This window comes from Brienomyrus brachyistius, chromosome 18 (genome assembly GCF_023856365.1).
Source record: "Brienomyrus brachyistius isolate T26 chromosome 18, BBRACH_0.4, whole genome shotgun sequence".
Lineage (NCBI taxonomy): Eukaryota > Metazoa > Chordata > Actinopteri > Osteoglossiformes > Mormyridae > Brienomyrus > Brienomyrus brachyistius.
Window position 1 is genome coordinate 2285410 of NC_064550.1, and position 277091 is coordinate 2562500.

Genomic DNA, 277091 nt, shown 5'->3' on the forward strand with positions numbered 1-277091 from the left:
GTTATAGAACAAGACAAAGCAAAAAAAAAACTGACACTTGTGAATGCTTTGCCAGTGATATATTTCCAGATTTTATGCTTGACCTAATTTTTAACATTTATATCTTTTCAAAAACAGAACTGAAGGTAAAAAGAGAATCATATGAAAGTAACTTGTGATTAACTATATATATATATATATATATATATATATATATATATATACACATATATATATATATATATATATACATATACATATATATATATATATATATATACATATATATATATATATATATATATATATATATATATATATATACACACACACACACACACACAATACAAACACACACACACACATTTTCTTGTATTTTTATTAGGAATTATTAGGTTTAAAAGTAATGGTAAGCCAGCCAATCTAGCCAAGTGCCAGATTTCAGCTATTATGTCTGGTTAAAAAGTCCAAAGTAACATTTTTTAAGCAAATAAGTCAGATACATTTAGCACACACATAAGCTGTTCTAGCATCACCATTTGTTTTTTGTAATGATTTTTTAACATCTGAAAGAATGGTGTGAGCAACTGTGTTAGTGGTTTTACTTGAGCGTTCAACATCCAATGAATTACAGTGAACGTTGCAGAAGGAATGTCCACAGGGAGGCACCATTGAGTTAACATACATTTCTCTTCGTAGCAGTCTTGCATGTATGAGTGAAAGAATTGTGTGTCCCTCCACACATTTATTCATCTTAAAACTGCTTCTGCTGGTCACGGATCCAAAAGTCTGAGACCGCTAGTGAAAATGGTTCAGTTTTGCTTCCATTTCTAATTTAATACGAATTTGTTTTTTTTACAAAATATATCATCAGCCTAACAATTTGAGGGAAGAGTTGATCATTAAAATTTTGTAGTACTTGGTATGTCCTCCTTTTGCTTTAATAGCAGTGCTCTCGAGCTTGCATATACTCCCCAAGTTTATGCAAAACCTGATGATCCTTCCTATTCCAGTATGATTTAAGAATGTTCCAAACGTCATCTTGTCATGTTACTGAATGCAAATATTCAATGAGTTTGTCAGGTGATTGTGGAGGAAAGCAGGATAGTATGTCTTGCTCTTCTTCGTTCTTGCTAAGCTTTCACTCCCATGTTCATCTCCATACATACGTGCAGCTGTTCAATTGCTCGTTGAAGCAAATATCTAATCGGCCAATCAAATGTCGACGGCACAATGAAAATCATGCAGATGCAGGTCAGGAGCTTAAGTGAATGTTAACATCACACGCCAGAATGGGGCTGAAAGGTAAAGTGACTGAATGTTGCACGGTTATTGGTGCCACGTCTACAGATCTACTGGGATATTAATGCACAAACATCTCTAGGGTTTACAGAGAATAGGCAAAAAAGAATAAGACATCTGAGTGGGCAGACTGATTAAAGGAAACCAAGGCTACAGTGGAAGTGGGCTTACCAACATTAGATAGTGGAACACTGGAAAAACATTGGGTGGTCATTTGAATGCTGCAGCATTCAGATAGTAGGGTCAGAATTTGGCATAAACAGCATGAAAGCATGGATCCATGCTGTCTTGTATCAACAGTTCAGGCTGGCGATGGTAGTGTAATGATGTGGGCGATATATTCTTGGCACTACAATCCTATGTCAATCCAGCTTCTAATGGCTACTTATTGCAGTGTAATGTGCCATGCCACAAATTTTACCATCTCAGACTGTTTTCTTAAACATGACAATGAGTTCACTGTACTCAAAGGGCCTCCACAATTACTAGATCTCAACCCAATAGAGCATTTATGGGATGTGGTGGAACGGGGGATTCCTATCATGAAGGTGTCAGTAAATCTACAGCAAACATGTAATGCTATTATATCAACATGGAGAAAATTTCTGAGGATTGTTTCAGGCTCCTTGGTGAATCTATGCCATGAATAATTCTGGCAGTTCTGAAAGCAAAAGGGGGTCCAACCCAGTACCAGCAAAATGTACCTAACAAAGTGGCCAATGAGTGTTTGTATGTATACTCAGTGACAAAAAACAATTAAGCATCCAGAAGTAAGGGTCCAATTTGAATGCTATTTGGTACACATGCAGTCCAGTGATGGGACCAGCAGTGTGTCCACACTGCATAAGGATACTGCTGTCTGTTTGATCTGATATTATAATCATTGTGATACAGTCACATGACCTTTCATCATGTGCGGATTCATTTCCACCACTCCATCTGGGTGCTTCACTTTTTTGTCACTGAGTGTATATAAACACACATACACACATATACACTGATGAGCCAACACATGATTACCCCCTTGTGAGGCGAATAATCATGACTCTCTTATAAAAACTGTGGGTGGCAAGGTATATATAAGACAGTAAGCTAGCATTTGGTACTCATAGTCAACATGTTCAATGCATAAATAATGGGCGGGGAGAAAGATCTGAGAGTCTTTGACAAGGGCCAAATTATCATGGCCAAACGGCTGAGTCGGAGCTTCTCCGAAATGGCAAGGCTTGTGGGGTACTCACGGTCACCTGTGGTGAGTAACTACTGAGAGTGGTGCGAGGAGGGAAAAGCCACGAACTGCAATTGGGTGTTGGGTGGCCAAGGCTCGTTGATGTGAGATGTGAATGAAGGCTATCCTGTGTGGTACAAACCAATAGCTGGGCTACTGTGGCACAAATGTCTTGGTGTAAAAAGTGTCGGAATGAATGTCTCACGACGACATCAGCAATGGAAACCAAGACCCTCCCCTGCTGCCAAGGTATTGAAATTGAAAAATAAAAACATTCCCTAAATTGTTCAACTAAATGTGGAATAATCAAAGCCATGCTTCAAACTGCTGTATTTCTTAAATGTATCACTTGAAAATTTCTCTATGAAAAACCCTCTGTATTAGTAGAAATAAAACATTCATAAAACTTTTGAAATATGATCTGAACCTGCTTCCTATCAATTTGCTTTTGGCTTGTTTTTAGAAGGTACAGAAAACAGGTACAGTAAGTACAGAAAATGGATGGATGCAGATCTAAATAATGTGGAATGTAAATGAATTGCTCTGGAATGGGGGCCCAATATGATATGATTCCCTGGGACCCTAAATCTCTAGGGGCCCTCTTACTGTACATCCCTAGCTCTACAAACTCCACAAACACGGGATCAGGATGGAGCAGGAGGGGCTGTACGTGGACTGGCTGGCTGAAACCAAGGAGGCACACTAGAGCCTGGGATATGAGTTAAGACGGTAAATTTAAGGCCGACAAAAATGCAGAGTTGGTAATTAATATAGGGATATGGAAATTGGGAGGTGGCACTCGCCCCCCTAACCTAGTATGTTTATATAGAGAGGAAACCTACATGTTAATATATCTGCGTGCACTTCGTACCTGTTCAGTTTCCTAAAGGGGTGTATGTGGTGGGCGGGGGGAGTGACAGACTGGAATTTTATCCAGGGTGAGACATAGAAGAGACCAGACAGGATTGACTGGATCTTCCATTTGAACACTTGAGCACCAGTGATGGGTTCCCCTTTATTTCAATTGGATAGGGCTGAACAGCCAGAAGCACCGATGCTGTTCTTGACAGATCATATAAAAAGGGAGTCAAAAACAAAGGAAACAGAGACCCACACCGCCTTCGCATTTAACAGGCACCGCAACACTTACTGCTACTTTTCAGTTTCCTCTGTAAACATAAGCTAACTATTTTGGGACTGATTTTATTTAATTCTCACTTTCCAAACTTAAACCTTCCTGCCTTGATCAATGCTCAGTCAGAGAAATTGATCTCGATTAATGTTACGTGTCCGAGTACTGGTAACAATTCACAGTGTTGACCCTTCCTTCTCCTACTCTCTGTTTTTGTGTTTGTTCACATTGTTACTATTGACTTAGAATTCTTTTTGGGAAACAGACTTGAATTTGTAATTTTTGTGCTTTTCCATGCATACCTTAATTTGCAACTAAGCCCCAGTGAGTGTTTTGCTATGGGTTAAACAACAAGAACTGCAGCAAATATCTCACCTACTGCTCTGACTTTTCTTGCAGTGTCTGCACGGCGATTTCAAAATGCTTCAGTTACTAGCCTGAAATGTATCTTATCACCTGATGTGCAGTCTAGTAAGCAGATAACTTACCATCTTAATGTTCTACATAAGCCACTGTTGAGTAGCTAACTATGCATCTATCTTAGGAACTGGAGTAATCTGGTCCTTATCACAGGTCATTGAATGGGGCTCACTGACTGTTTAGAAACAAAATTGCTTTCCGAGATGTGGTGAGAAATCAAGAAAACTTGAGTAAACTTTTTCAAATGTTAACACCCTTTCATCTGAATTTAGGAGAGAAATTGAGGGCTTGAGGTTGCTATATTTAAAGGAGTGATTGTCCCACCTACCACCAAATAGTCAGCCAAAAATCCTCCTTTCCCACAAGAGAGAATCAATACATTTAAGCTACACATAACTCCTACCTGAACTCCTAACACTTTTGGTTAAGAAACAAATGGGCTTATTAAGAAGAAGGGGAATGCTAATGGACTGTAATCCTATCTAAAGTGTATTCCAGCCTTGTGTCATATACAGCCTGGGACAATATCTAGGCTACACTGTCAACCTGACTTGGATAAGCAGTTGGAAGATAGATAAGTGTATGGATGGATGCATGCATGCACGAGTAGGTTATGGCATAGAAAACTGGCTTTATGTTTCTTTTTGGATTATATAGTAGCCTATTTCCAAATATGGTGTAGGTTGACATCCAAAGGCATAGAGGTCATTCTCTGTTTTTTTTTTAATCTTCAGCAGGATTTTGATCTTTGGTGGGTAGCACTCCGTCTGAAGAGGAGGACAGGTTCTTTGAGTTGGGCGACAAAAACACAAAGCACTCAGTGAAATCATCTGCTCTGAACCCTTGGTTAACCCAAAGGACTGGAAATGGAAACAACTGTCGATATTGAGATTGCCTAAAGAAGGAAACAAATAAACTAATTCTTACTTGGTAAATATGTGCTGTTACAGTTCATAATAATATAATTCTGGTATCTAAGTTTTCATAAAAAAGGAAAAGATATTAGGAAAAGTACCAACTGTTTTGGGATCTGGACGGCATAATGCTATTATTTATGTCTTATTTATATTTATATATTATTTATATATGGAACAAATGTGTCATTTAGTGTTTTCTTTCAGACATTCTAAGTAGTAGATGGTTTATGGAAATCATCTACTTTATTACAATTTTTTTTCTTGCAGAGCATGATATAAAATGTTCTGCTGAGACAGCTATTACGTATATAAGGCACTTATAATGCTAAAGATGAATTGCATCATTTACCAAAAGGAGGTGAAGCTGAAACTTGCGTGGAACTATAAGAAAAAAGATAAATAAAACACAGAATAACTTAAAATTCTACTTCCACCATACATCAGTATTCCAATCCAGAATGATATGCATTTATAACTAAGCATGGTGAAAAACGAAGGCATTTTGAAACTTAAGCAGCACTCACAGGAATGCAGAGTGAGACTAAAGATAGTCTTACTCCGCAGTCTTGTGTTTGTTTCTTAATTATTTTAATGTATTTCCCCGTAACTTTATGGTTGGCTCATTGTCTGCTGAATTCGCCAGGAAGTGGTTTGTACCAATAGCGCTTCTGCCTGTTTATCACACTGAGTCACACAGACGAGGCCAGAGAGTTTGAGCCAACTGAAGTAGCGGCAGTCCCACCCCAGTCCCCTCCACCCATGTCTCTCACACTGAGGGTCATGCAGAGCCATTCAGAATCGCCAGCTGGACGAGCAGGGCATCAACCTGCCACTCGCATGCACTGCTCATGACACTAGGCACTCTTAGAAGAGCACCTTGGACAATTAGGCTTCTACAGTAACAAAATTCATGAACTAGTGATGGTTCCTGAGCAGTTTTTTTATTTCACATTTTTTTTTTCAGATTCTCAGTTGCTTCATTTCTTATTAAGTAAATATACTATTAAGTATTGCTTATTAAAACACATCACCTTGTACATAAACTGTCATAAAATGGTACGTTTTTTATCCAATGGACTAAATTAGCACCTTCAATAAAGATATAGGGAGTAGTATATTTCCTGACCAGGTATGTGGAGACTCCAGTCTTCTCTGATTTTTCATCTTCCTCTCTTATGTTAGTTACACATAGATGTAACGACCAGTGACCCAGACCGGTGCATAGGTCATTAGCTGGAAGCCCCTGGGCTTTTCTCTCTGTCAGCCTGTTTCTGAAACCTCTGGAGAGTAGATAATTAGACCTGTGAAATTTCCTATCCTGTCTTTGGGACATGGTGACCTTGGATCTGCCCCTGGCTGCGAAGCTCAATGCTGACAATAATGAAGCTGCTGTTTCATGTCTCATCAGCACTGGCTGAGCGGGGGAGGGGCCCCAAACGATAACATTTGCTGAGCATATTGCTCACAGTAAAATTAAATTATCATTATTTTTTCCTACAAGGAGGATGGCATCCACATCACAGCTCTGGAAAAAATTAACCACTCTATATTAATTTTTTTTAAGCATTTTTAAATTCTGGTTTAGTCCTGGTTCTACTGGCAGACGTTACACTGCGATATAGGCAGCTTCCAGCCTCAAAGTTTCTAAGACAGCAGAACAGAAGAACAAGGTGAAGCAGGAGACACTGGCGATGACCAAAAATCCAGCCAGGTAGAGGGCAGAAGAGATATCAGAGATGACTGTCAATTTATCCAGCAGTGCCTCTGAATTACCTCAAGTGACCTTCAAAAGGAATTTGAAACATTAAGTGGTGTGAAGTGCACTGCTAGATCAGTTCAAAACAGGCTCCTTGAAGCAGGACTTTAATGTCATGTTGAGGGAATGGAGGATGCGAAAGAAGATGGGTATTTTGGAACTGAAATGACAATAACAGAAAATAAATAGCATGGGATCCATAAAGAGAAACAGAGGGAGACAGGAAACGTACAATGCAGGGTAACAAGATCAATGCCAGATCTGGGATACACAGGACTAACAAGGAAGTAAACAGGAGGCAACTAGGAGTGATCAACACAGGGCAGGAACAAGAGGTAAGACTGTTTATCCTCATTTCCTGCCACATTTTCTTTTTTTAATTTGACCTTCAAATCACCATCCTGATGTTTATAACATCCAGTTATTATTCATCTAATTATACATATGCTCAGATTTTTTTATTCTCAGAAATATCCACAGAGATTAAATATGTATTAGTATTGTTATTTTCATATCAGGCTAAAATTTAGTGTTTAATTGTCATTTGCTATATCTTGTAATCTATAGCTAAATTTTCTAGTGACATTATCTTGTTTACTCAATTCATGAAACTGAGATGACCAATCTCTTTGTATCCAATAAATGACATGTCTTGCTTACACATGCTTATACTTACATCAGGTTTTTACTACAATTCAAGGATACTAATTTTACATTAGAATTTTTATTATAGTACACATTCTCGAAAAAGCCGTACCAATGTGATTCTGAAATTCAGTTCAAACCATAACTTCTCCACATTACTAAGGATAGGCATTAAAAAAGTCAGTGAGTAATACTGCAGTCAAATAAAGCCATGCTAACCAAATCCCTTTGAAGCATTATTACTAAATTATTTCTCCCTGGCACACTCTTTGTTATGACCTAACCTTACTTATTGTGTACCATGGCTTATATCAGGCTTAGGAATTTAAACATGAAAAAAAATATTCATGCAGTACAAAAGGATCCCTCTTTATCCCAGCTGCATATGCACATGATAAACATCAAGTTCCACTCTTCCCACAAATAGAACCATATGATGCAAGAAATTTGAGAAGCTGCTAAATGCAGACCATATTCTCAAGGGGCAGTTCCCAAAAACCTAAAATTCACTGGCACATCCAATCAGATTTGTATGATAGACATTGATTGGCACAAATTGCAGAGTGCACTGCATGCTTGATCATAGCGTTAATTTAAACCTATACTTGATATAGGGTTGCAACTGAGCCGGCTTGGTAAAAATTGGGTCGTGGTGCAAATAAGGGTTAAGAACCACTGTTCTAGATAAATCAATATCCTATAACCATTTAAAATGAAGAAGAAAGATTTAAGCAGTTTAATTCATATTAAATAATCGACCAGACTCTTACAGCCACACCCCTTGAGGTCCCCCTGCAGATTCCACGCCCCACAACAAGCACCACTTGAAAAATTTCACACAGATTTTGTATTGTGTCAGGTTTACCTCTTGGGTTACCCTGGTTTGCTTTGTAAGTACCAATAATCCTGCCCTGATTGTCTTACGCTTTATATGTGAACCTGAGCTACACTCTTGAAAATCCTAATTCTTAGAGTCATAGTACCACATATTTAGCTGTTTTTTTTTTGAGAAAGTAATGACAGTAGAGACCTGAAATGTTGCGCTTTTTTCGTACTTTTCCTGCAGTTGTTTAACTGATGGCAGGGTAGAACCAAAGATTGTGGAGGTCTTGGTGGCAACTCACTGGAGTCTTTTCCTAGTGAAAGAATATGTTCCACCATAGCAGAAGGAGATAGATCTGCTGGAAGAAGTTGGTCTAGCAGATGTATAGTGCAACACCATCTAACCAGAGTCTGTCACAACGTAGCATGACATACAGTAGTCAGGTAGATCCATTGGTAGCGCCCTTGGGGGTGTCAGCTAAGCCATCATTTATTTCTAGGTTTGATTTCAGGGAACGGATGTTACACTCATATATTATATAAAAATATGATTTTTAGATCTGCACTGGACTAGCACACATCACAGATCCTGTGGCTGTACAGACATGAAATGGGGATTTTTGGACCGGAAATGGATGATGAACAGGATAGGCTGGACAAACAGCACTCTCTTATGCGTTACAATAATTAATGGGCACTAAATGAACAAAACTCTTCCAACAAGCGCATTAGAAAGTGTTTATGTCTGAGTAATAATGTACAAGTTATTTTTAACTTAAGGTGTTGAGGGATGTTAAAATACACCAGATTTAGTACCAGAAGCATCGAACTGGAAACACTGGGTCCAAGCTACTTTTAAGTCACTGCCTTACAGTTGCCTGGCATAAATGCCACAGAGCTTTAAATGTAAACTTTATTGGTGTACTTTAAGTCTACTGGCATTGTGGAACACAACACGGCAGCAGCTGTGCAAAGTCTACCAATGTATGTGTGTGAAGGTCCCAGTTTTCCTTTCAGGACATGTTGGGTGAGTATCTTTCATGAAGCTCTGTAGTCAAGGCATTGCAGGTTGGTATTTTTGCAAATGGATGATGGATGTTAGTTTATTACCGCGCCTCTGGGGTAATAAACCTCTTCAGTTACTTTAGAAATATAACGACGGATAACCATAATTTCAGAGATAGCAGACTTTATTGCAAACGGGCACTTTAATACAGTTACCAACTTAAGTGGGCCAAAAAACAATAAAGCACATAGGTTAAACACGGCACGCTGCACAGGCTACTCACACTTCTTGCTACCCAGTGCACACTTAACAAGTTACACTGACCCCAGACCAGCACAATCACATAATCCCATATCAGGTGCTCTGCTAAAAGGGGCATAGACCTGTAATCCCCAACCTTATCCCCACTCTGGACTGGTGGTTAAATCTAACTCCACTGTAGCAGTACAATAAAGGTTCATACATTTGTAAGGCTGCAGGCCTTGCAAGTCCCGTCGGTCTGAGCTCTGGCAAGCCTGCAATGTTCCGCCCAGTGTCCTAAGGCAAAGGTCCACTGGCTCCAACAAGATTGGACTCAAGTCACCCGATCACTATATCAAAAGGGATACCTTACTCCTACTGGCCAGAACCCTGCAGCCAAATTCCAGCGGCAAGGCCTGGCTGCCTCAAGACACAGATACATCCTACACTCGCTCACTCACACTAATACAGGAGGTATTACCCCAGACTAACATTAGGGACACATACACCCATGTTTGGTCTCATTTGAATGGTCACAGTACGACAGGCACAATACTCTCAACCTTAACGCAGTATGTTCTCACATAAGAGAAATATAGAAAGTAAGAATAAATCCACCAAAGTGGAGGATCTGATCACCTGGTAGGACAAAGAAATTCTCACATTCCTCCTAAAGCGATTCGATTGGCTGAGGGTATGAGAATTGATAAGATCAGCAGTTCTCCAGGACACACACACAAGATCAAAACAGTCCCTAAAATAATCAATCACAATATTTGGTCAGGAAATGTAGCCTGCAAAGACATTCCATCACTTGGTTTGGAATACTTACGGAAGAGTAGCAAGGGGAGACGCTCTGTAATCAGGGCTCCCACATAGTGCTGCGTCAATCTACATCTGTAATCAGATATTTTCTGCAGTTACTCTGTCTCCACTCAGCTGAGGTATGCAATTGTTGTATTGCTTTTTTTGTGGATGGTATAGTTTAAGACTTGTGGCGACATGTTAAAATTACAAAATTACAATGTTATATTTTGTTGATATCTTTTTAAATTGATATGTTTTGTATTAATTGTGAATAAACCGTGTTTTGATTACTTCTTGGCTGTATGACTTTGCTAACCTCTGCATGTTTCCCGTAGACTGGGTTTATTTCTAACACTCTCTTGCAGCGTCTGACTCGACCCCATTGCTCTGAGACCCGATGCGACTGCCCAAGTTGAGTTACGGTGAGAGACCGGCTACGCCTCTGAGGCGCGCACTGGCGGAGTTACGGCGAAAGACCGGCTACGCCTCTGAGGCGCGCACTGGCGGAGTTACGGCGAAAGACCGGTTACGCCTCTGAGGCGCGCACACGCTGAGTTACGGCGAAAGACCGGCTACGCCTCTGAGGCGCGCAATGGTAGAGTTACGGCGAAAGACCGGTTACGCCTCTGAGGCGCGCACACGCTGAGTTACGGCGAAAGACCGGCTACGCCTCTGAGGCGCGCAATGGTAGAGTTACGGCGAAAGACCGGCTACGCCTCTGAGGCGCGCACACGCTCACTTACGGCGAAAGACCGGTTACGCCTCTGAGGCGCGCACACGCTGAGTTACGGCGAAAGACCGGCTACGCCTCTGAGGCGCGCACACGCTGAGTTACGGCGAAAGACCGGCTACGCCTCTGAGGCGCGCACACGCTGAGTTACGGCAAGGACCGGCTTCGCCTCTGAGGCGCGCACACGCTGAGTTACGGCGAAAGACCGGCTACGCCTCTGAGGCGCGCACACGCTGAGTTACGGCAAGGACCGGCTTCGCCTCTGAGGCGCGCACACGCTGAGACCGGCTCAGCCTCACAGTCCTTAAAGTCCCCCATTACTGATCACTTCAATATAGCAGGAGCTTCTGAAGTAAGGCGTCAATAGCACATATCATACAAGACATTCAGAAAAGGGTGGGGCACCTGTAGATAGGGTTAGATAGCTCTAACACAATAGCTCTTAACATAATCAATTATATGAAGGAATGACAATATATTCAAATAATCAAAATATCACAGTCAGGATACTTCATTTTTTCTTTAACACCAGAACATTAGTCCAGTTAATGTTTCAGCTCACAGACACAACCATTCTCCAAATATAACTGCCGGTCTTTTGGTTCTCCCCATTTGTGTCTGACTCAAAGCAGAACCAGTAAGTTCTGCCCTGCTTGGGGCTGGCTTCTTTTGCACTGTACTACCCTCACTGGCCTGTGCCGTGCTTTCACTTCCAGCTCGGGTGTTTAGTTGGGAGAGACAGGGATGGAAACAGGCTCACTCTTCCACTCATGATCATTACTCTGATCCTCCAAAATCAAACTGTACAAACCCAGAGGCAGAAATCTCAGTGGGTTTCCACAGCTCCACGTAATGAAACACCTAGAGCTTGTCCAGAGGTGTGCGAGAGTTCTAAGGCTTGACTTTATTGTGATGGGTAACCTTCACTTTTGTCCAGGGGTTCTTTTGAATCCGGTACACAAGTTAAGATAAGATAAGAATCTTCATTGTCATTGTAACTTGACAACGAAATTGAGAAAATGCAGGCAACTCAATGTGAGGCATAAGAGTGATAAAAATATGTTACAAAATATACAGATCGCACTGACTATACAAATTGCACTTATGAATTGTAAAAATGAACAGTTCTGTTTTAGTTTGAAGTTTAAGGCCATGCTTTAGGATAAAAACATTTTTTTAGGCGGTTTGTCCTGATTTTCATTGTTCTGTATCTCTTGCCTGATGGCAAAAGCTGAAGGAGACAGTGACCGGGATGTGATGAATCTTGTAAAATGTCCATAGCTTTTTTCCTGCATCAGGAGGTGTAGATTTGCTCCAGGTTGGGGAGAGGGCAGCCAATTATTATCTCTGCTGCCTTGATGACCCTGTGTGTGTACCCTCCAGTACTTCATAATGACATTCTGACACCTGGACTTGCGCCACAGGAACAGCTTGGTCATTGAGAAGAGGATAAGTTTCCACCCACTTCATCAAATAATCTTACAGAAGTATGTAATGATTATAGAATTCAGTTTCATTCAGGGGACCCATGAGGTCAATGACAATTTTCTCCATAGGTGCTCCAACATGGACAGTGTCCATAGGTGCTCGGGGTGTCTAGAAAGTGCAGTTCCTTTTGAATGGTGAAGTAGTTCTGTTTGGTGGAGGACAATCGCCGGCTTGCTTACACCAGCACCTGCTCCTCACCCTCCTGTTGCTGGGATAAGATGGCTTCAATGCCAACACTGCTAGCATCAGTGTACAAGACAAGATCACCACTGTCACAGGGATAGCCTAAGATAGGTGCAGCAGTCAGCAAACTTTTCAGTTCACTGAAGGCCTACTGGCGCTCAGGAGTCCATTGGAACTGGGTATTCTTCTTTGTGAAGGAGAGGACCAGCCACAGTAGCAAAATCCCTGACAAACTGTAACATGAAGCACGGCTAACAAACTGGCAGACCTCTGAAATTAATGTAGATCGTGGCAACTCTAGGATCTTCTGAGGGTCAGTTACTATTCCACATGCTTTGAAACCATGTGGCTAAGTAACATCACCTCACGGTTGTAGAAAAATCACTTGGCTGGCTTCATCTTTAAGTTGGCCCACTGAAGCCTGTCAAACAACCATGCTAAGCCCTGAAGCATCTGGGTAACATCTCTCCACAAGACAATGAGGTCATACAGGTAAACCAGACAGGTTTCCCACTATGTTCTAGCCAGCACTCGAATCATCAACCTTTGGAATGTAGCCGAGGCATTGTAGAACCCAAACTGCATAACATTCCACTGGAAAAGTCCCTCCCATCTGCTGAAGGCTGTAGGTCCATTTCAACCTGTCAATAACCTGCAGCCAGGTCTAAGGTGCTGATCTATTTGGCATTTAAAGGGTGTCTAATGTGCCCTAAATGCATGGAAGAGAATATGTATTCTTAACGATCCGCTCATTCACTGCCCAGCGGTCCATACAAAGCAGTAGGTCGGGTCCTTTTTATGTACAGTACTAGGACAGTTGGCAAAGGAGGAGGCCCTGGTAGAGTCTGAATGTCATGCTGTACAATGCTAGTGCATCCAGGATCTGTGGACCCAGTGGAGAAAACGTCTCTGTACATACTGAGTAGAGCAGCTAAGACTCTACATTCACTTAGGCTCAAGACAGCAGAGCTCTCATTATACAAAGACAGTAAAAGGACAGGGACAAATGACGTAGCGGGCCTCATTGCTGCTGGCAGAGGTGGGCCCAGCGGGTGGCACTACATTGGCAGGCTGCAGGAATGGCTCTTTCTTACGTTCACCGGGACTGTGCCTGACTTGTAGAGTCAAATTGGAATTTGCTTGCTAAACATGGCCTTGACCTTGACCTATGCCACCAGCAGTTAGTGTTTCTCGACAAACCCCTTTGCTGGACTCAGAAGACAACCCCATAAACTGGATCCCAGAAATGTGCATTACCTGGGACTATGTATTCACATGCAGATTCAAGGACAGTGATGGGAGCTATTTGGACATCATGCACCCACAGGCCTTCTCTTTGAGTCAAAGTACGGTACTTGATCTTCTGGGTAATGAAGTCCAGATGTGCTCGAAACTACCCAAGAAAAGCATGACCCAGGATAGCTTCTGTATATTCCACCATGTTCGTGACAATGAAGTTGACACTAGCCTACTGTGCCTGCTCTCTATGTAAACTGGTGTTGGTACTGCTCTCCACACCATGTAACCATCCCTATCTTGTATTATGGTCACAAGAGTTCTCTGCACTGTGACCCACTCCCCAGATCGCATCAACATTACACTATTAGCTGCTTACTCTCTGTCTCAGCTGAATGCCAGAGGGGGCCACATGCTCAGATGAGGGGCCCTATATTGCACCCACCTCCTCCAGAACGTGTGAATAGTCCCAGCAAGACGACCTAGGATCTTTGTGGATCACAGCCCCTGAGGCACCAACCAAGCATAACCTCATCTGAATAGCCATTGTCTCCTTCATTCAATGATCTCCAAAACTCTCCAAGAGCCTGACCTGTCAAACTCGCCTGGGCACAACGTCGGAATTTTCTCTTGTGGTCCAATAACATCATCCTCGCTATCTGACGAGACATCATAATGAACAAGCTGGGACCATCTGTCCCATGCAGTGTCTGGACATAGCTTTGTTTCAGTCCCACTATCCAGCGTATTCTCTTTCAGCTCCGTATGAATAAATGTATTTGTATTTGCCATTACATATTTCTGTGCACCATTCAGCTTTTAATTTACTGGGAACGACAAGAAATTGGGACTCCTCCTTTCTCTTCATTTTAAGTCTGTTTCTCCATATTCAACAGGAAAACGAAGGCAATACCAACAAAGAACCTAATTTTGTCAAATCTGTTTCATGCCATTCTCCATGGTCATTTTTTAAACTGGATTTTCTAATTCAGTTTTATAAAGCTGTCTGTGCACAGTACTGTACCATCATTTGAGGTGGTCTGTTCAAAGGCAGTTATATGGTAACATTACTTGTCTGCACATCTAAGTAGAGGAGTCTACAATAAATGGAAAAATACACCATAATTTTATACAAACTACACTTATCTTGATATTTATTATTTGTTCAATTAGTTTGTCTCTAAACGAGGTAATTTGGAAGTGAGTGCAGCCTGGTGGAGTGCAGCTATTATCTCATGGTACTGATCTGGATTCCCACCATAAACACAAACATATGAGCATATAGCACTTATTATTATAATTTTCTTTTTTAGCCGAAAGAAAAATGTACAAGCATGAAAAAATTAAGGGCATCACCCACTAAATAGCTGATGTTGACCTTGCTGACTGGAGAGGTTGCTAATTAGTAGTGCCGATCATCATTTTTTGGATTCTGTTGGAAACAATCGATTGTTGAATGTCTAGGACTGTTTGTAAACATAATTCTGAAACGAACAAAAGTATTTCTATAAAGGCTACATACCAAACATGGCAAACTTGCATTGTTGTTATCTGTCATTTTTTTATTCAGAGAGAGCTTGTTTTCTGCAGATTTTATTTAGTGATTAGTTCTTTTGAAAAGGAAGAAATCCTTTCATTTGGTTTACTACACTAGCCTGTAGTCTTGAGTGATGCTACTGACTTTCTTTGCAATCTGATTTTGATTCAATCCAAGGTTGGTATGTTTTATACTGTACTATGTAGTGCCAGGTGAACACGAGTGCAGCGAAGGACAAGGAGACTTGCTTGCCGGAACAGAACACGCTCTTATGTTTGTGTGTCTCCTTAGACAATCTTAGTGTTTTGTGTGCCACTGTTATAACTGTGTTTTCACGGAGTATCACCTATTTTACCCAGCTCACTCAAACACTTATATAAATATGGATAAATAAATATGATTAGCTACACCTGCATACATGTTTTCATGGTTATCCAAGAAGAATCTTGAAAATTAAATAATCTAACCACTATTAGTGTGTCCTTACTATCAGTGGTTCTTTGTTTAACAAACCCCCCCCCCCTTTTTCCACATTCCTCTGTGGCCCTTATCTGATTTTTGTGGTCCATTAGCACTCCTTTGTCCTGTAATATTCTATCAATTCCCACCAACCAAGTCTCACCAACCAAAGTATGTCACTCCCAGATGTTCAATTTAAACGGCCACGGGTAAGATGTGCTGTTTAAATGTGAATATGCAATGTCGTGTCTGTAGAAATTATCCAAAGTAACAACCTCTGTTGATGTGCAGCGTAAAACGCCAATACTGTATACGGATGGGATTCATTAACTTGTACAGTATGCTCTGAAACCTCAAACCCGGCAGAAATATCACGAGACTCTCTCGTCGGCCGCGAGGGGAGCTTCGCTACCAATCATTTACATTACCTGGTGATGCAACTCACTGGACAAGCATTGTAACCAAGGTTAATAAGCGATACTTTTAATTAGTGAATCCCATTTAAGTCTCACATTAACAGACTCACAGGGATTCCGCAATTGAGTTTGGAGGAACCAACCACTCCGCACAACAATTAGTTAATAATCATCATTAAATAATAATTAATTAAAATGTAATTAATTCCCTACATATTGGTGGAGATATTACAAATTTATCTGAGCTAATTATTCCTACAGCAGCTAAACCATAACTACACCACACAACATGGGCTATTTACAATTACACATGGGGCAGCCTGGAGCATTCCAACCCCGCTGGCGGTACAATAATATTATATTTAGAAATGATTCTCAAAATGAAAACATTGCTGCTCATCCCTACTAGCACGTCTTATTATTTGATGTCAAGAGACATGTTAATGTCCAGTGCACGCTCGGGCACAGAGCCAGAAAGCAGCACAGGAGCCGGGGAAATGATGGGTGATTTGTGTGTGGGATTTGAGAACAGCAAGGAACACGATACACCACAAAAATGATGGACGTCAATGACCAGACAGGGGAAACAAACTTAATGCGGACTTACAGTAAATACACCAGACTCATTAGACACAACGAGAAATGGCTGGTAATATGGGGATTTCACACGGGGTAGATGAGGGGGCGTGGCACACTGGAGGATCAGACGATTGGGGCAGGACAGGACCCCCCCCCCGCCCCAAAAGGCGCGCACTCAGGGGGCGCCTAAGGGGAGTGAAGAGACGAGACCGGGGACACAACGGCACTTGGGGAAACAAAAGCAAGAAACAAGCCACGGGAAACAGCAACTGCACAAGAAACAAGCAAGAATGTCAATGGGGCAACAGGAACTGCACAGACACGCAGAACAAGCACAGCGACACAAACCACAACAACAGCTGACACACCACAGGGGCACCAGAAATGGGAACAATGGAACAACAGCAGGGGGCAAACCAACAAAAGGGGGAGTGAAGAGACCAGGAGGGAACAAAGGCAGAACAGAGGGACAGGGATCAAACATAAGATAACCACCCACAGGGGGAACCACACCAGGGGGCAAGGAGGTAAAGGGTAGGGTGCACCAGGGAGCCAGATGGAACCCCGGCATGCAGAAGGCGGAAGCCGCAGGGACCCTCGGACACCATAGGAGGTGTTACGATCCTTAGTCTAGGGGTAAGGATTGACAGAATGGAAATGGAAAGAGAGAAGGAGAGAGAGAAAACAAACAAGAAGACGAGACAACCAGGGAATGGGAAGAGGGACACGGGAAACACAGGGATCTTTTTTTTTTAGTTTTTTTTTTTGTTTATTCACAGACATTGTACAAACACCAGGTGCAACAGACTTCATTAGTGACCAAGGCCAAAGCAATAAACAAAAATCACTAACGAACACGTCCCAACCTGATCTAAACCTAAGTGCAAAGAAACGGGCAAAACGAAACAACAATACTAATCCCTGTCTCCCTAACCAAACAACAGATAAATCACACGCGTTCGCCGGAACAAAAAAGTGGTCAGTTGTCAGTCCGCACCGGTACCTACAAACAAACACAACGCAACACACAAAGTCCAAAATACAGTGTCTGAGAGGGGCGAGCAAAAGGATAGTCGGAAGTCAGGCAAGGGATCGAAAATACTAGAGAGCAGTTAGAACCAAAGCAAAAGTACAAAGGGGCAAAGCAAGAAATCAGAAACCAATCAATCAGAACCGTCATACATAAGAAGTCAAATAAAATACAGCAAGCCAACCAACCAAACACAATGAGCAACCCAGCAGTTTCTGCTTCAATCCCTGGCTGGGAAGTACTTTGCCCTTCAGGGACTATAATGGAGGATCTGGCAATGCGGGCCTCCCAAGAGGCTGCCCAGCTTTGTAAACAGCTTCAAAGGGAGATCACTACCTTCACCTCGACTTCCCCGCCACAAGAGTTGAACAAGATGGTAGACAGCTTGAGGTAGCTGCTCCGTTTGAGGATGGCTCCCTTGGTAGAAGACGCTGTGGTGCCCAAGGTCTCTGCTGCTCCTTTCCCCAAGGCCGCACCCACACGCAAAGTCCCAGCGGTTCCTGGTCTGCCCCCCGTGGTTCCTGTGTCAGTCCCCTTGGGTCCTGTCCTGGAGGTTCCTGCTCTGGCCCTTGTGGTTCCTATCCTGGCCCCTGTGGTTCCTGTTTCTGAGGAGGTCCCTGATGCTTCACTTCCTGCTCCTGATCCCCCAGCCCCCATGGCCCCAGTCCCTGTCCTAAAGGAGGTCCCGAACTATCAGACCACCACTCCTCCCCCCTTGGTGGAGGTGGAGCTTGAGTGTGACCCCTTGAGGATTTCCCTGATTGCCCAATGAACCCCTCCAGTGGGTCACCCAAACTGCCACCCTATCACGGCAGATCCCAGACAGGTCGCTATCTCCCAGAGAGTGAACACCTTCACTGGGGTCGGGTTCCACCCGCCCTGTCCCCTGGCTTGCCTTCAGTTCCCATTGCTTCAGCTCAGCGGACACCTGTGGTTCCTCCAGTTCCTCTTGGTGGTCACTCGTCGGTTACGTGCGCCTTTGCTGGCTGTGACTACTCCTTCACCTGCAGCAGCTTCTGTTCCCTTCTCGCCTTCTCCAGTGTCCCCTTTGCCTCCCTCCTCACCTCTGCTGGCAGTCCCTTCACGTTCCTCCTCGTCTCAGCCGCCGTAAGCTTTCTCGCACCTCCAACGCGAGATCCTGTCCAGGATATCCCTCGCCTAGGTAGCAAGGGTTTATGCTGCGGGATGTTCTCCGACCTCGGGCTGCCACAGTCAATAAAGTACCTCATCTGTTAAAAGAAAGTATTCCTTCTCAGTGAGGAGAGGCGTCGTCTTTTTGAGACTGGTCATTCTGTCTTGTGCACGCTCGGGCATGGAGCGGGGAAGCAGTACAGGAGCCGGGGAAATCAGGTAAACTATATATATATATTTTTCATAATCAATAAAAATTGATTTCTTAAAAAAACTTTCAGTTATTATGATTTATGTATTATTCTATGATTATACTATTGTTCTTATCATATATGAGTATTATATTATTATTATTTGAACAATGACAAACATAACGATCAAAACAGAAAATACACAAACTAATAATATAGTGAAAATTAGGAAAAGTAGAAAAAAAGTAGCAAACAGTGACAGAACCTATAGAATAACTATCATTTTGATCGCTATGCTTTGCACTTATCTGCACTCCATACAGTACATGGTCATTGCATTTCTGTGCGTGGTGCTCATAATGAGCACATTTTTAATTTTAATATACTACAGTTTTTAATATACCCATGTGTGCGAAGTTTGATGAGTATTGAGAACCACATTTTATTGCCAAAAGAACAGATGGAAGTTCCCCTTTATTTTTCTTATGGTGCTCAACATGGTAATTTTTCTGTTTAAGAACTCTTGCCAGAACTTGTATGAAGTGAAGAATTTGTCGCATATTATAGTGTGACCACTCAACCCCACCGTCAAGTCTAGTATGACCCTCACCTCCCTAGTATCTTTGGAAGGCTTGCCAACATAGACCTGAACATTGTAGGCATTAGATCTACTACCACAAGCCACTCAGAGCTTGCTCCCATGTTTCCCTGGCTTCTTCCACATGTAATGCTGGAATGAACATCAACCTGCAACAACACAGAGAGAATACTTATTTTTATTTTTCTTTGATTTAGAGACAGATCTGTATAAAATCAAAAATCCAATTAAAAATCAGTGAGCTTCCATTCCTGTAGTTAACGGACAAAATCCTGTATGATGTTTCCAATATTAATCTTGCATATCCTGAAGTACTGTCTAAAATGGTTATTGTAAAGTTTACGCTTTTTTAGAATTGGATGTATCAAGTACGGTATGTTTGCCTTTTTATTTTTATTTGTTTGCTCAAAAGAAACAAGAAAAACTCATCACTATTGCGAGCTTTTGGCATGCAAGCTTCTCTCAGTCGTGAAAATTTCGTATCATGCTTGGTTTGAAAGTTGGTTTCAAATACGCATCCAAATATTTCACAAATTCATGTGAAACGACCATTATTCACTGTCAGATACCGTCACCAGGTCTGATATGCCTGATTACTTATAATATGGTGATATCGCACAACCCTAATAACGCTCTGAAAATCGCTGATGAAGCCAGTATCTCTTATATAAATTAATAATAGTAATAGAAATAATAGTGGCCCTAAAACTGAACCCTGGGGTACCCCACTATGAATGCAGGTCCACTGAAACATTGTGTTTCTAATAACTACCCATCTGTTTCCTATCTGTTAACCAGTGTTCAATCCAAGCTGCTACAATTCCTAAAGGTCATGTTCCTTTGAGCTTAAGCAGGAGCCTTTTGTGGGGGACAACATCAAAGGCCTTGTGGAAATCTAAGTAGATTACATCATAGCCCTTTTTATGATTAATTTCCCAGCTTCATGAGGAACTCAAGTAGATTTGTCAAAAAGCATCTAACATGGGGGAATAAAAAAGACAAGTAAAACACAACCAAAGCACAAAGCAACAAACCAAAACAAACCACAGAATCACAGTAACTAGAAAATCTGATGAAACCAATGAAACACTAGGGAACAATACAAAAACAGAGGGGACAGGAAATGGCAGGAAGCCATTTGGTCAAGAAACACTCCGTTCTCAGTAATAATTTTGAAGTTATAAATTCCATATCATACACTTCCTTTACTCTTTGTTTTCATTGTACTATCGGGGGGGCTGCAATTTTAGCCAGGAGATCGTTATCATCTTCCTGGCAATTAAGAAGAACTCTCAGTAATAAAATATTATTTTCATCCTCTACATTATGTGGTATGATTCCTAGTATGAAATGAGATGGTTCAAGTGGTAATTCTGTGTTCAAACATTTTAACATCTTCCTGTATATTCTGCCAGTACTCTGTTTTGGGGAATCCCCAAAAATGTGGGTGTGGTATCCTATCAGGTCATAACCTGTCCAACATTGATTAGAGGTGTTATCAAACTTAGAGGTGAGAAGGGGAGTCTGAAAGTATCTCATCTTAACTTTCCAATCAAATCCCTCCTTGTAAGACTGTTTGTTATTCTGTGTCCTTCTTTACATGAATGAGTATTTAATGACTTCTTTAATGATAGTATTAATCTCTATTCCCCTTTTCTCTTTAATATCAATACAATTGTTCTCTGACTTTTTTTGTAATATTTTTTAAGTATATTGTCACGCCCAGTTTGTCCGATCCTCGTGTGTGCCACGCCCCCTCACCATCCACGTGTGCTTCCACAACAACAACAAATTTATTTTTATATAGCGCATTATCACAACATTACATTGTCTCAAAGCGCTTTACAGCATCCCCACCCAAAGCCCCCAGTGAGTAAGCCATAGGCGATAGTGGCAAGGAAAAACTCCCTAGTAAGAAGAAACCTTGGGAGGGACCAGACTCAAAGGGGAAGCCCAAACCTCCAGGGGCCGGCAGGGAGAGTCAAATAGAGAGATGATTGAGTGCCAGAGATGGGGAAATGCCAAGTTCCCCGATTGTGCCCAGCTGTTCCCTGTTATTTCGACTTGTCTCTTGTATATCAGTCCACGTCTTGCTCTGACTGATGTTGATCACTGATGTAATGTTTGTAGCTGTCTGCCCTGTCTCCCCAAATAAACCCCGTTATCCCGCAATTCCGCCTACCCGCTTCGTCCTTCCCTGCTGCCTGCCTGTCTGTCCTCCACGGATCCTGACATATATAAATATATGATATAATTTTCTTTTTAACCAATCCTTTAAGAATTTCATTTTCAATATGCTTCGTTGGGTATGTGTAATAAGTGCATTGGAATGTTTACTCAGTCATCCACACCAAGACAATGATGAAATAAAGTAAGAATATAAGATGAAATAACAGTATAAAAATGTATTAATAATAAAAACACTACAGATACGATGCAATAAAAATAAGTAACACGTTTTCCTTTAAAATTCACATAAAGTACAATCTTCCAGATTTAATTACTGATGATGCTTAGGGGGAAAAACTCTTTCAATGTTGTACTCAGCATTGTGATGCTAGGAAACCTGTTACTAGATTCCAGGGCTGAGAGCAGTTTGTGCCCAGTGTTGTTTGGGTCTCATGATATACTTTGTTGTGGCAGCACTCAGTGTAAATCTACATGATGGATGGAACTTCAGCCCTATGGTCTTTGGGACTGGCCTCAGAATCCTCTGCATGGCTTTCTTGTCTTTTCTTGTTTTTTAAAGGGATGAGCTGCTCCATAAGTTCATCGATATGTTTCCATAGCTTATGTCTCAGTGATGGACAGGTGATACACTCTGCCCCTAGAGAGCATTGCTCCTGACACTCAGTGTCTGATTTTATGTGTGAGAGTGTCCCCCTCTAGGGTGTGGCTGGCTGTGTGCTCCAAGGGGGCTGGATGTCAGCTGACCCCGCAATGTAACCTCCAAACTTGCTCTCACCTGTATATGTGCCTGTGGCACATGGGAAGTGGGATGGGTAAAAAGACAATTTCCACATGAGGATGAATAAAGTATTATTATTTTAGTCTATTTCCTATGACAGATTACAGGTTTAGTGTAATGCTGTACTGGATAAAAAGGTATAAGGTTTGGCATTACTTACATGTTCATTGTCTCAGTGGTACTTTGATCATTATTGTTAGTATGTGCACAGTAAAGTATGCTAAAGAGATTTTTTTTGCACAATCTAAAATAGGAAACATGTAATAGATTTACATTTTAAGTTTTTTTTAATCACATTTTTATTTTTTTTTGCATAAAATTTATGTCACAGTCAGATTTTTGCAATTGCATATCTACTGCAAGTAACATTTTTTTAATAAGATTTCCATAATCGGATGATTTCGTAAAAGAATCACTGAGGGTAAACTCCCACTGCATCGCCACACAATTAATAATTCTGGTACTATTTTAAAACTGTATTAGGCTTTTATCTATATCATTATATCAAACATCATTCTGTTCTATTTAAATATTCTATATTTAGGTTACTTCCCAATAAAGATTACTTATTATACAGTATCTACAATTACTGAGTAATTTGTACTCAAGCTAATATGAAGATTGAGCATTAAGATAGGTTTAGATGCAGTCGTAGGTGGAAAATATTTTGCACACGACAATGGGATGCATAAAGTGCATAAATTTAAAAACCCATCAATCCCCCATCAAATGCAAAAGTCGAAAATGCACTTAAAAGGTTACGTGTTTTTGAGATATCTATACAATGATACATTTGTAATATGTTATATAATTCTTATATGATTATATAATTGCATTTCCTGGAATACATATGGTTTTAGCATCAGTCTGCCGCCACAGACACTTTGCTTGTTAAGACAATAACTCAAAAAACGTTTGACGGATCTATTTCAAACTTTGCACAAGTATTATACAGGTGAGGCACAGGAAGAGATTAGATTTCGAGACAGGGTCTCCCAAAGTTGGAGCAATATTGAAACTGCAATGACAAAGGGCACAAAATTGGAACCGCAAAGACAGAAGTCAACTGAGAATGAAAAATGGAGGTTGTAGTCACCATCTTGTGAACACAATCATTTGCCATCAAAACTTGTTCAGAGGATCATGGTGTGATACCCGACTCGTCCGCTCCTCGTGTGTGCCACGCCCCCCTGATTACCCACGTGTATTTCCCTGATTGTTCCCAGCTGTCTCTGATTATTTCGATCTGTCTTGTCCTCTTAAGTCCTGGTCTTACCTGTTCCCTTTGTCCGTCATTGTGGATTCGGTGTGGTGAATGTTTCTTGATCCTGTCTTCCGTAATAAACCCCATAGTTTGCCCTGATCTTCGCCTGTCAGCCTGTTCTTACCCGCCTGCTCGCACAATCGCCGCTCAGCACGCAAGTGATCGTGACAGAATGACGGACCCAAAAGAGAAGAAAAGCAAGCAGAGGAGGAGGAGGAACCCAGACAAGCTGATCCGTCTGAGAGCCTGCTCGCTCTCCAGACAATGGCTCCCTCCGGAGGACGAGGAGGAGGTACCCGTCCTTGCCCCAGCCCTGGGGCTGATCCATCGGGGAGCCTGCCTGGTGTGCATGTTCTGGCCCTCGAGCGAGGACGAGGAGGAAGAACCCTTCCTCTTCCCGGACCCGGAGTCTGCCCTAGGGGAGCAGCGACCGCCCCTCGAGCGGTTCTTAATCCGGCCCGAGCGGCCGGATAACGGGAAAGGAGCAGGAGCGACGAGCGAAGCCACCCCACGTGTGCCCCGCATCCCAGAAGGGGCCACGCCTACCTCACCTGCGCCGGACGTACCAGTCCCGCCTAGTGCGGCAGTCACCCCGGAGGCGCACCCCTCGCCTCTCCCAGGGAGGATGGCTGCCCTAGCCAACCAATTCTTCGCCCTCCAAGGGCTCTATTGGAGGGTGTTGGAGGGTTTGGCAGCTCCTGTGAGCCGGGAGGTGGAAGAACTTACCACGCGTCTCAGGATGAACTTCGACGCGTTTACTCCCGCCTCCGATCGAGAAGACCTCGAGAGGTTGGCAGAGGACGTTCGGCAGCTCCTCCAGCTCCAGAGGGCTGCAGTCCCTGCTCCTGAGTAGCTGCCATTACCGGCGGACCCCGCTCCCGAGCAGCCGCCTCTGCCGGCGGACCCCGCTCCCGAGCAGCCGCTTCCAGTGCCACCAGCGCATCCTGCGCAGCCAGAGCAGCCACCTCCACTGCCGCCTGCGCAGCCGCCTCCGCTGCCGCCTGTGCAGCCGGAGCAGCCGCCTGCGCAGCCGCTGCTACCTGCGCAGCCACCTGCGCAACCTGAGCAGCTGCCTCCACTGCCACCTGCGCAGACAGCGTAGCCCCCATAGCCTGCAGACCCGGCTCCCGAGCAGGCGCTCCCTCAGCCTGCAGACCCGGCTCCCACGCCCATGCCAGAGGCACTCCTTCCGCTTGCAGCAGCTCCCACGCCCACGCCCGAGGCCCTACCTGCCTTCCCCGTGACTGTGGCCCCTGAGACTTTTGCTCCTGACCCCACTCCAGTCCCTTCTGCCCTAGTCCCCGAGGATGTCCCAGAGGACTCCATCTTAGCTCCTCCCTCTCCGGAGGTGGAGGAGCTTGAATGGGACCCCTCGGGGACCTTGCTTGTGACTCCTTCGACCTCACCCCGGCGAAATCGACCCCGACCAGGGGTCGGTATGTCTGTATCCCGCAAGGGGAGGGGGCACAGACGTAGGACTGGGGTCCCTCCCGCCCGACCGACCCCCTGGCTCGTCCTCACTCGCTGGCGCTACGGCTAGGTCGGCGCCTGTGGGTCCTGGTCTGCCTGGTCGGCAATCGCTTGCAGGTCCCCCATCACAACCTCGTCACCCTGCCTCACTCCCTCCCTCGCCTGTGGGTTCCTTGAGGGCGGCTCCTCAGTCGCCTGCAGATCCTCCCGCTCAAGCGTGGAGGAAGACGTCGCCACCTGCAGCGGCTCCCCCCCTCTCCTTGCCTTCACCAGGGTCCCTTCCTGCTCCCTCGTCCCCTTCCCTGGTCATCCCTCCGACTCCCTCCTCGACCCCTTCGTCGGTCCCTCGCCCTACCTCCTCGGCCTCTCCGAGGTCCCCTCCGGCCTCCCGGCTGCCTGCAGCCCCTCCGACTGCCACCCGTCGCCCGCTGGGGCTTCCTCGGACGCCCCTTTATTCCCCCTCCTTCTCTCCCTACTCTCCTGTCTTGGTCCCTCCTGTTACTCCTCGACCTTTTGTTCCGCTCTTCTTTGCTCCTCATCCCTCTGTTCTACCCTTCTCGGCTCCTGGTTCCCCGATGTTCCCTCCTGGCACTCCCGCTCCTTTTGCCCCACCCTTTCCTTCTGTGTCACCCTTCTTGATCTGTTTTTCCGCCTTCCTGATCCTCTGTCCCCGTCCTGTCCTACGTCTTGTCATTAGCTTTGTTTTGTGTTTCAGTCCTGTTCCCGGTCCTACGTTAATCATTTTGTTCTTGTTTTTCAGGTTCGGTTCTCCCTCGTCCCGTCCTTCGCCCCTTCCTAGGCGCGCCCGGTGAAGCGCACCTTTGGGGGGGGGTTCTGTGATACCCGACTCGTCCGCTCCTCGTGTGTGCCACGCCCCCCTGATCTCATCTGGACACACAGTTTGGGCTCTGGAACCTCCTTGAGGGGGGTTAGACCCTCTTCCACTCTGGAGTTGCTCACAGGGTGAGGCACCGAGCAGGGGTGGGCATACTTATTGCCCCCTGGCTGGCCGCCTATACATTGTTTACCACGGTGGACGAGAGGGTAGCCTCCCTTCGCCTTCAGGTGGGGAGACGGGTCCTGACTGTTGTTTGCTCTTATGTGCCAAACAGCAGTTCAGAATACCCACCCTTTTTGGAGTTCTTGGAAGGGGTATGGAGAGCGATTCTCCTTGGGATTCTGTTTTTCTGCTGGGGGACTTCAATGCTCATGTGGACAATGACAGTGAGACCTGGAGGGGCGTGATTGGGAGGAACTCCCCCCTGATCTAAACCCGAGTGGTGTTTTGTTATTGGACTTCTGTGCTCATTACGGATTGTCCATAATGAACACCATGTCAAGCATTGACATGGAATCCCCTGTCAGAAGGAGCTTCAACTCGAAGCTCCTACCTCCAGCAGAACTTCACCTATTTCCTGGGGCAGGCAGGGGACATTGAGTGTGAATGGGCTATGTTCCGCACCTCCATTGTGGAGGTAGTTGACCGGAGCTGTGGCCGTAAGGTGGTCGGGTACTGTCACGGTGGCAAACCCCAAACCCACTGGTGGACACTGGTGGTGAGCGATGCCATCAAGCTGAAGAAGGAGTCCTATCAGGCCTTTATAGCCTGTGGGACTCTGTTGTGGGTTGGTGGAAGGAATACTTCGAAGACCTCCTCAATCCCACCAACACGCCTTAAAATGATGAAGCAGAATCTGGGGACTTGGGGGTGGACTCACCTATCTCTGGGGCGGAGGTCGCTGAGGTGGTTAAAAAGCTTCTCGGTGGCTGGGTCCCGCGGGTGGATGAGATCCGCCTGGAGTTCCTCAAGGCTCTGGATGCTGTGGGGTTGTCCTGGTTGACATGCATCTGCGGCATTGCGTGGACATCAGGGGCGGTGCCACTGGACTGGCAGACCGGGGTGGTGGTCCCCCTCTTCAAGAAGGGGGACCGGAGGGTGTGTTCTAACTATAGGGGCATCACATTCCTCAGCCTCCCTGGTAAGGTCTATTCAGGGGTGCTGGAGAGGAGGGTTCTTGCCAAGTAATTCTACATACAGTGCAAATAGAATATAAGTATTTAAACATATAAAATTATAAATCATATAAATGACATTTTCAGTCATGGAAAATAAAACATATACAAAGGAATAAAATTGTTAATCTAATTAGTGTGGAAAGATTGTAAGTAGAATGTGCAATAAATGAATAGGTGTAGTTTCAGACCTTCATGTCAAAACAAGGACTCATTCAGGTTATTCAGGTTAAACACATTTATTAACTTTCACACTTCCAGGTAATCCATCCAGTAATTATAGAAATTGTACAAGTTGGTATGTGTGGGAGGAGTATAGATTGGATGGAGCAAGTGATGGGGCTGTCTGGGGAATACAGTGCTATTATTCCCACAAGTCCTCTTTGTAATTAAATACTGCAATTTTTAAAAATTATAAAACTAATACAATAGTCAAACATAGATCAGTTAACTACGAGTGAAAAAGTAGTTTAATGCCACAAATGTTTTTTGCTGAAGTCTGCTTTTTATTCTTTGGATTAAATCCTTAATTGCAGAATTTTTATTGGATTCATATCCCAGAACCACTCATCCCCTTCAAGGCTACAAGGATCCTGGAGCCTTTCCCAGTAAACGTAGATCACAAGGAAGGAAATAAACAGGACAGGCTGCCAGCTCATCTCAAAGCAGACCTTTACACACACACACACACACACACACACACACACACACACACACACACACACACACACACACACACACACACACACACACACACACACACACACACACATGTAGGATATAGGCTACCTATCCTTATGGGGCCCGCTCATTCACTTCTATGGGAAATGCCAACACTAGCTATGACAACCTTAACCGCCACCCAACCCTAACCATAACCATAGGTAACCAAGCAAAATACAAGTTTTTGCATTTTTAACTTTCTCATAGCAGTCACAGATTTTTATAAAATAGAGTTTTCCCTTAACTGGTCCCCATAAGGGAAAAAAACAGATATTTATCACGTTATGGGGACATCGTGTCCCCATAAAGATAGGTATACTCCCTCGCACACACACACACACACACACACACACACACACACACATTTTTATTAATATCTCTGTGGCGACCGTCCATTCATTTCAATGGAGCATAATCCTGCTCTTAACAATGAAAACCTTATGACAACCTTCACCCCTCCCACCCCTAACCTTAACCATAAGCAAACAAAAAACAAGACTGATTTTTATAAAACTGAATTTCCCCATTTTTTGGTCTCCACGTCTTCAAACAACAGGTTTTTAAATTGTATTTTGGGCTGGATTCAGACCAAAGTTTACCTATTAGGTATTTGTGATATAGAATTGGTATTTAATTTGATTCCAGTATTGTTTTCACAAAGCTTGCTGCTTCAGTGTTTGTAGATCATTTTGTCAGATGTTTCTATGGTATACTGAAGTATAATTACAAGCATTTCAGAAGTGTCAAAGGCAATTAACACTTTATTTATTCGCAGATTTATTGACAATTACATTAAGTTTATGCAAAGAGTCAATATTTGCAGTGTTGGCCCTTCTTTTTCAAGATCTCTGCCATTCTCCCTGACATTCTGTCAATCAACTTCTGGGCCAAATCCTGACTGATGGCAGCCCATTCTTGCATAATCAATGCTTAGAGTTTGTCAGAATTTGCGGGATTTTGTTTGTCCACCCGCCTGTTGAGAACTGACCTCAATGGGATTAAGATCTGGGCAGTTTCCTGGCCATGGACCCAAAATGATAATGTTTTGTTAACTAGGGGTTAACAGAAATGTCCATTGATAGTACAAAGGATATACTGTAAATCTATGGAATTATTTGTTTTGGGATTAACAGAAGTGTTTATGAATGGTACAGAAGATATACTGTGAATGCATGGAATTTTCCATTTTAGGGTTAAAGGAAATGTCTGTTTATTTAACAGAAAAGGTACCGGTAATTTTCTGCCAGGACATTATGCGTTTTTTATGGATTTTTTCTTAGAGTGAACTTTCAAAAAGGTTATGATATTTATGCAGGACAATTCCCCTTCCCAAGCAGTAAGGCATTCCGTAGATGGGCCAAGAATGGCTTGAAATATGATTGAATTATGACTTGGCTCCCTTCATCGCCTGATTTAACTACTGTGAAACTACTGTGAAAGACTAATGTAACATTTTATCTCTAAATAAATTTACTTGGAGCAAAATAAAAATTCTGAATTCACTTTCAGAGGTTTGCCTTAGTTTTTCCGGAAATTATCTCCAAGAAGAGTACATGCCTAGTAATTCTACATGCAGTGTAAATAGAATATAAGTATTTAAACATAGAAAAATATAAACCATATAAATGATATTTTCAGAAATGGAAATTAAAACATACACAAAAGAATATAAGTAATAACCTAATTTTCATGCAGTGCTGTGTACTGCTCCCTTCATAGAGCAGCGCGAACTGGATAGATGAATCTAAGTTTGGGGTGTTCAGATCACAAAGAAGAGCATTTGTTAGACGCAGATCAAATGAAAAGACTCCAGATGAGTGCTTTACAACATCTATCCAGCATGGTGGAGGTAATGTGATGGTTTGGGGCTGCTTTGGTGATGGTAAAGAGGGAGATCTGTGCAGGCTAAAAGGGATCTTGAAGAAAAAAGGCAATTACTCCATTTTGCAGTGATATGCCATACCCTGTGGACAGTGTTTAATTGGAGACTATTTCGTCCTACAACATGACAATGACCTAAACACAACTCCAGACTATGCAAGAACTATCTTGGGAAGTTGCAGTCAGTTAATATTCTGTGCATAATGCAAGCAGCTTGACCGAATGGTACAGTACATAAGAAGTGCCCATCAAGGCAATCCAACCTGTGGGAGATGCTTCAGGAAGCGTGGGGTGGAATCCCATCAGATTACCTCAGCAAACTGGCCAAGGTCTACAAGGATGTAATTGCTCTTGAAAGCAAAGTTTGAAGAAAACAATTCCATCCATCCATCCATTTTCCAAACCGCTTATCCTACTGGGTCGCGGGGGGTCCGGAGCCTATCTCGGAAGCAATGGGCACGAGGCAGGGAACAACCCAGGATGGGGGGCCAGCCCATCGCAGAGCACACTCACACACCATTCACGCACACATGCACTCCTAAGGGCTATTTAGCAACTCCAATTAGCCTCAGCATGTTTTTGGACTGTGGGGGGAAACCGGAGTACCCGGAGGAAACCCCAGGACGACATTGGGAGAACATGCACACTCCACACACATGTGACCCAGGCGGAGACTCGAACCCGGGTCGCAGTGTGTGAGGCAACAATGCTAACCACTGCACCACCATGCCGCCCCTATGACAATCATAAGTAAGCAAAATAATATAAGACTAGTGTTTTGATTGTATTCACAGATTTTTATAAAATTGAGTTCTCCTTGTGGGGACCTCATTTTTTTATGACAGTGACTACTGTTAAATAGTTGAAAAACAAATCCATTAACTGGGAAAAAGATAAGGAATTCATTGGTATAGCAGTTTATGTAAAGGCGTGTGCCCACGCAGCAGTTTATTCTTACTTCACAATATTAATTTTTTAAAGCAATAAATTATATTTGGTAATTTAAAGGTCATTAAAGGCTTTCATGCTTTCTTAGCGTCAAAGATTTTATTCATGAAATTATACTGTATATTTCTTTAGGAGAATAACAGTTTAGTAATCACACAAATATAACTTGGTGGAAAGACTTTTATATGAAATTTAATTCAGAAATATGAAAATAATATAACTGTAGATACAGTATATAGGGGATTAAAAAAGCAAATCACAGAGCAAAACAACCCAATTGTTACACTTTCTGATGTGTCTCAAATGGCAAAAATTGTTATACATCTGGATCATGTAGCATTATATATTTGATCACTCTCTCACTTCCAATAATTTTGTTTCTGGAAGCAAAACGAGATACAGCCAATATATTTTGAAAGTAATTTGCACACATAGATCTATAGATATCCTGAATCAATGGTCACTTGAATTTTCCTTGTTTTTGCGTTTGAATGCTTGGACTTAATATTCAAGGCAGCTTTTCAAAAACCACCTACTAGAAACAGTAATTAGCACCTACTGAAGTGCATCTAATTACAGTGTTTATTAATTATAAGGTTGAATGGACACAGAAAATATGCTAAATAAATACAAAAGGTCATATGGTTTGGTCTGAGTTACCATTTTATAAAACATAAAACACCTTATCCTGGATATTATCGAGAAGAGTCGCAGTGCATGACTTGATGGACTAGGAATTGAAAAGGATGGCTGCGGAGGGCTCTCAGGACAGACAAAGAAATGTTTATTAGAGGAACCTATGAGTAAGTGACACACTATCTATGGTCTAGCAATCTACGTCCTGCTTACAGAGGAATCGAAGCATTATGCACATCCAAATTTGATTCTTGGAAAGTTGCTGTCAGGGCGGGTGATGGAATGGTCCATACGGGTGACACTGCAGTTTTGACCTGCTGTTTAAAGCTGATCCAACAGCTAGGACATTGGGCTCTGGGTCCACAGTTCTTGAGGCTGATCCTTCAATCAGCTGTGAACCACTCAATCCCACTGATATTGCAGGGGTGGTGAACCAGCTGGGGGTAGGGAAGGCCGCAGGGATCTGTGGTACCAGAGGTGAACTTCTGCAGGCTGGTGGTAAGGCTGTCCTTCTGGTATTGCAGGCAATCTTGGCTTCCATTTGGGAGACTGTTGTCATCCCGACTTACTGGAAAATGGGACTTCTTGTCCCATCTGGAAAGGGAAGCGTGATTGCCTGGACTGCAGCACCTACATGGAGATAACCCTGCTCTCAGTGCTTGGTAAGGTCCTTGCTAGGGTCATCCTTAACAGGGCCCGGATCAAATGCTTTTGTAGCAGTCTGATTTTACTCTTCAGAAGTCTACCATCTATCGCATCCTGACCATGTGGGTTCTCATCAAGTGCAAACGTGAATATTGGCAGTCTCTTTGCAGCCTTTGTCGATCTTCATAAAGCGTTCAACTCAATTGATCAAGTTGCGCTGTGGGACATTCTGAGACCTTGCGGGATCCCCCTGAAGTTTCTGGGCATCATGGCCGGCCTGTACATTGGTACTGTGAGAGCTGTGCAGAGTACAGGCAGAGCATCTATTGCCCTTCTCAGTTGATTCTGGGAAGCAATATTGTACCCTAAACAGTGTCAGTCTTATCTTAAATGATGAAATCTTTAACGTTACTTTTAAATCTTTCTTATATCGCAGCCTTTCAGGATGTGACTAATGTATTTGTGCTGATTGCGATGTCATGATACTCCCCCGCCACGGCAAATTTGGTCCCCCCCCCTAAATGTGAAACTCCTTTCGATGCCACTGGAACGTGATACGATGAAAAGCCAAACTGAGGTTTCGGAAAACGGACTGAGACAGTCACTTAAAATCTAATCAATGAGGCGACAGCCACCGCACAACAGGCTCTGGCCACAACCACTACACCCTAATCCATTTTTCTTGACCACGCCCCTCGCTTGCAAGAAAGTTGTGATTGGACAGTGATTACATTTCCTGGTGGTACGATTTCAGCATGTACTTTTTGAAAATGGAACCGAGCCAATGCAGCCCAGCAAACATGCCCAGCATTTCGGTGTGATATGGCACAATTTCATTGTTAAATTGTACGTAATGTGATCCATTTTGATGGTTTTTCTGGATCGTAGTTGAACAAGATGCAGATCAATGAAGTGATGGTTTTGCTTTTCACTGTGTCACATCCTCCTCACGACACTCACTGAAAAGCAACGCCTCTTGTTCATTGCATTTCCACATGGCACAGTTTCTGCGTGCTGCACACTGCAAAATAATACATTGCATTGATTGCTTTCCCCCGCATGCCAAAGTTGTGTTTGCATTTCCAAGGTGGCGTGAAATATCCTCCATACGGCCGTGTCAAAAACAGCAGGCTAGCAATGAGCGAAACACAACTTCTCCCACACAAAATCCCCAGAGCTGGAAAGAAACAGCAAGAAAACATTTCATTGGAGGAAGTGTGATGCTACCAATCGGACCAATCACAATCCTTGTGGTGTTTGTCACCACTGCACGTACTGTAGTTACATTTCTGGGGAGAGCTGTGTCAGGCTATGGCCTAGGCTACAGCATACTTATGGCCTAGGCTGTATGGAGAAATACACAGCAAACAATATGTCACCATTTGAATTTTTAGTTTGACTGTCTTTAGCTTTATTATGGCACACATTCATCATGGCACTGTTTCCACAAGCTTATGCAACATCTCAACATTTGTTTTCATCCAGAATTACGTTCATTTCTCACCAAGATCTTGTATTGATGATAGGTGAGTTGAACCCTCCGAAAAGTCTTCAATTAAGTTCAATTAAGTTAAGTTAAGGTTAAGATCAAGTTAAGTTAAGTTAAGTTAAGTTAAGTTAAGTTAAGGTCAAGACTCTGTGGTGGCCAAATCACGTGTGAAAATGATTCCTCGTGCTCCTGAACCATTCTTTCACAGTTTAAACACGATGAACATAGGCATCATCATCCTGGAATATGTCCATGCCAGTAAGGAAGAGAAAAAAATCCATGGATGATGGATGAAGCCGTAACCTGGCCATCCAGTAGATTCAGGTACTCAGCTAACTGCACTTTATTGCCGTATAACGTTCCAGAGCTGTAATAATGATCCAGTCATTGGCTTTTAAGTGTTTGCTGATTTAAATTCAAATGGTGACTTTTTTTTTTTTGGCCGGGTTAGTGTATAAATCACCCTTTATGCACATGGGACAATAGACCCCTTCATTTTTTAAGTAGAAAGCAGTCCGATACATCCCAGATTTCACCTCAGGTGGCATAGCTCTTGGATTTGACATGTGGAGCACTCTCGGTATTAAAAAATGCATTTCATGACTCATGTCCTATGTCCTACATTTAACTTTACAAAAAAAGACATTTTGTTCAGATCCCTGCAGCTGCGTGATTTTATTCTTCTTCATTTGACATTGAAAAAATATTTTTAGGGAATCCAAAGCAATATTCTTCGCTTTTTCTGTGAGCACGAATGAGCTTCAATTTATTAAAAAAAAAAAATGCTTGCAAGTGATATAACAGAAGTTTGAAGGACATTGATGACTTTTACAAATGTAAAACTGCAGTTGGGATTATACTTGGTGTACATGGTTTCCTCGTATAGTACAGAACTGAATTGATGATTTATTCTAGGTATCCCCAATGGGAACTTTCCAAATAAAACCTATAAGAAACTGTATACTGATTTCATTGTCTTCGTAAGCGATGAAGGTCTTTCTGCTGGAAAATTGCATAAAGTGATGATAAAATGACAAACTACCCAATTTGTTGGGTAAAGATTTATATAAAGATTTGCAATTAGTTTACTACATTTTCTTCTTTTCTTAATTCCGACTTAAGCACAAATCTTTTTTGGACCCTGATTTGTGGTTTTCTCTCTTCAATCAATCAATCAATCAATCAATCAAATCTTTATCTAGCTACTATGTCATGAAAAGGTATCCTCTGTTGTTACATATTTGTGTCAGTGAACCTGAACCTGAGCAAACATATCGTTTTCATATTTTTTTTTCATTTATTTGAAATTAGTTTATATAAGTACGTGCCTGTGATGGACTGGAATCCATTTCAGTGTGTTCAGTGTTTATATTGTTATAGTGTTTACCCGACTAGTGTTTATATATTTATAATAATTGTATTATAAGTTTTGTCAGGTAATTATTTTTGGAGCTTTGCTGATTATATACCTCATAACTTTTACCTTATATTTCCATTTGTCACAGAAATAAAATGTTTCTCACAGGTTATGATCCAGGTGCGGGGGCTTAATTCCATTAATCTTAAGGGTCTAATGCCAGGGTCAGTTAGATCAGGTGCACACAGATCAAATTGAGTATCCAGAGTTGTCACAAATACTATAGCAGGGCTGCATGTAATAAGGAACCAGAATCGTTCATTAGTAACCAGGTGAAAAGGGTCATTGGCAGTTCGGTGCAGGAGAATCTTCTGTCTGAAAAGGCGACTCAGTAATGTATCTTCCAGCTGTTTTTCCTGGTTATTATCATAGGAATAGGAAGAGCTGAAACCGACAGGCAGCAAATGGCCGGCGCTCAGCCTTTATGGTCTGCCAGTCTATCACAAGGATATGCCAGTCTATCATCAGGTACATCAGGTACTTCACCTCCACTCCAAGTGGGCATCCAGGAGGGAGAAGTCCTCAGCTCAGAGGCAAGGTGGTTTCGGTGGGTCCCACGGCTCTGGTGCCTTTGCTAATGTATGGACCTGGGGAACACGGGGGGATCCAGTACGTGGGATGGAAGGAGGCCTGAAAGCCTGGACTGACTGTGAAGGGTTAAAACAAGAAGGCAAATACAGGGAAAGACATCAATGACTAGAGTGGGGCTGACTAGACAAAGAGGTACTTAAATACAGGCACTAATGAGGGGTAAGAGGCACCAGGTGTGGCTCATCAGGCCCCATGTTAGGGAAGAGACAGGAGGGTCAGGTGTGCAGGACGCAACAGCATGATCATTTGCCTCTGGCAGTGGGTGTTACTGGCTGGGATTCTGCAGCAGCATGCTCTCCAAAACAAAGATCCTGAATTTTGAGAGGTGGTTTCTGTCTACGTTGCGACAGTGGGCACACACCCACCTGTCCATCGGCTGGAGCGCCCTATATGTGTCAGTCCTAGAGGCATGATAATAGTACAGTATTCTAATGAGCCTGGAGCCCACTCCAGGACACACAAGGCAAGTGGGATGTATTTGTTTATTTGTTTTCTTAATGAACTAGAAGAAGATGATCAGCAGTGCAATGTTCTGGAAGGCAGTATTGACATAGAGCAGAAAGTTAAAGAGCTGGTTTAGTGATAATCCTTATTATGCTGATTATTGTTTTCCTCTGAGGATAATTCATACAGTATATGGACTCTCCAATTACTATTTCTTCATCAAATAAAAATAATGGGAGAGTAAGTGTTCTCAAGAGAATAGCTAAGGAAATCCAAAGATACAAAAATAGTCTTGCTTCAAGCAATACAAGATGCCAAAATGATGTAAAATCTGGTATACATACAATACAGGGTAAGTACTGTAAGCAAGACGTCTAACAGTTAACCTATGAATTCCTCAGAAATTACTGCTTCTGAAAGTATGGCAGATGTGTCCATATATTCCCTTCTGTAGTGGTCAGTCCCCAGCTTGCTGCTCATTGTCCAGTACGCCCTTCATAGCTCGTTGCCTGACTACTCTGCCATGATATCTGCATCGTCATTTAAAAACTCAAGAGCCGCCTTTGTGCTCTAGTGCACCAGCAGCGTAATGAAGCAATAAGTGCTTTTTTAAGCTGAGTTCCATTTAGACTCAACACTTTCAGTCCCTTCTTCATTTAACTGCTGTGTCACATTTTTGAGCATACATTAGTCCTGTTTGTGTGTGTGTGTTTGTTTTTACTTTGTCTATGTGTGTATATATATTTGAACTGGTTTAATGCCCCATATTTTCATAAATTGGATTGATGCAAGTTAGATAGAAACTGCTAAACTACTCAGAAAAATACAACCACTTAAACATGGTTCTCACATTTCTGCTTGAGCAGGGAGGCAGGACTTCAGCTAACTAGGGACTAGAAACCTAGACTCTAACAAGCTGAAAACTAGGATACTGGACTCCAGCAAAGTATTAATGAGGAGACAGTATTCCCACATGCTAAAATGGGAAACCAAAAATCCAAGTGAATTACTACAGAGATGAAAATGTCATTAGTTCAATTTTATCCAGCAAGTCCAGTACCAAAGCCCAGTGCACTCATTCTATAGAACATAGACCTATTGCATCTGGATCAGGCTGGGGTCACAGGGACAATCCTCAGCAAGATACTGGCATTAGTGGTGATTGAGTCACAGGTATGACACAGCTGTCTGTTTAGATGAAATATTTCCAAGCCACAGTGCACGTTGATAATCCCAGTGGTCCATTTGTACGTGAATTTCTGAGTGTTACAAGTTCATTTAATTTTATTCAACATGTGTCTGGCTCTACCTATATCAAAGATCACACGGTGGATTCAGTTTTGTTTTTGGTTTTTTTTGGGTTTGAGTTTTGAAAACCTCTGTCCAGAAAACCTTTTAAGATCATAAATGCATTTTATTTAACGGGCACTGCATAAATGTGAAATCCATTCACGTCTTCTTAATCATCGCTCTGCAGGCAAATTTCCCTTAGCTTTTCCAAATTCTCGTCTGTCCAACAGTCCAGCTGCTAATGCTAATTGTGATCTTTTAGTTCACAGTTTTAATGCCCTTTGCAAATCTATTTTGGACAAAATTGCCCCTTTTAAAGTGTGACTTCCTTCTGCAATAAATTGTATTCCTTCGTTATATGAAAACATTTGCTGTTTTAAATGGCGATGTACTGTAGAAAAGTAGAGAGAGATCATGGAAAACTACTGAACTGCATGATCTCCACTTAAAAGACCTGTTGCTCAGCTACATCCATCCATTTTCCAAACCGCTTATCCTGCTGGGTCGCGGGGGATCCGGAGCCTATCCTGGAAGCAATGGGCACGAGGCAGGGAACAACCCAGGATGGGAGGCCAGCCCATCGCAGGGCACACTCACACACCATTCACTCACACATGCACTCCTTTTAGCAACTCCAATTAGCCTCAGTATGTTTTTTTGGATGGTGGGGGGGGGAAACCAGAGTACCCGGAAAAAACCCAACGACATGGGGAGAACATGCAAATTCCACACACATGTAACCCAGGCGGAGACTCGAACCCGGGTCCCAGAGGTGTGAGGCAACAGTGCTAACCACTGCACCACCCCTGCTCAGCTACAATAAAATGATTAAGGATGTCAGAGCTGCTTACTTTTCTACTTCTCTCTAAAAGCAAATGGAACCCTAAGATTTTATTTAATTGAATTTAAAAATTGTCTCCTGTACCACCAGTTCTTTCAGCTGTCTCTTATTTTTTTATGAGCACAATTGTTATTAAGTCTGCTCCCCCCCCCCCCCCCCTGTCTTCTCCTGATGACTGTACCTACAGTCTGACTACTGTAAATGAATGGTCACCCATTTCCCTCAATGATCTTGTTTAGAAGATGCCTCCATCTTTGTCCTACCATTTGCTGACATTGCTACACCTCTTTTGAAAAATGGTTAGGAAGCCATTGGTTAATTTTTAATTAACACTATTAATTGTTTCCTTACTGTTGGTTTCTGGCTCATTTAATAAATGCTATCTTTCAACCGCTCCTTAAAAACTTTAACTTGATCCATCCCTGTAGAACAATTACAGACTTATCTCCAAACTTCCATATATATCCAAAGTTAGAGAAAAAGTTGTAGCAGGACAATTGTGAGAGGTCATGATGAAGGGTGAAGATATTTTTGATAAATTCCAATTTGGTTTATGTAAGAGACATAGTACCGCATCTTCTCTTTTAAAGGTTGTTACTGTACTGATATCCTTATGAGTGCTGATTCTGGTTAGCACAGTATTTTCATACTCCATTTTAGGGTGGCTTTTGTTACAGTGGATCGCAGCATTGTGATTGAAAGGCTGAAATGTTGGATATGTTTAGTTGGTGCAGTGTTACAGTGGTTTTCTTCCTACTATACTCAAAAAAATGACTCGTGGCCCTAGTAAACATTAAGGAATAGTTCTAAGTAAAGTGTAACAAATATTTGAAATCAAAAGTGTATTAATGGAAAGGAATGCTAAAAGATTAAATGAAAACATGAATCACAGTATAGATTCAAGAATGAGGGACAATGTTCCGTAACATGGAGATGTTTCTCAGTTGGAAAAAAGATGAGCTGCTTTTTATGCAGATGACACTTTGCTGTATCTTTCTTTCACTTCCAATTAGTTTCACAAAATGACTGTCTTGCATGGCTACTTAGTTGATGTGAAGAACAACTTCTTGCACTTAAATTATAAGGCTGGGATCCTCCTTCTTGGCCCAGGGACTGTAAGCTCTAAGGTGCAGCTAAATCTCTGCCCCTTTGCTAATTTTTATTAAATCCTCTTCTAAAAATCTGGGTGTTCTCTTTTGACAAACACTTAAATCTTGAGGAACAAATGACATTGCTTTCCCGCTCATCTTTTTTCCACCTGAGAAATATCTCCATGTTACAGAACTATGTCCCCCATTCTTGAGTCTATAATTCATGTTATCACTTCATCTCATTTCGTGTCATATTGTACGTAATTCTCTATTCACCTGCCTCTCAAACTCAACTATAAAGAAACTTCAGTTGGTTCAAAATGCTGCTGCCAGACTATTAAGCAAAACCTCAGATCACACACAGCTCTGGAAAAAATTGAGTTACTGTACCACAGCAAAATTTTCACTTTCACTCATTTCTCAGTTTATGAGTATGCGCCTGTGTGTAATATATACATTTGTTTTGCAAGGCCTAAATCTTCCCAGCTTCTCATTCATGAAGGGCTTCTTCCTTGCTTTATGTGTCTTCAGTTCTGCTTCTAGGAGCCTGCAATGAATAGTCATAACAGTGCACTTTACACTAATTAATGCTTCTTATTCATTTTGAAGGTCATTTGAAATCATCCTCTAACTTATGAGGCACTGTCGAATAAGTTAATGGTAATCTCTGGCATTAGAAAGTTGCTTCTGCCCTCTGCCTGACTGCTTTTTGGTGATTGCCAGTGTCTCCTGCTTCACCTTGTTCTTGTGTACAGCTGTCAAAGACATTTTGAGCCTGGAAGCAGCCTGCCTTGCAGTGTAGCTTCCTGCCAGCAGAACCATGATTAAACCAGGATTTTCTTTTCAACAATATACTGTAGAGTGGTCCCATTTTTTTACAGAGCTGTATTACTTCTGTTCTTGCTTCCAGTAACATACAGGATTGTCATGACCTGTTCGTCCGATCCTCCTGTGTGCCACGCCCCCTTGTTACCTCATGTGGAATCCCGGTGTTCTTGCTGTGTCTAATTATTGTTAATCAATTCTGGCATTTAGTGCTTCCGAGTCTGTCTTACCCCTGTGCGGTCATTAATGTTTGTTCATGCTTTCTGCTCTGTGTTTGGTGATTTCCCCGAATAAACCCCTTTTTCCCCGACTTCATGGCGTCTGTGCTATTTCCCCGGACGCATCCCTAACAAGGATAGATTTTAAGTTTCTATTATTTACTTATAATGCACTTAACAATCACTCACCCGCTTTTATCAGTGATCATTTGACCCCATACTCAGCAAACAGGATGCTCAGGTCTTCTAATCAGGATCTTCTTATTACCCCAGGTTCAAGATTAAGACCAGGGCAGACAGCGTGTTTGCAGTTGCTGCCCCAAGGCTGTGGATCAGTCTGCCCAATGACATCAGATCAGCCAGCAATGTGAACTCTATTAAATGGCATCTGAACACTTTATGTACAGACTGGCCTTCTGTTGATACATACAACTTACTTATTTACAAGAAAAACTCAGAAGGTCTCTCATTATAAATAATTATAATACATATGAAATTCACATTTACGTTAGTGGTCTAAAGTAGTTTACAGCTATTTCCTTATCCTGGCTACCCTACGACTCTGACCAAGAAAAGCGGTTGGAAGGTGGATGAGTAGACAGAGCAGCACAGTTGTAATGGATAAACTTAAAAGATCCAAATGCAGGGCAAATCGATGTTTAATTAGGAGATTCAAATCATCGTCGTCAACAAGCAGGGTGAAAACCAGGGAAGCAATGAAGCAACCAACGCCAAAGGGGAAATTCAAAGAGACTAACGCAGGTACTGGCAAAGGGTTGATGAAGAGGCAATCAGTGAGGCAGTCAAATCCAAAGAGACACAACAGCAAGAATCAGGAATCCAGGTAATCAAAAGCACAGGTCATGCACAGAGATCGCAAAAATATGGGAAATGTTCAGTACAGAACTGAGACTCAACACTATGCATACTGGGATTAAATTAGTTAACTAATCCCTGAAGTACAGCTGTTCAGTATTCTGTTGATGATGATCGTTGGAGGCGTGCAAATCAGCCGGTTGGGGTTGATCAGATATGGAGTTGACAACAATAGAATAGATACATGAAAACTGATATTCTTACAGTGAAAAATTACATCTGCTTTTAATAAAATGAATACTCAGTATTGTGTTTTGCGAATTTTTGTTTTTGACACGTTGTTGCCTGGAAGTAAAATTGTAACCAATATTGATTCTGTTCCCTGAAGCTAAGTAGAAGAAATTTGTGCATTACTGAGTTAGCTTTAAGCGATGGTGTACATGACACACTCCATATACTCTTACAAATGCTGCATATAAATATAGACTTTTGCAGACTTTGTTTTTGTAGCCTGTTCACACCTCCTCATGACCTTATTCCTGCAGTGAAGAAAAATAAATGGCATCTTTAGAAGAATAACGAAGCCCTTGAAGAATTAGGGGTAGACATATAGGTCGAGAAGCCTGGTGACCTTGTGACCACAAGATCAAACAGGGGATTCTCAGAAAAATCTAAGGCTGTGGCCAAGCTCTTCAATAGCTTGACCAATAGCTGAAGAGAAAATATAATCTTCACCTAGCAACCTATAAGGATGACTTCTTCCTGTTGAACCTTTGTGCCATGGTGGAGTTTTTCTTATAGAAATGAATGGAGAGTCCCCACAAAGATATAATTACAAACTTATGTGTGTGTGTGTGTGTCTGTGTATGTGGGTTTGCATAGATCACATTTGGGGATCACATATGGGTTTTTCCCATAGAAATGAATGGACGGTCCCCATTTAGATATGTAGACCAACGTGTGTATGTTTGTGTGTGTGTAATGCTGGCTATGACAGAAAGTTGTCAGAAGACAGAATGTACTGTATTATAACTCCCATGCTGACCCCTTTCCACCACCAAAAGTGCCAATAGTGGGTATATGACTGTCAGATCTAGACCATTGAGCCATGGAAGAAGAGGTGGCCTGGTCTGATTGTCACATATTCTGTTACATCATGTGGACGGCTAGGAGCATGGCACCAGAATGCACTATAGCAAGAAGGCAAGCCAATGGAAACTGTGTGCTGCAGGAAAACTTTGGGTCCTAGCATTTATGTCTAAGTTATTTTGACTTGACACATACCACCTACCTAAACATTTTTGCATACCAAGTACACCCCTCCATGGCAGTGACAGTGACATATTTCAGCAGAATAATGTGCCCTGGAATATATGTGTGTGTGTGTGTGTGTGTGTGTGGCCTCCCGTTTAACCTTAATGGCCTGTTTTTAAGACAGTAAAATTCTCCATTGTTTCGTATTGCAATAGCCATTTACTTATGAACAATGTAGTTACAGGTATATTTTGGAGTTTTACAGTTACAATTGTATTAAACTCTGTAAAAATTATATGATTAAATTTTAATAAAGACATTCATTTTGACATTTATAATCAACAACCTATTTACATAAATGTATCTAAATCTAATCACTTTCAATAAAAAGGCTTTACCATAACAGTGTAAATAAAATTATAAAAACTATAATACCACAAGGCTTATACCACAAGCCTGACATTTACAGCTTAACATTAAGTACATTTACTAACTCAAAGAAAAGTAACTCGCCAAAACACCAAGTAAAACAAAATAAATAACTATGTGACACCTCCAGTGTTTTGCTGCAAGTATTAACATGATATGCTTAAATTATAAATCAATGACATTTAATATTCCACTTTTCACATTAGCAAACTGCTGTTCAATTACAGTTTTTCTTTCCACTCTTCTTTCCAGTTTAAAATAAGGCGAGTACTGAGTGCTTTTTTCCTTCAATAAAGAAATTGTGCTAATCTGTCTGATCAGTGAAGAAAACCAATAAAGTTCCTTTGGATAAAACATAATTTCCATCCATCCATTTTCTGAAACCAATTGTCCTATTCAGGGTTGTGGTGGGCCTATCCCAGAGACTATGGGAACAACCCAGTATGGGGTGCCAACAAATAGCAGGGCACACTCACACATCGGTCACTCGCGCATGCACTAAAATATAACTTAATAAATGAATTTTTCGATTGGGCATATGAACTGAAACCTCTTCCCAATCATGCACAAATCAAGCAAAAAACTAGGCAACAAAGTTTTACCTGCAGGGTTAGGGGAGGAACATGGATCAATCCAGACGGCATGATGAATTTAATCCGGACCCTACTCAGCAAATTTTATCGTCGGGGACACCCCGCCCTTCCCTCCACTCGACAAATCTCATCATGGGCGACCCCCCCCCTGCAATGATCTGACCCTATCATCACCCATGGCCCCCGTGTTTACAGTATGTGGCCTTTGCGGGGGAGGTGCAAACTCTCCGCCTGGCGTCAGGATCAGATGAATCGCAGTGAGATCTGTCGCCCGGTGTGTCTGGCACAGTGCTGGCCACTGCAGGAGCCCCTCACTTCCCAGCAGGCTGTGGAAGATCAGAAGATGAGGCGATCTCCATGCCTGATAACGACACACTGACCTTTTCCTGCAGGTGCATTGCTCTGATTGGGAGAACAGTGTCATCATCCATGCCGGGAGCTGGGCTGAGCACTGCGTTCACCACAGTAGGGTGCAGCCCTCCATCTGGCAGGCAGGACTCACAGCTAATCCCCCTGAGTTGGCTGATCACAAGCCCCATACCTCCCTCTACCTGTGCTCATCTACCCCTTATCTGGTACTTCACTCTCAACTCATCTCTAAATAACCAGCACCAATCAAGGTTTTTACGTATGGCTCCGTCCCCATCGTCTCTTTGCCCATCATGAGAGGGAATGAAATTTCTACAACATCTATGTAACATTAACATAATAAATTACCCAGAAAGAAGAAAAAGGACAAGCAAAGGTTAAATAGTTAGCGGTATGAGAACTAGTGAAAGTATACATGTGTAGAGGTATTGTGTAACACAATGAAACCATTACTAACACCCATCCATCTATTTTCTATACTCGCTAATCTTATTCAGGGTTGTGGGGGACTGAACCTTATCCTGGAGGCCACAGGTACAATACAGAGAACAACCTAGGATGGGGCCACAACCCATCACTGGACACACTCACAGAGACACATCTATGGGCTATTTGGTAACTCCAATTATCCTCAGTATGTTTTTGGACTGCGGGGGCAAGCTGGAGTACCTGGAGGAAACCTGATGGCCCAGGGAGAACATGCATCTGTTTTCTACCCATTCGTTTTTGTAGTCTGTCCTGGGCACAGAAATTCCAGGACAGCTAAGATAATTAATACAAATTTACATTCACTTGCACAGTCACTCCTATTCAGAATTACAAATCTCTCTGCATTGGGCTAGAGCATAATCAGGAGCATAAACAGGAAAAATAGCATACTGCATATATAATATACGGTAAAATATTTTTCCTTGGGCACTCTGGTTGCTGCCCACATTCCACGGGTAAGCAGTTAAGCTAATTTGCATGTCTAAATTGCCCATAATGTACGATTGTAAAAAAAGAAAAAAAAAATAGAGGAAAAAAAACAAACGAAATGCATGTGTACAGTATGCAAAGAATGGCATCCCATCCAGGATGCAAACCTGGGTTGTGTCCTATGCATCTCCACAGCCCCATGATCGTCACCAGGGTAAGCAGTGTGAAAGTGGCCGCAGTGTTTGGCTCACGGGCTAAGCCTCTATTCCTGTGATTGGGAGGTCACTGGTTTGACTCCTGGCTTTTGCAAAATAGTTACATGCCCATGGGCCAGGCCGTTGCGTGCTGGCTGATCCTGTGCTGTGACCCCCAAGCTTACTCTCACCTGTACGTGTGTTTCATGGAGAGCAAGAAGGGGTTAGCAAAAGTGAAACCTTCACACAGGGATTAATAAAGTATCACTATTTTAAAATGTATAGATAAATGAGGCAAAGCCTTTTGCACCAACTTTCTTTTAATGTTTTTTTTTCTGGTGCTGTAAGAGATGCCCTGGTCCATAACCGACGCTATAGTGAAGATCAAAACGGCCTCTGGAAGCAAGATGAGCAGACGAACAGCACATCGGGGACTTTGTGAGAGTGAGTTTCTATGGCTGAGCACTGCACCATGTACTGTAATCATGTCCAATGCCAAGTGTTGGTTGGAATGGTGTAAAGAATTCTGCCATTCTAGAAACAGATAAAAATGCATTGTTTTGATGTAACACATTTCGCCATCTGGTAGTCTGACAAAATGAATTTGAATTTGGCAGATGCCAGGAGAAAGTTACCTGTCCAATGCACAGTGCCAACCTTAAAGGTTGTTGGAGGAGCATAATTGGTCTGTTTTTGTTGTTTTGGTCAGTTAGTTCTACAGGTTTTGCCAGGTACAGTATGGTGTAAAAAAACTTGACTGGCCTGGCCTGAGCCTAGGGCTCAACTCCATCAAACATCAAAGGGGTAAATTAGAATGTTCAACAAAGATATATGGCTGTGATGTGTGAGTGTTTATATTATTTTGACCATGTAGTATATGAGAGATGCACAAGCAAGCAGGTATACTTACTGCTTAAACCTTCTGATGTAAAATTTCCAAACTGGGGGGGGGAAGGGTTGTCTATGTGTTGTACCATTTCCATGGATATATTCAAAATTCAAAATATTATAGAATATATTCAAAATTTTATATACATGTAAAAACATATATATTGATGTACCTAATCATATTTGCACCATACCTAGGACAATGAGGCTTCCTTAAACTTTACTGCAAGCCAAAAGTCCTGTTCAGGTAATGAGTACTTACTTGTCATGGAAGTTTTACGGTTTAAAAAAAAATCACCTTCATTCTACTGAGAGTGAAGCAAGGTATAATTTGTTCCTTGACAAGAAGAAGAATAATGACCTGCTTCTTGGCACAAGGTGGTCTTATTCCCTATCTAAGCTTTTCTTTGCCAATAATGGAAAAAACACAAGGCTTATTATTACAAGAAGAAGTTCACAGAGGTCAAAACCACAAAGTTTGAATTTCAGAAAAAAAAGGGAGCCCACGCAGTATCAGACTGTAGTATAATGGGCATGATTAGTATTAAATTAATGTCATTGAATAGCTTTAGTGTAATTATTTTAAAACTCAGTATATTAGTCAAAGCCATAATATACCTGCACATATCATATGATAACATTTCCTTGGCATAATCAGAGACAAAACAAAAGGCTGGTCCATAGAAGTAAACAATTAGCTGGAAACAGGACTGACTGCCCTGTCATACTTCCAGCCAGTCTTAAGATGCTGCCAATAGTAGCTGGAGGACCACAGAATGCTTCTCGTGGCAGTTTAATTTTTTCCTCTACATGCTGACAAACACAGGGCATCGTTTTTCATTGCTTTGTTTTTCATTGAAGCTGTCACAGTGGTGACGAGAGCATTCACCTTCATGGATCTCCAGTGAATTTTCATTTGGCATTTCCAGAAATGCACTGCGGCTTATTGCACCTGCTCCTGCAGGCCTGTCTGCACTTGCACCACTGCCCAAACCTTCACATACTGTTCTTTCATCCTGGAAAGAGGACCACATTTAAATATTACAGGATTTACATGTATGAAGAAATGTTCTAGTAGTGAACGAATAGCTGATTTTTAAAATGGGCTTCCTGATTTTGCATTATTAAAAAAACAAACCAAAACTACAAATTCAGAAATTAGTGCCCATGTCTGAGCCAATTCTGAATGTTACCTCACACTAAGTGTCTGATTATCATGATTATTATTTTGTGTACGACTCCCACTGTCCCAGTTCCCTTGTTCTCTGTTTGGCATTTTGGGTTTGGTTACTTGCCCTGTACTCATGCTATTGACCCCTGCTTAAATTTTGACTAAGAAAAGAGATATATCACCATGACTTTCATTTTTCAACTGAATTAATTTGTGGGAGACAGCTGTGGTAAAATGTATATTTTTAAAGTACAAATATACCATCCATTTTCCCAACCACTTTTCCCACCGGGTTGCAAGAGGTCCAGAGCGTATCCCAAAAGCTACAGGCATGAGGCAGGGAACAACCAAGGATGGGGGGCCAGCCCATCACAGGGCACACTCACATACCATTGATGCACACCTACGGGCAATTTAGTAACTCCAATTAGCCTCAGCATGTCTTTGGACTGTGGGGGGAAACCAAAGTACCTGGAGGAAACCCCACGACGACATGGGGAGAACATGCAAACTACACACACATGTGACCCAGGCAGAGACTCAAACCCGGGTCCAAGAGGTGTGAAGCAACAGTGCTAACCACTGCACCACCATGCAAAGGGCATAATTTGTTATGCTGATTTATTTTAAAGTAGTAATAAATAAACACTTTACAAAAATCAAGCAAATCAATTATATTGTCATCGAAGGGTTATCTTTTGTACCATCTAAAAAGAAGAATCATTGGTCATTTGACAAAAACAGAATAATTGCTGTTAAATAATTTAAACATTGGCTAACAATTCCTATACCAATTCCCATTGATTAACCATTCCCATAACAATTGTTTATGCAAAACCATTTGTCTTGCAAGTTATCCACGGCAGTTGTGTCTAGTTAATGATGCCCTGCATCCATTCAGTAGACTACCATGCTGTAGCAATCAAATACCCTTATCTTTGCATTCATCCGTCTTCAAACCGCTTATGGTAAAGATTGTGGTCACGAGCTTGGAGCCTTTGACAGGCCTATCCTAGGGAGCATTGGGCAGCATATAATTAAACGTATTCCATCTATGTATTGGTTCAAAAAACGCAGTCTCTTTTGCTTTTTTGTGTTCTCCCATATTTAAATTCCTTTAATAATATACCCACTCCCCAACTTCTGGCAACCTCGCGATCCAACCTGCGAGAAGCCGGATTCCCCGGTGCCACACCCCCTTCTCCCCAGTCCCATATGGTATGTTCCAGTGATGCTGCGAAGGCAGCTGATAACTGTACCAGGAGAGCGTAGCAGGGCTTGCAATTCAATCGTCTTTCTACGGAAAGACTTGAATACCTGAACGCTTGCTCACCTCACCAAAACAGTAGGTTTAAGGAATACCCACTCCCTATTTACTGCATCCCAATTATCTTGCCATCTAACAGTCCAAGATTATACGAGCACTCACTCGGTTTGTAGGGAATCACTGGAGATGATGCCAAATGGGATTTAATTTTTTTTCTCGTGATTTATCTTCACTCGCGAGCCATGGAATGGAACGAGCCCTCTGGTAAAGTAGCGCTTCGTAAAAGGTAATATCATCTTTTCCATTGAACATTTACACATCTCAGCACTTCTGTTGTTTCGAAAGCTGTCGATTCATACGCAGAAGTAATAGACAGCTTGGTGTGTACGCAGCCTAGCTGTGGAAAATGCGGGGCTGTTCATACGGAACATGCGTTGCGTATCGAAGTAGCTGCTATATATTTATCTGGGAGTAGGTGGCTGTAATATTTCTCGGCTTTGGGCCATAATGCAAGTGCGTTTAGAAAGTCCTCACATGAGGTCCATAGTTATTTCTGAAAAGCTATGAATGCAGATATGCTGCGCGTAACGTAACCGGATTACCTACTTGAACATTGTTCTGTTCATCTAATTAATTACTAAGTTTTTAAAAGAAGATACTACCACCATATCGTCATATTACTTATCATTCCGCATTATTATTTTAACTCTTTAGTCCTACTCGGTACAAATAGTAATATGTAAATCGAATAATTTATAGTAATCAAAATAGTATTTTTATTTTTTTTCTGCCATTTCGCAACCTAATTGTGTCGAAAAAAAATTATAAATTTGTTATTTTCTTTAAATATTAATATTTGCTTTTTACCCTTAATGATAAGCATTTTTTTTGCGTATTTATTTCCTGTTATATATCACAGGAGTGAACAGGTGTTGGAAATAATATTTTATATTGATATTGTTACTAGCATGTTTCATTTTGTGTGTCTATATATCAGCACATTAATGGTGGCAATGTATTATTTTTCTCTTAATGGTAATCTGGCAGCGCTACGTACCATTTCACACCATCCTAAAATTAACCTTGTTTTTCTCCTTGGACAGTTAAATTTGGATTGCCTATTCTGACATTTTCTCTCGTTTAAACTTTTTGTGTATGCTTTGTGCTAAACAAATCTATCAATGAAGCCTATATTTTTCATTCAAATTACTATTCAGTACTTACACTTAAGTAATGTATGAACACCTTAATTGCAATATTATGAGAACATGTAGTAAAGCATCAGTGTTAATGTATGCTATTTTTGATGTCTGATAAAAAAAACTTATTTTTAAATAGTGATTTAGCCAAAACAGCAGATGAAACTATTATTATTAAAAGTTATAGTTCTTGTTTACTGATGCTGATATATACCTACCTATAAACATTTTGAAAGATGGCAAGAATCGTACATGTTTTCTCATTATAGTCAGAATTAACTTTATTTGAAGAAAAGATGCAAGAGTAGTACTGGCTTCCGTTAGTTGGGAAGTTGGGAAAACAGGTTGCAAAATTAACTTTGTGTTATCTTAATTTCAGGAGTTTAGCTTAAAATGTCAAATGTTATTTCCTGCTAAACTAATATTAAAAAAAAAATCAAAATTTCCATAAAGTAACTTGGTATTTTTAGCTGGTTAATAAGATCACTTGGCCTGAAGGGATACTTTATTTAAATCGATCTCTTAAAGTCAGGGGAAGCCGTCATGTTAAATGTAACGTCCCTTTTATGTGGAGTGGTTGGAACTTATCTGGTGATTGACAGAGATTTGTTTTGGGTCAGAATTTTATTGTCCAGAAGCTCAATGATCTATGAAATTGAGAAACAACTTGATCGGTTAGTAGGGTGGTATGGTAACTTGTTGGGCTACACTCTTAGCACAGACATATTGAGTGTTTCGGTTCCACCACCCTTTGCATGCAATAAGGCTGACTGGCATTTGTAAACCACCTGTAGGGTGTATGTGGATCCTGTGTGACCTGCAATGAACTGGCATCTTGGCAACCAGGATGAGCAATGGTTGGAGATTAGGTTTTTGCAGTTGAAAATAAAATGATCTGAAATAAAAGGAGTGGTTTTAATTTTAGTCCACCCGAGCTCTAAATATAGATTTTGTTTAACACTGAGAGTTCCATTTGTAGTCATTACTGTTAAATGAAATATTATTACACTAAATTTTATACTGTCTTTCTAGCGGAAATATTACACAAATACAGTTCTATCATTTAAGGTTTTCACTTCAGTGTTTTCTAATGAACATTTGTGATTTATTTGATAAAGTAATTCCAAATATTATGTAATTCCATAAAATATGATAGAGCGGTGTAGCTTGCGGAGTCCGGTCATTCTGTAATGTTGGCTAGTGAGGACAGCAAGAATGGTCCCAGTTCTTCGCAATTCACCCTGACTGGGGAACTTTATTTGGGGCACAGGCAAGTACAGGATGGGAAGCAACCAACATGAACAGGGGATAATGACTGGACTGGGGAACACAGGAGAGGGAGGCATTTATATACCTGACTAATGAGAAGGTAACGAAGGACAGGCATGACCTGTTAATACTATTAGCCAAGTAAGGAAGGAGGGTGCAGAAAAACCAGCAGCATCACTGCTGGCTCTCACAGGACAGGCCTGCGCAGTTCTTGATAGAAGCTCCCCCATCCCCTCCTTGAGGTGTACACTCCGGACATGCAGAGGCACTGCTACGGGTGGGACAGGAGGTGCAGCACTGGGGACAGGGGGAACAAAGACAGGCAGACCACAACAGGAGACCAAGGAAACATGGAACACGATACGGAACCAGACCCCCTGATGTTGGAAGTACAGGGCAAAGAGCAAGAGACCACCAGGATGTTGTCCAGCAGCCGCCAATGAGGAACCAGGAGGTTATGAGATGGCCACTGAAGGGGAGTCTTGAGGCGGCATGGAGGCTGCCAGGGAGGTGTTGAGAGACGAGCCTCAACAGATACGGAAGGTGGCAATTAGGTGTCGACAGGGAAGGAGGGTGCTGGCAAGGCATCAACAGGTGAGGAGTGCACCAGGGAGGCATCAGTAGGTGAGGAGGGTGTCAACACTGCCAGAGCAGATGAGGAAGACGAAGACAGGAAGCCAGCAGGCAGCGAGGAACCTGGGGACAAGACAGAGACCGGCGAGGAACCTGGGGAGGCAGGCAATGGAGGGATGGCAGGAGACGAGCAGGGTGAAGCCGGGACAGCAGGAGGCAAACAGGGCGGAGCCAGGACACCTGATGGTGACCAGGAAAAAGCCGGGGCACCTGGAGAAGTGCAGAGTGAAGCCGGGGTACCTGGTTCGACTACTGGGGTTCCCAGCCGGATGGCAGGCAAGACACAGCAGCTTGCACTGCCCAGAGTGGTGTCTTGGTTGGAGGCATGGCCTCATGTGGGACAGATGTGAGGCGTCTTGGAACAGGCTTGAGTGGCACAGCTTCTGTGGGCCCGGGCACAGGCAATGTGGCCTCTCATGGGCTGCACATTGGAGACACGGGCAGTGGTACCCTCACTAGGCTGAGAACGGGGGACACGGCAGAGAGGCTCTCTTTGGGACAAGATGTATTCCCATGATTTTTGGAGGCACAACTGAGGTGAGGATGTCCTCTCAAATCACAGCAGAAGCAAGGACGGCCTTGAGAGGTACAGCAGAGGTGAGGACAACCTCATTAAGGGAGCTGTAGCACAGGGCGGCAGATCAGCAGTGAGCGGCGGAGAGTCACCAGATCTGACTTTTGCGGTGAACAGTAAGAAGCCAGCAGGATCCACCTCAGATGCCAAGGTATCCACCGCATCTCTCTGAGATGGTTGGATGTTCGCTGATGCTGTAAACCAGCCGTTCTATCCTACAGTCACCCGGTGCTAGTGTGCTCAGAGGGAGGCATTGGACGGGGGAAGAGCTGGGAAGCTTGCGGAGTCTGGTCATTCTGTTTTGTCGGCAGGTGAGGACAGCAAGACAAGACCCAGGTCTATGCAATTCACCCTTGTTGGGGAACGTTATTTGGGGTAAAGATTGAGCGACCGGCAACACAAACAGGGGATAATGACCAGACTATGGAACACAGGATAGGAAGGCATTTAATTTCCTCGGGTGTACTGCCTGGAGACCAAATTTGCAAGATATCCTGCCTACTCTACTGCCTGTAACGTCTCCACTACCTGTGACCTCTTTCCGACCTGCTCGCCCTTCTGCCTGTGGTGTCTTCCCTGTAACACTGTTCACCCTGCCATTTGAAGCAGCTCCAGCACTTGCCTGTCATCACCTCCCTGCCCCCCGCTTTGTGACTCAAATGTTAAGACTGGGAAAATGTGAACTGGAACATTGCCATCTTGATCAACAGACTTTCCCTGCCAGCCCCTGGAGGATGGGCTCCCTCTCTGAGTCTGGTTCCTCCTAAGGTTGGTGCATGTCTTGCTGGTGTATCTGTGACTAGGACAGCAAAGCTTTTTGGTGTATCGAGAGCCACAGTATCCAGGGTAATGTCAGCATTCCACCATGGAGGACAGACCACATACTGTACAACAGCAATAACTGTGGACGCAAGCGGAAGTTGTCTGAAAGGGATGTCCAGTTACTAACTCGGATTGTAGCCAAAAAACCACAGCTGCATAACTCACTGCAGTATTAAAAGTGCACCTGTACTCCACTGTTTTCTCCAAAACTGTTTGTTGGGAACTCCACAGGGTCAATACTCATGGTTAACCTTTTACAACTATAGCTTTGGTCACCCATGTCAATGCCAAATGTTGATTTGAATCTTCATTCACAAATCTTGGGCTGTGGACAATGTGAAACACGTATTGGTCTCTGATGAGTCCATGTTCATTGTCTTTCCCATATCAGGGAAAGTTACAGTGTAGAGAAGCCCCAAAGAGGCTTGCCACCTGGACTGTTGCGTATCTAGAATGCAGCAATGGGGTGGATCAGTGACAGTTTGGACTGCAATATCATGGCATTCCTTAGGCCCACTACTTCTTCTAGATGAGTTCGTCATTGCCAAGGACTAATGAACCATTGAAGGACAGTGTTCACCCAATGTCATGGCAAGGTATGGCAGAGGGACGGAAAAAGTTGGATGATCCACAGAGCGGCTCCAGGAAAAAGAGGTTTATTAACAAAAAAAAAAGAGCATAAAAGGATAAACCACAAAAATAAAGAGGCTACTAGGGGTCAAGAACTGAACGGGAGAAATAAAAATTAAAAAGAACCACAGAATAAACATATCAGGGAACAAAAAAAAACTGAGAGCAGAGCTAGGGAACAACAAATGCTACAAATACTGTACGCAATAACAAGTACACACCTTAAGCATACACATTCTAACAAATTGACATAAAGAATGAAGGCAGACACTTAAATACATGCAGACAATAAGGCAAACAAGGTGCAGGTGTGGACCTTAACCCAATGAACCAATCAGAAAAGCCATGGGACAACAAGCAACAGATGGAGTAACTTAAAATTTAACAAGCACAGAAACTATGGAACCTTAAGAAACACTAAATATTAAAAACATTAGGGAAGAATATTAACACAATTCAAAGCAGAACAAAAAGGCACGAGCAGGGTAAACCCAGCTCAAGGACACAAGGCAAATACAAAAACAGACACAAAGGAAAAATAGCAAAGCAGTAAATATTAAATAACAGGCTGCTGAACTGCTCACTCAACTCATTGAGCTATGTGGTAGCTTGGGGAACAGGGAAACACACTAGGGGCTGAAGGGCTTCAAGACAGAGAGGGGGTTAGCAGGATGAGCAGCAACACTTTCTGGCTGAAAGGAGACAAGACATATACAGTAGGACAGGGATGGACGGGCACCGGCTCTGACACTGAATTGTTCCCTGAAGGTGGTGCCATGTATCAGGATGATAATGCACCAATACACACAGCAAGATTGATTGACAGAGTGGTTCAAAGAACATGAAACTGAAGTTGAACATCTCCCGCGGCCTGCACAGATCTGAATATTGAGCCACTTTCCCATTGCATTGCAGTCCTGTAATATTAAGGAGAGTTATAAGAAATGTTAAATTATTAATATTATTATTCATTAGGGGGGCGGCATGGTGGTGCAGTGGTTAGCACTGTCGCCTCACACCTCTGGGACCCAGGTTCGATTCTCCGCCTGGGTCACATGTGTGTGGAGTTTGCATGTTCTCCCCATGTTGTTGTGGGGTTTCCTCCGGGTACTCCGGTTTCCCCCCACAGTCCAAAAATATGCTGAGGCTAATTGGAGTTACTAAATTGCCCATAGGTGTGCATGTGTGAGTGAATGGTGCGTGAGTGTGCCCTGCGATGGGCTGGCCCCCTATCCAGGGTTGTTCCCTGCCTCGTGCCCATTGCTTCCGGGGTAGGCTCCGGACCCCCCGCGACCCAGTAGGATAAGCGGTTTGGAAAATGGATGGATGGATGGATTATTCATTAGTCATATAAGTTTATCATAAAGGTAAAAACAATATGCTGTATGTGTCAACCTACTGTCATTGGAGTGTGTTCAGACAAGCTAAGCTCTCTTTGTGCTTTAAGCAAGTTCCATTTCTTCTGCCAGCCATGTGAAAACATAATAGTACTGGACTGACAGATACCCAGAGCTCAACCTGTGTGATGCCTTTGACCCTTGACTGAATTCGTAACACCCAAATGCAAGTAATGTCTAAAACAAATGAGCAACTGCCATCCTAGGTGATCCTTGACCAGTGATTTAATATTCACCACGTTATCAGTAGCTATGAATGCCAGTATTGTATTCTGACAAGTCCCATTCTTTAAGCTTTGTACGGTGCGCATTGTACAACGGTTAAAGAATGGGACTTGCTAGAAGACAAATTGGCATGCATAATTACTGATACTTTAGTGAATTAATTGCCGTGTGATTCTCTGGAAAGAAGTTTGTTCTTTCAACCAGGCACTTTGTACTGGGGATTTAATGTATGAATGATGTCCTTAAAGCACACCTTTTGCGAGTGTTGGTATTAGCTACTTCACCTCGTTTGTTTAAATCCAAAAACAGGCGCAGTTGTGTTTTTGGGCACAACAAGGTCACCCATTGCTCTCTTCTCCGTAAAGCAACACGTCTACAGTGTTTTCTGACAACACTGACGTAATCTCATCTTTTGGGGGAGATGCTCTTATCACAGAACTCTAGGAAGAGAAAAAAATAAAAAATTTAACCTAATAATGCAGTTTTGATGTTATATATATATATATTTAATGTAATTATATATATATATATATATATATATATATATATATATATATATATATATATATATATATATATTAACAGATGTGCATCTCCATCACTGAGGCTGATGCTATACACATCTCATTGTATTGGCAGCAATCCAATAAATTAAAGATGTGATACAATGTGATTTACCCCTATTGAGGTGCATTGTGATGTGACATGATTTGATTCAACACAATGTTAATCAAAGCAATATGATGTGATGCAAAAGGTACAGATACAGAAACAGTTTAGAGATGGGGAGTCAATCTAAATATAATATTATCGGTCAAAAATTACTGGTCACCATTCTAAATAATTATGGCATAGGGCCTCTATTAATAATTATATTTTAATAAGTCATATTTTACCAATGCAAAGATGTTAGAAACAATGCATCCCAAGTTCATCTCAAGTTATATCCGGTGCACATAATCGGAGCAGTCGCACTGTGAACTTTTGTGCCGGAGCGCCAATGCAAATTGGTGAATCTTACCATCCATAATGTTCAAGCTATGCAAATGATTTTACATGGTGGGCTAAACTGAAAAAAGAAACCTCAAAATAATAGAGGGAGCCTACATCTGCCCTCCTGTTTTCACATTTTATATAAACAGAAATAATCATCTAGTCTTTACTACTGTTTTTACTTTCCACTTTCAAAAATGCCATACCTGGCTATGGGGTGTAATAAACAAAAAAGGAAAAACACTATAGCAACAACATGCATTGGAACTTCATTATAGTTTGTTATAGAAATGCATGTAATAGACTACTGCATTCCTACTGTGACAGATACTGACCAAAAATAAAACTTATTCTTCAGTTTCATGTCAACTTGCCAGAGGCAAGACCAAATCTCAATTACTTTTTATAGTCATATAAATGTTAGAACAGATTTCACGTTACATTCAAATGGTGACTAAATAGCATGCCGTAGTGCCCATAATACCCCATATTCTTGCGGCACTTCCTGCTGAGCATGTGATCGTATTTTATGGTGGTGACTTTCTAATTCAAAGATTTGTTTGAGCATGATATGAAAAATAATACATATATGTCCTGTGTTAGATTCCCCCCAAAATAAATCATTTAAAGACTGTGAAGGGTTAAGGTCTTTTGTGCTACTTTCAGGTCCTGGTCTCTGGGTTCCCTATTCTTTTTCTTTATTGGCTATTGATGTTCCTGTCCTTTGTGTCATTGGCTGAGGCCTAAACACCTGCAGCCAATGAGGGACGTAACACATGTAATGTGTGCTTTAAGCATTAAACCATGGGGGACAGTGTACACCATGTAAATTTTGTATTATGTGTTTTTATACGTACAGTGGTATCTTGGAACACAAGCTAGATTCTTTCCAGAAGACTGGCTGAGTTGCAATTTGGTCGAGTTCCAAGTCAAATTTTCCCATAAGCAATAATGTAAATGACTTTAATGTCACAAAAGTAAGAACGAAATAATGTTAACTTGAAGTATACCCAACATGTTATATAATGTGTAAAGTTGAAATATTAGATGTTCTAAAAAAATAATGATAATGCAATAAATAGATAATGCTGTGGTGCACTTTGCATGAAAAATGTAGGAAGGAAGCTCTTTGGGTCTGTGACAACTGGTAGCACCTGCGTGGAATTATAAGTTAGAAATGACTTTATTCCTTTTGTGAAAGTGTTTACTTTATTCATTAAACCACTTACTGAGATACTTTGTCTTACTGTCACACACACGTCTTTTTTACACTATCTGATACTTGAAGTTGAACTTTACATGTTCCTTATCTCATATCTTTCTTTTGTACCATCTGATATTTGGACTTCATATGGTCTTTACACATTCTATTCTATTATTAAAATATTTTCTCTTTTATTGTTTTCCACAAGACCACACAAAATGTATGATGTTGATACAACATACTGTTTTTTTTGTAGCATCTAATATTTCAAATTTACACATTATATAACAGGCACACTAAAAGACAACATTATTTCATTCTTTTGTGACATATTTCTAATGTCACGTGTGGGCAATTATAATGGCATGCATAAATAATTTGTCTTTTAGCACAAACTTTTACAACTTACTGACAAATTTATGCAAATTGTTACCTTTTACTTCACTTGTTCTAATTTAGACATTATTCTGCATACAGTACCAGACAAAACAATGCACCGATTCATTGAAACTTTCACAAATTTTGAATTTCAGTGGTTATGATTAAAGTTCAGATTGCTATCATATGGTAATAACACATGAGATACAATACAGCAACCAATAATAATGCATTACAGACTGAACTCTTTGCCCTCGAATGGAAAAATGTTAGAACTTAGTACTGAAAGACCTTTTTTTAACATGTAGACCTACATTTGTGCCATGTTGATGCGGTATAAAAAAATGTATGTCACCAGGGGTTTTTTAAATGCATATTTTAACGGTACCTAAAGATGCTCCATTGGAAAGTGCCATGTCCAGATGTATAGAGGATGAAAAATACCATGTCTAGAGGGGGAAAAATGCCGTGTCAGGTTCTCTCGTTTTCCCCCGCAATGGCCTTCGATTCTCACAACCTGCATGGACGCAGAAAGTATAATCACAGTATTTATTATACTGTATATACTTCCTTTTTAAGTTCTACAGTTACTCTACTTTCCTCTATGGTTTGCCTGCTATCACTACTCACTTAGGGGCCATGATTACTATATCACTAAATGTACTGTAGCACAAAAAAAATTTGCACAAAACACAGCTTTCGAACATCAAACTTGGTCGAAAGGTACCGTGAGACTAGGAGCGATTCATACTGTAGGCATAAGAATCCCAGTAGATCCGTTTGCCTTTGTTTCAACCTATCACTTTTGTCTCAGTCCATGCAAGTTTTAGCAGGTCTGTTTTGTTTTGTCATGTTTCGGTCGAGTTGTGGTGAGATTTTTCTCGCCCGACCCGTTCAAGATCTGAATTGGTAGGGTTGAACACGTCTTGACCCATTTTAGCTGGAACAGTTACGCAGTGCACAGTGCAGTTACACTGTTGTTATGCTGTTGAGCAAAGCACTGGATCCTGTAATCATTGTGTTTGTTTACCTCCAAAGACCGAGAAGGAACATGCGATCACTAAACAATAAAAAATATGTCCAGTGGTAGTCTGATGTCTGCATTTTTTTTGGTAGTACCACCCCCTCATCACATTGCCCCCATGCCAAACCTCTTGATTCACAGGAAACACTGAGGTTTCATAATAATTTCAAAATAAATTCTGTTTTCCCTTTGTTCCAAAATTACACTGAACTATGAAACCAAAATCGAGGTTTGTGTAGGGGCATGAAGTTCGTCTATTTTGCCTCCTTAAGAGATCAGAGATGAGGATTCAAGTTTGGACTTGGACTCGAGTCACAACAGAGTCATTCTTAAATTGACTTCTGACTCGACTTGCAACTCGATATTTTTTTAACTCAGGCTCGACTCCGGCTCATTGATAGCGATGTGAGTCTTTAAGGTTCCATAGAAATTTCTAAACATGGAAAGCATTGAGTGTACAACTCTCCCCAAACCATAATGGAATTAAACACATCACGATGTGTGGCTGTACACAGAACATAGGAACTGGAGCTGGAGATGCACGATGTCAGCCGATACCGACAAACAACAGGTAATTTCTGTTTTGCCACAAGTACAAATCTGATCTGACAGATCAGGGGATATTCTGAGTGCTATTTCTAATTTTATTTTACATTAGACGGCACCACTTAGAAATAGGCGTTGCTTAACCTGTACACACACATGCACACACACACACATATATATATATATATATATATATATAGTGTTGTTTCACAGTGACACAGATTGACATAGATTGCCCTAAATCTGGTAATTTCCATAGTCACCTTTTTGTTTTTGACATACCCTTTCAAGTCAAGATTTTCTTAAATCTTGTAAAGTCACAGAAGGTGCTCCAGGGGCATGTGTGTGTCTGAAAAGGAGAGTGATTAATCATGTTTAACCATTCTGGTTAATTCAGAGTTAGTCTATTAAGCAAGATAAAATCACTTGTTTACAATATTCAGAACCACTTGCTTGGCAATATTCCTTGTTGTTTTGTAAGCAAGGAATTGGTATACTGTAAGTGAAAGAGCCTAGAGTTAAAAATTCTTTGATTTGTAAATACTGTTCTTGTTGACTGTAACTATGTCAAGATTCAGGATTCAAGAGCTTTATTCGTCACGTACTGTACACATTGTACACATACAACATGTAGTGAAATGTATCCCTGGTCACTCCGAGCAGCTGTGCATGATAAGAGAATAATAAAATATATAAAAATGACAATATAAAATAAAAAATATATGAAATATGTTCACCTGTACATAATCTATGCATAAGTGATAAGGTAAAAGTGGCTGTGCAATATAAATGCAATGTGCAGGAGACCTGAGATATGTACCGACAAGTGTGATGTCAGTGTTACAGTGACTGAAGAGTCACTGTAGAGTCTGGTGGGAGACCTAGGGGCACTGAGACTTGTCCTGGTTTAGGAGCCTGATGATATGGGGAAAAAAAGCTTCTCTTTGACCTTTCAGTTCTGGTGATAAGGCTGTGGAAACGATTGCCTGAGTTAAGCAGGCAAAACAGAAAGTTATTGGGTCTTTGAAGATTTTTGTTGCTCTGGTGCTACAGCCTAATACCATGTATATACTGTAAATAAGGATTTTTTTTGTTGTGCCAAAGGAACATTTACATGCAGTCGTGAAATTAAGTCTTTTCAGGAAATGTGAGGATTAGAGTCTGCATCTATTCCATATATTGTGTGATCGTCTTGAAAAAATAAAATGTCGTTTCCCATTTTGAAACAATTTGGGATGCTTTTTATCTCATAATCCCTCCCCATCTGCAAATTTTATCATTGCGGACCCAGAGAGTTGAGGGTGGCTTTGTGGAGAATAAAGAAAGGCCATTTATCAGGCGTCCGTGGAGCCCTTCATGTAACTTGTCTCAATTGCCTCGTTTCCACCAATGCAGTGCTGGTGCCTTTTTCCCAGTCTGGCACTGGTTCCACGTGTTTCCACTGCAAAAAAAATGACCCTGGGACAGAAAAAAACGGCTCCAGCATGGCACTACAGGAAAACTGGGCTCAGAATTTGGCATCGTAACGTCAGCGAAACTGGGACAGGCTACGCGTCAAAGCCTTCTGCATACCTGAAAATTCAATCCATAACTGATATAATTTTGTCTAATATCGCCGGTGCCAACAGAGAAACATCTTGCCAGCTTATTAGCGGAATAATATTACCTCACTTTTTTATTCTGTAAAAAACGAAAGATCAACCTGCTGGCCAGATTTAATAATAAAGTATAAATTTGTCACAGGTTGAATAAAAAAAATATTGTGGCATTCATGTGGTGAAGAGATCAGGAGGTGGACTGCAAAGTTTAGTTTTAAAAGACCAGTTCCTTGTTGGTGAAAATGAAAAAAATGTAATCATGTTCGCCAGATTTATGGCTGTTTTTCCATGTGCCACCACGAACTAGGACTAGGGCTAAGTGACATAATTAAATTCTCCCATGATACATTTCTTAAACTGCATTCACACACCCTGAAATACAGGTTACAAATAGCCAAATTGTTCTTGATTCTCTTTTAAAAAATCTGCCATAATGCATACTTTAATCAAGCATGGATATATTTCTGCAATTAATTTTTGAAATCTTAAGAAAGTTTGTCACAGACAACGTTTACCTATTTATTCTATTCCATAATGTTTTAGATACTTTGTCTATACCTTGTGATCTTTTTATAATGTTAATGAAACATAATATATAACAATGTTAATATAACATTAATATAACTATAATATATTCATGTAACAATTTTAACAATTAACAATGTTAATGTAACAATCTGGATGCTGAAATTTCTAATAACACTGAGGAGTAGAATGTTCCTTTTTGCCATTTTTGATGACCATACACTGTACAAAAAAATTACTTTGAGTAAAACCTCTATACAATCAATATCTTGGATGCCAGTGAAGATGCTGCCACTGGATGCATGCTAATTTATTTTTTCAGCCAACTACTGCAATCTAAATGTTTTCCCTAAATCCAGGAAGAACTATGGAATTGTGAATGCACCATATTTGAGCCACAACACAGACAAGCTATATTTTCACAGGGGGTGGCACATCCCTTCTCATTTGCTTTCTGCACAAGCTACAATATTGTCCTCAATTGTTAGGATGCTCAACTGGAGTATTGCTATCTGCATGGCATGTAAATGGCTCTTTAAAAAACTCCAACTGCCAATTAGTCAGGCAAGGCATTTTCTGAGTGAGCAATTAATAGCCTTTTGCAATGACACGTTGGAGACATGGCTATTTAAATGTACATTGTCCTTGTCGTATTTGTCTTAAATGCCATTAAATGTTGCCACTAGCCAAACATGCTGTATCAGCCGAATAGTTTGAATAGTTTTGAAAAGGTCTCTGAACATAAGAAAATATCTTTTGTTTATTCAGGGACAGTGTCTGAAATGCCACTGCAAAATTTTAATACCTGCCAGTATGTTGATGCAAAGGTCAATAGAAGCAGCTAGATGACATGAACACATTAAGGGAGTTTTAGAAAAGTCACTTGGTTCTTTTTCAGCACTAGTAGTGCCATACAGAACCATCTGAAGGTACTGTACAGAATAATAGCATTATAAGTGGACTTAGGATAAGGACCATACAATCCCAGCAATTTAATTTTATTATGCATCTTAATTGATTCTGCAGAACAGTTAATAAGGCTTGCCGCTTTATATGTTTACTGGCTGCTTTTTAATCATACTCCAAAACAGATTTTGAGAATCCCACATCACTTGACACTGGAATAATTCAAGTCCATGTCCAATTATCATGCTATTCGCTATCCTCATTCATTTTCTTGAAAGTACTGTATAATAGTCATAAGGTTAAGACCTTGGCTAACATCTATCTATACGTGTGTATGTCTGTCTGTCTGTCTGTGTCTGTTGGAATTGTATCTATCTCCTCAACTACTATAGTACTTAACACAGCATCATAACTTCATTTATATGTTGTGTGTTTTTTTTAAACTGATATCTCTCTTTGTACTTTGTCTCCAGGTTGCTGTTCCCCAGTCTGTGGATGTATGATCTTTGATTTTTTATTTTTTTTGATTAAGGCAATATTTTGGTGCCATGGAGCACATGGATTGTAAACCATACCAACCACTATCTGCACCACGACATGAAATGGAACAAAGCTACACTAGTTCTTCTGATGAGAGTGAGGATGGACAAAATCTGCACAAGTCCTACACCTCGAGGGAAACCCTGCCTGATTATGAACCAGAGCTGAGACTCAGCTACCGCAGCCATAATAAGAAGCAGACAACTCCAACTGAGCCTACGCAAGGTACAGTACATTATAAAACTCTATATTAACTGAAATTAATATGTAAACCAACTCTATATAACATAAAATACACATAGACATTTTTTTCTGAATAATTATTGATTATTTGATTGATTATTCTTTTTTTCCCCAGTAAGTTTCTGAAGATCTGTTTTAAAATATTAATCTTTATCTTTCAAAATCTTTACATACATTCTGTGGCTACTGAAGTAGGTACACCTGCTTGTTAACACAAATAGCCGGGTTCTTCAAGTAGCACACCATATGTCTGAAACCGATACATACAGTAAAGATGAGACCCAGAGGAGCAGTTACTGTGCGGCTAAGAATTGAAATGGCTAAGATGCATGATCTAAGCAATTTTGAACATCGTGACATTATTGGAGCCAGACGGGATGGTTTCAGAATGTCAGAAACAGCCAGCTTCCAGGGATTTACACAGACCTGCAGTCTCTAGGCATTAAACATAACGGTACAAACAAAACACATCCAGTCAGTGGCAGTCCTGTGCTCAAAGAATAATGGCCTGACTCGTTAAAGCTAACAGGTAGGACAGAGGTGCAAAAATAGCAGCTCTGTACCCCAGTGGTGTTCCATAAGGCATCTCTGAGCTCATAAACCCTTGAAGCCATTCAGCATCTGTACCTGATAAAGTGGCCACTGAGTGTACAGTATATAAATATAGGGTGTAGAATGGCATCAAAGTTCATTTGATATATTTGGGAATGAGGCAAAGGTGAACAAATATGCTCGTCACCGTCTTTAAGGCCATGATGCCGACATAATTTTCCGACAATATGCAGTTTCCCAGTGTAATGTTCTAGTTACTATGCAAATGAAAATTGTTTCTTAGGATTTTGAAGGTTGCAGCCATTTTTAAATTTGATTAGGTGACAGGAACGGTGGGGGAAGCAGCAGTACATCTTTGATGTTTATTTAAAAACACTTCGCATCTTTCTCCAAATCCCAGTGTCACATGGTTCCGTCCTCACAGTAGCTTTTTCTCAAGTTGAATTGAAACAGCAACCACCTACAAGTGTTGTGGGCAGTTTACCACTGGGTTGAGTATTATAGCATCTCAAGGTGACACAAGAGGAGAATCAACAGACTCTTTTCCTGTCAGTAACAGCAGGAAACTTCATGGGGCCTTACAGAGTCATGTTTATAAGATATTTTTTCTAGGAGTTTTATGGTGGTATGCCAATGCATAGGCTGGGCTTTTTGGCTGCTGTTTTTCCAATATGGCCACGGCCCTCAGTATGCTATCTGACTTTGAAATTGACTATAAAGCTGTGAGGAGTGTGTTGTTGGAGTTACTAGACGTTTGGCAGTGGAATACAACTTTACACTTCCTCAGCAGCAACTGTTGCAGGCATTGAGTGTTACCCTTTAGGTCATGCAACACGAAGTCCAGAAAAGAGACTATTTTTTACATTGGAGCCTGGTTAGCTGTGGATTTACAATGGAAGAAGTGATGAACGTTTGCTTTAAAGAGAAGGTCACTATTCTAGCAAGCACAACTGTCCTACTCAGATTTTTCGCCCACTTATAATGTTCCAGGAAAGGATGCTATTTGTAAACTCGGTGATCAGGATTTGTCAGATCTGTGTTAGATCCGTGTTTTTCTGATAAAATAAATGAAGTTAAATAGATAAACTTTGTCCGTCTTCTGTAGCCTTGAGATTCTGCATTTATCTTTTCGTTGTGTGATGTGATTTCAGTATTTAATTTATTTAATGTCTTTAATTTCTCCAGTAAAAATGAGGGAATTAGCCCATGAGTAGCCTTATGCACAGTCCTAGTGATCAGTAATATTAGAATGTGGGGTATGTTGGAGTTTGGATTCTGGGCTAGTCACTCTTTCTCTCGCTTCAGCTTATAAGATCCCTCTCATTGGACAAATTCTTCATACAATAATCTACATTATTGTTAATTCTGAAGGTGTCAGTCAGCTCTGCCGGGAAGTTGGTCTGGCACTCTTGCAAAATGCATAACTTGCACTGCTATATGAGATGACACTTCACTGTTTAGATGAACAGTTGTTTTATGTTCTCAGAAGTAGTGCTCCAGATGACCATCAGACAACCACAGGAAGAACTGAATATTCACATCATCGTCTACTTAGAGCAGGGCCTTTAACAGGGTCCCGAGCTAATTCCTGTATTTTTTTAAACATTCACAGTCAAATATGAGACATTGTCTTGGAGAGGTGTTAGCACTGGTCTGGTTCGTGTCACCTGAGAAGTTGAGTTTAGGGAAATAGACAAGGGTTTGGTTTTATTCATAGTTTTGTGAATCTAACTTTTCTGCTGTCTTCTAAGCAATTATGTAAGTTGCTCTGGATAAGAGCATCTGCTAAATGCCATAAATGTAAATGTACATTTTACCAATGATTTAAAGGAGAAGATTTAGAAACATTTACGAAACAAATATTGCACTGGGAAAGATTTTACTCACAACAGTATATTTTAGGGTATTTTCTTCGTAATTGACACTTTGCAGTTCTGGAAAATTACGAATTAATATCAAAATTCCACTTTGTGGCCTTATTAACATGTTCTGAGCAATTTGATTAGATACAAACGTAAAACAAATTACATATTCAAACATAGGCCTAGTTCAGGATGCAGTCACTATGGAACTAATACACTTGTTGGGCAGCAAACTCACCATCAATGATTCTAGTGCTTTTATTGCATTTTCTGGGGATTTCAATCATATTTCACTCGCCTACCTCATCACCAGTTTTTACCAGTTTATGGACAGTACTACAAGAGGAAACAGGACACTGGGCTTGCTATGTGCCAGCAGCAGAACCCATAATTCAACAACTGCCAGTCAGCACCAGGGCTGTGAAGAAATGGATTAATCAGGCTGAGGAGACTCTGTGGGATGGCTAAGAGGAGACAAATTGGGGCATTCACTGTGAGTCATGCAGGGAGGATACTAAGGGCCTTAACCACTGTGTCATGCGCTATATCCTCTTTTGTGTGGATAACACAGTCCCCATGTAGACAGTGTGCTGTTTTCAGAATAAAAATGCATCAATGAATAACAATTAGTTAGTGTTAGTTAATTTGACTTACTTTTTAAAAGCATAATCTATCTAACTAATTGAACCATAGATATGATTGTTTCACATGAATTGCTTTCAACATTTATGTTAATTTTCCTTCGAAGCCAAGATAAATGGATCCCATAGTCGTCCATAGATGCCGTGCTTCACTGAAAGTCTATGAAAGATTCTTGTACGCTTTGTCTAAATGGAGAATAGACTAAAGGTCTATTGGTCTGTATGCCTCAACGATGCGTTTTTGGAGACCCCCTGGATGCAGTGCTTCACTGGGAGTCTCTGAGAGCTTCGTACATAGGTTTTGCGTCGGCAGCATTGATTAGATAGATAGACTTGCAGTCACATATTTTAAATCTGCCTGGAAGCCTGGTTTTTCCGCGTGTTTTTAAGACGTCTTGAAAACACAGGATAAATTCCGAATCACGTTAATGCTCACAATTGATTCATTCTGTGTCATGCAGGGGCACAGAAGCGTTTTGTTGCAAAACAGAGTGACAGATTCATCCGTCATCTTTCACTACTGGCATTTGTAAATATTTTAAGTATTGTCGTTATTGAGTTTCATTGTTTAATTTTCAGTGAAAGTTCAGTGATTTTTCGTAAGGTAGTTTTGTAGTTCACTAACTAAGCTATCTGTACAGTGTGTACGAAGTGGTCAAATTGCTGGCATGACAGAATAATAGATCATTACCTGCAAAAAGAAAGGAGAGAGAATTTATATTAGTAGCTGACTAACTAAAATAAGAAAATAAAGCCCTTTTTTGGTTATAATGCAAACTGTTGACACTGTGCTTCACTCATGTCATTCACCCATGTCAAAAGTCAACATTCACCATTGACGATGACAAACACAAAAGACACAAATATAACGCAACCGTTGTTATTGATAACAGTATTGTCAATGAGGTTTTGTAACTGTCACACCCTGAGGGGCGGGGAGCATGCAGCAGCAGGAAATTGGCTTACGCCCCTCCTGCACTATAACCCTAAGTTAAAAGCATGAACCGTATCATTTTCCATTCCAGAAACCGAGACTAGACTATCTCAGTGACAATGAATGTTAAGGATAGGGATGAAAAGCTTTCATAGTAAACCATGTAAAAATCCTAACGGTTAGTGTTACCTGTCATGCCCGGCTTGTCCGCTCCTCGTGTGTGCCATGCCCTCTTATTACCCACGTGTGCTTCCCTGATCGTCTCCTGCTGTGTCCGCTTTCTTTGGTTAGTCTTTGTGTATTTAAGTCCTGGTCTGACCTGTTCCCCTTGTCCGTCATTGTAGTTAGTTGTGGTAAATGTCTCCTGGTCCCTTTTCCCCAATAACACCCCGTAGTTTGCCCCGATTTCGCCTGTCTCGCCTGCTTTTTGCACGCCTGCCCGCACGATCACCGCTCTCCCCGCCGTGATCGTGACATCACCGTTACAAATTTTAATTATCATTAAAAACCATAGTTGATTACCACCCTTTGAAAAACTCATGTTAAATACTGTCCAGCAACAGTCTGCCAGACACATGCACAGCATGCACTGTAGGCTTATTTGTGACATTGAAAAAACATAGTGGAAAGCAGTGACATTGGCCAGGAGATTTTTCAGCCTTCTGAGAGAACTAAGTGAAGTCTGGTCGTATTTTGATTTTTATAAGAGTGCTGTGGGAGACTTGATTGAACGACACTTCAAATCTTATGAGTCATATTCATGGCCATTACCCACTACTTTACAGCGAGCATTAGATTTGTTTACATATGATTTTATTGTTACATATATATTGATTTGTTTATAATGATTGTGTTGTTTTTATATGCATATGATTTGCTACTTTTCAGGAAAAAAGCTTCTTTAAGAAGTTAAAGCCTTCTGCTCAGTCACGACCAGTGCTGTGAAATCTTGCAAGTTTAAAAATTAATTCATGGAATTTTTTCAAGTACAAATGCCTACATCTTTATTTAATATTGCATTTGTAACAGTGGACAGAACAATGCATTGTAACACAGGCTTTATATGTGTCTTTAGGTCTTTTCTTCTTGCACCAGTACAACCACTCCTTGTTTAGCAAATGAGTTATTTTCCAACTAGCAGGTCGTTAAGTGAAATGATCACTAAGTACAGTAGGGGTGTAAATCATTGGCTCCAGGGCAATTCAATTAGATTATCATTAAAAACAATCAGTCCATCCATCCATCCATGCTCTAAACCACTTATCCTCCTGGGTTACAGCTATGGGCATGAGGCAGGGAACAACCCAGGACAGGGAACCAGCCCATCACAGGGCACACTCACACACCATTCACTCACACATGCACACCTACGGGCAATTTAGTAACTCCAATTAGCCTCAGCATGTCTTTGGACTGTGGGGGGAAACCGGAGTACCCGGAGGAAACCCCACGACGACTTGGGGAGAACATGCAAACTCCACACACATGTAACACGGCGTTGGTGTACATGTAACACTCCACACACGGGTCCCAGAGGTGTGAGGCAACAATGATAACCACTGTACCACCATGCTACCCCCTAAAAACTCTTTCATTTCAATCAAAGTCTGATTGGATGATTATTTTGATAACCTAAATTCAGACCTCTTTTAACTTTGTTGTAAAGGAATCACAATAATACAATGGGAACTTAATTACACATATTTATATGTATATATGTATGTATGTATGCATGTGTGTGTGTGTGTGTGTGTGCGTGTATGTTTGTGTGTTTGTGTGTATATATATATATATATATATATATATATGTGTATATATGTTTGTGTGTATGTTTGTGTGTATATATATATATACAGTATGTGTATATATGTTTGTGTGTGTGTGTATGTTTGTGTGTATATATATATATACAGTATGTGTATATATGTGTGTGTGTGTATATGCGTGTGTGTGTGTGATGTTCACGAGTCAAAAAATTTGAGTCCAAGTCAAGTCTGAAGTCTCTGACTTAGAATCCGAAGTCTCAAGTCTCCTTCGTGGTTCCAATATGACATTACTGCTTATCAACAATGTAATTGCCTATTTGGTTTTTTTTCTATTGGTAACCCATGTGACTAATGAGAATCACCACTTGAACAGTTCAGAAACTGCATGTCTCATAGTTCCTTAGGCTTATACACATTTTCAAAGTAATCGCTATTTGAAATGCCTTTGAAGCAATAACATTTTGTAATATCATAAACATTTTCCTAATGTAGATTTTAAAACTAATTCTTTCTCAAAAATAACATTATGATGAAGACATCCCTTGAGCAGAACAGGTAAACTTTAGTTTGAACAGTTACAAACATAGCCCAAAGAGGGTCCAAGATTGGTAACAGCAGTCAACTATGTACACACATACTGTACACATGCACTCACGCACACACACACACACACACACACACACACGCACCCACACACACACACATCTGAAACCTTTAACAATGTGACTAACAAAAAAGAAGCTTAACCCTTAAGGGGTTAAGGTCGTCATGTTGGGATTAGAGTCCCCACAAAAACATAATTACAAACCTGTGTGTGTGTGTTTTGCGTGGAAGTGTTCCTGGGTGATATTTGCTTATCTTCAAACATCGGAGTGAAGTTACATTGTTATGTATTTTGTAGAACACTAAAGATCTACAGTATCTATGGGCCAGATTTACTGTTGAGTTATATACATGTTGTGGCAAAGTACTTTGAGATGGTAATTGAGATCAGCCAGCAATGTAACTCCATCTGAAAACTTTTTAGACACATACAGACAGGCCTTCTGTTAATGGGTGATCAACCAATGGAGTCATCTCCATTATTTTAGAAGTTGTATCTTTAGCCCTGGTGCTACTAACTTTGAATATTGATTAAATATCAGCCAGCAACACTGGCCAAGACTGACACATCTGCCCGATGAATTGAACAAATATCAACCAATACCAGTATGTTAACTGATAAGTCGTGCTTCTCTAAGGCTAACATTACTTTTTACTTAGCTAGCTATTTAGCTACCTCACAGTTTTGATTGTTGCAGTAAAAAAGTTTTTTTGTGCTACAGAATAGGGGTGTTTCCCAAAAACACTGTAGTGCAAATATCAGCAAGTAACAATTTATTTATGAATATTAATGAGCCTTCCCCTGTAAATCTTCATTTCAGAAATCCGCAACCCATTGCTTTATATGTCTACTTGCAGCACATGAAATCGAGAGTGCCCAGCATAGTAGGAGTATCTTTATTTTGCCCCCAAAAAACTGACGCTGGAAGATGCTGATGTCAGCAGATAAATGTATTGAATCGGCACCTTAATTTTTGATTTATCGTGATGCATCTTTCCATCCCTATCGCTGAATGAAAATCACAGTACATGTGGTGTGACTGCAACTGTCTTCATGTGTTTCACAACATTTTGTACATTTCACTTCAAAGATCTCTCTCACTCCGGCATGTATTGGTGTCAGGCATATGGAATTTGGTCATAAATGTGTGCATTGGTTGGAAAATTATATTCTCATACTTGAGAAAGGTCACTAACTGAGGTAGTTGATAAACGAGGAGTAATTGCATCATGTTGTACTGGTGGATAAACTAGATGTGGGACAAAACGCTAGATGTGGAACAGACGAAACAATTCCTTCGGGGTCCTGTCTGCTCCGGACTGTCACAAACACTACTTCCAGTGTCATCATATAGCAGATGACCTGTTCCGCTAGGAAAAGAATTGACACATTGTGGTTTAACTAGAGATAAGATCCGTTCAGTATCTGACATATGATTCACATAAAAAATAAGAACTGTGTGACAGCTGAGACTGCATCTCAAAATGCAAAACTCATTATGAACAAGCTACACCAAATATGCCGTCATACTTAAACAATTCACTTCGTTCTAGCACTTGTCTTGAGGCATATTTACTTTCTTCTTTATTCCACATACTGTAGGATTCCACATTGTTACTTTTTTGTTTATTCCGCACTGGAAATTAACAAATGGGACTATGGGGTTTTTTGTTGTTCTTTGTGTCCTTGTCTTTCCTTCTTCTGTCTCAGGCTCGCATGCATTTTTCAGGTATAACCTGTCGAAAACGTCTGGTTTTCTTCCAAAATCTTGCACAGAATAGAAAGAAAGTAGTCCTAGGAGAAGTAAGGATGGGCACTCTTTGTAACATAATTAGGCACAACAGAATCACCAAATAATTGATTTTTCATCTGTTCTTCCTCTGTAATCTTAAGTACAGGGTTATACAAGTGACATATATTAGACATTGGGTACAAGCACTGCACGTATTTCTTACTAATAAAAAAACGTGGGATTTGTGTAAGAGAGAAAGATGCACATTTCTTCAGAATGCAAAAATGAAAATCATGTTCTCGTCAGAATGGGAATGGGGGGACACTTCAGGTATAGCCCTCCAGGCCTCAAAGGGCTTATTTGTTAAATCAAAACAGATAATTGTAATCTGTAATTGTGATAACAGCTAATAAAAATAAAATGACCAAAAGGGGTCAAACAGAAGGCAGTGAGGAACAACTAGGCAGGACCGGGACAAATCTACACATGGCAAGAGTCAGAACTACCAAAACCACTAAGCATGTTAAACATCCACAATGACTATAATGACACAATGACTATAATTCACACCCCACCCCACCCCCGCACTTGTGTACATATCTCTGTACATTTTGTACATATCTCTGTACATCTTTATTTATTTCCAAAACTTTTGTACATTTGTATTTATATCTTTGTGTATCTACCTGCTCCTATTGTTCTATATTACGTTTTTGTGCAAGAGCTCTGTAACACCTAAATTTCTCATTCGTGGGATAATAAAGGTTTATTCTATTCTATTCTAAACTGGGGAATATGACAAGGGTAGGCACATAAATACAGAGATAATGAGGAACCAACAAGAGGTAGGTCTGAGTAATTGACACATGAGGGCTGGAAACAATGAAGGAAATTGGGAAGATATGGGATGGCCAGTGACATCTGCTGGCCAAACAGGAACATGATGGGGCTGACGGGGATAGATCCTGACAGTATTGCTTTCTCTTTTTAACCTATAGGACTAGGATTCTGTGTATCACCCCAGCTGATGCACCTCAACTTTGACATAGGACTCCAGCTGGCCTCCCAGCAAGACTACCCCTTGGGAATTGGCTCTGACGTTGATACTGAAACAGAAGCCGGTCCTTCACCTGACCATGCCTTACACCTCTGGATGCGGGAGATCAAATCAGAACACAGCTCCTGTCTGTCAAGCCGGGCCAACTCAGTACTGTCTCTCACTGACACAGAACAGGAGAGGAAGTCCGATGGAGAGAACGGTATGGCAATGTCAAAGGCAGGGAATTTTGTGTTAATGCTTTTATTTGGTTTACATATATTATCAAGCATTTCTTTGCATAAAGAGTGGTATACAGTCTTGTGTCACATTACCCAACAAATCACCATAGAACATCTCTTTTTTTGTATAGAGATAGCATACAAAACATACTAAAGCCCAGTATGACTGAAATTTACATTGTGTTTTTATAATAGGATTAAATTAAATTGAATTGAATATGGTTCCCAGTTACTGGAAGATTGCCAACGCAGGAGCGGGGGGGCTCTATATGGCACAGAGGAATGTGCATCAAGTGCAGCTTTTCTGCCGCAGTTCTGTCTAATAATGATTGGATGTGTTGTGTCTGCCCATGTGAAGCTTGGTGCAGAATTAGTGCATGTTATTCCTAATGACAGCCATACAAGGTTTTGAATACAAATACACTGCAAGGCAGAAGTTTGGGCCCACGCTCTGATATATATATATATATATATATATATATATATATATATATATATATATATTTTTTTTTTTTTTTTTAATAAATGATATACCGGCTTTTGAAATTTTTATTACAGGAAAATATTAGAAATATTTCAAACAAATGCAACTGACTGGTTTTTAGTATTTTATAGCTTGTAGTAACACATTATTTAGCCACAAAGGCTGAAACTGGTTTTGAGTGCAAAGGTGGGCCCAAACGTCTATCCTATAATGTATATTGGTGTATATTCATTTCAGAAGATTACTAAACGTTGGTAGGGGTAGCACGGTTGGGTAGTGCTTATTGCTCTTGCCTCACGCCTCTGGGACAAATCTCCATCAAGGCTCAGTGTATGTGGAGTTTGCGTGTATTCCCATGTCATTGTGGGGTTCCCTCTGGTTCTTTGGTTTTCTCCCACAGTCCAAATACTTGGTGAGGTGAATCAGTTTATATGCGTGTGTGAGTAAATAGCGTGAGAGTGTGCCCCGCAATGCGTTGGCGCCCCATCCTGTGTTACTCCGTGCCTTGTGCCCATAGGCTTCAGACCCCCTGTAAAGGACAAGCAGGTACAGAATTTGGATGTATGGGTGGACTAAATATTGGTACAATGGAGGAAAATTATTTCTTTTTACTTGTTTGTTGTATAATAACTAAGTACTTTAGAGCACCTTTCTAGAACAAATGTCACAGAGTGTTTCACAAGAAATAACACGATGATATTCAAACATCAACAGAAGGCCAGTCTGTACATAAAAATTTTCAGACGCCATTTAAACAAGTGCATGTTATTGGCTTATCTGATGACCATGGGCAGGCTGGTCCACGGCCAAGGGCCAGCAACCGCGAAAGTGCTGTCAGCCCTGGTCTTAAACTGGAACCTGGGAGTAATAAGAAGGTTCTGCTTAGAAGACCCAAGTGTCCTGTTTGCTGAGTATGGGGTCAAAAGATCACTGATAAAAGTGGATGATTGATTGATAAGTGCATTATAAGTAAGAAAAAGAATATTAAAATCGTTTCTATATTTTACTGGGAGCCAGTGAAGAAAAAAGCCCGAAGAGGAGAAATACACAGATCAGCCATAACATTACTACCCCTGACAAGTGAAGTGAATATCATTAATTATCTCATTACAATGGCACCTGTCAAAGGGGCCATTATATAGTAGGCAAGTGAACAGTCTGTTCTTGAAGCTGATGCAATTTCAGTAAAGAAAATCAGAAAAATGGGCAAGAGTAAAGATCTTAGTGACTTTGACAAGGGCCAAATTGTGATGCCTAGACAACCAGGTCAGACCATCTCTAAAACAGCAGTTCTTGTAAGGTGTTCTCTGAGTGGATTGGTCAGTACCTAACAAAACCAGTGCAAGAATGCCAACCAGTAAACCAGCGATAGGGTCATTGGCACCCTAGGCTCAGGGGTGCCCAAGGGTAATGATGGCTAGCTGGTATTGTCTGATCCGGTCCTACAGTACAGCTACAAATTGCTGAAGAAAGTTACAGTAATGGTGCCTATCATGCGAAGGTGTCAGAACACACAGTGCATTGCAGCTTGCTGCTTATGCGGCCGCAGAAAGGTCAAAGTGCCAGTGCTGATCCCTGTCCACTGCCGAAAGCACTGACAATGGACATGTAAGCATCAGAACTGGACCATGGAGCAATGGAAGAAGGTGGCCTGGTCTGATGAATCGCATGTGAAACTCATCACATACAGTCAGGTCCATAAATATTGGGACATCGACACAATTCTAATCTTTTTGGCTCTATACACCACCACAATGGATTTGAAGTGAAACGAACAAGATGTGCTTTAACTGCAGACTTTCAGCTTTAATTTGAGGGTACTTACATACAAATCAGGTGAACGGTGTAGGAATTACAGCAGTTTGTATATCTGCCACCCACTTTTTACGGGACCAAAAGTAATGGGACAATTGGTTGCTCAGCTGTTCCATGGCCAAGTGTGTGTCATTCCCTCATTATCTAATTTACAAGGAGCAGATAAAAGGTCTAGAGTTCATTTCAAGTGTGCTATTTGCATTTGGAATCCGTTGCTGTCAACTCTCAATATGAGATGCAAAGACCTATCACTATCAGTGAAGCAAGCCGTCATTAGGCTGAAAAATAAAAACAAACCCATCAGAGAGATAGCAAATACATTAGGTGTAGCCAAATCAACTGTTTGGAACATTCTTAAAAAGAAAGATCGCACCGGTGAGCTCAGCAACACCAAAAGAGTTGCAAGACCATGGAAAACAACTGTGGTGGATGACCGAAGAAATCTTTCCCTGGTGAAGAAAAACCCCTTCAGAACAGTTGGCCAGATCAAGAACACTCTCCAGGAAGTAGGTGTGTGTGTGTCAAGGTCAACAATCAAGAGAAGACTTCACCAGAGTGAATACAGAGGGTTCAACTAAAGATGTAAACCATTGGTGAGCCTAAAAAGCAGGAAGGCCAGATTAGAGTTTGCCAAACAACATCTAAAAAAGCCTTTACAGTTCTGCAACAACATCCTATGGACAGATGAGACATAGATCAACTTGTACCAGAGTGATGGGAAGAGAAGAGTATGGAGAAGGAAAGGAACTGCTCATGATCCAAAACATACCACATCATCAGTGAAGTATGGTGGTGGTAGTGTCATGGCGTAGGCATATATGGCTGCCACTGGAACTGGTTCCCTTGTATTTATTGATGATGTGCCTGCTGACAAAAGCAGCAGGATGAATTCTGAAGTGTTTCGGGAAATATCATCTGCTCATATTCAGCCAAATGCTTCAGAACTCATTGGACGGTGCTTCATAGTGCAGATGGACAATGACCTGAAGCATACTGCGAAAGCAACCAAAGAGTTTTTTAAGGCAAAGAAGTAGAATGTTATGCAATGGCCAAGTCAATCACCTGACCTGAATCCGATTGAGCGTGCATTTCACTTGCCAAAGACAAAACTGAAGGGGAAATGCCCCAAGAACAAGCAGGAACAGAAGACAGTTGCAGTAGAGGCCTGGCAGAGCATCACTAGGGAGGTAAAGCAGCGTTTGATGATGCCTGTGCATTCCGGACTTCAGGCTGTAATTGACTGCAAAGGATTTGCAACCATGTATTAAAAAGTGAAAGTTTGATTTATGATTGTTAATTTGTCCCATTACTTTTGGTCCCTTAAAAAGTGGGTGGCAGATATACAAACTGCTGTAATTCCTACACCGTTCACCTGATTTGTATGTAAATACCCTCAAATTAAACTTGAAAGTCTGCAGTTAAAGCACATCTTGTTCATTCCATTTCAAATCCATTGAGGTGGTGTATAGAGCCAAAAAGATTAGAATTGTATCGATGTCCCAATATTTATGGACCTGACTGTATCTGTTACATCATTTGGACAACCAGGTGCATGTGTGCTGTTAACCTGGGGAAGTGGGATTTGACGCTCCCTGCCGGCCCCCCTTTGGAGGAGGATGGGCTCCCCCTTTGAATCTGGTCCCTCCCAAGGTTTCTTCCTTCTTGGGAGTTTTTCCTTGCCACTGTCGCCTTTGGCTTACTCACTGGGGGCTTTGAGTGCGGATGCTGTAAAGTGCGTTGAGAGGATGTAATGTTCTGATAATGCGCTATACAAAAATAAATTTGTTGTTGTTGTTGTTGGATTATAAGTAAACTGGTGGAGGCAATGTAATGCTCAAGGGATTACTCTACCAGGAAACCTTTGGTCCTGGCATTGGTGTGGATGTTACTTTGACATGTTCCACCAACCTAAATATTGTTGCAAAGCAAGTACACCTCCTCATGACAGAATTCTCCAATTGTGGTGACCTCTTTCAGCAGGACAGTGTGCCCTGCCACACTGTAAAAATTGTTCAGCAGTGGTTTGAGGAACATGAAAAAGACTTCTAGGTGTTGACTTGGCCTCCAAGTTCCCCAGATCTGAACAAGCATCTGTGGGATGTGTTGGACAAACAAATCCAATCCACGGAGGCCCTGCCTCACAATTTACAGGACTTAAAAGATCTGCTGCTAGCATCTTGGTGCCAGACACCATAGGACATCTTCAGAGGTCTTGTGGAGTCCATGCCTTGATGGATCAGAGCTGTTTTGGCAGCATGGGGGGGGGGGGTGTTACACAATATTAGGCAGGTGGTTTTAATGTTATGGCTGACTGGTGTATGTTGCTTGCTATCAAGTCTTGACTAATCAGTATTTTTTTTGTCATACACAGAGTTAAATATGTTCAAGTAAAAAAGAAATTACATTGTAATTTTGGCAGGATTTGTAAGGCTTAAGCAGATTCTTTAAATAATTTCTTTTTCTCTGTAGATAGGCATCAGTGCAAAAAGTAATGGAGGCGGTATATAGTGTGGCAGTGCTGAGGGTGGAAATATTGAAAATAGTTTCATTGTAACCAATAATAATAATAATAATAATAATAATTATTATTATTATTATTATTGCATGTGTTACATTTATCACTATATATTATAAGTATAATGGGGTTATCATATATTACATATAATGACAATTCAGTAAATTTATATATATGTATTTTTTTACCTTATGTTGAGGCGACTCATACAGCAAGGACTGTAATTGGTCTGCTTGGTAGCATTTGTATTTTTATAGGACTGAAGAAGGTGCACACTCAGTTGGTGATTGGACCAGCAGCGTTCGTTATATCTCACATTTAATAACTTATTACGTTTATTACACTCCATTGTTTATGCTTCGGTTTCGTTTTCTCTCACATCTCCAGAATTTGCGATAAGGCATGTTGTTGTGGTCTTTATCTGCCCTTGAGACTGTGCTGGGAGACACAGCAAACCTTCTGTCAATGGCATATATTTAAACACCATCCTGGAGGAGTTGGACTACCTGTGCAACCTCTGTAGGGTCCAGGTATCGCCTCATGCTGCCAGCAGTGACACTGACCGTCGCCAAATACAAAACTAGTGAAAAAACTGTCAGAAAAGATGAGGAGGGAAAAATGCCAGTGGCCTCCACCTGTTAAGCCATTCCTGTTTTGGGGGTCGTCTCATTGTTGCCCCTCTAGTGCACCTGTTGTTAATTTCATTAACACCAAAGTACCTGAAACTGATTAACAACCCCCTCTGCTACTTAACTGACCAGGTCAATATCCCAGAAGATTAGTTGACTTGATGCTATACTCTGATTAAAAAGTGTTCCCTTAATTATTCTGAGCAGTGTATAAAGTTGATCATCATCAATTGTAAATGAAGTGTTTATCAGTTGTATTGCATATGCTTTGCATTTGAACAGTTACTATGATTATTGTCCATATAATAAATACATGTAAGCAAGTTTGCTCAGTGATGGACTAACATCCCATCCAGTCTGATGCCCTGTGCTCTTCAGGACATGCTGCATGCCCCTTGTAGTCCTGTATTAGATAAGTTCTTGGAAGATTGATGGAAATTTAGCTGTGATTTAATCTAAACACACTTGACATTTCAGATCTATTCATGTTAATCCAGATTTTTTTCTCCAAAATCCTACTCATTAAATAGGTAGATTTACGACAAAATGAAACTCAGTGAATATGTGTAAGCAGTAGTTTAAAATTGCTTGTATTTTTGTATTTATATACATTTTCTTGTATGAGGCTGAAATGCCTCTAAATTCCATTATGATTTCAGTAATAGAATGCCAGAGATAGGCTTTTATCTGTGTTAAATACTAAGAGTGATAATGGACTGACCTCAGCCACAATGTTTAATGTTAGAAACCACTCTCTGTTTTTCCAGTCAGATCTTAGTTATTTACTCAACTTTCAGGTTATTCTTTCAGTGTTTATTCTGCTCATTTTCCAGTAGAATTCAGGGATGTCGTATGCTGATCAGAACAGCATCGTTTTGTTCATGCTTAATTAGTTATTAAAAGTGAACTTTTAAGTATTTTTATTTCTTGTTTATTGTTTTCAAATGAAAAGTTAGCTCCCTCCAACCAAATTCTCTATCCATACCAATCATTAGAGCAATTCTCAATCAGAAACCGTGGGTTGATAAAACCATCAGTCAGTCACTGAAGTCACACACCCCTCTGCCTTTAATATAAGAATCAAGAATGGAGACATGACTCTGCTAATTGCATTAGTTCCTCAACATTGGCTTCAATCCTGCTTTACTCCCTGAACACATATGACTTTACAGCCACACATATTACTGTATTATTACTGTATGTTTTAGGGAACAAAATACTGCATGCATTGATTCAATCAAAGAAGTAGCAACATGGTATGACTTTAAAATCAATGCAACGTGATAAATTTCCCACCTCTAATATATATTAGTGGTGTAACAGTTCTGAAACTGAGACCGAAACGGTGGTGTAAACATTTACAATCTCATGTTGCAGGTCTGTAAGACAAAACCGCAATATCCACCACCCCCTGTCCTCAACCTGCTGCTGCAGGTGCGGCTTGTTCAGCTCTCAATTGTTACTCATGTTACAAAACTAATTTTTCGTTACACAGCATAATACAAACAAATCACAAAATTATTATTCAGTTTAAAGTTAGGGCAAGCTGTATATTTTGTAAATTTTACATATTACACCTGTCTTCCAACTGCAATCATTATGTGGCAGTTCAATCGTAAGTGAGCGATCACGTCTGTGGTGCTGTAAAAGCTAGGCTAGTTTCATTAGCTCAAGGTGGATAAAAACCCTGAAACTGCAGAGCTCCTGGTCACATTCAGTTCAATAGTGTGGTCAAAGTTTGGTTATCCAGTAGAATATAATATTTTATTTTTTTATTTATTTTGGTCCACATAGTTTTTATGTGAAGTTAAGTTAACCAACACATTCTTTAGCGTTATTCTGTTTAATGTTCTAAACTGTTACGAGGTTACCTAAAACAAGAAGAAAAGGAACCACGAGGTTACCTAAAACAAGAACTAAAGGAACCACGAGGTTACCTAAAACAAGAACTAAAGGAACCACGAGGTTACCTAAAACAAGAACAAAAGGAACCATGAGGTTACCTAAAACAAGAACTAAAGGAACCACGAGGTTACCTAAAACAAGAACTAAAGGAACCATGAGGTTACATAAAACAAGAACAAAAGGAACCACGAGGTTACCTAAAACAAGAACAAAAGGAACCACAAGGTTACCTAAAACAACAACTAAAGGGTCTAAATACTGTAAGCACAAGGAAAAACACCAGGAGGGAGAGACAGAGCCATGCAGGGACAAACACAATGACAGACAGAGGAACAGAGCAAGGACAGGCACATAAATGCACAGATAACAACAGCATGACAAGGGACAGGTGTGGGCCATTACTAATTACACACTAGGAGTTACAGGAACAGGTGAGAGTAATTAACAAACACTAGGGACTTCAGACGCTAGGAAAAACTATGAACACAAAACAGAACATAACTATAAAAGTAAATATGAGCAATACAAATCAAGCAGGGATAACTTGGCGGGGTATTCTGGAAAATGAGTTTGGGATTTAACATGAACTCCAAATTGAATGAGCTTGAAATGATACACACATGCTAATCAGTTTCCAAAAATGCTGATTACGATTTTAGGGATTGAGTTTACTCGAGTCTGAATATGTTACAGTTTATTGATCACCTACACACTAAACACTAAACTTAACCAAACATCCCAAACCATAACACCACCTACCAAAAGACAAACTCGTTTCCCCAAATTATTAACACTATTACCCTGTTTTCACATATGATTTAAAACTGTTGAACTCTTCCTGTAAAACTCTACACACAAATCCTTTCGTATATCATTGGCTGCACCATGTGCTCATTCAGAAAGCACTGGCATTCAATACTATTAAGTTAAGTTAACAAAGCTTAAACCCAAGTAGCACACAGTTCCCCAGGTAGAAACTCTAAAAGTCAAAGTTGTTCACACAGCAATCAGAAAAACGCAGAAAGCCATGCAGAAAGGCATGCAGAAAGGCATGCAGAAAGGCATGCAGAAAGAGGACGAGCACTCACAGGAGGGGAGGTGGAAGATAGCGAGGAAGAGCAAAGGCAAGTTGATCTTTTCCTTGTCCATGGGATGTCAATGAGGGAAGCTGGGCAAAGAGTGCAACCAAAAGCCTCTGTAATATGAACCTTCAAAGAGGAAAATAGGTACAGTAGGAAATGTACATGCTGCTCTCTACTGTAACTTTGGAGTATTGTACTCTGTGATGTTACACATACATGTACATACATATATAGCTGTTTTGCTACATTGTACTGTATGTTATCAGAAATGCATTAAAGTACCGTACCATCTCACGATACCTGTTTTGTAAAATGGATGGTTTAGTCAGTACTGCATTTTCTTCAGAACTGAGAGACGACCACCTGGTGGAAGCAGAAGACCTCTCTGTTCAATGCAGAGCAAAAGGGCAATGATCAATATGGTCATAGCCAACAACACAATTCGGTTGCGTGAGATACAGTAGATGGTTATGGAGGACCATTGAGTATTCCAAGGGATTACATATATAATATAGCATTTACAGTACTACATGTTACCTGTTTTACATAGTGTATAGCAAAACAATAAGAAGCCCTACAAAGAAAGTGCACAGATACAAAAATGTAACAAAATAAATATGTATTTGTTACTGTAAGACAATGTGTTCAGCTGAACTGACAACTGAGTTTGCACAGGCACAACATGAGTGAGACTAATTGGCAATCAGGGTGTTGCATTCTGAAGGCCAGTGTTTCTAGGTGAACAAACTGTGCTTAAAAATGCAATTTCTTTTCAGAGATTTGCAAAACAAATTTAGAATGATATTTGAGTGAGACTAATGGAATTGTGCTTAGAGTTTAGCAGTTTTGAGTCATGTTGTTGATAGATGAGCTTCATATTTTCAGAATTGTGTGTATAATTCTATTTTTTCTATTTTTTTGTGTGTATAAAAAGGGGGGGGGGGAAACTGTAACTGAGGATGAAACAAGCCTACAGTCAAAGACTAATGCTTGGACTATTGACCAAGCAGGCTTCGATCTGACTAAAAGGAAGAGGTGGAGGAGTGCAATTGGCCAAAAGGCCATTGTGAATATCCCTGGGCAGAAAGGGAGGAATGTAATTGGCCAAAAGGCCATTGTGAATATCCCTGGGCAGAAAGGGAGGAATGTAATTGGCCAAAAGGCCATTGTGAATATCCCTGGGCAGAAAGGAAGGAATGTAATTGGCCAAAAGGCCATTGTGAATATCCCTGGGCAGAAAGGGAGGAATGTAATTGGCCAAAAGGCCATTGTGAATATCCCTGGGCAGAAAGAGAGGAATGTAATTGGCCAAAAGGCCATTGTGAATATCCCTGGGCAGAAAGGGAGGAATGTAATTGGCCAAAAGGCCATTGTGAATATCCCTGGGCAGAAAGGGAGGAATGCAATTGGCCAAAAGGCCATTGTGAATATCCCTGGGCAGAAAGGGAGGAATGCAATTGGCCAAAAGGCCATTGTGAATATCCCTGGGCAGAAAGGGAGGAATGTAATTGGCCAAAAGGCCATTGTGAATATCCCTGGGCAGAAAGGGAGGAATGTAATTGGCCAAAAGGCCATTGTGAATATCCCTGGGCAGAAAGGGAGGAATGTAATTGGCCAAAAGGCCATTGTGAATATCCCTGGGCAAAATGGGAGGAATGCAATTGGCCAAAAGGCCATTGTGAATATCCCTGGGCAGAAAGGGAGGAATGTAATTGGCCAAAAGGCCATTGTGAATATCCCTGGGCAGAAAGGGAGGAATGTAATTGGCCAAAAGGCCATTGTGAATATCCCTGGGCAGAAAGGGAGGAATGTAATTGGCCAAAAGGCCATTGTGAATATCCCTGGGCAGAAAGGGAGGAATGTAATTGGCCAAAAGGCCATTGTGAATATCCCTGGGCAGAAAGGGAGGAATGTAATTGGCCAAAAGGCCATTGTGAATATCCCTGGGCAAAATGGGAGGAATGTAATTGGCCAAAAGGCCATTGTGAATATCCCTGGGCAGAAAGGGAGGAATGTAATTGGCCAAAAGGCCATTGTGAATATCCCTGGGCAGAAAGGGAGGAATGTAATTGGCCAAAAGGCCATTGTGAATATCCCTGGGCAGAAAGGGAGGAATGTAATTGGCCAAAAGGCCATTGTGAATATCCCTGGGCAGAAAGGGAGGAATGCAATTGGCCAAAAGGCCATTGTGAATATCCCTGGGCAAAATGGGAGGAATGCAATTGGCCAAAAGGCCATTGTGAATATCCCTGGGCAGAAAGGGAGGAATGTAATTGGCCAAAAGGCCATTGTGAATATCCCTGGGCAAAATGGGAGGAATGCAATTGGCCAAAAGGCCATTGTGAATATCCCTGGGCAGAAAGGGAGGAATGCAATTGGCCAAAAGGCCATTGTGAATATCCCTGGGCAGAAAGAGAGGAATGTAACCATATGTGCTGCCATCAGCCACCGATGGGTCCTCCACCACCATGCCATCCTTCGTCCATGCAACACTATGTCCCTACCGGCTTTCCTGGATAGTCTCCAAGATCATTTATACCCACTTGACGAGAGAGAGCCAGCACAACCAGAGCAGCCATGCCACGTTTCATTTAGGAAAATGTCACTTTCTACAAGGTTGCTTTAGTTAGTGATTGGTTCACCAACAACCAGAGATTCAGTAGCATTGTGCTGTCTGCATATTCTCCCTTCAATGAACCCATAGAGGAGTTTTTTGGCAGTGGAAGTTGACCAAAAGCCCTACGTCCGTGGTCACCTCCTCTAGGCTATGGAGCTGGCTGGCGTGGACATTAAAGCTGAGGTTTGCCAGGGATTGATAAGGCATGCAAAGTGTTTTTTCCCCACTGCCTAGCCAGGGCTCATGTTGCATGGGATGTCAAAGAGTCTCTGGCCAGACCAAGACCAGAGACAGGATTCTGAGTGCTTATGTACTGTACAAGCAGCTTTTGATTGGCTTACATTTCATTGGTTGGAAAATTGTGCTGTTTTTTTAGAGTACATTAAGGATAAAATGTATTGTGAAATGTATACATTCATTGGATTTATATTGTGTTCATTTTGTGAAGAGGTTGTTGTGGGGGGGGGGGGGGGGTCCACAAGCAACATTGCTCATTGTGGTGACTGGTTCTTACAGTAATCTTTTCAATTTATCTCACCACTCTGTAAGACTATGTTCTAGTGTTTTCATAAGTGATTACTGTATATGGTTTTGAGTAGAGTTTGCTTTTAACATGGTAGGTTGAAGTTGAGTGCAGCTTTGCATTTGTGTTTAGAGTTTTGGAAAATGGAGCATAATTTCAAGAAATGTGTTTTGGCAATCAAGGAAAACGTTCATGCTCGTGCCCTTGCAGTACAACAAAATACCATCACTGGATCGCTGAAAAAAGGATTCACCGTGGAAACAGATGCCAAAGAGAGCATTTGTCCGTGCTTTCCACAGTTTCATGGAAATATATCTCCAAATGCCAAGTATGAATTTATTGTAAAGGCAAAAGTAACACCACAGCAGAGGAACGAGAGAGAGGTGCCATGGCAAAAATGCACGTAATTGAAAATGTTAGGAATATTACTGCATATTTGTCTCCCAGTTCTAATAATCAACACATATGTTTTCATGAAGTTACTATACTGGTCTTTTTCCATTGAGCAATGGCATTATTGGTCAGATGAATCCTCCTCCCACAATTGAACCTCATGCTTTTATTTGTGATCTAACATTTCTCAGATTTTGCCTGAGTGCTGAATATATTACATAAATTAAATCACTTATTAAAGGAAGAAGATGAGGAGCCATATCAACCTATTCAGTTACATAAAGGGAGGAGATAGAAGTATGTATAGGACCTCGCATATCAGTAGCCCTGTCTGATTATATGCACTTGCTTATTATCCTGTAACAGAGTTTGATTGACCCATCTGAAGATGATGAGGGTCCATTGACCTCAACAACACAACTGAGTCCAATATGAACATATTCCTAATGTCCTGTGTATAAGTGAAAGGCTGATATTTAAAGATTCAGGATTAACAAAATGTTAAACCGTACATGGTGCATCTGGAGAAGCTAATAAAGCGTTATCTCCAGATGGAACGTATTAACCTTTAAAAGAATAGTTTAGAAATTAAAGTTCTGTAATACCAGTTAAAAGTAAATTTTGTCGTTGTCAAAATATGGATAGATTCTAAATTCCTGTGAAATGACGAAGAATGTGCATGTCATTTTTATGTGCAGGTGATAAAGACCACATGAATGAGTCCGTAGTGAATTTATTTGTTTTATTTGTCGTGGTTGTGAGCGAGTACAAAAAAAATGGCTATTTGCGCTGATATCCGTGTGAACTCTGCTATCTCTGAGGTCTTGCGGGTGGCGGGGTTGCTCTTACTCTGACTCTACAGCATGATGGGGCTCTCAGTTTATGCTACAAATAGAACAGTTACGCACTCTGTGCAAATTTGTCACATAATATACATTCCCTATAAATTCATGGGTCATGCACAGAGCCTGGCCATTTTGCTTGGACATTGAACATCATTCACACTGGACAGAGGTAGGCCCTAAGAAGTTATAGTACTTGGGAAATGAAACTTTGTAATGGAATAAAATGTTCTGATAGTACCTTCACATTAATGCTGTTTAAAGGTTGTCTGTTCACATAATCTCCTTCCTTAACTACATCATTACAATGATGGGAACATGAGATCCATCTTGACATTCAATGGTATTGGGGAATCCTGCATTACTTACTGTAAACAAATATATTTATTCATTCTGATAAATCATTCAGTGCCATCACCAGTAAACATTTTTGTAATAAATTACAAATTGCAACTATTCTCCAAGATTTACATCTGGGAAAAACAAGAAAAATATGCAGCAGCATTTTGAGTGCTAAGCATATACATACAGTACTCTGTGGATAGCCCGACATGCCGTTGGTTTGCCAACGTGTTTGGCATTTTCTATTACGTATAAGAGGCTTCCAGTAGTAAAAAAATCAGAGGGCAACACGTAAAGTTTGTAAAGATATGCAACTCAACGGTGTTTGATGTTTCAAATGAGAGGCTGAACACGGCTGCTTAAATAAACAAGATAAACTGTAATCAAATCAAATTTAACTTTACTGATCCCAGGGGAACATTGAGCTATTGAATAAATCATGGACTGGGATGAGAAATGATACCATTCTAGAAGATAATTGCCAAGGAATGACAGAATGCCTAACCAGAGAAGCATTTCCTCTTCTGTGTTGACCATCGCTTAAAAAAATGGGCGTATCAAATCAAAATCGAATTACCCATAGGCACTGCAGCGGAAGATGAAGACCAATACAGAATAAATACACACAGGATAATTAAAAAGGGGGAAAACAAAACTCAAAATCTGCAACATGTCATGCCAAAAGTTGAATAAATAGGAATCCGAAAATAAATAGGAAGGAAGTCATAAATGTAACGTAATCCACATATAGATAGGACATGATCCACAAATGCACAAAACACATACTAATGACTATTATTGTGGATATGATTTTACATAACACAAATTAAAAAATACCCATAAAAATTTGTGGATAGTTACATATTTGTGGATCATGGTACATATTTGTGGATTGTCTTCTGCGGGTTACTAAAACTTCCATATAATATTTTCACGATTCAAACAGTGATATGATGCAAGTGGAACATTTTTACTGTATCCAAAGACAGAAATTTTTTGGAAATGAAGTGAGTCCATGTTTTAATACATTGTTCTACTATGACGGCATAAGAGAAGAGATTAATTTATATAGGACTGCCTGTATAAATGGGGTAACAGTAATATTGAATTCCCATGAATATCCCATGAATTTTTTACTGCAACACAAACAAATTCAGTGCTACATGTAGATAGCTACTCTGCTAGGTGACACCATATTCAAATATGTGTGTTGATGATCGATTAAAAAAAGGGATGTGTCACTCAGAATTCCTTCCTGGTCACCGAGACTTCATATTTCTGATGTGATTTCTGGAGAAGTTTCTGGAGGGAGTGCTCTCTATAAATTGGAAATTTAGTGGATTAATACGATTACAAATAATGACTACATCACACACGACTGGCATGAAATAATACATGCCAGACTCAAGTGACAGTGAGGAAGAGCACACTGATTTGTTTCATTAAAGAAAAAGACTTATAATTACGATGCCAATTAAAAGGCAAATTGATTTCTTCTTTGAACACTTTTTTCCTAATTAAAGCTTGCTTTCATATTTGCAGGGTTTTCATTGTTTCACTGTTGTTTGTTAAAGTATTGTTTAATATCGATAACGGCTACTCATGCGATTGCCATTCAAAATCCTATGAAAGGTGGTTATTACCAGTGGCTTCTAGCAGAGGTGTTCAGGTTCAGAAGGTAAGAATCCAGACCAAGATTTTCTTTCTATCCAGCTGAGTATAAAGAGTCACAATCACAGAGTACATAACTGGTTGGGTGAAACAAAGTCTTGGCCTGGATTATTACTTTCCGGACTGGAAACAACAACCTCTGGCTTCTAGTAATGGATCGCTCACATAACTGTTCACCACAATTTCTAATACTGTATTTCTTTGCTCTTTTTTTGTGCAATGAAGACCTCAGTTTGAATGGCAAAATGGAGGACAACTAGAAAAAGGCACTGAGAAGTGCTACTGTCATTAACATGTATTTTCAGGCGTGGAGAATATGAAAATTGCAAATGATTATACTTGAAATACTTATTTAGAATTCCATTGATGCATTTAATTAAAATTAACAAACAACTGTGAACTCTTAGCGTATAGTCAGTGCCCAGTTTATTAGGTACAATTGTGTGGTAATCTAAAGTCACAACACACAACAACACCTGTGGCTACTGTACAACTTAATACATACAGTATAGTACACAGATAGGCTCAAGAAGCTTGGTTACTGTTTTTGTTAGCTTTAGACTACCTGAGATGCCTCATATATTCAATTTTGAATGTGCTGGTTTCAATATCAGAGAAAGAGGAAGCCTCCTGGGACTATCACAAGCTGCTTCAGTGTCTGGAGCATCAAAAAAACATTCAGTGAGTGGCATTTCCTTGGCTGAAAACACCTTGAGAGAGGTTAGAGGGGAATGACCAGACTCATTAAAGTTAACAGGAAGATGGCGAGTTAAAATATGACAGCTAAGTACAGCAATGGTCTGCAAAATGGCATCTCTGAATGCACAAATCATCTGCCCTTGAAGCAATTCTGCAGGCAAAAGCGGGTCCTACCCGATTCTAGCTAGGTGTACTGAATAAACAAGCCCCTTCGAGAATATACTTTTCTTTACTACAAACCTGTACATTCCATGTTGTAATAATAATAAAAAACAATCTTATTTGGACCTTGAATTTAACACTAAAGAAAGTCAAAACAGGGTTAATTGTGGGATTTTCAGTAATTATGCTATTTCCACTTCTCAATTCATTTCAATTCAATTCAAGTCATTTTGTGTACATATGTACAGTATATGTCTCTTTCTTTCTCTTTGTCTGTACAGATCTGCCCGATAGCCCACCTGGCCAGTTCTCATTCCGGCCCCTACCGCCACCGCCCCCACCTCCAAATGCTTGTACATGTGCCCTCCCGACCCCCCATGCCCTCACCGAGTCCTTGCAGAGGAATGCACGTGGACAGAATGCAGATTCAGCCAGTGCACAGGTGGATGGCAACAGCTGGGCACTCAACAGCAACATCCCCTTGGAGACCAGGTCAGTGAACAACAGTCCTTTCTCCTCAATCATGTCACTGTTCACAATGATCATTACAAACAACTTCACTCTAACTCATTTAACCCCGGTCATTCACTGTGGATAAATTAAAAAAAGAAAAAATGCATATACTGTAACCAGCTTGTCCCTCCATGCAAGTCAGTCTCAATTGTGTAATTTTCAAAAAAGGGAGAGGACAAGAGATTTTCCTGTTTGTGATTCACACGTATTTTCAGCCTCAAACCCTGGTACTGTAGATGGGTGGGTGGATGCATTTCAGTCTTGAACTTGACATTTAATGGATGTAGAGATATAAATAACTCACTGACAAGTTAGTTACTGCTAGAGTACTGTATGAAAATTGCAGGCCGCCATAGAAAATTTAATATTTTACATTTCAGTATGTCACTTTAGTCAGTCACTCTGCCTGTCACAGTATCATTTATAATCAAGCAACTTTTGAATATTTTTGCAAGATATGAATACTTTTTGCAATGGATTGTATTGTATATACGGCACTCATCTTACAGTATGTCAAATGTAGAAGTCTTACTGTACAGTATGTCATGTTTTTCATACATATTTATATTTATATTTTATTTATTATGTTTTTGCACTATGGCCACCAAGATTTAAACTCATTGTATAACCCATGCTATGCATCAAGGTACTTGACTGAGTAAAAACCAAAGCGAAGGAAATGATGTTTAAGCTATGTTTACGTTAGCATAAAACTATGATTTTCTGTTTGCCAAAATGTGTCTGCTCAGCCATATCTTTTGTATTTGCATAAAAAAATGCCTATGTTTTGGATGAACCCAACCGATAACATATTTTGTTCCGCTAATAGATTTGAAGTTAATTAACTAAGTAATTAGTTAAATACCTAAGCGAACTGCTGGAAAAATTTTTAACAAATACGTGGAACATCTGGGGTTCTGCCAAGAAGAGGTTTGGGACCTAAAGCTGCGTGTTCCTAACCATGCAATTCAAACGAATAGCTTTAAATCTCATTTTCTCTGGCAGGCTACGGCTTGTTCACAATACTGTATATAACTCTGTTTAATATGAGCTGGGATTATCATTAAGCCAATCATGAGGATCAGAATTATCCATCCATCCATCCATTTTCCAAACCGCTTATCCTACTGACGCACGGGGGGTCCGGAGCCTATCCCCCAATGGGCACGAGGCAAGGAACAACCCAGGATAGGGGGCCAGCCCATCACAGGGCACACTCACACACCATTCACTCACACATGCACTTCTACGGGCAATTTAGCAAGTCCAATTAGCCTCAGCATGCTTTTGGACTGTGGGGGGAAACCGGAGTACCCGGAGGAAACCCCACGATGACATGAGGAGAACATGCAAACTCCGCACACATGTGACCCAAGCGGAAAACCTGGGACCCAGAGGTGTGAGGCAACAGTGCTAACCACTGCACCACCATGCCGCCCAGATAAAATTAAATATAATTTTTTAATTTTTCAGCAGATATGGGGATGCTAATGCAAAGAAAAGGAATTTTAATTATTAAAATCTAAAGTTCTAAATACAGCATTTAATTTTATTAGCATCGTTTAAACTAGTGTCATAGTAATAGAGTCTAGTCTTAGTCTCAAGACCACTTTTTGTCTCACATGCAACATCTTCAGTCTTGAATTAGTCTCCATGGTTCGGATTAATGGCACTTAAATCAGTCATACTGTAATAATGCATTCAATTCAGAATTATAAACATGGCTATAATTATTAACCATCTTTGACCATTCAACCCGGATGGAAAAGTTTTTCTTTGAAATAACATATGGCCTTTTACCAAAGTCATACAAGCTTTTTATACAGTATGACATTCAAAATAAATATACAATGTTTATTAAGTTAATGTGTCATTAGACACGAATGCCCTTTATTCATGTAAATACATATGAAATTAATGTACAATCATACATATAAATGTTATACTGTATGTTAAAAAGTTTGTTATTAGTCATATATATTCTTGTTAAACGCATACTAAATTAAAGTTTTGTCAAACATATTCTAAAATAATGCACAATGCATTTTGCAGTTAAATGAATGTTTTGCCGGTATTAGTTTTTATGTATAATTCTTTGAACTCAGTGGAATGATGGACATTGGTTCTTACAGAACTAGAATGAGTATTTTGAAAAGGAAACATTCTTTTCCTGTTCATGCATTCACTTTGTGTTCTGAGAATATAACATGAATTTTCTCATTCAGTATTTAGTGGGCACGTTAAACTAATCCACGGTTTAGTCGGTTAGTAGACTCCTGTAGCTCAACCCAAAAACCATTGCCCTAACCACGAAAAGCTTAAAACTTCAAATTACAGGCTAAATTGTAGCCCTCCCCTTTACTGTAAGTCTTTTGGATAGAAGCATCAGTTATATGCAAAGAAGTTAAATGTACATTATGTGCATTTAGACATATGAATAATATAAATGACAGTTTAAGACAGTGACTTTAAGACATAGACAAAGAAATATGGTTAAATGGCTAATTAACATTATTACATACATTCCAATTTGGTTGGTTCGAAAACAAACAAAAAAACAACCATGATTTGACATTTTGGCCACATTGCTCTTTCCTATTTATAACCAATGAAATCACTCTTTGACTTATTTGTACTAGAACGCTTACATGCAGCTTTTTAGACATCTTTCACCCAAATGAGTGGCTTACATAAAATTTGATCAGGTTAGTAGTGGTTAGTAGTTAGTAATTAGCCAAGCAATATAAGGAATACCTTATATTGTAAGGTATTTGTGATTAAATACAAATGTTTGAGGTCCAAGGATTGTCGTGCTTAAATATTAATGATTTTGCACACACCTTGCACTGCAACATGGACACAACATCAGTGATGTTTCCTGGGGTCCTCAGGTGTTTTAGGTCTTTCAACATCAGACACCTTCACCCAGGCGTCCCAGCCAGGGGTGATAAGGCCCTGGCTTGTGTCCAAGTACTGTAACTTGTGCGGTACACGGATCACTCTGCTTGATCCACAGCCATCCCACTGCCTTCTCATCAGCCTTATCTGTGAATTCAGTGATGGTTCTTCTACTGTGCAGTGCCCCGACTGCAAGAAGCCTGAGTGCCCTTTAGAGGGATCGGCCAGCATATACAGGCACTTTTGATCTGATCAGTGTTTTTATTGCATCCACCACCTGAAAATCTAAACATTTTCCCCATGTCCCCACATAAGAGGGTAAGTCACTGAATTCTTGTTGTCTGTTGATTAGTCAGTCTCATATAATCATGCATACTGTAAGAACATAAGAAATTTACAAATTTACAAACAAGAAGAGGCCATTCATCCCATCAAGCTCATTTGTGGATAACTTAAATAATAGCCTTTAGCTTGCGCTACACTAACAGGAAGACTATTCCATACTCTAACTACATACTGTGTAAAGAAGTGTTTTCTCAAATCCATTTTAAAATGATCTCCTGCTAATTTCCACCTACAGTATGGCCACGAGTTCTAGCATTTAAACTAATATTGAAGTAGCCATTTGGCTGAACAGCATCCAGACCTATTAGAATCTTATATACCTGGATCATGTCCCCCCTTAGTCTCCTTTGCTCGAGGCTAAACAGATTCAGCTCAGCTAACCTCTCCTCATAAGACATTCCTCTAAGACCAGGAATCATTCTCGTAGTCCTACGTTTCACCATTTTCAAGGCAGCAATGTCCTTCTTAAGGTATGGTGACCAAACCTGCACACAATATTCTAGATGGGGTCTTACCAAGGAGTTATACAATCGTAGCATCACCTCCCTTGACTTAAACTCCACACACCTAGAGATGTAACCCAACATCCTATTGGCCTTTTTTATTGCTTCCCCACACTGGCGAGAGTGGGACATGGAAGCATCAACATAAACAATGAGGTCTTTCTCATAATCAGCTAGTTAAACTGATTGGCCTATAGTTTGCTGGATTACATCTATCCCCTCATTTGAAGATGGGTGATATATTACCACACTTCCAATCAGAAGGTACCACACCAGCAGATAAGGATTTCAGGAATAGTAAAGTTAAAGGTTGGCTAATAATATCCCTCATCTCTTATAAAACTATAAGTTAGATGCCACCAGGGCCCTGCGATTTATTTATTTTGAGCTTTCATGTGTCACTAATGTTAATGTGAAACAGCTGGATGAGTCTTTCAATCAAGGAAGCAAACCAGTAAAGTGCAAGAAGAATTGAACTAATTAGCGAAGCACAGGACACTTTCAGTTTTAGTTTGTAAAATTTGAAGTAGCTCACAGTGTCGTCCCTGAGATGGATTTTGTGGTCACCTTACATGTACCTAGTCCTAATGCTAGTAAGCAAGATTGCGATTTGCCTTCGGCTAGCTAACTACTTCCAGAACAGGAGTACATTTTGTGTTTAATGTTCTCTTTCCTTTATATTAGTATCCCACTTTGGCACGTTCAGCCATTGAAGTGATGTGCAGCCATACATGCAACACAGAGATTTTTTTTCTTCAATAAAATCAAGAGAATTAAGCAGCACAGTGGCTCAGTGGGTACCATAGTTGTGTCTGACCTGCAAGGTTGGGGTTTGTGTGTGTGGCATTTACATGTTCTCCTTTGTTATGCATTTTTCTTTCTGTAGGCCAAAAAAACAGTTAGGTGATCTGGAACCACTAAATTGCCCAAAGCGTAGGTGTGTGCTGCAATGGACTAGCACTTTGCTCGGGGTGTTGCCCTGACTTGGGTTAGTTTCAGGCTCACTACAGGCTGACACTATAGTCGATAACCATTAGGAAGACGAATGAGTTCACTGTCAGTCAATGGCAATAAACATTAGCCTGCAAAGATTTTATCACTGAATAATTACCTACATTGCTCATGAATAAAAAGTAAAGCTTCATTAACTGGTAAATGCCATTAAACTGGTGATAAACAAATTGTTGCATGAAAGAAAAAAAATATATATCTGTACACAAATTATCTCTGTTTATTTATTTATTTTTTATTTATTTACACTACCATTCATAAGTTAGGGGTCACTTCACTTATAAATTTCCTTGTTTCCTATAAAAAACGTTCATGAAATGAGTTTGAATAGGAAATATAGCTAACTAAACAGGAAATAGTCATTGACAAAAGTTACAATGATAATTTTAGAGATTAAAATAATACTTGCCTTCTTCAAACGTTGCTTTCATTTGTATTCGTCAAAATGTACAGTAATTACAGCCTTGTAGACCTTGGACATTCCAGATGTCAATTTGCTGAGGTAATCTGATGGGATTCCACCCCGCGCTTCCTGAAGCATTTTCCCCAAGTTGGATTGGCTTGATGGGCAGGTCTTATGTACCATTCGGTCAAGCTGCTCCCATAACAGCTCAATAGAGCTGAGATCCAGTGACTGTGCTGGTCACTCCATTATACACAGAATACCAGCTGACTGCTTCTTCCCTAAATAGTTCTTGCATAGATTGGAGCTGTGTTTGTCCTGTTGTAGAATGAAATTAGCTCCAATTAAGCTCCGTCCACAGGGTATTTTATGGCATTGCAAAATGGAGTGATAGCCTTCCTTCTTCAAGATCCCTTTTACCCCGAACAAATCTCCCACTTTATCATCACCAAAGCAGCCCCAGACCATCACATTACCTCCACCATGCTGGGTAATGTGTAATGATGTATAGATAATGTGTAATGCTGGATAGATGTCGTCATGCGCTCTTCCAGCATCTTTTCATGTGATCTACATCTAACAAATGTTCTTCTTTGTGATCCAAGCACCTTAAAGTTAGATTCATCTATCCGTAGCACTTTTTTTTCCCATCTTCCAATCTTCTCAATCTGTTCTTTGTATTGGCCATTCTGAGATACTGTTTTTTTCTTTGCAATTCTGCCTCGAAGGCCAGCATGCCGGAGGTGCTTCTTCACTGTTGATGCTGAGACTGGTCTTTTGTGGATGACATTTAATGAAGCTGCCAGTTGAAGACCTATGAGGCGTCTGTTTCTCAAGCTACACTCTCTAACATATTTAGCTTCTTGCTTAATAGCAAACTAGCAAACACAACATTCCTCTAGAAAACAGAACTAATTACTAATTATTAGTAAGTAACCAAACAAAAAAAATACTTTTGGCAAAATGATCCCCACAACATCAAAATAACAGGTTTTTATTACATTTGGTCCCCACAATGTAATATGAACATAATCCACACACACACACACACACACACACACAAATACACACACATATATGTATGTGTGTGTGTGAGAGAGAGAGGGAGGGTATATGGCCCCACAACATGAATACCTGTTTTTATTCCCCTTATGGGGACCAGTTTCCTTGGAAACTCAATTTAAAAATCTGTAACTGCAATGAAAAAACTAAAAATGCAAAAACTCTAAAAAAAAGCTGTATTTTGTTTGGTCACTTATGGTTAAGGTCAGGGCTGGGTCAGGGTTAAGGTTGTCATGTTGAGATTACAGCTTTGCCCTTAGAAATGAATGGAGAGTCCCCACAAAGGTATTATTACTAACGTGTGTGTGTGTGTCTGTGTCTGTGTGTGTGTGTGTTTGAGTCAGCCAAATTCGAACACTGGTTAGGAGTGATGTTACCCACTCATCTTAACCGATATATGCTGCAGCTGCAGTAAATCCCTTGGATAACACTTATGAACTGCAGTTTTCAAAGTGTATCACAGATTCTTGAGGTTTTTTTCCTTTTTTTTACAGACAGAATTAGATTCCTTTGCAGTAGGTCCCTTTACTTTTGTGCCATCCATCATTCCTTGAATTCTGACAAAATCCCGAGTTCCTGCTGATGAGAAGCACCCCCACAGCATGATGCTGCCAGTAGCTTACATATGACGTCTCCTTTTTCTGGAATGAGGTTTTGAGAGATTGACTTCTAGGCAGCATTTGGGTAGTATGATTCAAATTCCTCTTCCTGGTTATTCAGATAGCAGTGACCACTGGATATCTATATACTTAGACATTGTTCTTCATCCTTTCAGAAGTTATCAATTAGTATAACTTCTTTTTTTACTTCAGCTCTTTAGTCTTCATTTTCTTCATTTCTTTTCGATTCGCCTCCTGACAAATAACCTCTGTACAGACTAGGGTAGCACAGACTAGGGTATCACAGTACAAGAGAGGGCAGTGCAAGGAAAAAACACTACAGTATAAGAATGAGTAGACAAGTAAGAGATATGTGCAGTGGGGGCACTCTACAGTATAAAATGAATGAGAGTAGAAGAATATATACAGTATAATGATAAAGTGCAGATAAATATAAAGTGTAAGTAGAATATTAACAATAGCAGAATAATGTAATGGTAGGACTTTCCAGAGGACAGGAATGTAAAGAGCAATGAACTGGATCACCAGTATCCCTGATGATGAACTTGCTCCCTGCAAGATCTTTAAAACCATCTGGACAGGTCTTTGCAGTAATCTGAGGTCCTGAGCAGTTTGGTTACCTAACCACACCACAATACGTCCAGTTAGGATGTTCTGAGTGGTGCATCGGTAGAGGTTTACCAGGGTTTTGGTTCCCAACCCAAAGTTCTTCAGTCTCCGCAAGATGAACAGCCTCTGCTGAGTCTTCTTGAGGATGCAGCTGATGTACAGAGATCAAGAGGGCGTTTATCTGGACACACAGAAACCTGAAGCTCCTGGCTGCCTGGACAGGAGATCCATCAGTGAATAGTGGGGAGTGAAGGCCTCTGTCTTTCTGAAGTTCAGTGATGATCTGTCTTGTTTTGTAAATGGTCAGGGAGAGTTTGTTGTTGTGTTACCATTCAGTGAGGTCTTGTGCCTCCTGCTCCTAGACTACCTCACCATCACCACTGATGAGGCCAATCACGGGGGTGATGTACACAAACTTGCGTTGATGATGCTGTTGCTCTCATGGTTTACCATACAGTCATAAGTGAACAGGCCATTCAGCAGTCGACTGAGACAGCATCCATGTGGAATGCAATATGATCAATGAGCATGATGACTGGGTGCCAGTTCTCTCTGTCTGGGGTCTGTGAGTTTAGAAATCAAATACCCAGTCGCAGATGGAACTGTTCAGACTGAGAATTTCCACTTTTAAAACCAGTTTGGGTGGTATAATGGTGTTAAAAACTGATCTATAGTAAATACACAGCATCCTGATGTAGGTGGTATTCTTCGATAAACGTGCCAAAGCAGTGTGCATGGCGAGGAAGTTGGCATCATCCACAGATTTGTTAAACCAGAATGTAAACTGGAGTGGGTCCAAGGCTGTGGGGATGTTAAGGTCGATGTGTGACATGACCAGTTTTTATGACTACAGCGGTTAAAGTGATGGGACTGTAGTCATTTAAGCAAGAAATAATAAATTTCCTGGGCACGGGCATACCTGTGATCTTCTTAAAGCATGACGGCACAGTAGACCGGAACAGGTCGCAGATTAAACTAATCGCTTGGTATGCTGTCAAACAGTCCACTTACTTTGGTTTCACTTTCAAGTCTCTCTTGTAATTCAGCTAATGCCACGTAAATGTGAAGGAAAGCAATTTCTTAATTTTGCTAGCTGGCTAACTACAAAATATGTGGCTGGAGAATTTCAGTTTATAAATTCAGTTATGCTTGTTGAAAAGTTCTTTTCATTCCTTCATTCATGGATAAATTCATATTTTATATTCTACTGTAAAATTAGATGTAAAGAACTTTCATTGGTTGGAAAGTAGTTTAGGCAGCTTTCCTGTGAATTGTGATTGGACAGACATTACAAGCCATTTGCGCAATTCTAACACTGTCCTCATGATCATTTCTAGGCACTCAAAAAAACACAGTAAACTTTTCATATGCAGTATTTTGATTTGGGTTGTCTAGGGGTCTGAGGTGCCTTCAACAATGATTTTGAATAACAGGTTTTAGGTCTTAATATCTCATTTCATAAGTTCTTTTGTCATCGTATTTACAGTAACAGTTCATTCTGCATAGAATCGGATCCGTACCACTCAAGTCCCTTCGGCTAGAAGGCTAGCCCTGTCTGGTTTGTTTCTGGCTCTCAAATGAATTGATTTTTCTGATCCCTGAAAGGCAAAACCTACTAGCCCTGCTTTATCTCTCATGTACTGTATATTCTGGTTTGCCTTGTATTAATCAAGCCAATGCCATTTCGTAATGCAATAATCCTTTATTTCTAGCGTGTCATAGTGGTAAGGACTGAATGTAGCGCTTGGTCTCTCTGAGGGCTGTCTCCCACTCCCTCTTCCTCTGGCATAATCACCCCATCCTCCTTCTCACACGCTTCCACTGCCAGATCCCAGCAGGGGATGGCCCAACTTAATAGTAATGCCATACAGTATAATCATTTAAAAAATAGTCACTTCATAATTTAATACTAGTTGAAGATCATTCTTTTACTACTGTCCTCGTTAGATGACACCAGTCAGTTTTTACCCCTTACTTGGGATGTCAGGAAATACTTTTACCACATTTGAAGTAGTTAGTTCTTTGACCCCCTTTTCAGGGTGGTGGTGCCTTCACAACCTTTTTCACTGGCTTTCAGTTCAATTTATTTTTATATAGCGCATTTTCACAATTATATTGTGTCTAAGCGCTTTACATTGTCTCTGCCCAATTCCCCCAGAGAGCCAGACAGAAGCGACAGAGGTAAGGAAAATTCCCTAGCAGAAAAACGCCTCGGGAGAAACCAGACTCACTGGTGAAGCCCATCCTCCTGGGCAGGCAGAGGAAGTCCAAAATAGCAAAGTCCCAATTTATAACGTACAGTTCTGTAAAGTCTAGGTGTAAATGCGGAAGCTCCAGCTGAAGGAAGCTGCTTCCTTTGGTGGGATGGAGGGGTGGTGCGGTCCGGCAGCAAACAGGGCAGGGCAGGGAACATGCTCATTATCAGGAGCTCCATGACAGAGAAGTGAATAGTGCATTAATAAAACTATGCGATAAATAGTTGAAATTATTCATGGTATTTTGTAGTGCGGTATGGAGATAAGGAGGCTCCAGCAGGTCAAATTAACTGTGGCAGCTTACAGTAACTAGGCAGGAGAGGTGGGGGGGGGGGGGGGGGACCGCTAAGTGACAGCACTGGGCACCCAGTTCAACCAAAATCCCTAACAAACTCTGCACCGCACACTATAACCCTAGAGGGGTGAGAACTACAGTAGCTATCAGCTTTGTCACCATATGCTAGACTAAACGTGAGTTTTCAGCTTTGACTTCCCTTTCCAGGGCAGTCTGGTCCAGAGTTAATTCTGAGTGCTTTCAGCTCCTAGATACTTGATCATTTCACTCCCATTCTGTTCATGGTGGTCTCGTCTAAAATCCCGAAGGGGAGAAGACACTGCAGTAATCTTCCTGCATAACTTAGAGTCCCCAAAAATGATACTTACTACTGTTATTTAGCAATGTAGTGCAACTTCTCTTTCAAATGAATTTTTTCCATTGTGTAATTCAAAGGAATTTTTTCCATTGTGTACTTTTTCTACATATACATTTCTACATATTATTCATAAAAATGAAACGTTAAAAAAACAAACCAAAAAAAAAAATCAATAAAAGGTGATAGTATTGTCACATCACGAGCAAGGACGGAAACGAAGACGGCGTGGGGAGAACCAAGATGGGGCTTTAGTTAAACACAACTACAAACAGGGCAAAAGTAAATGGACCACAAAGGGTCAAAACAGGGTAGGGAGAATAGGGAGAATCAGGGACACAGGACATAGGGGAACACATGCAGGCAGCAACATCAATGAACGGACTGGGGAGTTAAAGACTGGGAGGCACCATATACACGTCACTGATGAGGGAGCAGATGAGAGGCACCTGGGGTGATCTAACTGTCTGTCTGTCTATCTAATTATTAGTATTGACCTGTTCTCACAAAGATTCTAGGTTAACAAAAAACTACAGCTTAATATGGATTCAAATCAAATTAAGAATACAAATAAAGATTCTCAAGATTCTTGTCAGAATCGCTGGGTGATCGGGTAAGCACACGGGCAGGCAAGCGGGCAGGAAGCAGGCAAGGAGGCGAAGGATGGGGAAAACGGAGATTTATTAGAGGTACGGGCAGGGCAGGGCAGGACAGAAAAACAGCACTAAGACTAACATCAATGACGGACAAAAACCAGGGCAAGACACGGACTGAAATAGACAAGACTGGGCGAAAATAATCAGACACAGCTGAGCATGATCGGGGAGGCACATGTGGATAATCAGGGGGCGTGGCACACACGAGGATCGGACGAGCCGGGCATGACAATTCTATTCAAAAGACTGAATTTTAACAGAAGCAGTGCATATAGTACGGTGCCCCATCGTTATAACAAAGAGAAAGGGAGCCTCAGATGCTTGATCCTATTAGCGTAAAAAATACTGACCGATCTTTTTCAAACTTTGCGGATTGCATACTGTGTGAATGAATATCTGATCAAATGTTGAGACAAAATGCACCAAAATTTAAGCAGAATAAAATGGAAGCCATAGGCACTTTATGGCATCAGCAAAAAGCATTTGTTGGATCTTTTGCAAACCTTATGGCATCTTTGTGTAGGAGAAGGTCTGTAATAGATTTAATTTTGAGACAAATCACACCACAATTGAAGCAGCAGCACTAGGTGTCATCAAAGGAGGGAATAGTGCAAAAGTACAATTATATTTACATTTATACTCTTTTGTCCAAAGTGGTGTACAAGTGAGGCAAATAGCACATTGCAAACATACATGTTATACATATGTCAATGAGTGCAGTAGTCATACTGTAAGTGCATCTAGGCTGAGCTTTCAAACAATGCAAACAGTGCAAAATAAGAACATTCAGGGGAATTAAAGATCTGGAGGCATTAGAGGACTAGTAGAGAAATTAATGTAACAGATGGGTCTCGAGCTATTTCTTGACACTGGAGAGAACTCTCTGAAGTGACACTTTTTGCATAGTGAAGGGAGCTCCAAACGGTGCTGCTTTGCTGATTTTGTGAACACAGTAAATCTAGAAGTATTTCATGGATCTTTTTCAGGAACATTGTATCGGTGAAGATCTGGGGGCTGTTTCATTTAGATACCAAAACTGAAGAAAAGTCACTTAGTGGTGGCACATGCTAAATTCCTGTTCACACCTGGTATTAACATGTCTCCTGAGTGATCCCATCTCAAGTGCACAGTGCTAAATGCAGGTGTGAACACACTCAAAAAGCATTGAAAACGCATCCGATCATCAGTTGAGTAGGCGTTTCTTCGATGCGGCCCAGGACACATTCGCGTTCACACTGCTATAAAAATGTGCATCCCAGAACCCCTCCGAATGTGTCCTGTGCTGCATTGAAGGACCGCCTACTCAACTGATGTCCTCGTGTGGGCGTAAGTACGTATGTGCTTATTAAATGTATGTGTCAAACAGTATTTGACATATGATTTATGTCAGAACATAAGTCAGTGTAGAGTGAGTCATTGTGTACTAAGCTGCATTGTGAATGATCTTTTTCCCTGCAACACCAAAAAATAAGTTTGAATCTACTGGTAAGTTGGTTTAATGTCAGACCGCCGTGACCCATTCACATGGAAACTTTGTTAAAGTGAACATCATTAATTTTCTGTGCAAAATTAGGGAAAATAAATTGTGTAAGAAGTGAATAATTAAATATGTTTTGAAACACACTGATCATATATTTAATGTGTGCTTTGATGAAGCTTACTTATTTATGTCAAAGCTGTTCCATGCTTTATATATTTTGGTGAAACATGCCAGTGAAAATTACATGAACGCAAATTTAATGCATGTAGGTAAGAAAGTCCATTCAATAGCCTACATAACGGATATGCTAATATAACCCTATAATAATAGTGTGATTGTTTATATAGTTTTATGTTGGTCTGTCTGGGGGCTTAAACTCCCACTCTGGTCCTGACTACTTTGCTTCTTCACTACACTTGCCCCAAGTCAGATGTAATTTAGGATATCTGACAAAACAATGAACCCCATTGTTGTTGAACCCCAATTTTGTGCTTCATTGGTTAGGATTAAAAGCTGAAATATTATCATATGGCAACAACATAATGCATTACAGACTGAACCCTTTGCCCCGGAACAGAAAAGTATTAACCTAAGTATTGTATTTAACACATACATTTGTACAGTATCGCGTTGATGTGGTATAAAAATGCATGCCTACAAAGTGAAAAGTTGAACTATATCATGAAGTACAGGTTGAAATATTTAAGAAATTGAATTTGCATTATCCATCCATTTTCCAAACCGCTTATCCTACTGGGTCATGGGGGGTCTAGAGCCTATCCCAGAAGCAATGGGCACAAGGCAGGGAACAACCCAGGATGGGGGGCCAGCCCATCGCAGGGCACACTCACACACCATTCACTCACACATGCACACCTAGGGGCAATTTAGTAACTCCAATTAGCCTCAGCATGTTTTTGGACTGTGGGGGGAAACTGGAGTACCCGGAGGAAACCCCACAACGACATGGGGAGAACATGCAAACTCTACACACATGTGACCCAGGCGGAGACTCGAACCTGGGTCCCAGAGGTGTGAGGCAACAGTGCTAACCACTGCACCACCATAATAGCAATGTTGCATTGTACAAAAGTTGTTTCCCTTTAAGTTTTATTGTATCAAATCAAATACTTTATGTACTTTAGAGCATATGAATGTGAGTAAAATGTGCTTTATTTTCCATTCTGTAGGCATTTTCTGTTCAAACATGGTTCTGGATCCTCTACCCTCTTCAGAGCACGAAGCCATAATTACCCCCTCACATCAAGTACTGTCTACTCCCCCCCCCCACGGCCGTTACCCAGAAGAACCTTCTCCCGGCCAGCCTTCTCCTTCCACAAATCCTATAAGTGCTGCAATTGGAAATGCGCTGCCCTGAGTGCCACAGCCATCACCATAACTCTTGCACTTTTGCTCATCTATGTTATTGGTAAGAAGCTGGATGTCCTCTTGTGTTTGAGGCATATCAGCTTTTTTTCCACTACCTGTTGTTGTTGTTCCAGTTCATAAACTTAGCACTTTTACTGAAATTTAGTACCAAAAATAACACTGAAGTTAAACATTTTAAATGATATTAAAAGCAACAAATGTCACAGATCAATTAAAACGGGACATTTTTGCGTCAATATACTACTTATTTTATTTGTTAGCTCTTTAAGTTAATTGTGTACCTTTACTGTGGAAAAAGCAATGTATATGGTGTAAGTGTGGAGTTTTATGTGATTCAGCACAATTGAAATAAGAATTGATGTGTTATTTTTTTTGGCTGAATACCATTAAGAGGGACACAAGGAAAACCTGGGAAAGTGCCCCCTCTCCCCTTAAACTCAACCACAAGTGATCGCAAGACTTACTGACATATTGCACCTTTAGAATTTTAACAACACATAGTTATGTATAATTAAACTTGTTCAAATAAATTTGTTTTCTTTTTAAATTTCTAAAGCAAGCAAGTGACACCAGTGTAGTAAGTTCTAGAAATATAATAAATTAATTAGCTGTTACTCAGTGCTGGTCACTCGCACCAGATTCTCCTGGTCCCTGTCTGAGACCTTCATGTCACATGCATGGTTTTGCGGTTTGATATTCCTGGTGTAGACAAGACTGCTGCAGTACATTCCACCTCCACTAGAGCATCAGCCGGCATGGCTGACGCTTGTAGTTGACCATGCTGACACGGCTGCCTGCTTTTGCTTGGCGCTGTTGAAGTGTGGGTAGCCCTGCTGTGAATAGAAATGGAGATCTGTGGCGATCCTGCCCAGGGTCTTGCTCACCTGCCTCTGCTGGTTCACCAGCTCTCCCCTCATGGCCTCATCTGGTGGTCCTTGTTGATCCATTGCTCCAATGCAGTGACCACGGTGGCTTAGCCCTGCTGTTCTTCAGTGGACAGGCTAATAAGGGCCTAAAGTGCCCCCCACCGCCCTTCCAGCACTAGTGCTAGGTGGATTGCGGCTTCCGTGAAATACCCAACCACTGAGGTACACTTGGTCCAGCAGATCAAATCACCAGTCTCATCAGTGACCTACAGTCCCTCTTCTGACACCAACGTGCAAGTTCTTGGGTCCTTGTGAAGAAATGTCCCATACCACTTTAAGCTGGAGAAAACAACAGTTCTTAGATTGTAAGCTGTGCCTTTATTGACAGCTCACTGCTCTTCCATACTAGCAGCATCACAGAGAAGGGGGTTAACAATTTCCATGGCAGGGTAACACGCTAACAAACACATGCACTCCACAGCAAAACATTACAGAAGTACAACACTTATAACATAGATATGAATACAATATACATCTATTTACATGATCGGCTCACGTACAGTACAGTAGACTGCTTTGCGGCACACAAAGCCTGCCGCTAATCCAAATAAATAAGTCCCTTACAAGCTGTACTCACAGCATGACAGCATGTTACCAACAGAACATTAGTCTATTGTTCTCAGGAATATCTGCATTGTGATTCAAAGTATCCATGCATGTCATAATATTATTGACATGACATTTTTCTTGCAGCAGTGCATCTCTTTGGCCTAACCTTGCACCTCCAGCCTACGGATAGGCAGCTGTATGAGAATGGGATTAGTAAAGTGGACAAGAGCCCTGAAACCAGGGATAACAGCTTTTCTCAAGATGAGGAACCTCTTTCCAACAAGACCATTAAAGGTAATAAACCAGCCGATATGAAGTGTGTCAGGATGACCGATGACTGTTTTACATATTTCAATATATTTTGGAAACGCAATCCGGATTTTAACAAATACAGTTGTACATGTAATTAAAATTAATCATTTACTTTTCAATTAATAGTTGAAAATTGATTGATCTTAGTTGATGTTGTCTATGCTACAGTATCTGGGATTTTGGACTAATGAATAATTTTGGCATGTCGCAGCATAATAAACATAGAGATATGACTAGTCATTGAGAAAACCTAAATTGTGTAATGTTAATGACATTAACATGCAGAGTATATTCCCTCAACACCATTTGAACATATAAAATGTACAGTTAAATACATACAGTATTGTGTAAATCAACAGGTACAAAATTATACTGTAACACAATTTGCAGACTAAATATGAATGCAATGCAAATATTAATTGTTAGTTTCCACTCGATTGTATTGCCAGAGTTTTATTGTAGTGTTATCAGTAATGCGGTATGCATTTAGCTTCAGCTTGTTGGATATTTGATGTACTGTAGGGCTTTCTAACAGGGCTGAAGAAAACTGAACTTTATTAACTAGGTCCAGATCATGGTAGACTGTTTCATATAAATGGACACTCCTGTGCTGACAGGACTTGGCCTGCTGATACGTAGCTGAGGTGATGAACTCAAGCACTGAGTTAGAATCAATATGTCATTGGCATTACGGCTGAATGGGTGGTCTTCATTCTTCAAGTTAATGACCCAAAACACTTCTGATTTGTGCAAGAATTATTTGTTCATCGATTGTTTTTTTTTTTTCTTTTATAGAGAAAGATGTTTATCTCAGAGAGAAAGTAATGGACAGAGGTGAAGTGGCAATTGGCACCCAAGTTATGCAAACTGTACTTCCTGGCCTCTTCTGGAGGTTCCATATCATCATACACCACCCTGAGTATGTGAAGTTCAACATCTCCATGACACGAGATGCCCTGCTTGGAATCTATGGTCGAAGGAATTTACCCCCAACACACACGCAGGTAACTTAAACTCCGCCCAGCTTGTATCTTTCTTTTTCAAAACTTTGTTTCGGAATTTAACTGTGAAGCGATCGCCGTATTTTGAAAAGCACGCAGTTAGGTGGACTGGCTTTCTTAAATTGCCCATTGTGTGTTTCTGCCCTTTTATGGACTGCCATCCCATTCTGGGGGTTCCCTGGCCTTGCTCCATGAGCTTCCTGGGGCAGGCTCTCTGCTTCCCTTGACTCTCTACTGGGTGAATGGGTGGTTAGGGAGATGTATGACATGCTGAATTCAATTTCAGGCATTATTTACAGGTCTGACTTTATATGTTATCCACATGCAGTTATGCAATTGCACCCAATGTTCACATTGCCTGTAGTGTTCTGAAATTCCATATGCACATGTCTATCAAATGGCGGGAAAAAGTATGTGAATCCTTACCCGATTGTCTGCATTGATTGGTCATAAGAAGTGATCGGATCTTCACCTAAATTACAATAATGAACAAACGTTATCTCTTTTAACTAATAATGCACAAATTATTGTACCGTTCTTGTACATATTGAATATAACATTCAAACATTCATAGTATACGTTGGAAAAAGTATGTGAGTCTTAGGCTAATGACATCAGCAAAAGATTAATGAAGTCGGGAGTTAGCAAACTTAGCTGTATTTATCAAAATTGTACATGCACAAAAAAACATCTGAAATTTGCGTACATACCTTTTTGCATAAAAAAAAAAAACTTGATGGGGGGGAAATGTGAATATTTATGGAAACTCAGGGGGAGGTATACACAACAATCTGGACAAATCAAAAAGACGACCGCCATTGTAATGCAAGGAACTGCAGATAAACCACACTCAAACAAGTCAACATCAACCACGCTTTCACGTGAAAAATCATTAAATCTAAAAATTTCATCAGGGCTGAATTTTAGCTATTATAATTATTATTATAGTTTATTAGTTACATTAATTTTATTATACTATTATTCTGTTTATTTATGTAGGCCTTTGCCAAAGACTAACTTAATTTTCTCCTCCCATTAATCGAAAATAGCTGTAATTGTCACTAGTTTTATTAAACGAGAATTACGTGTTAGTTTTCATAGACCACCAGGATTATTTTTATATATTTGTAAATATGCACTATGTGAAATGTCTTAGCAACATGGCTGTATTGCATTAAATGTATGTTTGTCTATGCTGTGGGTAAATTGCTACATTTGCAGCAATGTCCAGTTTTCCTTATGGAATGGGGGCAATCGATTGTACTGATATTGCGATAAGGGCACCTCAGATCAAATCAAAGACGCATCAGTGCAGCATGCAGCAATAGATGCAGACAAGGAAATGAGTGCTAATTAAACTACTGTAATACTGTCATGACATTGACATAATTTGCTTGTTTTGAGTTTCAAATACCACAGCAGTATTTCCTGGCTGCTCTAGCACACACGCATGTCGAAGTTTGAGGTCGAGGTGTGGGTTTGCCCTCAGCAGTTACAGTCACACTGGCCCTGGACAGAGCAAGTTGTTTCTTTCTCTCTATCTTTAGATCTGACCACTTTCTTATTCATCTTTATCTCAGGTATAATGTGTTTGGTAGAATTTACTGCAGCGACGATGTGTCGCCATTCAGCATACTTGTTTTAGATTCAACTTTATTGTTATTGCATGAAGTACAAGTACTCAGACAACAAAATGCAGTTTGGCATCTAATCTGAATGCTCAGAATAGTGCAAAAGCACTAAAAACAGTAGAGCAATATATACTTGGAAGATAAATCATTAAAAATGTATGTTAATCTTCCCGTTTGTGGTAAATGTGCTCAGGCCTCCAAATATAGCATTTTGTCATGTCTCTACCTGGCACTGTTCAAAATCCCTCTTCTGGGTCTGTTATTTAAGTTTGAAACTAGAAAGGCTTGATTTGCATATTGCATGAGCATGCAGTTTGTTTGCATTGAACATTTATGGTTATTTGTAAGAGCCAGCTAGGTGGGATCCCAGGTTTGTGCATGTTTGCACATTTACAAGATAGTTCCAACATTTCAGAGGCGAAATATGTGCACGCCAGGTTTGTGAAATGCATTTTTTTATGCATATGCATGTTTTTCTTCTCATGCATGCGCTTTTTTTTAACAATGAAATTTATGCAAACGTTATTTTGATAAATAAGGTTCTTGGAGACCAGTCAATGAAACAAGCTTGGCGGTGTGCTACATTTTGAGTTGTTGATGAGAAGCATCTCCTGATGTGAACCTTGCCTCTCAAAAAAAGGAGATTTTTGAAGACCTGCAATCAAGCATTGTTTATTTGCGTAATGCTGGAAAGCTGGAAATGGTAACAAAGTCATCTCAAAGAGTTTAGATATTCATCGGTCCATAGTTATACAAATGGAGACAGTGTAGTACTGTGGTAACTCTCCTTAGACGTGTGGGTCCAGCCAAGATGACACCAAAGACACAATGCAAAATCCTCAGAGGAACAGCTAAAGGCTTAAAGGATTCATTTTAACTGGTTAATATCTCTGCTCGTTAATCTAACATACACAAAACATTCAGGAATGGCATCAGTGGCAGGACACCACAGAGGACGCCACTGCTGTCCGAAATTAGAAGTAGTCATTGCTGTCCGCATGAAGTTTGACGAAAAGCACCTTCACACTTCACAATGCTACTGAGATATTTTTACATTTTGTGGACTATTAAAACTAAGGTTGAATTGTTTGAGAGGAAAATATATCGTATAAAAAGGGAACCACATGCTAACATAAAATCAACATCCCAACAGTGAAGTACAGTAGCGGGAACATCATGATTTTGGTCTGTTTTGCTGCCTCAGGGTCTGCACGGCTTTCCAACAGCAAGGAGAAAATTAATTCCCAAGATTATTAAGGTATCCTATGGGATAATGATCATTAGACGATGGGTGATGCTGCAGGATGATCACCCTGAACATCAAAGTAAATCTACTACAGGGTGGCTTAAAAACTCAGAGTGGTCTAGTCAATGCCCTGACCTTAACCCAAAAGAGGTGCTGCCTGATAATGTCTAGAGAGCCATTCTCACCAGAAATCCTATGAATATGGCTGATCTTAAGCAGTTCTATAAGAAAGAATGATCCCAAATTCGTCCTGAATGTTGTGCAGGTCTGATCTGCAGCTATTTGAGATGATTGCTGTCAACGGAGGTTTAACCAGTTCTTAACCCATGGGTTCACTTACTTTTTTTCAATCTGCACTGGGTTGGTTGAATGTGCAAGAACAGTACAATAATTCATATTTTTCATAAATCTAACTTGGATGAAGATAAAATGGCATTTTATGACCAATTGATGCAGAAGATGAGGTAATTCGAAAGGGTTCACAGACTTTTTATTGCCATTGTCTTTTTTAAAAAGGCAATATCATGGCATTAAAATTGGCAGAATAAAATTACAACCTCTATTTTTGAAAAAGGTTCCTATTCCGTATGACAGATTTCAGCAATTACATTCAAACACAGGCCGTTTATTCAACAGTGCTCAGTAATGGGCCAGTATAGTTTTACAGATGCATGAAAGCAGATGCAGCTATACCTTTTAAATGTTTTGCTTGAATACTAATTGTTTTAAGAATAAAGATAAATATTATTATTAAGATAGCTTTTCTGAAATAACGTAAATTTTTTTGAACGAAAACTAAAACAGGAAAGCTCTTTCATGGGGGCAAATATTTTTCTTGGAGGGCCGGATCTGGCCCGCCGGATGCCATTTACCAAGCTGCACTGTATGGTGTCTATATAGTTGACTGACGTGCTTCTTAATTTTGATGCCCACATGTGAAAGAACGTAAACCAAGCTTCAATAGTCAAACATTTCTAGAAGACCTGTACATTTTACATTTGACTGAAACATTCCTGTGATTAATCTTAGGTGACCTCCTGGGAAGCCCACTGAGTTTGTCCTGATTCCAAGGAGATCAGGTCATATAGACCAACAATGAGATTATAAAGAGAGTTTTGCCTTTAGTGTTACAGAAATCTGTTTCCATGGTTGCTTTGGGGCATGTAAGGGGACAAACCAATAAGTGATACTGCTGGCAGGAAATGATTAAATGTTCAAGCGCTTTGATATTGCACTTCTAAATATAAAAAGATTGACAGTATAGCATAGAGTACGAGCATATTATAAACCACAAAAGATAAACCCTGCAAATAATTTTGCATTGTGGGAGAAACAGTAGCTACTATACTGTCTATCCATCTGCCTGTCTGTCTGTTATCACCATAATTATTGTCTTGCTGTCCTCTTGATCATTTTGTCCTATTTGCTTTTGGTCTCCAGTTCGATTTTGTCAAGCTGTTGGATGGCAAGCAGCTTATTAAACAAGAGGTGACACAGGATTCAAGTACCACTGCCAGAAACCTGATTCTTACCACAACGCAGGAGACTGGTTTTATTGAGTACTTGGATCCAGGGACCTGGTACATAGCCATATACAATGATGGAAAGAAGACTGAACAAGTTTTTGTCCTCTGCACTGCCATTGGTAAATGGAGTTTTCCCACTTTATAGTGAAATATATTCACCTTTTTTGTCAGAACCAATCTGATTCTGATTCTGCGGTACTACTTGTGCCCTTAAAATACTGTTAGGCTGTATTGCTGTACTGTAGTTGGCTCTTTCTATCATTAGAGGATTCTTACAATTTTCTGTGCTGCTTTTAATGCATTATTCCTTAATCAAAGAAAACGTTACACACTAAAGTATAAATGAATTGAACTACCCCGTGACTCTAAATAGGACAAGCCGCTTCAGAAAATGGATGGATGGATGAGGTCAATCCAAAAGTAGAACATTGAGAATATTTAAATACAGTCTGGACAACTTCAGTCTCAATGAAGTTATACTAACCATTTGACATATGGCTTTAAGCCATTTATAATAATTAAATGGAATTTTAAATGCCTAACTGTTTATTACACATATTGCTGATTGATTAGTAATATATGAGAATTGATTTTTCATGCCAGAATTCTTTTAGTAAAGATTATCTATATTTATATGATTATTTAAGGTATCTTACTAATTTAACAGTCTAGCTATATGTTCAAGGGAGATATTTTGTAACTGTATTTTATAGATATACAATCGGTTCTTCAAAAGTGTGAAGTTTTCCAGAGCATCGTAACATCAGTTTACATCACTCTGATGCAGGGGTTCATTATGTAGGAGTGACTGCCAATGAGGTCTTCAGTTCAAACAGGCCACTTGAGCAGCAGTGAAGCTTACGGGGGGGGTTTAGTGGATTAGTGGAATGACATAGTTTATAATTCTCTGTGGAAAACACAAAAGATCGATCTGTGGCCTAGATTTATGAATTAGAAATGAATTTATGAATTAAAACTATGTCCTGGGCCATATAAAACCATCTTGTGGGCGGGATCTGGTCCTTTGTGGCTGCCTGTAGGAGACTTACAGGCCCAATTCTGAGATCTGATAAACCAGGCACATACTAAAATGCAATACATCATTGAGTACCTGTAGCAATTAACAACAACATATAATCTGTCATTATTATTATAATTATTATTATTATTATGTTGTTGTTGTCATTTGTGTTTTATAGAAACCATGGATGGCTGCTCTACAAACTGCAATGGGAACGGGGAGTGTGTCTCAGGTCATTGCCACTGTTTTCCTGGATTTCTTGGTCCTGACTGTGGAAAAGGTATGAGTTTGTCCATTGTTTCTGCTGCATTGTATTGCAATACTTGGATATAATAAATCCATCTGGGACCTGTATCATGGACCTGTATCTGGGACCTGTATCATGGACCTGTATCTGGGACCTGTATCATGGACCTGTATCTGGGACCTGTATCTTGGAGTAGGATTTCTTGCTTATTTAAGGTATCCCATTTTAAATGGACATTACCTTTGTTCATTTACATTTAGTGTGGACTGCCTTAAATTCAACAAGTTATTCAGCTGATCAATAAATCCTGCTTTATTATACAGGCCTCAGGTTTAGCTGATAGAAACTCAGATTTGAAGGGAGGTTATGTCGGCAGAGTTCCTCAGTTTGATTTAGCTTGTCTATCTCTTCAAGAGTTGGTCAACACAGAAATGGAAACTCTTCGGTTAAACAATCCATCATTCTCTGGTGGATATCTTCACGAATAGTACCATTTCTGTTCCTGGTCCAATAATGTGTTCAATAATCTAATGTTCCCCTGCGATAAATAATGTTTAATTTGATTTGATTAACGTTTTTCTTATTTAAAGACCTGTTGACTTATTTGAAATATCACACACCATGGATTTGTACTCACATCTTTACCACCTTCATGTATCACCCTCCATTTTTTTCCTTATTAGCCCGTTATATAATATAGAAGACGGCGAACACATTGGCAAAGCGATGGCATGTCAGGCTGTCCGCAAAGTATGCTTGACACCCTAAAGGCTACTGCATATTTTTCCCGGACATAAACCTCTGAGAATAATTAAATGATAGCTCCACTGAATTGCGGGTTCGTCATGTATTACAGAAATGTTTGTGACTGCACTGAATGCTTTATCACAATGAATTGTCTAAATATCGCTGGATTCACTAATACCACTAAATGCCTAGATGGATCTCACATCCCCATCACTGTAAAAGCAGTAAATGAAGGGTATTGTGTGAAAAGGCAACCTTTAAACAGCATTAATGTACAGGTACTGTCAGAACACTTTATTCCAATTCAAAGATTTATTTCCTACTGTGTTGTAACTTATTAGGGCTTACCTGTGTCCACTGTGCATGACTCATTAATTTATAGGGAATGTACATTACATGACAAATTTGCACAGGGTGTGTGAGTGTCCTATTCATAGCTTAAACTGAGAGTGTCATCCTGTGGTACCACACATCGAGCCAAAGGAAGAGCAACCACCTTGCCTTGCAGACCTCACAGAGGGCAGAGTTCTCAGGGACATCAGGGCAGATAAGCATTTTTCTTAGAGCCACTTACAAGCACCACGATAAATGATACAAAGAGAAATTCACTACAGCCTCATTCTTGTGCTCCTGCCCGCACATAAACATAACTCAGAAACTCCTTGGTCATTTCACAGGAATTAAGAATCATCCATCTTTTGACAACCGCAAAATTAATTCCTAACTGGTATTAAAACAGTTCATTTTCTAAACTAGTGTTTCTTTTCAGAAGATTAATATGCTCCATCTGGAGATCACACTTTATTAGCTTCCCCAGATGGACTGCGTATAGCTCCTTAAAAAAGGCAACTAGGAAGAGAACATTTTGCTAATCCTGAGTCTCAAAATATCACCCGTTCACTTATACACAGGACATTAAGAATAAGGTCGTACGACGTACTGGACACAGTTGTGTTGTTGTGGTCAATGAACCCTGATCATCTTTTGGTGGGTCAGTCAGACTCTGTTGGAGGATAATAAGCAAGTGCATATTATGAGAGAGGGCTACTGACATGCGAGGTCCTCACACATGAACTCTGCCTTCCTCCCTGTATGTCCCCTCACTGAATAGTCTGATATTGCTCCTCATCCTCTTCCTTTAGTAAGCTAATGTAATATATTCAGCACTGTCAGGCAAGATCTGAGAAATGCAGCTCTGGAAAACATTAAGAGACCACAACAAAACTTTCAGTTTCACTCAATTTATCAGTATCTGCCTTTGTAAAAGATACATTTTTTTTGCAAACTCCAGCCTTGGCTCGTCCCTGCTTTTCATTAATGAAGGGCTTCTTCCTTACTTTATGGGACTTTATTCCTTACATTGGTAATTCCCAATGTCTCCGCCTCCACCTTGTACTTGTGTACTGCTGTCTTAGAAACTTTGAGCTTGGAAACAATCTGCCTCAGAGTGTAAATCCAGGATTAAACCAGGATTTAAAATGCATTTTTTTAAAGTGATCTCTTCATATTTTCCAGAGCTGTATTCAATTACCTATACAGTATAAGAGTATGAAGCTCCTGCTCACCAGTGATTATATATATAAGTCACTGTCAATTATGTTACTGTTACTGAGGAACAAACATCGCTAACATCCCCATCCATCCATCCATCCATCCATCCATCCATAATGAATGTTATCCATTAGCCAAAGCTTGTATTGCACAAATATTGAGTTTTACAAACATCAGTAATATTCCTGTCAATTTTGAATTACATTTTTGTATTTCATTCAAGATGTTCTTTTGCTCCCTACTGTATTGCAACTAAATTAATATATTCCCATATATAGAGTGAACCGTTATATTGGATATATATGAATACTCCTTCCCTGAACTCTAATTGGACAATCATGACTTCTAGCATAAATTAGCCCAGTTAACTTAGAAATCTGGATTCGTGGATCACCCCCCAGGCCCCTGATAATTTTGTTAATTTTGATAATTTTGTTTACATTATTTCAGGCTCATTCAAGTCAGAGTTAAAGTTTAAAGGTGGGATACTGAATATGTTAGGGTCATTAAAAAAGCAAAATGTTTTGCTGGAATATTGCCTGTTCTAAGCTTATATGTTCCACAAAGGCCCGCTTTCAATTCCATAAGCCTTGGGGAGTTACTCCAGAAAGCCAGTTTAGTAAGTAATCCCGCATTACAAGCTCAAACCATGTCGATTTCTGTTCCAGAAACCGACATCAGAATGTGGGTCTCAGTTACCATAGCAACTAAAACTGTGAACAAAACCTACTGGAGAGCAGGATTAGGTGACCGAGACTTTGATAGGTAGGCTATGGCTGTGCCAGCTATGTGTGGCTGAAGTATCAGTATCTTCCCTTTCAGTTTCAATCTCCAGGAAGCAATATTTATAGTTTCCATTTAGTTTAAGTTCTTAGATTTTATTTTCGTATCATATTTTACTTTGTTTTACGAATATGTTTTCACAAAGTTTTAGTTTTTGTTAGGGATAATAACCCAGGTAGGGCACAGTGCAGTTTCTTGTTGGGTGTCTCTGACTATCTTGTTGTCTCCCTTTGGCATGGTGCTCCGTTGTGAACCAATAAGGGATGCGTTTTGTCTGTACTTCACAATCAGCAAATTTTACAGTTTCGATAGGGGGTTTAGAACCTCGTGTTTCTTCATGAAGGAAACCATTCCGTGTGTTCAGCTAGATGACAATGTTTCAAACGGTTTCCGTTTCGCTGGTGCTAAACTGAGTTTCCAGTACACAACATAAGACTTTAAACTGCCAAAGTACGGCTGCACCACCAATGGCTTCTAACCTTGTTTATCCGCAATATCTCCCGTTTAAAAGATGTTGTGCCTGCTGAGTTGTCACTTTTTTCACTGGGGAAGCGCTCGTCTCCTGCACGACTCCATGGTAATACCAAAACAGTAGCACGTGGTGTGCTCCACAAATTCAGTCAACTTTACGGTGTGTTCATGGACTGTCTCTTCTTAAACCCCTACCATATGATTGTCTGGAACTGTGTTCATTTCCGTATTGTGATGTGTGTTAGTTATATATCAACAATTATTTTTATTATTTGCATTTTCTTTGAGCTGAATAAGTTCAGTTTTCAGAGAAGCTCTACTGGCCCATGGGTATATTTTCTGTGCTTTTACTGATATTTTTCTGACTTTTCTGATGAGAAATGAGTTTCACATGCATAGTAGGACTTCATTTCCCAAATGGAAGTACTTGTTTTGAAAATGTTGATAATCTTTACGTAAATACAGAATGTTTCTGTATGTCCCCTTTGGTTTGTTCACACAGTTTTGGAAGATGGTGTAAGCCTTCTTCTATGTCAGGTTTGTACATCTCCACACATTGGGCTTACGGTACAGTACATAAGATCACACAATGTGCTTGTACCTCTAAGCTTGACATTCAAATCATTGAGATGATACAGTGAGTCCTGCTACAATGCAACTAATTTATTTTTTTAAAACTTTGTGTTCACAAAAATTGCGTACTAAAATACACATTCTCAATGGGAAAGTGGGGTTAGGGGAACTTAGTAACTTACACTAAACAAAACAAATTACGTAAATAAAGAAAGACTGATACCAGTGGCCAATAATGCAACTATGTGCATTTTAAATAAGAAATAATAGTAATACATTAATAAGTCATATCTTTAACATCGCCTAAGCGTATTATGGGTCAACAAGAATTGACAACAAGAATTGCCTAGTAACTGTTTCAACCAAACCAAACTCGATAACTTTGGGGTTGGCCATGCACCCAGCACAAACACAACACATTACGGTACGAGGAGGACCACCATGCGGCCGGCCATGCACACAGCACAAATACAACGCATTACGGTAAGCGGAGGGCCACCATGCGGCTGGCCATGCATACAGCACAAATACAACGCATTATGGTAAGTGGAGGGCCACCATGCACACAGCACAAACACAATGCAGTACAGTAAGCAGAGGGCCATCATGAGGCCGGCCATGCACACAGCACAAACACAATAGATTACGGTAAGCGGAGCCTACGAAAAGCAAATGAAAGTGAATTAAAATGGTTGCTGTGTGTCTTGTATGATACAAAATATTTTCTGATTTTTATCATTTAAAACCTGTGCAATGCGTAGAAGTACAAAAAATAGTTCTATCAATCACATTAGAACAGATTTGTGGTGTGATATCATGCATTATAGCAGGATTGAGTGTGTATATGTCTGAAATGTAACAGCTTCCATTTTCTCTTAGCTTTGTGTGAAATTTACCGATCAGATTAGCTTCTCTTTTTTTATTTTTGCGTAAATTTAAAAATGTAAAGTGCTTTCTAAGTGGCCTAGGTGGTCCAGGGCTCTTCCTTTTCTGAGCCACCTCATATATGGAGATTAAAATCATCAGAAGTTGCACCCATCTCTGTCAGAAATGTATGCAGGAAGCAGTGTTGCAGTGAAAATTTCACCTTGAAATAATTTACAAGTCTTACCAGTCATCATGAGGTCTGAGTGTATCTCATCTAACACAAATAAATGTTTGGTGGATAATGCGGCGGTATGACATCAGATTTGGTGTTCATTTTTAAGTGTTGCAGCAAACCTACTTCTTCCCATTCATGGAAAGATCAATGAACACAATGTGCTGCATATTTATCCCTCTCTAGGAAAGCATTTGCATTATTGCTCCAAGCAGATCTATGAAGTGCTGTCAGTCCTAAAATATCTTCATAAAACACTTTCTTTTCTTCATTATAAAATCCAACACACAGCTTTGCATTATCTGTGCTGTATATGGATTCAGCTAATGAGATTCTGCCTTTTTATAAAACACAAAGTTGCTTAAGCAAATTTTGACCTAGTATCTCAAGCAACCAGCTGGCTACTGCTGAGTGGCTGATTTTGCAAATGTACTGCTGGTAGCTTGAAATCAGTGGCAACTGCTGATCGTAATATTTAGTGAAACAAAGTATAGACCAGGATTTCTCAACTAGGAGCTGTGTACTTATATTAGATAAATGGTTGGGTTGTCCCCCCCACCCCGGTTGCTAAAGTTACCAATGGGGATTATATACCCCCCCTCACCCCCCCACCACCACCCAGGTTGGCAAAACTTACCAAGTGCATCTCCCTTCAATGGGCTGCTGACAAGCCCAGTGTCCCCAGTCAGACCTTGTGGTCAGAAAGGCTGAGGATCCCTGCTCTAGACTGCCCCCACGCCCACCATTTCAATCAAATGTAGCCATATTTAGCCTGTTTTCAGGGCCATCAGTTATGTAACTATTATGTAACTATCAACCTGCTGAGCTGATGCTTAGAAAGTGATGCTGTCATTTATAATTTTTTTTTACCAGTTTTTTACCAGGTCTTTTTCATGAAATACAGTCATTATAAAGGTAAAACTAATGCAGTGACTTTATGAGAATATGAGTAAGTTACACCACTATATTACATGTGTGCATTACTGTTTGTGCTGTATATTACATGCTTACACTCACATCATGTTCCCCAAATGCCAGTCTATGTTGACCCTAGAATAAAATCACATCAATAAATCTTTTGAGTCTCAGGCTTTTCAAACATAAGTGCCCAAAAACAATGTGTAATATGTAAAGAATAAACCACAACTCGTCAAATAAAATAGCAGTAATCTACCTGTGCACTGATTCTTTCAGAATTTGTCCCATCTGTCGTTCCATCACTACAGCTGCAGTGATGCCTTTTTCTTTAAAATTAATCCATAATGACCTTATGCAGTCATTAATATTTACATCTACAACTCCATAAAGAATTATTACATATTATCATTACTATTATAATTATTACTACATATTACAACTCCATAAAGAATGGAGCTTGTAATTTTGTTCGTAAAACCTTTTACAAAAACAATTACTACAAAAACAAACTGTATTTCACAAATGAGGTGAAGCACTATTCCAATTAAAAATGTTTCTTACAGACTGGTATGATATACATGGTAATATGTCTTGAAGTAAGGAAAACTTCCTTAAAAGATACTTCTGAGCATCGGTATCAGTATAGGATGGTGATATTATTCTGCTGCAATGGTTGGGTGTAAAAAATGATCAGCCATGGGAGAGGAAATCAGCTGTGAAGGGATTGGGATCCATTTGCATGTGTATGAAGAACTTTTACAAAAATGCATGCATTTGGAAATAGGAGCAGGATGAGATTTTTGGTGAGAGATGCAGCTACATCAGATTCCAGAGCAAAGCAAAAACATACAGTAGTTTCTGCTATAGACAATAGATGATAGTCTGGCAGCTACCTGGACTATATGAGCTAATTTTAAGTATAAAGAGCTACCTGACTGATCACTGTTTCTATTTACTTGGATATTTATGGAAAATTTCAGGTGTGAAAGCAGATATGAAGAAGTTGCCCATCATTGGATTAACGGCGCGGAATTTTATGCTGCCTGCAAAAAGGCTTTTATTAGCTTTGTAGTGAAGTCTCTAATTTCACTTGACAATGTTTAATCAACACTACATTGCAAATCAGAGGTAGTGACACATATTTTATTTACAGTATTAGGAGCCGTAGTATTTTCTTATATGGAAGTCTGCTTCCTGATATGGATGCACGCCTAGAATCACTCCATTCATTTTCATCTTTGAAGAATCAGTGACACACAGAAGGTTCAGTGGAGAACATTGAACCTTCATGAAATAAACCTGCTGGGTAAAAGGGATAATTAGCTATTTTGTATGTACAGTATGCCTGAATAGTACAGTAAACAGATTCAAAAGTTTAATTAAAATGCAATATAATGGCATATAGATTTTGTGCACCTTTGTGTGTGTGTACAGTGTATGTCTGTTATGTAAGTGTATTTTTTCACTTCTTTAGTGTCATTTTAAGGATTTAAATTGACAGGTTGTTAAAACCTGTTGTAAACCCTTTGGATTTTTATGGCAATTGAAGTTCTGTTTTTAAAAAGGGAAAATAGCATTTTTTAAATTGTCGAAATAGCAATGTAACACAAGTCCACCCCATCATAAATCACCTGAATGAGCTTGCAATTGTTTGATAAAATAAATTGATTTTTAGACTAAACAATAACCTAGAAATTACACAAATACATTTTTAAAAGACAGCTGAAATTGAACTGAAAGTAATAGCTGTAAGTCATAGCTATTGCTCTTGCTTGCTCAGTAGACTTAATCCAATGTTGTATTTATTCTATGAAATATATGCTATTGCTTACTGTGCATGCATGGCCTTTACGCTTGAGATGAAAATGTAAGCACAGCAATGCATAGTTCCAGCCATGTTCCATGTCCATGTGCCCTATGTAGGGTCTCATGGATTGGAAGCTATGGGTATAAGGCAGAGATTAACTGAGAACCGGATGCCAACCCAGTTCACACACATACCTACAGGCAGCATCAGTTAACTTTAGCATGTTTTTGGATGGGGGGATGAACCAGAGCACCTGAAGGAAACCCCACAGCAACACAAGGAGAACATGCAAACTCCACACATGAAGCCAGGGCAGAGACTCGAACCCTAGTCCCAGAGGTGCAAGGTAACCATGGCAAAAAACCTTTGCCTCCATGCCGCATTTCACACATAAAGCTGCCATTACTAGCTTCTTTTATTGGGTCTTTGAGAAAATAACCAAAAGGAATTTTATGACATCTTGCCACTACTTTTTCCATCTTAAATTTATGAAAATATGCATGTATTTTTCAAAATGATGTAAATCTGCTACAAGGTTAGCAGTATTGCTGTTATTTTTACATTCTGTTCTTGACCCTACAGTACCCTGCCTATGTAAATTCAAACAAAAACTGCTTTAAATGATTTCCTTTGTACAAGAACAGTAGCTTCACAGATTAAATTTCACGAGAAAATACATAAGTACATTTAATTTTACAATTGACCTACATTCAGAACTATGTTTTTCAAAATGTTGACGGATTATTGCCTCATAAAACTCACATTGCATGAATAGTTTATTGTACTAAATTTACTTTTGAAATAAGTCATGGTCCAAGATCACAACAGCAACATGATCAACAACTGTCACAATAATGACAATTATCATCATTATTATTTTTGATTGTTTTTCAGCCTTCTTCTTTTGAATGTAATCTTTTATTGGTTGTGATTGCATGTAGAGCAAGCCTTGGAAGGGTAAAAAAAATACATATGGATTATGGATTATTATTCTTTCATTTCTCTGGCAGGCAAGGTAATAAAATGTGCACTCATCCAGTACCCTACGGTGTCTTCATCACACGACTGCAGATGGGGGCTGGAGCTTCTCCCAGTTAGCATAAGGCATAAGACAGGGAACAGCATGGATGGGTTACCAGTCCATACACACTATGTCCAATTTAAAGGCACAGGTTCACATAAGTGCATGCTTTTGGACAGCAGCAGGAAACAAGGAGAATATACAATAATATCAACACCAACACAATGACACAGAATTGTGGGGAGTTTACCTATGAGTGGCCACCCTGTCAGAGTCTCTCCATAAGTACTCCATGTGAAATAATCTGTGAAAAAAAACTTTCCATAAATTCTAGGGAGCTGCAGGCCAGTCTTGCCACAGCTAATGTCAGAAGTTATAATATCACCACTGTCACTAATATCATTAACATCCATATACAGCTTTTTAACTTCAAGGAAAAAAAATTAATGCTCATTGGTCATTTGTGCTCTCTGTCTTGGGAGGTGAGGGTTATGAAATGTTGCGAAATTTGGTAATTCTACATTGTATTTTTGTGCTTCAAACCACGTTCAGCCTTTTTGCATTAACCATGTTGATTCATAAGGTGCATTATCACTTGAGTCCGGATTAACCGTTGCTTCAGTCTGCATCCAGACTGCGGTCCAGACTTTGCAAACACCTAATATTATATAATCAATAAAAACATGCAAAATACAATTGTTTTGAAGTCGTTTTTAGTCAGATTTTAGCGGTCAGTGCAGGAATTCAGATCCATTTCACAAGCTGATTATTACTGCCAGTATTACAATTTTCACATCACAATAGTGCTGTCAGGCTTCTTACACAAGAACGGAAAAGCTGGCCTGCATTAGCTTGCAATTAAAGGACATGGAGTGGACAAGTATTTAACAATAAACTGGACTGGACTGACAACACTGATACGCTTATCCAGGGAGTGGACATGGAGTGGACAAGTATTTAACAATAAACTGGACTGGACTGACAACACTGATACGCTTATCCAGGGAGTGGACATCGAGTGGACAAGTATTTAACAATAAACTGGACTGGACTGACAACACTGATACGCTTATCCAGGGAGTGGACATCGAGTGGACAAGTATTTAACAATAAACTGGACTGGACTAACAACACTAATACGCTTTACAGGAAGGGCCGACGCTGGCTCTTATTATGGTCTTTTGCAGTCCAAGGGGTGCCCCCAAGACCTTTTATGACTCACTAGAAGCATCAGCAGTCCTGTATAGCTTTGAACACTGCAGTGGCTTCTCTGTGACAGGCAGGAACAGGCTGGAGCAGCTGATCAGGAAGGAAGCAAAGCAATGTGCATCAAATTGCCTCACAATATATCAGAATTTTTTTAAGAGAACAGAAGATTTTTTTGTTTATCTTTTGGGCTACTGTTGATTTAGATATGTTCTAATATTAAATTGTGTTTTTCTGAGCAACTATACACTAACAAGCCAGACAAATAGCCTCGAACATTTTCCTTGACTGCGTAAGAAGTTTGCATAGTACTGCAGGTGTGCCCTGTGATGGACTGGCATCCTGTCCATGGTGTAATCCTACTTTGTGCTCTGTGCTGCCTGAGATAGGCTCCAGGTGACACTGATAAGTGGCTAGAAGATGGATGGACCATACCTGGAAGGCATTTATTTTGTGGTTTTTAGTTTCAAAAACATCTATTTTCATTTTTAGACTCAGAAGCAACCCAGGAGCCACTTCAGCTAGAGATGGATAAATTGAAATGATGCATGAAATAACAGGATTTCACAGGATGAGGCAATGAGTTCCAGCAGATGGTCCTTTCTGTGGCTATGCAGGGAGTTATTAGCTACAGTCAAAGTTAACTCCCAAGTTTGCGATTCCATTGCATACATGCAGGTGTGTGTGGCCATTTGCTTGTGATTAGAAGGTTGCCAGTTCAAATCCTGCAGTCAGCAGAGTGGTTTCATCATTGGGTCTTTCAGCAAGGCCTTTAACCTCAAATGTGGAGTGTTGGTCCCTGTTTTGTCAATTGTATATTGAATAAAAAGTCTGTCTAAATTTATGTAATCCAGTGATTTTTTTTTTTTGCTTTAAGAGAAATTGCCCTACTAGAGGTTGTATTGCTGTTGTGCTGTCAAGGTAGAAAATTCGGGCAGGATTTGTATAACTAGAAAGAAAACAGGGAGATATTTTCTGTAAAAGCGTGCACAATTGCTGCATGTTCTGTTACAGATGCTTGCCCAGTGTTATGCAGTGGGAACGGGGACTACCAAAGAGGGCACTGCATGTGTCACCAGGGCTGGAAAGGACCTGAATGCGACATCCAGGAGGACCAGTGCCTGGACCCAACCTGCTCCAATCATGGGACCTGCATCCAAGGCATCTGTGTGTGCATTCCGACATACAAGGGAAACAGCTGTGAGCAAGGCAAGTCCCTTACTCCCCCGCTTGATGTAGAGTCAGGCCCAATTGATTTAATTGATTTTAGTGTAACCAGCTGTAAGCATAATAAATACTACCGTGTATGGTTAATTCAATGGAGTTGCAACAGTTTTTTGTTTAGCCTCAAGGGGTGGTGTGTGGTTCTACAGGTTAGAACAGTGTGCATGTGATTGACAGAATGCTATTTCAAATCCCATGACCAGTGGAATAATTTCACCGTTTGGTCCTTGAGCAAGAGGCTTAACCACCCCCCCCCCCCCCCCCCCCCCATGGTTTCAGCGACTGTCTGATCCTGCTTTCCCCACTGTATGCTAATAACCAAGTTAATGTAAGGTATTTTATAATCAAAATGGTTAGTTTCAGAACGTTCCACTTACGGACAATTCGTACTTACTGTCATAAAGCTGTCATAAAACTGATTAAATTAAAAATATAGGTAAATACAATGGTTCGTAATAACAAGGGCACAGGTACGGTAACATATGTAGGTATTTTTTATTACTGTATTATTATTATTATTATTATTATTATTGTTATGTGCTGCATTGTTATTTTTCTGACTTACCTACAAATTCAACTTAAAGACAGATCTTACACAAAAGATCTTGCTTGTAACCTTCGGACTGTCTATATATAACATTTCCATTACATATAATTAGATTCGATTACAATTTAAATATTACTCAGCACTTACGCTTGTCCTTACCTACAAACTGCAGCTTTGTGAGTGGAGAGTCCTCACACATATTTTCTGTCTGGCTCCTCTTCAGTTGACTGCCTTGACCCCCAGTGTGCTGGACATGGTGTTTGTGTGAAGGGGGAGTGCTTATGCTCACCTGGCTGGGGAGGGGAAAGCTGCGAAAGCCCCCTGCCAGATTGTCAGGAACAGTGCTCAGGGCATGGAACCTACATGCCTGATGCTGGCACTTGTGTCTGTGATCCCAGCTGGACGGGTACAGATTGCTCCACAGGTAATACTAATTCACAGTGGTGATGTCTCATGTTTCTTGCTTGTTCCATTTCAAAATCAAGGAAGCAGAAAACATATTGTGAAAATATCGAAAGGGCACTGCATACATTCACCCACATTGAACTTTATTGCGTTTTATTGTTTCACAACTTTGAACCACAATGGATTTAGGTTTCTTTGACACCGATAAATAAAAAAAAATTCTGTAATGCCACCATATTCACAAATCTCTATGTAGTGATCTAAATCAATTACAAGTATAAAACATAAAATAATATACTGCAGAAGTATTCAGCCCCTTGAAGTCAGTGTTCTGCTATCTGCTATCAGCTTTGCACGTTTGCACACGGCAGTTTTTCCCCATTATTTTCCGTGAAATTGCTCACGCTGTATCAAGTTGCACGAGGACCATGACTGAACAGCTATTTTTAAGTCCAACCACACATTCTCAATTGAACTTGCTAAGTCAGCGCCCCGCCAGAAGCTAACACCCTAGGCAGCTACCTATGCTGCCTAATAAGCTGGCTGGCCCTGTGCTTAGTACATACTAATGCTCGCAAGAGGGTTATTCTGTAGATTTGTGATTTTAGTAGCAAAGTAGTTTGTTTTTTTTATTTGTATCAATAAAAAAACAGTTATTAATATTATTATTGTTTTTCTTTTATTGTAGCTGTGGAAAAACATGCATTAGTTTCTTCACTAAATAAGTATGTGAAATAATAAGTAAGGCAGTGATGAAGGTATGAATAATCAAGAACAACCATTCAAACAGCAAAGCAGGGCAACAGGGAACAGTTGACATAAAGTACAATAAATGAGTACTGGATGAGGGAATTGTAACATCTGCCAGGACAGGAAAAGGATTAAAACCAGTACAAGCAGAATATATATAATAAAACAGAGCACACGCACGCTAACTCAAACGCAATGACACTAATAACAAACACTAGGGGGGAATAACATAAAATAAAACAGATGAAGCTGGTCTAGAACCCACAACCAGAGGGTTCGCCGCTTTTAAGCCACAAACTCAGCCAATGAAGCTACATGGCGGTTTGGGAAGCAGAGAAAACACACTAGAGTTAAAAAGCTAAAGATGGCTGCTGTCCAAGCAGGAAATGGTCAGAGGGAGGGGTCAGGCGGGCGCTGACCCTGACAGCAAGAAATAGATACAGTTTTTATATTGGGGATTTCTCCGTAAGATATAGGTATAGCGGCAGCTATGAATTTTTTCAGGGCAATCTGAGGTGACTTGGGACCATCTGGGTGATTTGATGTGGAATGACCCAATAGCAACAACTAAATTTACTCCATTTACAAATAATTCAATTCAGTTTTTTACATTTCCATGCATTATTTCTGACTCTTTCCTCTTATTCTAATTATCTATCAGTAGCACACCAGACAGCTTAATGAATATTTTTCTTCACATTCCGAGTACAAATTATCCATTGCTAGTAGTCCTTGGTTCCTTTTCCACAATTAATTACTTGGTTGTATATACAAACACTTCTCACTTAATGACGGAGTTCCGTTTTTATGGCTATAGTTTTGCAGCTGATCTTGCCAAGGGGACACCCTTGGTGCGATGATTGTCCACCATAAGCCTCACGCTCACATACAGTATAAGGTTAAAGTAAAGACACCAATTTGCCGAAGTTCTCCATCAACACATAGATCTGCAAGCAGGATTTAAAACTACACCTTGGATTTCTGAGGCCACAGAGAACACTTTTAAATATATTGAAACATAAAGACACATAAAACAGCATATTGTACAAAACTGCACATATTATTATCATGTGCAGGCTTTAGAACATGGTTCTAAAGAAATAAATAAGTCACGCAGTCTTGTATTGACTTGAGTACTAAATGTACCAATTAGTCATTAATATTGCTGTCAGCAGTCTTTTGAACACGAAGCAGAATAAATTTAACAAAATGTTCAGTTCCATTCAATTCAATTCAATTTATTTTTGTATAGCGCTTTTTCACATTACATTGTCTCAAAGCGCTTTACAGCATCCCCGCCCAAAGCCCCCAGAGAGCAAGCCAGAGGCGACAGTGGCAAGGAAAAAACTCCCTAGTAGAAAGAAGCCTTAGGAGGAACCAGACTCAGAGGGGGAGGCCAACCTCCAGGGGCCGGCAGAGGAAGTTAAATGAGGGAAAGAAAACAAATTACTGGCCTGACTTCTGCCTACAATATCCCCTGTTTGCCAGTAAAAGTCTTTACAGGGAGCTGTGCATTTCTTCATTGGTGAAGTCTGAAGCACTGAAATTGTGAAATAGTGTAGATAACAATATTCAGAGATGAGTTTACCTGTAACATTTCTTCTATACTGTACTGTACATATGGAGTTGCATTTAAAACACCTAAAGTTCAGGCATTACATTAAGGTAGTTGGTATTTTCAACTTGTCTTCTCTACATTTTTAACACGGGTTTTGAGTTTAGAATAGATCATCGAAGGTTGTGGGGTCATTCTTCAGATCTCATTTTCTCCATTATGCTCCTCCCACTTATTACCTGTAGCTCCACCCAAAAGTCATCCACTGTGCAAATTGCTACATTTAAATTTTAAATAGATGGTCAGTCAAATGATGCCATAATGCTATATGCACACATGTGAAACTTGTATTTTGCAGTCCTTGTAATACAATGACAGCAGAGTTTATTTTAATGGAGCCACTAAAAGCAATGACTTGACTAGAAGCAGACATATAAGGTTGTTTATAATACAAAGTCATTGTATAGCATTTGAATAAAGCTATTAATAGAAGACTGTAACTAATGGGAGCTGCAAAACTTATAGGTACATAAATAGTATACAGTAGCATTTAATTTGTAGTAATATTCATATTCAGTTTTTTTTTTCTCAATTAAAAGTTGAGTAGAGAATTCCAAAAGGGAATTTAAGTATTCCTGAAGAGAAATAGGGATCTAATATCTGGTATTACGTGGAAACCATGAGACACTGGAGATCTACTGTAATTCATCAGAGTGACATGGAGACCATCCTTTCGTATTTTTCCCTGCAGAGCTCTGTCCTCTGTCTTGCGGAAATCACGGAGTGTGCGCAGAAGGTCGCTGTCAGTGTGAGGAAGGCTGGGAAGGCCTGGGGTGTGAACAGCAGATCTGTCACCCTCAGTGTGAAGAACACGGCCAGTGTAGAGATGGGAGGTGTGAGTGCCACCCGGGCTGGGAGGGAGAGCATTGCAACACTGGTGAGTTTCATTCCAAATTGGGCAACATATTCCGTCCCTGTTTATGATGTTATTTCACGCAGCCGATTAGATAACGCTTTCATACACATCACCCATGCTGTTGTCCTTTCCGCATAAGCGTGCTTACATTTAATGGGTGAATGCCAGATTCTGGGATGCAGAAAACACTTAATTGTAATCTTTCATTTAATTTAACTTTCTATTTCTTCCTCTCTGCCAGCAAACTATGTGGATCTGGTTCTCAAAGGTAACGTACAATATATATTTATCTACAGTCTTAAAATAATTGCCAGCCAGTATTACATTTCAGGTGTGGATATTAACTTGTATATGGCAACAACTATTTCCAAGAAATCTATTCTGGGATTAAATCCTGTGGTATAGAAGCCTTGTATGTCTTTTGCTAGAGTCAACTTGAGTCTCTTAGGCACCTGACTCATCTAAATATTGTCATTTTCAGTTAATGTTCTTCTCTCACTTGTCAAAGTGATTTTACACCTAAAGAGGATTCAGGTTTTATCGCAGATGTAGCTTGTTCCCGTAGTGCAGATTCCTCTCGAAGTTTCGGGACGTCATGGCTGCCCTGTATATCGGTCCTGTCCTTTATGTTTATAACTGAGATTTGACAGTGTGATATGGAGGGTAACTCACCTTTTGCAACTTGCAGCCTTTTTTGAACTTGCTTCAGCTTTCTGTCTGTGGCTGTGGGTTTAACGGTTATTTTTTTAAATATCTTTCTTATGTCAAACAGTTAGTGCTGCACTGTATAATTCTTTTGACGGGCACTTTTAATCTTATTCAGCATGTTTCTGGCTCTACTCATCTCAGAGGACATACAGTACATTGGACTTTCTCTTGGTGCGCTTATCGATGATCTGTGTTTAAATCGTGTTGTTTTTAATGATCACAAGTCCATACCTTTTAAACTAATCTGTAGTTCAGAGTTGCTACGACTAAAAAAAGTTAGATGTGGTTGCATTATAACCGATTCCATTATCTCTCAGTTCTCCCAGCGGTTTAATAATTCTATATTATCCAGTAAAGACAATGTGGAATCACTGGTGCAGTCTTTTAATGATCGCCGTACTGACATTTTAAATGACATTTACTTCATTTAATTGCTCCACATTCAGTCAGCCATCGTTTTGTTAATTATGCTGCTCCTTGGCTGTCTGCCTCAATTAGGAGTTTTTGACGGCAGTTACGCAAAACCGAACATCTGCGGAAGGCCACTGGCCTGGTGGTTCATCGTGAACATCTTAAAGATCTGCTTTGGTTATACGATGACATGGCAGAAGAGATTTCGCGAATCTCATTGCTGCTTGTAAACATAACTCGAAATTATTATTTAGCACAATTAATAATATCGTTTCTGTTCCACTACTCAATGTTCAGGCCTTTTCAAAAGATGTAATAAATTTCAAAAATATTTTGAGCATAAGGTTAAGGATCTGAGGTCAAATATTCAGTTTCCTTTGTCTGTGTATCATTTCACCTCTTTCTGTCCAGTTTTGCTTGCTGATCTCTTTGATTTATTACCTAAGATGAAACCTTCTTCTTTCCCATCTAAAATTTTCTTCCCAGTTCTGTTCTGCTTGGAGCCTTTGATACTGTAGCTCCATTTTTAGTATCAATTATAAATTGCCCCTTGCTGCAAGGGTGTATCCCCTTGTATTTTAAAGAGGCGGTTTTATACCCTTTGTTGAAGAAACCTAACTTAGACTCTTCTTTACCTGACAGCTTTAGGCCAATTTCTAATGACCTTTTATTAGTAAAATCTTGGAAAGCGTGGTTTAACTGCAGTCTATTTGGAGAAATGTGAGTTTATTGATCCGTTTCAGTCAGGTTTCCATAAAAAGCATTCTACTGAAACAGCTTTTCTTAAAGTTTTTAATGATGTTTTAATGGCTGCAGATAATGATAACTGTTCATTGTTGGTACTCCTTGACCATACTGTTGCATTTTACACAGTTGGTCACAAAAATTGTTACAGAATTTGGCTGGGATCTCTAGTTCTGCATTAAATTTCATCTTACTTATCAAACATGTCTTTTTCTGTCTGTGTAGGGAAAGCATTTTTCTGATATGTCAGCACTAAATAGAGGCGTACCTCAGGGATCTATCCTTGGACGCCTCCTTTTTTCTTTGTACATACTTCCTTTGGCTATTATTAGGTTTTTTAAATGCATGCCTTATCATATATATCCAATCAATATTTATCTATATATCTCTTTTAAGCCCCACCAGCTTCATAAGCTCTCTATTTTAACTGATTGTTTTATGCAGATTAAAAATTGGCAGTCTAATAATTACTTGTTCATGAATCATCAGAAGACTGAGGTTATGATTGTATCACACCCCAGTTTCCGGGAGGTTATCAGTTGGGTGATTGTGTCTATCTCGTCGAATGCTCAGCCTAATGTATGTAATATGATGCTCATATTAAATCGCTTTCACAATCTTACTTTTTTCATTTAAGACAAATCTCTAAGCTCTGCTGGGTAGTGTCTAGAGCTGAGCTTGAAATGCTTATTCATGCTTTCACCTCATCTCGTTTGGATGATTGTAATGCTTTATTTTCAGGATTGAATAAAGCTTCTGTCTCCCATGGCCAAGCAGTTCAAAATGTGTCAGCTAGGCTTCTAATATGTTCTAGTAGACGGGTGCACATAACACCTAATTCATCATCTTTGAATTTGCTTCCTGTTGATTTTAGGATAAGGTTTTATGATTACCTATAGGGTTCTGAATAGTCAAGCCCCAAAGTATTTAATGGATCTCCTTAACAATTATGAGACCATCCGAGAGCTCAGATCTCAGGAGAAAGGGCTGTTCCATGCATCAAGTGTAAGACTCGTGTCGACAATGCCTTCCAGTCTGTTTCCCCGAGGTTATGGAATGATCTTCCTCCTTGCTGAATCAGTTTATTCTGTTAAATGTAGTCGGAAAACCATTTCATTGAAACAAGCTTTTGGTTAGAAATCATATATCTATATATATATGTACATAGTCATATATATATATATATATATATATATATATATATATATATATATATATATATATATATATATATAATTTTTTTTATTGTTTATGTACTGTAAGGGTGACTGCTTTGGACTTCTACAGCGCTTTTTGACTTTTGTCTGTGAAAAGTGCATTATACGAGAAGTTTTACTTTACTTACTTACTGTGAGTGTTGTGCGGAGTGGAGGCAGAACCTCTACTGTAGGTTTTCCCCATTTGATTCTGGGGTTCATCAGGGGTGTATTCTTGCTCCTACTCAGTGTTTGCTTAGACTGGGTGTTGGGCAGGGTCATGGGGACCAGCAACTGTGGGGCATCTGGGGTGAAGAAAGATTCACTGATCATGACTTTGCCAATGATGCTATGATCTTTGCTGAGTAAATGGAGGCTCTGATCAAAGAAGTTGGAGTGTCTGGACTTGTGAGTGTCCTGGATAAAAACAAATATTCAGACCTTTAATGACCTCTTGGGCACAGCCATCAGCAGTGTGTGTATTTGTGGAGAGAACATTGACCGTGTTTAAAGGTTCGTTTACCTTGCCAGCGACATTCTCGTGTCTCGTGACTCTTCCTGTGAAGTTGATATGGATTAGGAGACCATTGGGGGTCATGAGGTCACAGAAAAGGGGTGTGTGGCTCCCAATATCTTTGTAAGAGGACGAAGGACCAAGTCCTTAGGGTCTTGGTGCTCCTTGTTTTGTAGTATGACTGCGAGACATAGACATTATCCAGTGACCTGAGATGAAGACTGGACTCCTTTATTACTGTGTCTGTTCAGAGAATTCTTGGGTACCGCTGGGTTGATTTTGTGTAGAACCAGCGGTTGCTCAGGTACACAGTCAGACACATTTCCTGCATTGTGAGGTCATGTCAGTTACAGCACTAAGGCCATGTGGCACGATTCCCCGAGGGTGATATGGCTTGCACAATCCTCATTACTGAGGACCTGAGCAGCTGGACCAGGTGAAGGTGATACCAATATGACACCTGGCTGTGGCAGATAGACGGCCATTTCCGGAAGGTGAGACTGAACTGCATGTCAGCCTCGGGGGTCTTCAATCAGGGTCCCAAGGTGTTTCGTGACGTGGTGGGTGCGGCAATGTGCTGAACCAGTGCATGCTCCCCAACCTGACTTGACCTAACCTCAAGAAAGAATTTTCAGAAACATTGTGGGATTACATTGCAAATTTCAAAGAAAACACTGAGATAGTAACGTTTCAAATCTACTTAAGCAAATGTATCAGAGTATTCACATATGATAGATTTTTTAGAATGACACCACCCCCTTTCAAAATGATTTATCACCTTAATTTATGTTTGATATTTTGCAATAACCCAGTAAAAAGTAATATAAAATTCCTGAACGAAAAATATAAAATACTGTAAATATAAACAAAGTGAGATATTTGAAACAGTTTTGATCACCAACTTCCTGTCTGAGGGCAGCAGGTTTCCTTCAAAAGCCAACTGGTGTTTTGCACCAGTATTTTGCCAACTCCATGACTTTGCAGATCTTCCTTTGTGCACTGGGACACAGTCATGATGAAACAGTAAAGGGCCTTCCTTCCCCAAACTGTTTCCGCAAATTTGGAGGCATAGAATTGTCCAAAATGTCTTTGTATGCTGAAAAATTAAGAGTACCCTTCACTGGAACTAAGGGACCAAGCCCAACCCCTGAAAACCACATGCCATTATCCCTCCTCCAACAAACTTCACAGTTGGCACAATGCAAAATATATTTTTTGGCAAATTTTATACACCATGCTCCTCAGCAGTCGGTGACCCCGGTCTGTTACTCTACATGGTCTGCCACTTCGTGGACGAGTTTCTCTTGTTCCTAAACACATCCACTTTGCAATAATACCACTTACAGTTGACTGTGGAATATCTACCAGGGAAAAAAAATCACAAACTTACTTATTGCAAAGACGCCATCCTATGACAGTACCACGCTTCAATTCACTGAGTTCTTCAAAAGTATCCATTATTTCACGAATGTTGACTGCATGGCAAGGTGCTTGATGTTATGCAACGCATGATGGCCTATTATAGTGGTGATAGTATGCTGTTTTGCAGGCATTGCTGATATGCCTGTTAAAGCCAAGATCCCTCTTGCAAAGGACTCATACTGTAGGTTTCTAATCTGTTGTTTGGCCTTCAGAGACATTGATTCTAAGTACACCAGTAATGTATATCCTCCCTCAGTAGTTCATTGCATAATAACAAGCATCTCTGTTTCTAACCTGTTCAGTTGTATAAAGTTCTGTGACCTCCATAAGTTTATGTCATCTACTGTATGCATTCAAGCAGGGAGTGGATAGACCCATGAGTATCAGAAGCTAGAGACAGATATAGCTGTGTGTCATCTGCATACTGATAAAAGTTGATTTAATGTTTATTTTTCATACATGATAGCATGTAAAGGTTAATTAATATAGGTCCTAAAATTGAGCCTTGGGGGACTCCACATGTAATGGCTTGATGCTTTGAGACATAGGTATTAAGTGCAACACAGTATTAATACCGACCTAGGTATCATCTGGACAAGTCTAAAACTGTACCAGAGAGGCCAACCCAGGTACGCAGTTGGTTCAACAGAATCCCATGGTCTTATATGTCAAAGGTAGTACTGACACCTAGAAGAACCAGAATGGAGGAAGAACCAGAGTGGAGAGGTTACCTGAGTCTTTGTTTAACTTTAAATCATTCAGCACTTTAAGGTGAGCCATTTCAGTGCTATGGTGTGCTTGAAAGTCAGACTGACACTTCGAGGAGAATATTAGTATTAAGATAATCAATCAACTGAATGGACTGAACTTTCTCAGTTATTTTCCCAAGACATGGAAGGTTAGAGATTGGCATATAATTACTGAGCACAGTACCATCAAGATTACTTTTTTTCAACAAAGGCTTGATAATAGCAGTTTTAAGACATTGTGTTAAAATTCCATTTTCCAGAGGAGGAATAACAGTATTCAGGACATTTGCTGACAATGCATTTAGAACTTGTTTAAATGACTTTGTGGGGAGGGGATCATGAGTGCAGATTTATGAGTTCAGGAGTAACATAACTTGGTTATGGTTAGCAAATGAAGGTCAATAGGAGAAAAACCAGCCAGATTACTTTGAACAGTACAGTATGGTGGATTAACGTCCAGGTTTTAAGGATGAGTATTCCTTGCCTCTTCTAACCCAAATTTTGTCACTGAAGAGGGCTGCAAACATCGCATTTATCAGCTGTAAGAAGCTCAGATGAGATACGTGGGGAAGGGTTAACAATCCATCAATAGTAGTAAAAAGGGATTTGGGATTTACTTTCTGTAATTCTGGAGTTAAATCTCTCAACAAAAGCATTACATGGGCGAGGTAGTTGAAAAAGAGGAATAGAGAACATAAGGTTATTAGATGCATCAGCGTAATTAGTCAGAACATAGTGTTTAGTAACCTTTCACTTACTATTTCAGCTTGTGGTGATCACTGGCCTCTCAAAGAAGACATAAAAATGGTTATAAACCATCTGCTATTCGAGAAAGCTTAATGTCCGAACGATGACATATCACTAAATCCAGGATGACCTTATTTATGAGTGAGGCCTGTCACAGGCTCCAACAAGTCGAATGAGTTTAATATGCTCATAAAATCTATCCTTCTAGGTTCTGTGGCTATGCCTATATGAGTCTTAAAATCAAAAGTTATTAAAACATTCAAAATCATAGTAAAATATTAGTTATATAGAAAACCCGAGTCAAGGCTAGGTGGATGATAGATAGCCAGCATAAGAACAGATTTATCACATTTGAGATGCATTGCAAGGTATTCAAATGTAGAGAAGTCCCTATAAGAAAATAGCTTAGCGCATAAACATGCTCCACCCTTTCTGTTCAGCATAGACACTTTGAAAAAACTCTAATTAGTTTCATGAAGTACGTGGTCAGCCAATATCTATCAAGCAAGGTCTCAGTAAGGAAAATAACATCAAGATTCTGGTTTTCAATCAGCTGACCTTCTATGAAAGATTTGTTGCTGAGTGGACATTCAGTACCACATATTTAAGAACCTGCAGTATTGGTTTGTCTTCAGGAAGGTTGGGACACTTTGCACAAATTAAATTATACTCATTTGAAGCTTTCTACTGCTTCTTTCTTATGCTGCCATGCCACCTGCTATTACAAATAGGGATAATTGAGCTACTGGCATAAATTCCGACATATCAATTACTAACAGGTGGTAAACCTCATTCATATGGCACAGATCCTCATCTATTCCCCCAAGCACACTTATGCATATGCAAAGCACGTCTTTAGCAGATAAATGTGGCTTTTGTTGAGTGACACTGTCTCTGATAATATTCCTGGATGGGTGAGAGATGTTGTACAACAGATTTGATTTGAGCATTTGTGCCCCAGAAAAGTGGAGGTACAACCCATCACGTTTAAATAGATATCTGCGTGGCTGTGACAGATTAAAGTTGTCAAAGAAATGTGCTTTGTGAGTCACACATGTAGACGTGAGCCAGGTGTGCAGTCCCAACAACCTGCTGAAATTGCTGATCCCTCAGCCAACTGTGGGCAGTGGGCCTGATATGTGCACCTGCATCAGGAGAGATGTAAGGAGCTGCAGTAGGTGGGCAAAGTTGTTCTTTAGAGGCTCGGACTGATTTTGCTGTAGGATTTCTGTTATTTGAGTTGTAAGATATGGTGGGTGTTTGACACACATCCTCTTTGTACTATGACCAAAAAAGTGTTTTTTGCTGCACCACAGCACCTCTTGCCACCCGACTGACTGTAAGGTGTGTTTTAGTTTTTAGAGATATGGACAAAATGACCTGTCCTTAGCATAAAGGTCTGTGGCTTCCTCATAGGTGGTGCTGGCCTTTTGATAGCCTCACCTCCTCCGCATTCTTCTTGTGTGATCATCGAATTTGCAGGGTTGGTCTGATCTAGGCAAGATTTGGGTGGTATGAGATCTCATCTTGATGATGGTCCCCATTGTACTACCAGGGATCGTTAAAGCCTTTGAGATCTTTGTGTACAGCCTTCTAACTTCGGCCTTTCCAAAAACGTCATCTCCAAGCTCTTTTGAATGTGCCTTTCCAGCCATTCCTCTCTTTGAAATGCACTGCAAAGCAGCAGAATCCTCTGGAGACAGCTGATTTTATTCAGAAGTAAAGTCAATACAGTTAATCACAGGTGGGGAGCAATTATCTTCTTGTGTGATCTGTTCAGAGACTGCCTGTATCTGGTGAAGTTTACAGATGCATTTGGAAGGTATTTTACTGTTTTGATGTTATTCATTTCTTTTGGAATATTTTTTTCACCAGACTGTGGGATTATCGTCAGCACTGTTTGATCTATTTCAGTCTTAGGGGGCAATTGGATTAAAGGATTAATAAACATATGGTATTAATCCTGAAAAAGTATGGTGACTTTCTCAATGAGTGTAACTAATTGATTAATGTAGAGGGTAACAAATATCATTAAGAAATGTGTTTATGAAATTGAAGGTTTGGTGCCATGGGTAATACGTTTAACTGGGCTTTTTTCGTGCCTATTCTCTCGCAGATGGATGCCCAGGTTTGTGTAATGGCAATGGGAGGTGCACGATGGAGCACAATGAGTGGCACTGTATTTGCCAAGCTGGCTGGGGTGGCTCAGCGTGCAGTGTCACTATGGAGATGGAGTGCAATGACAGCACTGACAATGATGGAGGTGAGCCCCTGTCAAACTGTGTTTACGTTATTTGCCTGTTAAGCAAACTACATTGAAGACTAATTTTGTAGCAAATCAGTATCAGGATGGAGAGACATACACTCACCGGCCACTTTATTAGGCACATCTGTGCAACTGCTCGTTGACGCAAATTACTGATCAGCCAATCACATGGTGGCAACTCAATGCATTTAGGCATGTTGACATGGTCAAGTCGAACCGCTGCAGTTCAAACCGAGCTTCAGAATGGGGAAGAAAGGTGATTTAAGTGACTTTGAACGTGGCATGGTTTTTGGTGCTAGACGGGCTGGTCAGAGTATTGCAGAAACTGCTGATCTTCTGGGATTGTCACGCACAACCATCTCTAGGGTTTAGAGAAAGGGTCTGAAAAAGGGAAAACATCCAGTGAGCGGCAGTTCTGTGGGCGAAAATGCCTTGTTGATTCCAGAGGTCAGAGGAGAATGGCCAGAGTGGTTTGAGCTGATAGAAAGGCAATAGTAACTCAAATAATCACTCGTTACAACCAAGGTATGCAGAAGAGCATCTCCGAATGCACAACACGTAAAACCTTGAGGCAGATGGGCTACAGCAGCAGAAGACCACACCGGGTGCAGCTCCTGTCAGCAAAGAACAGGAAACCGAGGCTACAATTCGCACAGGCTCACCGAAATTGGACAATAGAAAATTGGAAAAATGTTGCCTGGTCTGATGAGTCTCGATTTCTGCTGCGACATTAAGATGGTAGGGTCAGAATTTGGCGTCAACAACATGAAAGCATGGATCCATCCTGCCTTGTATCAACGGTTCAGGCTGGTGGTGGTGGTGTAATGGTGTGGGGGACATTTTCTTGGCACACATTGGGCCCCTTAGTACTAATTGATCATCGTTGCAACGCCACAGCCTGCCTGAGTATTGTTGCCGACCATGTCCATCCCTTTATGACCACAGTGTACCCATCTTCTGATGGCTACTTCCAGCAGGATAAAGCTCGAATCATCTCAGACTGGTTTCTTGAACACGACAATGAGTTCACTGTACTCAAATAGCCTCCACAGTCACCAGATTTCAATCCAATAGAGCACCTTTGGGATGTGGTGGAACGGGAGATTTGCATCATGGATGTGCAGCCGACAAATCTGCAGCAACTGTGTGATGCTATGATGTCAATATGGACCAATATCTTTGAGGAATGTTTCCATTACCTTGTTGAATCTATGCCACGAAGGATTAAGGCAGTTCTGAAGGCAAAAGGGGGTCCAACCCGGTACTAGCAAGGTGTACCTAATAAAGTGGCCGGTGAGTGTATATCCCTGAAGTAGTGCCCTCTTGGATCTAAATGAATAAATTAGCCATAACTGGATTATAACAGCACTATTATCATCATTTAATGAAGTAGCTCACCCCAGAATAATAATAATAATAACATATTTTTCAGATACACCTGCAGTAATATTTATCTATCTCTAATTGTTGTGGTTAGAGTTGACTGGTTTTGGAGATTTCACTCGTAGAAATGTCTGCCTTCTCTAAAATATAATGGCACTAAATGGCATTTTTCTGTGGTGATTAAAGCAACAAAACAATACATTTGAAAAATACAACAGCAATGTCTCTTACCAGAAATAATGGCTCAGTTACGTAAGATGATAATCCATAGATGCTGCAGTGAGCAATTATATGTAGGAATTGCTTTATACTCCACACACCAAGCATATCACTGCGTTGAAGTTAGTGCTGGGCCGTTTGTACTCCTGACAACGTGACCAGGTGTAAACATTAATGGCGTCCTACTTATCTGAGCTGTATTGTTGGCTAAGCACAGGGATGCTACCTGAGCCAGCAGTATCGGTTATCAATGTCGGACTACTGTACTTGCTCAACCTTACTTATTTTAACCAGAGTACACGTACAAATGTTAAAGTAGCACAGAGACTAAAGTTCAGGGCCCAGTTGCAGAAATATTGATTGAGGCCTAGATCTTGGAGTTTGGAATACAGTATGTAGGGGAATATCATATTAAATGCTGAGTAGTAGTCGATAAACAGCATTCAAAAATATGTTCTCCGACGCTTATAAGAAGGCAATAGTAGGGGAGTTTCCATAGATCGGGTTGCCCTGTATGTATAGTGATGTGAATCCAGGGTGGAAGTCGGGAGGCAGCAAAAGTGTGGACTGTCTGGGGGTGTCCAGGGGCTGGCTTGGGAAACACTGCTTTGTAGTATAACATGGACAGCCCTCTGTTTCAGATGGGCTGACAGACTGTGTGGACCCAGACTGCTGCCAGCAGGACCACTGCCACAACAGCCCAGTGTGTGAAGGCTCCCCAGAACCCATGGACATTATACAGCAGAGCTCTCAGCCACTTGGGTCATTTTTCCCACGCCTCTTCTTTGACCGTATCCGCTTCCTAATTGGCAAGAGCAGCACCCACGTGTTCCCTGGTGATCTTCCATTTGACAGCAGGTATGGCAAATTTCTCACTTGCCTGAATTCTTGGATCCTGAGGCTCAACACCTGTCAGTCGATCCAGTTAATTTTTTTTTTCTTCAAACCTTTAAGTTTGTTCTTAGAAGAAGTACTGCAAAACAGATTGTACTTAAAACTAACGCAGCTTTTAAAAATTCATGGTTTGTGTGTCTCCAGCTGGTTCAATATAATTATGTTACAAAAATCCAGGTCATTCAAAATTAGTTATTTGGCACTCGGTGGCACATAATTACTCCATGCATGGATGGGGCTGTCATTGAAAAAATATAGGACTTATTTGTATAAATAGAAAAGTATATGCATAGAGATGTACATGTTTCCATGGAGGTTGATGGAGACTATTTCCAGATGTTAAAATTTTGAATATGCTGAATAAGAATTCACACATTAATATATTCTTCAGATTATACTACGTACTTAGAAATTTAAAGTGTTCTGCTGCATGAACATTTCGTTCTTTGGGCCATTGCTGGGCCAGCTGGTGTTGCTGCTGTTTCATGGTTTAGTAATGTCAGGTATTTGTTATCCAATTTAGATATCCCAGCTGATGAAAACCTGTCTCTGCTCACTTTATTGAATATGTAAATATAATTTCTCTGCCATCCTCCTGCTGATTCTTTATAGTCGAGCAGCTGTGATCCGAGGCCGGGTGATTTTAGGGGATGAGACCCCATTGATGGGAGTCAACATCAGTTTCCTGCATCGCGCTGAATATGGCTTCACTGTTAGTCGCCAGGACGGCAGGTATGGTTCTGTGGCGGGGGGGGGGGGGGGAGGGCGGCGGGGCACTGGGCATCGGGTAGACTACCCCGTGGACATTATGCCAGTTCATCACAGGGTATACAAGAGAGGCAACCCTGATCCTGGAGTGCCAGTATCCTGCAGGTTTCCATCTTGCATGGACCACACCTGATCTCAGGCAGATAGTAATTTATCAAGTAGCATACAAAACCTGCTGGATACCGGCAGTCCAGCATTAGGATTGCCTACCCCTGGTACACACAGATACATAATGAGCAATGAGCAATTTAGACTGTATGTCTTAAGACACAAGGGTTTTAAATCATTGATCAAACCAAAGGACCATCCAACGCACATTTGCAGATAGACGCAAAAACATGTATCTATAATAATAGTTCTTTAAAGTAATATAGTAACATCCATCCAGCATCCATAACCACTTTTCTATTAATGGGAGAAATTGTTGAGTATTTGTTTTGTTATGTTTGTCCCAACCTTTGCTTTAACTAGACAGTTCTTGACGCCATGTGTGATCTTGACATGGAGGTGCTCTTTTTCAGTTTTGATCTGGTCGCTGCTGGAGGGATCTCCATAATACTGGTCTTCCAACGTACACCATTTTTTACTAAGAGGCTCCCTGTTTGGTTGCCATGGAACCAGTTTGTGGTCCTGGATAAAGTCATCATGGATAAAGTAGAAGCTCAACCCTCTACTTGTAACATCAAAAATTTCGTGATCCCCTACCCCATTGTTCTGGCCCCTCCACTAACTCAGTTTGCAAGTACCTGTGGGGAAAGAGGACCAGTAGTCCCAGAACTGCAGGTATGAAAGGGATTGTTAAGTGTGGGTTAAAAAAATGATGGTAACTTACACATAGCAGCTGCAGTGACTATGTCTGTGTGTTGACTGTAACTGACAGGAAAAAAAACCCCATAAAACTCTGTAAACCAGAAGTAAAGATAGGATCATGAAAGACAATAGTTTATAATTATTGGTTTCATTTTGGTAGCACACACAACACAATTTCAGCTTTCTTTGAGTTACATTTAAAATAACCGCCAGAGTCATTCTGTGTAACACCAATTAGAATAATGGCCTAAGATTCATTTTGTGAGCTGTAAACTTTCAGAACCTGTCAAGTTCAGGGGGCTGTGCTTGCATTTTATAGTTTGTTCTGTTGGACCATATACTGTACAGGTCATGGACTCCGTCACAGATGGTGTAAGGTTAAAGGACACAGACTTGCTAATATTAGACAGGCATATTAACATAAATTACTTCAATAAATTACTAGTCTCTGTATGAACTGACTAGTTCATACACTATGTGCTAAATGTATGCCCCAGACCTGTTCAATGGTCGCTTTTATTTTTAAGCATTCTCATGCACATGTAACCTTTAGATCTCAAGACAGTTAAATAGCAAATAAAAAGTCACACAGCACTCTGTAACATAAAAACTGGTAACACAAAATGGTAATACAAGTCCAATGAAGTCATGAATTGTGGTATCCAAAAACACAACAATGCCAAATCATTGCATTTTATAGAATATATTTTTAAATCATTTTGAAAGTTTGGATAATATATATACTGTATATACATCTGGGTGTAAAATTATTATAGTGGCAAATTATATCATCTATTTTTACCAAAAAGACTAAAACAACTGAAAATTGTGACAAGTGAGGAATATTATACAAAACCATCTGCACACATGTACTGAAGCATCTGGAAATTTGTAAGAAACAATGAGAAATGACGTTGTGCTCTGCAGAAGTGACGTTATGGTGTGGGGATTAAGCTTGTTGTTTTGCAAATGTCAGTTGTCAATTGAGAAATGCTCCAAAGCAGTCGAGGAAAAACTGTAATATACATTAGTAACAAACATGAACAGATTATAAGATTATAATGTTTGTTATTAATGTGTATTACAGCTGTAATGTCTTGTACACTGAACATATTATGAATGCAATGTTTTACGAGATGTTGAGGTATACTTACATGCTACTTACAGTATGAATGTTCCATGAATGCATAATGAATGCATTTTGAAGGTGCAGTTAATATAATGTAAAGCATTACCCAGTATTTTGTATTATGATTCAATGGTTGCTTTTATTTTTATAGCGAGAGGTAGAGGTAGCAGATTAGTATAGGAGTGGCTTCATCATGCAAGTCTGGTTTGGGGTTTCTAGGCTGTACAAGAAGAGATCAACATCCCTGGTAGCTACATGAAGCTGAACTACCTCAGCACACGTTCCCCAGGATACAAGTCCCTGCTGCGTGTCATCCTCACTCAATCTGTCATCCCTACTGGCCTGGTTAAAGTACATCTGACAGCAGCTGTTGAGGGGCGTGTCTTCCAGAAGTGGTTTCCAGCCGCTCCCAGCTTGGTCTACGTCCTGGCCTGGAATAAGACTGACATTTATGGCCAGAAGGTCTATGGCTTGGCTGAAGTAATAGGTATGTTATTTTTCAGACCATATGTAGCACTAAACAACAAATATACTACCAAAGTATGTGCTGCCAAAGAATGACTGCACAATCACACAATGAACAGTTTTAGGTTTGGTGGCTATTCATATACTGTACTCATAGTTGAAGACCCCTCAAAAGAATCATCACTTCTGCAGTCACTACCAGTTTTAAAAGATCGTTTTGCAGTATTCTGTCGTCTGTTTTTGTCGTTCTCATACCATGCTGGTTTCAGAGAATTCCAAATTCAGTCCTCCTTTTTCTATGCTCTGCATGATGCATGCATTCAGGCTTTAGCAGATAACTTAATATGCATTGTTGTCATACACTGACAGTGTGAAACAGATAATATAATTTGTTTCATTGAGCCAAAGCACACCTGCTTTTCCTATACTCCACAACTCCATGAAAATGTCAATAATGGTAAATAGTGCCAGCTTATCTAGTGCACAGTGCAGTATCGTAGTGATCAGGATATTAGTGTGTTCCTTCCAGTGTATCTTTTCCCCATAGTTCTTCCAGGCACTAGCAATACATAATTATCTATTCAAACTGGTGTATATATAACTGGCTCCAGCTATTTTGATTAATGCTGAACACCTTACATGTACAAAACATTAGTGAAGCATGCGCTTGAAATAGAGTGACCAGATGACTCAAAATCAAATTTATGAATTTGTCTGTTGAATCTGCCTCAATATGCATAGATTGTTAAAGAAAACTCTTCACTCAAAATTGCAACAATGGGGATTTTAATAGTGTAAGACGGACCTTAACAATAGTCTTTTCTATGTTTTTTCTGTACTCCATGCATCTTACATAGCTTGTCAAATCAGCCATATGTGGTTAAGACCAGGACAGAAAATCAGCAGAAATAGATTGCCTGAAAAGTACCTCCCCCCCCACACACACACAGTGATTCCCCCCCCACACCTGTGCTGCTATAATTTCTTTAGCGAAACAACAAGTTCCTCAAAGGCTCAGCAGACGACATGAACCAAGTCTGTCCAGGTTCAGTGTTTTAGGTTTTAACCTTTCAAGGCTTGACAAGACTGAGACATAGATATGAGAAAAAAGACCAAAAAATTCCTGCAAAATGCCTTCAGTCTTGTATATAGGGCAACAGGCAATCTATAGTTAGTCATGTGAAAGTTCAGTATAACAGTAGTGCTGAGAGACCCATAAAATGCAATAATCATCACAACCTACTACAACTGGGATATGGTACTTCTACGTCTTGCATTAAAAAAAAGAAAGAAATCTTATTCATAATTAATGATTTTCAGAATAGAAAATAACTTTATTGTTCATATGGGCAGCAAATATGTTTTTTTCATGTCCCATCTTGCTCTTCCATAACAGGCACAGACACTTATATTCAGGTATTTAGTTTAAGTTAGTGTCCTGCCCAGTCACAATGCATTTGAATATCTGTGGGATATTCAATATAACAACAAAGAGATCGACTGCCATTCAACGCAGCATTGCTGTGGGAAGAATTGGAGTCGGAGTCAGTGAGCATCCCGCTTTTCAACAAAATGTCCTACTAGAGAATTTTGCGAGTTTATAAATGGGGGTAATTGTAGTGTGAATATTGTTTTTCTCACATCCACTATTCTTCATATATGCTTTTATTGCATAAGAGTTTAATGTATGCAGGATAGCAGGTCTGTATCCAGATGGGAGAACTTCCACAGGCAAGTAATGATACCAGTGATTCCTGGAAAAAGCCTCCAAGGTCTGACTGTATAAAAACTTCTCTGTTCCCATGTGCTCTCGATTCTCGCTCATAGGTTATGCAAAATCTCTAATGAGCTATGCAGTGTTTTAATATAGTACGCAGATGTTTTGTTACATATGCTGTTTGAAGGTGAGTTTAAGGTGACTATAATGATTCATCCATTTTCAATACTCACTTGTCCTATGCAGGATCACAGGAGCCTGGGGCCAATCCATAAGCTAAAGACGTAAGACAGGGAATAAAGCAGGCAGGGTGCCAACCTATTTGCACACACAGGCAATTTGTCAACTCCAATACACCTTTTCAGACTGGGGGGGGGGATATCCAGAACATGCAAACACCATGCCTGCAGAGCTGGGCTAGCCACTGCACCACCATGCCACCCAGCTGTAATGATAATATCATAATTACTATACATCACTATCAATCCATTTTCTGCAACTGATAGTCTTATTAAGGGTCGCAGGGGGTCCGTAGCTTATTCCAAAGCAAGATAGGGAACAACCCAGTATGGGGCACCAGCCACAACAGCACAGGGGGCAGAGACCCGAACCCTGGTCCCAGAGGTGTGAGGCAACAATGCGAACCACTGCGCCACTGTTCTGCCCCTTATGTGTAAAACTATTAACTGCTATTTTTTTGTGCTTTGGCAGCATGGAGAGTCAGCAGGCAGCCAGGAAAATTTGTCCATTGTATATTCTTGTGTTCTGCAATCCCAACTTGGGTGTTTCCTTGCTTTTCTTGGGATGCGTTCTTTGTACTTGTGCAGTTAGAAAATGTATGGGGATCTGTACTTATACAGTATGCTACAGAGTGAAAAGGCGATCTTTGCTAAAGGAACATTGATTTACATGAATATTTTCATGTTTTAAAGACAAAATAATGCATTTTGCAATACTTCCTGTTAGTGTATGTTTTAGGTCATAGTGTTACAGTATGTATGTTTATCGGATGCAAACTTTTGCCAGTGTTTGGTTGCATGATTTTATTCTGAAGTACGTTTTCGGTGCATTTTGGAGGTGAGATTAACTGTTGGGCTAAGCTGCATATCGGTGATATTGGTGGAACCTGTGTGAAGAATTATGAAAAAGTGACAAATGCTTGTTTGCAATTATATAAAACTGCAATTGTCTAGCACTGAAAGCATTTTTCATGGCTCAGTAAAGTATGGAAAAAACGGGCTTCGCTCCTAGTGATACAGTATAACACCATTATCAGAGTGCTGGAACGCAAAAAAGAATCAATCAAGTATGACATGAAGAGATTGCACTTTGCTTAACACGATTTTATGCAATGTCTCCATGGAGACATTTAATAAAATCGTATTAAGGAAAGTGCGACCTCTTCTTGTCATACAACATTCAAATTAGTTTGTGAATTAGTTGTTACACTGAAATCAAATGATGATTGCGTTTTTCTTTCAGTGACTGTCGGCTATGAGTACGAGCCGTGTCCTGACTTCGTTGTCACAGAGAAGAGGACGGCATTGCTGCAAGGCTTTGAGATGGTTCCTTCCAACTTAGGTGGCTGGTCACTGGATAAGCATCACACTCTCAACTTGCAAAGTGGTATGGATTCAAACTGTTTCCTGTTGCTGCAGCCACGTACAATAATTATGGGTTTCAACCCCACAAAATTTGTTTACCACAGACCAGGCATGCAGGCAATCACATAAATTATTAGATTAAACCCCCCTCTAAATTTGCTTCTGTCCCCCAGCTAGCAACATTCACCAATGGGAACCCCCCTCCCCCCCAAGTTGGCATATTCTACCAAGGGGGACATCCCCCCAAAATGTATTTCTAGCTACAGGCCTTATATACTGTAATGGATTCATGTATCTGTTATAGCAAAATTCTCTGAAAAACAGTGACCCAAGCCAGTGTTCAAGCAGTGAACAAGGGCTATAAATGATTTATATGATAGCAATAGTGTGTATCTGTGGATTCCCTCTCATGACAAAGCAATAAAAAAATACATGTATTGTGGCCACTTTTTATTAAATCGTCCCCACAATATATTAAGACGAGGCCACTGTATATTTTTTTTTATTATCATTTCCACAACATATTAAAACATGGGTACAATATATATAATTATTATCGTTATGTCATAAGCTGGGCTCCCTATATATCACTCCATTCAGGTCTTTATTTTTCAGTAGGGTAGTATACAGATTACTCTCTCGTATGCCACGCCCCCTCATTAACCTCATGCGTAATCCCGATTGTTATCAGCTGTTTTTAGTTATTCCCATTGAGTCCTGTGTATTTCAGTCTGCGTTCGAGTACGTTTCCCCAGTCCTGTCATTGAAGTCTGTACTGTGTTTGTTCGTCAGCCTGCAATAAACCCGTTTGTTTTGGGACTTCCGTCTATCTCACCCTCATTACCCGAACCCTGCTCACTCGCCTATACACGATCATGACAGCTAGCATGTGTGGAGGAAGCACCATAGTGTACGGTTGGAGTAAATGGGATTTGTGGTGTTCGAATTAATTTATACACAAAAAGTAATGTTTCAGGATTTATGGGAGATTTAATATTTAATGCTTGTGATATTTACCAAATCGAATAACAAAGTTACCATATTTGAGAAAAAGGTTTAGAAAGATGTACGTTACTTAAAATAAGGAAAAGGCAGAACTACACTCAGTGGCCAGTTTACGGTTTTTCTCAGTTGCTTTGGCTCATTCGTGAAACACACCTGGGGCAGTGATTGGCTCAGTGGGCTAAGACTATGCCTGTGATGGGAAGATGGCCGGTTTAAGCCTTGGCAGAATAGTCACATGCCCATGGACCCTTGAGCACGGTTCTTAACCGCCAACTCCAGGGCACCACACATTGACTTAGCCTGTGCTGTGCCCCCCCAAGCTACGGAGAGCAAGATGGAGCTGGCAAAGAGTACAGTTCCAATGCACCTGTACTTGTGAAAATGGCAAATAAAATATAATACGTACATGATTTTCTTATGACTTTAAGTGTATTTCTCAGAAGAGTTTATATAAATAAAGCACAACACTATGGTTAGGCAGCATATGGCCGTAACTCACCCATAATATTAGCTCACATCTCAAAAGAAAATGATTCTCTCAGTGAACACATTTGCAATTTGTGGGAAACAATGAGTCATGATGTTCTGCTGTGCATAAGTGAGGTCATGGTGTGGGGATTACACTCATTGTTTTTTAAATGTCATTTGTCATTTGAGACATGTGCCAAAGCAATTGAGAATAAAATGTATTAGGTACACCTAACTAGTACTGGGTAAGACCTTCTTTTAACCTTCAGAACTTCAGAAGGGTGGATTAGTGGTGCATTCTGAGAACCCATTTTGTAAATTTTTTCCCTAGCTGTTCATTTTCCACTGTTAGCATTCTCTGACCGCCATCGTTAACAAGGTGTTTTCTCTCGCAAACCTTCTGTTTCTTGTGCACAAAACTATTCTTTGGGAACTCGTGACTGTCACGATCTACGTCGGCGGTAGAGGCGCACGGGTAAGGTGATGAGCGGAGAGGCAAGCAAGCAGGCAGACTTAGGGCAAACGGGGATTTATTGGGAGTACGAGGACTCGGGAACATGGCACGCCGACTAACATCAATGACAGACAATGCTAACAGGTAAGACCAGGACTTAAAACCAGACAAGACTAATCAAAGTAAGCAGATACAGCAGGGTACAATCAAGGAAATACACGTGGGAAGGCAGGGGGCGTGGCACACACGAGGAGCGGACAAGCCGGGCATGACAGAGCCCCCCCCCAAAGGCGCGCTGCACCGGGCGCGCCCAGGAGGAGGCGACGAACGGGACGAGGGGACCAGGACCTGAAAAACAAAACCCAAAACCAAGAACAAAAGACCGGGAACTAAACAGAGAGACAGAACAGGCACAAAGACAGGACCAGGGACAAAACCTGACAGAGGACGGGGAACACGGACCGACAGAGAAAGAGAGGGGACACAGAAGGAACCGGCGGGACACAAGGGCCAGGAGTGAACAGAGGGCACAGAGGAGGACGGGCAGCAAAGACAGGAGGAACACGAGGAGCAGAGACGGGCGGGACGAAGGGACGAGCAGAAGAAGGGACAGAGACAGGCGGGACAAAGGCAGGGGCATAGGGAGACAAGGAGGGGGAACAAAGGGGAGCCCGAGGGAGACCCAGCGGGCGACGGGCGGCAGCCGGAGGGGCCGCAGGCGGCCGGGAGGCCGGAGCCGGAGGGGACCTCGGAGGGGCCGAGGAGGCAGGGCGAGGGACCCGCGGAGGGGCCAGGGAGGGAGCAGGAGGGAGCACCGGGGAAGGGGACGAGGGAGCTGGAGGGGCCCACGGCGAAGGCCCGGAGGAGGGGGGAGCTGCAGCAGGCGGTGACGTCCGGGGGAGGGCCGGAGGTAGGGGCCCCGCAGGCGACCGAGGAGCCGCCGTCGGGGAGTCCGCAGGCGACCGACCAGGCTCTGGAGAGGGGAGCGAGGCGGGGCGACGAGGCACTGGAGAGGGACCCGCAGGCGACAGCCGACCCGGAGGGCCAGGACCCGCAGGCGCCAGCCGAGCCAGAGCGCAGGCGAGGGAGGGCGAGCCAGGGGGCAGGGCGGGCGGGACCCCAGCCCTGCGTCTGTGTCCCCTTCCCCTGCGGGACACAGACAGGCCGACCCTAGTTCGGGGTCGAAGTCGCCGGGGCGAGGGACAAGGGGTTACAAGTTCTGTCCCCGAGGGGTCCCATTCCAGCTCCTCCACCTCCGAAGAGGGAGGAGCCAAGATGGAGTTGTCCGGGACCACCTCGGGGACTAGGACAGGGACTGGAGCTGCAGCAGTCGGAGGGGGCGCCTCTGGAGCTGCTGCAGGCGGAGGGGGCGCCTCTGGAGCTGCTGCAGGCGGAGGGGGCGCCTCTGGAGCTGCTGCAGGCGGAGGGGGCGCCTCTGGAGCTGCTGCAGGCGGAGGGGGCGCCTCTGGAGCTGCTGCAGGCGGAGGGGGCGCCTCTGGAGCTGCTGCAGGCGGAGGGGGCGCCTCTGGAGCTGCTGCAGGCTGCCGTGGCGCCGGGACAGGAACACGGTCAGGCTGCCGTGGCGCCGGGACAGGAACACGGTCAGGCTGCCGTGGCGCCGGGACAGGAACACGGTCAGGCTGCCGTGGCGCCGGGACAGGAACACGGTCAGGCTGCCGGGGCGCCGGGACAGGAACACGGTCAGGCTGCCGGGGCGCCGGGACAGGAACACGGTCAGGCTGCCGGGGCATCAGCCCGGAAACTGCAGGACGCTGCAGTGGGGACCTCGGCCCAGGTGCTGCAAGCCGCCGTCGTGGGGGCGCCCGCCCGGGAACTGCAGGACGCTGCAGAGGGGGCACCGGCACGGGCGTTGCAAGTCGCCCTCGTGGGGGCGCCCGCCCGGGAACTGCAGGACGCTGCAGTGGGGGCGCCGGCCCAGGCGCTACAAGCCACCGTCGCGGGGGCGCTCGCCCTGGAACTGCAGGACACTGCAGTGGGGGCGCCTGCCCAGGCGCTGCAAGCCGCCGTCGTGGGGGCGCTCGCCCTGGAACTGCAAGACACTGCAGTGGGGGCGCCGGCCCAGGCGCTGCAAGCCGCCGTCGTGGGGGCGCTCGCCCTGGAACTACAGGTGACTGCAGTGGGGGCGCCTCGGAAGCGGCTGTAGCAGGCGGGGACAGGAGCGTCTCGGAAGCGGCTGCGGCGAGATCAGGAACTGGGGCGAGATCAGGAACTGGGGCGAGATCAGGAACTGGGGCGAGATCAGGAACTGGGGCGAGATCAGGAACTGGGGCGAGATCAGGAACTGGGGCGAGATCAGGAACTGGGGCGAGATCAGGAACTGGGGCGAGATCAGGAACTGGGGCGAGATCAGGAACTGGGGCTGCAGGCAATTGCTGTGGGGGCGCTCGCCCGGGAACTGCAGGGGACTGCAGCGGGGGCACCTCAGGAGCGGCTGCAGCAGGGCGGTCAGGGACAGGAGCGCGGTCAGGGACAGGAGCGCGGTCAGGGACTGGAGCGCGGTCAGGGACTGGAGCGCGGTCAGGGACTGGAGCTGGCTGCAGTGGGGGCGCCTGCCCGGGAGCTGCAGCAGGTGGCTGCAGAGGGGGCGCCTGCCCGGGAGCTGCAGCTGGCGGCTGCAGAGGGGGCGCCTGCCCGGGAGCTGCAGCAGGCGGCTGCAGAGGGGGCGCCTGCCCGGGAGCTGCAGCAGGCGGCTGCAGAGGGGGTGCCTCTGCAGGAACTGGAGCGCGGTCAGGAACTGGAACACGGTCAGGAACAGGAGCTGGCTGCAGTGGGGGCGCCTGCCCGGGAGCTGCAGCAGGCGGCTGCAGAGGGGGCGCCTGCCCGGGAGCTGCAGCAGGCGGCTGCAGAGGGGGTGCCTCTGCAGGAACTGGAGCGCGGTCAGGAACTGGAACACGGTCAGGAACAGGAGCTGGCTGCAGTGGGGGCGCCTGCCCGGGAGCTGCAGCAGGCGGCTGCAGAGGGGGCGCCTGCCCGGGAGCTGCAGCAGGCGGCTGCAGAGGGGGCGCCTCTGCAGGAACTGGAGCGCAGTCAGGAACAGGAGCTGGCTGCAGTGGGGGCGCCTGCCCGGGAGCTGCAGGTTGCTGCAGTGGGGGCGCCTGCCCGGGAGCTGCAGCAGGCAGCGAAGGCGGCTGCGCAGGCGGCGGCTGCGCAGGCGGCGGCAGCGGCGAAGGCGGCTGCGCAGGCGGCGGCAGCGGCGAAGACGGCTGCACGGGAGCGGGGTCCGCCGGCAATGGCGGCTGCACGGGAGCGGGATCCACCGCTCTCCGGAGCAGGAGCAGCCCTCGGAGATCCGCTGCGAGCTGCTCCAGGACTTCCGGGGGGGAAGCAGGAGTGAACGCAGCGAACCCCTCCTCTAGCTGCATCACGAGCTGGTCCGCTTCGGGCGACATCTGCCCGGCCAGTTCATCCCTCACCCTCCAGTATAACCCCTGGAGGGTGAAGAACTGGGTAATGTGAATCGGGGTTGGAGCGATTACCTCTGGCCGGAGTGTCTCTGCCGTAAGCGGTGGGACGAGCTGAGCCTGCACAGATGAGACGGGCTTGGTCCCTTTAAGACGCCGCGGGATTCGCGGGATGGCATCTCGTACAGTGGCGGCCCCTTTGTTCGCCACCCGCTCAGGCCGGAAGCAATTCCGCTCGAGCGGCGGTGGCAACTCCGTGGCGTCCGGTTCGGATGGCCACAGTAGCAGGGATTCATCCACCTCCTCATCGCTCAAGGGCCAAAACCTGGCCAACGCGCAGGCTCCCAGACGGAGTACCGGTTCTTCCGGGTTTTGCTTGCTCCGCTTCTTTGCGTGGTCTGTCATTCTGTCACGATCTACGTCGGCGGTAGAGGCGCACGGGTAAGGTGATGAGCGGAGAGGCAAGCAAGCAGGCAGACTTAGGGCAAACGGGGATTTATTGGGAGTACGAGGACTCGGGAACATGGCACGCCGACTAACATCAATGACAGACAATGCTAACAGGTAAGACCAGGACTTAAAACCAGACAAGACTAATCAAAGTAAGCAGATACAGCAGGGTACAATCAAGGAAATACACGTGGGAAGGCAGGGGGCGTGGCACACACGAGGAGCGGACAAGCCGGGCATGACAGTGACAGCATGGTGGCTGTTTCTGAGATGCTAGAACCGGTACATCAGGCACCAGCACTCACAACATATTCATAACCACTTGGATCAAGTGTTTTAGCTTTCGTAATGTTTAGCCAACCGGTGAGTGATTCATTGGGCCCACAAGCTGTATGTATTCAGTTGCAGCCACATGATTTGTGGGGTGAGGAGCAGGTTCTTTGCACTATTAAGCAGCTATATGCAATAAACAGGCCACTGAGTTTAGAATGTTTTTCGGAAAAAGGAATCCTGCATGACAGAACAATTTCTGGACCTGTCAAAGCTATTTGTGGATGTTCCAATTTATATAGACAATTAGAAATTCACACACCAGTGCTGCAAACATTGTTGTGCAATAGCCCCCTTATTGCCCATATAAATACCACCTTTATGGTGGTTTCTTTCTTATTCCCTTTATATGATACAGGTATTTTGCATAAAGGAAATGGGGAGAATATCTTCATATCTCAGCAGCCTCCAGTCATCAGCACGGTTATGGGGAATGGGCAGGTGCGAGCCATCTCCTGTGCCAGCTGCAATGGGCCACCATTGAACAACAAACTCTTTGCCCCAGTTGCCATCGCCTGTGGTGCTGATGGAAGCATTTATGTTGGGGACTTCAACTTTGTCAGGCGGATTCTCCCAAATGGTTATGCTCTTAGCATTTTAGAACTCAGGTACTGTTTACTATACATGTGATTATTTGATATACCTTTACTTATATATGTGCACATGCATACATACACACACACACACACACACACACAGTACTATGCAAAAGTCTTAGACAATGTCATAGAAAATGTTTAAGGCTGAGTAGTAAATATATATCATCTGAACATATGCAAACTAACAGTAACACAATGAAAAGTACACAAACACTTCTTTTGATCTCTAAAAAGTTGATGTCTTGTTGGATGACCAGGTAAACACTACTTTGGTTCCCAGAATTCTCCTTAGTGACGCCTCAGCAATTCCATGCATTTGTTAAATTTCACACCCGGCTCAATTAATTAATTGATTGATTAGAACCCTTTATGAGGTATCGATTAGCCAAGTACGGTGTGCTACTGGTCAAGTAAGAATACAGTGGTGTATTGGACGGTTGCTGGAAATACCGGGGTAACTTTACTTGGGGTGAGTTTAGTCGTTGCCAAAAGATTTGAGAATGACATGAGTATTGGTTTTAACAAAGTTTGCTGCTTTAGTGTCTGCAGATGGTTTTGTCAGATGTTTCTGTTGTATACTGAAGTATAATTACAAGCATTTCATAGTTGTGAATGGCTTTTATTGACAATTACATTATGTTTATGTAGAGTCAATATTTGCAGTGTTGGCCCTTCTATTTCAAGACCTCTGCCATTCTCCCCGATACTCTTGTCAATCAGCTTCTGGGCCAAATCCTGACTGATGACAGCCTATTCTTGCATAATAAATTCTTGGAATTTGTGGGTTTTTGTTTGTCCACCCACCTCTTGAGGATTGACCACAAGTTCCCAATGGGATTAAGGTCTGGGGAGTTTCCTGGCCATGGATCCAATGTTGTGTTCTCCGAGCCACTTATCACTTTTTCCTTATGGTGCGGTGCTGCATCATGCTGTAAGAGGCATTGTTCATCAGCAAACTGTTCTTGGATGGTTGGGAGAAGTTGCTTTCGAGATCAGATTGTTTTGGTACCATTCTTTATTCATGGTTGTGTTGGGCAAAATAGTGAGTGAGCCCACTCCCTTGGCTGAGAAACAACCCCAAACATGAATGGTCACATAGATGCTTTACTGTTGGCATGACACAGGGCTGATAGTAATGCTCACCTTTTCTTCTCTGGACAATCTTTTTTCTGGATGGCTCAAACAATCGGAAAGGGGATTCATCAGAGAAAATTACTTTACCCCAGTCCTCAGCAGTCCAATCCCTGTACCTTTTGCAGATTATCAGTCTGTCCCTGATGTTTTTCTTGGAAAGAAGTGGCTTCTTTGCTGCCCTTCTTGACACCAGGCCATCCTCCAAGTCTTCGCCTCACTACTGTATGCGTGCAGATGCACTGACACCTGCCTGCTGCCATTCCCGAGCAAGCTCTGCACTGGTGGTGCCCCGATCCTGTAGCTGAATCAGCTTTAGGAGACAGTCCTGGCGCTTACAGGACTTTCTTGGGAGCCCTGAAGCCTTCTTCACAACAATTGAACCTCTCTCCTTGAAGTTCTTGATGATCCGTAAATGGTTGATTTAGGTGCAATCTTATTAGCAGCAATATCCTTGCCTGTGAAGCCCTTTTTGTGCACCGCAATGATGACTGCATGCGTTTCCTTGCAGGTAACCATGGTTAACAGAGGAATAACAATCATGTCAAGCACAACCCTCCTTTTAAAGCAGCCAATCTGCTATTCTAACACAATCAGCATGACAGAATGATCTCCAGCCTTGACCCTCATCAACACTCTCACCTGTGTTAATGAGAGAATCACTGAAATTATGTCAGCAGGTCCTTTTGTGGCAGGACTGAAATGCAGTGGAAATAGTTTTTTTTTTTGCATTAAGATCATTTTCATGGCAAAGAGGGACTTTGCAATTAATTGCAATTCATCTGATCACTCTTCAGAACCTTCTGGAGTTCATGCAGATCTCCATCATAAAACTGAGGCAGCAGACTTTGTGAAAATTAGTATTTGTATCGTTCTCAAAACTGTTGGCCTCGGCTGTAGGAGAGATTTTCAAATGTTTAAGCTGATGCACTTTGACAGACATACACACATATAATTCCACACAACCATAGTTCATAGTTCTAGACCTACATGAAGATCATTTTAAGTAGAACTAATGATTTGTTCTTTCTTCCTTCCTTCCCTGGCATTCTGGTAGAAACCGAGATGTAAGACACAGGTATGTTAGTAATCTTTATTTTTTAATTATTTAATTTGTGCTACACAATTTTTGTCACTTTTAAGATTTTGGTTAAATATTCCCAAACAGACTCCTGAAATGAAATGGTAATTTTTCTCAACAGCCAAATAGAATTTAAAGTACTCATTATTCTCCTTTTGAAAAACAGTTAAAATTCACTTCTGATCATGCATATACACTGTGTACTGTGATATTACGTTAGACTACTTTGTCCTCATTTAAAACTAATACCATATTTAATAGACATTTTAGTATCTGTTCTGAAATGCAATGTTAGCCAATATCTGGTAAGAAACAAAATACATCTGTGCACGTTTCTCTGAGCTTAATAGCACAAAATCAATCGATATATATACCAGACAAACAGTCTGGACGGAATGCGTTCTTATTGGTGACTGTAAATAGACAGCAGTTAGCCAGAACATCAAGAATCCAGCTGCAAAGGGGCTGCTTGAGGCCCTGGTCAAGTAATCAGAGAGTATGCTGCTTTGTAATAATGTTGAAGGCTGAGCTATAGCCGATGAATAGTGTTCATGTCTATGTTCTCTGGTGTTTGAGGTGAGTTAGGGTGGATAGAGATAGATTACTTTGTGGATCTATTTGCCTGGTAGGTATATTGGTTTTAGCCCATAGAGACTGGGATGATGGGTTTGCATTAGGATCAGTCTCGCAAAGCATTTCATGGTGATGGGGTGACGGTAAGTGAGCAAACATGATTCACATTACTGACCCTAGTGTATATTTTGCTTGACTTGAAACATAAAAGGACAATGGGCTGGGACAAATTCAGATATGTAAGGGTTAATACACGCCGTGTAATCAAGCCGTGCATTATACATGTTCTGCATGGTTATGGAGACAAAGGACCACGTGGCGTGGAACAGAGGGCAGTTTCCCCCGTGCAGTGAATTCTATGTATAATGTACAGCTAAGTGTATTAACCCGCATATACATTTGTACTTGAATACGATATTTTTATGATTATGAACCAAAAACACATTTATTAGTAGAACTACTATTTAGCCTTAGGCAGTATTATGGTGACACGGAATATTGCCAAATTGTATGTTGAGTGACCCGAATTTTATCACCAAGATTTCAAATTACCAGAATCTTTACTATATCTTGAATATATTCCGTTGCCAAGGCTTTATGTATGGGGCTATTATTGTAGCAAAATTATTTGCTAATGCGTATGGAGAGTTGTGTGACTGTATGTCAATCTGTATGTGTGTAAGCAGATTTGTAATTGTGTAAAAGAATTTGTAAATGTATATTCAGAATCCGTGTGTGTAATCAGATTTGTAAACCTGCAAAGGAATCTCTAAATGTGTAATGAGATTTGCAAGGGTATTGAAATTTGTACGTGTGTAGAGAAATGTGTACAGAGACTTTTTAGCAATTAATTCCTAAGTATTTTGCTCCAAGAGCTGTGAATACAGACAAGTCATCAGTTACAGCTCAGATGGATCTCTCCATTGGCTGTCTTTCTGCACATGATTTTTGGTACACTTTTGCCATGGCAGTTCTGCAAATGCATGTGAAGATTTGTCTGTATCGACCAGGTTTTGAGGGCTTAGGGCTTAACGCTGTCCCACTCGCAAGCTTTTGAGGGCTTAAGTGAGGAACAGTGTCAGGGTATAAACCATCAGACAGTATGCATTTACAAATTCTTTTATAAATATGCAAATCTGATTACATACATACAGATTGAGATACAATCACACAACTCTCCATACACATTTGCAAATAATTTGGCTACAGTAATAGCCCCATATTTATGCCAGTCTTAGCTTGTAAATTCAAAGACCAGATTCTATGTAGAAATGTGTAAGGCAAATGTGAAGTCACGGTAGCATATGTGGGTAAATGCACTCCAACATGTGCACTATAAGTTTTTGAAAGCACAGCTGTGGAGGCAAAGAAATGTAAATGTGGATATTCATTCATTGTTTCATTTATTTAGCTTTATGTGCCTCCTGATATTCAGCTGCATTATGGGTAAAACCTAACTTATTTACCGATAAAATCTAGACCATCTCATTTAAGCAGGTGAAACACTTTAAAGCATGACTGGATTACAAGTGCCTCACATCAGTAAATAATTTTGATATTTAATCACTGACCACAGGTCCTGGTCCTCAGCCTGAAGCAGTGTTGTTGCCTGCTTGACCTGTAGCAATTTCTTTGCTTTTAAAGTTTTTGTTACTAACGTTTGTTAGAACTAAAGACCATAATTGCACATTGATTTACTTCTGTGATTTTCCTGACTGGCACTACAATACAATACAGTACAAGGGCTATTTACAGTTACAGACAGGGGCCATTTACAATTGCCCGCAGGCATGCCGGGATATGCTGACTACACTACGCTACACTACCTCCCCCTCAAAGGTCAACCGTCCCCATGACCACCACCCCCAGTCCCCACCTCGGTCCAGGAGCAAGTCCCAGGGGGCTGCTGGCAGCCGGCGGTGCTCCCAACACTGCGCAGCTCCCAACACTGCGAGCGCTTGTAGGGCTTAGGTGCTGCCCAGCGCAGGCATGACGGATCCCTCAGGCTGCCGACCCTACCTTTGCATCTTAGTGGGATCGGGTCGCCCTTCCAGGGCGTCCTCCTGGCTGATGAAGACCACCCCTAAAAACTCCCACAGTCAGGCAGCCTTCTTTGGGGTCATGGAGCTGCTGGAGCCTGCCGGTGGTGCAGCCTCCTCCTGGCCCTGGTCCTTCTTCCTACTTAGTGGGGCCCTGATGTTGTGTGACAGGCTGGTCCTGACGCGGGGCCTCTTGCTCACAGGGTCGGGCGGCTCTGCACAGCCGTTCCAGCACCCTGACACGGGTATCGCAGGCGTGCCAAGTGGGCCTCTTCCCGCCACTCATGGCAGTCTGCCGTCAGCTGGGCCTCCAGAGTGATGCACGCCTCCTTGCGGTCCAACACTGCAGCCTCTGCGACTCTGTAATGCCACCTCTGCTGCCTTAGCCAAACACGCCTGGCGGTCGCGCTCCTGCTCCCGGCTGACCAGCTCGCTGTACACCCGCTCCACCTCCTTCCACACCTGCTGGCTCTGCTACCGCCAGGCCTCCAGCACACAGCATACCTATTCCCAACTGAGCAGAACAGCCTCAGCTTACTGCCTCCAGTGGGCGCGCTCGTAGCAGGGGTCACGCCGCTCCTCACGGCTGGCGAGCAGCAAGCCTTAGCTGACTGGTAAACAAGCAGAGCATCTAAAAGCTTCTTGCTGCAGCTTCAGCAGACAAGCTTTCCCGTGCTGGCCGTCTTCAGCCCGTCGCCTCTCCTGCTTCGCCGCTTCACTGTAACCTCGAGGTCCACTAAGCTGGAGCAGGCTTGCAGGATGATGTCGATCAACGCCTGCTCTAGCCGCGCCAGTGGGATCGCTTCCGGGATCCCACTTCTGACACCAATATCCCGCCGGGTGGACTGAAGCATTGCGAAAGCATCAAAGGACGAGAATTGCTTGGAAGGGAAAGACACGGTCTTTATTGTAGTCCGGAACCGGACTGAACCCAAATACACACAGCAGAAACACAAGGTGGTCAAACGCTGAACTGTAGGGTGCATCCACAGTGGGAGATTTGTACAAGATAAGAACATGCAAGGATCGGACAGGGTACACGCAAAACATGGGTGAAGATGCCACGATCGGGAAGGCAAGTGTAACCATAACAACAATGCATTACAAACCAAAAATGTATTAGTTGAACTTCTTAGACCTGGGTGGTATTTCTATAGCATAGCATACCACGGTATATTCTTTCGATGAATTGAATGCTGAGATTTCAAATGATCTCTTTGAAAGACCGTAAAAATACTGTATACCACGGTGTAATGTCAGGTTGCATATATACAACCCAACCCACCATCTTAAATTTGAAAATAGTACATTGCTGAGACCAGAGCCAGGTTGTTAGTTCAAAAATACAAATATTCAGATATTGTTTTATTAATTTGGCTTTATGTACCTCCTAGTATTGCATCAATAAATCGAAGTTGGACATTATTACCAGGATGACATTTGTGATAAATTCTAAAACAAAGAATGATTTCTGTAGATACAGCACAGGCTGACGTAACACCTCTCTGAAGACATCACTTATCTATAATGTACACTATTCACCATGGTAGCCACTGCAAAAACTGCTTTCACTGTGTGGACATTTTGCCAGTATTTGTGGCATGCAGGAGGTCGTTTGTGTTGTTGTGTTTCATGTACCAGTTTTAATGGTGTAAAATAGACATGTAAAGCTCTATGATATCTGCAATGGAGAAAAAGTGGACGGAATTGTTATCTAGACATAAAAATAGAAATTATGATGAAATGTGAAATCTCATGGAATTTTACAGGTTAGTGAATAAATTAACCAGGCACTATAAATTATAGTGAATGCCAGTGACCTTTGCAACTTATGACTGACTGACTTTACGACTGTTCAGAGACTGCGAATATGTGGCCATGACCGAGCCGTGTCTGGCAGTGTGATTGTTGCCTCATGTGAGTGTTTAATAGCTTCTGCCCCGACTGCCGGCAGCGCCCAAGAGCATCTGGCTGTAGACCTCCGCCAGGAGGGACTCCACTGTGGGGCCGGAAACTGCATTCCTGGCCCGGACATAACGCTTCTAATGAGGACTCAGGATGCTGCATTATTAAAATTAGTTCCCGATGTGATACTAATGTCATGTCCTGTGCTATAAGTCATGTGATTTTGAGCCTCCTAGTGGTGGTATATTCTTTGTTAAGCAGAATAATACAATATAATCCTAGTGGAGATGATTATAATAATAGTATCCTAACCTACATTATTATAATGCATTATCATGAGTTATTATTAGCCATAGTAATACTTATAATGCTATAATTCTACATAAAAAATGCAATAACATTTTGTATTACACCCACCCACCCACTCACTGACACACACAGACACCCACACATACACATTATACTAATATATAATAATACTATAATAATTGTTAACAATTAGTGCTAAGGGTAATTTGTGTCTTAGCAACTTAAATGGTGATATAAGGGTTATAGCAATAATGAACTAAGAAAATAGCGATAAAAAGGTTAAAAAACACCAAACAATATGACTTAAACTTAAAGATTATATAATTTTATATACAGTGTACTATACATATGATCATTTTTGCATATAAAATAAAGGGCTGACTTACAACCAAATCGACTTACGGTCAGTCAGAACAGACAGGGACGGATTACGGACCGGGCCAGCGGGGCCACTGCCCAAGGGCCCTTGGGGTGCAGGGGGCCCGTGGGGCCCCTAGCCCAAAACAATTTGCAACGCTTATCAACAATGTATATCCGTTTGTCTATTTTAGAGGGCCTACATTCTTTGATCCTCTGCCTAGAAGGGCCCCTGACCCTATAGGGAGGGTGTTTGGCTGCCAAGGGCCCTTGAATTGTGGTGCTTGTGGTGGTGGTGCTGGTGGTGGTGGGGGGGGCCTCGCGAACGTTTTGCCCAGGGGCCCACACAACCCATAATCCGTCCCTGAGAACAGATCACACATACGTCGACGACGACTTGTATTATTTTGTATCTTTACAAGGACGGGTATTTTAAACTACCTGGTGTTTTTGATTGGTGGTTTTTGCTCGAATACTCTGGGATGTATTATAAAGGGATTTTAGACACTTTGATTACAAAGCATAGGAGCACTTTGATTCTTGGACAGATTTTTTTTTGTTGTAACCCTTCTAGGTTTCACACAGCAATTGTGAAGTGCTCTTGGTTTACATCAAAGAATTTTTTTCAAAACTTTATTGTGACTGATATTATATTGTTAAAAAATAGATTTTTATATTATTCTAACATCATGTTTCACATTTCTAAAATTTATTTGATTTAAGTGCCCTACAGCACAAATATTAAGTATTTTCGGATAAAGTAGCTTCAGTGTACTTAGCTGTTTTTCTCTATAGCTTGTAGTGTAGCTAACTACGGGTACTATATCAAAAACATTAGCTTGGGTGTAGCTCAGTTACTTTTAATCACAAAAATAAATTGCCCTAATGTAAGATTTAGTCTTATATAGTATCAACAGGCTAGCCAATGATTTAAAACACATAAAGTAAAATATAGGTCTAAGTGACGAAAGGGCTGTCAGAGTTCCATATATTATGTGCTTTGTTAAAAAAAAAAACATACTAAGAGCAGTCTTAAGCCATGTATAAAGAGAGAGGATACAATGGATGGTGTGTGCCTTCATTTTATTTGCCACAGCTGCCCTATTGATATTTCTCTTCTCTTGAATTTGTGTACATTTGATATTGACGTAGTGCAAATTATGAAAAGTAGTCAGATTATGTTACATACAGTAAATAATGTGATTCATGGATTAGGTTACTGACTGTATTTTTTAACAGGTGTATAGTAATTGTACCAGAATACGTTTTTAAAGTAACCCTCCCAACCCTGCCTATATTTTTAGCCCGTCTGAATTTCCTGGCATGAGTGCCTTAGATAACACGGGGAGACTAATTTGCAGAGACGATATCTACCTTGCTGCAGTCATACACGCACACGGACACACACTGACGCCGTCTCAAATGATTAAGCAGTTTGAATATGTTCCCAGCAACATATCTGAGTTTGGTATAACAGAGCCGACAGACAGTCTCGGTCTTATCAACTACTCTCTCTCCAGTGCTGGTATATAATTTATTGGGAAACCACGATGTTCCCAAACTGTTGATTATGAGTGACTGTAACCAGCATTTGCCGTAACACATGATAGTATGTGTATGCACATACTAGTAATGTGTACTCCTCGATGTCTATGTGTGCCTGATGTGTCATGCATACTATTTCCAGTTTCCGTGTAACAACGTATTATGTAAAAATGCAGCATTATGTAATAATTTGACAGAATGTAACAAATTTTCATCACATAATGCAACACTGTTATATAATGTAACGACATGATGTAAAAACACTGTATTATGCAATATATTAACAAAATGTAACAAATTGTCATTAGATAAATTAGGTAAATTATCAGGGGTGCATTTCCAGAAAGTTTTGTGGAGTTAAGTCCTTCATTATCTTGTACTTAAAGATCATTAGTTGATTAAAGTAGCTCATAACCTAAATCAATTAACCAATTTTCCAGTCCACTTGTTATTTTCTATGTAGCTAATTATTGGAACTTCTGCCTGCTGTTCTGTCACAGAGACACAGAAGTCACCCAAAATGGATCACAAAATCACACTAATGCTTTTTTTGGACAACGTAATAGAGATGATGATGATGATGACAGCAATTATGACGATGATAATTATACGTTAATGTTGCAATATAAAATTATAATGTGGGCGATACATTTATTAAATTTTGTTGAGTTATTACATAATGTGGCCACGTTGCGATGAAAATTTGTTACATTAAGTTATTACATAATGTGACATTATTACTATTCTCACGAATGGAACTGTGAAAAGGTGCCTTCTAACCAAATCTTTATTGTCCTGATGGATCATTTGACCTTAATTTTGAAAGGTCTGTAAAGCAGGGTTAGGAACAAAGAAATTTGACTGGACTGACCCAAGTGGAATCGGCATATTGCTTTATTTCTATTTTTGATATTTATATAAACCCAAATCAAGCACATTTGCACTTCAGATTAGACATTTCACATGTTGATTCAATTTTGCAATCACAGACTTTTGTGACTGATCAGGTTGGCCTGACTGAAGTCTTCAGCTATGATAAAGTTACAAATGGAGTATGCACTCTGCTAATTACTGCTAGCAGATTATGAAGTAGTGCTTTACATTTGCAGGTGGTATGGCATTTATACAGCTGAAATAATGACAACGAACTCCCATGGTAAATAAAAGGCCGTTAATTTTAATGCTGAGACCGAGAGGAATAATGCCTATGATATTTTTGTCTGTGTACCTCTCAGTATGTCCAAATACAGGGCCTCTATGTATGTTCTTAAAGGAGGTCTTTCGTTCCATCGGCATGGAGGACAGAGTGACTCACTAGTTTGTTTGCTGTGCACTTCTGTAAAAATCATGATCGAGTACACAGAAATACTCAACCTTATTTCATCCCTTTTGTTAGTCAACCTGGCATTAGTGATGGAAATGATTGGAAGTAGAAGCTGGTGCAGGAGCTGGTGCAGGAACTCCTCAGCCAGGCTTGTATCCCAGCCCACTTGCCTCATTTGCTTACTTTCCCTGTGCTGTGCTGCTTACTAGCCAGAATGGTAATCCAAGGGGGTCCCTAATGGGCTCTGTACAAATGCAACTGAAGCCTTTAACAGTCAGTTGATTGCACATGTTTACAGCGTTCTTCAGCGCTGCAAAATACATTTGCAAGTCCATCGCACATGTTCAAACTACCCAAGAGAGAGAAAAATAATACATGAATAACATTGTTTTGGGGAAAATAGGGCTGCTGCATCTGGATGCACTGCCTCCTTTGTGTCGTCAGACCGTCGACTAAATGCTTATATTAGGTAAATGAATCCCAAGTTAGCAAATGCCAAAAAAAACAATGTTCCGTTTTTTTAATAATCACAGCAATACACCACCAAATGCACAGTATAAATAAAGTGGACTGTACTGTCATGCGATCCATACTTAGGTATACTGTGGCACATAATTTACAAGGACGATAGAGTAACATCCAAACAAGTGACAAGGTCCTTTGCTGAGAAGACCCAAAGTCATCCAGGATTTTCATTAACAAAAACTAATATCATAAGAATTTCTGCAAACTGAAATAAAGATACAAAAAATAAAATTGAAATGTACCTGACTAAAAAAACAAATGTCAAATAATTTCCATTACAGTTTTTTTCAGCATTATTTATGTCATGACAGAAAAGATGATTCACAGTGCAGCTTCCTAACAAGAACATGGAACTTTATTGGAAGAGAACTAAGACGTGAAACAAGAGAGACCAGGAGGGGTCAAAACAAAGGCAGGAAGGCTACACAAGGAGAAACAAAGGATGGACCTACAGGTACAAGTGAAGAGAAGCAGAGGGAACACAAGCAGAACAACTCTAACAATTACAGCAAGACTATGCACATTGAAAACACGCAGGAACCAAACAATATGGCCAAACACAACAACAAACAAGGTAACAAAGCAAGGGCAAACACATATACATTGGCGACAAGATTAAACAAGGAACAGGTGCGGGCCATTGACATTTAATCAATCACTAGAGACTAAGAGGAATGACACAGGTGCAGTTCATTAACAAATCACACACTAGGGCTGGGACTAACAATACCCAGGTGTGGGTCCTAAACAATCAGGAAAGACTCAAGCACTAAGAAAGGGATGACCAGTGACATCTACTGGCCAAGCAGGGAAATGCTTACCTGGCAGGGGAGATGGCATGGTCACGCAGGTGGTTCACCCAGGGTGAGGCCCAGCCATTGCACTGCGGCTGTGCTGACCCCTGCAAATTCCCCAAATGTGGGAATCTCCACTGCGCAATTTCTGGTAGTAAGGGACTGTGTTTGTGCTCTCACCTGATTTTTTATTGTTTTTTTTTATTTTATTAAGGGGGCAGCACGTGGCTCAGTGGGCTGTGTGCCTGTGATCTGAAGGTCACCAGTTTGAACCCAGCTTCAGTACATGTGTGGGTCCCTGAGCGAGGCCCTTAACCCCCAGCTCCATAGGCACTACAACAGGTGACTGCCCTTCACAGCCAGCTTACTCTTGCCTACAAAGAGCAAGTTGGGGGAGGCATAAAGAGAATTTCCACATAGGGATCAATAAAGTATCAATTAAATGACAGGCTAGGCTTGATTCTGACAATTTAGTTAAAGTAATAATTAGTTTATTTTTAATTACCATTAATTATACCTGGAACTCATTTGAGGTATTAGATGAATTACTTATTAGGTATTAGTTATTTTCCTTATATTCCTCATACCGATTACCTCCAAACCATTTCCACTTCTGGCTTGGTAATATCAGCCAAAATCGACATATCGGACCAATAATGGTGGTGGATTGAAGCACTTGGGGACAGGCACCTGGCTCAGGGAAATTTTGAAGATGTCCGTGATGGCAAGTCATCTAGGTTGTGAGGTACCAAAACATCCACACATGTGTCTGTGTCTGTATGTGAGCAAGATGGGGTGAACTGAAAAGAGAATTTCCCCAAAGGGATTAATAAAGTATCACTATGCATACTGTACTATACTATACTATACTATACTATACTATACTATGACATCAGCCAACAAAAATTTTTGTTAGGTGATTTAACAAATGCAGGTGCATCTTCTACAGTTTTTCATGTAGTTTCAGAATATGGCTTCCAATTTTCTGCCACACGTCTGGTTTTGTCACAATTTACAATTAAAGTTCAACATAAATTATAGCAAATGTTACATTAAAGAAAATGTTCATCATGTCTTTACTCAGCACTGTGAAGCTCCATTTCACTAATATCTTGGTGAAATCTCTCACCTTTCTCCTCACCCAAATTTTCAGGAAAATAATCAAGGTGCGAGTCTAGGAAATGCATCTTTGACACTCATTCTACATCCAAGATCTTGAAAACGACATATCATATCCTTGAAGGGAACCTCATAGTCTGATGACTTCTTGTTTCTGAGAAATCACTGACTAAGTACTGAAAAGCTTCACCTTCCTTATCCAACGCTTTCATGAAATTTGAGGTCGGCGTCAGTGGACCTGCAGCAGCATACCTGCAAACTGCCTGTAAACCCTGCTGACTAGTTTGTGCAAAAAATAGTCTATCACTATCTGTTACTGGTGATTTTATATGACTGGTATCAAAATGACATTATTAGGTGTACAATGCATTGCATATGAAGTCGAAATCACACAAAAACCAGACATGATGGAGCAAAACTAAATTTACTAAAAATGTTTGTTTATGAAGGGGGGAAAATGTCATTTGATATTATTCACCAAATTTTACGTTGGCTACTGTAATCTCTCTGTCCAGTATAATTTATTGAACTCATAAACACTGACTTTAGCTGAGGAAAGAAAAGCTGCAGCAACTTGAAACTTGTTTTGATCTTTGCCATGAAGGGGACTTCTAGGTAAATCCAGCACTTTTCCTCTTTTACTGATTAATGGTCTGATCAGAGTTAATTTAAGATTTAGGGCTTTAAAAATGCACATAAATATAATGGGACTCTGATCGTTTAAGTATTCAACCAACGTATCCTAATTATCCCCATAATTGAATTTGTTAATTTGTGGAACAATTGCATTTTCATGCAATTATGTCTTGCACTCATTGAGGCAACAAGCTACCAGGAATCCACTATGCATAAGCAGCTCACGGTTGGGGGGAGGTCAAGGAGAAAGTAAGGCGTAAGCAAGTTGCTTGAGTTTTCTCTGCCTTCAATAGTAGATAGAAGAGAAGAAAATTCCCGTAAAGGTACTGTTGCCTCCCACCACATTTAATTTAACTGTGTGGCCATTATATACTGTAATATTTTTTGTTATTAGAGCATCTAAACACCTATCAAACACCCATTTAACCGTGTGCAAAACCTTCATCTTCAGAATTTACAATAATCCTTCTTCAAAAAGTACAAAATACAGTGAAATTGCTGAAACAACAAAAAAGAGGCATTAGTGTGGCATTTAGGACTAAACATTAAGCTTACAGTATGCGTCTTTCCTTCTGTGTACTAGATACGATTTACTTATCTCGGTTTAGTTTCAGGAAGATAATTCTCTCCAAGATGACCCTTGCACATGTGTGTGTGTGTGTGTGTGTCCCTGAACATTAAGAACAGTTCCTCAACAAATTGAACTTGTTACACCTTTTTCTATTTCTCCCCCGGGTTTCACCTCACCCCACGTCCTGCTCTGTCATGTCCTGCTCGTTGCTGCACTCATTGCCAGTTGCAGCACCTTTCAAATCCACAGTACCAAAAATTATGAATTTTTTCCTCTCAAATCTAAAGACCAGTAAATATTTATGAGCATTTATATATTTTAAAATCGACAACAGAGCATTACGCAATGGTTCCCCTGCACTTTTACAATTATACGTAATTTTTTTATGTTATAAAACCAAGCAGCATTCTCACCAGCTATCTGAGGGTATGGAACTGGCTGAGTTTGGTGTAGGCCATTCTGTTTTCATACCTGGCCAGACAGGTTCTACGTGGAAGTCTACCTCAGTCAGTCCTATACCTGACCTATGAAGGTCATTACTTACTTGTCGACTGAGAACACCCACCAAGGAAACAATTATACCGCTGTGCAACAGATTCCTTTTAGATAAGAGTGTGATTCCTGTCTAAATGCTGTTCCTGTATAGAAGAGGTTCCCATTCTGAATTGGTCTATTATGTGGTCTCCCTTAGTCATACTGCAGCTAATTCAGGATGATCCTGGCCAAAAGGCTTCAGTGGTACCTTTTGTAACCAGCTAATGATATGAATCTGATTCTTTGCTGCATATCTTAGGAAGTATAGATACAGAAGGGATCCTGGTTCAAGCTCCCTGAGCTGCATCATTGGACTTGGTACTCCAGTACTGGTGATATAGCAAAGGAGATTGATCACATCCTTGTGAGCAAATGCTTGAAGCTTATACAGAACTTCGGAATCTAGAGAAGTGTTCAGTTTGTGAATTCTAACCACAGACTTCTTATTGCTGCTCTGAAGATTCAGCTTAGGTCCAAAAGGCTCCCACGTACTTGGAGAATGAGGCTGGACCTGGCCGGTCTCCAAGATCAAGCTGTTTCTGATGAGTTTGCACACAGGTGCGACTGCTGATCCTAATGTGATGTAAAAAGACCCTGAAGGTTACTGAGGGCTGTGTTGGTGTTGCTGGTCTTTCCAGAAGGAGGTGTATCATTTCACAGATCACCCTGGATATTATCAAGTAAAGTCACAGTGCACAGCTTGGTGGTAACTCTGGTCTGTACCAGGAACTGAGAAGGATGGTTGCGAGGGATCTGAGGGCAGAAGATGAGGCATTTGTTAGACAAACCTGTGAGCAAGTGACCCACAGCCTGCTTACAGAGGGACTGAAGTATCACACACATCCAAATGTCTTCCTTAGAGAGTCCCAGTCAGAGTAACAGAATGGTCCTTATGGATGATACTGCAGTTGTGACCCACTGGGCTGGTTACTTTGAGCAGCTGTTAAAAGCTGATACTGTGGCTAGGATGTTGGACATCTCTGGGTCCATGGTTCTCGAGAGTGATCCTCCAATTAGCTGTGAACCACCCAATCTCACTGAGATGGCATGGGTGGTCAACCAGCTGGGGGTAGGGAAGGCCACAGGGATCTGTGGTATCTGTGGTGAACTTCTCCAGCTTGGTGGTAAGGTTGTCCTCCTGGCATTGCAAGCAATCTTTGGGAGACAGGCATCCTCCCAACTAACTGGAAAACAGGACTGGTTGTCCCTATCTGGAGAGGGAAGGGTGATCGCCTGGATATTAGTAACCACAGGGGAATAGCACTGCTCTCAGTACTAGGTAAGGTCCTTGCTAGGGTCATCCTCACCAGGACCTGTCATTACTTGCTCTCCTACCAGCGACCGGAGAGGTCTGGTTTTATGTCTAAGAAGTCTAACATCGACCACAGTCTGGCAGTGAGGGTTCTTATTAAGCGGAGATACAAATATCAGCAGGGTGACTGTCTGTGGAAACAATGTTGACCTCATCGAGAGATTCGCTTACCTCAACAGCGACATTCATGTCTCTGGTGACTTCCTAATGATGTCAGTAGAAGGACTGGGGGAGCATGGGGTCACTGGAAAGGAGTGTGTGGTACACCCAATATCTTTGTAGGAGGATGAAGGTCCAGGTCTTTAGAGTTCCTGGTGCTTCCTGTCTTGCTGTGAGACATGGACACTATCCAGTAACCTGAGATGAAGACTGGTCTCCTTTGATACTGTGTCTCTTCATCAGAATCCTTGGGTACCACTGGTTTGACTTTGTGTTGAATGAGCGGTTGCTAGAGGAGTCTTGAATGAGGCACATTACCCGCATCGTGAGGGAGCGTCAGTTAGGGCACTACGGCCATGTGATGCGATTCCCTGAGGGTGATCCGACTCACAGGATCCTTATTGCCAAGGACCCATTGCGGCTGGACCAGGCCAAGGGGACGCCCACGTAACACCTGGCCGCAGCAGATAAATGGACTTTCCTGGAAGGTGGGACTGGATCATTCTGGCCTGGAGAGGTCTTCAACTGGGATCCCAAGGTGTTTCGCTGGGTGGTGGGTGTGGCAATCCAAGCTGACCTGATACTGTCACACATTATAGTGTGTGTGTGTGTGTGGGGGGGGGAAGGTAGTGGTTCCCATACCATATATTTTGTTGAAAGCAAAGTTTGTCACCAGGATTTGGGTATGCCCAAAATACTGATGTATACCCCAAATCCCCAAATACTGCAGAGAAATATATTTTTAAACTGCACCTGTTATCGAGTTGTCACTGGCAGTAACACATTGTGGTGTTGCCTTAGGCATTAGCATTAGCATAGCCGTTACATTGTGCCAACACTTTTTTTATTATGAATGATGTTACAGGTAGCTACTCCAACATGCCAGCATTATTGCTTTTCATACCTTCTGAGTCAGAATACTGTTTTGATTGATGTCAGATATTATTAAATATGACAACTGTAAAATATATTTCTAATATCTACCTTATCCTGTATAGTTCCTGGGAAAACGCCCAGCGCCTCCAAATCCCCTTATGTCAAATTATACAGCAGTAATGGCCTTTTTAGACCCTGGGGTTTACATGTGCTGTTCTGGGGCAAATGAGACAGCTGGCATGTTATTTTGTAGCATTTTGGCAGGGCCTTCTAATTGTGTCAAAATGATGTTGAAGGATGGTATTGTTGTCCAATGCAAACAGAAGACTGAAATGAAAGAAAAAAACCCATCTGTCTATAGTTATCTTTCCCCATCAAAGATATTTGATTTTTAAAGCAACAGGGAAATAATGTCCAGGTAACTGCTGCTCAAATACCAGTCTGTTTGTTTTTCTGGGAATCAGCGAACAGAGGGGTTTGCGAGCCAGTTTTGCAGCCAACACCTTTTTATAATGCTAGACAGCCCAAGGTCACTGGAGATTAGAGACTAATCCTCTTAGGACTTGTAACGTGATCAGTCGACCCACATACTGTTTTCTGAAGGCAGTTAAAATAGTGTATATATCATAATGTAAATAAGAAATAAATGACGCAGCTTTACATGTCAGTTACAGTCTGCAACTGGAACATGTTTATCTTATGGTTATGAAACAGACCGTAACCTGAATATTAGCCTAAAAATGATTTGGCTTATTTTTAAATGGTCAGTACTTATCTGAAATTCTCTGACAGAATAACAATTTACATAGTATAAGCTCTGGATGGCATGTAATTTTACCATCTAATGTAGACCTTTTAGTTTACCGAAGAAACTACAAAATAAATAAATACAATGATCACTGATAATATCAAAACTATTCCTCCTTCAAGTGATTCTTAATTCTCACACTTTTAGATGTTTATAAGAATGTTCTTAATAGATCAAGTGAAAGTTTCTCCTCAAGAGATTCAGGTTTATTATATATTCTGAACTTCAGAATCAGAATCAAAAAAACTTTATTTTGATACGATATAATTTTGATACAATAATAATGTGAAACAATATCTACACTGACCCACACATTTTCTTCTTTTCCTTTCAGCACTAGCCCTGCCCACAAGTACTATCTGGCTATGGATCCACTAAGGGAGACCCTGTATCTGTCAGATACCAGCAGCAGAAAGGTCTACAGGCTGAAAACCCTCACTGAACCCAAGGATCTCAACAGAAATGTAGAGGTTGTAGCAGGAACTGGGGAACAGTGCACTCCTTATGTTCACAGCTACTGCGGAGATGGAGGAAAGGCTTCGGAAGCTTCACTCACAAACCCCAGAGGTAACAAAAAGATACTGTCTTGTTGCATTTTATTGTGATTCTTACTATTTTCTTTTATTTCTCTGACTTATCGACATGATGTATAGAAAATATTAACCAAAGGCTGACTGATGACTTAAATACAGTGCCCTCCATAATGCTTGGAACAAAGACACATTTTTCCTTGATTTACCCCTCTGCTCCACAGTTTAAAATTTCAAATCGAACAATTCAGACATGATTAAATTCCATACTTTAATAAAGTTATTTGCGTACCTTTCGGTTTCACCGGATAGAAGTTACAACCCTTTTTATACATAGTCCCCCTCATTTCAGGGCTTCACAGGTGTCTGTGATTACTCAGGTGTGTTTCATTGCTTCATTAGTGCAGGGATAAAATACCTAGGCTTACTTATACCAGTTGGAGTCTTTGGTTGCCATTATTCAACATGAGTGAAGAAAAAATCCCCAAACGCCTGTCCATCAGACCAGAAACAGTCTTCAGCTCTCCTGCAGAGCTACTATCCAGTAGGTTTTCTGTCCCACTTGGCTTCTGCTGAGCCACACCTGTTCCTGGTATTTACCTGAGAGCAGATGTGGCTCATCAGAAGCCAGGTAGGATAGAAAACCTACTGGACGGTAGCTCTCCGGGACCGGAGTTGGAGACCCCTGATCTAGACTCTAAAGAGTTAGTCCTTCGTCCTCCTACAGAGGTATTGGGTGCACCACACACCCCTTTCCAGTGACCTCATGACCTCCCATGCTCCCCCAATCCTCCTACTGACATCATTAGGAAGCGTCACCAGAGACATGAATGTTGCGAATCTCTCGATGACGTCAACATTCTTTCCACAGACAGTCACCCTGCTGATATTTGTATCTCCGCTCAATAAGAGCCCTCACTGCCAGACTGTGGTCAATGCTAGATGCGTCTTAGGCATAAAACCAGACTTCTCTGGTCGCTGGTAGGTGAGCAAGTGATGACAGGTCCTGGTGAGGATGACCCTAGCAAGGACCTTACCTAGCACTGAGAGCAGTGCTATTCCCCTGTGGTACTAAACATCGCTGCTTTAATATACCTATTATTACTATGTCCCAAACATTGTGATGCCCTGAAAGGGGGAGGGGTGGGTGTATAAAAAGTGTTGTAATTTACACATGGTGAAACCAAACTGTATGCAAATACCTTTATATTCAAATCAGGAATGTGCACTTTAATCACATCTGAATTATTTGATTTTAAATTTTAAACTGTGGATCAGACGGATAAATCAAGGAAAAATGTGTCTTTGTCCCGAACATTATGGAGGGCACTGTAAATTAGTTCATAGTTTGGCCTACCTATAATTTCAGTACTTAATATGCAATAGTCTGCCAGACTTGAATGCAAATTTGTAATACGGTAAACTGGCAAATGCATTCACTGGCAGCTCATTGTATTCAAGTATCCTGAATCTTGCAAATCACCTGTTTTCTATGTTAGCGCTGCGGGAATTTATTTATTAACATAAGAGACTATTTTACATTCATACTGAAGATCACTGTGATATCTCTTCTTCTAAAATGATTTCCACCCCTCCACTACATAGCAGCCATTACTGATGTGTTTTTCAAATTGCTATATAATGCATCTTTTTCACTACTCACTAATGTAAGTAAAAAAAAGCAAGAACATGATGGGGAAAAAAGGTAAATTGACTTCTGTATCAGTACCAGTATCCACACTTATTAATGCTTACTGTATTATCTCTTCTTCTCCTCTAAAATTGGCTGAGAATAGCTTAGTTAGTGGCACACAAAACTGCTCACTGCTAAAGTGGTTTTTGCTATTTGTAGAAAGCCAGCTTCCAAGATCCCATTGCTGCAGAGGTGACAGAAAAATGCCTTTATAAAGCTGTAATATGGAATTGCCTTGTCTCCTGTTAAACGGAGCCAGTTCCTCCCTGAATTCCCACCACTGGCTCATGTTCTTTCTAAACTGCCAAAATGTAGAGCAAAGCCACTTAATAATGTTAAGTCCTCAGAAGCCATAAGTAAGAGCCTTTGAGTGAATCCCATGTGTTCATAAAGCACAAAGGCAGAAGTTTAGTCTTAAAAACAGCAATGAACCTTAGTTTACCCAAAAAATATGAACTTTTCTATGGTGCATTATAGGAATGGGGTCAATTGTGTAAGAGTCTGCTTAAGGGTCACTACGCACTTCATTAATTAATAAACTGTTTTAGTGATACACGTATAACACAGTGGCATATTAGTGAGGCTTTGCTTTTATTGTTTTTTACTAAAAGAATATGTGACTCTACTCAGTAGCTCTTAATTAACCATGTTAGCAATTCAGATGAATTTATATTGATATCGTATGATGTTTTATTACATTTTTATGATAAAAAATTAGGTACATAATATTGGGAACATGCATCCATCAGAGGTAGATTTTATATTTCTTTCTGCTACATGCCTTTATAATATATACATGCATTTGACTGAATGAAACAATGTTAAACCATAAAATCAACCAAAAGTGCTTTGTGTTCAGTAGTTATATTATTGCATGAAATTGTCCCATTTAGTGGTCGGGCATCTAGTCATGCAGTGATTTAGAAAATCAAAAGACAACACAATACAATATAAATACAAAGTGCATGTTTTGCTATTTAAAGTATATTATCATCAGTATAGGATAATGCAAAATATTATCATGTTTTACAAGTGAAAAGTGTGTAATAGTGCAAGACATAAACCGGTGATTCTCAACCCGTGAGTCACAACCTAAGTTTGGGTCGCAGCAAGTTCTGAATGGGTTGCAAGGCAGAGTTGGAAATGTAAGCATTTGATTTCCCATCCCCAATCCTAGACTTAACTTATGCAGTATAAACAGGTCTTAGGTCTTCAACTGCTTATTGCAAACTAGTGAACACTGAACCAATCAAAGAAGCCAAAACCAGTTGCTTAATTTTAAAGTCACTCACACATCCAATCAGATTTGTGCGACAGGCATTGATTGGCATAAATTGCAGAGTGCACTGAACGCTGGATCACAGCATTAATTTAAACTAAAAATATGGAGTCACAACATGAGCTGGCATGGTAAAAATTGTGTCACTGTGCCAAAAGGTTGAGCAGCACTAATACAAATGCTGTTAAAGCTTTGTTGAGACCAGAATACAGATATACGCAATGTACAAAATATTAAAGAGCAGGGTATCATATTGTTCTTAAATCAACAGTGTTATAGCATGTAAGAAAAGGTTATCATGAAATCTGAATTGATTGCCCGAGAAAAGGAGTCAAAACTGGTTATAAGCTGCTTGCGGGAGGTCAGCAGCGATTTTCACAGCTCTCATTTTGGCTGTGAAGAAAAAGAGATTATGGGTGCTGGGCAGACCATAATATACCTGGATATGATCATGTGACAATGCATTGCAGATTTGATGATGCACCGCAGTGGGTGTGTGTCGTGTTTAATGGCATAGTGGAGGTGTTAAAACAGACTCTGTTGTAGCCGTGAAAGCCTGAACCAGTATGTCACAAGGTAGGCTGATTTTTTTATTTTTTAACAGCCATAGAAAAACGCATCCCTGCTGGGCCTGGAGTTAATGTTTGCTATCTCTCTCAAGTGCCAAGAAATTGCAGTTTCCAGGAACTGTGTAGGAACTATGCTTGCAATGAAATATCTGCTTCATTTTTAAGTGCCTTTGGATAAAAGCGTCGGCTAAACAAGTAAAATTGGAGCTTTGTGTGTATCAGTTCTGTGTCAGTGGTATCAAATGCTGAGCTGGAGTCTAAAAACAGCATCCTAACAGAGCCCCCTAACGGGCGAGGTGTGTAGGTTGCAGTATGACCCTATGTTTACTGATCCATGGTTGGCTGGCAGTGTTGGGATGGTTACTTTTGAAATGTAATAGGTTCCAGATTACTAGTTACCCTGTTAAAAATACAATAAGTAATGTAACCTTTTGCATTTCATTACAGTTTGATTACTGTTCTAACAAAAGTTTTAAACTGGACAGTAATGTTGAATATTCCCAACAGATTTCAGATGTTTTGTAGAAATATGCCAAAATAAATCATTTCTGCATGGGGAAAAGATGCAACACAACACAATTAATGTTATATTTTACACATAAGCTTTTTACTGAAAAAAGTATATTTGGGTGAATTTCACTTAAGCACTGAATTCTTCCTGTGTGTTGATTGGCCAGTCTCCTATAATCATGCATGTGTCACTAATGTAAATATGAAATAGCTGGATGAGTATTACAGTCAAGGAAACAAACCAGTAAAAGCACAAGAAGAACTGAACTCTTTAGCCAAGAATGGGAGCCTTTGAGTTTTACAGTAGTTTATAAAACCTGAATAGCTCAAATTGACCCCCATGGTATGGATTATCGGTCACCCTATCTTAGAATTCTCTAATTATCCACAGTAGGTAGCATGGTGATTCAGTATGCAGAAGGGCTGAGGTTGGGATCCTACTTCTGCTGTGTGCATTAGGTTTCCATATTGCCCTTGTAGTTGAGAATTTTCATTGCGCAGCACACAGTCAATTTTGCTATTCTCTGAATTGTCCATACAGAATGATTGTACATGCAAGTTTGTGGCTCTTGAACAGGATAAGCAGTTTAGAACAGGGCTGCCCAACCCTGCTCTGGGCGATCAACCACAGCTGTTTGAGTGAGGCAGCGAGGCAGACTGAGTGAGGCAGCGAGGCAGGCTGAGTGAGGCAGCGAGGCAGACTGAGTGAGGCAGCGAGGCAGGCTGAGTGAGGCAGCGATGCAGACTGAGTGAGGCAGCGAGGCAGGCTGAGTGAGGCGGCGAGGCAGGCTGAGTGAGGCGGCGAGGCAGGCTGAGTGAGGCGGCGAGGCAGACTGAGTGAGGCAGCGAGGCAGACTGAGTGAGGCAGCGAGGCAGGCTGAGTGAGGCAGCGATGCAGACTGAGTGAGGCGGCGAGGCAGGCTGAGTGAGGCGGCGAGGCAGGCTGAGTGAGGCGGCGAGGCAGGCTGAGTGAGGCAGCGAGGCAGGCTGAGTGAGGCGGCGAGGCAGGCTGAGTGAGGCGGCGAGGCAGGCTGAGTGAGGCGGCGAGGCAGGCTGAGTGAGGCAGCGAGGCAGACTGAGTGAGGCGGCGAGGCAGGCTGAGTGAGGCGGCGAGGCAGGCTGAGTGAGGCGGCGAGGCAGGCTGAGTGAGGCGGCGAGGCAGGCTGAGTGAGGCAGCGATGCAGACTGAGTGAGGCGGCGAGGCAGGCTGAGTGAGGCGGCGAGGCAGGCTGAGTGAGGCGGCGAGGCAGACTGAGTGAGGCAGCGAGGCAGACTGAGTGAGGCAGCGAGGCAGGCTGAGTGAGGCGGCGATGCAGACTGAGTGAGGCGGCGAGGCAGGCTGAGTGAGGCGGCGAGGCAGGCTGAGTGAGGCGGCGAGGCAGGCTGAGTGAGGCGGCGAGGCAGGCTGAGTGAGGCAGCGAGGCAGGCTGAGTGAGGCGGCGAGGCAGACTGAGTGAGGCAGCGAGGCAGGCTGAGTGAGGCGGCGAGGCAGGCTGAGTGAGGCAGCGAGGCAGGCTGAGTGAGGCGGCGAGGCAGGCTGAGTGAGGCAGCGAGGCAGACTGAGTGAGGCAGCGAGGCAGGCTGAGTGAGGCAGCGATGCAGACTGAGTGAGGCGGCGAGGCAGGCTGAGTGAGGCGGCGAGGCAGGCTGAGTGAGGCGGCGAGGCAGACTGAGTGAGGCAGCGAGGCAGGCTGAGTGAGGCAGCGAGGCAGGCTGAGTGAGGCAGCGAGGCAGACTGAGTGAGGCGGCGAGGCAGACTGAGTGAGGCGGCGAGGCAGGCTGAGTGAGGCAGCGAGGCAGGCTGAGTTAAGCACCTTCAATAGCATCTCAGTATTAAAGCCAGCTATGTTGAAGCTGAATTGTGTGTATATATATATATATATATATATATATATATATATATGTGTGTGTGTGTATATATATATATATATATATATATATATATATATATATATATATGTGTGTGTGTGTATATATATATATATATATATATATATATACATACACACAGTTTATAATTCTTTGACTATATTACTATAATTCTCAAGCACTTTATGTGGGTCATATTCATGTAGTAACAGACCTTGCTTCAATAGCAATCGAATACTCATACTGTCTGAAAGGTTCAAGTTGACCATATGGCTGCTTCTCCTCAATGCCTGACACAGAAAAGGTTCTCCAGAGTGATTTACTCAATTATTACTCATGATAATTATGTTTCAGCATTATCACTGCAGGCCAGTATTGTAGTTCTCAGTGGGTCTTTAATAAGGAGGCATGCATGAAAATGGAATGAGCAGACATCTGTGAACACACACATACACTCAGACAGAGCAGTGAATTCAGTTATACTGATGCAAGGAGACTGTCTGGGTAAGTAGCATTTCTTAGCCTGAGACCTTCCAGATAAGGTGGAATTGTCCTTAATATCTTGAATCGTTCTATTATGTGGAATAAAGCATCGGCAGTTATTATGGTTGGGAGATTTAGGACTTTCTTTCATAAGAATGCCAGGATGTGTAGTATAAGAATTCGGTGATATCATTCCTCCTGAAACTTCCTGTTATAGCATTAGCTCTGCAGCTGCTAAACTGCAGTCTTGTTCCAGCTCTGATATGAAAACTAGACACCTACCACCATGGTACAGGTGAGCCTGGGTGGTCCTGGGCCCATATATAGATCTCCAGCCCACCCATTCAGCATTCACAGCGAGCGATACAGTGTGATAAAATGATTGTATCTGACAGGTATGTGTGCCAGTGGTTAGATCAATCGCAGGTAAAGTGCTGTTAAGAAGCGAATAGATTTTTTTTTTCTTTTTGTTCATTAGGTCTTAATAATGTCACGGCTTATTTAAAAATAAGAAAAATACATGTAGTGTATGGAGTGTGGAGTGTGGAGTGTGATTTTGTCACCAAGTGAAGTGTTATGGGACTGGGCCACCTGATTCTCTGCAGGTCCTCCCACGCTGTCATTTCTGGCCCCCATCATGCTATTTGATAGATATGGTTTAACAGACATGCTGTTTGACACAAACTGTTTGATACCTCTGCAACGCATTCATAATATTGTACTGGTTTTCACTAATGCGTGGTAGTGTTCCCCAATGATTTTTTCATTATTGGCTGAATTAGAAAAATAAAAATTCCATCTTTTCCTAAATAGCTGCTGCAAAACCCAAGAACATGAACTGCGTCATCGATTGACATAGCAGTTGTGAATAATGGCAAATTTTTCACTGCATGCTTCATGATTGCTTCAAGGAAAGCAAAGTAAAAGACGTCAAATGGGGGAAACAGATCCATCGATGTAAAGTAGAATTTGCACTTTCGTTAAATGAGCAAAGAGGAGATACAACCTAGGTACTAAACCAGGTGCTCAAAAGGCATGGTAGTATGATTACTTAAAAAAAGTACTAATTTATGGACAATTATATTTAAATCCAAAGAACAGCTCAATATGCTCAATATGCTTTGTTGTCAGGCACCTCTGCCCATATTACCACAGACACTGCTGTTTGCCTACTCTGCATATGAATGTTATACTTCCTAAAGGTTTACCACCATCCCGTCATACAGGGGTCACTTGGACATGTGTGGTGACCGGAATGACCAATTAAAATCTCAAGTTGGTACTCCGAAGCAAAGTTTTCCAGCACGTAGACTTTTCTACTAGGGATGGAAACACACTGGATTTGGCCTACACTAATGTCTGACATGCGCACACTGCCCCCCTAACCCCACCTTGCCTATTCTGATAACTATTATGATATGTTAATGCCTGCATACAGACCTTTGATCAAACAAACCAGCTATAAAACTGATCAGAATATGGCTTGAAGGAGCTACTGCCGCCCTTCAGTACTATTTTGAGTGCAGTGCCTGGAAAGTTTTCAGGAGGCAGCCATCTATGATCACGATATCAGCCTGGGAGACTGCACCACATCTGCTGCAGGTTACATCAGGAAATGCACAGGGGATGTTACAGTCAGCAAGCTTATCACAGCAAGAGCTAACCAGGCACTATGGCTCACACCAGGCGTATGGGTACTGCTGAAAACATGTGACACTGCTTTCAAGTGATGTGATAGATCAGGCCTCAAGGCAACGAAAAACAATTCCACATCATTGAGGAAGCAAAATTCAGTATGAACAGAGGATACAGGCAAATTTCCTGGATAGAAATGACACGTGATACTTGTAGCAGGGCATACAAACCATAACCAACTACAATTCCACTCCACTATCGCATGACAGTGATACTTCCGGTCAGGTCAGGTTGGGGCGTAAGCACTGATGTAGCGCATTGTCACACCCACCACATGGCAAAACTCCTTGGGATCCTGGCTGGTGACCCCCCCAGGCAGACACATGGTCCAGTCCCACCCTCCGGGAATGGCCATCCATCTGCCGCAGCCAGGTGTTACGTAGGTGTCCTCTTGGCCTGGTCCAACCACTTCAGTCTTCAGCAGTGAGGATCCTGCGAACTGGATCACCCTCAGGGAAACGTTCCACATGGCCATGGTGCCGTAACTGACACTGCCTGACAATGCAGGTAATGTGCCTCATTCGGGAGTCCTCTAGCAACCACTCATTTGACACAAAGTTAAACCAGCAGTTCTCAAAGGTTATCCGAAGACACACGGTACGGAAGGAGTCCCGTCTTTGTCTAAGCTCACTGGATAGTGCCCAAGTCTCACAACCATACAACAAGACAGGGACCACCAGGACTCTAAGGACTTGGAGCTTCATCCTCCTGCAAAGATATTGGGAGCGCCACACCCTCCTTTCCAGTGACCTCATGACCCCCCCATCCTCTCCCAATCTATCTGCTGACTTCGTAGGAAGAGTCACCAGAGGCATGAATGTTGCTGCCGAGGTAAGTGAATCTCTCAACGAGGTTGACATCTTCCCCGCAGACAGACACATAACTAAGAAGTCATTAAAGGCCTGGATCTTGGTTTTTATTCAGGACACTCACAATCCCAGACACTCAGACTCCTCGCTTAGTCTCTCAACTGGCCCGATCAGAACCTCCATTGACTCTGCGAAGATCACCAAAAAAACTGAACAATTCCTACGCTCGATTCGATGCTGAGAATAAGGTGCCTCCATGGAACTCCATCCCCCTCTTGAAGACCAGATTCTTCACATTGTCTCTCCATGGTTGATGTCAGGAGACCTCTTTATCCAATGTAAAGCCGCTGTCATCCCCTCATGCTGCAAGACAGCCACCATCATCACAGGATCAAAGAAGGCAACTGTGTCCCACCTTAATGACTTAATGACCTTAATGCAACTACTAATAATGAATACTATCTGCAACTGGATCCTAGACTATACTGTAGGCTCAGCACATAGGGGACTGGTCTTCCGGCCGCATCCCTCTGAGCACCACGACCCCCCTCCCCCCAAGGACTATGTGCTCAGCCCACTGCTCTTAACTCTGCTGACTGTTTAGCAGTTCCAACCTTGTCATAAAGTTAGCAGATTACATTATGGTTTGATCAGCAAAAATGAGGAATCTGCTTACAGAAAAGAGGTGGAGCAGCTGATGGCATGGTGCAAAAAAAAAACAACGTGGAAAAAAATCAAGAAGTGATCCACCCCGAACATATCCCACTATGCACACATGGTTCCACTGTGCAGAGAGCACCATCATCCTTGGCATGCACATTGCTCACATGGAGCCTCAATCCCACCTCTCTTATAACAAAGCACAACAAAGCCTTTCTTTGTCGCCTGAGAAGAGCAAGCCTTCCTCCCCCAGTCCTCACGACACTCTACAGGGACACAAGAGAGAGTGTCCTGACCAGCTGTATCACTGTCTGGTATGAGAGCTTCAAAGCCTCAGAATGCATTATCCTTCAGAGAGTAGTGAGGACAGCCGAGATCATCGGGACCCTCTACCATCCATCCAAGAAATCTTCCATAAGCATTGCATCCACAAAAGCATATTCATCTTCTGACCCTTCTCAGCCCTCTCTTGGCCTCTTCTACCTCCTCTCATCTGGAAGGAGACTCTGCTGCATTCAGACCAACTTCAAAAAATTCTGCACCAGCTCCTCTCCTCATACCATCAGACTCCTAAACAAACAGCAGCCCTGTCTGGATTTCCAGTGAACATAACTATTTATGAACAATTTTCCCCAGTAACTTTATGCATACGCATCCGCTTACTTCCCATGGACAAACCCACTTATCAGAGAAATATATACTGTAAAAAATCACACTTAAAATAAACTCTTACACAATGATATAACTAACACAAGTCACATACTTAAACATAACTTTACAAGGTAATTAAATTTTATTATATTTAAAATATATATAGTATATAGATGTGATAAGTAAACTAAATATTAGCTTTGTTGAACTGAATATGTTCAAATAGCATTTTCATCTGACCAGTACCTGCATTTAACTGCATTTTCCAGTTCGTGCTCTGGAGGTCTGCACTAAGACACACACTAAGTCACACGGAACTTTGGTGAAATTACTTTTCACTGTAACATTTAGTTTTTTATTGAAGGACTCTCACATTTGTGAGAATGATCAAATATAAGCATACAGCAGCAGGCTACCACCGTGCTTGCACTCTCATTTCTTTCAGATTTCAGTTACGTTCATAATGTAAATGAAATAGCTCATGTCCCGCGTTTTGCTTTTTGCCAAAATCAGCAAGTGCGTAACCCACTTCTCTTGCTTGATGAATTAGTTATACTTCTTGCACGGCTCTGCCTTCTTTTCTTTAATCAAACACGCATAACTTTTTAAGTGCTTTTTTGAATTAAGTTCTCAATGGATTAATCGACCTCTTTATTCTTAAAATAGAAGCAAGGCACTATTGAAGCAGGTGCAACAACATTGCGCACCTATAGCCTTACTAACCCAGAGATAATTTTTATGTTTTAAAATTCAGCCTTTCCAGTGCTGCCAAAGTATACACTGAAAAGGCATCTCGTAGGTGGCTAAGTTCTGCCAAAAAAGGAAAAAATATAAATTTGAACTGTTTTTGTATTCGTATTCATTTTTTTGTTATGTTTATTGAAAATTGAAGTAGTGTTCAATAATCAGTATTGTCAGTTTAAAAAATTCACACAATTTTTGTTGAGCTTTGTCTGTAACCCAAACTGTATTAAAAATTTTACACACTTTAAATTAAGCAATTCATTAATAACAATTGTTCATGGGAGTTTGCCCGACCAGTCTACATGTGTTTTGTGGACTTGGAAAAGGCATTCGACCGTGTCCCTCGTGGGGTCCTGTGGGGAGTGCTCCGGGAGTATGGGGTACCGGGCTCCCTTTTAAGGGCGGTTCGGTCCCCGTATGACCGGTGCCAGAGTTTGGTCCGCATGGGCGGCAATAAGTCGGACTCGTTTCCGGTGAGGGTTGGACTCCGTCAGGGCTGCCCTTTGTCACCGATTCTGTTCATAGTTTTTATGGACAGAATTTCTAGGCGCAGCCAGGGCGTTGAGGGCGTCCGGTTCGGTGACCTCAGGATTAGGTCTCTGCTTTTTGCGGATGATGTGGTTCTGTTGGCCTCATCGAGCCGTGACCTTCAGCTCTCACTGGAGCAGTTCGCAGCCGAGTGCGAAGCGGCTGGGATGAGAATCAGCACCTCCAAATCCGAGACCATGGTTCTCAGCCGGAAAAGGGTAGAGTGCTCTCTCCGGGTTGGGGATGGGGTCCTCCCCCAAGTGGAGGAGTTTAAGTATCTCGGGATCTTGTTCACGAGTGGGGGAACGATGGAGCGAGAGATCGACAGGCGGATCGGTGCGGCGTCAGCAGTCATGCGGGCGCTGCATCGGTCTGTCATGGTGAAGAGAGAGCTGAGCCAAAAGGCGAAGCTCTCGATTTACCAGTCGATCTACGTTCCTACCCTCACCTATGGTCATGAGCTTTGGGTAGTGACCGAAAGAACGAGATCGCGGGTACAAGCGGCCGAAATGAGTTTCCTCCGCAGGGTGGCTGGGCTCTCCCTTAGAGATAGGGTGAGGAGCTCAGTCATTCGGGAGGGACTCAGAGTAGAGCCGCTGCTCCTCCGCATCGAGAGGAGCCAGATGAGGTGGCTCGGGCATCTGATCAGGATGCCTCCGGGACGCCTCCCTGGGGAGGTATTCCGGGCATGTCCCACTGGGAGGAGGCCCCGGGGAAGACCCAGGACACGCTGGAGAGACTATGTCTCTCGGCTGGCCTGGGAACGCCTCGGGGTCCCCCCAGAGGAGCTAGACGAAGTGGCCGGGGAGAGGGAAGTCTGGGTCTCCCTGCTGAGGCTGCTGCCCCCGCGACCCGACTCCGGATGAAGCGGGAGATGATGGATGGATGGATGGATTAATAACAATACCAGTCTGACTTTGAGAGTCATACCAATTTTGCAGGCTTTGAGGTATGAATAGGTTACATAACATATGGAGCAAATGGGTAGAAATGCTGACTTCTTAGATGGACAAACTTCACAGGTTATGGAAGTAGGTTTCAATACAGAATCAGTAATTTTATAGTGCAACATATCCCGAGTTTCTCCTCAGTCCTAATGCCTCTATTTGTATCTCTCAACAGGAATTGCTGTAGACAAGCAAGGACTTGTCTATTTTGTTGATGGAACCATGATTAGAAAAATTACTGAGAAAGGGGTGATTACAACTGTCATTGGCTCCAACGGCTTAACTTCTATTCAACCACTGAGCTGTGATGCAAGAATGGACATCACCCAGGTAATACTGGCATTTGTCTTCAATCATCTCATTGGCACATTGCGGATCTCAGAATGGCAAGTGACATAAGACCATAAGAAATGTACAAACGAGAGGAGGCCATACGGCCCATTAAGCTCGTTTGGGGAGAACTTAACTAATAGCTCAGAGTTGTTAAAATCTTATCTAGCTCTGATTTAAAGGAACCCAGGGTTTTAGCTTGCGCTACACTAGCAGGAAGACTATTCCATACTCTAACTACACGCTGTGTAAAGAAGTGCTTCCTCAAATCCATTTTAAAATGTTCCACCGTTAATTTCCACGTATGGCCACGAGTATTTAAACTAATATTGAAGTAGCCACTTAGCTGAACAGCATCCTGACCTGTTACAATCTTATATACCTGGACCATGTCCCCCCTTAGTCTCCTTTGCTCGAGGCTGAACAAATTCCTCATAAGACATTCCTCTAAGGCCAGGAATCATTCTTGTAGCCCTAGAATTTGCCTGTTTTTCAGTTTTGCTCTTTAGAGATATTCAGATGCATAGTGTGCACATTTTCATATATTTAGAAATGTGATTGTACACTGTCACTTAATAGGCACCGTTTTTATTAGCTTCAAGTGGGTCCAGTTATAATGTTTTGGGTCATCAGTGTATATTGGCTACGCTGACGTTGCCTGATGTTGCAGAATATGGACAAAACCACAGAAGCTGCTGCATCAATTACACTGCTGCTGATTGTGTGAGGGTGTGAAGTATGTCTCATAGCAGACTATGGCCCCTCTTGATTAAACTGGATAAACGTTTGAATGCTAAGGGATGTGTGAATATCATTCAGTTGCATCTCTTCATAGCAGCAGTGTTCGCCTGTTAATGTTTTTTTCAGTATGATAAGACTGCAAGGCTAAGATTGTGTAGAAGTGGCCCTACATTCTATGACAATGAATTCAACTTATCGCATTGGCCTGCCCAGTTGGCAGATCCCAGTTCAACTGAACATCTGTGTAATGAAATGGAGTAAGCTATTTGGGGAGAGATCTACTACAGGCCAGTGCAAAACATCTGTGGGAAGCATTGGAGTCATTAAATTTCATACAGTCAGCATAAATTCGTATCTTATACAAGGTGGATTATAAATCCATATATAAAGCAAAATTATCCCAAAATCCTTCTTTCCATAATAACTCTGAGTAGTTGATACTTCTTTCTAAACCATATATATTCTTTCTCATCATTCTGGAAATTCTTCATCCATAAAAGAGCTCAGAACAGCGCCAGACCTATTTAGAGTAGTAAGTCATTAAACAATAGAACACAGTGGTTAGCACTGTTGCCTCACACCTCTGGGACCCGGGTTCGAGTCTCCGCCTGGGTCACATGTGTGTGGAGTTTGCATGTTCTCCCCATGTCGTCGTGGGGTTTCCTCCAGGTACTCCGGTTTCCCCCCACAGTCCAAAAACATGCTGAGGCTAATTGGAGCTGCTAAATTGCCCATAGGAGTGCATGCGTGAGTGAATGGTGTGTGAGTGAGCCCTGCAATGGGCTGGCCCCCCATCCTGGGTTGTTCCCTGCCTCGTGCCCATTGCTTCCGGGATAGGCTCCGGACCCCCCGAGACCCAGTAGGATAAGCGGTTTGGAAAATGGATGGATGGATGGAATCTTGAAAAACATATGCTGTTTAGTGTACAATATTTAAAGCAAAAAGATTACTCAACATTTTTGATATATGTACATTGATATCTTCAAATAAAATGTTTAAGAGAAAGATTATTATTTAGGTTAAATTATGACAAACTATTTAGGTAATTATATACATTTGGGCAGTAATGTTATGAAATTAATTTCATATGTATAATAGGGGGTTGGTGTCTGAATTAGCATTTAATTAAACCATATAAGGAAGAAGATCTTTTTTTTATTATTTTTAGGTACGCCTGGAATGGCCAACAGATTTGGCTGTAAACCCCTTGGACAATTCTCTTTACATTCTGGATAATAATATTGTGATCCAGGTGTCAGAGAGTAACGAAGTGAGGATCATAGCAGGACGTCCAATTCACTGTCAAGTTCCAGGGATTAATCACTACCTACTGAGCAAGGCTGCCATTCACTCGACCCTAGAGGGAGCCAAGGCCATTGCAGTGTCCAGCCAGGGCATACTTTTCATTGCTGAGACAGATGAAAGAAAGATCAACCGTATCCAGCAGGTAACAACCAATGGCGAGATCTCTGTTATTGCTGGAGTAACAACTGACTGTGACTGCAAGATAGATCCCAACTGCGATTGCTTTTCAGGTGAGCCTACTGTATCCTTAGTCCTGCATATTAAGAACTATGTGATTGCAGTAATGACGTCCAAACTAGACTGCAAAATCTGTATCTTCATCATACTCAAAAATATTTCACATAAAAACTGCCATTGAAATATCTGTCTCAAATGCCTGTAGCGTTTTTCTGTAAAATTTAGTCTCAACAACCATGGCAGAATAAGCATGACAATTTTCATAGCTGGTTCATTACATATATCACAAATTACCCATTGCTTGGAACTTGGATATTTAATGATTAGGTGGACTTTGATGTAATTGCCTTGTTAGACTCCCGTTAGTCATATGAAGGCTGGAGTTAAACACCATCGTTAGTATCTTCCCCTCCTCGCTGATCAGCCTAATTACTGCCTGTCAGTTTGCTCATGGCAAATTTCAAATATGAACATACTTTTTAATTTCCTATTTTACTGTAATTGTATTTTTACTAAACTAAGCATTACCATATCTATATTTGCAAAAAATCTAGGTCAGAATATGACAGTCAGCATCCTTGTATATTCACTCTAAGGTTTTTATAATGAATATTGAACATATTGAAAGCTCTTACTAAACTTTTTGGAATGATGTGTTTAATTATAATGTAATTATGAACACTAGCATTCCCAGACCCCAAAAATAACCTACCAAATAATATCAAATAACACATACGGTAAAACCTAGAACAACACTTCACATATAGTAAAAGCAGGAATGACATCATACATAAATGCACAGTCTATATAAAGTACAAAAAATAGGTTCAGTGTAGTTTTGCTAAGCAAAAGAAATCCGAAGGGGATTTCGAGATAAAGCACAGATGCTTACAGCCGCAATTCAAAACTTCGGAGGCTTGATGCTGAGATGCTGAATGTGGTTCCAGGGGAAGGTGCCCCTCCCACAGCTCGGGGGTACGCGCTGCCACGATAACAGCTCACTGCAAAACAAACGCTTAATGCTGATTTTTTTTCGTATAAGTGAAAATCCTCTTGAGATTTCTTTCGGTTAGCGAAAACAGGTATTAATCTAGGTCTTTTGTAAAAGAGAAGTGGTGTAAAGTGAATTTCCATAAAGGGGGGGGGGATATCTGTGCTTATTGTATTTTAATACAATTCAGAAAATACAAGCAAAGTAAGGAATATATTGCAGTCAATAAAACAGAAATGAACACGTGCAATTTTGTTGTAAGCCGACCAAAAATAAAGGGTATTACAAAATGAAACCAAGAATCAGACATAACAGAGTACTGTGTTAGAAACTAATAAATGTTACTTTATATCTTCTAATTACTCTTACCTTACACCAGTGGTCTCCAACCTTTTTTACAGTGAGAGCCACATTTACAAAGAAAATAATCTGGGGATCTACAGAGTCAAAGTACATGGATGGGGGAGGTCCTCAACAGTATATTTTAATGACCTGGGGTCCCCGGTTTTGCTGAATGTGGGGGGGAGGTAGCAATAGACTGGAAATGTCTTGCTGGTCAACCTATTGATTGTGTTTGACAGATCGACCAGTTGGCGATGACTGCCTCTTACAGTACATGATACCTTTTTAAAATCGATTGACTCGCGCAACGCAGGTTCAGCATATCATTAAAAAGGGGATACCATGCAATAATACACTTTGTGACTTCTTGATATTGTACCTCCTCCGCAAGAATACCTGGCTCTTTATCCAGCACAACATCCTGTAATAGCAGGATCAGTTTCCTGGATACTTCAGCTTGCTGGTCTTTAACGGTATGCTTTTCTTCATCTCCGCTCTCTTTAGGGGATGGTGGCTATGCCAGAGATGGAAAGCTGAAGGCACCATCATCCTTAACGGTGTCACCTGATGGCACACTATACATAGCAGATCTGGGCAACGTTCGCATCCGTGCCATTAGCAAGAACAGGCCGCAGCCCAACTCCGAGGGCGTGTACGAGATCGCCTCACCTGCGGTTCAGGAACTCTACCTCTTCAGTGCTAATGGAACTCACCTCCACACCCGTAGCCTCATCACTGGGGATTACATTTACAATTTCACATATTTGGCAGACGGGAGTGTGAGCACAATTGTCAGCAGCAATGAAAACTCAATCCACATTCGCCGGGACACCAATGGCGGACCACTCTGGCTTTTGGTGCCTGGTGGCCTGGTGTACTGGCTCACCATCAGTAACAGCGGCACCCTCAAGAGGGTCTCTGCCCTGGCTCATGATCTTGCCCAGATCACCTACCATGGCAATACAGGTCTCCTAGCAACAAAGAGCAATGAAAATGGCTGGACTACAGTTTTTGAGTAAGATTTTTCATTTCACTAATTCATCATTAGTTTACTCTCAATTCTGATGCCTATAGAAAAAAATCATTAGTGTGTCATGATATTTTATTTGATAACTAATTGTACTAATGACTTAATAGTGATCATTCAGAAATGTTTATGGGAGAAAAAATATTTATTCCAGTCTTTATGCACCCTTTCATGTCAGTATATACAATCAGGCATCATCCACATATAGACCTTATGTATTGTCCTTAAATTGTCCTTACTGAGCAAGGTCTCACATAATATATATATATATATATATATATATATATATATATATATATATATATATATATATATTTGCCCTGTACTACCATTTTCAAGAAATTTCCAAGGAGAATTTATTCAACTGAGAACATTTTCATAGCCATGCAATGGTTCTCTGCTTTGAGGAAAAAATGAGCTACTTTTTTGCCCAGAGCAGTTTGTTATGCTATATTGCATACATTTATATGATTTATGTGAAGAAATGTGACTATTTATGGAGGTTTTTTTTTCCCTAGTCCATAGACGAGTCAAATTCACCGTTTGCATATGGAAGTACAGGAGCATTACTGCCATCTTGTGGCAGTATGTTAAGATCAATCTCAAGAAGAGAAACCCTTAAACTTAAATTTTATTTGAATATAATATATCTTAACTAATTTTATAACTTCTTAGTGCTACCAGATGTACTAAAAAACACAAATATCAGATGTTCAATTGCGAAACATTTATTATTTGTTATGTTCATTTGAAGAAAAATATTTTAACAATGTCTGAGGAAGTTTTGTGCGTCAGCCATTTATGAAACAAATGAGCAAAACATCTGACTCAAATTTTATTCTTTGTACAGGTACAACCCTGAGGGTCACCTCATCAACATCACCTTTCCCACAGGAGAAGTCAGCAGTTTGACTGGAAACATGGAGAAGTCTGTAAAGGTAGAGGTAGACACATCACAGGGGGAGAACTTCATCATCACCACTAACTATTCAGTGACCAGCACAGTCTACACTCTACGACAAGGTATATGACTATTAATACATATGATCATTTTTTGCATATAAAATTAAGGGTTGAGTTACGACCAAATCAATTTATGACCGATCATTCAGAACTTATTGTGGCCGTAAGTTGATGACGACCTGTATAACAAAGGTGGTCAATTTAGTTGAGTTTATATACAGTACATATGTGTGGTCTTTTGTTGGTATGGGGTGGATGGGCGGTGGGCAAGGGGAGTTAGGGTGATTTAAAGGGCCCCTGAGAGATGGGGGCCCTAAACAAATTGAAACATAGTTGGATTGGTCTGGGTTGGGGACCTAATATGATAGACTTTCATGGGGCCCAAAATTTCTAGTGGTTCCTCTGAGTACATATAATATGGACTTAAATGAAGTAGGATTAATGCCTGTATATATTTGTAGCATTATATTCTTACTGTAGAAGCTCCAGAGCTTTAGTTCTGTGTGTGGCAATATGTTTTCCGTAAACAAAGCATAAATTGGTCAGCCAATCCCCTACCAGCCATCTCCCGCCAAAACACCACTGCCATTTATATTTTTATGTAATACATTTTACCTTAGGAACAACAGAATTTTAATGTGCATTACAATTAAAATTAGATTGAAATTCATTAGATTATACCTACTCTAATAATATAACCAATTTTAACCAATTAACAACAAAATTTTAATGTAAGACGCAGACTGTGTAAATTAAGCTAACGGTTCCTTTTCCTTTTTCATATGCACTGCATATAAACAAATATAGTGCCCACATGAACCCTACATAAAACACAGCTTATAAGTAATAGTGATCAATGAAAATCGTGCAAGGGGGCAGTGTTACATGTGAAGGACATTATAGTACATTTTAGCATCTGTTGCCTGAGAGATGACCTTGCACTGGGTAACTGGCAGCACCAACTGCTTCTATAAACATGTTTATTTCAGTGAAAGTTCACGCATGGGGAAGTTTAGTTGCAGGGTGGTCAAGCAAAGGACTAAATGCTCATTTCTCTAAAGACTAATACGCAGGCTATTTATCATATTGCATTTCTTCCTTTAAACCGTGATTTTATTGAACATCTATTCTTGTGTACACAGCGATATTTTTAATGTACTGCTGGAATAGCGTCTTATTTCTGTGGCGCAGTCAAGCTAAAAAAAAAACCCCCCAGGCCATAGTGTGCATACGCATCAGCCTCGGCAAGGGTTTAATAAATAACAGCCCTGCCGAAGGCAGGAGAAAGGGGTAGCTCCCGGACCAGGGGGCTGCGCGAGACGGCTGACGGCACCCTCACCCCACGTCAGGCTATATTAAGGAGAGCTGCCATGCTTCGCGGGTGGCGGCAGCTGGCGGGATCGTTTGTTTCCAGCAGCGCTGGGGGTGTGGCTTCACAGTTGCATGCCGGCTAGCTGTCCAAAACACTGGTCCTGAAAGTTGACAGATGGTGTCCGAGCTGTCCAAGGTGCTGCAGCAGGAGGTGCTGTCTTGACATTATACTAAATATAGACTCCTTGGAATGTCTGTATGAAATGTCAACCACAGCACAATTTTTATATATATATATATATATGTGTGTGTGTGTGTGTGTGGGCGTGCGTGCGCATGTATAATGTATTGAGTCTTTCAATACATCTGGCAAATACAGATAAAAGTGATTAGGCTATAGGCTAGGTTTGACTTACCCAGCATGCCTTGGGAACAATGACAGCTTTAGAAAAAGATACAGAAACTGAGCGCAAATACATTTATATTTTTGTTTCCCTGTTCTCCTATTGTGAATATAACATTCCCACTAAACTGTTTCCTTGCAGACCATGTTCAAAACACTTACCTGGTCAGTGCTGATGGCTCTCTGAGCATCACTTTCGCCAGTGGGATGGAGGTGACCCTCAGTACGGAGCCACAGATTTCAGCCGGGACTGTGAACCCAGCCATGGGCCGGTGTAACATAACGCTACCCGGGGAGCACAAGGCCAGCCTGATCGAATGGAGGCAGAGAAAGGAGCAAGCCAAGGGAAACTCTACAGCCTACGAGCGCAGGCTGAGGGTACGCCGGCTGGCCTTCTTCCAGAAACACACACATCTCACGAAAACATATCTTCCTTGCATGGAGATTATATCCATTTAGAAAGAAGTAGTTGGGGGTGTGTGGCTCGGCAGGCTAAGCCCTGTGCCTGTGACTGGAAGGTCACTAATTTGGGGCCGACCTCGGCAGAACAGCCACATGTCCATGGGCCCTTGAGCAAGGCCCCCGACCACCAGCTCCAGGGGTGCGGCACACTGGCTGACCCTGCACTATGACCAGCAGGCTTGAACTCACCTGTGTATGTGTCTTTGTATCTCATGGAGAGCAAGATGAGGAAGGGAGAAGAGAATCTTCCTTACGGGGATCATTAAAGTATCATTATCCCTATTATTTCTGTTAAGTTTGTCATAAAATCTACCAAAAGTCTCATGTAGCAGACATTAAAAATACGCATAAGGGTGGCACCTCTGGGACCCGGGTTCGAGTCTCCGCCTGGGTCACATGTGTGTGGAGTTTGCATGTTCTCCCCATGTCGTCGTGGGGTTTCCTCCGGGTACTCCGGTTTCCCCCCACAGTCCAACAGACTGAGGCTGATTGGAGTTGCTAAATTGCCCGTAGGAATGCATGTGTGAGTGTGCCCTGCAATGGGCTGGCCCCCCATCCTGGGTTTGGAAAATGGATGGATGGATGTATAAGGATATGGTTGGCTGCAAATAAAGTATAACAATGAAATATTTACAGAAAAAGTCAAATAGATAAATTGCATTTTATAGTATTATTAGTGTGTCGTTTATGTTTTAATCGATTACTTAGATCCAAAGCCATGCATCTTTTTACCTTCAAACAAAAATAATTATTGCATACTATGTTGCAATATTTGTATGCTGGCAAGGTGTTACAAAAGAAATGGTCTTTATAAATTGTTTTTGAAAGATTTTGTGGAGGAAAACATCTGAAAATACTTGCAGATGTAACACCCGGTCTTTGATCACTGTTGTTTTCTTCGTCAGGCTCACAACCGAAATCTACTGTCCATCGACTTTGATCGTACCACTAGACTGGGCAAGATCTACGATGATCACCGTAAATTCACTCTCAGGATCCTCTATGATGAAAGGGGCCGTCCCATTGTATGGTCACCTAGTAGCAAATATAATGAGGTCCATGTAACATATTCACTGGAAGGACTTGTGACCAGCATTCAGAGGGGAAACTGGACGGAGCGGCGTGAATATGAGCATGGCAGAGTCGTCGTCCGGACATGGGCTAGTGGAAAAACGTGGAACTACTCATTTCTTGATAAGGTAATATTAAAATAAAATTGTAAAACATTTTTACAGTGTTTCTTTAATAAGTGTCATCCTGAAGGGGCACTGGTCAGCACTGGTCAGGACTCTTGTTTCAAGAGTCTCCCATTCCCCCCACAAGAAGAAACTTTACATTTCAGAATGACCAAATCAGATTGTTGACCATAACTGTACTCTATTTCTCTGGCAGTGGTTGAAGTAGGTTATTCACATAAGAGCCAAAAATGTGACTGAGATTATTGTTGCTACAGGAAGCTCCCTCTTTTATTAAACACAAACATTCATATAATTTTTTCACCAATTAAATGGAAATGGGCTGAAAAAAAAAAAGTTTAATTATTTGTAATTTTTATTGTTATGACATAGATGAAGATCATATCGCATGTTAAGAGAAATTAGGATCATATTCAAAGATTAATTGAAATGGATATGTACAATATTTTTTCACAACTGAAACTGTAATGGATTAATGGTTAAAATCATTCTGCGTAGCGTGATATTCTGCACCCTGCATTCCATTCAGTCATCCATCTCCTAAAGCCTGTAATTGATTGAGCTTTATAACTGCAGTGACAAAAAGGCCAAGAGAAGGCATGCATGAACAGCTTTTTTGATGGTAACAAAGTCCCTACACCAGCAACTGTTTACACAGATTTAATCAAAAAGTCATGTGCTTTAATAGGTTTTGCATATAATGAAACTTTAATTAGAAAGTTCACTTTGTGCTTTTTTTTTCTGTAATTGCAGTCAGTCACGCTGCTGCTGCACAGCCAGCGGAGGTACGTCTTCGAGTTCGACCAGATGGACCATCTCCTCTCTGTCACCATGCCCAGTATGGTGCGCCACGGCCTGCAATCCATGCTGTCAGTCGGATACTACAGGAATATCTACAGTCCCCCAGACAGCAACTCTGCTATAATCCAGGATTATACCCATGATGGGCTGCTGCTCAGGACACTCTATCTGGGCTCAGGACGTCGCATTCTGTACAAGTATACCAAGCAGTCCCGTCTGTCAGAAGTCTTGTATGACACTGTCCTGGTGACCTTAACTTACGACGAGACTTCTGGCATGGTTAAGACCATCCACCTCATGCACGATGGCTTCACCTGCACCATCAGATACAGGCAAACAGGTGAAGTTACCATACGCTGCTCATTTATCTCCCAAAGAAATATCGCTACACTTTTTGACCTCTGTGGCTCAAAATGTTGTCTGTACTGAAACTTCCCCATTTATCCCAAACTAAATTTGACAATGAATGGATAATAATAATAATAGAAACTTTACTTATCTCTGTGAGGAAATAGTCTTTGTATGACTCCCTCAACTTGCTCTTTGTAGAGTAATTTGTCTGCGAAGGGCTGCCACCTGCAGCGGCTCCCAGGGAGCTGGGGGTCAAAACGGGCCGAGGGTTTGAACCAATGACCTGCTGATTACAGGCACACAGGCTTAGCCCACTGCGCCACACGCTACCCACTAACATCTTTGGGTGGCGCAGTGGTTAGCGCTGCTGCCTCACAGCACGAAGGTCCTGGATTTGGTCCCAGGTTCTCTCTGTGCGAAGTTCGCATGCTCTCCCCGTGTTCGCGTGGGTTTTCACTGGGGGCTCCGGATTCCTCCCACGGTCCAAAAGCATACAGTATAGGTTGATTGGTGAGTCTAAATTGGCCCTGTAGTTGTGCGAGTGTTGGCAACTGCTCAGGGTTGGTTCCTGCCTGTGCCCATTGTTCCCAGGATAGGTTGCAGTGACCCCAGTTGGCATTCAGCAGTTTCAGAAAATGGATGGATATTTATATCACCGATATAATTGAATTGTTTTAACATATGGCATAAAACAAATTATATTGCATTTAAAATAACTAAAGTTAGTGAAAAATATTTTTCTATGCCTTCATTTAATATTTTTAGAATTTCATTTAAGAATTTCTTGTTCCACAGGTCCTCTTGTTGGACGTCAAATCTTCAGATTCAGTGAAGAAGGACTCGTAAATGCCAGATTTGACTACAGCTATAACAACTTCAGAGTCACCAGCATGCAAGCTATGATAAATGAGACTCCACTTCCTATTGACCTATATCGCTATGTAGATGTTTCTGGCCACATTGAACAATTTGGTAAATTTAGTGTCATCAATTATGACCTCAACCAGGTCATAACCACCCATGTTATGAAGCACACTAAAATATTTAATGCTAATGGGCAGGTCATTGAGGTCCAATATGAAATATTAAAATCTATTGTTTATTGGATGACCATGCAGTATGACAGCATGGGGTGTCTCATTGTATCCGACATCAGAATTGGTGCGGATAGCAATATCACGAGATACTCTTATGAATATGACGTTGATGGTCAGCTCCAGACAGTAACTGTGAATGACAGACCACAGTGGCGGTACAGTTATGACCTAAATGGTAATATCAACTTACTGAGTCACGGAAACACTGCCAGGCACACACTACTGCGCTACGACTTACGAGACCGGATTACAAGGCTTGGGGATATACAATATAAAATGGATGATGATGGGTTTCTTCGTCAACGTGGCAATATTGTATTTGATTACAACTCCAATGGACTTCTTGCAAAAGCTTATGACAGAATTCACGACTGGACTGTGCATTACCGCTATGATGGTCTGGGCAGGCGTGTAGCCAGCAAGAGAAATGCAGGACATCATCTTCAGTTTTTTTACGCAGATCTTAGCAAGCCAACGAGGATCACTCATATGTACAACCACACTAGCTCAGAAATCACATCCCTTTATTACGATCTGCAGGGTCATTTAATAGCTATGGAGCTCAGCAGTGGAGAGGAATACTATGTTGCTTGTGACAATTCTGGGACCCCTCTAGCAATTTTTAACAACCATGGGCAAATAGTTAAGGAAATTCTGTACACTCCCTATGGCGATATATACCATGACTCCAATCCATCTTTTCAACTGATCATTAGTTTCCATGGTGGGCTGTATGATCCTCTCACTAAACTGGTGCACCTTGGGAGAAGGGACTATGATGTGGTTGCGGGCCGATGGACAACCCCAAACTACAATTTGTGGAGTGAGCTTAGCACTAACCCAAAGCCATTCAACCTATATAATTTTCAAAACAATTATCCATTTGCACATATTCCAGATGTCAGTCAATTCACGACAGGTAAGATGTAAAGCAAACACATATATATACTCCATGGATGTGTATATACTGACAAAATGTACTGAATAAAGATTCTTTGATGTCAAATTGAAAACAAATCTCTATGACGTGATCTAAATTAATTGCAAATGTAAAAAAGCAAATAATCGATTGCATCAGTATTTAGTAGGGCTACCTATTACAGCCCCGAGGCTGCAGATAGGTCTCCATCAGCTTTGCACATCTGGTCACTGCAATTATTCCCCATCCTTCAAAACTTCTCAGGCTATCTTGAGTTCATTTTTACATTAAAGAATCTTTTACAAGATAATCGTAGATCTTACCCTAGTAGTACGATCAAAGTTGATGGACAGCAGAATCATCACAAAGAATCATTCTGCTGATCAGTGTCAAAAATGCCTAATTCATCCCACTGTGACTGAATGTAATAAAACAATAAAATATAAAAAACAGAGAATATCTTTTATAGGCACTTTGTGACTTTGTACTATTTAAGGTAATGTAACACAGTATCGAGACATTTTACTTTATGCTTGTATGCAACATCCATACATATTTGCTATTTTGTGAACAATTTTCATCATTCTTTGTTATCAGGTATAGGCAGCTGGTTGGATCTGTTTGGCTTTCAGCTACACAATGTTGTGCCTGGTTTTCCTAAACCAGATGTGCAGAGCACAGAGCAAACTTATGAGCTAATGAAGACCCAAACCAAAACACAGGATTGGGACCCCAGCAAGGTGAGCACAATCTGCTTTGGCCATTATTATTCATCTAAGACAGTGTTTTCCAATTCGGTCCTTGAGAACCCCCAGACGGTCCAGGTTTTTGCTCCCTACCAGAAAGACCACATACTGTATTTGCTCCCTCCCAAGGAAAAATGTGGACCGGCTGTGGGTCCCCAAAGACCAAATTGGGAAACACTGGTCTAAAACCTCTGAAACAAATCTCTGTCCTTCCATTCAACAGGCAGTGCTGGGTATTCAGTGTGAACTGCAGAAACAACTGAGAAGCTTCATTTCTCTGGAGCGACTACCTATGACCTATAGCCATAGCCTGCTTGAGGGATGCCAGGGACGTAGGCCTTGTTTCTCCGCCTTGTCATCCATGTTTGGGAAAGGTGTGAAGTTTGCTATTAAGAATGATGTCGTCACCACAGACATTATCGGAGTGGCCAATGAGGACAGTCGGCGTATTGCTGCCATTCTCAACAATGCCGTCCATCTGGCTGGCATGCATTTCACAGTTGAGGGCTGCGATACTCATTATTTTATCAAATCTGGCCCCCTGGAGGGTGACCTGGCAGTGATGGCTGACGGCGGCGGCGCCAGAATCCTAGAGAACGGTGTCAATGTCACCGTTTCCCAGATGACTTCCATGGTGGCTGGCAGAACTAGGCGTTTTGCTGAGATTAGGCTGCAGCACGGCGCTTTGTGCTTTAACATCCGCTACGGGGCCACCGCGGAGGAGGAGAAGGCCCACGTGCTGGCGATGGCCCACCAGCGAGCTGAGAGGATGGCATGGGCACAGGAGCAGAGGAGGGTGCAGGAGGGTGAGGAGGGAACCAGGGTCTGGACTGAAGGAGAGAGGCAGCAGCTCATAACAACTGGCCGGGTTTTAGGCTACGAGGCCTACTTTGTGCTGTCAGTGGAGCAGTACTTGGAACTTGCTGACAGTGCCACCAATGTTAACTTTATCAAACAAATAGAGATAGGGAGGTAACAGTGGCAAAATGTCATGCTGTCTCCTTTTCACCAAAGTCAGCCTGTTTTTAGACAATTTTATCATTTGTCGTACTGATTTTTTTAGCCTTTTTTCTCTGAAGCCTAAACTCAAACATACAGTAGTGCTTAAGTTGTGCTCAGCTGTCTTCAGTTGTCAATGATTTTTGTTCTTCTGACAGTTTTTTTAATATTGTTAGTATGTGGATATTAGTATACGGAACTGGACAAAGAAATTATTGTTCATATATATAATTTTTAGGCATACAATTTGGTTATGAGTTAACACTTGAAATGCTACGTTTTTACAGAGGCCTATTAAAAGGCTAAAGTTAAGCCTGAAATCCTGTATGATTTTCACACCTCCAAAGTGTTTTATGTTATAATGATGGCATATATCTTAAAAATCCTGTAAATAAGTACTTGAAGCGCAAGTGTTAAAAATGATAATGTGTTAACTGTCAATATATCGATAGATGGCGTGAATTTAACGCATGTAAAACATATTTGAGAAACTGTGTAAAGTTTACGTTGCTACAAATAATATAGTATATTGAACTTACCTGTGCATTATTGGAAATTATGCATATTATTTGTGGAGCTTGTGCTATTTTCATTATGAATTTTTAAAATATTTTTGAGGTATGGTGAAGACAAAAAATGTTGTTCCATACCAAGCAGACTCTCTTATTTCAATACAAATTATAACTTTAAACACAAAACAAGTTGGGCAAAGTTTTAAGGCTGTTTCATTTCTCTTCTATATATGGTGGTGTCTTGGGTTTTCCAATTTTATGTGTAATCTTCCAGGATGTACTGTTTCACCTATTGGACTGATCATTTTTACAGCTTTGGAACCTAGCTGTTTTATTAAGATTACTAGAAGAAGAAAAAAACCATCATTAAATGTTTGGAACAACTAAACACAAAAGCTGTGAACATTTTTGTCAGCATGTGCAATGATGATAATTGTAAATGGTAAAGAGGCACTTTACAATTTAGGTGAAATGTGTACCTTAAACTGTATGGGTGCGATGTGTTGAGTATTTATCAGACAACTCTTAAACCCAGCCGGTTTTCTCATGAACCCGATTATTTACCTTCTAAATACTGTACATTACAAACAACTGACAGGAAATATGTCAGAACTGACAGGAAAGATGTAATATTTTCCCTGTTACAGTCAGACACAGGCTGACTGTTTCTGTCTAATGAACTTGTCAGACCTTTTATATTATACACAAAACTTTAATTTGTAAAAATTGTAAATTACAAAATGTAAACTAATAATGCATTGAAGTACAAAGCTGTGATTTACAGAATTGACAACCTTGGTGGAAGCACAGATTCAGGACATTTTTCATTCATTTTTGTTAATGCAGATTCATCTTGTATGTATATGTTTTCAAATCCATATCCACATCTTAAGGATTTAAAGATTACTAACTGGTTTGTTTATAGAATCAATTTGCAGAACAATTGAGGAGGAACCCTGTGACTGGACAGCAAAGAATCGTGTAAAGATTTAGCTAGTGCTTCAACAGTAAGACTGAAAAAGAACTTACAGTACCTATCCATTCGTCCTTTTCAGAGGATTAGTTATTTATATATTTCACAAAATGGAAAGACATGCTATATCGAGACATATGAAACACCAACATTCAATTAAGATCTTGAGCATAATAATTGCTGGAACTTGTTGGATTTTAATGAGTACATTTTATGCCTTTTTGTAAACATAGTTTTAGGACAGTCATTTGAAATAAAGTCAAGTTTCCGATTTCTGCACTGCATTACCTGACAGGTCATCAGCTATTGCTCATATTTATAACCTTCCTTAACGGATGCACATTAACATGGTCAAAGACCCCTTTACAGCAGTAAAAGTTGTCGACTGGGGTAATAACCGGGGAGGCGATCGGGCAGGTGACGCGACCAGGGAGGCGACGGGGTTGGCCACTGGGGAGGCATTGGTTTAAGCTGATGGGACTCCTCTTTAAGGTCCCTTTATTGCAAGGCCCCTGGGCTGCTACTCAGGTAAGCCCATGCATTAACGTGCCGCTGTTCCTTAATGATCTCCCCTTTTCACTGCTGTTTTCTACATCTTGAGAGCAGTGGTTCTATAATGATCTAGAGTGGTCAGTACCTAAATCCCACAAATTAGCAGGATTGTTCCTCAATTACTACAGTCCACCATGAAACAATTACATTTTTTATTCTTGCGGTCATTCTCAGGGTTCCTAAAAAATACCAGTTCATTTACCATTGCACTGTACACTGCTAAATATCACTGTTACAAGCATGCCATGTGTTAGATTTTACTATTCATCAACGGTAAGAAGCAAATCTTGAAATCTTGTTTGTTTTTTGTTTTGTTGGTTCATACATCAAAAACAACTGTCTTGCCAATTATTAAAAAATTCTTTTATCATCATATAATATTGTTGTACTATAATTGATCTTGCTTGACAGGATTTTGCTACCTTGTGCTAGACATAACTGTTTTATATAATACCTCTACCTGTACACTTGTAAATAGAGAGAAAAAAACATTTTGATGTATTGATTGATGAAAAATATAAGAAAAGGTGATTTTAAGGCTTGATTTTTAAAATAAATATTTGGAAATTCACATTGTATTTTTCAGTGTAAAATTTTTTGTTCATTTTCTCTCTGGACGAACAGAAACATAAAAATTACTTTTGAAAACTGACAGATATATAGTACATAAATAGGTTGTGTATTTTATTTTCTAATTTTAAAATCAGAATGTTGACTAAAAGAATACATTTGTAGATGATGCTGATGATGGACAGCCATGAATCTGTATAGTATGTGTGTTCAATAAATTTGAAGAAATTTGAAGTAATACTGAAAAATAACTCTGTTACGTCGGGGCATGAGTCACAGTCCACTTGCTGGCTCTGAAGTTTAGGGAATGTTATTCTCAAACACAAAAACAGTCAGAAACCAACAGACCATGAGGTGTCTAAAAAAGGCGAAGTAAGCTATATAAGCGCTAACAAAGGCTAAAATTATACATGAGGAAACACAGAACGAAGACACAGACATAGGACGGGGTACAGCAGGGAACATCTAACTAACATTTTACACACATTCAAGAAACACATTTAGTAGTCAACAGAGGAAGAGGGCATGTGCAGGCACATATGTGACCCGTGCTGGCAAAATGAGTCGGAATGTGCACAGGCTAATTATGAGCTAGAGTCAAAAATGTCAAAGTTACTTTTTGTCGAAATTGATATTTTCCCAAAAATGAGTCCATTAAGTCATCATCTATCGATCCCAATAATCAAAATAGCAAATACCATGAACCATCATAATTTGAATGTTTTGTGCGGGCTTTGTCTTCAGAAATTAGTCCCTATATCTTTATCTTAAATTTTCTTAGAAAATCCGTGTTTTTCTCCACTCACTCACGGCATGACTGGGACTCCCCCCACCGATTGTTTGGTATCACCATGAAGCGAGGCCGTTACGGATGTAACTCGGTCATTTTTTGTCCGATTCCAACAAACCATACATTATTTTGAAGGTTTTAAAAAGGAGAATCTAAAAAATAATAATAACTCCATTTTGAAAATTTCCTCATTCTGACTCATTTTGCCAGCACGGGTCACATATGTGCATAAATAATAAGGTTTCATAAGGAACAGGTGTGGGCCATTAAGCATTACTCAAACACTAGGGATGCAGTGATACAAGGAACACAGGAAATGCCAGGAATACAGGACACACATACACAAACTGGGTACAGGTAGGTTTAACTGGGGACAATGACACAAGCAACATAATTTAACATGAGGTTTACAAAAATATAGCTCTGGAATACAAATGCCCAAAATGTCCAGCCAGTCCTGAACTTGCAATGGCATGGGATGCATGGTTCACAGTCACATGCTCAGCAAATGGAACAAGGGAAACTGTGTGGACTGTGAATGGAGTTAAACCTAGGGGAACACAGGGAACAGAATGGGATGACCACCGACACCCACTGGCCAAATGGGGAAACGACAGACAACGGGACAAGGACCTGTCCTGACAAATTCCTTCACATGTTAGACCTTATGCCTTAACTGATTCTTTGAACCGCCAAAAGCCCGTTACCACGGTATTTGTTAAAACTAATAAATTTGGGTGAAACAAGAAGCTTCAGGCTACCCTAATAAAGCAAATTATGAGGCTGGATGCTGAAAATACATGAGGAAGTACAAGGGCCATAGCAGAGGATTAACATCAAAAATCTGCTGATTGTGAAGCAGGCTACCCGGAGGTCATCTGGAGGCCCCCAGAAAAATAGCTTTTCTAAAACCATTTAGTGATTTGTCCTGGATTTTTATATAGATATATTTCACACCCTTGGCTCGGCAAAGGTTATTGTGGGGATCCCTCCACTTCTCTGCAGAATACAGTAGCCAGCACCTAAACTGCTGATAGCACTCAAATTACAAGCGCAAACATGATCTGCTTTAAATCTTGACAGTCACGGTAAGCGAACAAAACACAAACCAATTTCCAAACATTTTTCTTACATGAATAAATAAACTTCAACTGCAAATAAATGCCCTTGGCATTAAAAGCATTTCGGATACTTCTGTGTACCTCGTCAAGCAGAATATTTTGAAAGCTGTACCGCTTGGGAACAATTGAGAGAAATCTCAATCAATTCTGCAACTGGGGCATTTGGTCAACTTTTTCCTCACCACCTCCAGTTTACCCAGATAAGAAAATGGCAAATAAATTTATTGCTTTTCTGGCTTTGTATCGCCTGTTTTAATACTCATTCCCGCACCCCCGCTGAGTGGCCACCAAAAGCCATGCTCACAGTAACCAATGCCATAAAGCTGTTATGCAGTATAGCTTTAAAATAAGCTGGGACTCGTGATATGTCATGTTATTTTGTTGAATGCTGTGTTGAACGCTGTGAGTCATATGTATACGCAAAGTATGTGCTGAAATACATGGGTGAAAGCTGATGACGTCACACACACTGTATAAACACAGGTAGTTTTTGCTGTGTTTGGCCATTTTAGCTTAGACTAAAGAACTATGATGGATATCAACCATTGGACCATTTTGGAGATACGAATGCTGAGATCAGCATACTTTGTACAGTGAGTGTTCTGTAAACTTGTAAACAAACACTAAGTGCACAGTCTGACTGGCAGCCCTGTTGGAATGCTAACATTTCTGTAACTGCTTATTCTATTCAGGATCACTGGCAGTCCAGAGCCACTGGCGATCCCGGAGGCTATGGGTGCAAGGCTGCGAACAACTCTGGATGGGGCACCAACCCATCACAGGAAATGCTAACATATGTTATTAACATTTTTATTTAAGTGGCTTTATATCAGATCATGTTTTTTGGCTGGAAACTTTCACATTACTATAATTACTCTATGTCATTCTTGGATTGAATGTTTTCACTCTATTTTTTTTTTTTATTGAAATTTGTGATGCATGGTAAAGAGCGGTCATACCGCTACAGGCCAGTCAGTGGGGTGTGGAAACTATCAGGTTTACTCATTGGGGTGATGAGCCCCCCCTAAGGATAAAATCCAAGAATTGTCTCTGTCAATGGCATGCTTTGAAAAAGGACATCAGCAGCAGCACATTTGCTATTTAATCAGCCAAAATTCCTTGGTAGGTGGCACCACCCCGTAGGTGCGCACCTTCAGTTCCTGTCAAGTCCTTCGTGATTGCTTTGAAAGCTATTGATAGAACGGCACCAACCTACCTCAAGTGATTCAACAGGGCCTACGTTCCATCCCGCCCACCTTGATCAACATGTGAATGGTTCCTGATGATTCCTCCACCCGGAAGAAACAAATGTCATGCTAGAGGCTTGCATGTATGGTTCCACTGGTGGAATGAACTTCTGCATCTGATCTGTGTATTCCCTCATAACCAGCATACGGCTTAAAGATAAGATAAAATAAGATAGATCTTTATTGCCACTGTCACTACTTTCTTAGCACTTGCTGGGTTATGGTTTACCACTTTCTTCCATTACAAGGTGCCTTCTTTGAAGATATTTGCGTGCAGACGCTGCAGGTGTTACAGGACTTTTATCTATCTGGATCGGAGTACAAGGGGCTGATCAGCCTTTGATGCGTTTGCACATCAAGATATCCATAATAATGATAAGGATCTTCATAATGATAAGCAATCACCTATTTTAGGAAACTGGAGAAAGAGTGGAAATTAATGCGAAACAGCTGTTCCACTCACTCCCGATAACCAGAGCGTAAAACTGTGTAGCATAGGGGCTGTGTGTGGCTTAGTGGACTAAGCCTCTGTTCATGTAACCTGAAGGTCGCCAACTTGAGCCAAGCCTTGAAAAACAGGCACGTGTCCGTAAGCCCAAGTTCTACGGATGCCAGCAGTTATGACCCCGTGCTAAAAAACACCAAGCCTACTCTCACCTTTATGTGTGTCTCATGGAGAGCAAGATGTGGTAGGAAAACAGAGAATTTCCCCACAGGGACCAATGAAGTGTCATTATGATCAGGCTGCTGATCGCTGTCCCTAGCAGAGAGATAGCAGTTTCACTTGGCGTCTGGTAGTTAACACAATCAAACCAGGAGCGTAGGAAACGTAAGAACAGGTACAGGTTTTCTGTTTTGTGTTGCTGCACTGATGTAAAAATGTACCAGCGACTTGTCAAATGTAGGATACTTTAGTTCTTTTCCCGATGGACAGAGCTGATTTGTGAACACAGGCAAGCACTGGAGGAGGAAAACACTGTTTGAGTGAGACCATAAAGGGCTGGGGTGTAGCAAAGTGCTATGTGATGTCACTGAAGTGTCCGAAGTCAGCTGCCATAGCAGAGCGTTTGATCAGCAAAACCTGAAGGTTACAAATCCTGCCAATAAGTTGGGAAACAGCCTCAGGCAGTTGCTGGAACTACTGCTGTTTGCTACACTGGACAACACAGCAATGCACCCTGCTTAGCCAGAGCAGCTGTGAGCTCCGATTCCACATTGCGTGCCTGGTCCTTTGCCTTATCCACCACCTTCCCCCTTCAGCTGACTTCTTGGAACAACTGTAAAGGTCAGATGCAAAGATACTCGAACGAAGCAACACAGAATGGAGTAGTAAGTTGATTAAATAGTCAACACAGCTTGTTGAGCTCGTGGACTTTTTTGTCTCAACATATTCCTGAATTCTAATATTTTGATTCCCTTACTTTTCTGTACAGCTTACTTGCTATGACTCTCTGCTCCAGCAGGGGGAGCTGTAATCACATGGTTGTGATTGGCTTGGGAGATTTATGCAACCTGTGACCCAAACTGTACTCTGCTCCAGCTCTCTGTAACAGGGTGGGGCAGGGAGATATATTGATATATTTACATATATAAATATATTTTCAGAAGAAACTGGATACTTTGAATGTTTTCATCCTTTGTCAGCTGCACAAACAGAGTGCTTCTGAGGCTGTTGTGTGTGAGTGTGTGTGTGGGTATACCTTGTCCCCATAACGTGATGAATACCTGTTTGTTTTCCCTTATGGGGACCGGTTTCCTGGTATCCATAAGGGAAAACTCAATTTTTGCCTCTTCAGTGTGGCACAGAAGACAAAATGAGCAGCTCATGGTTGAGTAGGCTAAGCCCGTGTGCCTGTAATCAGAAGGTCACCGGTTCAAACCCAGCCTCAGCACGTCTGTGAGTCCTTAAGCAAGGCCCTTAGCCTCCAGCTCCCTGGATGCCACTACAGGAGGCTCCCTTCACAGACAGCTTACTCTACAAAGAGCAAATTGAAAGAGGCATAAAAAGAGAATTTCCCCATGGGGATCAATAAAGTATCAATGATTAATTTAATAAAAATCTGTGACTGCAATGAAAAAACTGAAAATGTAAAAAAATATTATATTTTGCTTGGTTACTTATGGTTACAGTTTGCGTCAGCATTTTTCCCATAGAAATGAATGAGCGGTCCCCATAAAGATATGTTTACCCGACATACGTGTGTGTTTAAAGCATTCCAACCCTTATGTCTTCTGACATCTTTTTCAATCTTTGTTAAGATTTCCAGTGAAAATTTCAAACAAATATTTCAATAGTATCACAAGCAAAGTGCTGTGCGTGTGCCTGAAACTACACTTCAGAAAGTTGTGCAACCCACAACAACCAATATTGGCTATGGGCTTTACAGAAAATAAACCCAAAGTTGCATAGAATAAGTGGACTGCGGGTGACATAAAAACATCAAAATTCACAGGTCTCTGCACCCCATCCCCGTGTACCAACACCGCCCCCACCCCATCCCCGTGTACCAACACCGCCCCCACCCCATCCCCGTGTACCAACACCGCCCCCACCCCATCCCCGTGTACCAAAACCGCCCCCACCCCATCCCCGTGTACCAACACTGCCCCCACCCCATCCCCGTGTACCAAAACCGCCCCCACCCCATCCCCGTGTACCAACACTGCCCCCACCCCATCCCCGTGTACCAAAACCGCCCCCACCCCATCCCCGTGTACCAACACCGCCCCCACCCCATCCCCGTGTACCAACACCGCCCCCACCCCATCCCCGTGTACCAAAACCGCCCCCACCCCATCCCCGTGTACCAACACCGCCCCCACCCCATCCCCGTGTACCAAAACCGCCCCCACCCCATCCCCGTGTACCAACACCGCCCCCACCCCATCCCCGTGTACCAACACCGCCCCCACCCCATCCCCGTGTACCAACACCGCCCCCACCCCATCCCCGTGTACCAACACCGCCCCCACCCCATCCCCGTGTACCAACACCGCCCCCACCCCATCCCCGTGTACCAACACCGCCCCCACCCCATCCCCGTGTACCAAAACCGCCCCCACCCCATCCCCATGTACCAACACCGCCCCCACCCCATCCCCGTGTACCAACACCGCCCCCACCCCATCCCCGTGTACCAACACCGCCCCCACCCCATCCCCGTGTACCAAAACCGCCCCCACCCCATCCCCGTGTACCAAAACCGCCCCCACCCCATCCCCGTGTACCAAAACCGCCCCCACCCCCATCCCCGTGTACCAAAACCGCCCCCACCCCATCCCCGTGTACCAAAACCGCCCCCACCCCATCCCCGTGTACCAAAACCGCCCCCACCCCATCCCCGTGTACCAACACCGCCTCCTCATTCCTGTGCACCTAAACCACCTTTTTGGACAAAGGATACAAAATATCTGTATCCTCTGGACAGAGACAGGTTAGTGCTCGTAATTAGAGAGAAAATGGGACAATTGTTTCTAGGGATAGCTAAATATGTGACATAATGTCATTAAGTACAGTTAGAGAGTGCAGCATTTGGATCTCTGTGATATACTGTCAATTATTAGAAACATAAGGAAGATATAATAAATCCTAAAACTACCTAGAAGGGGAGCAGACTGGGAGGAAATTGCATGCAGAGCTTCGTACGCTGTGATCCTGGCACCATATAGGCCTAACCATTGCAATCAGTTATACACACTCCCAAAAACCAGCAGCACGTCATCAGCAGCAGCCTGCCTCCGCCTTGTCTGCAGGACGAAAGTCTTTAGGAGTACATGTCTAAGTATAAGTGATGATAGTCCACCTGAATCTGCTTGAGGGAATGGACTGAGAGTTTGGGTGCACGTGTGGACACCCCAGTTAGCAAACTGTCAGCTTAGGAACTGAATTATTAAAGCATCAGTTAAAGATGTGTGGATGCCACTGGGACCTGTATGTGTATGGCCACGTTTCACGTGTACGGATTCAACCGTACCGGGGAAATTTATGCAAGCATGTTAGCACTAAATTAATCACTAACAAAAATCAGAAAATGACTGCTGGATGGTGTTGAGTAATTAGTTAGACATGTGGTTATCTGTCAGAATTGTTTCCTTTGATCTCTGTAGATAACCATGTTAGGACTCCTCCTTTTCCAGAAGAGATTGATAGCCTCAGACTCATGTTTGTCCGGCGATTAACTTTCTCCCCAACCACTGACCCCTGAAACTCACCATGTCACTTCATCCTGAGCCGCAAATAAAATGTGCACCTGATGTCACAGTCCAATGAGGCAATAAGTGCAACATCCTTGTCAAAAAGCAACAATATCACCCATAATTGATAATAGCCTTGATGCCTCATATTCATGCATTTCCTCCTACACCCAGCACCCTTGCATAGACTTTTCTTACTGTAATTAAAAAATATCATCTGGCCCCTTTACAATGTACCATAGCACTTCACCTATCTTCTGTGCCACACTGAAGAGGCAAATTAACAACACTGTCCAATTTTTAGCATCTCCAGGTAAATGTCAGCCACCCTTGCAGTTATACCACCTGAGAGGCAAAATATTGTAACGATTTCAGCAACAGTGGTTAAAAAAAAATCTAATATTAGAATTAAAAAGGAAAGGTCAATACCTCCACTCCATTACTGAACACACTTTGAAGCTGCATGAATATATTTCCCTAAACCTTCATAAAACTCCCGCACTTCAGCTATTATTTCAACAGCTGCTCTTTCTGTATTCTTCTTAGCATGCAAACATTTTATCTGGATTCCTCCTAAAGCATTCCCCGGAAGGTCACCTTCTTCAACGTGACAGCTTCCCTAACATCCAAGTTATCATCAGAGTTATTAATGGTCCTCTGACTCCCAAAAGTCACTGCAGAAAAGTGCTCTTTCAGATTCAGTGTCCCTGACCTCACTGTGCGCATAATATAAGTTTTTCCAAGAAAAGAGCACTTTTCAACTTGCATAGAAGGGTTATTCTGAAGAAAGCTTCCGTGGTCTATCTTGCATTCGTATTGTGCACCAAATGTAACTCACCTGCAAGTGTTGCTTACAGTACTTGTCATTTATACCACTGTGAGCACCATAGTATCATTATGATCCTCGTTGCGATCGAGTCCGTTTCTTTGTTATGGATGGTCCATGTCTAACATGGACGGCCAGCAATAACTCAATGCCAGCGTTCAGATTCAGGAGGTCATTCTTAAACACATTTCTCCAGCTATTTCCTGTTTGTCCTACTATTCACATCATGAGACAACATTGAATCAGCAGACAGAAAGCCCTTAGATATTTAGCGTGTACGCACAAACAGCAGTTATCCTTGGTCTGGCGAGTGGTGAGCTTACATGATGGCTGTACATATCACATGGAACCATATAACAGCTTTAGCCTGGAGGTTCCGACGTTCTTGGTCAGGGCACGGTAGGCTGATCTTCTTTGTGTACCCTCAAAGGAAACATTCCTCTTCACAGATCTGTTTTATGTCAGGTGCCTCACATGGAATATAAGGTACAGGCTAGATAACTCATTCATTGGGGGACATCAGTAAAAAAAATGAGGGGGGGGGGGTATTGTCAGAACATTGGAAATCGAAATTACTGTTTGTAAAGTACAAATAACATGCAATGTTTTCGATCTGTAATACTCCTGCTTTGTTGCTATTGAAATCTCTTGTCCTTAGTGCTTAAAGGATTAGAATGACGGACAGCACTCTCACAATAAAGACATGAAATATATTTGGCCTGATAAAGATGCATAAAGGTTTAACTCAGACAGCTGGCTGCCTAATATCCTGCATGCATATTATCTGCAAAAATTCTAGCTCTTTTAATACAACAAACCTCAAAGCATGTCTGAAAATAGGGTGACTTTTTTTCCAGCATATAATATTATTTAAGGCATTAAATTCTAAGGAAATAACAGTAAGTTATCTGGGATTATCATGTCCATTCAAATAGTAACAGAATAAAATAAATGTGTCAGAAATAACTTATTCTCAATAGCATTATTTGGCACCAATGCAAAACACTGAAAAGCAGAAATAAGGCTTCACCAGGTTCCCAGTCCTGTTCCTGGCCAGCTAGCTTTTAACAATATTGGCAAGAGTGTTTAAAAACTGTATATTCAGCAGTCCCCAAGGGCAAGGATCCCTAACACAGAGAATATTAAAGCAAAACTGCAAAATGTATTATTTATGCACAGCTTTTGAAGTTTAATACAACGTAATATAATATATTGTACTAACTGATGAAGAACAGACCATGAAGGAAATTTTATAGTACAGGTTTTTTTTTCTTCTTTTTATTTATATATTGGTTTACAATCTCTGTATATAATCAAGAAAGTTTCTTTGAGCCTTAGGAAGAATAACTGTAGTTTTGTCATGTCATTCATCACAGTACAGCAGTTAATATTTTGGGAAAAGAGCAATACGTTCTTTTCATCATATATCTGACACACGTATTGTTACGCGTATACCACAAAATAACACAATGAAACCCCATTCAAACTGGTGTCATACAGCAGACATAACGAAAGGCAGTTTGTCATAAAATGTTGTCTATATATCTCCTTTAGTTACTAAGCAAAGAGATAGATAAAAAGTAGTTAAAGAAATGGATTATACTGTCAGGCTCGCTTATTGCGTTACCCTAGCGGCTTAGTGTGTCTCATAATGACCAGTTATCCTGCCCTGATTGCCGTTACAGTATGTGTTGTACCAGTTACCCATTACATATAACGGCTTAGGCTCTGGTTGGCGAGTCGAGTATTTGCCCTGCTGTGGTCATTGTCAGTTTAGTGGCCCTGTTGTAATTACTGACAGTGGTGTCTGTGGCTTCCTTGTAACGTTTTTTTATAGTTGACCCAGTGTACTGGCCAATAAACCTCTTGGACTAATATTTGCATCCTGGTCTCCCTTTGCCTGGGTCGCTTAGGCCTCATGTATATTTTTTATACAGTGATATTATACAAAATCAGCTCTGTTCTGCACCCCCAAAACAAGCATCTGATTTGGATTTGCAGTTGTGCGTGGCACAATTCCTTCTGCAAAACAATATCTTGTTTATTTTACATTATTGTACATGTCATTGGAGTGATTTGTTGGTTGCTTAATTGTCAAGTGTGGGATTTCATAGGAAGAGAGGCTGTATATATAGAGGCATCACAGTGGAAGACATTCTATTGATTCTTCAGTGGAGGCAGTGAGGGACAACCTACGACTACAGGATACAATGTTTGCGTCACAGTGGAGCACAATTTTTGCGCAAGTTACACACAGTCAGGCTTACACTGCAGCAATAACAAAGGCAAATTAAGTGTTTTAAATCAATTTTTAAAATTGTTTCAAGAAAACACATCGATAAAACCAAGAAAACAGATAACCTGTAGGTAAAACACTGTAACATCAGGAAATGCAGACTTGCGTCAGTGAAGACCGGAATTATATGAAATGCACCACAAGTAAAAAAATCTTGGAAAATAACACCTGATTGGATCGAATTGGACCAGAGAACATTACCTTAAAACACACCAGTACTTTTTTACATGGCAGTTAATACAACAAACTACAAATATTTGGGGTTCTAAGTTCCAAATAATTATCTTGCAATAACTGTAGTGTTTATGACTAAAATACAGATGCCTTTTGTTTTCAAAAACTGAATATGAAAAAAAAACTGCTTATTTTATATGAAAATAAAAATTTTTTCAATGAATATAAACTATTAAAACACTTAGCAGATGAGCTATTGCACGTATTTCTACATTTCTAATTTTTTCTGGTGGTGCATCATTGTTCCCATCCAGCAGTGAGATATTTAAACACTTCTGCCTTTACTGTAGTATACTGTACATAACCATACTGTACATTGAATTAGCAATGCAGACTATTTGTCAGATCCAGTTCTAGTAACTGCACAGACTAAAGAGTTTTATTTCCTATGCAATTATTTTAGCATTAAGTACTTTTCAGATTTGCTTGTTTACTTTACATTATATTCTATCCATTATGCTCATCCATCTCCATAGCCTAGGAGCCTAGACCCTGAAGTAGATCCCAGAATGGAATGCATCAGATGCATAGGTAGGGTACACTTTATACTTTATAAGTTGCACTGACAATCATAATTAGCGCAATTTCATGTACAGTGGTACCTTGGTTTGCGAGCATAATTCGTTCCGGAAACGTGTCTGTAATCCAAAGCACTCATATATCAAAGCGAATTTTCCCATTAGAAATAATGGAAACTTAGATGAGTCGTTCCACAACCCCAAAATATTAATATAAAAATGATTAATACAAAATATAAAGTAAAAATACATAAAACAAATTAACCTGCACTTTACCTTTGAAATTAATCGTGGATGGTATGAGGGACACGAGAGAGAGGAGGGTTATTTTGTAGGACGACTTTCACCATAACCAACGGAATCAATGGTATCTGTTAGCTCGCTGGAAACTTTTTCAATTTGTGCGATTTTAACAAGGAACCTATCCAATGACAGCCGCTTTTGCCTCCTTTTCGATTTCGCGGAAATGTGTACATTGCATTGTCGTCAAACAGATTCATCGCTCGCACTGCTACGCCCTTATTCGGGTGGTGCTTTTCTACGAAGTTTAGAATATAAGCTGATTGTGACTGAGCAGGGAAGAAAATTACCCACAACCCCTTAGCGAGAGAGAGAGAGAGAGAGAGAGAGAGAGAGAGAGAGAGAGAGCGAGAGAGAGAGAGAGAGAGAGAGAGAGCGAGGGGAACCATAGACTCAGTTGTGATCACGTGACGCTAGGCAGACAAACCGTATACATAATACTCCTATTGCAAGACCTCACTCGTTTATTAAATTTGAATTTATGAACATTTTTTGCTCGTCTTGCAAAACACCAATTTACTCGCAATCCAAGGTTTTACTGTATTTGGAAATTCGGCCACCATGAGGCTGCCATGCTCAGTTTGAACATGGCAACCCTCTCATACATGTTGGGGCCAGAAACGAGGGCACAACTCTGCAAATATGAGACTACAAGCTACGGCTAATACAGTGTTTCCGTCATTTGTTTTTTGCAATACATACTTAAGTTTATTTATTAAATCCTTTAAGGTGCTTTTTATTTCTGAAAAATGTACTTCATTTAGATTAGACACTTGATTTATACTCCTACAAACTTTAATACTGTACTTGGCTTAAAATATGATGTTGTATAACAGAGCTTTCTCAATATATTGACTCAACACTTCACATGCAATAAGGCTTTGCAGGTGTGACCGGATCTTGCCGAATTGCATAAAGTCTTAACTTTGAGACGTTTATCTTCTACATACTGATCAATGAACCACAATGAACTATTGAATTAATGAAATACTAATTTCATATTACATATAATTAACATAAGGTAAATGGCTCATTTCTAATATTGCCTATAGCAATATTTTTCCATTGAGTTGGTAAGTTGAGCTGAGTGGCATAAAGCAGCAATTGATGATTTTTGTAAATTTATACATGATAAGTATATCGATTTGTATGTGTTTCACTACATGATACTACTGCATACAAGTTTTTTTTGTACTTTTTTGTAAAATAATCGCAATATAAGCATGTAATTTTTCTTGTAATTGAAACACTACAAAATAGAGGATTCACTTCCATCAAGCAAGTTTTTTTTCAGCTGTGACTTTTAATTTTTCCGTAATCACAGTTTGCGGTACATTGGCATAAATATTTGTATCTTTTTTGTTAGATTCTTCTTTTTTTTTTTAAAGAATGTTCCGTACACATATTGGATAATTTAAAGCTAACATATGTTTAAACTGGACAATGTATAGACCTTGTTAGATGATGTTGATTATATGTGATGAAAATTCATTTACGCCTTATAAGTAATTATCACATTACAGATGTTGCACTGATATGAATATATAGTTTGCATATAAACTTTCTGGTAATGACTGATGGCAATTGATGGTAAGCACAAAAGCCAGGTCTAGCGAATGAGACCAAAAAAACAAATCTTTAGGGTAGGAACCTGAGTTCAATCCAAAGTCAGGAAGCGATCCATGGCTAACCTCACAATTCCTTACATATATATTTTTATATATATATATATATATATATATATATATATTTACAGTATCAGTCAAAGGTTTGGACACACCTGCCTACAGAAAGGTTTATTTGTACTATTTTCTATATTTTAGAAACCATAAAATACAATATATGGAATTATACACTGACCAAAGAACTATTAGGCAAAAAAACTTTGTTGGGGCAGGGGAGCTCTGTGGGTTGAAACTCAGATGGTTGCTGGTTCAAATCCTGTGGTTGGGAGAGTCATGCCTCCAAGGCCCTTAACTCAAATGCTCCAGTGACTAGCTGACCCTACTGTCTCCTCTACACCAGGTTCATGAGGTGGCCTCCTGAGATGCTTTTCCAGCTGTCCTGAAGAAGGGCCCACATATGCTCATTCTCTGGTCAAATTCCCCCAAAACCATTTCTACTGTATTTAAGTCAGGTGGCCAGCTCATGTGATGCAACACTGTCACTCACTCTTTGAAGATGGCTTGGCGTGTCCATACTTTTGACTGGTACTGTGTGTGTATGTGTTTGTGTCTATATATATATATATAGACATACACACAGACACACACATTCTTTTGACATTTGAAATTGATTTAAAAATTATTTTCTTTTTTTTTTTAAAGATTTTGTAGATATATACAACTGCATTCACAAAGATTTTTCACAGTTTTAAGTTAGCAAGCTGCCTGTTACAATCATATTCCCACTTATCTAAAACCCATGTCATGCCATATTTTGGTACTTTAAAGTAATGAATATATACATATATAATATTAGCATTGTATACTGGGTACATACTTACATTATTATGGAAAAAAAGTATAAAAGAAGCCATGGCTGTGGTTAGCATTCCCTGTGTTTCAGTGTGATGTGTCACATCCTACAAAAGCATTGGGTGTATATGTTATACATACACTCAGTGACAGAAAAAGTTAAGTACCCAGACAGAGTGGTGGAAATGAAACAAATCTGCACGTTATGAAAGGTCATGTGACTGTATTGCAATGATTATAGTGTCTGATCAAATGGACAACAGAGTTGGCAGTATGGACGCACTGCTGGTCCCATGTCAGTAGGGTGTGGCACCCCCTCGGGCCTGGATATAAGCAGTGTTACGGTATGGAAGGGAGATGTGCAGCTGTTGTATCCTCTCCTGCGGCTGTTATAACAGGCCCTCGAGATCCTGCAGATTGGCAATGGGTCTGAGTCTGAACTGATCCCACACATGATCAATTGGGGAAAGATCGGGGGACCTGGTTGGCCACAGAAGGATCCCAACATGACACAGGCAGGCTATAGATACAAGTGTCATGTGTGAACGGGCGTTGTCATACTGAAAGACTGTACCAGGGTGCTGTTTCAGGATGTGCTGTGCCGTCAGGGTCCACTGAATCACTACTAGAGATGACCTGAAGTCATACCCTATGGCTCCCCACACCGTGATGTCATACCCTATGGCTCCCTACACCATGATGTCATACCCTATGGCTCCCCACACCATGATGTCATACCCTATGGCTCCCCACACCATGATGTCATACCCTATGGCTCCTCACACCATGATGTCATACCCTATGGCTCCCCACACCATGATGTCACACCCTATGGCTCCCCACACCATGATGTCACACCCTATGGCTCCCCACGCCATGATGTCACATCCTATGGCTCCCCACACCATGATGTCACACCCTATGGCTCCCCACACCATGATGTCACACCCTATGGCTCCCCACACCATGATGTCACACCCTATGGCTCCCACACCATGATGCCAGGAGTAACGCCAGTGTGTCTCTCCACAACATTGGCAGGATTGGTTCTCTCCCCTTGGCCCTGCCATACACACACATGACGGTCATCCATGGTCATGCAGAGCCGAGATTCATCATTGAACACGGTATGACGCTACTCGTCATCAGTCCATGCCTCCCGGTTATGGCACCACTCCAAATGCAACAGTCTCTGTGCTGGTGTTAATGGCAGACTATGCATGGGACGGTGAACCTATAGTAAAGCAAATTCCAGTCATCAACACACGGTGCAGGATGACACAGGGTGTTATAGAGAGTCCAACACCTGTGTTCGTATGGCAGGTGCAGATGTCATGGGGTTCTGTTATGATCGACACACGATATTATGATCCTCCCTTGGCGTGGTCTGTCTTGGGTGAACCTTCACAACGTGTCTGGGTGCCCTCATGGGCCCATTGGTTCCAACATCGAGCTACTGTGACATCTGCATGCCCCATTACTTCTGGTTGCTTAACTTTTTTGTCACCGAGTGTGTGTGTGTGTGTGTGTGTGTGTATATATATATATATATATATATACACACACACACACACACACACATATATATATATATATATGTGTGTGTGTGTGTGTGTGTGTACATACATACATACATACATACATACATACATACACACACATACACACACATTCACGCACACCAAATATGCTCTTTATTCATTACAAAATAATAAGTTTACCCTCTGATACACAATAAGGTAAGGAAATCTACTAATATAAATAAAAAGTATGTCATTTGTGGCTGGAAGTACACAAAGATACAAGAAGGAAATTTGAAAAAGTAAAATAAATTGCATAACAGGAAATGTCTAAAACATATACTTAGCTGTCTCTTGTATTTCGTTTTTATATAAAGTGAATGAAATGTAATACTTTCTATTTAAACATTCCATTATTAACATTTGAGGCTTTTTGTGTTTTATTAAAAGATAAACCACAGTAATTTCCTTTCAGTACCATGTTTATATTTGAAAAAGGGTTTCGTCATCTGTGAGCTCTTCCAGAACGGAGCTGTAGTGAGCTGGATGGGTATAGTACAGTAGAGATAAAAACTGTGTTCATGGTGCTTGACTGCATTGCTTCAGTCATTGCAGTCTTTCAAACATGTGTCTCAAAGAAGGAATGGGTGTGTGCTATGAGGGGTGTGGCCAGGGCAGATATTTCACCATTTTGGGGCTCATTAGTGCTTGAGATGAACTCACAGATGTCCAAAAACAGCTCATGGTGCCTTTGCTTCCATTCTCTGAACTTCTTGGAGGTCAGTTCGGAGTCCTCAAGCACTTGGTTAACAGCTGTCAGGTCTCCCTCTTTGGCCTGAGAGAATACGATTATCTGAATGGTCACATGTCTATTTCGATACATCAGTAGTCTAAAACAAAGCCTGTTCGCAAACACATGATTATAGCTATTTCTCACTGAATGACAGTGTTGCATTTGGAGAACTTAAATTTTCCAATGTGCAAAGCAAGAAATCCTTAATGTTTTTCAGTCCAGATGCTACATGTTCATTGTCCACAAGTCTGCGCATTATTGCCTTTTTTTGGAGTATCGTCTATTAGTATTTTACCTTAAGGGTACTGCGTAGAATGCGGATATGATGCAGCTTTTCGTTGATGATCGGGTTGTTGCAGCGCTTGACGAAAGAACGGCGAAACTCCTGCTTGCTGAAGGGACGCTGCTCTCCAAAGGCTGACAAGCTTGCCTGCTCCAGCGTTTCGTAAAGTTCCTGCAGGCCATCGATGCTGCGTCTCTTATGCTGAGACTCTGGAAGAGGCGCGGGGGACATATATTCCTTTTGTAAGTAGTTTTCTCTCATTCAGTTCTCCTCACTCCAGAGTTTAAAGCATCAGTTTCTAAAGTATAATAATTTGTTAAACAGCATTCATTCATCTGAGACACTAGCAATGGATATCTCTTCAAAATCACTTATCAGCTTACAATTTCTGGCGTTACAATAACTCAAAGCACACATTTGAATTCTAAAATGTCTATAAAATTGTATGTTTATTATTATTATTATTCCATTTTAGTTTTGTTTTACAAAGTGCTTTTTGGCACTTGCTAGACTGTCATTGTAAATAAGAAACTGTTTTTAATGCTTTGCCGGGCAAAATAAAGGTTAATGAAGGAATGTCCTTCAGTTTTATTTTCAAATTTTTATGAAATTCAATTAGCAACTCCAATTAGCCTCAGCATGTCTTTGGACTGTGGGGGGAAACTAGAGTACCTGACGGAAACCCCACGACGACATGGGGAGAACATGCAAACTCCGCACACGTGACCCAGGTGGAGACTCGAACCCGGGCCCCAGAGGTATGAGACAACAGTGCTAACCACTGCACCACCATGCCGCCCCAGTGTTTGCAATACAATGCATAATAAATGTCATCATTAACATTCATTTTTTTCATCAAGCAAGCACAGGAAAACATTAAAACATATAAACAAACCAACTAAATAACTTTACCTAATTGTTTTACCTGTTAAGACACCGCGGAATGTGTAAGTGAATGAGATGCTTGTGATTGAGTGTAAAACATATCACCCATCCTGCTGGCACCTTGAAGCCTATCCCAGGCAGCATATACAAAGCCAGGGGCACAGTCACAAACACTTAAAGGGCAGCTCAGAAATGCCACTTAATCTATTATATGAGCTTGGACAGACATACCAGAAGTGGAATGCAGACTTCTAGCTCAGGAGCTGAGAAGTAACAGTAATACGCACTGAGCTACCCTGCTACCCGTCTGGGAAAGTCAGATTATCAAATTATCATTCCTATCATGTGATCGTCCATCTTGCAAAACCATTATCTAGTACAGAATCAAGATAAGACTGCAGCCTAACAGATTAACTAATGTGCCCACTTGACCGTTCTTCTGTCCTCACGTGCCCATGTGACGTCGCCTTGCCAAAGTACAGTTTCAGTTTTCAAGAATAGAAGTAAAAATCCTCAGTTGTTGTTCATGCCCGCTCCAGACACAATGGAAGCATCCTTGCCAAAGAGAACAACCCCATAATTTCTTAGTTCCCGAGAGGCAAGTCAGTGAGAGCACTCGGTATCACAGGTATCACTATCACAGGGCACAGTCAAACACACAGTAGATAAGTGGTGTTCAACCATGGCCCAATTTCTACCATGCCAGCTCAGTCGTAACCCTACAGGTATATCAAGTATAGGTTTAAATTAATGCTATGTTCAAGCACACAGTGCAATTTACACCAATCAATGCCTACCACACAAATCTGATTGGATGTGCCTGTGAATTTTAAATTAAGCATCGATGGTTTGGTTTCTTGGATTGGTTGAGTAGTTTTGCGCTAAGCAATTGCAGACCCAAGACTCACTCGTACAGGTTAATTCTACGACTGGGCTGGGAAATCTGATCGTGGATCAGCATAGGAGCTTGCTGGTTTTAAAATGCTTACATTTATGACTCTGTCTCACGACCCTTTCGGAATTTGCCATGACCCAAATCTGAGTTGTGACCCATGGGTTGAGAATCGCTGCAGTAGACTGATTCACCTAGCCACATGTTTTTGGACTATAGGGAAAAGGCTGCACAACTATGGGAAGGACAAGTAAACACATCACACAGAGCTGGTAGCAGGCTTCAAAGCTCCAGCCCAGAAGATATAAAGCTGCTCTGCATTACCTTTCCTGTATACAAGGATCACAGTCTAAGTCAAATTCCCTGACGTTTTGCTGGCTTTCACTGACTAAAAAGCTGAATTTCCATTACTTATAAATGATGGGAAAACAGGCGGCCTTTGTGCTCAGCAGACAAAATCCAGCCGCAGCATTTTAAGCCCATCAATTACTGTTCAGATGGCTGAAAGGGGCTCCATCTTCCGTATTTCACAGCTCAGTAGTAGTTTTACACACTTTGCATTTAGCTTTTCTGTCATCTGCTCTTAACACCCAGTCTTTGAAGTCATGGTTTGCAGCCAAAGCTTTTGAAACTTGCATTTTCCTGGCAGGTTTGCCTTCGGTACCAGATATACTGCATAGACACTGCATATCTTGACTGAAGTGATCGACAGGTGATGGCCAGCAGGAAGGGTATAAATGGGCACGGAAAATCGAGAAACTAATGACAACCACTCACACAATATGGGAAATGCATGTAATAACCCAATGAAGAAAAATTATGGAAAATATTACATTTTTATGAATGGAAACGACATGCTACAAACAAAAGGCCCCAAAGAATGATCAAATCACCTGACTTTCTATGTCTGGGACAGATTTTTTTTTTTAATTACATGCAAACATCCCACTAAATGAAGATTTGAATAAATCAAGAAATGCACCCTGAAAATTTTTCAAAAATGTATATTAGGCAGACAGGGGACTGTCAGCAGTGCCATTTGTAAAGTTATTTTGGAGAACGTTCATAGGAAATGCAGCAGATCGCTTAGGCGCATAATGAATCTCACCCTCGTTGCTGCTGATGCAAGCATCAAAGGTCACCTCATCATCCTCGCTCTTCTCCTCGAAAGGCCTGGCTGTGTGCAGGAAGCTCTTGGGCGCTCGCCGGTCATGGTTCCGTGGTAGGCTCTGGCTGCGCTGTTTGTGGGTCTGATAGGGAACACGCAGCCCCTGCTCCTCACTTTCCATTGGGGAAAAGTGCCCCTCACTGTCAGACTTGTGTCGATACTGCACCGGCAGAGTAGCCTGGCGCCACTTGTCAGGGGCCACGCCATGCTGCTGGTCCCCGGCCTGGCCGCCGAGGCCTGCCTCATAGCCCTCGGCTGGCCCCGTATGCAGGAAATGCATGCCCGAGCTGGTAAGGGGTGTCTCCATTAGATCCTGCCAGGAACGTCGCTCACAGTACATGGAGTGGCAGCTGGAGGAACTGGCGCTGCCGAACGCATTTTGCTGAGAGTCCTCTGCTGATAATTGGGAGTATGTGGAGTCACTGGAAAAATGGCGCCCGTGCTTAGGATCAGGAAAAGGGCTTGACGAGTTCACCTGTTGGGATTGAGATGGTATGTTGGCTTTTAACAATGTAATCGTATCATGTATCATGCAGTAAGGGTAATCAGCAAGTGCTGCGTTTGTTTGCCGGTACAAAGGAATGCAACAAACTAGATAAATATATTTTATCCTCATATTTTATAGCTAGAAAATGAGTGTGGCATTCAATTATCCTGTCAGAGTGCCAGTCAAACGCTGCTCATCGGAGCACAATTCTGTTACAGATATGAAACTCTTGCAGTGAAGGGTTGTATGCTCGTTAGCCTGTAGGAGTGTCGACATACTCACAGAATGAATGCGATGGTATGTGTCACCCAGTGAAGATGAGCTGTCTTGTTTGAGAGTCATATAGCCATCATTATCATCCTGGTCACTTTCACTCCAGTAATCTAAGAAGCAAAGCAGTATATGTAATAATTTAGAGTAGGATTGAGCTGATCAGTATAAATAATAGACGTGAACAGTACAATCCAGGGAGTAGCTAAACATTCTGGACCCCCTGACAGAATGTCACCGCGGGGCCCCCACCCCCCTTGCATCATATAATTTTATGATTTTACATATTCAAAAGGCACTTGCAAAGTGTGGGGCCCCCTGAATCTGTAAGGGTGTCCATGCCCCTGAGTACACTAATAATTTCAAAGGTTTAACGAATTGATGCAAAGACCCCGGAAATAATGGGATAAATATTTATGTATTTAATCATACCTTCATCGGGGCGCAGCATCGCATCATCAGGTGTATACCCAATAGCTGCTAGTCCAAGCCGGTTCATCCATCTTAACAAGAAAAGAGAAGTGTCAATCTCCCATACAAACTGATTTTATGACATTAAAGATTATTTAATGTTTAATTCACATCATTTTGTTTAAAACAATGGCAACATCTTTACTGCTCAGGTAAAGGACAAGGTTGATCTGACCTGGATCACAGATAAGAGTAAATAAATCAATCTGCTTCCATCTCTGTCTGTATAAGGATCTGTCTCCGTCAGTCATATCTTCTACCCACTTGGCCAGCAGATGTCGCTGGCCATCCTGTCCATTCTCCACTTGTTTCTACTTGCTCTTACCCTGGTGGTTCACTAGTGAATTGTTCTCACCTGTTTCTCATCTGCTGTTCATTATCTATGAATGTATGCGTCTGCCCAAGCCCTGTTACCCTGTCAATCATTGTAGATGTTAGTGTGGTTAGTGTTTATTGTGGGCTGGCCCCTTCTGTGCTCCTGTTTAGCTTCACGCTGGTCCCTCCTGGTTGTTCTTCCCTGCCTCCTGTTTGAACCCTTGCGGTATTTTTGTTTCTGTTAGTATATATTCTGACTCAGTAATAAACCCCTTCAGTCCCTCTTTTCAGATGTAACTCTCTGTCTGTTCTAGCCTGTCAAACCTAACCAAACTTTTGGTGGTCTGGACCAGGTCTGTAGCCAAACTTGAATTTCGAAGGGCATCCAGCAAATTTCAAGGGAGATTCAAACTCATAGTTTTACTACATATTTTGGAGTTATATTGCTGAAGCATTTTACAAATTCAACATATTAAATTACAGTGTCATGTGTGTGGAGTTTGCATGTTCTCCCCATGTCGTCGTGGGGTTTCCTCCGGGTGCTCCGGTTTCCCCCCACAGTCCAAAGACATGCTGAGGCTAATTGGAGTTACTAAATTGCCCGTAGGTGTGCATGTGTGAGTGAATGGTGTGTGAGTGTGCCCTGCGATGGGCTGGCCCCCCATCCTGGGTTGTTCCCTGCCTCGTGCCCATTGCTTCCGGGATAAGCTCCGGACCCCCCGCGACCCAGTAGGATAAGCGGTTAAGAAGATGGATGGATGGATGGAAATTACAGTGTTACCACTTTTTTTTTTATTACTTATAATCCTAATTCTAACTAATCGAAATCTGGGGTTATGGATGCACATGATCCGGTTTGGTAGGGGTTAAACCTACAACTATATAAAAAAATATATATTATATGTGTGAGATAAGGGTAGTGGCCGTATACTATAACACTGTAATTCGTAAGTGCAGCTCTTACTTGAGAATTAAATAAATTCAGGTAAAGATTAACCTAGACAGAATAAGAAACTGCTCGAAAAGATGTACTCACCTGTTCATTTCATCCAAATGGTCAGTAGCAAAGAAGAAACTCTTGATTTTAGGATGACATGCTTTGAACGCACTAAGAAAAACAAAAAAAAAATTGTCAATGAATCTATTTTGTTGTGGCTAATTATCAGGAAGGCACAATAAATTATGCTTTTCATCGGCTTTAATGTCAATTTTTATTAGTAGCTCTGACCAGACATTCATTTCTTGAGTGGTTGGGATATTCCTACATGGCGCTTAGATTTCCGTGCAGAGTTTTTGTATTTTTGATTAACTGATTTGATTTACTGTTCTGCTGCCAAAACTTCACTTACTAGCTAGACTCTGCTAAAGGTAAGACACGTGTAATAATCGTGAATAACTTGATATTTTAATGCATTTTCACTGGGACATTACGAATGAATAATTTTTATGTTTCATGTACACGTTATGTTAAAAAAAGTACTATTTAACCATACAATATTTACAATCTCATATAAAAAAAACAACTTTTACACACAGTAAAATGTTTTAGTTTATTTTGTGTTACTATAAAGTGGTAACACAACATACTGACAAATGAGCGTACTGCATTTTTAATATTGTGAGGATAAAAACAGTTTTATTTATAAACTTTACACACTAAACTAAAGTCTAAATAATTTAGATTTTTCTTTTAGAAAAACAATGCTTGGTTCTTAATGATTTAGGATTATTTTAGGAAAACAATGCTGGCTTGCATCATCAGTTACATCATTGAGACACCCCATTTATATGGTAAAGGAATAATCTGCAGGAAAGATTAGTAAATATTAAGAAATTGTGTCATCTTTTGAATGGCTGAAAAAACTACTGTACTTGCCAACCTGTCATCTGTTTTCTGAAGAGGAAAGAGACTGGGTTTTAGCTATTTAAATAAAACCTTTTCTTTTCTAACCTTCTGCTTAGATTATACTGTAGGAAGGATGGCTGCTTTTATAGAACTTTATTTAAAGCAAATTCAGGTTTCAAAGAGCAGGCTGCACATACATTTAAATGAGAATACTCACAATTTCTTCCTGCATTCAACAGCCCTGTCTATCCTGAACTCCGGCAGGCTGATGAATCCCTCTGCTTTCTCGTCCTGTTAGGTTGGAATAGAGAGGGATGGTTCGGGTAGCGGCATTGGGTGGTTAACTACTGATGACCTTCAAGTTTGCTGTTAGATCGAAACTATACGTGCATGATCGTATAACAGGTATTTGCATTATTTTAAGCTAGAAGTGTAAAAACAGCGAGTATATGTAAGCTGTGAATTAAACATTCCAGGGCATACAACCTGTACCCTGAGAGATTAAAAAATGTGAGAGGATTTAAAACATAAATACATAAATATCATGACAGGCAGCAGTGGGCCGAAACCATCCCAGAGCACTTTAATACACAGTGCTTGAAGAGGGGGAAAACAGGTACAGGTACTCCACTTGTTATTCAGCAGAACATGCCAGTACTCCCCTTGTTATTCAGTACCAGGTACCGCTGCTCCCCTTGTTATTCAGTACCAGGTGCCAGTACTCCCCTTGTTATTCAGTGCCAGGTACCAGTACTCCCCTTGTTATTCACTACCAATTGCAAGTACTCTCTTGGTTATTCAATACCAAGTGTAAGTACTCCTCTTGTTACTCAGTACCAGGTGCCAGTATTCCCCTTGTTATTAGCACCAGGTACCAGTAGTCCCCTTGTTATTCACTACCAATTGCAAGTACTCTCTTGGTTATTCAATACCAAGTGCAAGTACTCCCCTTGTTATTCAGTACCAGGTGCTGGTACTCCCCTTGTTACTCAGCATCAGGTGCCGGTATTGCCACTGTTATTCAGTATCATCAGAGGTGTTGGTACTCTAAATAGAAAAAAACTATTGAGGCGCTGATATTGTGTACCAGTGAGTACCTGGCCCACTTCTAGCACTGGTAATACAACTCAAAGACCGATTTGAGGCAATTCACTCCATCCCTTTGCTCTTTTGTTAAACAAAGTTATCATTATAAAATGAATCTATGAATGGTTGGGTGTGGCTGCTTACATTCTGGTTGGTGTACCAGTAAAGGGAGGAGTCCTTCAAAACGAACCAGTACTTCTTCCACTTCTGTTTGAAGTAGCCCTTGGCATCCTTCTTCTTCCACAGCCAGCCCTCACAATCGCCATGGCCCAGGTCCTTACAAGAGACACGCCTGCGGCTGATGTTGGGTACAGAGCCTGATGGATAGACAAACGGATCAAGGTAGATGTTGGAACAGAGGCCTCTCTAGTTAGAAAGACAACCCTTATCTGTGTTTCACTGATTTCATGCTTGTGTTAGCTTTCAGTCTCTTAGATATGTTAATTAATACATGCAATTGTTTTTAGAAATTGTTTTTCTACAACTCAATTTACATTTTACAGAAGTCATTCTTAATCCACAATCCATACAAAAGCATAACAAACACACCCCACTTAATTTTTAATGACGCTGTTGTAGTATTATCACATTAAGCACATCACAGCTCTGTTGTGTTTTTATTATAAATCTACCAATAATGCCTTTTGGAAATGGAAATAATCTAATATTGTGCGTAAGTATCTTTTTTTCCTAGTGTTTATTTCAAAGACCTGCGTCTTTTTGCTCATTTTTAATGTAAAGGGAGAATGCATTATACTCTGCTCCGAGTTAATGGTGCTCGAGGATTCACATGTATCTCTTACCTTTAGTTCTCCTTTTAGTTTTGGTTCGTAAGGAGGCATAGTGAAATGACTAAAGGGGGAAGTACAGAGCAGTGAGAGAAACAGCGTAAACAACATGAAGACCGAAGATCCCACAGTGATTATTTCTCCTTATCTCCTTCCTGAGAGCCATAGCTGAATGATACCACATAAAGTATAGTAACAGTTCATAGTTCTAAATAAACAACAAAGTAAAAATGAATTAAAGAGTGAGCGTTAAATTCGCAAACCAAAAAAATCTAACATTCCTTGCATAAAAAAGTATTGACAAATACCTCTTCAGTGTGTGTGTTACAGTACATTAGTATCATTCACATTTGTCTGACATCTCTATACTTCCTTTTTATCAATGACTTTATCTTCGCTTCAGGCATACAATGACTTACTGACCTTCTTCATGGATGTTCCACCTTGTTTTTCAATTCCTGTATTTGCATATCTGCAGAAGGGAAATGAATGAATGATATAATTCATCTGCGAGAAAAAAGGTTAAGAATCCTTTAAATCGTCTCGATTTTAACTGCCTTATTAAATGTGATCTCGTCTTCATTTAAAATTGTGTGTATTCTGTGTAATGTCAATTAAACAAGGGGACACATGTACGCTTTGCATATGGACACGGGCACAAAAACCAGAAAGATAAAGGTGCTTTATTGTCATTGTACGAGTACAGTAAGATTTCGTTTGGAGCGTGCCAGCAGATTTACACAAGATTTACAAAAATAAATTTACAATTTTAAATTTACAAAAGATACAAAAACGAAGGGAACACGAAACACCTGAGATCTGTCTGCGAAAATGCAGATATGAATCAGGCAATACAATCACCGCAGCTCTTCTTATCTGAACTATCACTTACTTTCTGTTTTGTAACTCTTAAAGTTGGCTTCCTGTTATGTCTCACTATTACATTATGTGTTGATTTTAAGGAAAGTGTTGCAAAAATTTACTTTTATTATTATGCTGAAGTATATTTTATGATCATGTTCGTCTGCCTCTGTGCATATGTCGATTACCTACTAGACTTTAGCCAACATAACGTGAGTAATATCTATTCTTCATAAAGGCAAGAAATAATGGCCGTATGCAACCACAACTTCCTGTAAATGTCCTGAAAATGTGCAGAGGAAACACCTATACATAATGGCAGAAGAGATGGTTTGGCCCAAAGTATATTATAAATGTATTCTGTATACAACCACAGACTCTTCTTTCTTCTCATGTACAAAATATTCTAATTATTACTCTAAATATTTAAAAGCAATCAAATATTATGCCTTGAAACATGTTTGTCTGACATATGCCAACAAGGTAAAGGAAAAATACATTAAACTGAAAATGCAGGAACACAATTTTAAGTAACCAGTGACTGTTTAATGGAATCACCCTGCAAATACAAGCATGCACATTAATGTCATATAAAACGTACCTAGCAATTAAAATCACAGAAGATATTATTTTAGAAATGTGTGTGCGTGTGTTTTAAATAGTAATAGTAATAGTAATTTCATATTTTTCCCCACTCTCTCACACACAGAGAGAAAAACATGAATTTACTATTGCTATTAATATGTTTCAAAAATCTGACACGTGTCTAAGTATAGCATAATGTACAGTTAGGAGTTATTATTTTAAGTTTAATAAATAAATTGCTGGATGCCAGTGAGAGAAGGACGATAATGCTGGTCATAAATCATTCAAACAGACAACTATAAAAAGGGAAAATTATGCATAATTGCGACATTGTAAGTCAAATGAGAGTCTGCGATATATTAGGTTAACTCACCGATCGGTTTCAACTCGTTGTGTGTCTCCAGCACTCTGCAAAGGAGCAGAAGATAAAGAAAGGTTTCAGCCAGGTGCTGTTTCCTGTCGCTGTGATGGGTGTTAGCAAGGCTTCAGCGAGACCCTGCAGAGATGCCTCCTTACACCAGCTCGCTCGTTATTAGATTTGTGACATACAGAGACAGGAATATACATTCACATGACTAACTATTTTTCACTTCATAGCTTATAATAAGCCCTGGGACAGATATTGCGATATCGCTCCAGAGGACTAGTAACAGCACATAAATTAAATTATTCCAAATATACCAGGGATCAGGTACAAGTGACTTACATGGGAACTTAAATTAAACTTACCTTGAAGCACTTTTTATTTGGATATCGGGACACCGATCTCATTTGTAAATCTTGGCCCAGGCCCTCCCCTGCTAGATTTGTTATTCAGAAACCCAGACATGTCACAGAATGAGAGGGGCTATTTCTTGAAAGTGTCCATTACTGAAATGGAACAGCTCTTGACATGACATCTATTCTTTATACAAACCACCATTCAGGGGCCTAATACAATATGTCACTGGATTCCCCAAGGCTGTCTGCTTTTATGCATTTATAATTGTACGAAGCCTTTGTTCCTGACAAGCCCCAGCATAATTTTCTGTATTCAGAGTCCTTGAAGGAAAAGCATGACGTCGCTATTACTGAACAAATAAACACAAAGAGGAATCTCACAGCACACTGACATTAACTCATCTTACGGATTAAGATCCTTCTGAAAAAAACTACAATTAAAAAGTACTTTACTAAATGCATGGGCACTTTTTCCACAATAATTATTGTGAACAAAGCTGAATTAATGATATACTATGAAATATAAGTTACCATAGTGAATATAATGTCAGGAAATTCACATGGGACTGCTGTCAAAGCATGACTGTGTTAGTAAATGTGCATGTATGTAGGGCTGGCATTAGAACTACCTGTACATTAGAACACAGGTAATGTGCTCTTTGTGATGAAGGATGTTTACAGGAAGAACAATCAGGGCAATGCGACATATCAGCATTTCAGCCTCATGGTTGCACAGTACAGGCGGCCCCCAGATTACGAATGAGATCAGTTCCATACGTCTGTCTCTAAGTCTCATTTGTAGGTACAGTAGATCGGAAAATGAATAATGCAGTACATAATCCATCCATCCATTGTCCAAACCGCTTATCCTACTGGGTCGCGGGTGGTCCGGAGCCTATCCCGGAAGCAATGGGCACGGGGCAGGGAACAACCCAGGATGGGGGGCCAGCCCATCGCAGGGCACACTCACACACCATTCACTCGCACACGCATTCCTATGGGCAATTTAGCAAGTCCAATTAGCCTCAGTATGTTTTTGGACTGTGGGGGGAAACCGGAGTACCCGGAGGAAACCCCACGACGACATGGGGAGAACATGCAAACTCCACACACATGTGACCCAGGCGGAGACTCGAACCCGGGTCCCAGAGGTGTGAGGCAACAGTGCTAACCACTGTGCAGTACATAATAATAAATATTATTATACAGTAATAATAAAACTCTACTGTTCCTCGAGCCGACGAACCGCTGAAGCTGCACAATGTATCTGCTTTGTATCTGTCAACACAACTCGTGAAAACATCACCAACTCATTCAATACACTCTATTGGTAGATAATAAGTTTATTTTGGCTATGATTTACCTCAGGTAATTTAATCTCTTTTTTATAAATATCACAATATTACACGCAGATATTTCACATATCGCGATGTCATATCCCAATTTGATATCATGCAGCCCTAAAAACAATGCAAACAAAACTCAATTGTCTGATCAATGATATCTGATAACACATCCTTGTGCAAGGAGCAAATGTTCTGCAAAAGCAGCATCCATACCAAATAATTAAAAGTTGTGTGTATCATAGGAAAAAGTTTTTGGTCAAGTAACTGCACGTACTATATGTTCCTGCACCCCGATGTTTAAATAATCATGAAACATGTGGTCTGTCAAACACAAAATAACCAAAGTATAAAAACAATTAATTGTCGTCTTAAGACAATCCAGAAGAGAATTATTCATTTTATGTTACTGAATTATTTTAAAACAATTTTTCATGGTTGAAAAAATAACACGGTAAATGTACCGTGGTAAGGTAATTTATTCTCGTGAAGCAATATGTTTTGAAAAGGTAAGAATAGCTGCAGAGAACTAATTACCACATGCATGCAAATGTCCACCTCAGCATTCCGTTTCTAAAACACAGCGGAAAACCCACATGGAAAGACTCACAAAACAAAATGAGTCTCTTACATTATTAGCAGGCAGCAGGGAGGGGCTGATATGGTAATGGCTGCTGCTGGTGCTCTTGGTCTTCCTACGCGAGTGCTGCCCACTGTCCCACCTGCAGTCCCGCCCCATGTCCAAATCGTCCTGAATCATTAGGATCTTGCTGTCACTCCAGTAGTGTGGAAGGGAGTTATTAGGATCTGTAAAGAACAGGGGTAACAAAACAGGTTGCTGTCACACTTCCACACAAGCCAGTACAAAACCTGAAGATCACTCACCTCCCAAGGAAGTTCATAAGTCACGATAATATAGCAAGCAACGTCACCGGATTTAGTTTAGGCTTTAAGCGATCGTGTCCTGCCCCGATCGTCCGCTCCTTCCTGTGCCACGCTTCATTAACTGTTTTCACTAACCAGCATCCGACAGCATCTGCAGCATATCTGGTTGACATGATGAAAAGTATATTCTAGCAATTCTGGTGTTCTCTGATGCTCTTCACTTTTTTTTCTTAAATAAAATCTCACCACAGCCTCCATGGGTATTCACCCTTGATCACTGAGGCTATATGCCTATGCTTTCTTGCAGAACTCCAATTTCGACTGTATAATACATCTATGATTGACTATGAAAATTAAATACATTTATAATAATATAAAGATAAGAAAAAACTGATCAAATGCAGGACCCTCCCCCATCCCGAGATCCCCCAGCTTTCCACTAATAGCCCTTTTCTCAGTTCATTTAGATGACCCACCCTAGCCTGGCTCAGTACAATTTGCTTGCTATAGCACTAGAAGAGAGCGTACATTGCACATTCCACTGTGATCCTGCCTCCTGCATAATATAATATGGAAATTAATTAGTCTTTTTTTTTACTGAAGCAAGACAGCAGCATTACAGATCTGCTATGTTACCCCTCAAAGTATACCACAAAAAATATTGCAGCAAAAGGTATAATACAGGATCACAAAATAATTTTAACAACTTGATACTCTGTACTACATGTTCACTGTTCTCACTTCACCCTCACAGGAAACATGGCTGAGTTTCAGTTCTGGTTACTGTTGCCACATTTGTACAACCTTTCTACACCTAAACTAATTAGGGAATATAGTGATATAATTTCACACCATAAGATTTTTAATATATTATACACCCCAAAAACGTAACATTGTACAGATTCCATAGAACATTTTGCTACATGTGTGATATTTTCTAGGAATATTACACTTGTGCTGAATTTTTACGCAAAGATTTCTCGTTAAATTGGGCTGGACAGTCTGACTTGGAAAATTGTGTTGCTATTTGTAAGATTAGGCTAAAATTGTCATGTTCTTTTCCCCTGTGGGTGTGTGCCTGTGATGTGGCGGGTTTGTTTGTAAGGCATTGTCTGAAGTATTACGTCAGAGCAAAAGTAAAGCCATAATTTCCACTCAGAGGAAATGCTCAGAAAAGCGAGCATAAAAATAGCCGAGTTATTTTTAATTTGGCTTTGTTGGCGTGGGGAGAGTCGAAACACAATGGAAAAGCAAAGTAGTGTTACTATTATTATTCAAAATGCTATATCAAGGCTAATGTGCTAAAAAGATAAGTTTTTAAGTTATAAAAAATTAGCTACTCCATCGTCTTTTCATTTTCAGTCTTTTCATTGTACTCCCATGTCCTGCTAACAAACAAAAATCAAACTGTTTAATTAAAAATTAATAATTAAGTATGAAAATGGAAGGTTTTATGTTGTGTTTTCATGATTGTGTTCATTAGCATTTCTGATGTATTTTTCTCTTTGGCTTGTGATGCTGTGCACTTCAGGTTGGCTGGGGCAGAAATAGACAAGAAGGGGAGAAGGATTAACGGCCTGCAGCAAATTTAGATCAGCATGGATTCAGCATGAACCCCATGGCTGCTTCCAATCTCTTACAATATCCAAGAAACCTTTTTCAGTTTTACATGTACTGACTCCATGTATGTTTAATAATAATTATTATTTTTATTATTAATATTATTATTATATTTTTTCAGAAAATGCTTCTAACTTCTAAAAGACAATTGATTTAGCATTTATTTTCATCCATAACTTGTCTAGGACGACCTGTCAAACACCATATGTGTTAGTGAGGGACCAGGACTGAGCTCAATTCTGTGAGATAAACATGACACCTAAGTTTGCTTTCCCCTCGGGGATCAAGAAAGTATTTCTATTCTATTCTATTCTATTCTATTCTATTCTATTCTATTCTATTCTATAAATCTGCAAGTTAAATATGTAAATGTACAATGTGCCCTCAATAAATTCCCGTTATCATCAACCCCTCAAATCGGTAAATTTAAGGGACCCATTGTTTGTTGTGAGACCAATTTCTCTTATCCATGACAAAGAGGTAAATTATATCAGCATTATACAAAGATTACCAACTACTAATACAGAGTCCCATCAGCCCTCTTTATCTCCAGTGAAGGAATGATAATGCATGGAGGACATTATGCCAATTTAGCAAATAAACAGCAGGGAAACATTTATTTTCACTCCCGCTAAGATGCGACTGTGTTTTATATCTTCAGATATAAAGTACGCTTTTTATTATGTTATTCTTAATAATATATGTCTTGCTGACAGACTACAGACACAGAGATGTAACCCTGACAATTAATCATCATCAATTAACATGTGCTGCTATCAGGAAAAACTAAAATTATCAGGCATGACATTATCAAGGTGTCAAGAGCATTCCACAGGGATGCTGTATTGACTCATGTGGTCTTATCAATTGCCAGTCAAATTGGATAAAATTACATCCATCCCTGAATCAAAAGGTCATATGGTAGTTAAGGCTAATATTATGTGGCAATAAACATGCAGCAAGATGCACATGGAGTAAAACATGCTCATAATATGCATTGTGGCTCGCTGTCACATGTACTGAGAGCCCTGTCTGTGTACAGCAGGTAGCTGAGGGCTGTATCCACCTCTGCTGCTCCTCTTGTATAGATCTGGATCCCTGGCTCCTCCCATCCAGTTGAACTCCATCAGCACAGAACCGGGCCCATGGTCACCTAGAAAGAGGTCCGGGGATAGTGTCGATCAGGTCATCCGTGGAAAGGATGTGTTAAAGGAGTCAGATCTCAGCACAAAAGGCTTGTGAAAATGCGATAAGTGCAGGGTGAAGGGAAAGCAAAAAAAGGGGAGAGAGGCAGGGAATTTCAACCACCACTGGAGAGGCCTTTGCAGCAGATAGGCAAAGCAGTTAACAGGGAAATTAATAGCTCAGATAAATTGTACAGCTACCAGCCTGCAAAAGTAGTATTAAAATGCGCTTTCCCAGAATTATCTTGCCACCAGGAACCAGGCCAGAGAAACCTCAGAAGTTGCAATTTCATGTGTCTAAGAGGATTAGTAAACATTGTGACATTGTTATGGCCCCGCAGGTATCAGTTCTTTTCCCTTCAGACTCTCCACTCTCAATGAAAAGCAAAAGCAAGACGATTTATAGAACCTCTGCAAACTCTGCAAAGGCTTATACTACTGCATTATAATGCATTATGAAGGTACCAATACAGTATTATTGACAGTAGCTTCATAAATCATTCATAATGCATAATAAACATGGTAATATTATGTTATGTCTTTTTATAAATATTTATAAATAATGAATATATTATAATGCATTATGAAGGTATCTGTAATGCATTATGATGACTGCTTTAAGCGAAGTGTTATCGGGAGTCTTACCGTGAGAAGGGGATCTCTCACGCCGAGGAAGCCATGACGAATATCCCCTGTCATACTCTGGCCCCAGCGCCACCTCTTCATCCTCCACCAGTGGGAAGTACTTTTCATTTTCATGGTCAAGGTAGTAGTTGGGTGACTCTGAGCCCTTTCTGCCAAGTCTTGCTATGTTGTACTCGTTGATATCATCACAGGGAGCGTCATCCATCTCATGCCTATTAAAAGTAAAGTTGTATTGCTGGTACACAGTGAGCTAACGTGCTGACAAACAGAACTGCCAGTATCTCTTTACAACATGGATAATGTATAACAAGCAAGCTGATATGTCTATTATTAGTAGTAGCGTTAGTGGTAGCGGTATTATTTGAGATTCCTTGAAGATCAAAAGGACTCTCCAGTAAACTCATTAATAGAAAAAAATTAAGCTGAGTTTTGCTTTCTGTAAATTACTGCCTCGAAACCCACTCATATTACAACTGTGAAGCTAAAAGCTTCTTCCGAGTTATAAAACCTATTAATATTCAGATACTGCGATTCATTGTAAGATCAAAAGTTGCATTATAGTCCTCTGATTTAAAAGCTGGAGCACTGTGTGCTTAATAATACCTATTGTTTGATTATGTTTATAATGTTATGATGGCAAAGGCTCTATTTGTTTGAGAACAATGGATGAAATACATTACCTGGATCCATAACTTCCAGACACAGGAGACATGATGAAGACGTCACGCATGTTGTAATTATCCGTCTTTGAAAGCACATCCATGGTGTTATTTGGGGTGTTGGGGTTACTTGGGGGACTAGTAGGGATGAGCTATAGGGAAAACAAATTGCGTGTTAGATGTAGAAGGATATCAGTATGGGCACCTGCTGTTGTACACAGTGTGTGCACCCTTGGCATTCAAACTGGTTATAATTCAGCAAACGTTTTGTTAAGGTTTTTTTTTTTGCCTTTTTATATCTGCAACAGAAACATAAAAAAGAGGAATACTAGGGCTGCACGATTCTGATTTCACAGAGCGGAGATCACAGTTTTCACTCACAATTCCTGAGCAATATGCTTCCCTCTCTTTATTATTTTGAATTTCATGTTGTCTTCATGAAAACAGAAGAAATAATCCGAGTGAGATGGATAATATAGGCCTGTTGGTTATTATTTCGCTTTTGCAGGCTGATATTTATACTTTATCAATACTCAAAGAGGTCTCCTGACATATTTGCAGTTCATAAACATGTGATTTTATTCCGTAATTCCAAGCCTGCAAATGTGGCAAGTTTCACTGCCAGAAACTCCACACACACAAACACACACACACCCTGCTAAATAAGTGGCTCAGAGATTAACTTATTGGCGATATTAGACAAAAGATATATCTGTTAATAGTCAAAGTGTCTACATCAGCATATGCCTAACAATATGGCTTGTACTGGAATGGGACTGACACATCACCTTCACAGAGCAGAAAGGACACACACCTGGTCTTTCACCACCAACTCATTTCCAACATAAAATGAAGCCACCTCTGCTCTTGATAACGCCTGTTTTTCTCCCCCTCCGTCACATGATGTCATAAATGGTGGGTGGGTGTGTGGATGTTGGGGGGGAGGGGGGGAACCCTAGCATAGAATCCTGCAGGTTCCAGGACCAAATCTTAGATGTTAGCAATTTAGTTCGTTAGCGATATTTTGGCTTCTTACAGTGTTTATTGTGTTACTATTAATTTGCATGTGATAAATTGTGTTTTTTGTTCTGAGCAAATGTGCACTTACTACCTAGACAAATAGCTTTAAACATTTCTTTTGACTGCCTAAGACTTTTGCACAGTACTGTTCAAAAACCCACATACACAAAACATTAAGGGGATAATTCATCCAAAGAAGTACATAGAAGACACATAAAAGATAACTGTTAACACAATTGTACACTATGGGTAATTTCGAAACACTGCACCTAGCTTTTTGGAATACGGCAGGAAACTGAAATTCCTGGAGAAAACCCACGTGAACATCCATGTGCTGGGGAATCAAACCACAGCTCTAGTCATAATGCTACCCACTCAGCTACCATACCACCAAATGCAGGGCAAATCCGTGACGCTCTAAAACCATTTTCAGTGCAAAGAATGCAGCAGCACTAATAATTCTATTCAGAGGCACATTAAGACGGTGGAAATAGCTAAAACATATTTCAAGACCCTTGCTTCTGGCTAAAGATGATGGTCCAAATGCATTTCCATCTGTCTGCTCAGTCTCATACCGCAAGATTTTATGAAATTACAAAATGATTGATAAAAATTGTTTAACACTTTGGTTGAAAATTTGACCTCTGGAATATTATAACAGCCCAAGAAGACTAAGGATCAGAGCTGTGTTTTGAATCTGAGGAAAGGGAGTATAGGGGCTGGGGGATGAGGGGTGATTGCCCCCAGAATATTTATTCATCCCCAGCAACAAATAAATATTTGTATTTAAATTATTAAGTCGTGTCCCCCCCAATGTCAAACTTTCTCTTCCGCCATTGTCTGTGGAAAATGGATGTCTATTAAAATAACTTTTACGTCTTTCAATACAAATACAGTCACATCACTCATCTAGCATGCAGATTTGGTAGAAATTTAAGTAACATTTAAATTAAATGCATTTTAACCAAATATTTTGGTTGTGAGGACACTTCCCAAGGGTCAGGGTACCCCTTATCTTTCCATCTGAACAACAAGTTGGGTAAAAGAGGAACGGGGATCCTATGAGTGAAGAAGTGAGGTTTACCTGGAGGCCTAAGGGCTTCCAGCGTACGTTCTTAAGCAGGCCTGGAGCAGAAGGCAAGGTATTCTGTGGCCTTTTCTTCAGAGTGAGGATCACACCATTGGGGTCTTCTTGCAAAGCATTAACTAGATTTTTCAGCTGCCAGCCAACCTGAAGAAATAATGACACAAAAACCACATATGGACCACATTTGTACATAAACCAGAGTCTTCTATCTCAGACTGAAAGACTACTTGTTGAACGTATCGTGCCATCGGGTGTGCTGAGGCCAAGAGAGACATGGAGAAAGCACATCCTTTATTAGCAGTCCTTAAAAGGACTACAACAGACCCCCAACGAGCTCCAGAAACACAGATGGGAAACACTGGGTTGTCAGACCCTGAACTGCAAGATGCACACACGGTGGGAGATTTACACAAGCTAAATGCACGCGAGGATCAGACAGGGCACACACATAACACATGCAAACACACGCACGACAATAGGGAAATACAACAATTAGCATTAACAACAACACAACAAGGGCTATTTACAGTTGCACATAGGGCATGGTGGGACATGCGCCCCTCCGGTGCTACCTGTCATCCAGCTCTATAACCCTATAACCAGAATATTATACACAATACATTTCTTTTCTGTTTGTAAGCAATACTTCTGGAGAATATTTTACCCACCAATTTCATAAAATTTGGTCTAAGGAATCTTTTACAAAAAGCAATAGAATTGATCCACTCTTCTTGGCGTCATTTAAAAACCCCATTTCTGACCTCAGACATAATCCAGACAGAAGTAACTTTCATGCAAATGTCACTATCAGGAGGAAATGGGACAAAAGAGGAAACAAGACACAGTAACATATGCTCACTTGAAAGAATTTTTCAAAAATAACTAGTAATCCTCTGAAAAAAATGTTCCTGTGGTATTTTATTGTTTTAATATTTCAGTACTCTCTGGCTTTTGGTTGGCATGTTATGTCTGAAGAAAAGAAACATTCTAATCCTTTGTAACTTCACAATACTACCAACAATAGTATTTGCGGACTTATTGTTTGCATTGATTAGACATCTAGTGTGCTTATCCCAGCAGGCCTGTTTATGAGATGTGGAAAAGGAACAAAAGGACTGGACTTACCACAGTTTGATAGTTGACCTGAATAACTTCATCCCCAGCATGAATCTTCTTGCACTGGTCAGCAGGAGACTACATAAGAAGAGAGGATTCTTAGCCAGTATAGTTCATTAGAGATTTACAAGTTTGGAAGCAAATGCTGAACTACAGACTGTATCTAAGAGGTTGCTGGTTACAGGATATATCCCACTAGCTAAAGATTATTTTCTGAGGAAATCCCTCTAACTTCATATTCAGTTCTGTGTGTTCTTGTCATATGCTGCGCTCATCACATTTCAATACTCAATAGAATCATTTAAAGTTTGCACAACACATAGTGATTTCCCAAGTCATCCCTTTGTATTACTACTTCTCATACCTTTCAAAATTCAACCGTAAATCATGCTAAAGGGTATATTTTATATGAGTATATTGTATATGCAAAAAATCACAAAAAACTAATTTCTAGGTTAATGATACAGTTGAAACTCATCTTATTTACACAACTTTCTAATCACAAATGATATGCCTGTTGTCTTACTAAGCCTAATGATCATGGACCCTCAGCAGAATTAAAAGAGACCCCTCATTCTCCAAACAAACACATACTGTGCTTTGAAAGCTCGTTAATTAAAAGAAACGGGGGCCACTGCTGCCATCTGCAAACACACAGCCCTCCATGTCCTCCTCTGCAATTTCCCAGTTGTCACCGACTATTAACTATACAGCCACTCATTAATGGATCCCAATTTTCGGCACTAATTGGGTACTAAATCAAGGCATGAACACTCCGAAAGTTTTGTTACTAACAATGAGACAAAAGTAAGCGGATAATGGAGAAAACTATACAACTTTGTTTCCTATTATTTCTTTCATCCATAAAAAATTCAGTTATGCTGAAGAACAATAATTATGAAATCTTGGGTTAACTAATTTGCATATTTCTAGAAACAGGCATGTTTGCTTAGTTACCATTTAACCACAGAATTTCCTTTCAGTGTTTTACGTAACATAGAGAGTAATGTAGTGGATGACATGCTCTTATAGCCTGAGGGTTGGGCCACTGTTGTTGTACCAAACAAACAAGATATTAAAAAAAAATTCTAACATAAAATTGCTAGCTTTGGCAATAAATAGCTGCCTAGATAAAGCATCTGACCATATTGCAGGCAAAAATATTCTTCAGACATAAAACCATTTACACCTCTTTTCCCTTTCCTTGGTTACTGGAGATCAGTCTCCATGGTTACCATGGTGTCATAGCAACAAGTGTTTCCATAAGAAAAACAAATGACAAAAATCACTTAAGGAAAATTATGACTATTGTTGACAATTCATGTTAACACAGCAATTATATGGTTGGACAACTATAATGTACTGAAAATAACATTGTTATTTGTATTCTAACTGCTGGGATGCTAGGACCCAACAATTACACTAATCTATTTAAACTTCTACAACCACTGTGTATTGATTCTAACTCTTGAATGAATTATTTAGAAACCCAAGCTGGCTAAATAAACTCGAGATGATGTTTCTAAAATATTAGACAAGCTTTGAATGATTTAACTGGGTGAATCACAGAAACTTCAGCTGTTAAATTAAGAAAGACTTCCATTTTAATAATCCCATTTCAAACGGTGCACTTGTACATGTGAAGTGCCGGTCACATAATACGCTTTTCACTTCTATAAGGAAGAGCAGCTGTGAGGATAAACCTCACTGAAGACACTCTTAGTACGATGCTGGGGGAGTAGGGGGGGGGACACATGTCATACAATGCACTGGTTGAGTTTTGGATGAGCTCTACTAGGAAATGCATTGAAACTACTGCCATCTTGTTTGAAAGAACAAGAAGTCAGATTTTTTTTTCAATATCAATTTGTTCAGACAAATTATCTGGAAAACACATCCATCCATCCATCCATCCATCCATCCATCCATCCATTTTCCAAACCGCTTATCCTACTGGGTCGCGGGGGGTCCAGAGCCTATCTCGGAAGCAATGGGCACGAGGAATGCAATGGGCAAACCCATTGCAAGGCACACTCACACACCATTCACTCACACATGCACTCCTACGGGCAATATAGTAACTCCAATCAGCCTCAGCATGTTTTTGGACTGTGGGGGGAAACCGGAGTACCTGGAGCAAACCCCACGATGACATGGGGAGAACATGCAAACTACACATACATGTAACCCAGGCGAGACTCGAACCTGGGTCCCAGAGATGTGAGGCAACAGTGCTAACCACTGCAGGAAAACACATTATAATAACAAAGTAATACTAGTAGTCAAATAATTTAATTTAAAGTGAAAATTACAAAATGAATTTAGAATCTGGTAAGGTTAAAGGTAGTGACCTCCAAAGATCAACCATTAATAGCCAAAGACTGAGAAAAGGTCCTGTGTTAGTGTGTGATTGTGTGGGGACAGGAGATCACATACATTCTCAGTGGTCCCAGTGATTACATGAAGTCCATCGTAAGTAGACTTTATATACATCCCCTGCGTGGACAGAGGGAGGAGGAGATAAAAGAGCAGTTTAAATATTTAAGCACCGTACTTGTCATGATAAACTAGAATCGTGCAAAATAAAAATTTAACACTAATAATTTAATGCTAACATTTCTTAAGTACACTGCAATTCTGTTTACTTTGTCTGTAATATGTTAATTGGTTTATAATGTTCACGTACCAGGCCTTCAGTGGGCATAGTGTTACTAAGGTAGACAATCTCTAGGTGGGCCGACTGCGAGACCAAGGAGTCAGAGGACAGGGAGATGATGTGCTCACAGACTCGGGATAATGTTTTACACTGTGGGTGCAGAGACATGGAAAATATAATATAAGCTTTATATAGCTATGGTAAGTTCTATCATACAAGATAATTATGTTACTTTAAAATTATTTGAAAATTTATACCCTTAACCTTATTACACAATCACAGACCACGTTTCAAGCACAATTCATGCAGAAATGTTTAAATGCTAAATATACGCTGAAATGAAAAACATTTATGGCTTGAATAAGACAGATAACATATCCCACCTCACTGTAACCAGTGTAACTCCCCCCAACCCACCATACCACCATTGCTGGTAGTGACAGGTAGACATAGATTTTGTATTTAATACATGCTATACAAGTTATAGCATAATGGTCGCTGTACAAATGTGTGCAGTTTGCAATCAAGAGATTTTGTCCTGGGACAATTTGAGCATAAAAATATTGCTATACCCCTTACTAATATACTCGTAACAACAAGTTCACTGAGCTCAGATATGTAAAAATTTGTATCTCAAAAAATAAACTCAGATAACAACAGCATTGTTCATTTTTTTTCCAATGAAAATGTTCAATTCTTGGTATTTACAATCTGAAAACTTAAAAAAAAGTATGTTTAAGGCATATATTAAACATAAACCATCCAAATAATGCCGTCCCACAAAATGATTTGTACACCTTTGAAAATATGTCCCAATGGAAAGAAATGATCTATTTCAGCAGTTGTATGGCTTGTAAGCCTTAATATAACTTAAACTCTCATCTATGGATTCTGCTGCTCTTCAGACTAGGCATAAAAACATTAATAAATAATTCTCGTAAATCAGAGTGTATAAAGAAAAAGGATGGAGTAAGAACTCACCACATGAAGGATCTTGTTTTCCATCTCATACACAGTGCTGTCCTACAAGAGAACAGAGACAGCGGAGAGACGCGTCATGACATCAGCTGTAGGCGGCTATGTATTACAAGGTGACTTGACTAAACACTTAATCCTGACAGTTACAAGCTGTGATCCCAAGAGTTAGAGTAATAAATGTTATATAAAATATATCTCAATATAACTGTACTGTATTCTTTGTTGATTTAAGAATTGCAAATGCTACTAACACAACCAGTACCTCCCTCCTACTGGTGGTGTAAAATAGGGACATATTCTGTGGAGTAGCTCTCGAGAACGGACCACAGGACAGGCTGCCAGCAGTCATCCTGGCGCATGCTGTGACACCAAGCAGCTGGCAAGGGCATTTGCAAGACTGCAGTTTTCAGAAAGTGGTGGCACTTTGAGAAATTACACGAAACGTGTCAGGCATGCACTTCACAGCTGCTTCTTCACTACTAACGTCATTGTGGAGGCAACACTGTCAGTAAATAATACCTGATTATTAAAAAGAAAGCCATCGGTTTCGTACGTATGTACAAAGTCGAACATATACTAAGATTAGTAATTCAGGTATTATTATATAATATAAAAACCAACGACTTCAACACAATTAAACAATTGTGTTTTTTAAGCATCTGACTTCAGACTTGTTAAGCGTACGTATAAAATATAAACATTTCCTTGCCAGTGGATTTACTGGGGTTTTAACTGAAAGACGAATAATTAAAAACAGCAGGCAACATATTCTGTTTTTCATGTTTTGTTTTCTTCATACCTTGTTTTTCATCATTTTTGCATGCAGCCTGACATTGTACTGAAGACTCGGCTATCCCTAGATTAGACATAAGGCCTACTTGTTTCTCAATGGGGCTGTAAAAATCTGGGCACAGTCACATGCAGAGTAGAGGTGTGTAACTGCATCAGTAACCACTTTCCACATCTTTTCCCAGAGATGCTGGAAACAGGATAATTCATGCATCCCACAGAAGGGCTTGTATAAAAACTTGACATTTATCCCAGTGTGTATGGTTGATATTGTTTCAGTCCTATGAATAAAATATTCATTTAAGGCTAATAAGAACTTGTGAGAAGTATTCTGTAACACTTTCTATGCATGTCTGTAAGAATATATGAAAAGATTCAAAACTCATTATAATATATTCATAAAGCATTATAAGCACGGCTATAAAAAATATATAAAAAGGAGTAACACATTATAGCCATGTTTATTGTGCCTTTTGAATGCTCTATGAAGGTTTTATCTATAATGCACTATAGATACCATCATAATGCAGTATAAAGCATCCTTAATTCTTATACTAACCACTATAATACATTATGAAGGTATCTGTAGTACATTATAGTTGAGAGCTTCACTGGAGCTTATGAAGTATTATAATGCCTTATGACTGTCAATAGAAGGTGCTATAATGGCTTATTATTTTTATACCAGAATTATAATGCATTATGAATGTATCTATAATGCATTATAAATACAGCTTCAAATAATATTTTATGAAGTATTCTTCTGCAGTAGAGCGTCTTACCTGTTGTACTATAGTAGTTAACTCCAGGCACAACTGGACAATGTGGTTTTTCAGGAGAGAGTACTCTGTCACAGTGACAAATGGGGATCTGAGAGAGTAAAAATAAGGATAATTTAAATAATAGATTTAAACATTACAGCAGCAAAAAAAATTTAAAAAAAATTGAGAAATTTGAGGTTCAAGCAACCATTGGGTGAGCCCACTAATACTAATTAGCCCTCACCTATCCAGCCAGGCAAGCAGATTCTTAGCAGCGCCAATAAGGTCCACCACAGAAGTGAGAAAGTCATTGGGTAGGCGCCTTGAAGCTCTGCCATCGTAGTGTCCACCCCGACGCCGACCTGTGATAAAGTTCTGTAGGTTCTTGGCAAAAGCATTCAACTTGTGAGACAATGTTCGCAGGTTTTCCGTTTCTAGCCCATAATTCTGAAAAAGACACAAGAGGGATTCATTTAGCTTAATCCAACAACTCCAAGCAAAGCACTGATACTTCATTATTTTGGCTCAGTATAGTTTGAAAGGAGAGAGTATTTCAATGAAAGGTCAGAAACATTTAAATGTTAAATAAACCCTTGACTGATGCAATAAATATGTGTTCAAGCATAGCTTCATCAGTCAGGTCACTCAGAGAGACCCATCAGTGCATAGAGATACTGTCAGAATGGGGTGATGAGATGCAAAGCAAACGATCAGTACGGATTCACTGAGTCACAGCCTCATTCAGGCCCAATATATAAGAATACATTGCTAATCATGAGCCTGTCGCTTCACACCTCTGTAGATACATGGGTATGTAGAAGAAGGTCAAATTTGGTACTTTGGTGTGGCAGGATGTGCAAACTTTATCCTTGGGGACTTAGGGGTATTTGCATCTCTTATTGCTTCAGATCCCATTGATGAATAAGTTCACCATTTTACTTTAATTTTCTTTGATCATTATGGATTTATTCATCCATAGTATTGTTCTTAGAAAAAAATGCATTTATCACAGTGTTGTGTTCGTGAGGATAAACAACGTGTTTATCCTCAAGTTTTTGTAAAGTTCAAATGACTTTAATCAGTTTCCTAACACCTTCAGACAAAAATTCAAATATTTTTAATTGATCAGCCAACCTGTAGGTCAGTAGTTCTCAACCCCCATTCTGTGGAACCCTGGAGTTTAGGGGAGGGGTTGTATAATTTCCCAAAGTGAACGATTTATTTTCCAGCCACACCTCCAAGGTAAAAGGAGCAGCTCATTTCCATCTTAAGTGGTAAATATCCCAAATCTGCTAAGGATGCTGAGTAAATTATGTTAGCGTTTGCTCCAGAGGCACATGTATGTATTAATATATGACTTATGTCTTGTAGGTATTTCATCATCCAATATTGTTTAAAATGTTGAGGGACCATGTGTGGGATGTAATAAATCAACCTCTTTATGCAGTGGAGACATTTACTCGGCCCTCACTCTTCTTTGCCCCCCTTCAATAGGTTGCTAAGGCAACCTTGGGCCGAGCCTTTTTAATAGTTCTCAGCCTGATATTTTCTTCATCCCTTCATGATTTATTGATTTTTTTTCTCTCTCCACCTCATTCAAAACAGCAATCCTGCCTTCTAGCCCTGGAGATTTTTTTCCCTGTCTTGTTCAGCCAATAACTATTACGCAATCCATTATACTTGACACTAAGAATATAGTCACATACTACATATGAAATCTGATTCCTTCGCAAAATCACTAGCGTGTTGGGCAAACAAACCAGTATATCCAATACACCAAATATACAGTAGATGACCTCATTGGCTGTACATAGCTCTGTGCAGAGGTCAAGGTTATTTGAGTTGCAAAGTGACCTCTGTCGTTTTCTGAGATGATGTTGTGGTACAAAGATAAGGATGTAGCCAGGGGTGGTTGAATAACAAATTTGTTGACTGGGGGTACCCAACAATAAAATTCTTGGGGGATGGCCTCCGGACGTGAAAACGTAGGACAAATCATATCCTGTATTGGTTCAAAATTTGGTTCAGCATTTCATTTTTCTATATAGCAATAATTTCGTAAAACACAGGATGGACAGCAACTCTATGTTTAACAAGGTTTAACAAGGTTAGTTGTGGCCCCTGGGCTTCAGCCTGGGTAAACCTGTGCATTAAAGCATTCCTGGTTCTGTGCTGGTGGAGAGGCTATTACCAGGTTGCTTTGTATTGAACCTGTCATTCTCATTTCCCTTATGTAGATCCGAGGTCTCCAATATTGAGCTGAGTACAGTGAGATCTACTTCCACAAAATATTTTTCCTCCAGTATTCTAATGCTGAGGGGTAGAACAGGTTCCTCTTTACTGGCTTCTGTTTTGCAGGTTAAACCTGCATTTACTTTTAATTGGACACCTTCCATAAGCCACATTCAAGAGTATAAACACATCAAAGCAATACAGTAAACATCATAACACAATGATATCTTTATAAAATATAAAACAAATTAATGTCAATTGCCCATTGTAATAGGTGTGGGAAATGTTGTTAAATTTTTATTTAACAAATGCTTTTGAAGAAAGTGACATTCCAGTGAAGCATGTAAACATTTGGAATATCCTGGTATGTTACTGTTGAATTCAATGCTCTTCCCCCAGTTCATGCACATACAGGAATATAACCATTAATGGTCAAATCTTTTTCATAATAAAGAGAACTGAAAGCAAGCATAAAACACAAAGGAATATTCAGAAAGAGCAATTTTCTCTTTTAAGATAAGAAAAACATGTCCGTAGAACAGGTGGAAAAAATGCAAGTGAAGAATTTTAAATAGAATAGTTGAATGAGTGACTGTTAAGGCATGTGTGACAACTTTCCCATTAACATAATATCTATTTTGTGTAATATATTTTTTTTAATGTAGTCAATCTCTTGTGATGACCAGAAATAGTTTGGAAACAAATATTTACCTGAGCATGTAGTGTAAGGGGCCTTAAAGAAACTGAAGGGAGATATAAAAGTCAAGTTTCACATTATGCTAGGTATGTAAAGCCACTTGTCTTTTATGCTTTGGCGATACAGAAGCTCTGGCAAGCAGTCGCTGGAAAGGGCGCCGCAGGGAAATCTACAGGCCACGTGCATCAGAAGACAGTGGCTTCCCAGCTTTGCAAAAAACTGCCATAAAAGAAACGTACGGCGTGCAAGTTCTTGAAACACCTTTGGAACTCGGGGTGACAATGCGGCTATAGCTGTGAGCTACTCACCAGAGCACACAGCAAATCCACAGACTCCAGGATGAGCTCCTGGTGCCCGATGCGGGTGACACCGAGCTCTTCCAGCTCCTGGTGGGTGATGTGCAGCAGCTCTTCCCCACTGATCTGTTCCCTCTCAAAGTTCTTGATGTACTGCTGAAGGCAGTCGTCCAAGCCTGGGGAGACAGGAGGAAAAGGGCCAAGCGCATTGTTCTTAAAAAATTTTAATTAGGAGAATAGTATTCCTACCTAAGCTGTAACTGTACTCAGGGCCACTCATGAGGGGGGAGAAAGGTGACAAAGGGTAGGGGCTCAGACACAAGGAGGCTGTGGGTGTTCAAGCATAGTGATTCTCAGGCTTTTTTCATCGTGACCCGATTTTGACCCTGCCAGCTCAGTCAGGACCGAATATTAAATATAGGTTTAAATTAGCACTATAATCAAGCATGCAGCGCACTCTGCAATTTACGGCAACTGCCTGTCGCAGAAATCTGATTGGACGTGTCAGTGAATTTTAAATTAAGCACCTGTGGTTTGGTTTCTTGTATTGGTTGAGTGCTCACTAGGTTTGCACTAAGGATTGTGCGTGTGTGTGTGTGTGTATGTGTTTGTATAAATTATCTCTAAATCTTGGATGCCTCAAAACTGCCACTGATTGTGTTGATAATGACTTCACAACAACGAGCTTCCAGGTAACCAGTTTCACGAGGAAATCACTCCGCATGTCCTCCAACTCTTCTGCAGCAGTTCCTAGAGATACAGAGTACTTCTGGGTCTCTTCCAAACACCTCCTATGGGATTGAGGTTTGGAGACATCTTCACCAGATGGTTCTTGGCAGATTCTGAGGTGTGTTTTTCGTCATTGTTATCCTGATGCAAAGGGGAGCCTTTTAAATGTGCTTAAATTTCGATTACGATGTATTTGGTAAAGATCACCAGTCCTCTCATCAGCAAAGCAACCTTAGACCATGGTGCTGCATCCTACTTGGTTAATGGTATGAATTATATTGTGATTAAGCCAAAATATTCCTAATTTTGTCAAATTTTAATTCCACTCCTGTTGGTAAAAAGCCATATAGAGATTAAAGTACATACAATTATGGTTTCCAGCAGGTGTAATCAAATCTTTGATTGGCACTATGCATGTATAATATTTCTTGGAACTGGAAAATCATTTTTCACCCTGAGGACTATGTTCCTTCCTCTCTAGGGAGAAAAAATGTAGGACACAGTCAGAACAAAAAGCACCATTTTTTACCTTTGACGGTATAATTACTTTTCACGGGGTCCCTTTATTTTGTGTTTTTCCCCTTTGTGTTCCGTTTTTATTAATAAACCTTATTTTTGTGAGCTGCCCTGTAGATCGTCCCTATTTATCCTCCTTTGTCATGCCCCACTGTTGCACGAGCTTCTTGCCTTCCCTCTTCACCCTACCATCTGACACAATATCATTGTCCCGCTTGGACCACGAATGTCACTGCCAACTGTTAAGACCCAGTCTGGGTTCACTGCCTCACATGATAATTGCTATGTTAACATAAGAATATAAGTAATTTACAAACGAGAGGAGGCCATTCGCCCCCTACAAGGACTTAACTAATAACTCAGAGTTGTTAAAATCTTATCTAGCTCTGATTTAAAGGAACCCAAGGTTATAGCTTGCGCTATACTAGCAGGAAAACTATTTCATACTCTAACTACACGCTGTGTAAAGAAGTGCTTCTTCAAATTCATTTAAAAATATTCTCCCACTAATTTCCACTTATGACCACGAGTTCTAGTATTTAAACTAATACTGAAAGAGCCATTTGGCTGAACAGCATCCAGACTTATTAGAATCATATATACCTGGATCACGTCCCCCCTTAGTGTCCTTTGCTCGAGGCTGAACAGATTCAGCTCAGCTAACCTCTCCTCATAAGACATTCCTCTAAGACCAGGAATCATTCTTGTTGCCCTGCGTTGCACCTTTTCCAGATCTTCTTTTTAAGGTATGGTGACCAAACCTGCACACAATATTCTACGTGGGGTCTTACCAAGAAATTATATAATCGTAGCATCACCTCCCTTGAGCTCCACACACCTAGAGATGTAACCCAACATCCTATTGGCCTTTTTTATTGCTTCCCCACACTGGCGAAAGTGGGACATGGTAGCATCAACATACTCCAAGGTCTCTCTCATAGTCAGCTACCTTTATTTCAGTGGAACCCATAAAATATCTGTACTTTATATTTCTGGTCCCTGCATGGATTGCCTTACATTTATCTATGTTAAATTTGATCTGCCAGGTATCAGCCCAGTCGTTAATTAAATCAAGATCCTGTTGTAGCCTCTGTATTGCTAGATCAGTATCTGCTACTCCACCCACCTTTGTGTCGTCTGCAAACTTAACCAGTTTACTGTATGCATTAGTGTCAATATCATTAATGTAAATTAGGAACAATAGTGGTCCTAAAATTGAACCCTGCGGTACCCCACTATGAACGCAGGCTTATAACCATTCATTGCTTTCTGTCTGTTAACCAGTTTTCGATCAAAACTACTACAGTTCCTAAAATCCCTACAGCTTTGAGCTTAAGCAAGAGCCATTTGTGGGAGACAATATTAAAGGCCTTCTGGAAATCTAAGTAGATCACGTCATAGGCCTTTTTGTGATCATTTTCTCTTGTAGCTTCCTCAAAGAACTCAAGTGAATTATGTTGATTGTCTCATTTTCCGTTTGACGTGCTGTGATCTTTTGGGAGAATGACAATTGCTCCACTCTGGGTGGCACTAGAAGTGAATAATGTGGAGTAATTACTAATGACCAATAGATAGCTGAGGGGATCTTTTGCCAAAAGGAAAAGAAATGTTTATGTTCTGTGTAACTCTGCTTGTAGGGATTGCAACTGTCTGGAACCATGTACTCTTTTGATTGCAGATTTTTACAACGTTCAATACATCACACTGTAAAAGTTTGTGCTGTATAAGGCTATATATCATCAGCTAGAAAGAAAAAGGAAACTGAGGTTGTTACATTCAGCAAAGTGGTGCATGCTTTGACCAGGGGCAGAGGCCAAAGCCAGAGCCATACTCCTGGGTAAAACTTATGTGGAATTTGCAAGGGAGACAGGTGTTCTTTTTGATAAATGGTGTTTGGCATGCAGAGTGACTACTTTTGCACAGTTAGAAGAACTGTTGCTATTTGGAGCCTTCAATTACCATTTAGTTGCATTTATTGAAGTGGTGTACATCTGAAGCAGATGTTGCTGGAACGACAGCAATGTATTTTCCGGGACGTCCCACCTCCTCTTCTCCGCAATCTAATCGCTTCTCTCTCACACTCCCTATCTGTATCTCTTGGCTTTTTCAAACAGTCAGGCTATCCATATGCTACACTGTGGTATACAATATTTTCAAAAGCAACACTATTCCAGTAAGTTGGTGGCGGGGGTCCCCAATAAGAAGTCCCTGTGGGGGGGTGGAGGGTTCGCCAACAATAAGTTTCATTGAAAGAAAATAGAGCAGTGTACCATATTACCATAAGACCACCAAATCTTAGCTTATACTCTCCTAAAAAAAACTATTAAAAGCCCAGCTTTGTGTGACTTGTCTCAAGGTAATCAGGTTTACCAGATCTATGCCTGTGTCACCACTGACTAGTACCAGGGCTAAGTGACACAGTTATACTTCCCTAGGAATAAACTTCACCGACCAGCTACCAAACTGCTACTGATGAAATTTACCGACTGAGAAGAGGTGGGGACGACAAAAAAATGATCAAATTAATTTTAGAATATTCAGAAAATCATCTTGCTCTACACAGTTTCAGAACTATGGATCTAATCCTGGGAAGTTTTAAAAAATCCATCAGTTCTTTTCAGATTTACTGTATTCACAAGATGGTCTGTACTGTCACCCTTTTTGTCTGTTAGTGCCACTAAGCATTTCTGCTTCAATTCTGAGGGGATTTGTCTTGAAATGAACTCAGGCGAAGATTTTCATTCATATAATGTTTGTGTGAAGTGAAAATAATATCCATCAAAGATGTAATAGAGTTAATAAAGTAATAACATAAGATCAAATACGATTATCCAGTTCACAAGGTAAAGTATCTTCTGCAGTCACCTTCCCTTTGCTGTCACTCAGCGGTATTGCTTCGATTGTTGTGCTTTTTGTCTCATAATGTTATCAGGCCAGATCTTTACTCATACAATGTAATTACAAAGAAAAAGATCTGACAAGTACTTTTTAAATTATTGTTGTATTGGGATCAAGTGTCGAATGCTTCCCTTCCCATTGCTATCACTATGCAATATTCCAGATCATCACAGATACAATATATCTGCAAAGTTTAGAAATCAATTACTTTTTGAGTTATTGTACCAGCAGCAAACTGTTTCTAAAACTATATGCATTCCCTGTTCAGGGAATAAATGAACAGAAAGTACTCTCAATAGCAGATGAAGCACTGCACAAAACAAAATTTGATATACAGCCAAGTAGTGAATGGCCAAAACCCAATCCTAGGCTTGTTTACCAGCAAAGCATAACCCACTAGAAATGAGGATTGTAAATGTTTAATTTGTTGTCAACAGGGACATTTAATATCTGACTGAAAAATGTCTCACAAAAAGTGAGAAAACCCGTGGGTCTGGTCCAGAAGAACTGTGATCAGAGTAATACTCCTGAGTCATTGTAAGTGGTTGATGTCAGCTTTGGACTGCGTCTCCTTCTGGGTGTAGTGTCACCTTCGGGAGGGGATAGTGACTGTTCTCGAGAAGTCAGATCATAAAAACAAATCTAGAGGGTGCCAAATAAATCTGTTACAGCATAGCAAACTGAAAAATTATTATTATGGGGAATGGTCACAAAAATCAGGACAGCATATTCCAGTCACAGACATTCTGCATTTTCAAAGAGGATCAGTGATCACAAGTTAATGCTCACCCACAGAGAGAGGCAGATACTAAAAAGGGCAAATGCTAAACTGTACAAAACAACAGCTTCGGAATAACCACAAAACTGAATCATACCTTTGTGTCTCAGCATTGGCAAAAAAACTGCATGTTATAAGCTTTACAAAACTGGAAATTATGGCAGGGCTGATGTTCACAAACCAGTTTTATCCAAGGTCAATACGCAGAGATGCATAACCTGGTGTAAAGGGCATAAGACATGCTGCCCATAAGCAACAGAAAACGAGCAGTATAGGCTGATAAGCTAATGCAGGTTTATGCTTGAAAGGCCAAAGAACGCCTTTAACCCACAGCGTCTGTTTAACACTCATGATGAGAGAGATCCATAAAGGTACAGACAACCATACCTGGAGTCACCAGGTCCAGTGATTTGCTGAGCATGGTCAGTTTGAAAAGCCATATTAATTATTTGATGTGTCATATTGTGCAAACATCATTACCTTGTTATGTTCCAATATACCAGTGGTTCTCAATCCTGTTCCACTACTGCAATATTCAGAGATGACACATACGATACACCACTGGATGTCCATGGTTGTTCCTAAATACAGACTGAGAAACTCATTTATACCTCCATTCCTCAATAATGGGATGTTTTATTATGTTTTGGAGGTTATCTCACTTCACAAAGTTCAGGATTAATACTTCAAGACAGAGTGAAGCTCTTCTGAAGGCAACGTGTGCACATGCTACTATTAGGTCGTAGATATTAATGTATTACTACGTTTCTAACATTTTGTGGAAGCCCGGATGCCTGCTTAATCCTTTAAGCCTTCTTCTGGCTGGGATAATGAAGAGCCTCAGATGATATAGGGATGAGAATATGAAATAGGGTCTTTACACGATAATGGTACAAATGGCAGCGGCATGAGGGGAAATACATGAAAAACACTGCAAGGGCTGGGTCCTGGACAAGAAATGGCAAAAGCAGAAACTGGTGAAAAGATACAGTTGAAGCTTCCTGGTCCAAATGCGGGACTCAGCACATTCCAGTGACATTAACGTTTTGGACCTCGTACAGCTTTCAGTTGCCCAATAAATTAAAACCTTAATACAGCCAAAAACTATTTGCTTCCTACTCTCATACTTTATGGCTATTTCTTAGTTTAAAAGAGAGTCATAAAGTAAAGCTACATTCATAAGAATTACACATGCAGTGCACTTCTGTGCTGAAATGATCAAAGCAGCGAAAAACTTAAACATGGCAGCAATGAGAGCGAGAGATTCTAATTTGGTCTGGAGGATAATGATAATTATAACGAGCGCCGTGGATCATCAACCAGTCCATACAGTCGAATGTGTCTGTTGCAAGGCTCATCAGTGTTTGTGGCAAAATACCAAGTCCAGTGGCCTGCACTACAAAGCAGGGTTACTGGCTTATCGGGGTAACTTGCCGGATTTAAGGTACCACAGTTTAAATGGACTTCATATTCGTTCACTTACATTTTGCCCAGACTACCTTAAATCCGAAAAGTTACCCTGATAAGCCAGTAACCCCGCTTCGTAGTACAGGCCACAGACCTTTTCATGTTCTTCTTCTCATTAAGGGTCCAAAGCACGAAGTGCTATTAATTGAGGGCCCTTGAATTGTGGTACTGGTGGTGGTGGTGCTGGTGGTGGTGGGGGGCCCTCGCGAACGTTTTGCCCAGGGGCCCACACAACCCATAATCCGTCACTGAGTAGTAGTAGTGGTAGTGGTAGTGGCAGTGGTAGTAGTGGGGCGGCATGGTGGTGCAGTGGTTAGCACTGTTGCCTCCCACCTCTGGGACCCGGGTTCGAGTGTCTGCCTGGGTCACATGAGTTTGCATGTTCTCCCCATGTCGTTGTGGGGTTTCCTCCAGGTACTCCGGTTTCCCCCCACAGTCCAAAGACATGCAGAGGCTAATTGGAGTTGCTAAATTGCCTGTGTGAGTGAATGGTGTGTGAGTGAATGGTGTGTGAGTGTACCCTGCGATGGGGGTGGAGACTAGTTGTCTGCCTCCAAGATGCTGAATATCAGCTGAAGTACATTGGCGTCTGTCATTTTCTGCTGTTGCTGATGCTGTTTTCTGAGACACCAACAGAAACTCCTGCACTTTACCACATGTCAAGTGTGCATAATTCTGATTTTCAAAAAACAGCCTTTTAAAACGTGGGTGTTTCAGCTGTATCAGAATAATTGGTGTACTTTGCAAATACTAGGGAAATAAAAATGAAGTATGAAGTAAGAGGCTGTTCCTGTCCACAACCAGGTCAGAGGATGGGACAGAAAAGGTTACGAGGACAGGCTGCCAGCTGCAGCCCACATTAGATTCCACGATACAGATCCACACTAACGCAGGAAAGCGAGGTTTTTGGCTGCACTCAGGCTAGGTGATCTGTAGCACACCAGAGCACATTTTCACACCCAAAATGTAGTTCATTTATCTAGTGTGGTCGCGCCACTAAACCAGTGGTTCTCAAACCCGGTCCTTGGAACCCATTGCCCTGCTTGTTTTCCAGCTATCCCTGCCCTACACACTGCTGATTACCTGGATCAGGTGTGTTCAGTCAATCAGAAGCTGAAAGACAGCTGGGACTTGTGTGTGGGGCAGGGATAGCAGGAAAAAAAGCAGGGCAGTGGGGCCCGAGGCCTGACTTTGAGAACCACTGCACTAAACCATGCAGTGGGTCTGGGCACAGTTCAGTTGGACTCAGGGATGGTACGCATGAGCACAAAGCACAGACATGACATCAATGGTGGTACTAGGACACGCATATACACTATACATGGCCTGGACCCAGAAGGAACAGATCTGGAAGGCTGCACAGATTGGGTAGCATTAAACATTTAATACACATGGTGGCAAAGGGATCAATTTGGTTTGCAGCAGAAGTGCAGTATTTGCTGGACATTGGGGATCATGAGAGCATCCAGCAACACCTCAATGCAACACACAAAAAATATCTTGTTAGATATCTTTGCATGTGCAGCACCATTAAATCACCAGGTTTCATACTTGATGAATTTATAAGCAGGTTGACTGGTCCCACAATCTTTCAAGGAACAAGCAAGACTTCTAGACTCTTCTCTGTTTCAGAACCTATATGGTGAAATGAACTCCCCTTAGATGTCCAACCAGCTGAGCCATTGGGTGCCTTCAGATGACGACTAAAAACCTACCTCTTTCGGTAGTACTTGGAGTAACACTTCCAGGATTTTATATTAGTATTTTATATATATATTAGTATTACTTGCCAAGAGAGGTTTTCTAGAGTGATAGTATTCTTAGCTGGCTTCTATTGAACCAGAATCTGTTACAGATCCATGGCATGGAGCAAAGGACAGTGAGGACATGCACAAAGAAACAGGACGACAAGGGGTCAAAAGAAAATATGGAAACCAAGAGTTAACAAGTAACAAAGGTGGGAAGTAGGGTAACACCAGGAACAGAACTAAGCAAATAGGCAGAGTAACATTAACACAGAACAGTCACCTCATTTTTAAATAAATAAATATTACAATATTTAAAAAAATGACTCACTGAAGAGCAGAGTAGGGCAGGCGCTTAAATACACAGAAAACTGTGGCAAACAAGGAACAGATATAAGACAATCAATTAACTAATCGACAAACACTGGTACAAGAAACAGGCAACAGGATGTGTGAAAGGTGCTGTGACTGGCAATGAGTGCGGCGATGAGCCCCAGCCAAGCACAGCGCAAGACAGGGAGTGAGGAAAAACCCGAGGGAGATATTTAGAACGGCCCAAAAAGGTCTGTTTCTTTACAAACTGTTCTTAGTGTTCAGGGATACACACATACATGTGCAAGAGTCATCTTAGAGATAAGTATCTTCCTGAAACTAAACTGAGATAAGTAAACTATATCTAGTACACAGAAGGAAAGACACATAAGCTTAATGTTTAGTCCTAAATGCCACACTAATGCCTCTTTTTTGTCGCTTCAGCAATTTCACTGTATTATGTACTTTCTGTTTTTGAAGAAGGGTTATTGTAAATTGTGAAGACAGGTTTTGCACACGGTTAAATGGGTGTTTGATAGGTGTTTAGATGCTCTAATAACAAAAAATATTACAGCATATAATGGCCACACAGTTAAATTTGTTGGGTGTTCTGATGCCAAACAACAAAAATGAAACAGGGAAAAGTACAAGTATGTGTTGTTGATGTATGCAGAAAATAAATACAACCTGTGAAGGAAATATGATTGTATTGCGTTTTTTCTAACAAACTTTAGACATTCATTTTTATATATGAAAATATGGTAACATTCTCAGTCTAGATAATTAAGCATCACTGGGTATGAGCACTGGCCACTTATTTATAAGGTGTGCTTGCTTCTGAAGGGAATTTATACAGCCAGGAGAAATGTCCTTCGGCAAAATCCATTTCAGTATCATGAACCTGTCTGAGAAAACTGATTAAAATTAGACCAAAATTAAACCTGAGTTCCACTGATTAAATCTTAACTAAAACAAAACTGAAACAAAAGAGTAAAATGTGACTTCAATCCAACTAAAATTTTCAGTAAGTGACTAAGACTAATGCTAAATAAATTATTGCCAAAATTACCACTGCGTTAATCGTAAACTCCATTGTGCTGAACGATAGCACTTTCCTTCCTAAGTTTTCTCCAACACAAGAAGTCGCACGGTGATGACGAACGCGTGCTCAGGCCCGGAACATTAAGTGCTATGTGAGCGCAGACCAGCAGAGGGGTAGAGAGAAGTGGCCATCATGCTCAGGCACCGTACAAGGCAACCGGGCAAAATGAGAGTACGCCTTTAGTCTACACCTACACCAGGCTACAAGCTTTGGGCCATAAACTGGTACGTGCTTACTGCAGCCAGTGGGCAAAAAAATGCAACTGGTTTAGCACCTGTTTCCTATGGAAATACCAGAAGTTTTTATTCAAATTCTCTATCTCTCTAGGCCTTGGGGACTCCTCCCTGCTCCCTGCCAGTCAGTCCATAAACGTATCATAAAGAACCTTCTACGTGTTAATGTGCCCGCCTGCGCAGTGTCCACATTTCCATGTGTATTCTACCCATGCCCCTTGAGTAGAATTACACAGAACCCCCCACCCACATACACCCACACACACACGAAATAGTGGAGCATTCCAGTTCATGTCAAATTATGACATTTATGCAGTGATGTGACAAATTAAGATCCATGTTAACAGATGAGAAATGATTATTTCTTTCATGATCTCAGCATGCCATGGTAAGACGTGGGCTGCATCAGCAGGAGCTTAGGAAGCACCTGTGAGTGTTCCTTATCAAACTTTGTCATCGGAGGAAAATCAACATTTTGTTTGTCTCTGAACGTGCAATTGTGCGTTGTCAGGTGTAGTATAATCAAACATAGAATTAAAAGATCAAGTGAAAAGGGATAAAGCAAAGTAACTGAAGGGATTCTTTTATGTGCTTGCTTTTTATGTGTTTTGATAAATTTCAGTAGCTTTAGCTATGTACAGTATGAATCTTGTTCAACAACTTGCATGTGGAGGTAAAACCATTAACAGTTGCACATAAGTTGTGTCTGTTTTCCCCGATTGCTCAACCAGAAACACTCCTTTGACTGAAATTGCCATCAACTTGCCAGTCCTCACTGGCTCATCTTTGGACATGTGGTGGTTTGTCAAAGTGTGTCACAGCTGTGCCTCTGCAGTGATACCACAAGCCTGTGTATGAACTCCACTAGACAACAATGTCAATCACTGTTTCTGTAAACAATCAAGGTGGTCATTCTATGAACTGTGACCTTTCTAGTTTTCTTGCTTGTTTACTGACACCTTTGAAAGATTTCAGGTACTGAAATGTCAGTATTGCACTTCGGAGGTCTTTCCTCTGTCGCAGAGGCTGCAAGATAGAATGGAAGATGGATGGTGCAAAATACCAACAGGTTTGAAAACTGGTTTTCCTCAGCCAAGAAGTTGAAGATGCGCAACTGGTTCACCATTCAACGTGATGGTGATCCAAAGAGTACTGCAACAGAAACTGTCAGTACATGAAGGACAGAAAGAGCCCTTGAGTGACCTTGTTAGAGCCCGGAACTCCAACTGGGTTGAAAGCTCATCATGGTCACCAAGCAGTTTGACTGAGCTGGAATCCTATAAAGATGTGATCCCGTAAATGTTTCTTCTTCTAGATGTGCAAAGTCAGCAGAAATGTATCCAAGCAAGCTGTGTGGGGTGAAGACAGTAAAAGTGATCCAATTTTTAATAACTGCTCTGTGAGCTACTAATTTTTTCCTTGCAGGCTACTAATACCTCACAGTCGATGTGTTGGCAACCACTTCTCCAGGCTGTAATTCCAATATTGACCCTGATGGAATGCCTTTTTAATACAAACTGTCAGAGCCAGCTCCTGTTGTTCCACTCTGTGTCCCTTCCCCGTTTGGCCAGCAGGCGTTGCTGGTCATCCTGCCCCACATGCGGTCATTCTGTAGTGTTGGCCTGTTGAGCATGTGGTTGACTGTGAACCCCTTTGTTGTGTGTTTGAATCCCACCTCCTTTGTTTTTGTATTTTGTTCCCTAGTGTTTCATTTGTGTGACTTTTTCTAGTTCTTGTGTCTGGTGATTTGTACTTGGCTTTGGTTTTGTTCCTTGTACCTCTGCTTGTGTTTTACCTGTTTGTAATTCCCCAGTGTTAGATTCTGTTTCCCTGTTCCTTGGTTAGTTCTTAGTTTCCTTGTTTAGTTCCTTTGAGATTATTAGCTTCACCCGTTGCCTGCCCTTATGTGTTTTCCTGATTGCTCGTTGTCCTGCACCCTCCGCTATTGGTTAATTGCCTGTCTCACTCCTGCTTGTCATTACCCAGGTTTTTGTATTTAAGTTCCTGCCTTAGTTCAGTCCCCAGTGGTTCATTGTTTGTTTGATGTCAGTGTAGTTTTGAATGTTCTGTTGTTTGTAACCTGCCTGCCTTAACCTGTTACTGTTAATTAGCTTTTGCTTATGCCTTTAGTTCTGACCCCTCAAGGTCTGTTTTGGTTTTCATAGTGTTTTCAGTTTTTATTTCAATAAACCTTTGTTTCATGAAACCACAAGTGGGTCATCCACCATTTCTGCCTGCATCATGCCTTGCCATCGTATGAAACCCGCCCGGATCCATGACAACAAACCATAGTTCTTGTTATTTTTTTTGCTTCCAGATATTGTATGTTCCTTATCCAGCTGGATATTGCAAGATATGGTGTCCAAATAAACATGACCACTGCAGTTGTTGCGTGTTTTGGATTACAGAGCAAAAATAGTCAACATTTCGAAGGGGGGTGATAACTTTTTATGTCCACTACAGGTGCTACGACAAGTGTGTTATGCAGGGCTGCTGACTCTCATGCATCTGGCATGACATTTGTGCTTTCAGACACTAAGGCAGGAAATCATATTGCAATTTTATTGTATTCCATTATAAACCCAGAATTAGCTACATCAAAAGTATTGGGGTAGTTTGTGAAACCTACAGATTATAAGATAATAAAACTGTTATATACAGGAAAATGTGTTGTGCATGCGTGTGCAGACTTGTCTCTAACTGAAAATCTTACTCCAGCCAGCTGACCAAAGTTGGCAACCCAGTGTATGATCTCCCTGTATTAACTCCACAGAATATTCATCTAGTAGAAGCCAAAGTAAACCATAGTGATTATCCCTCTACAGCAATTGTTTTAATAAAATATGAATTCCACTTTACCCTTTGACACATTTGCATGATTTTTTTTGCTTAGACTATTTGGGATATATTTCTGCCTTAAAATGCATTCAAGGATTCTCAGATGTAAAGTTTGTTGTTACAACCAAATTGTAAGAATTACTGCCATTTCATTGTTTTACCTGTGATTTTGTCTCTTTTTCTATGTTACGATGTTCAGCTTAGCAGACTATAGCACAGACATACAGGAATATGGAATAGAGACATAACCGAAGCAGTAATAGTGGACGCTAATGTGAGCTGTACCCAGATCAGTAATATAGTATCTCCCATTACTGCATTCCTCTCACATATAGTACTCTTTACTTGCATTTTACCTTTCCATTCTGGAAAAGTCCAGAGTCCAGATGCCGCAAATGAAAATGCAGGACAAATCTATAAGCTTTATCTTTAAGGCCATTTTATTAAGGCGCCACTAGTGCGATTTTGGGCCAAATGGGGATTTATGTTACAGGAGGAAGCTATGGGGAAACACGCAGGGAAAATGAGAATGAGCTCGGGTAAGTAACTGGGTGAACCAGAGATGCAAGAAACCTCCGTAAAGCTTACAATATTAAGTTCGTATATTGGGTCAGTGAGCTCGCGTACATACGTAGATATATGCATGCAGGCATACATAAAAACAAATTGTCAAGCAAAATAATTGTTTAACCAAAAAGTAACCACATCTGGCCAAATGCTCAAGCTGTCTCAGAAGGAACAGGTCATTGAATAAACAGGGCACATCTGATTATACATTCTGCGTACAGCTCTCTGAAATAGCAAGCGATTCACAGCTACAGGCACCAAACCCACACATTAATGCAACAGTATTATTATTTACAATGATAATGTTAATAATAATATTAATAATAATAGCAATTCTTTTTTTTATTATTATTATTGTTGTCATTTTACACGTCAGGCTCATAACCTTTTTTCGGAACGGAGAACTTATAACTTAGAATTCCGTGGACTTAGCCAAATATGTCCCATAATCCATAACAAGAAAACAATTACCTTTTATCCAGTCCATTACTTGTTTGGGTGTCCATTTACTTATAGGTTCCATTACCAGTGCCATGGTCGATGTCCCTCTTTTGAAACACCAGATTAGAGAAATTGGTTTTACTTGGCGTTAAAATGGATGCAAAAGCGTTCGCACATTTGTTCACAACACGACAAATAAAGCAAACGAATCTGCCAGAATCAAATCATTTTTTCCTGTCGTACGATGGCGTAGTGCACGCGCGCAAAAGCGGTTATTTATTACTATTATCATTTTTGCGCAAGCTGTCTCTCCCTCGATTTCACTCTCTCGCTCAGTACCTAGCAAACCTCGTTGTATTACTGTAGAGAGCCCCCCGCACCCCCCCCACTCCCCCACCGCTGCAGCATCACGCAAGCCGTCGTGGTATACTTCAAGAATGGTGCAATACATTTCCCTGGGCTAAAAGACTTCTACGCGAAGAACAGACTACAATAACAGATGATTGCTAAAATATTTAAGATATCACATTTTATGATGATCATGATCATGATGATGAATTGTCGCAGAATCTACCCTAATAATAATAATAATAATAATAATAATCTCGTTGTGGTTGTTGTTACTGATGATGATATGCTAGACAGTGCTACAAAATATAAAGTCTTTGTATTTGGATGAGTTCTTAAGCATCTTTATCAAATCATTAGACTGGTAACTGTGGTCATGTAAGCTGCATCATAAGGGTGACGGTAGTGTGTGCAAATCAGAAGAGGACTGAACTTCTAAATAATCTGCCGTATGTTGTAAATTATGCAGTTTTAACCAGTTAAAATGTATCTTCAAATTACATTTTGTCTCAACCAGCAGAATTGTGCAGAAACACACATTAAAAATACTAGCTTCATTACTATATAATTGATGCCGGCAGTGTGGCTAACAGCGGCCTCTGTTGGTTGGATTTTTAGCGCAATTCAAGTGGAACTTCAAGCATAAATGTCAAAGTTTGGAGAAACGCCTGCAGCAACCGAAGCAGGATGCCAGTCCATTACAGTACACACACACCCACTCGCTGTGGGCAATTCAGGGACACAGTTCACCTAACTGAATGTCTGTGGAAAGAACCGCGGGGACCAGGAGGAAGTCTGCATGCAAATTCTGCACACGCACACAGACACACAGACACACATACACACACACCTCCAAGGAAGCCAAACAAAGTATGGTTTAACAAAAGGCCCAATGAAAGGTACAGGCAAAAACAAAAAACGTCCGTGTAAGTAAGCTTGGCTCAGCCTAGAACGGCTACGTGGAGCCATCTTATGACCCCAGCACAGACACATTTGTGTGTTATTTGCAGGTCATGTTCTTTTGACATCATCCAACTAGTACCTCCAAAATGTAATTTCTGAGCAGAAGGGGAGAGAATCAGAACGTCCAGATTCAAAGCTGTGGTGAATTGCTCCTTTCAGATGAGGGTGAGAATCTACACATAGTGAAGGAGTTTTAGTACCTTGGGATCCAGTTTACAAGTGATGGCAAAACCTAAGATTGACAGGTGGGTTGGTTTAGCAGCTGCAATTTTAGGTGTAATAAGCAGATCTGTGGTGAGATCCAGTGGGGATCATAGTTAACCAGGCAGTCTATGTCCCCGTCTTCACTCATGGCCATTAGTCGTTGATAATTACAGAATGAAACAAGGTCTTGAATAAAATCAGGAAACAGGAAATGCTGGGCTCCCCTGGCAAAATGAGAAATAGTTGGGGAACTGAAGGGTGCACTGGGGGACACTGAGAAGGAGGGCAAGGTTCAACTTCTTTGGTCATTAGTTATGACAGTTGTTATGTCTATGGTATGTGTTTGTATGTGTGTGTGTGTGTGTGTGTGTGTGCATGTGTGGTCCAGGTATACCTCACCTTATAGGAACACAATGTCCCCACAACCTTGGTTACTTATGGTTATGGTTAGGGCTTATGGTTATGGTTATAACTTATGGTTATGGTTACAGTTTTTCCCAATAGAAATTAATGGAGAGTCCCCACAAAAATATAATTACAAACCTGTGTTTGTGTTGCGTGTGCGCACATGTGTGTGTGTGGCACTGAATTTATCTATTTTAATATGCATATTTTACAGAAGAAAGTCCCCATTACCCTCATTAAAGCTATTCTGCCAAAAACTTCAACAAAGAAAAACAGATTGATTTAAATGCAGACTTTGAATACATGAAAAGAGAAACATGCACTTTATTAAGAACACCTGTGCACCTGCAAATATCTAATGAGCAACAACCCAATGCACCATATCATGCAGATACGGGTCAGGAGGTCTGAATGGGGAAAAACATAGTATGTGGTGCCAGATTGGGTGGATTGACAAGCTGCTGATCTCTGGGGATTTTCACACAAATAGCCTCTAGAGTTTATGGAGAAAGCTGTGAAAACCCAGTGAGTGGCAATTCTGTGGGTAGAAACACCATGTTGATTTATAACATCTTATGAACACTTTTTGATAAAAAAAAAAAGAAAGAAAGAAACTTGGCTGGCAATCATGGGCTCCTATCAGCAGCTTTCTGAGAATCTGAAATTAAAAATAACTGACTCTTACAGAGCAGCGACAGGATAAAAAAGAGAACTAAATGCACCCTGCTTGCGGATTTCAGTGACCAAAATAAAGAAATTGAAGGGGAACTGTTCAAGTCAAGGAAAGATTTGGAATATGAAGAAGAATCTCTGATAGAAGCATTTGGAGATTGATTAAGACTCCTATATCAGTGCAGGAGACCCACTGAAAGATTTAGTTGAAATACAGAAATACGTTCTTCCACAGTGCAGCATTTCTTGCAAAAACATGGTATGCAGGGCAGAGTTGGAAAAATGGAACTCTGCATTAAAAGTTCTTCATGATAGGTTGCTTTGCTTTGTTTTACTTAGACAATTTGTTCAACTTGACCAAGGGTATCTAAAGTTTCATACAATCAGTTAGACTAACTTGCATTTCTAAATAGCATATATACCTATGTGTATGTTTATGTTCCCTTTGATGGATGGGGTTATTATTCAAGCTGTACCTCACTGATTTATTTATTTAATAAACTGACAGCTCCCCATACTGAACACACATAAATAAATGCAAACCCTTGTAAAACCTTTGTTCATTGTTGGGTGTTCTGTTGTGATGCAACTTTGCTTTCTTATAAAGTATGAAAAGATTACCAGGGTTGTGGGTTTGAATCCCTTCTCCATTATATGTATGTTTGCAAGTTCTTCTGGTGCTGTGCTGGGTATTCTGGTTTCTTAAACTTTAAATTTCTCTTTAGCTAAACTCTAATAATTTATTAATTGAAATACTAAGATTTATTTACTGGAGGCGGGGGGGATGAATGAATATTCTTCCGTTTCTGGTGCCCCGGCTCCAGCCCCCTGGAACCCTGCACAGGGTAAATTGTAAGAAAGAAGTATCTTCGTCCTTTACATTGTATATACAATGGCGCGGCATAACAACCTTGAAAGTCGCTAATTGATCGATAGTGACACTATCTAGAATTGGACATTCTTTTTAAAAAAATAACTCGAGAACTGTTGCGGCTGCGTGATGACTGGATGAGTTAACAGTGGGTGTTTCACATTCAATCTTGTAACAGCGCTGCCTAATTCATAGCTGGGGAAACTTGCGAAAGTTTTCCATGTTAATATCACCAGGATATATTTATGTAATTATAACATCGCGTGGTATATCTGCTTTACTGCGTAGGCTTACCGTTTTTCAGTTTTGTTCCAGCTACTCGCAATGAGATAAGGGAAACCCTTGAGTCAGGGAACCCACGTCAGAGCCTGGGCTCGGTTTCCATGCGGTTTCGGCGACACTGCGGCGGCCATATTCACGTGTAACTATATAGAGAGAGAAAGCGTAGGGGGGGCTTTTATTAAAGTGCGGGATTCCCATTTTAATGTTGGGCCTCTTTATTTACTTTGACACATCAACAGTACAAACAAAACGACGTTAAGTTTCAGGAGAGCGCATCGCCCAGCCTGTTATCTCAGCACCGAGAAATGCCGCTGTGAGATGGAGCGGTAGCCTAACGATGCTTTGGCCAGCCGGAAGATTACTGGCACAAAATGGAGGTACACAGCCTTAGCGAGGTATGTAGTTAGCAACAGTTATGAATAAACAGCAGTACTGTGGTTTTCTAAATAATTGCTGACTTTTCTTCGTGGGTGATGGTTTGGTAACTTAAAATATACGTTTTGCCTGACCAGATGGGTGCGTTGCGTGTAAAAAAAAAAATTATTAGGCCTTGTGTAAAATTTACTTAGCTTGCTGCTTGCTGTTAACTTGAATACTGAGGTTGTCCTGCCTCTTTATCTTCCCGATCCATTATTTTATTCGTCACTTCAGCATTGCTGTCTGTTGGATGGCGCCTGTTTTTTCGGCACTTCAGTTACGTTGCAGTTACTTTCCTGACTACAGCGGTTGTCAGATGCTTGAAATGCATACAAGCTGTAAATGTCTCGTTAACTGTGATATTGTTGCCAGCAGTAGATGCTCGTTAATCTCAGTTTCTTATGTAAAAATTGACTTCTTTTTTTCAATCGGTGAAGTGCATGGCGTTTCCGAGATGCGTCTTTGCCTAATAGCCTAAGTCATAATAAAACAATATGGTAAATAGGACACATTTTCATACAGGCTACCTAGATTGTTTTTTTTATTGCTGCAGTACTTTAATCAACCTTAATCATCAAATCATTGTAACATATGGGCAAGGGATCAAAATCTTTTGGATTTGAGACGTGAAACGTGACTGAAATCTGAGTGTCTATTAGCTCAATGGCAGGCAGCACTTTTCAACCGTCCAATTTTTATGTTTTTGTTTTAACGATAGCTTTTTTGTTATTGGACTTAAATTTGTCTTTTTGTAGAAAAGCAAACTTATAACTTCTATTTCTACATTATTATGTATGTCTGGATGGTTAGTTTTAATTTTTATGAAATAGCTAATAGGCCTATTCTATTTTTGCAAAATGTTTGCGATGGCTTTCAATGAATGTTTAAGGAAAGTCGTTTCGTTCCATATAAAAATGTCAGAGCGGAGTAATTCTGAGAAAGGGAAATGCTGCAGTTTGCTATGCTTGCTTATAGATCTGACTGCTGTATAAGGCTATAATAGGTAATGAGTCATGAATGAATTCTTTCTGAATGCAAGGTATGTTTCAAAAGAGAAAATACATTTTTGAACACTGACTTACAGTATGTCTTAACATAAAAAAAAAACTACAAAAATTTGTAACTTAGAACTTTCTCCTGTTCCCGGCCCTCTGTTAAACAGTGTTGTGTCCGTCCTGTTGGACAAAGGCTATTTGTTATGGAATATATTGGGAAGCTAACAGTGTCACTTCTCCAATGTCCATCTGTCTCCCTTACCTTCCTTTGTGGGATAGTATTTTATTTGTCATTCCCTAAACTAATTAACTCAATTAGTGTGTGCATGTATGTGCTTGGTGATGGACTTCTGTCCTATATTAAGTGTACCCCAGGCTAACCAGGATAAACACTTGGATGGATGGATGGATGAACACAATGAGATCTTTTCAGTTCGACTTACACTTTATTCAGCGTCAGCTCTTTGCATTGCTCTTTGCACAGCTTTTCTATATTTTTTTCTTTTGTGGTGTTTTTTAATCTGATTGCATGGTCTTAGTTACACAGTTTTTAGCAGATATGTTTATGGTGTCAAGCTAAATTTCCTGTCTGTTAAGTAGTCAAATTGATTATCGACTTGTCTTTCCCCAGAAGCTATAACACCTACCATTCAGATACTTGCTATTTAAAAGTAGAATCTTGATATTCAAAGCATGCATTCTCTTCCCAGCTTTTCTGCTGATACCATATTAAGAAATAATATAGAGCCCTACACTTTGCCTCTTTTCTGTGAATTGAGAACGACTGTATGACTATACGGCTGGCTTGCACCGACATGGTTTAACTATTAAATAGGATTCAATTAAATAGGATTACCCTGTTGAACCAAACTTTGAATGTAGTTTAAATTTAGTTATCCTGGTTAAATCTAAACCTTTGGTAATTTCAGTTTAATTTCCACTTAAATTTAGCTTAAATTCAAGTCAGTTGCACCAGCGAATTTAAGCCTAGTATAAAAAGCAGGATAATCTGTGATATTTAAACCAACCACTGAGCAGGTTTATGTTAGATCTGTTTCAGTTTTATTGACAGCGTGGCTACATTTCTTAGCTGGATGGGATTGGAGGAAAGAGTCCCATATAGGAAAATTCAAGAGAGATTAAACCCAACTGAATTTTTTAATGCAATAGTGAGTTTTCCCAGCGGTATAGATTTACAGTTGAATGTGTCATAAAGCTCAGTTTGAAGGTTGGACCAGCTGTCATGCATGGAAGTGAGAGGAAATCTGCTGTACCTCCACTTCTCCAGCTACTAGTAGCTTTGCGTTTTATGCCACTGGGAGTTTTCAGATGGTTGATGGGGATCTTTTTGGAGTTTACCAAACCACAGTTTGCAGAAATAGGCTCTATCACACCGCCATAGCTTGCTGATTGGTTGACCACAAGCACCGGTGCTAAGATGGAAGTTACACCGAAGTGCAGAAAAAGATGTAGGGGAGCAAAAATTGAGCTGACGGAATTCCTTTTTTTACCCCAGTTACATTTAATTGATATTTTTGCTCACATCTCCATATTTCTGCATCGGAAACCTAGATTGTTAACCAATATACTTTTGTATAATATCACCGGTGTCGGCGATGAAACTCGCCAGCGCTTATTAACGGAATAATGTTGCATTGTTTTTTATTCTGTGGAAAACGAAAGATTGATCTGCTTCAATGAATCATGAACATGTTTCGGGTCGTTTAAGTAAAATATTAATAATAGGCTGTGTTCTATTTTGATCGCAGTCGATTCCCCCAATAACTATTAAATAACGAACAAAAGGACTTTTTTTTTATCCTCCTTTGTTTTGACGGGGAGGTGTTTCATTTGAAATTTTGTGTGAAGTTTAACCTATGAACTTTTTTTGTATCCCACATGCTTATTTTCATTACTAACCCAAGTTGTGAGAATGGGGAACTTTTTCATAATCGAAAGGACTACTGCTCAATTAATGTCCAAGAGGTGTGCGAAAAGTAAATCAGCATAACTGAAAACAAAAGTGTGTTAAAAATAGCAGCTTTTATTTGTAAGAAGTTCATTAGACATTTGCGTTATTTAAGGCCATATGTATTTAGCTTACAGTGTCTTATGAATTTGTTTACATTTCGTCTGGCGATATCATGGTGGGTACTGAACCTGAATTAATCCTATTTTATTCATAGTTTAAACTGGTTTAACTATTCCAGGGTTAAAATTAAGATGAGCAACAAGTCTCTGATTAATTATAAACCAGTTTAAACCTAGATTTCCTAACCCTAAATTAATTCTAAAAGATTAATTTGTTAATCCATGTTGGTGCTACCCAGCCTAAGAGTTAAAAATCCCAAAGTTTCTGACCTGCAGTCTGCATTATGTTCCAGTCTGACTGTTAGCAGTGACAGCCCTAAGTCTTCAGTTTGACATTGGCATCATCAGCTTTTATTTGTGTGTCAACTTTTCCATCCTTCTGACATCCTTTGTATGTAGTATTATAAGTGCACCTTAGTGTAAGGTGTTCAGTGTTGCCATATATTATATTTATGGTCATTGCTATGGTTGAATCTGTAAATACATGGTGAGTAAGTGCTAATTCTTGATTATTTAGTTGTGTGTGTGTGTTTGTAATTGTTTTGGGTGGAAGAGCATGAAAGTTCTTGAATTGTTCCTGGAGTACATTTTGGTCCATAATAAATTTCTTTGCTCACTCTTTCTTCTCATACGTGGTTACAGAGGCACCATTAAAGTTCTAGTATAAATGTATAGCATGTACTGTGGGTGACGTGCCTGTCAGTTATGGCATAAAGTCCCATAAAGTGGTTGAAGGGCAGGGATATGTCGAAGCCCCGCATTCAGGCGGGTTGGGCCTGGGGAAAGAAGCCGGACAGGTGATAACACTTCTGCCTCAGTTTTTGTGGGAGACATTGAAAGAGGATGTACCCAGGGTGTGAGGAGTCAGATATGATCTTCACCGTCTTTATCATCCTTGAGAGGTACTGGTTGTGGGGGCAGGGCAGACTGATTTTTTTTTTTCTGTGCGGTGCACAGTTCATTCTAGTTTCTGCTTAGAGTTCAGTGATGCGGAACTGAAACAGATGGAGGATGTGATGAGTAGCAGGGAGCGGGTGGCGCATTAAGGATTACGAATGGTTAGCTGGTTACAGCGCTGAATTTTACTAACACCGTCTCTTTATTGTTTTCATTTTTACTAAACTTTATTCAGTAACGTAGTTAAATACTCTGGTTCTGTTATTGTGACGTAGAACAGGAATGTTTTTATGCTTCTTCTGGCTTTCAGTATAGAGTATTCAACCATGGACCACGGGACCCGTGCGGAAATCCTGCCATTCACTTGCATGCAACAAAACCTTCTGGATTCATCTCCTTTGTTGTCATGTGCTGCAGGGCAGGTACACTGTACTACAAGGGGAAACAGGAGTTGTTAAGCAGACTTTTAAGTCTGTTGTATCTCCCCCCCCCCACAGGCCTCTCCACATCCCACATATAAACCTATAATTCAGCAGTTGCCAATCACCACCAGAACTGTGTACTATGGCTGCAGTGTATCACAAACTAAATCCACTTCTGTCTGGATAACACAGTTCCCACAGTGGGATTTATTCACCATAAAAAGTGATGGATTTGAAGGGACTACTGAACAAGAAAAACATTTCTTTCAGGTCTGGAGACAACGAGGAATTCAGGTGGATTCAGATGGAACTGAAGAAGTTTATTTCCCAGTCCAGTCCCATCACAGCACCACCTACTTCATTGTGCTTTCTGACAGGGTTTTGGGCCCCACACACCACATTCCCAGTCTATTGGCGCTTTTCCACTGGAATACAGGAATAGAGTCATACTGGAGCCGTACCACAAAGAGAGACTAGTTATAGCACGGTTCCAACCTGCTTCAGTTTCCAAGGGTTGGCCTGATACAGGCGTTGCTGGCTTTGGAAAGCAGCAGTAACATTAAACTGAACAGACTCTTATTTACTGTTCACATGGTGTACATCGTGATTTATTACGTGCTAATTTCTGCTAGCACGTCTGTGAGAATCGCCATCTTATGTTAGCATGAAATGCTAGCAATATTAACATCCGCTTGCCTAAATTTGCATTACAGATCCATTACGTTCAGCTGTTCTGTACAACTTTTTTAAATAGGTTGAAGTTCCAAGTTCTTGGCAATGCTTCAACAAATTGAGATACTACGAATAATATGTAGAACATGCCCTTTTTTCCTTCATAATTCATGCATATTGATGCAGATTACTGTTATCCATGAATATCAATCAGTCAGATGGTGGTGGTGCTGCTACCTTTGTTCGGTCACACTTTCCGCACTGCTAGTAAACAGGGCCATATCAGCACAGCTACAGCTCGGGTATGAATCATGTAATTTGCAATGGAAAACCGTCAGTTCCCAGTACGGCTTGGTTCTTCGTAGCAGTGGCAGAGCATCATATTTGACCTTCACTACCTGTCCTTCCTCTCCCTGAGCATACAGAAAGTGCTTCGGCTCTGGAAAGCATCCTGTGCTCTCGGTGCTGAAAAAGAGGAACTTCAGAGCAGTTGGTTTCTTATTACACATCATGAAGACATTAGTGAGGCTTTGACACCTGGTCACGGACTACTCGCATCCCCTGTAGTTTGCCTCCCAGGTACACACAGGTGTAGAACGTACTCTGATCTACATGATCCACAGTTGGTGTGCCAAGGAGCCCCTCTGACCGTCCACCGTCTGCGGGAGGAAATGGAGGTGCTGTAGAGCACCTCAGTTAACCATCCATTCTCCTTTCCTGTGTATCCCCTACAAGTTGGATATGTACAAGAACTCCAGTTACTTCCATGTACAGAAGTTCTTTGATGATTCTACCAGTACTGGGTGCATCAACATTAGAGATGGCAGTACAGGATGCTAGTGGAGGATTTATGGTACAGGGAGTACAATGTGTGACCCAGCATCAGCAAGACAAAGGAATTGGTGGTGGACGTCTGGTGTTGCAAGGAGCTCCCTAGACAAGTCCCTATATAGGTGTAGGTGGTGGGGCTTACAAGTGCCTCAGGGTCTACTTAAGCAGCCGACTGGACTGGATGGGCAACACAGTGGTACTGTACAAGAAAGACCTGAAACGAGTTTTTGAAGAAGCTCAGGTGTTTTGATGTGTGCAGCAGGTTGCTGAGGATGTTTCACTAGTCCTTAGTGGCTAATGTACTTCTCTAAGTGGTGGTCTGCTGCATGAGTAAAGCTTTGCAAAACATCTGAAAAACTTATCAGGAAGGTCAGCTCCAAAGCGGGACTGACTCTGGACCCACTGCAGGCAGTTGAATAGAAGAGAATAGTAGCAAAACTGAAGGACTATGAAGAGTTCTGCCCTTTTTATCTGTGCAGTGTTCTATCAGTGAACCTTTTAGCCATTAAGCTCATTCTACCACAGTGCACTAAAAAGCTGCACTGGGGATTGGTGTCTGTCTGGTGCCCCCAAACGTGCCAGCCCTCACGCTCAGTTATAACAAATGCTAGAATAGCATTTTTAAATGGTTAGCACCTTTTCATGATTATAATACATTTACCTGGTACATCACAGGAACATCCCCCGTTCACATTTTTTTATTCATTTTATTCAGCTTTGTTACTGTACTGTCGTTGTATTGTCTGTACTTTGTCTATATTTTGCACTGTGATTCTACCGTTGTTGTTTGTTTCTCGCTGATGTATGCAGTTTCCCCCTGGCATCACTGAAATACTTTAAGTTACTAGTTTATCACTAGCAGACTTCAGGAAGTTTTCTTCTACTCTGATGGCCACTGTTGTTGCTTGCTGCTATTACATCTGACAGTATCACACCCCCCCCCCAGTCCTCTTGTGCATACATGCACACATGCTTCTGTGTCCTACTTTGTAGGGTGCAGGATTTGTCCGTCTGTGCTTTCTTTGAGCTAAGTGCTAAATCACTAGCTGTTGATGCTTGACTAAACGGAATATCTTTTTTCTTCTCTGTTCATTTTACCATTCCTGAACGTTAGATGTAATTGTGTGACAGCTCTGAATGCCAGATATTTTGGGATGATTTTAAGCTGGACTTAAGCTCATTCTGAATCGTACGCTGTCATCTCTGAACTTAAGAGCAGCCAAATAAAAATAGCTGAAAGAGGGAGCTTAACATTGCAATCTGCTCTGCATGGCCTCAGTATTTGAGTTTAATATCCTGTTCATGTTTTGCCGAGTTCAATGGCCAGTGTCAACATATCCTTTCTGTATAGCCCTTTCCTGTGATAATGTGCAAAATGTAATTCCTCTTTGATAGAAAAATGGACAGTCATATGGGTAATCTTTGAATGTTGCGTTACATTACAATGATTGCATGCTAATTCACTTTAAAACGAGAGGCTGTATTGGACTTCATGGAGATGCTTTTGAGTAAGCAGGGGCGGGGGTTAATGTGACATTGTATTGAGCATTTCAGAGGTTGCAGCTTTTACATTTGCATAAATTACTACTGCTGATGTTTTGAAACCCATTAATGAAACGTAGGGAAAATACACTGTTCCCTTCTCAATATTTTCAGTGCCGGAGATATGGAGGGGGTTGGTTTTGGTTTATTCCGGGGGCAAAACTAATGATGAAGATTGCAATATATATAATGAAATACCCTTGTATCATTGTTGAGGCGCAGTTTAGTCCATACGTGCTGAAATATCTAATTTGCAAACTATTACCACTTTTTTAATATGATACAGTGCATCTTATTTCAGTGGCACAATTTTCTGATTGTGAAACTAGAACCATCTCAATGAAAATGATTTTTTTGATGGCTGGTAACCGTAATCAGTGTATTACAGGCTGACGAGTTACAGTTGTAATATGAACATTATGTTGCCCATAAACACCAAGCAAACTGAGGCAGACTGCTGTAAAGGAAGGCTGTCGAAAAAAAGAAAGATTAGTGCTGACAAAGTGCTTGCTTATTTCAGAAAAATATTGCAAATGTATTTTTTTAAGTAAAACATTAATATCAAGTAGTAATAAATTGAAACCCGAATTATAGTTTTTAAAGTGCTGTTCTGAGTTAAAAATTCATTGACATGCAGTCTCTTTGGGTGCTTTTTAATTCGTAACACCTTTGTAGTAACATAAAACACCAAACATTTGTGTTTAGTAAACAGCATTGGGAGCCAATGACTACAATAACAATTAATAGCAAAATGGCAAGAACAGAACTGAATGAGTCAATCAAAAAAATGACAATTCAAAAAGGAGATGTCTATGCGAAACATATGTGCAGATATGTGAAACCCGGGGTCTCCAACTCCGGTCCTGGAGAGCTACTGTCCAATAGGTTTTCTATCCTACCTCGCTTCTGATGAGCCACATCTGTTCTCAGGTAAATACCAGGAACAGGTGTGGCTCATCAGAAGCCAAGTGGGACAGAAAACCTACTGGATAGTAGCTCTGCAAGACCGGAGTTGGAGACCCCTGTGTTAAACAGTGCTTGTCAATTGACTTTAGCTATGAAACCAAGAAGTTAGTAAGTGTCCCAAGACTTTCTGCTATCACTGTATGTTGTAACTTGAACTTAAAGTGCTGTGAAAAGTACTACCATTTCAAGTGGCAAGACTTGGAAGCTGACTAATGTTGTGACAATTCTGATATGAGTAATTCAGTTCAAAAATAACTCCCCCAATATCAGATTCAATTTAAGGGGTGTTTATCCACAATTCTTTTCTGTAAAGACAGCAGGGTTTGGTGACTAGTTATTTATCCACTCATGCTGAAGAAGTACAATTGATGTGCTGTACTATACTGTGGCTATATAATTATGTGACTTTGCCAGCAACAAAAGACTCTGGAAAATAAGGAGAAATTGAGAAACTGATGTTCTGGATTAAAAACAAGGGAAGTTGGCTTAAGACAAATTCTATCAAAAGAGAAGGGAATGCTTTTAAATGTTTATGCAGGACCAGACTTGGGTGTTCTGGTACCCTAGGTGAGATTTGTTTGCCCCCCCCCCCATAATCTCCCAGAGCAGCATAATTTTTTTCAGTAGTACAGTATCTGGCTGTCAGCTAGTTAGCTTGTGTGTAAGTAGTGAAATATATAGTCTGTAATGTCACGGAATGCAACCAGAGGTATTTCCTCTGATTTTCCCACCCCCCATCACCCCACTGACTTTTTTGCACCCCTTAATGAAAAGGCCTAGGTGATCGCCTGTGTTCCCATAGGGTGACCTGGCCATGTGTTTGGCCACATTTGTCGCCGCCACTTCAAAAATCTGGAAAAACGTTTTTTTTTTTATGCTGTTTAAAGGAATATTTTGTTAAACACTTTCAGTGAAAATGTATTGATTCTGCTACATTTTTTCATTAGTGCTGCATTTCATTCAACATTTTCATTCTCTTTTAGGTGAATGGACACCAGATCATGGATGATCCGATGGAGGGAGGGGAATATCTTTTGCACTGTGTGAGTCAAATATCTTGCCCTTCAGTGTCATGGTATTATTAGCTGAATATATGTGCCTCCCATGCATCTATTCTGAAAATCAAGGCATTATGCTGCTTTTCACATTGTCTACCAGTGTGGATGTTAATGAGACATAAGGGGGTTAGAGATTAACAGACCTTTGGTGAAGTTTGAGGTACTTTCCCACTGCACAGAGTATATGATGTTGTATTGATTTTTATTTTCCCATTAGTTGTTTTTTGTTGCATTTTGTAAATTCTCTTGACATCAGCTATTCACTGCAAGAGAATCTTAGCAGGAAACAGAATACTATGGTTATGCTCTGACCAGGGGTGTAAATTCTTGCCCGCAAGGCGAATGAATTTGATTACCATTTTTGAAGGAACAATTCACTGCATCAGAAATTTTAAAAATTTCTATCACGATTTCATTAGATTTTTTTGATTACCTAATTTCAAATATTTCTTAACTTAGCTGAAAAAATTTCATAAATATTGCCATCGGAATCTCATACTGTTAATGCAATGCAAAGAAAGTTTAATCTCGGAACATTAATTGTTGTTATTACCCGGGGAGCGCAATCCAGTGCAAACTGTCAACAGGCTAACTACTGAACTGTACAGGAAAAAATGGTTGTGGGTGATGCCAGGCTTACTGACACAGATTGTCATTTTTTATTCTTTGTGAAACAAAACATCAATCTCCGGCCAGATTTACTGAATTGTGAATATGCTGCCAGTCGGTACTTTGAGATCTCTAAATTCCTCACCCTCCACTATGGAAAATGGTGGATCGTCGAATGGAATCATCTCCATTATTCTAGTAGCTATGTCTTTAGCTCTGGGGCCGCTAACTTTGAATATTGATAAAGTTTGGATATCAGCCAGCAATATAGGCCAAGATTGACACATTGAACTGATACCGAAATGTATTTTTAACGTATATCAACTTATACCAATGTGTTAAAGAATATCTTATGCATTTCTATAGCTAAAGGCTCATTTATGCATCCTTTACGTACGAAAATAAACATGTCCATTTCAAATGATGTAATCGTCACTGTACACGCGCTTCCATACGTCCCTTAACGTTGGCATGGATGCTAAGCAACACATCCACTAGAGGGCAGGAGAGTCAAAAGTAATTTGACAGACCTTCACTTTTCCTTCACTACTGTCCAACTGGCATTTAATTCCTGTCCAGTGTCCTCCCAGCTGTTCTGCGATAATCGTTTCTCTCTGTGCCTGAGCGGAGTAACATCATGTAGATGTTTAATATTCAGAACCAAATTGCGTAGTTGCTTTTTAGAAATTTCTGCTTTTTCACAATTTTTTCGTGTCTCGCATAGTGTCTCGCTTGATCTATTTACTACACTGCCCCCATTATTCCCAGTGGTACTGCTCCATTTCATCTGTATCCTCAAGCTTTCAGCTGGCGTGCACCAATCACTGAGTACCAACCGAAGGCCAAGTCTGTATCCGTATATGTATTTAATGTTGAGTGTAAACGAGGCTTATTACTTTTTTGTTTAGCTAGTTGACTGAGAGTCTTGATCATGACTAGCTTAGCATTTTAACACAAAGATTACCTTGACCATTATATGCTCTGTGCTACAAAACGAGGGCCGGTTTCCATGAAGTGTCGTGCATAACAATCATCAGGTTGCGCTTCCTTTATGAATACTAGTGAACAATCTCTTGCGATCCTATGAAACTTGCATGTCGGCACTGCTACTTTGCGCATCTACCTGCAGCACATGAACGGCAAATGAAATAGCCCCGAATTAGTAGCATTCTTAAGGAGAATTTTACCCCCTAAAATCAGTTATGTTACAAATCAACATGAATTGCCACTTAGTAATCGATTCATCCTGATGCATATTTACACCCTAAATTTGGATTACGTGTTACACCTTGTTATTGTTGTGAGAACTATGTTAACTCCTAGTTCTTCCTTCATCTGTATAGGAATAGCTGGATGAGACAACTGTCTTATTTCTTTCACTATTTCACCATTGATTTCTACCTTGTTATATTTGGCTGGTGCTTGTTTAATGACATCATCTTGTTCCATTTCTGACCCGATGCATATTGCTTGTTGTATTAGTACCTTGCACATCTGCACATGCGCAGCATTACAGTTCCTTGCGAATTTTACGACGGTGCCCAATTTGTGCCACTTCACTTCACGAAACTCATGACCCAGCCTGATCCTGGTAATATTTCTTTTCACTACTTAAAGTTCATAACAGGCTGCTTGCACATGATTTCCACCAGCCCAGAATATCAGGCAGATATTCAAATTTTGTATTATTTGTGTTCTCTGTTTTGTTGTATGAAAGTTCTGCATAGCACGTGCTCTTGTGTCTGAGCGCGTTTTTATTCGTCTCATTACAGTGGGATGACTGTATATGTCCCTGACAGCTACCACTATTATGCTGCAGCAAAGTTAGTATACTAAACACAAAGACCTAAAGAAGTGTATGCTATTTTTTCAATTTATTTCTGATCACGCTTTTGGAGTGATATAAACAGGTGCGCATAACTGGTATGCAAGTACACCTTCAACGATGATACACGCTGTAGCATCATAAATGTGTACATATTTTATGTGAAGTCGCGCTGTTATGACAAGAAATTACTGTGCATTTTAACCTTTAGTATAAAAGCTAATGCACAGTGATTTCTTTGTCATAACAGCGCGAATGGACATAAAATAAATGCTAATTTGCATATACGGCGAATGCATACTTGCATACCAATTGTGTGCACCACTGTATATAAATATGGCTGAAACAAACCCAAATACCAAACGTCATATTTCACTTTAGAGTGAACCAAAGCTGCAAGTATGGCAAGATACCATGTCGCTGGATTTTCACAGCAGTTTCAGCTGATGGAAATATAAACTAACATTTCAGATATGGGATATTTAGGTAATAATGTTGACCCAAAAACTGGAAATAAATGACCGGAGTGAACACTTAAAATGACAAGCAAAGAAAATAGAAGTTAAGCAGATCATGAACACCAGGAGTCATGTTTCCCAATGCCAAATTTTTTGCTTAGCCAAAAGCAAGATTATCCTCAGTTTAAATGGATCTTTGTTCACTTATATTTACCCCAAACTACCTTAATTCCAATAAGTTGTCTAGCTTCGTTTGCTGTAAATGTAGCAAATATGATTTGCCATAAAATGGCAAGATGAGTAGATTGTACCTCACACATCTGCACTTCCCAATCTAGCAGGTGCTATGGATCAGGAAAAGGGAACAACAACTATTTATCTCAAGGCGTTTAAGTTCTTTGTTAATGTCGTATCAGCCCTGTACAATTTTTGTTTACTAAGCGTAAAAGGCAAGCACTATTTTTGTATGTTCCAATACTCAATATTCTTCATGAGGTGTACATTTATTAGTAAACTATCATTAGACTAACTCTAGGCTGATAGTGTTTTAAAATGAAAAGGAAAGGACTTAAATTGTTAAATTAAATCGTTAATCTCAATTATTTGTATGACAATTAATTGACAACCAAAATTTAATGATCATGACAGCCCTAGGTGGGATCTCTAGTAAAATTTTAAGGAGCTTCTGATCCACTGTTTATAAACATAGATCCTGCATTTGGCATGTTGAATGTGTTTAATAATTCAGCTAATTAAGTGCTTGGCTCTTGTGAGAAAGCCCTTCCTTCTGCTAAGATGATTACTAGTCCTTTGTTTTTATGGGTTCTTTTGTTGACCATTTTATACTCGCAGCAGTGTTCTGTCACTGTTATAGTCCTATTAATAATGCAGGATTATTTGCCCCCTAACAACCCCATGTTCCTGATTTCTGCTGTTGTGTGTAGCATCTTCATAATGGTGCAATACAGATGTCCTTTAAAGAACCCAAATTAACCAGACGTATTTTTCAGGCAGTCCCGAGACCTTAGTGACTTATTGTCAGGAATTCACATGACTGGTACACAAGTACGCATTCGCCGTACAATTCGTCTGTTGTAACAGAAATATGTACTTATTTTATGTGCAATTGTGCCGCTACGAGAAGAAATTAGCTTGCATTTTAACCTTTATACAGCTAACTCATACTTCATTCGTCGTATAAAGGTTAAAATACATGGTAATTTCTTGTCATAGTAGGGTAAATGCACATAAAATAAGTTTGCATCTGCGCTGTTATAAGGAGATATTTCTGTGCATATTGATTTATATGGTGAAAGTATACTTCTGTACCAGTTATGTACATCCCTGCTTGTAATACATATTCCATCGCGTGCTTATTTAGAGTGGTGGGTGAAATTCAAGAAAATTTATTCAGCGGAACTGGTTTATATTTAACTTTTATTCCCTGCTGACTTGGAGTCGTATTAGGACCTAGTAATAATGTGAGTGGTTCTTGGGTGCATTCTGTGGGACACGGATAAGTACATCGAACCTGTACTCAGCAGGCGAGGGTAAATTGTATGTGTTGTCCATACCTCCACAGGATGATGGTGCTTACAAGGAGATCCCCATCACCCATCATGTGAAGGAGGGCTGTGAGAAGGCAGACCCTTCTCACTTTGAGCTACTCAAAGTGCTGGGCCAAGGCTCCTTTGGAAAGGTGGGCGTCCTGCTGCTTGTGATGTAAGGAGGGATGGGTGGATTTAAAGTCATTAAGGGTGTCGCGATCACGTTACGATGTAGTGGTAATAAGGCGCATGTGCAGTGATCACCAGGGCTTTCGATGCTGGGTGAAACATTTGTCCGGACGCTGGCTTTTCAGTACCATACAGACGTTTACTTATGCTGACAGTTTGGTAAGCAGCTTAGTAGCGTGCCTAAAATATCAATGAGATGCTTATTGTGAAGCCCATAAGTCAGTTTTTGCATGAATTAGGTGTATGCCTATTTTTATGGATTTTGGTTAGCAGAGCGCACCACATACTGCTGTTTTGGTAAATCATGGGGGATAAGCATTGAAGTGGCGGTGAACAAGGGACAGCTCAGCAGCCATAACATCTTTTCAAAGAGTAGATATTGTGGATAAACCGTAAAAAGATGTGGATGGTGTGCTGGTTCTTTTTATAGTTGAAAGTCCGACATATTTATTAAACTTAAGGATGTACCTGAATTATACAGAGATCTGACTTGTGGCCATCACAGTAAGCATCTCGTTAACATTTTAGGTACACTACTAAGCCACTTACCAAATTGCCGGCTTAAGTAAACGTCCGTATAGTACCGAAAAGGCGGCGTTCAGACACATTTTTCACCCTTCATCTAAAGTGCTGGAGATCATCGCACATGCAACATATAATCACACTTACATTGCAACGTGATCGCAACAGCCCTAGAAGTAAGAAGATGTAACTTGCTTGTATGTCAAGAAATTCTTTAACTATTGTAATAAAATGTTATTGTGACTGCTTGCTGTTTTTAAGAGGCCGCTGATAACTTTGAGACTTTGATTGTAATATGGTGGAGGTGACTGTCTTTTATTCTTTTTATCTCTCCATTACACTGGATTTAATTAAACATAACGTCTGAATAGGATTGTGCATGCTCCTCTGTTTTAGGTATTTCTTGTCCGAAAGGTCATCGGTCCAGATGCTGGACAACTCTATGCAATGAAAGTGCTGAAGAAAGCATCTTTAAAAGGTGTTTGGCCAGAAAAGTATCAGCATGTTTGTGTCCGTTATGATACTTTATGTCAGTGTATGTGTACATTACCAGTGTATGTGTACACATATAGCGGTTTGTGTAGCAAAATGGCATGAAATGTGCAATGCACAACAGCCTCTTTGCATTTAAATTCAGAATAGGAAAACTATTAATCTTCAAGTACGTACCGTTATTTGATTTAACAATACTGTTATACTGAAAATTTCAATTCCATTCCATTAGGTTTCCAGCTGGTTTTCTGGTGCCGTTTCTTTTAATTTGTAGCTTAAGACCTATTCACCGTTTAAACTAATGAAGAAATCAGAAAAATATTTCTGTTTTTCTACGAATGTCACCTATATATCTGAGGAGTTATCTGTTTTACAAAATAAAATTCAAGCACATATTTGAATTTCTTGGTAATTTCCTGAGTGATAGCTTTTTGCATATTGTTGTTTTACTAATTGTTACGTTAAAAACTGAGCCCCTGAAGACTTTATTTTACGCCACATAGGATTAAAAGTTATGAAGAGCACCTGTATTTATGTGTGTAACATTTAAATGTTTTGTCTCAACAGTTAGAGACCGTGTTCGCACAAAAATGGAACGAGATATTCTAGTAGAAGTGAATCACCCCTTTATAGTAAAATTGCACTATGGTGAGTTGTTTACTTCCCCGTTAGTTTTTCAATTTTATATATTTTCTGTGTGCTCTGAAGAGCTTTATGTACATCCGTCGTCAAAATGTTTTTAGTATTTTTTTATTTTTAGTTATTTAATAGTTG

The 277091-nt window shown here is 40.9% G+C and overlaps 3 protein-coding genes and 1 non-coding gene across 7 annotated transcripts in view; 3 read left to right on the plus strand and 1 right to left on the minus strand.

The window, feature by feature from the left end:
- The first annotated feature begins 48484 nt into the window (after positions 1 to 48484).
- On the plus strand, positions 48485 to 198710 carry tenm1 (teneurin transmembrane protein 1). 3 transcript variants are annotated; one of them, XM_048983523.1, is made up of 32 exons: positions 48485 to 48771; positions 62882 to 63173; positions 72281 to 72541; positions 88521 to 88731; positions 102435 to 102673; positions 104253 to 104402; positions 105216 to 105424; positions 109739 to 109943; positions 111024 to 111125; positions 122283 to 122477; positions 123263 to 123463; positions 126501 to 126686; positions 126907 to 126933; positions 135273 to 135419; positions 137666 to 137882; positions 138531 to 138650; positions 139208 to 139469; positions 140845 to 141112; positions 144290 to 144433; positions 150899 to 151148; positions 153328 to 153348; positions 169072 to 169304; positions 181880 to 182034; positions 183944 to 184310; positions 186095 to 186605; positions 187468 to 187640; positions 189437 to 189672; positions 190662 to 190955; positions 191706 to 192093; positions 192900 to 194120; positions 194718 to 194860; positions 195090 to 198710. In XM_048983523.1, exons 2-32 carry the CDS (start codon positions 62957 to 62959, stop codon positions 195840 to 195842), a joined length of 8106 nt encoding a protein of 2701 aa, XP_048839480.1. In that variant the 5' UTR covers positions 48485 to 48771; positions 62882 to 62956; the 3' UTR covers positions 195843 to 198710. The 3 variants fall into 3 exon arrangements, with proteins under 3 accessions (XP_048839480.1, XP_048839478.1, XP_048839479.1); XM_048983521.1 differs by having other exon boundaries at positions 62941 to 63173; XM_048983522.1 differs by having other exon boundaries at positions 62941 to 63173; positions 104256 to 104402.
- LOC125713553 (U1 spliceosomal RNA) lies at positions 162742 to 162905 on the plus strand. The gene has a single exon (XR_007383630.1). It is a non-coding gene; the product is annotated as a U1 spliceosomal RNA (small nuclear RNA).
- A 15436-nt stretch (positions 198711 to 214146) lies between the features above and the next one.
- LOC125712928 (connector enhancer of kinase suppressor of ras 2-like) lies at positions 214147 to 257369 on the minus strand. Its single transcript, XM_048983527.1, has 24 exons — positions 257070 to 257369; positions 243426 to 243589; positions 240433 to 240635; positions 240210 to 240297; positions 238642 to 238683; positions 237691 to 237810; positions 237441 to 237500; positions 235014 to 235082; positions 233886 to 234032; positions 231803 to 231933; positions 231123 to 231334; positions 230360 to 230446; positions 227420 to 227595; positions 225099 to 225133; positions 223703 to 223751; positions 223295 to 223343; positions 222636 to 222808; positions 221623 to 221696; positions 220596 to 220667; positions 219206 to 219276; positions 218786 to 218886; positions 217957 to 218491; positions 215084 to 215280; positions 214147 to 214830 (listed from the first exon to the last, which is right to left on the minus strand). The coding sequence occupies exons 1-24, from the start codon at positions 257131 to 257133 to the stop codon at positions 214615 to 214617; spliced, it is 3135 nt and encodes a 1044-aa protein (XP_048839484.1). The 5' UTR covers positions 257134 to 257369; the 3' UTR covers positions 214147 to 214614.
- A 3298-nt stretch (positions 257370 to 260667) lies between these two features.
- Positions 260668 to 277091, plus strand: part of LOC125712998 (ribosomal protein S6 kinase alpha-6) — a 29193-nt gene continuing 12769 nt past the window's right edge. The window contains exons 1-5 of one of the 2 annotated variants that reach the window (XM_048983673.1): positions 260668 to 261179; positions 270601 to 270660; positions 275150 to 275266; positions 276222 to 276303; positions 276885 to 276965. In XM_048983673.1, the coding sequence (XP_048839630.1) occupies positions 261156 to 261179; positions 270601 to 270660; positions 275150 to 275266; positions 276222 to 276303; positions 276885 to 276965 (364 nt within the window). In that variant the 5' untranslated portion in view covers positions 260668 to 261155. Of the gene's footprint in view, positions 261180 to 270600; positions 270661 to 275149; positions 275290 to 276221; positions 276304 to 276884; positions 276966 to 277091 lie in introns of those variants that run through there. The other variant, XM_048983674.1, reaches the window with a different exon arrangement.

Bases quoted from the DNA above. Each gene is read 5' to 3' on its own strand.
- tenm1 (XM_048983521.1), top strand. From the start codon at position 48,728: ATGGAATGGAACGAGCCCTCTGGTAAAGTAGCGCTTCGTAAAAG. The intron at 63,174-72,280 runs GTACAGTACATT...TTTAACCTATAG, and splicing joins TCCAACTGAGCCTACGCAAG to GACTAGGATTCTGTGTATCA. The intron at 88,732-102,434 runs GTCAGTGAACAA...TCCATTCTGTAG, and splicing joins AACATCCCCTTGGAGACCAG to GCATTTTCTGTTCAAACATG.
- LOC125712928 (XM_048983527.1), bottom strand. From the start codon at position 257,133: ATGGCACTGGTAATGGAACCTATAAGTAAATGGACACCCAAACAAGTA. The intron at 231,335-231,802 runs GTAATGTATTTC...TACTTTTAATAG, and splicing joins TCTGGAAGTTATGGATCCAG to GCATGAGATGGATGACGCTC. The intron at 214,831-215,083 runs GTAAAATACTAA...GTATTCTCTCAG, and splicing joins TTCTACGCAGTACCCTTAAG to GCCAAAGAGGGAGACCTGAC.